Source organism: Drosophila navojoa, chromosome 4 (genome assembly GCF_054131105.1).
Source record: "Drosophila navojoa isolate 15081-1374.11 chromosome 4, UAZ_NAV_1.0, whole genome shotgun sequence".
NCBI lineage: Eukaryota > Metazoa > Arthropoda > Insecta > Diptera > Drosophilidae > Drosophila > Drosophila navojoa.
Genome location: NC_142892.1, coordinates 25,343,449 through 25,604,795, shown reverse-complemented (window position 1 = coordinate 25,604,795; position 261,347 = coordinate 25,343,449). Strand labels below are relative to the sequence as shown.

Genomic DNA, 261,347 nt, shown 5'->3' with positions numbered 1-261,347 from the left:
CTTCTAAGAATACTGGTCAATGGCTTCGCAATCTTTGAGTAATCCCTTATAAATCGCCTATAGTAACCAGACAATCCTAACAAGGATCGCAGAGCTTTTAGCAAGTTTTAATTCCCCTGCGACTAACTACGAAATCCAGATACTCAACTTCAAAAAATGTTGATATCTCAGCCGATACCCTCATATTTGATGCATAAAGGCTTAATAGTATCAACTTTATATGTTTTAGGTGCTCCTCCATAGTTTTAGAAAAAATGATAACGTCATCAATATAAACAAAACAATATTTCCCAATATGTTCTCGCAGAACATCATCAATCGCTCTTTGAAACACACTGGGAGCATTTTTTAGTCCAAAAGGGAGGCGACAAAACTCATATTTTCCACTGCTAACCGAAAAGGCTGTTTTTTCTCGGTCTCGCTCTGAAAGCTCGATTTGGTGGAACCCTGATTTAAGGTCAAGCGTCGTGAAGAAATTGAAATCGCCCAGATTGGACATAATAAATTCGATGTTTGGAATGGGATATGAGTCCTCAATAGTTTTTGCATTTAACTTTCTAAAGTCAGAAACTGTATAGTTTCACTACCATAGTCATGAGTGATAAGTTTAGTTTTGAAATTCAAAGTCGCATTAACTTTTTCCAATAAATCGAGCCCTATAACGCCATCAAACGATATAAGATTTAGGAGAATAAAAAAATCGGAAGTTACTCCAAATACGTTGATTCTACATTTACGGGTTATAAATGTAGTTCCATGTAGGGATTTTACAGAAAATTTCCTATCAGTCTGCCGGATACCTTTTAGTTCTTTCCCCCCTACATATCTAGATATCCATGGCAGAAGGGAACTGCCACTAAAAAATTAACCTGATCTTCTTCGATATCTGCTACTTCTTGTTCGCCACGATCGTTGTATACCTCATCAAGATCAGACTTTTCTTCACTCAGATGATTAATTCTTAAATGATTAGTTTTTAAACTTTGACGATCAGGTGGATTATTAACCCATTGCTGAAAATTAGAATGTTGCCTGCCCGATTGGCCTCGACTTGGGTACGACGTGTTTTGTCTAAAACGAGACGTAGAAGGGTCCACATCCATTGGTTCGCCCAAAGACTGAGTAACAACCGGCGTGATGTTACCTTTTAGCAATTTCTGGTTGTCATCGGTCTGTGCTACAGCGTTTGAGTCACTAACTGAAGTCGTTTGCCTGTTAGATAAATGTGGATTGCGAATGCCTGTCACCGATTCTGAGTTAGTGATTCTTTGAGTTGGTTGCCTACTCCTCGTAAACGTTTCAGACGAACCTTTTGCAAAATGCGAGGCAAAAGTATAACGTTCATGGTTTGCACCAACTTCTTCTGCTAGTGCAAGTGCGCATGGTAGATCAGAGGGCCTAGATGCAAATACTATATCGCATAGGGGTTTTTTTAATCCAGATATAAATACCCTCAATGCGTCGCCCCTATATTTTTCATTAATTGCGTTAGCAATATCTGCTTCGTAAGTCATAATAGTCTTATTAGTTAACAGCGTAAGTTTTTTCTCTATTTCGTCGTAAAACTCGAGGATTGTCTTTGTTCCCTGTCTCAATGTTGACAATTCCTGTTCAATAAGGTAAGCCGGACGCTTATCCGAGTAAGTAAAATCCAACCTAGCAATTATCGCATCGAAATTGAGCACTGTACTAAAAGATGATAATACACCGTCTGCAGCACCTCTAATTTTATTTCTTATAATTGTTACAGCTTGAAGGTGGCGTGAGCTCCCATGAAACTCTTTAAAAATCTCATACACATTATGCGCTGCGTCGCGCCGAAACACGTATGTACCGGGTTGCCCAGAAAAATGGGGAAGAGTTTTCACAGCATCAAGTGTTTCTTCACATTTTATTGCCGGCACAATTTTAACTTTTTCCCACGTTTTTGCAGCCGGTTTATTGGATATACCACTAACTTGGCTTTTATATTATTTAATTCGGCCTCAAACTCTCTTCGTGAATTTTCAACAGCTTCGCCTACCAACAATTTTACTTAATCTTCATTCATTTTTAATCTAGTCTCATTTAAGGTTAATTTTTCAAAAAGGTTTTCTAATTTAAGCAAAGAGTCGCACATAAAGAGCATTTATTCTTAATTTGAATGGCAGCATAGAAAACAGTTCTCTTTTTATACCCTGAACCCATTGAACAGGTTACAGTTATCGTAAAAAGATCTTGAGTCTCTACTTCAACTCTATTAATTACATTCGCAGTGGAGTCCATTGTCTTTGTATCTATTAAACCCATCATTGGATTTTTATATATTGTAATTTTTGTGGTTTTAAATGATTCTAAATTCGTTTCTACTGATTTGTTGATGTTATTATAGTTTATACATTCGTACATGAGTGTATGTGTTTTTACATATTTCCTACCTATTATTTGCGTATGGCTTCACGGGCCTACTCTAATCGGGCAACTTTGATGTCGCTCAATTTTACAAAGTTATTTTTTCTTGTTATTTGTGTGTGTTATGCATCGCAGTGCATTGTTATTAGTGTATAAAAACTAAAATTATTGTTGCGCGAATTACCAGTCCAGTCCTGTGAGTCTCTGGCTTCCTGGGTTGTCCCGAGTGTGAACGTGGTTTGGTTTGTAAGGGTTTTCTTGTATTTTTAAGTAGTTTTGACTTTGCACTTGAACTGTGAGAAAATACTTGAATAAAACACGACCGCTCTTTCTGTGAGTTCGCTCCCAAGTGAAGTGTGGTTTATTCAATCTTGCTTTATATATGCCTACGCAGAGGCTACAGGCTAATGTACAGAGGTACATTATGTATAAATCTAAGGGCTACGTAATGTGGGACCGCTGATTCGGTTTATTGCCGGATGTCGAGTCAAAGATTCAGAAATTGTTTACATCGATTTCTGTTGCATCAGCTAAATATTGTCAAGTGCTTTAAGTGGAGTGGTCAACAATGTAAGAGTTCGATGACATTGTTGGTCAAGTCAGAATAGTACGAGCGGGCTTTGAAGGGGGCGACGTAGAGCCGTTGGCGATAACTCGCGCACTTGGAACCGCTGTCGGGTCTCTTTTCCGTGGAGCACAGTGGTCTCTCGCAGTCGTTTGGGCAGGTTTTTCTCAGCTTTGGGAGTTCTGCGTATTTTTGGTTCCAATAATATTCTTTATTTATCCCGTTGTCCTCCGTTCGCTGAGTTTTTGGTTCCTTTTTTTGCCGCTTATTTGAAGTCCCCCGATGTGCAGTTTATAATCATAGGTCCTCCAGGACCCATGCCACGGTCGCCATGTAAGAAAGGGAAACGCACGGGATTTGTTTTCGTTGATAGGAGCGACTATCGCTTCCGACGACTTTACTGTTCTGTTCTTTCTGTTCTTTTTATACACATTTAAGTATAACTTAACCTGGGGTGTCGCTGGCTTCAGTGGCAGCGCTGCCTGTTGTATATATGTAATATGTAATACTAACATAGGTAGCTTATATATAAGAAGTGAAAAGTAAGCTATTAGAGTAAAGCGTGTTATGCACATACATATATTCTGCAAGCGGTCACTGCATGGTATTCATGATGCGTCGGCTTGTTTGGGGTTCGATACACTCTTAGTATGTCATATTTCGGTGTACTTGAACTGCACTTGAATATGAATAAGTTTATGCAATAATGAGTAAGTGTCGTTGCCTTCTAGTGTGAACAATTATTGGTATATAGACAGTATATACTTGACATAGTGGTGAGCCCAGTGAGCTCTCGATATGTGCATACCACAAAACAATAGCATTGGGTATGCGGTAGGGTCGGAAAATTCATTGAAAAGCTTTAGGTTTGTTTTGGTGTGTAATTGTGTGTCTTTAATGCTGTCTTAATATAGACAGGCTTTTGTAGTTTGTATTATATTTGATAGTGTAATTACTTTTGCGTTGATAAAGGAGGAGGTTGCTCCAGTAGATCAGAAACTTATGGGAGGGGAGATCCTAGATTTCTATTTATAAAGTATTCTGATTGTTCTTGGAGGCTTTTGCCTGAAAATTTGGCTGGTTATTGTAGTTATGTAATTGAGCTTCAGTTTGCAGGTTGTGCAGAGTGCCTTTCTTTCAGATTCATAAGGGTATATACCCCCGTTGGTGTTCTTGTTATAATCTTCCTTTGGCATTATAGCCCGGTAGTTAAGGTTTCTCTTTTTGTATTCGTTTCCGCCGTTACTTTGTTGGTAGGTTCGTTTGTCCGATTTTCTATAGCCCTTGTCTAGAAGTGCTAGGATTCGAATCTTCGATTCTACGGTTCTGGTTTTGTCTCTTCTGTGCGTTTTGGGTGAAATAAATTTCACGCTCTTTCAAAGCCCATTCTAGAGCTTCTCGAAGGTTTGTGGGTTTCATTGCACTGACTGCTGTACCTTAGGGACCCTTTTCTTTTCTTGGTCTTTATCAGGCTCGGGTCTATTTCTTTTGTGTCGGTTAGTCTAAATAGTGCGAGTCCAATCTCGCAAACCTTGTCATAAAGTTTTTGGATTGGGAGTGGATTTTGTAATAGGTTATGTAATCCGAACATAAGGGTGGGTTCATCTCTTTTGTCTGCGCAATGCAGTAAGAGTGCCTTTTTAATCTCATCCTAGTTGAGATTAGCCCCTTCTTCAATGATTGCTTCATTGGCCTTTCCTTCGATTTTATTTGTAATTGCCTTAAGGAGTATCTGACCATAAGGTGTTTAGTCGGTACCTCAATTTAGTAAGCAAACACAAGCACACACACACACACGCACATATACAGGCGATTGCGCTTGGGTTGCGCTGCAATGTTGGCAATATATATATACATATATATAATTTATTTTCTAGACGTACGATCGTAATGAAACTTTCAGCACGTAGTCATAATGTTTAAATTTATGTGTATACCGAAGCACAAGTCTTTAGTATTTGATATACTACTTTTACAAAGATGAGGGTGAGGGGGTGGACGTAGGGGCGGGGGTAAATTTTAACAAAAACCGAAATTGTGTAAAATTCATCTTAATATACATTTTAAATTTGGAGACTCTATCTTGAAAGATGTAGGAGATATAATTTTTAAACTGATCTTCGATAAGGTTTTTTATCGATAAAAAAGTATCGGAATGAGTTATCGTTTTTTAGTGATAAACTCGATATGCGCGTGATATATACGGACATTTTAAAAAAAAGTTGAAGTCTCTAGCTCTTATATCTTCTGAAATCGACGCGTTCATACATACAGACAGACGGACAGACGGACAGCGCCAAATCGACATAGTTTGTCGCCCTAATCAAGAATATATATACTTTGTGGGGTCTGCCACGACACCTTCTGCCTGGCTACAATGTGAAGACTTCTATAAACAACAAATTGCAACAACTAATTTCGACAAGCTGGCTTAGGGTAGAGATATAAGCTCATTATTCTGTACAGTTTAGTTCAGTTCAGATTTTGTAAATAAATCAAGAAACTTAAAAATTGAACAACCTTGTTTTTGTTTGAACAATTGTTGAAGGATGCACCATTCTTGGAGGATACACACCATCCTTTATTTTCCCCATCACCAGCAGCAACTGGTAACTGGCGCAGCCGATCCAACCAACCACGATGAAAAGTATAATACTAGTATTAACCATATAATTTACACACACAAATTTATTGAAGAAGTCTATATTGCGGATTTTACATATAATCGAGAAAATAAAAATCAAAAATTAGTATTAAGTAATCATATCTGTACATTATACATATAATCACACACAATTTTATCTCCTAAAATTCATGTCGACTATCGGCAAAGTAAAGAAATTGACAAATAAAATCGAAGGAAAGGCCAATGGAGCAATCATTGAAGAAGGGGCTAATCTCAACTAGGATGAGATTAAAGAGGCACTCTTACTGCATTGCGCAGACAAAAGAGATGAACCCACCCTTATGTTCGGATTACATAGCCTATTACAAAATCCACTCCCAATTCAAAAACATTATGACAAGGTTTGCGAGATTAGACTCGCACTATTTAGACTAACCGACACAAAAGAAATAGACCCGAGCCTGATAAAGACCAAGAAAAGACCCTTCACAGACGTTTGTCTGAACTCATTCCTATCAGGTATCAAGGGTCCCTAAGGTACAGCAGTCAGTGCAATGAAACACACAAATCTTCGAGAAGCTCTAGAATGGGCTTTGAAATGATGGGCGTGAAATTTATTTTACTCAAAACGCACAGAAGAGACAAAACCAGAACCGTAGAATCGAAGATTCGAATCCTAGCACTTCTAGACAAGGGCTATAGAAAATCGGACAAACGAACCTACCAACAAAGTAACGGCGGAAACGAATATAAAAAGAGAAACCTTAACTACCGGGCTATAATGCCAAAGGAAGATTATAACAAGAACACCAACGGGGGTATATACCCTTATGAATCTGAAAGAAAGGCACTCTGCACAACCTGTAGTATGTCCACTTTATCAAATGTTCACTGTACTCAGTAAAATATATATATACATATACAAAGAATGTCACAAATACATTGTTACAATTAAACTGCAATATTCATAAATAACTCGCCTTAACAGAGCGCGAGTACTAACTCCGCTGAGTCGGCATACTTTACATGCGCGACTGTTTCGTAAACAAGTGGACACAGTACCCCCTCTCCGTCTGCGACTCACGCCAGACTCTTAAGCTAACACATAAACACTTATACAAGTTAAGTTCTCTCTTTATTAAAACGGTAAAAAAAGATATTTTATTGCTGAAACGCAGTCCGTTTTATTCAAGAACAAATTTTATTTGTGTTGCAAGAATTCCCATTGGGTTTTTTGCAATGCAGAAAATTTTTGTTTTTAACTTGAAGAATATATTTGTTGTTAACTCTTCCCCCTTTGATTTGAGCTTGTCCTCAAGCGATCATTAAAAGAAGGGAATGTCGTATGTTTTCTATGGTTCGTCTTGGTGCTGATATTGCATGTGTCGTAAGTTTTAGGTGTTCTAGTCGTTGGCTATTGTTGATGTGTAATGCCTGCAAAGCTTTTAGTGATAGAATTTGGAGTCGTCTCGATTCTTCTGGTGTCATCTGGATTATCGAGGAGCCGACTCTCAGTGTGCTGCTCTCTAAGTTGTTGAAAGTCCGGTTGCCAATGAAATGGACTCGTTGGTAAGGCGAATGACGTAGGTGCCATTTAACCATGTACTTGTTGTCGTCGATGTCACCATTCCATCGAAGTTGTTGAGGATCAGCAGTGTGAATTTATCATCTATCCGTATATTGTTTGTAAGGGTATTGGTAACTGTGGTCAACTTATTTATTCTTTGTTCTAACTGTGAGTTTATTATTACTTGTTTGTTATTGTTATCTATGACTTTATTAATATGTTCTTCTATCTGCACGAAGTCATCATGATCTGGGTTGCCTGCTATGTATTTCCAAGCTCTGCCTAGCATATTAATGGCCCTTGTTGTTCTCTTGTTAATGTCGTATTCTATAGTGCGTAAAGTCAAGTGAGTTTGGTTAATTTCGTGTTGCAAGGTGTAGTATAAACTGCTAAATTTTAAATCTTTTTCCGTATGAAAATCTATTTGCTCTAAAGCTTCTTTAATTTTGCCTAAGTTAATAATGTGAATGAATCTTGTTGTCATTGTTTGTATTTTGCCTAGTCCGTCGTAGATCGTTACGGTTTGTGCTTCCGTATGATTCGTTATGTCCATATTCGGTTCGATAGGTTGTACCATCATCGCCATTATTACGAGTAGTCTATAAATGTCAAACGTTTTTTTACCCTGAACCCATTGAAAATGGGAAATCAGGGTATAATGGTTTTGTTAAAATGTATGTAACAGGCAGAAGGAGGCGTGGCAGACCCCACAAAGTATATATAGGATATAGGAGGATGGACGAGTGTCCAAAAGCCAGTCTTCAAAAAAACTAATTAATCTCAATCAAGAAGCCATTGATTCCTTTGACAAAATCAAAAACGCTCTAATATCCAATGAAGTCATTTTACAATACCCAGACTTCAATAAGGAATTTCAATTAACAACAGACGCATCCAATTATGCAATTGGAGCAGTCTTATCTCAGAATAAACGACCCATATGCTTCCTTTCAAGAACATTATCAAAATCTGAAGAAAATTACGCCACTAATGAAAAAGAAATGTTGGCGATTATTTGGCCACTAAAAGCCCTCAAAAATTACCTTTACGGTAAAGCAAAAGTAAAAATATACACAGACCATCAACCACTTACACATTCGCTTAGCAGTTGGAATGGCAACGCTCGAATCAAAAGATGGAAAACGTACCTAGAAGAGTTTGACTATGAACTCCTTTATAAACCAGGCAGGGATAACACAGTAGCAGACGCATTGTCAAGAATAAACCAAATCAATTCAGTAACATCCACTCAGCATAGCGCAGAAAGTTCAAGCCATAACTTAATACCTAGTATGGAGGTCCCGATAAACGTATTCAAGAAACAAATATTCTTAAACAAAGCAAACACAGACGACTATAAATTTCAAATTCCTTTCCCAACTTCCCATAGACACCTAATAACTAGACAAGAGCTCACAGAAAATAACCTAGTTCAGATATTCAAAAAATATTTAAGCCCTTCTGTAATTAACGGAATAGAACAAATATACCCCAAACACTTTAGGAATTATAAAATCAGATTCACCCAGGACTTGACTAACGAAACAGAATAGGATGAACATATACTAAAAATACACAATAGAGCTCACCGCAACGCAATAGAAAATAAAAAACAATTATCAGAAACCCATTACTTCCCTAAAATGAAACAGAAAATAGCGGCATTAGTCAAACAATGTCAAGTTTGTAAAGAAGAAAAATACGACAGACAACCGAACAACCCTAAACTAAATGAAACACCCATACCTCAATATCTTGGACATATAATTCACGACATTTTATTATACCCTGAACCCATTGAAAATGGGAAATCAGGGTATAATGGTTTTGTTAAAAGTATGTAACAGGCAGAAGGAGGCGTGGCAGACCCCACAAAGTATATATATTCTTGATCAGGGCGACGAGCTGAGTTGATTTAGCCCTGTCCGTCTGTCTCTCCGTCCGTCCGTCCGTCCGTCCGTATGTATGAACGCGTCGATTTCAGAAGATATTAAAGAGCTAGAGACTTCAACTTTTTTTTAAAATGTCCGTATATATCACGCGCATATCGAGTTTATCACTAAAAAACGATAACTCATTCCGATACTTTTTTATCGATAAAAAACCTTATCGAAGATCAGTTTAAAAATTATATCTCCTACATCTTTCAAGATAGAGTCTCCAAATTTAAAATGTATATTAAGATGAATTTTATACAATTTCGGTTTTTGTTAAAGTTTACCCCCCACGCCTAAATCCGCCCTCTGACCCTCATCTTTGTAAAAGTCGTATAACAAATACTAGAGACTTGTCCTTCGGTATACACATACATTTAAATATTATAATTATGTTCTGAAAGTTTCATTACGATCGTACGTCTAGAAATTAAATTATTCAACAAATAAGTTTTCATTTATTGCCAACACTGCAGCGCAACCCAAGCGCAATCGCCTATATATGCGTGTGTGTGCGTGTGTTTGTTTGTATGTGTATGTGTGTGCGTGTGTGTTGTTTGTATGCGTGTGTGTGTGTGTGTGTGTGTGTGTGTGCGTGTGTGTGCTAATTATTATTGAAATATCAGTTCCTTGTAGGGTTCAGGGGATCTCGTAGTCGAGCAGTCTCGACTAGAGCTTTCTTACTTGTTATACCCTGAACCCATTGAAAATGGGAAATCAGGGTATAATGGTTTTCTTGAAATGTATGTAACAAGCAGAAGGAGGCGTGGCAGACCCCACAAAGTATATATATTCTTGATCAGGGCGACGAGCTGAGTCGATTTGGCCCTGTCCGTCTGTCTGTCTGTCCGTCCGTCCGTCTGTCCGTATGTATGAACGCCTCGATCTCAGAAGATATAAGAGCTAGAGACTTCAACTTTTTTTTTAAATGTCCATATATATCGCGCGAATTATATTTGTTGAAAGAACGAATTTTTATTCGCTAGATATCTTTAGATATCTTTATTTATTTATTTAAATTTAGATTTAAATTTTGATTAAGTTTGTTGAATTAAATGACAACAGATATCTTTAGATATCGTGGGTTTCTTTATTAGCTTTTAGAACTGGAACTTCTGTCCGGTTACAATTGAATCTTAAGACTGAAAATATAATTTGCTTTGGCATATGCAAATGCCCATTTCGTTTGTTTCATAAATTGCTGATCGAACATTTGCAACGTAAGCGACGGCGACGTTTCCGTTGTTTATGCTTTTGAAATTTGATCTCGGTTCAAGTACCTCTGCATGATTATGCTGATCTCGTCGTTATCAGCATTTCCATGCATAAGCTTATTTGTTTGTCCAGCTTTGGCTTTTTGTACAATTATGTTATTTGTTTGTGCGACTTTAATTGGTTGCATAACTCCTCCCCCCTTTGATGAGGGATTCTCCTGGATTCCTCTTTTACATTTATTATAGGAATATATTCCTATGAAGAGGAGTACAAGAGTAATTGATACTATGCCAAAACTGTTGGAAACTATTGTTTGTATTTTTATTCTTTTAATTGTTTTTGTGTTTTCTATTTCTTTTAATACGATTTCTTTAAACGTCAGCTTTTCGGTGAAGTTAAATGAGTTTTCCTCCTCTTCTTCATTGGCAAATGATTGTATATAAATTTCTTGGCTATTTTTGTAGTATGTTTCATCTATGAGGACTGTGCAATTTGTGAATTCTATGAGGAAGTTTCCTCTTAATATTTCGCTCTTGGTGGTATTGTTGCAATTGTATTGAATTTCATTATCTTGTGCATTACTTATTAACAATGTACCTTCGTTTATTAATTTTGTCTTAAATTCTACATCTTCTATCATTTTACAATTTCTTTTAATTATACAGTTAGAGCTAAGCTTGAGTTCATTTATTGTTTTCTGTTCCTCGTATGTATAAGTTTTGTTCTCTATTTTTATTACTCTTTCGGGACTCATGTCGATTCTTTTGTTCTTCTGATTAGTTAGTGGGGTTATTAAGAATACTGTGGTAGTTATTATGTTAGTTGGTATTTTGATTGCTATGATTATATTAGTGTCATAGGTCATGACTCCCATGCGAATTAATTTAATTTTGTAAAAATCTATATTATAGAGTATAAACTCTTCGTTCGTTAGTATTGAGGGGTGAAAGAGGTTATATTTAGCTGACGCTATTGTGTCCAAGATGGTGTCTACTTTATCATGCAAAAATTTCAACTTCAACAGCTGGTCATGATACATTATGTCTGTTCTGAGCATGGTATTATATGTCTCAATGTTGTTAAGAGTTTTGGTTATTTTTTCCCTGTCATCCAATATTACTTCTTTAAGTGTGTTAATAGAATTTTGTAAGTCGTTATTTATTTTTACTTGTTTGTTAATATTGTTAAATATGTTATTTTGGTTTTCTTGGTTATTAAGGAGATGATTCATAATGATTTCCCTATCGTCATCATCCATGAGACCGGTGAGCCACTTCTGAGTTTTTCCTATTGCGTTGATAAGGCCGCGTTTTTGTCTTGCTAGCGAATTTGGGGTTATGGATCTTATTTTGATTTTTATAGTTTCTATCTCTGTATCTAGCCTATGCTTATCTTTCTTAACCAGAATTTTCGTATTATTCTGGATTATGTTGGTTAATTCTAATATTTCTTTTGGACTTATTATATGTAGGACCATTTTGAACTCGCTAACCAGCTCCACCGTACTTTCCCCCAGCGATATGAATCCGGTTTCAACCTGGATCGAGGTTATGTTGATCATTGCCGTCGACAGTGTTGGCAACAGGCACATGATGAGGAGTGTCAACGTTATCTGAAAATTTTGTAGGTCTTTTAATGTTTGTTGTATGGATGTTTTGTAATTTTGTTTTCCTAAATTTGGGTTTCTCCTTGTGTCTTAGGTTTTTGTAATTTTTTATAAATCCTTCTGTTCTGGTTTCTATGTAAGTTTCCCTGTTATTGTTTAGCTTTGCTATTTTTCCAGCTTTTTGTGCTGTCATTCTGTCATATAATTCTTTGTGATCGACTTTATGGTTTTGTACTTCGAACGGTGTAGATTTTGTGGTGGTGTGGTGTGTATTGTTGTAAAAGTATACAGCTCTGGCCATTTGTTCAATTATAGGTCTTTTCTCTTCTATATTTAGTGTACGAATTTTCTCTGTCAATGTATTATTAAGTCTTTCGACATCGCTATTGCCAGTATGACTATTTGGCTTTGTTGAGTGGTATTCTATGCCTTCTTTTTCCAGGAATTCTCTGACGTTCAAGCTATTGAATTCGTTGTCGAAGACAAATTTCTGGACTTTCCCTTTTATGGACAAGAACTGTTGAATGTGTTCTACTATTGTGATACTATTTCTATCGGTCAGTGGCAAGCAAGTGGCGTGTTTTGAGAATTTGTCAATGAATATTGTGAAAGATTGTTTTGAATTCACATATGTGTCCACATGTATTATCTCGTTGCAGGTTTTTGGTGTTTCTGTTAGGTGGAAGTTGTTTTTAATGGGTTTCCTATCATATTTCCCACCACTGCAAACGTCGCAATTATTTATTATTCTGTGGATATGTGTTTTAAGATTGGGATGGTAAATTTTAAGTTTAAGTTTCTGATAGGTAGCAACTATCCCGCAATGGCCACTCTCGTTTTTATGATACAGAGCTATTTGGGTGTGCAACTCATCTTCAGACTCTATGTCTGTAACGAACCTGGTACATTTTACGAACCTTACTTTTGGATTGGAAGTGTATTCCTTTGTTAATATTTTTTGAAATTGGTAAAATTCATGGTCGCTTAGGTGTGAAAAAACTCCTATCTTTCCTGCTGTTATTTCTCGTCTGAGGAGGTTTACTGCTTGGTTGTTTTCCAAGTCTTTTTTGCTAATATAAATTCTCTTTCTGCCAAACACTTGTACTATGGTGTTGGGTTTCTTTTCTGTGAAAATTATTTGTGTTTTGAATCTGTTGACTGCCGTTTCTAGTATGGACATGTTAAAACCCTGATCCTCTTCGTTAGAGTGAACTGTTTCAGTCAGGGATTTGTTGTCTTCTTCGTCTGTTGATTCGGCCTCCATTAGGTTAATATCGTCTTCTTTAATCCTACTCAAAAAATCAGCAATATTATTATTTTTTCCTTTTATGTATTCTATATGGAAATTGTACTCCCCTAGATTAATGAGCCATCTCTGCAATCTTGGGCTTATATCTTTGCCCGTATATTTAGCCATCAGCCATTTTAAGGGTTGGTGATCGCTCTCGAGGTCGAATTCTCTACCATAAACATACGGTCGAAAGTACTTTACGGCCCACACTATGGCTAGAAGCTCTTTCTCTATAGTCGAGTAGTTGCATTCATGTTGATTTAATGTTCGGGATGCATATGCGATTGGGTGGCTCTCTTGAGATAGCACTGCTCCCACCGCGAAATTACTGGCGTCTGTAGTGACAGTGAATTTTTTGGAAAAATTTGGGTATCGTAGGACTGGACTGTTTGTAACTAGTGTCTTCAACTTTTCGAATGCAGCTATATAGCTTGGGTCGTCAGTGTTGATCGTCTCGTTTTTCTTCAGATACCTTGACATGGGGAATGCTATTTTTGCATAATCCCTAACGAACTTTCTGTAAAATCCTGTCATTCCCAGGAATGATTTAATTTGTTTTGCCGTTTTGGGTAATTTTAAATTTTGTATAATATTTACTTTGTCTGGGTTCGGTCTAATACCGTGAGTGGTCAGGATGTGGCCAAGAAATTGTGTTTCTTTCTTAAGAAAGTCACACTTATCTACTTGAATTTTCAAATTTGCCTCCTTCAAGGTTCTAAATATTTTCCTTAGGGTGGTCATATGTTCCTGAAGGGAGGTGCTAAAAATTAATATGTCGTCCATGTAGACGACACAGTTGTCATTAATATGATCTTTCAAGACTTCATTCATGAGCCTCTGGAATGTCGATGGAGCATTTTTTAGTCCGAACGGCATTCTGACAAACTCATAGTGACCTGACGGTGTTGAAAATGCCGTTTTTGGTCTGTCTTCCTCTCTTACGAGAATTTGGTGAAAACCCTTCGCCAGATCGAGGGTTGTGAAATATTGGGATCTACCTAATTTATCCAATAGAGAGTTTAGATTAGGGATTGGAAATCTGTCATTGACCGTGAATTCGTTTAATTTACGGTAATCTATGACGATTCTGAACTTTTTTGACCCTGAATTATCGAGTTTTTTCTCGACGATCCATAAGGGACTGTTGTAGGGTGAGTTACTCTTTTTTATTATGTTCTGCTCAAGCATTTCCTTTATCTGTCTATTTATTTCTTTTTCATGTATTTGGGGATATCTATATATTTTAGAATATAAAGGCCTATCCACTGTGGTAATTATTTCATGGAAAATCTGGTTTGTTGCTGACAAAACGTCCCCCTCTTGAAAAAATAAGTCGTCAAATTCCGCGAATAGGGTTTCGACGGCTCGACGTTCCTCGTCATTTAAATGAGCGAGGTTGAAGCGATCTCGTATATCTTCTCTGTTCACGGGTTGCAGAGCACAAGCATTGTACATTGCTTCTGGGTATTCGTAATCCAAAAAATAAAATTTTCTATCGAGTAATTGTACATATTGCTCTGTGTTGTTGATTTGAGCATTGAAGGCTTTTAAGAAATTTTGGCCTATTATTGCTGAGAAATTTTTGTTTGAGAAATCTATAAGTTTCCACTGTAGTGTCCCCGAGTAGGGTATCTCTTTTGGAAATGGTGTTGTTACGGTGTATTTCACGACATTAATGCCGTTAAGAGTTTTATAAGAGCATGGTTTGGTGAGTTCTGTTTTGGGGTATTGGAATTCGAGAATTCTTGATTTTAAGATGCTTGTCGTCGCACCAGTGTCGACTAAGCATTTAATTTTTTCTTTTCCTATTGTCCACACTATTATGGGTAAGGTTGCTCTAGGCAAGGAATCAAAAAATTTACCTGTTCTTCCTCTTCTTCTTCTGCCTGATTTTCTTCTAAAGTCCCAATCTCCATGGGTGTGGGATCATTCTTTTGAGTGTCAACGCTCATATGAGACATTCTTGTCTGTCTTGAGTTGTTACTCTTGTTGTTATACGATAGTTAGGTTTAAAATTTGGGTTTTGGGTGGGTTGTGACCTGTTATACGACTGTTGGTTGACTTGGTCACTCTGAGGTGGGCCGGCGTTATTATTGGTGTTTGGTCGGCCACCCTGATTCTGTTTGGTATTGTTATTATTACTAGTAAACTGATTATTCTGGGTTGCGTTGTTATGAGTGGTGCTAGTGTTAGTGTTAGCCTGTTTGTTATAGGTATTGTTCGAATTTTTTCTATACTTCTGTAAAATAGCTCTGGGATCGTCCAGTGCTTTAATATTTGAATATTTCGTTTGTAAAGCATGCATAGATATGCCCTGATCGACATGAATCCTGAATGGAGTGTCTATTTTATTCATTAGCATGTTTAACAAATCTCTATCTACTTTATCATTTTCATACATGGCTGGTTTGGATTCATCGAACATATATATTTTATTTATTTCGCACTTTGCTTTCTCAAACTCCTGGAACAAATCTCTTAAACTACTCACTTTGATGAATCTACATCTATCGAATACGTCCCCGTAGGTCATCCTGGGTCGCATTTGCTCCATCAGTTTGGTCTTCATTTGGTCCCAGCTAGGCTCCATCCCCAATTGTCTGATGAAATTTGCTGCTGTTCCCGACACCTTTTCATTAGCGACGATGCTAGTGCCAAACCGGATCAGTAATGCGTCTCCCTGGCATAATGTCATGAGGAACTCCACAGATTTTATAAAAGCCAACACATCATGTTGGTCGTCGAGCTGCCTTAGCTGGCGAAACTGCTGGATGATATCTTTGTTTGACAGCCACTGGATTGGTTGTTGTTGTTGTTGTTGTTGCTGCTGCTGTTGTAGTTGTTGTTGTTGTTGTTGCTGCTGCTGTTGTAGTTGTTGTTGTTGTTGTTGATTTTGTTGCCTTAATAGGTTCAACTCTCCTTCTTGTTGAAGCAATATTGTTTTTAAATTATCCATCTCTGCTTCCATTGTAGTTTAAATTAAAAAATTTCTCGCGGATTAACTTTGGTTAATTCTGAACGTATTTGTCCGATTTCGGCTGCGCCAATTATATTTGTTGAAAGAACGAATTTTTATTCGCTAGATATCTTTAGATATCTTTATTTATTTATTTAAATTTAGATTTAAATTTTGATTAAGTTTGTTGAATTAAATGACAACAGATATCTTTAGATATCGTGGGTTTCTTTATTAGCTTTTAGAACTGGAACTTCTGTCCGGTTACAATTGAATCTTAAGACTGAAAATATAATTTGCTTTGGCATATGCAAATGCCCATTTCGTTTGTTTCATAAATTGCTGATCGAACATTTGCAACGTAAGCGACGGCGACGTTTCCGTTGTTTATGCTTTTGAAATTTGATCTGGGTTCAAGTACCTCTGCATGATTATGCTGATCTCGTCGTTATCAGCATTTCCATGCATAAGCTTATTTGTTTGTCCAGCTTTGGCTTTTTGTACAATTATGTTATTTGTTTGTGCGACTTTAATTGGTTGCATAACTCGCGCATATCGAGTTTATCTCTAAAAAACGATAACTCATTCCGATATTTTTTTATCGATAAAAAACCTTATCGAAGATCACTTAAAAAATTATATCTCCTACATCATTATAGCTAGAGTTTCCAAATTTTAAATATATATTAAGACATATTTTATACAATTTCGGTTTTTGTTAAAATTTACCCCCCGCCTCTATATCCACCCCCTCACCCTCATCTTTGTAGAAGTCGTATATCAAATACTAGAGACTTGAGCTTCGGTATACACATACGTTTATACATCATGATTACGTTCTGAAAGCTTAATTACGATCGTACGTCTAGAAATTAAATTATTCCAGAAATAAGTTCTCATAATATCGCCAACACTGCAGCGCAACCCAAGCGCAATCGCCTGTATATGCGTGTGTGTGTGTGTATGTGTGTGTGTGTGCGTGTGTTTGTTTGTATGCGTGTGTGTGTGCTCAGTTGCTCGAAGGGTTCAGAGGATCTCGTAGTCGAGCAGTCTCGACTAGAGCTTTCTTACTTGTTTTAGACTGGCTTTTGGACACTCGTCCATCCTCCCCTCTTAAAAGAAAGCTAAGTGGTTTTGCCAACTTAGCGAAATCTCTTATGAATCTTCTATAGTACCTAGAGAGTCCGAGGAAAGATCTCAAATCTTTGAGTGTTTTTGGATAGGGATACTTGGCTATGGTTGCTATTTTGTCTGGGTTAGTCTCGACGCCTTTCTCTGAGATCACAAAGCCGAGAAATTCTACTTTGTCTTTAAAGAACTCGAATTTGTCTAACTGACATTTCATGTTAGCTTCTTGAAGAGTTCGAGAGTTGTGTCAAGATTTTCTGCATGGGTTTCATTATCTTTGCTAAATATGATAATGTCATCTATGTATATGAACCATATCTTGCCGATATGATCACGGAGAATGTCGTCTAACGCCCTTTGAAAAGGGCGAAAGGGAGTCGTGTAAACTCGTATTTTCAGTTGTTTACGGAGAAAGCGGTCTTTTCAATATCTGCTTCTTTTAATGGAATTTGGTGGAAACCACTTTTTAAGTCAAGTACTCAAGCAAATTTTATTATTCCCAAGTTGTGCTAGTAATTCGTTTATTTCTGGAATAGGGTACTTGTCTGCTATTGTTTCTTTATTAAGCTTTCTGTAATCAATAACCATTCTATACTTTTTTTCTTGGGAAGCATCCATTTTTTTGGGAACAATCCACACGGGTGAATTGTAGGGTGATCGGGATGGGCGAATAATTCCGTCCTCTAAAAGTTCTCGTATTTGCTTATGGAATTCGTCTTTTAAAGACATTGGGGATTGGTAAAATTTAGAATATATGGGTAAATCTGTCTTGGTTCGAACTTCTGCTTTTACATTGGTTGTGTGGGTTAATCTTTTATTTGGGGTGGCAAATAAATTGGGGTATTTCGTAACTAACTGTTTTAATTTTTGCTTCTGTTCGCTGGTCATGTGATCTGTCCGTGGTACGACAGTGCTAACTGCCTCGATTTTTTTCTGTATAAGAGGTATAAACATGGTATCTTTATTAGTTGGCTTTTGCTGCTGTGGATTACAGCGTCTAGTTCTTTAAGGCTGTCGTTGCCCAGAATTGCGTCAAATGCTTTTAACGTAGGTAATAGGAAAAATTGTACTTGAATATCTTGTCTGTCAAAGAGATTACGGCTTCGAAAGGCTTTTGATTGGGAATCGGGTTAGAAACTAGTTTGGGCTGTATGTAATTTTTGTAATTTGAACCTGTGTCTATTAGTATTTTAAGTATCTCTCCGCTTTTTGTCTTACATTCTATGTAAGGAAGCGAAGAGCAAGTTATTATAAAAAATTAATGTTAGCATGTTCAATGGGTCTCTCTTGTTCGTCGTCATCTTGTTCTATTTGTTGTGCGTACTCTTGTAGTGATTGTTCGTGTTCGGTGTGTTGTTCATAGCTTTCGATGGCTTCTCCGTATTCTTCCTAGGTTATGTAAGCGTTGTGGTTGTCATTGTCGGGATATTCTTCTCCTAATTGAATATTAAAGTTTCTTTGTCTTTTATCTGTTGAATTTACTACTGGTGGGGGCTTTTCCCTAGTTCAAAATTTGGCCTGTTCATGTAATTTATCATCCGTGTTTGGATGCTTTTGTCAACGTCCATTAGTTCGGGGCGTGGCTGTGGTTTGGGTGCTAATGGTCGGAGCGGTACGTTTGTCTGATGCGGTTGGGTTTGGTAAGGTTGTTGTCTATAGTATTGGTGTCCCTGATTCATGATATTTGGCCATGCAGGTTGTGTTGGCATTTGGGCTCTGAAACCAATTGGTACCGTTCTCATCATCTGAGGGGAATTTTGTGCGTAATGAACCATACGCGGTGGTAACATGGGTGGTGTTGCGTTTCGAGTTACGCTTTTGTGACCTGCTTGATGGCTTTTATTGAAGGCTATGTTTGTTCTATAGTTCTGATTTTCTAATTTCAAACATAAATGGAGGGCTGAGGGAAGGTCTGCTGGTTCCTTTTTGCTAAGAATACGTGGCAAGTCTCCTCTCAAACCTCAGATGAAAGTGTCTAATGCTTTTTCCCTGTACATTTTCGTCATGAGTATTTCCGACTCCCTATTGAGCTCCATACATCCTACCTTGTTCAGTATTAAAGTCAGCTGGTTGTAGACAACCTGATAAAACCGTTCTACTGTCTGGTTGTTGCCCTGTATTAACATAGTCATCTCGTATTCTAATGTATTTATATCTCTTTTTATCTGCATAGTGCAGTGTGAGACACTTGGAGATGGTGTTCCATTTTTATTTCTCTTATTTCTCGCGGTATGCAAAATGCCATAGTACATTGGTGATCCAACTTGGCTTGCATATATGGAGAGTATGCGATCCACACTCTTTTTCCATGAGCTAAATTCGATTAGTATTGCCGGAAAATTCCCTAAGACTTTTGACAATGTCTGGTACTCTATTAAGGTCGTTCAAATTTTGATTGTCATTTATGGTCTGATCGTCCACGTCATTGAATTCTCTGGAAGGGTTAACTATTTGTCTCACTAGCGTCGGAAGTTGTTCTGTCAAAATTTGAGCGACAGTGGCTGCAATCAGCTGTTCTGCGTTATTCGCCATGCCTCTGTTCTGTAAGTGTTCGTTCTGACGGTCTATATGTCGTTGTTGCTGTTTATTGATAATATGTGCACCTTCTTGGGGTTGTTCGACTAACACTGGGGCCTAATCAAATTATTCTCGTTAGCCATACGTTATTCACTGCCTCTTATTATTTATCTATTTTATTATTTTATCTATTGTTTTATGTTTACAGGTGTATTTCTGATTGAATTTATTGATGTTAGTATCGTTGGTACAACTTAATTTCTATAAATAAATTTTTATTATAATAACATTTTTTTTTTTATTAAAATTTTTTTTTTATTTTTATTTTATATTAAGACCAGTGGCTGGTTATTCCCTTCTACTTTGGAGGGTCCCTTGGAAATCGCAAAGTTGGGTTATTTTATACTACTTTTGTAGTCGCTTCAAATTTTATCGCTTTACACTTTTTTATTTTTTGCTTTTTTAATATTTAATTTTTTTTCTTTTTTTTTTCAAAATTTTTCTTACATTTTCTTAAACTTTTTTAACTTTTATTTTTCTCAAAAACTTTTCTTATATTTTATTACACTTATTTAATTTTGATTTTTCTTAAATTTTCTTATATTGTATTACACTTGTATGTTTTAGTTTTGTTAGTTTAGTATTCTTATATTTCTAACTTACAATAGTGATGATGTGGCGGTCTTCACTCCTGATCCGGATTTCATCCTTTATGGCTGTTCCTACTGGGGATCCTGCGACCAGTGTCCGTTGAAGTATCCTGTGGGCGGACCGTACAGGATTACTGTCCACCGATGGGTAATCACGTTCCAGACTACCTTTAACGAATTTCACCGAACGTCGAAGTTACGCGACGTGAGTTGCTTTAGTGATTTTCGGTCGCGCTCGTACAGGCGTTTTGCTGTGTTGTAACGCGATCGAATTTTCGTTTTATTTAAACCGACTCTGATTTTAACTTGCAGTATCACGCACGTACTAAACGTTTTGCTGTAATGCGCGCGAAGCCGGTCCCTGCTCGGGCGCCGGTTAAGTTCTCTCTTTATTAAAACGGTAAAAAAAGATATTTTATTGCTGAAACGCAGTCCGTTTTATTCAAGAACAAATTTGCAACTAAATTACTTAAATCAATTCTATCCCTAGCTAAGCTGTGGTTCAGTCGACAACGTTGGCAGCGGCGTCGCTCGTGGTGTTGTTGAACCGTTGTGCAATTCTTCCTAGAATTCCCATTGGGTTTTGTTGCAATGCAGAATATTTTTGTTTTTAACTTGAAGAATATATTTGTTGTTAACTTACATAAGCATATATGTATATGTACGCCGCTCCGCTGCTGGCGTAACCGACAGCAACCGCAGCTATGCGGCTCTAACCATAAGAATATATAATCAATAAAGAACATTGGTCAGAAAACTCAAAAGAGGCACTGACGTGCCATCGTATAAATTCTTTTTTTTATCAAAACTGCGGCAATTCATCATCAACATGGCGACCGTGACCAGTCCTTTTAAGGACTAACCTGATCAACAAAGCAACTTAACGAAACAACAAATGCAAAGGAAACCAACAAACCGACAAACAACAAGCAATCAATTCACAGCCAGCAACAATATGCAAAAACTTTCTGTGCTTCGTTGAAATTCGAGAAATTGGAGCTAAGGCAAAACTAACCACAACGGGAACAACAACGTCCACCGGAAGCGATGCAGCAGCAGGCAATACCACCAGGAAAAACTGTAACTAAATACTGAGTGAGTAGAGGCTCTGAGCAATGCCTAAAACTAGGCGCAGTGGAGTTGAAAGAAGGCTTAACAATAAAAAAGCCGAGCTCCTCAAACTGCCATTTGCCACCAACACAAAAATAAGTTGGGAAACAGGCAATAAACTACAAGCTGAAATCGACAATATCGAGTCGATTCAGCAACAATATAAAAGCTCATCCTCTACAAATGAAGAAAATATTAGGAAAATAAAAGCTATTAATGAAATAAAATTCCAAGCAGTGCCACTAAAGAAAGATATTAAAACAAAACCTGACGATGAATGCCCTGCTGACTGCGTTGGACCATTGGAGACGCCTAACTGCGCCCCAACAGCCTGTGCGAGTACCAGCACCGGCGCCCCAACAGCCTGACCAAGGACCATAGGGCCGGCAGCGCTATATAGAGCGCGCAACATACTTCTATATCTAAAAAATACTTCTAAATCTATAAATTTGTTAAGCTAAGAATTATATTAAGTCTAAACACATGCAATGTCAAAAAATGTTTGTAATACTGAGCGATAATTGCGTTGCTCGTAATAGAGTATGGCCTGAAGCCATACGAAACATTAGCCAGGAGAGCACTGCGTTGATCGCATAGAAAAATTTTAATACACAAAAAAAAATATATATATAAATGAACTAAGTATACCAAAATCAAGAAAAACCAAATTGAGAAAAAAAAAAAAAAAAAAAAACAAGTAATTGACAAACCCAAAACTTGATTATGAATTGAAAAAAAAAAAAAATATATAGGAAATACATTTTAACAATAAATATTATATTATCGTTTCATACTTCTATGAGAAGTAACAGTATCAGTAAATTCGAAGAAATAGAATCTGAGGAATTTGTCGAATTAAGAATAGCACCCAAAATGGGACTCATAGACACAAAGACAGTGGATTCCACTGCAAACGCAATAAACAAAATTGAGACAAATAATATGGATTCCAAAATAACAAATATATTGCTGTTTATAATCGTCATAATTATGAGTGCATATGTAATTTATAAAGCATATTTGCTGCACAACAAATGTATTACAAAGAGGGCCTTAAGCCAAGCTTATGATCTCGACAAGATCTAAATAAATGCACAGATGGTCTAAAGAATACATTAAAAAAAAAAAAAGAAACTTTTATACTTCGCTTGTGAATGACAGTTTTTCTAAAAAAATGCAAACGGATGTTATTTATACTGACTTCAGTAAAGCATTTGACTCAGTACATCATCACATACTAATTCTTAAGCTTGAACGCTTAGGATTTTCGCCTAGACTTGTATCTTGGATTTCATCCTATTTAATTGGTAGAACCCAAAGAGTCCTGCTCAGAACAGCTATGTCTAAAGTTATCTTTGGGTCCATTACTCTTTTCCCTTTTTATACCCTGAACCCATTGAAAATGGGAAATCAGGGTATAATGGTTTTTTTGAAATGTATGTAACAGGCAGAAGGAGGCGTGGCAGACCCCACAAAGTATATATATTCTTGATCAGGGCGACGAACTGAGTCGATTTGGCCCTGTCCGTCTGTCTGTCTGTCCGTCCGTCCGTCCGTCCGTCCGTCCGTCTGTCCGTATGTATGAACGCGTCGATCTCAGAAGATATAAAAGCTAGAGACTTCAACTTTTTTTTAAATGTCCGTATATATCGCGCGCATATCGAGTTTATCACTAAAAAACGATAACTCATTCCGATACTTTTTATCGAACAAAAGCCTTATCGAAAGCTAGTTTTTTAATTATATCTTCTACACCTTTAAAACTAGAGCTTCCAAATTTTAAATGTAGACTTATGTGTATTTTATATAATTTCGGTTTTTGTTAAAATTTGCCCCCACCCATAAATTCAGCCCCTCACCCTCACTTTTGTAAAAGGCGTATTTCAAGTACTAGAGACTTCTTCGGAATGTACATACATCTGAACATTATAATTAAGTTCTGAAAGTTTCATTAAGATCGTAAGTCTAGAAATTAAATCATTCAACAAATAAATTCGTATTGTATTGCCCGCACTTCAGCGCAGCCCAAGCGCAGTCACTGCTTACTGCGCAGTTAACAGAGCGCGTTCTAATACGTGCGTGTGTATGTATGTATGCCTAAGCGAAGTGTAGAGTGAGTAGAATATCAGATTGGAGGGTTCAGGTTATCTCCTAGTCGAGCAGTCTCGACTAGAGTTTTCTTGTTTAATCTCGTTATATAGTGTGAAAATAGTTTGCTATATATTTAATGAATCTTCTGTAGTAATTACAGAATGCAACAAATCTTCTAGCGCTGTCCGCATCATGTGGTACTGGATAATTTTGAATGACGTCGTATTTTTTGTCGTCGTGTGAGATTCCTTTATCTATAAATTTATGTCCTAGGAAAGTGACTTCATGCATAAAGAAAGAACATTTTTCGGAATGTAACTTTAGGTTATGTTTCCTACATTTCTCAAAAACATCAGTTAAGTTTTTGATCATATGTTTTTCGGAACAACCAATGACTATTAAGTCATCCATGTAAAGGAATGCTTGAGAAGATTCAAGTCCAGAGAATGCTATAGTCATTATTCTCTGAAACGAATTTGGCGCTATTTTTAAACCGAATGGTAATCGCGTGAAGCGATATGAACCATTGTCTGTAAAAATAAGTTATATCGCGTGATTTTTCTTCGAGTTCAATTTGATGAAAACCTGACATTAAGTCAAGGCATGAAAAGTATTTTGCTCTACCTAGTTGATCTAAAATATCATCAATTCTAGGGAGTGGAAATTTATCAGACAACAGTTTTTCATTAATTTGACGATAGTCAATTACTAATCACCATTTTTATACTCATTCACGAAGTGAATTAGTATATTGGTTTTGTGCAATGTCCGTGTTGCTGTCCGTCCGTCTGTCCGTATGAACGCAGTTCATTTCGCCGCTATTGAAGCTAGAGACTTGAAATTTGGAACACATACTCGTGTATAGCTCCGATATATAAAGTGTTAAAATTTTCCCGATCCGCCCACTAGGGGCGGGGCAAATCGGAAAATGCATTTTCCGATATACCAGAAATCATGTTAGTTGAAGAGCTAGAAATTCGAAATTTGGTATATAGATCCGCGTTGACCCCCCAAGTCCAAAAAGCTATGGTAGATATATCTACGCCCATTGGGGGCGTGGCAAATAAGATAAAACTGTATCTCATAAAGTTCTAAAGCTAGAACGTTGAAACGTCGCACATGAGCTAATGCTGTAATTCTATAATGACTGATGAAAAAATTTTATGTCCACGCCTACTACTCGTGACAAATCGGACCTGAAGATATAGTGATTTTTCAAATTTGGCTTTATTGCCTAAAATATAGCCAAATTTGAAAAATCACTATAATGCTAGAGACTTGAAATTTGGTATATATACGTGAGTTGACCTCCCAAGTCGAACAAGCTATAGTGGATATATGTCCGCCCAAAGGGGGCGTAGCAAACCGCAAAACTTTATATCTCCTACAGTTTAAGAGCTAGAAGCTTCAAATTTGGATAGTTGAGTTACTGGTAACCTCCTCTATCGATGCCCCAAAAATAATTGTCACACCTCTTTGGGGGCGTGGCATATCGACACACATTTTTTGAGCTTAAGCATTCAAATTTCGCATTTACGTTACCGTTAGCTCTTTCTAAGAACTGGCCAAAAATGAGGTGTCTACGGCCACTAGGGGCGTGGCAATCGGCATTTGTAGTATCAAATTACTACATTTATATGCTTGAGCTATCTACATATGCATGTACATGTATGTACAAATAGGCTTATTAGGCATTGATAACACGGAAGGAAACATTTTTATAAAATTTAAAAATAAAACTTAAATATTTTAAAAATAAAAAAGAAGCTAAAATAACAAACTTTGCAACAGCGCCACCACCTACTAACAATTGTAATTAAAATGAAATCCAAAAATGAGATTCTTGTTATGACGCCAGAGTAGCGGATGATAAATTCAAGAACAAAGCAAAAACAAATCAGTCTCATTTCAACGCTAGAGTATGCATTTATGTGTACATACATACACACATACAAATGAGCGCGTGCATAAGAAAGGCTGGAATGCTTGATGCTACATACATATGCGTGAGACTTATGTGCATACAAATTAAATATGCGAAAGCGATTTTTTGATTAAAAAAACATTTATTCACTTTAGGAGTTGGATTAGAACTAAACTTAAGAATAATTATACAAGTAATATTTATATGAAAGCTGCCGCTGCTGCTATTGGCGTCGATGCTGCCGTGGTCACTGCTGTTGCTGCTGTTAGGTGTCTTGTGACACGATGGCTCTCACGGTGGTGCTGATCGGTGCGCTGGCTCGTCGCTCGTAGCGAAAATGCACATGTTGACCAGAATGTGTTTTGGCCAAGTGCATTGATCTTATTATTATTACTGACGATAGGCTCCCACGGTTGCGGTTGCGTTGCCGTTGTATTTTGCTGACAAAGCGCACGTGTCAAAAGTGCATGCACTGGAGCCGTGATATAATTGGGCCGGTGCAATGCCCTTTTGTAGGGTCTGTCGTTAACTCTTCCCCCCTTAGATGCGGAAGTCCTCGGTCGCAATATAGAAAACTTGAGCATTTTCTCTCTTTTCTGCTTCGGATGTTGTGACTTGGCCTGGGGTGGCTGGGGTCTTCCGTTTCAGCAAGTATCCAACTACTGCCATAATTATCAGAAGAGTTCCAGAGAGTGTTATATTGATTGCTGCTCTTGTATCGTTGCTGCTCTTTAGGCTTTCTAATTTTCTTGTGTTGTTTAGATTTATTTCCTTGAGCATTTGCAATGAGAGGACTTCATCGATCTTGTTTGTTTCCGCCATGATTTGAAATAACGGTGGTGTGGCTTCTGCGAAGGACATTACTTTTGATTCGTATACGTCATCTTCGATGCGTATCGTGGAGTTTTCGAATTGTACCAGGAAGGTACCATGGAGTTCTACTTCCTCTTCGTCGATCTTGATTGGTCCATTGAAATCGTTGAGCAATATTGTTCCGACAAACAGCTGTTCGTGATTGGGTACGTGTTGTTTGTTGATAGCACGGCGGTTTGGAGGTTGGCTTTTTAATAGTGGCAAAGTACAAGTATCATTTCTTAAGTCGACTAACTTATTTTTATTACAAATTGTTTTTTCATTATGCGACTCACATGAGTCTCCTATAGCATGATTGCGTTTTCGCATTTTACAATATTTTCGAATTTTATTGCATTGATATAGTTTTTTCTTTTAATTGGCTTATTAACATGGTTGTACAAACTTCATTTGAGATTAAAGGTATGTTGATTATATAGAGTATATTTTTTCCATTGCCTGCGATTTTTATTTGGCTAAATTCTAACAATTCTTCTGCATTTAAAAACATGATTTTTTCTCTTTCTGCTCTATTATATTGACTTCAGATTCTGACAATATTATTGAGTTTATTGTATTTGTTTTTGCCCAGTCTATGGCATGAATTAAATTAGTTAAATCGTCTTTAAAGATTTGGAGCTTGTATTTAGAAAACGTGATTTTTTTTTTCTTGAATATTAGAATGATCTTTTACAATTTTCATTATGTTATTTGAGGTTTGTGTGATTTCATTGATTTTATCTTGCAATACTCGATTGAAGACTACTTGTCTATTATTATTTTCTAATTGTTCATTTATTTTTGAAATTAAAACCTCATGGTCACTGTGGTCCGGTGTACCGGCCAGCCATTTCCATGCTGATCCCAATGCATAAATTGCTCTTGCCACTCTTATGGAGGGTTTGAGTCTACGCAAGTCATTTCTGACGCTATTTAATTCATAATTTAGCAGTGGGTACATCTGGTGTGAGGTACTTATATTGTTAAGGGTTTCTTCAAAAATTCCGAAGGTTTTTTCATATTCTGAAATGTCAAATATGTGAATAATTTTGAAAGTTCCGTTCTGTATTGCCGAAGTTCCTGTCTTTATCGGAATTAGTTGAGAGTGTGAGTAGTCGATGATTGTGGTTATACCCAGACATAGCGGTGCGAATATCCTGTAAGTTATGTTCGAATGTTATTTTTGTGGATAATTTTTCCTGAAACTGTTCTGATGGTTGAATTTCTGTTTTCTGCTACAATTTCTTTTTTGTATTTGGGTGTGAGTTTTGAACCTAGGCGCTTGTTTACTTTTACATAGACTATCTCCCCTTGTTCGTAAGTTTTGGTTTCCTGTCTCTCTTTATTGTGGTAATTTAAGTCATATTTTTGTTTATCTAGTAGTGTGTTGGATATTATTTTCCTATTCTCTTCTGTTTTTTCTGGGTTATCCCGAACTGTTGTGCCGAAAAATATCTCTATTGGTTTTCTTTTAGTAACTGAATGGTAGGAGGCGTTATATTCCTGTACTGCTTTAATGAGTGTATCTATGAAACTCATATCTTTATTGTCTTATCTTAGGCAAGTCATTATCTCTGACAGGGTGGAGTGAAATCTCTCTATTTGTCCGTTACTTGTTGAGTTATAGGGAGGGGTAGTATAAACTTCGATACCTAGTTGGTCCTGCAGCAAGAACTTTATAGAGGGTGACTTTAAAGCTCGCTCGTTGTCGATTACTACGGTTCTGGGCATGCCGAATGCAATTAGGATTTCTCTTAATGGGATTTTTATATCCTCTGCAGATCTTGAATTTAGAATCTTAATTTGAACGTATTTTGAAAATTTATCGATGCTAGTTAAAATAGTCTTTTTTCTGTTATATAAATATCTATATGAATGATTTCGCCAGGAAATTTGGGAATTGGTGTTGCTTGAATTGCGGGATGTGGAGGGTGTCTATCATATTTTGACTCTCTGCATGTTAAGCATGATTTTGTAATTTCCTTAACTTTTTTGTGTAGTTGTGGGAAGAAAAATTTTTCTAGAATTTGGGATTTATTTTCCGATGCATTTCTGTGTGCTCGTCTATGCTCTTGTGTTATAATTTTATACTGTTCATCGACGCTCGTAATGTCTTCTACCTTTCTTTGAGTGTATCGTATTATACCCTGAACCCATTGAAAATGGAAAATCAGGGTATAATGGTTTTGTTGAAATGTATGTAACAGGCAGAAGGAGGCCTGGCAGACCTCACAAAGTATATATATTCTTGATCAGCACGACGAGCTGAGTCGATTTGGCCCTGTCCGTCTGTCTGTCTGTCCGTCCGTCCGTCCGTCCGCCCGTCCGTCTGTCCGTATGTATGAACGCGTCGATCTCAGAAGATATAAGAGCTAGAGACCTCAAATTTTTTTAAAATGTCCGTATATATCGCGCGCATATCGAGTTTATCACTAAAAAACGATAACTCATTCCGATACTTTTTTATCGATAAAAAACCTTATCGAAGATCACTTAAAAAATTATATCTCCTACATCTTTTAAGCTAGAGTCTCCAAATTTAAAATGTTTATAAATATGTATTTTATACAATTTCGGTTTTTGGTAAAATTTACCCCCCACCCCTAAATTCACCCCCTCACCCTCATCTTTGTAGAAGTCGTATATCAAATACTAGAGACTTGAGCTTCGGTATACACATACATTTATACATCTTGATTACGTTCTGAAAGTTTCATTACGATCGTACGTCTAGAAATTAAATTATTCCACAAATAAGTTCTCATAATACTGCCAAGACTGCAGCGCAACCCAAGCTCAATCGCCTGTATATGCGTGTGTGTGTGCGTGTGTATGTGCGAATTATTATTGAAATATCAGTTGCTCGAAGGGTTCAGGGGATCTCGTAGTCGAGCAGTCTCGACTAGAGCTTTCTTACTTGTTTTATAATTGGAAAAGTGAAGTGGGTAGAATTCCTGTATTTTGCCCATTATATGTTCTGGAGTAAATAAGCCGTTAATGAGTCTTGGGTCAAGTCGTCTCTTAAAAATGTCAATTAATTCGTCTTCAGTAAAGTGGGGTTGTGTTACTGTATGCATATGGTATGTAGGGAAGGGAATTTCGAATTTATAATCGTACTTTTCGCCGATGACTAGGAATAGCTGATTCTTGAAAACATTAATAGGTGTTTCTATTGTGGGGATGAGGTTGTGTGATGAACTTTCATCACTCATAACTGTGGTTTCTGTACTATTGACTTCGTTTATTGGGTTCCTTGATAAAGCGTCTGCTACTACGTTAGTGGTTCCTGGCTTATACTTTAACTCGTAATTGAACTCTTCTAAGTAACTCTTCCAACGTTTTAGTTTTCCGTTGTAATTTTTATTACTTAGAGCAAAGGTTATTGGCTGGTGGTCTGTGAATATAATAACTTTGGCAGTTCCATACAAATAAATTCAAGATTTGGCAATGCCCAAACTATGGCTAGCATTTCCTTTTCATTTGTTGCATAGTTCTCCTCTGTTTTTGACAATGTTCTTGATATGAAAGTTATGGGTCTGCCTTCTTGTTCAAGGACTGCACCGATTGCGTAATTCGAAGCATCGGTTGTTAAGAGGAATTTTTTGGAGAAGTCTGGATATTTTAAAATTACGTCATTCGAACAAAGAGTTTGCTTTATTTTATTGAATGTTTCTATTGCCTTGTTATCTAGCTTTATCTGTACTTTATCTGATGCTTTTGCTGATATACGACCATCTTCACCTCTGAGGTGAGCGGTAAGGGGTTTAGCTAGTTTTGCATAATCTTTTATGAATCTGCGGTAGTAGCCGGAGAGGCCTAAGAACGATCGTAGTTCTTTAAGAGTTTTGGGTATGGGGAATCTGGAAATCGCTTCAACCTTTTCTGGATTTGTCTTAACGCCACTGTCTGAAATGGTGAATCCTAGGAAATTTACTTCCTTTTTGAAGAATTCACACTTGTCCATTTGGATTTTCATATTAGCGTTAAGTAAAGTCGTGAAGACTTGTTTTAGGTGATGAGCATGTTCGTTTTCAGTTTTGCTGAATACAATGATGTCATCAATGTAGACATAGCAGATTTTTCCAACATGATCTCTTAGAATATCATCTAAGGCTCTTTGGAATATTGAAGGGGAATTCTTGAGACCAAAAGGTAGTCTTGTAAATTCGTACTTCCCTCCGTTAACAGAAAATTCTGTCTTTTCTATGTCTGTCTCCTTCAAAGGAATTTGGTGGAAACCACTTTTGAGGTCGAGGACCGTGAAGAATTTATTATCCCCTAAGTGGGCTATGATGTCCCCTATTTCTGGCATAGTGTATCGATCGGAGATTGTGACCAGATTTAGCTTGCAATAATCAATTACAAGTCGGTATTTCTTTTTTCCTGAGGCATCAGTTTTCTTTGGTACGATCCATACTGGAGCGTTATACGGTGATCTAGAGGGTCTAATGACTCCGTCGTCAAGCATTTCTGATATCTGCTTTTCGACTTCTTGCTTTAGAGCAATAGGAAATGGGTAATGCCAGCTATAAACCGGAGTGTCGGTATTGGTTCGGATCTCCCCTACTACTTAAGTCGTGTAGGTTAATTTTTGCTCTGGGTCTGCAAATAACGGTTTAGCTTCTTGAATTAGTCGATCTATTATCTTTTTCTGGCTATCGGACATATGATTTGTTCGGACCCTTATATTGTTAACTGCTTGTGCAGGTAATTGCTTGATTCGGAATTTATTACTGCCATTTACTATTAGGATATCATTCCTGACATCGATAACGACATTGAGTTGTTTCATTGTATCATTGCCTAGAATGCCATGAAATGTTTTTAGAGTGGGCAATACAAAAAAACTGATTGGAGTGTTGAGGTTAAAAAGATTGAGCAATACATGATGAGTTATGGCTATTTTCCCGCCTATAGAATTAGCGAAAAAAGCTTCTTTGTTCTTTTTTGCGTTGGTTACTAGGGAAGATTGTATGTAATTCTGATTGGAACCTGTATCAATGAGGAAGTTCAGTACCTGTCCGTCCTTCGTTTTGCATTGGAAGTAGAGTAACGAGGAACGATTTAAGCTAAAAAATTGACATCAGACATATCAGCAATTTCTGTGGTTGCTTCGTTCTCGTATAGTGTTTCGACGATACCTTGCTCCTCTGCAGCAGTATAGTAGGCCTGTTCACTCATACACTGTTCGTATGCCTCGGCATAAGCTTCGGTGGGTATGCGTTTGCATATGCATTTGCGTAAGCGCATTCTGCGCTTGGGTTTCCCCAGTATTGATGTGAAATTGTCGCTGTTGTTTGAATGGGTTTTCTGCCCTAGAAGATAAGGGTCTCTTCCCAGTGAATTGGTTATTATTTGGCCTATTCATATAATTCACATTCCTGGTTTTGATAGACGAGTCGACTTCCATTGGTTTTGGAGCCGGTTGTGGTTTTGGAGTTATTGGTCTTGGTGGTGCGTTAAAGAACTGTAGTGGTTGTTGGTGTATGGGTCTAGGCATGAAACCTGAATTCTGGGGGTTAAACTTAGGCTTTGGTGGATAATACAGATCCGGATTAAAGTTGGTTCGATTTAAGACGTGTGGGCTATTGTATCGAAATGAAGATTGAGTAATTCTATTTTGATGATTGTTCCTCGGAGGAAGCGAAGGGGCTCTTATAGGGTTAACGGAATTCCTAATCGACTGGTTCTCAATCAGTCGGCACAAGTGAAGGGCATGTTTAAGGTCGGTTGGCTCTTTGATGGCTAATAACCTTGGTAAGTCTCCGTTGAGACCTCTGATAAACGTATCTAATGCTTTGTCCCTATAAATCTTGGTAATAGCTCTTACTGTTTCTGCAGATGAATCATGGCTGTTTATCTGATTCAATATTAGAGACAGATGATAATAAACGGCTTGGTAAAATTCGTCTATTGATCGCTCATTTTGCCTAAAAGTATAGAGTTGGTACTCCAGTGTCTTAAGATCTCTGCGATCTGCGAAATGGTCAGTGAGACATTGGGATATGGCTTTCCAATTTAGTGGGGTATTATATGCTTCTAACACAGCATCGGCTTCGCCAACTACTTTACTTCTTACTACCATTAAGATACCATAATGCTTTGGTGTTCCCTGTACAGTAGAGTAGGCCTCAAATATCCTGTCTACACTTTTGCGCCATGAAGTAAATTCTGCTCTATTCCCAGAAAAGTCTTTTAAAACTCTTACAACGTCTGGTAACTTGTCTAATTCGTTGATTCGTCCCATATATTCTGGGAGAATCGTCTGATCTTGCTCGACTGAGACGGTCGTAGCTGGGTTAAGTAACTCGTCACCTTTCTCCTAAGGTATCTCTCTATCGTACTCTCAATTGGTTCGGTCAAGTAAGTTGGTTTTATGGCACCTGTACTGGTGGATGGGAGTGAATTTTCTGGTGGTGGAATGTTTATTTTAGAGAATGCGGTCGTTAGTTCGTCAATGATTCAAAGAGTTTTTATCGAATCGGAAAATGATGGTGGTTTGTTTTCAGAATATGTTCTTGGAATCTTAATTTATGTTAGTAAATTCCTACGCTATCAACGCAGTGATCTTCCTGGCTATTATTGTATGGCTTTACGGGCCATACGTTATACCGGGCAACTAGATGTCGCTCAGTAGTACAATTTTTAGAGTTTTCTTAAATACTAAGTGTTAAAGTTCAATATTTCTTTTGTTTTTCTTAATTTCTAGGTGAATTGTTTAATATTTTTGTTGCTTATTTCTTTTTTTTTCAAATCTTATTCACTATGCTTACAATATAATCTTCAGCATCGTTGACTTCTGCGATGATGGTCCGGATTGCTCTCTTTCGTCAGATTCCAGTATTAGTGGTGTGTCCGTTACTAAAGATCCTGCGACGCACACTGATTACGCTGTACCCTACGGGCGGACACTTATAGGGTGGCAACAATGTTTTTGACCCACGACCGTACCTCGTTTACGTATTTAGAGTCACTCTTTCACGAACACGGTGTAGCTGCGGATTAGGCACTATTACGGATCGTTCGAATGCTCCCGTTAGCTACGGATTAGGTACTAACGTTTCGATAGTTGCGGATTAGGCACTAAGGATTTTTCGTCGCGTTCACTAGCAGCTATATTTCGTTATAGGTGCTCTCGCGAACAATAGTTGATACTATGTTTTTCGACGCGTAAACTTTCTAGGATAACAATCGCGGGTCCCTGCTCGGGCGCCAATTAAATATGCGAAAGCGGTTTTTTGATTAAAAAAACATTTATTCACTTTCGGAGTTGGATTAGAACTAAGCTTAAGAATAATTATACAAGTAATATTTATATGAAAGCTGCCGCTGCAGCTATTGGCGTCGCTGCTGCCGTGGTCACTGCTGTTGCTGCTGTTAGGTGTCTTGTGACACGATGGCTCTCACGGTGGTGCTGATCGGTGCGCTGACTCGGCGCTCGTGGCGGAAATGCTCACGTTGACCAGAATGTGTTTTGGCCAAGTGCATTGATCTTATTATTATTGCTGACGATAGGCTCCCACGGTTGCGGTTGCGTTGCCGTTGTATTTTGCTGACAAAGCGCACGTGTCAAAAGTGCATGCACTGGAGCCGTGATATAATTGGGCCGGTGCAATGCCCTTTTGTAGGGTCTGTCGTTAACTCTTCCCCCCTTAGATGCGGAAGTCCTCGGTCGCAATATAGAAAACTTGAGCATTTTCTCTCTTTTCTGCTTCGGATGTTGTGACTTGGCCTGGGGTGGCTGGGGTCTTCCGTTTCAGCAAGTATCCAACTACTGCCATAATTATCAGAAGAGTTCCAGAGAGTGTTATATTGATTGCTTCTCTTGTATCGTTGCTGCTCTTTAGGGTTTCTAATTTTCTTGTGTTGTTTAGATTTATTTCCTTGAGCATTTGCAATGAGAGGACTTCATCGATCTTGTTTGTTTCCGCCATGATTTGAAATAGCGGTGGTGTGGCTTCTGCGAAGGACATTACTTTTGATTCGTATACGTCATCTTCGATGCGTATCGTGGAGTTTTCGAATTGTACCAGGAAGGTACCATGGAGTTCTACTTCCTCTTCGTCGATCTTGATTGGTCCATTGAAATCGTTGAGCAATATTGTTCCGACAAACAGCTGTTCGTGATTGGGTACGTGTTGTTTGTTGATAGCACGGCGGTTTGGAGGTTGGCTTTTTAATAGTGGCAAAGTACAAGTATCATTTCTTAAGTCGACTAACTTATTTTTATTACAAATTGTTTTTTCATTATGCGACTCACATGAGTCTCCTATAGCATGATTGCGTTTTCGCATTTTACAATATTTTCGAATTTTATTGCATTGATATAGTTTTTTCTTTTAATTGGCTTATTAACATGGTTGTACAAACTTCATTTGAGATTAAAGGTATGTTGATTATATAAAGTATATTTTTTCCATTGCCTGCGATTTTTATTTGGCTAAATTCTAACAATTCTTCTGCATTTAAAAACATGATTTTTTCTCTTTCTAGTATCTGCTCTTTATATTGACTTCAGATTCTGACAATATTATTGAGTTTATTGTATTTGTTTTTGCCCAGTCTATGGCATGAATTAAATTAGTTAAATCGTCTTTAAAGATTTGGAGCTTGTATTTAGAAAACGTGATTTTTTTTTCTTGAATATTAGAATGATCTTTTACAATTTTCATTATGTTATTTGAGGTTTGTGTGATTTCATTGATTTTATCTTGCAATACTCGATTGAAGACTACTTGTCTATTATTATTTTCTAATTGTTCATTTATTTTTGAAATTAAAACCTCATGGTCACTGTGGTCCGGTGTACCGGCCAGCCATTTCCATGCTGTTCCCAATGCATAAATTGCTCTTGCCACTCTTATGGAGGGTTTGAGTCTACGCAAGTCATTTCTGACGCTATTTAATTCATAATTTAGCAGTGGGTACATCTGGTGTGAGGTACTTATATTGTTAAGGGTTTCTTCAAAAATTCCGAAGGTTTTTTCATATTCTGAAATGTCAAATATGTGAATAATTTTGAAAGTTCCGTTCTGTATTGCCGAAGTTCCTGTCTTTATCGGAATTAGTTGAGAGTGTGAGTAGTCGATGATTGTGGTTATACCCAGACATAGCGGTGCGAATATCCTGTAAGTTATGTTCGAATGTTATTTTTGTGGATAATTTTTCCTGAAACTGTTCTGATGGTTGAATTTCTGTTTTCTGCTACAATTTCTTTTTTGTATTTGGGTGTGAGTTTTGAACCTAGGCGCTTGTTTACTTTTACATAGACTATCTCCCCTTGTTCGTAAGTTTTGGTTTCCTGTCTCTCTTTATTGTGGTAATTTAAGTCATATTTTTGTTTATCTAGTAGTGTGTTGGATATTATTTTCCTATTCTCTTCTGTTTTTTCTGGGTTATCCCGAACTGTTGTGCCGAAAAATATCTCTATTGGTTTTCTTTTAGTAACTGAATGGTAGGAGGCGTTATATTCCTGTACTGCTTTAAAGAGTGTATCTGTGAAACTCATATCTTTATTGTCTTATCTTAGGCAAGTCATTATCTCTGACAGGGTGGAGTGAAATCTCTCTATTTGTCCGTTACTTGTTGAGTTTTAGGGAGGGGTAGTATAAACTTCGATACCTAGTTGGTCCTGCAGCAAGAACTTTATAGAGGCTGACTTTAAAGCTCGCTCGTTGTCGATTACTACGGTTCTGGGCATGCCGAATGCAATTAGGATTTCTCTTAATGGGATTTTTATATCCTCTGCAGATCTTGAATTTAGAATCTTAATTTGAACGTATTTTGAAAATTTATCGATGCTAGTTAAAATAGTCTTTTTTCTGTTATATAAATATCTATATGAATGATTTCGCCTGGAAATTTGGGAATTGGTGTTGCTTGAATTGCTGGATGTGGAGGGTGTCTATCATATTTTGACTCTCTGCATGTTAAGCATGATTTTGTAATTTCCTTAACTTTTTTGTGTAGTTGTGGGAAGAAAAATTTTTCTAGAATTTGGGCTTTATTTTCCGATGCATTTCTGTGTGCTCGTCTATGCTCTTGTGTTATAATTTTATACTGTTCATCGACGCTCGTAATGTCTTCTACCTTTCTTTGAGTGTATCGTATTTTATAATTGGAAAAGTGAAGTGGGTAGAATTCCTGTATTTTGCCCATTATATGTTCTGGAGTAAATAAGCCGTTAATGAGTCTTGGGTCAAGTCGTTTCTTAAAAATGTCAATTAATTCGTCTTCAGTAAAGTGGGGTTGTGTTACTGTATGCCTATGGTATGTAGGGAAGGGAATTTCGAATTTATAATCGTACTTTTCGCCGATTACTAGGAATAGCTGATTCTTGAAAACATTAATAGGTGTTTCTATTGTGGGGATGAGGTTGTGTGATGAACTTTCATCACTCATAACTGTGGTTTCTGTACTATTGACTTCGTTTATTGGGTTCCTTGATAAAGCGTCTGCTACTACGTTAGTGGTTCCTGGCTTATACTTTAACTCGTAATTGAACTCTTCTAAGTAACTCTTCCAACGTTTTAGTTTTCCGTTGTAATTTTTATTACTTAGAGCAAAGGTTATTGGCTGGTGGTCTGTGAATATAATAACTTTGGCAGTTCCATACAAATAAATTCAAGATTTGGCAATGCCCAAACTATGGCTAGCATTTCCTTTTCATTTGTTGCATAGTTCTCCTCTGTTTTTGACAATGTTCTTGATATGAAAGTTATGGGTCTGCCTTCTTGTTCAAGGACTGCACCGATTGCGTAATTCGAAGCATCGGTTGTTAAGAGGAATTTTTTGGAGAAGTCTGGATATTTTAAAATTACGTCATTCGAACAAAGAGTTTGCTTTATTTTATTGAATGTTTCTATTGCCTTGTTATCTAGCTTTATCTGTACTTTATCTGATGCTTTTGCTGATATACGACCATCTTCACCTCTGAGGTGAGTGGTAAGGGGTTTAGCTAGTTTTGCATAATCTTTTATGAATCTGCGGTAGTAGCCGGAGAGGCCTAAGAACGATCGTAGTTCTTTAAGAGTTTTGGGTATGGGGAATCTGGAAATCGCTTCAACCTTTTCTGGATTTGTCTTAACGCCACTGTCTGAAATGGTGAATCCTAGGAAATTTACTTCCTTTTTGAAGAATTCACACTTGTCCATTTGGATTTTCATATTAGCGTTAAGTAAAGTCGTGAAGACTTGTTTTAGGTGATGAGCATGTTCGTTTTCAGTTTTGCTGAAAACAATGATGTCATCAATGTAGACATAGCAGATTTTTCCAACATGACCTCTTAGAATATCATCTAAGGCTCTTTGGAATATTGAAGGGGAATTCTTGAGACCAAAAGGTAGTCTTGTAAATTCGTACTTCCCTCCGTTAACAGAAAATTCTGTCTTTTCTATGTCTGTCTCCTTCAAAGGAATTTGGTGGAAACCACTTTTGAGGTCGAGGACCGTGAAGAATTTATTATCCCCTAAGTGGGCTATGATGTCCCCTATTTCTGGCATAGTGTATCGATCGGAGATTGTGACCAGATTTAGCTTGCAATAATCAATTACAAGTCGGTATTTCTTTTTTCCTGAGGCATCAGTTTTCTTTGGTACGATCCATACTGGAGCGTTATACGGTGATCTAGAGGGTCTAATGACTCCGTCGTCAAGCATTTCTGATATCTGCTTTTCGACTTCTTGCTTTATATTGATTCTTGATTCGGAATTTATTACTGCCATTTACTATTAGGATATCATTCCTGACATCGATAACGACATTGAGTTGTTTCATTGTATCATTGCCTAGAATGCCATGAAATGTTTTTAGAGTGGGCAATATAAAAAAACTGATTGGAGTGTTGAGGTTAAAGAGATTGAGCAATACATGATGAGTTATGGCTATTTTCCCGCCTATAGAATTAGCGAAAAAAGCTTCTTTGTTCTTTTTTGTGTTGGTTACTAGGGAAGATTGTATGTAATTCTGATTGGAACCTGTATCAATGAGGAAGTTCAGTACCTGTCCGTCCTTCGTTTTGCATTGGAAGTAGAGTAACGAGGAACGATTTAAGCTAAAAAATTGACATCAGACATATCAGCAATTTCTGTGGTTGCTTCGTTCTCGTATGGTGTTTCGACGATACTTTGCTCCTCTGCAGCAGTATAGTAGGCCTGTTCACTCATACACTGTTCGTATGCCTCGGCATAAGCTTCGGTGGCGTATGCGTTTGTATATGCATTTGCGTAAGCGCATTCTGCGCTTGGCTTTCCCCAGTATTGATGTGAAATTGTCGCTGTTGTTTGAATGGGTTTTCTGCCCTAGAAGATAAGGGTCTCTTCCCAGTGAATTGGTTATTATTTGGCCTATTCATATAATTCACATTCCTGGTTTTGATAGACGAGTCGACTTCCATTGGTTTTGGAGCCGGTTGTGGTTTTGGAGTTATTGGTCTTGGTGGTGCGTTAAAGAACTGTAGTGGTTGTTGGTGTATGGGTCTAGGCATGAAACCTGAATTCTGGGGGTTAAACTTAGGCTTTGGTGGATAATACAGATCCGGATTAAAGTTGGTTCGATTTAAGACGTGTGGGCTATTGTATCGAAATGAAGATTGAGTAATTCTATTTTGATGATTGTTCCTCGGAGGAAGCGAAGGGGCTCTTATGGGGTTAACGGAATTCCTAATCGACTGGTTCTCAATCAGTCGGCACAAGTGAAGGGCATGTTTAAGGTCGGTTGGCTCTTTGATGGCTAATAACCTTGGTAAGTCTCCGTTGAGACCTCTGATAAACGTATCTAATGCTTTGTCCCTATAAATCTTGGTAATAGCTCTTACTGTTTCTGCAGATGAATCATGGTTATTTATCTGATTCAATATTAGAGACAGATGATAATAAACGGTTTGGTAAAATTCGTCTATTGATCGCCCATTTTGCCTAAGAGTATAGAGTTTGTACTCCAGTGTCTTAAGATCTCTGCGATCTGCGAAATGGTCAGTGAGACATTGGGATATGGCTTTCCAATTTCGTGGGGTATTATATGCTTCTAACACAGCATCGGCTTCGCCAACTACTTTACTTCTTACTACCATTAAGATACCATAATGCTTTGGTGTTCCCTGTACAGTAGAGTAGGCCTCAAATATCCTGTCTACACTTTTGCGCCATGAAGTAAATTCTGCTCTATTCCCAGAAAAGTCTTTTAAAACTCTTGCAACGTCTGGTAACTTGTCTAATTCGTTGATTCGTCCCATATATTCTGGGAGAATCGTCTGATCTTGCACGACTGAGACGGTCGTAGCTGGGCTAAGTAACTTGTCACCTTTCTCAGACAATATCTTCCTAAGGTATCTCTCTATCGTACTCTCAATTGGTTCGGTCAAGTAAGTTGGTTTTATGGCACCTGTACTGGTGGATGGGAGTGAATTTTCTGGTGGTGGAATGTTTATTTTAGAGAATGCGGTCGTTAGTTCGTCAATGGTCACGGACAGATTCAAAGAGTTTTTATCGAATCGGAAAATGATGGTGGTTTGTTTTCAGAATATGTTCTTGGAATCTTAATTTATGTTAGTAAATTCCTACGCTATCAACGCAGTGATCTTCCTGGCTATTATTGTATGGCTTTACGGGCCATACGTTATACCGGGCAACTAGATGTCGCTCCGTAGTACAATTTTTAGAGTTTTCTTAAATACTAAGTGTTAAAGTTCAATATTTCTTTTGTTTTTCTTAATTTCTAGGTGAATTGTTTAATATTTTTGTTGCTTATTTCTTTTTTTTTCAAATCTTATTCACTATGCTTACAATATAATCTTCAGCATCGTTGACTTCTGCGATGATGGTCCGGATTGCTCTCTTTCGTCAGATTCCAGTAATAGTGGTGTGTCCGTTACTAAAGATCCTGCGACGCACACTGATTACGCTGTACCCTACGGGCGGACACTTATAGGGTGGCAACAATGTTTTTGACCCACGACCGTACCTCGTTTACGTATTTAGAGTCACTCTTTCACGAACACGGTGTAGCTGCGGATTAGGCACTATTACGGATCGTTCGAATGCTCCCGTTAGCTACGGATTAGGTACTAACGTTTCGATAGTTGCGGATTAGGCACTAAGGATTTTTCGTCGCGTTCACTAGCAGCTATATTTCGTTATAGGTGCTCTCGCGAACAATAGTTGATACTATGTTTTTCGACGCGTAAACTTTCTAGGATAACAATCGCGGGTCCCTGCTCGGGCGCCAATTAAATATGCGAAAGCGGTTTTTTGATTAAAAAAACATTTATTCACTTTCGGAGTTGGATTAGAACTAAGCTTAAGAATAATTATACAAGTAATATTTATATGAAAGCTGCCGCTGCAGCTATTGGCGTCGCTGCTGCCGTGGTCACTGCTGTTGCTGCTGTTAGGTGTCTTGTGACACGATGGCTCTCACGGTGGTGCTGATCGGTGCGCTGACTCGGCGCTCGTGGCGGAAATGCACACGTTGACCAGAATGTGTTTTGGCCAAGTGCATTGATCTTATTATTATTGCTGACGATAGGCTCCCACGGTTGCGGTTGCGTTGCTGTTGTATTCTACTGACAAAGCGCACGTGTCAAAAGTGCATGCACTGGAGCCGTGATATAATTGGGCCGGTGCAATGCCCTTTTGTAGGGTCTGTCGTTAACTTACATATACATGCATATATGCGTACATGCATATATGAGGGCTATTTAAAAAGAAACAAATTTAAACTTATAAAATTTTTCAATTAGAAGGGGCTTTGAACCTCCGCCGCTGCAACATAACATAACATGCGACGCCTATAGCACCCACGCTATCGCTTTGCTTGACAATCTGGTAGCTAAAATACAATAAGCTAATAACAGAGCGTCATCTGACAAAACTACAATAACAGCTAGAAAATCCAGAAATCAATCGCAATTCTTAGAATGCTAAAAAGCACGCTTTTGTAATGTAAGCAAACGCTTAAAAATCTGCAATAGGTGTGACCGAAAGCTATCAACGAAAATTACCATACATTTGTACTCAAAAAGTGCACAATCAATATAATGATTATCGATTACTCGATAAAAATTACCAAAAGCTGCAATATAATCAAAAATCATAATTGTTTTGTACTAAATTTTTTTAAAGCCAAATTAAATTTGAAATAAAAATAAATGCCCCTTTGTAAACATAGCATCATGTATACGGACTGTGAATGAGTATTCCGCAGTCGGTAGCGCCCGACTGCAACGTTCTTACTTGTTTTTTTTTTTGTTACGTGGTCACATTTTCACTCACGATTTAAATGTGGTTCTTATGCGGATACGGTGGTTTCCACTCAATAATTTTTGTAATGTTTGTGGCAGTTGATTATAATTTAACTGACGCACTTTTTCACTGTCTTTTCTTGATTCCGCACTATTGGGTGATGGTACTAGTATTTGACTAGTATTTTCAAGAAAAATGACTTTATATAGTTTATGTTTCCCACGAATATCCTACCGGCTGCGCCAATTACTTGTAATGCAGATTTACAACTAAACTCTATTTCTAAGCTTACTGTGCAATGCGTCGGCGTTGGCAGCTATAAAGCTCCAGCATCGGATGACATTGCCGTTACAAAGCTCTAGGTGGCCTGATCATGCAGTTACCTTTCTTGTAAAAGCTCTAAGTGGCTTTGAGAGTCGCAAGATTAAGTTACAGAGTGGCTTAAGTGAGATTATAAGAGAAATTATGTATGCATTCGAAATACTCTAATTTGTTGGAGTATGATGAATACATAACTATATATATATATTTTTATGAAGCCTATTTTCCCTACTCGATCATCGCACTGATCTTCCTACCTATTTGTTGTACGGCCTCACGGGCCATACGCTAGAGGGCAATGCAATTATAGCTTCCGCTTTACAATATCTCCACACCTGAAACACTCGCCTTATATTTCACAGTCGCTGACGCAGTTGGCTGCAATATGACCGTAATCGAGACACTTGAAACAGCGTTTAGGCTGATCCACGGCTCGGATACGGCATCCTATTCTGATTTTGGACAGCTCGAGCAGAGTTTTAGCTTTCTTAATTGGAAGAGCAACCGTAGCTCTTTGCTGTTGACCAAAAGCTGGTCGCAGTGATTTGATAGCTTCAATGGGGAGTGAGCTATCCTTCAACTCCACCCTCATTGCCTCCAAGATCTCCTCTTTGCTCGCTAGCTCATCTAAATCACGAATCTCAATTTGAGCCGATTCGGTAAGTATCTTAACTACCGCTCGGTCGCCCAAGGCCTTGCCTACAGCTTTATGAAGGGCCTCAGCACTATGCTCCGGCTTTCTGCTCAGTTGCAACAAAAGGTCCCCCTTAGCTGTCTTCCTAATGCCTTGAACGTCGCCGCTCAGATGCTTTAGATTTGGGTCGGTCTTGACTACACGAAGCATGTCCGCATAGCTGCAACCACCCACGCCTGAAATCGCGATTGCGTCACTTCTGGGTCGTTTTTGGATGGGCTTGCGTCCTTTAACGACTGTCCAGCTGTTCGGGTTCGTCTGTCGACCTGCCTGGTTTGAATTTTCAGCTGTAGCCCGTAGAGCCATTGGTTCTTTTGGGTTCGCTGCGCCTTTATTGAGGGTGTTTTCCTCTGATCGGTGGCAGCTTCCCTCGACCGCTTGGGCGTATTGCTACCTGAGATCGCGCTAGTGCTCGCTTTCTCCACTACTTTCTGGAGCGGCATGGTCTGCACCTCGCAGTTTTTAACCGGTCGGTTGCAGAGCTTTTCGGCCGTCTTATGGAGATTGACCAGCCTAGCCAGCTCCTCTCTTATTAGGGCATTAATATGCCGCTGACCCCCAAATAAGGCAGTCAAGCCCTCTAAAGTAACTTCTATGTGGGCTAACGCTTCTTTTAGTGAGTTGGGTGCCTGGCACTCAGCCACTGGGGACTGATTAAAGGTCGACGGCTGTGGCAGAGCCGCTCGTCCTCCATCCTGGCATCCATTTTTTGCTCCGACTACAACGACGTGAAGCCTGTAGTGGGCAATGGCTGCTAATATAATTTGAGGTTACAGACCGCAGTATCTTAAACTCAACTTAAATACAGAGAGAGCCCGAAAGTATGCACTACTTTTAGAAACTGCATCTTCACTCCAGATGTTAGGTTGCTGTCTTTGCGAAGACTTAGCAACTCACCAAAGTTAGTGAGCAGCAAGTGTCCGCTGCAATTTCCTAACAGCTGTTAGAGTGAATGCACCTGATTTGTATTAATTGCGCAAGTGCGTCGCCTAGTGACAAAACTTTTCGCGCTTGGAAAAAGAAAAGGAAAGAGAAAAGCCCTGACACTAAAACAATGACGCTATTACTTACTTGTTACACCTAGAACCCATTGAAAATGGGAAATCAGAGTATAATGTTTTGTTGAAATGTATGTAACAGGCAGAAGGGGGCGTGGCAGACCCCACAAAGTATATATATTCTTGATCAGGGTGACAAGCTGAGTCGATTTGGCCCTGTCCGTCCGTATGTATGAACGCGTCGATCAGAGAAGATTTATAAGCTAGAGACTTGAAATTTTGTTTCCTAGGTCTGCAAACTACAAAGTAGTCTGCAAAAAAATAATAACTTCACGACATGTATTCTCTTGTGGTCAGAATCAACTCAACCCTTTATTCGAAATGTACTCAATATAAAGGTTACATAAAGTGCTTAGTCTACATAAATGTGTCTTACAATATATGTTGTGTCGGCATTACATGAATTTGGGGCATTGCATTTTTGGTTGCGACACCGAATACTTAGTGTGCAAAATGAAGAGATTAATAAACCTAGTTTACTTTAACATTTATAGAGTTCAATAATTCTTGTACCTGCTGACTTAATGAATTTAGTTGAATGCTTGAGTTTGCATACTGTTCTGGAAATGGAGTGGGTTTGTACGTAACTTCTCCCCCCTTTGGACAAGAATTATCCTGAATTCTATTATTATTGAGTTGGACTTTGTTTTTTTTTGTGTTTTAGCGTAACCAAGGTTATTAATAAAAATATTAGTAAAATTATAGCTGCATTGGATACATAGATTATGTTTTTATGTGTCTTTAAGTTTTTTATGCTCATCCAGTTTATTTTGTTAGTTTATAATATACTTTCGAAGGTTATTTGTTTTGTAACACTTTGTATTTGTCTTTTTTCGTATGATATTTTTTCGTTATTTGTCTCATAAGTATTAGTGAAATAATTATTATCAATGCCTATGTACAATTCGAAAAGTGTATTAAAGTATTATTTGTAATGTGTATTGTCTTATTATTACAGTTTTGATACAATTTTTCAGTATTTGTGTTTTTAACAATTATAGTTTCTTCGTCTATTTCTAATATTTCTATTTCTTCTTTTTTTTATTAGTTTACAATTATTTTTGAATATGCAGTGCTTACTTTTTTCATTTCTTTTAGATTTTTGTTCATTTCGTACATTCAAGTAATATTTTCGTACTTAAATACTACCTCAGTTTTCTGATCTATTTCGAACATTTCTATATTGGGAATGGGAATTATTTGCCTGATCTTAACTGAAATGAAATTCGTAGGAATTTCAATTGTGAATATTAAATAGTTATCTCTACATACTGCTGCTGCTAATTTGAGATGGTTGAGCTTGCTGAAGTCTATGTTATATTTTTGAATTTCATTACTTGTCAAAATGCTAGGGTGTATTATGTTATACCTGGCGGATGCAATATTATCTTGCAAATTCTCTATTTTATTTTTTATGAGTTGAATTTTGACTTGTTGGTCATAGTACCAACTTTCTTGATTTGTATCTTGATTTATTGTATTTACTTGGTTTTCTATTACTTTCCTATCTTCTCATTTTTATACCCTGAACCCATTGAAAATGGGAAATCAGGGTATAATGGTTTTGTTAAAAGTATGTAACAGGCAGAAGGAGGCGTGGCAGACCCCACAAAGTATATATATTCTTGATCAGGGCGACGAGCTGTCCGTCTGTCTGTCCGTCCGTCCGTCCGTCCGTCCGTATGTATGAACGCGTCGATTTGAGAAGATATAAGAGCTAGAGACTTCAACTTTTTTTAAAAATGTCCGTATATATCACGCGCATATCGAGTTTATCACTAAAAAACGATAACTCATTCCGATACTTTTTTATCGATAAAAAACCTTATCGAAGAACAAATAAGTTTTCATTTATTGCCAACACTGCAGCGTAACCCAAGCGCAATCGCCTATATATGCGTGTGTGTGTGCGTGTGTGTTGTTTGTATGCGTGTGTGTGTGTGTGTGTGTGTGTGTGCGTGTGTGTGCTAATTATTATTGAAATATCAGTTCCTTGTAGGGTTCAGGGGATCTCGTAGTCGAGCAGTCTCGACTAGAGCTTTCTTACTTGTTATACCCTGAACCCATTGAAAATGGGAAATCAGGGTATAATGGTTTTCTTGAAATGTATGTAACAGGCAGAAGGAGGCGTGGCAGACCCCACAAAGTATATATATTCTTGATCAGGGCGACGAGCTGAGTCGATTTGGCCCTGTCCGTCTGTCTGTCCGTCCGTCCGTCCGTATGTATGAACGCGTCGATCTCAGAAGATATAAGAGCTAGAGACTTCAACTTTTTTTTAAAATGTCCGTATATATCACGCGCATATCAAGTTTATCACTACAAAACGATAACTCATTCCGATACTTTTTTATCGATAAAAGACCTTATCGAAGATCATTTAAAAAATTATATCTCCTACATCATTCAAGCTAGAGTCTCCAAATTTAACATGTATATAAAGATGTATTTTATACAATTTCGGTTTTTGTTGAAATTTACCCCCCACCCCTAAATCCACCCCCTCACCCTCATCTTTATAAAAGTCGTATATCAAATACTAGAGACTTGTCCTTCGATATACACATACATTTTAACGTTCTGAAAGTTTCATTACGATCGTACGTCTAGAAATTAAATTATTCAACAAATAAGTTCTCATATTGCCAACACTGCAGCGCAACCAAAGCGCAAACGCCTGTATATGCGTGTGTGTGTAAGTATGCGTGTGTTTATTTGTATGTGTATGTGTGTGCGTGTATTTGTTTGTATGCGTGTGTATGTGCATGTGTTTGTTTGTATTCGTGTGTTTGTGCTAATTAATTTTGAAATATCAGTTGCTTGTATGGTTCAGGGGATCTCGTAGTCAAGCAGTCTCGACTAGAGCTTTCTTACTTGTTTTCTTAGCGTTTTCTATATTTTCTTTGATTTTCTTCGGGTCTACCTTACTGTTTTGGGCTTCGCTAGGGGTGCATTTAATTGTTGAGTGGTATCTGTCATTATAGTTTCTAATAGCTTGCTGCATTATTTGATTTATTGTCCTAATTGATCTTTCTGTTTTAAAAGCTGCCCTCAATTTTTCAGTTAGTGAGTTATGTAGTCTTTCTATGTCTGAATTTCCTGTGTGACTGTTGGTTAACCACCATTTGCACTAATTCTAATAGTTTTGGATAGTAAATTCTGTTTTTAATTGATTGTAAGTCTCCTGAATACCTGAATGCATGCTTTCTCTTACGTGGTAGAGCGATATTTGTTTAACTGCTTCTGTCTCGTATTCAATGTCCTGAGCCCTAAGTGTGCAGCTTATGAATTCTATTTGCTCGTCGTTTGAAAACATTTATATTAATTTTTCTTGTACTATGTTGTAGTCATGGTACGGTAGTACTGAGCAAATGCCAATTTTTCCTTTGCCTATATATTTCTTGAAAATTTCACCCATTGTTGGGAAGTGATGTTTAGCTATGAAAATGAGTCTTTTGCCATGTATTATTTTCGTTTCCTCTGTTTTACAATTTGTAACTATTATTTGTGTTTTGTATTTATTGACTATTTCTTCCTTTATAAAAAAATGATTGTGTACATTTTCCTCCGCCGAATGTACTGTTGCTAATGACGTGTTATCTTCTTCATCTTCTATGTTTTCTATTATGTTTATATCTGATATATTGTCGTTGTTTTCGCTTTGTATGTTATCTTTTCCTTTATCTGTATAGTCGTTGTCTTGGAGTCTACTCAAAAAGTCTGATACTTTGTTTTCTTTTCCTTTTAGATAATCAATCTCAAATTGGTACTCTCCTAGTTTTAATAACCATCTTTGATGTCTAGGCGAAATGTCTTTTCCCTTATGCTTTGAATGTAAAAATTTTATAGGTTGATGGTCGGTCAGTATCTTAAATTTTCTTCCATATAAGTAGGGTCTAAAGTAATAAACGCTCCATAGAATTGCTAAAAGCTCTTTATCGGTTGTCGAATATTTCTTTTCATGGTTATTAAGGGTTCTGGATGCAAAACAAACTGGATGACCCTCTTGGCATAATTCGATGAGTCAGTTGTTAGTGTAAAAGTTTTATCAAAGTTGGGGAATCTAAGTATGGGATGTGAACTGATCAGGTGTTACAGTTTTTCAAATGCTTCTACATAAGTGGGGTCTTTTTTATTAATTTTCGCAATTTTCTGTAATAGCCCGTTATACGTAGAAAACTTTTTATCTGCTTTTCTGTTCTAGGTAATGCTAATTTTTCTATAATAGCTATTTTCCTTCCTTTGTCAGAATTTATCTATCTGGATTTTAAATTTTTCTCTTCTAATATTTGGAAAATATCGGTAACTGCTTGAATGTGTTCTTGCAAAGATGTGAAAAATATTAGTATATCGTCTAGATATACAACGCATTTTTTGTTTATGTGATCCCTTAAAATTTCGTTCATAAGTCTTTGAAAGGAGGCCGGGGCATTTTTTAACCCGAATGGCATTCTTATAAACTCATACAAGCCATGTGGCGTTACAAATGCTGTTTTCTTCCTATCTTCTTCCTTAACCAAAATTTGATGATAACCTTTGGCTAAGTAGATTTTTGTTATAAATTACCCCCACCCCTAAATTCACCCCCTCATCCTCACTTTTGTAAAAGGCATATTTCAATTACTAGAGACTTGTACTTTGGAATGTACATACATTTAAACATTATGATTACGTTCTTCATTAAGATCGTGCGCCTAGAATTTAAATTATTCTACGAATAAATTCTCATAATTTTGTTAATACTGCAGCGCAACCCAAGCGCAATCGCCTGTATATGTTCGTGGGTTTGTGTGTGTGCTTGTGATTGTTTGTCTGCGTGTGTGTGTGTGCTTTAAATAATATGGACCGTTAGTGACGCTACAGCAAGATAGCGGGTGGAGAGTAGACGGACGAAATTGAAGCGGTCATAAAGACGACGAGAAATGAAGCACGGAAGCTGAACGCAGGGCAAATCCTTCTATCACCTGGAGCAAGCGTAGCAAATGCTCTCGAATCTGTCGAGGGTGATAAGGACTTGTTCGATCGACTGGCTAGGATCCGTCTGAAAGTGGACTGCCGGATCACCGAACGCTTCTGACTGGAACTGCATTATCAACGTACTTGTATAGCCTTGTTAAAAATAACAATCAACAATATTGGATCAACGACAGGCTCTTCGAGGCATCGAGAAAATCCCTGCAAATGCTCAACACAATGATCGAAAGAGTCAACGCCATAAACAAGGCATAAGGTGATCTTACTAGAAAACCAGAGCCTGCCAGTTTGCAAAGGCTGGGCTAGTAAACAGCAATCTGCTAGACGAGACAGAAATACGGGCGCTCCTTAAAGAGATGGACTCGTTGCCGTACCAGAGTGCCGTAGAAGCTACTGAGTTTGCGAATTTTGAATTATGACAAAGAGCACCACGCTACTCTATATTGTAATATTGGTGAACTCAATGAAAAGTCGACCATCGAGTTGTAAGTCTCTTTATTGAATGATTTCTTAATTCTAAGACAATTGTCACGTACAACTAAAATCGGTTGGCTGTGCTGCCAGAGCAGCAGTCCGCTTATGTATATATGTTTATATGTGTAAAAGTGTTTATGTGTATTAATGTATAAATGCATAAATGTATATGCATATAAAAGTGTATATGTATGTATATAATGCTTACATAAAAATATGTTTATATGTATGCCGCCGCAGCGGGTGAGCGAGGATGTATCATATTACTTATTGCGACGGAGTCTTGCGCTGTAAGATCTGCCTAGTCAGCAATGTACTTAAAGTTCTTTGCACTCGAATGTTATGTGCATAAATATTGTAACAAAGTGATACAATATATTAATAATAATTTTAAAGTGTTTCACATAAACCCACATTTAAAATTTGGAAGCTCTAGCTCTAAAGGTGTAGAAGATATAATTAAAAAACTAGCTTTCGATAAGGATTTTAATCGCTAATAAAATATCGGGAGTTGTTATCGACTTTTAGTGATAAACTCGATATGCGCGTGATACACACGGGCCTAGGAAAAAAAATTTCAAGTCTCTAGCTCTTATATCTTCTGAGATCGATACGGACGGACGGACGGACAGACAGACGGACAGGGCTAAATTGACTCAGCTCGTCGCCCTGATCAAGAATATATATACTTTGTGGGGTCTGCCACGCCTCCTTCTGCCTGTTACATACTTTTAACAAAACCATTATACCCTGATTTCCCATTTTCAATGGGTTCAGGGTATAAAAAGCGGATCTCTTTGATTTGGTCAAGCGCTTCGCATCTGAAATGAGTGTCGCGTAAAGAGTAATACGATTTTCGCTTACACAAAGACTTTCAGCAAGACAGTTTGACTAAAAAACTCAACAGAAATGATCTTCGTGTGCCTGCAAATACATACATATATAACGCAACAATTGCGTGTGATTACCCACACATACGCAAAAGACAATGCTTGACTTGAGCGAAACGAAAACTGAAATAACTGTCTCGCTCAGAGCGCGAGCGAGCTAAACCATACACGACAAAAACAATTTCTGTCTGAGTCTTTTTTACTGTCTGTTTTACGTCTGTGGAGTCGGAGAGAGCTTTCAGCAAGGCGGGACAAATTGTGTCTGATAGGCGGACACGGTTTAAAAAAGAAAATGTGAACGTTTTGCTGTTTTTGAACAAAAATCTATCACTACAATAAAAACAGAACTCAATAGTTTTTAGGTTCTAGCTTTTAAGTCAATTCAGCTTTTATCTTAAAATGTAATTTCACAAAATTGAAGTGTTCATATAAGTTCAAATTTTTAAGGCCAAGAATCACTGTTTTTTATTGCGACTATCGACCTCTATCGATGGTTTGGATATTACTATCGTCCTCAATCGATGGGGCCCACCATCGATAGTTTGGCACCTCTCGTATCGACTACATAATGCAATTATATCCAACAAAGGACGTCCGCCAGCATAGCTTAATGTATGGAACTATCGAGATGCTACTATCTGGAGCAGCACAACGAGTGTCTCAACTCACACAAGCCGCAGGTTGGACTAGTCTTCGATCCGCCTTGATTAGTGAATTCAAAACTCACACACCTTGCGAGGAACTTCTACGACGTTTGTACAACACCAATTTCAACGGAAGCCTTCGTAAGTTTATTGAAGAATTCGAACATAAGACTTTCATAATTGTAAATAAGTTAACGTTAAAAGGCGATCACACCAATGCTACACTCTATATAAATGCAATGAATAATACTGTAAGAGAAGTTATTACTAGAAAGTTACCAGATAGACTCTATATAGCGAAGTTTGATATTTTTCACAGTGTCTAATTTAAAACAAGAAGCCCAAAGAGAAAGCTTACATGAAAATAGTTTCGCAGAAAAACCTAAGTACACAAGTAAGTTCAAAGTCAACCGATTCCCTAACTTTTTCTAAACAAAATCGAACTAAAAACGAAATCAAACCCAAACGAATTACAAACAAAATAACTATCAATCCACTTCAGCAGGACAGAATAACCCTACTAACCAACAGCTATATACTGAGTTCCGTAACAAATTAAATCACGAAACGCAACAAATTCCTCTAAACTATCAACAGACCACTCAAAGTCCCTTCCCTAACCAACCAACTAAACGAATTAGAGAAAGCAACAGCGGACAGACTAAAATGGACTGGTCAGAAAATTTTCATCAATCTGCCTCGGATCAAACCAGACCAATAACACCAACCGAACAAATCCCTACATCAGACTCATCTTAAATAACACACCCCTTAAATGCATAATACACACAGGTTCTTCCATAAACCTTATTAATAAAAACTTTTTCAACTTCTCAGAAACTAAAGAACATCTAAAAGTTCAAACCATTTAAGGTATAATAGAACTCGATAAAAGCGTCTCATTCGCAAGCAACAAACTCTTCCCCACTATACAAAAATTTTATTGTCACAATTTCTCAAACAGTTACGATATACTATTAGGTAGAAATTACCTCTCGGCATCCAAACCTATCATTAATAATGCAGAAGATAATATAACCATAGGGAACTACACGTTCAAATTCCAATATAATAAAGAAATTTCCAATGAAACCCCTTACCCTCCAACAGAATTCGAGTGCGACTTATTTTCGTACGAAATAATGAATAAATCAAATACAGACTGGATCATTTAAATCCAGAAGAAACAAATAAATTAGAAACAATACTTCACGACTATAGTGAAATCCAGTACAGAAAAGGTGAAAATTTGACCTTTACTAGTACACTCAAACATAAAATAACAATCAAACATGAGGACCCCATCTATAAATACCCTTATAGACAACCTCAAATTCTTGACCAAGAAGTCAACAAGCAAATTAATGAAATGTTAGAGCAGGAAATCATTAGAAAATCTAATTCACCCTATTGTTCACCCATATGGATCCTACCTAAGAAAGAGGACGCTTCCAAAGAAAAAATATCGTTAAGTCATTGACTATCGTGGACTTAATAAAGTCACAATAGATGATAAATACCTAATACCCATCATGGATGTAATCCAAAATTGATATAACCAACCAAGATTTCATCTCAGCCTTAGAGAAAATGAAAGTACTCATAACAAATGACCCAATACTAGTCTATCCAGATTTCAACAAAACACAGACGCAATTAATGTGGCTATAAGAGCAGTCCTCTCACAGGACCACAAAGCAATTTGTTTCGCAAGCAGAACTTTAAACGATCACGACCTCAATTATTCAGCAATAGAAAATATTTCAGACCATATCTCTTCAGTCGAAAATTCTATGTTCTTAGCGATCATTCTTTAGTATGGCTACACAATATTAAAGAACCAAACATGAAATTACAAAGATGGAAGATTAAATTAAACGAATACGACGATACTATTAAATATCTTCCAGGAAAAGAAAACCACGTAGCAGATGGTCTCTCTAGAATCAAACTAGAAGAAAATCTTTTAGGAGAAGAAATTAGCAGCTCCCGAGCAACCATTCATAGTGCTCAGGAAGACAACCAAAACTTAATACCTACTTCAGAAATACCTTAAAACTTATATAACAGACAAATTGAATTCATAAAAAATAACGAAGACAAAATCCATAAAACAAAAATAAAAATAACATACATAGAAATGACAGATACACTTGCCAAAGACATAATCAAAGAATATCTTTGGTTAAAGAATAATGCCTTATACTTTCATCACCTCAATATTCCAAAAAGCTTACGCTGAAATCATAAATCCCGATAGTAAAACGAAAACATTAAGAACTTTATCAACATTACAAGATATCCTCACTTTTGCAGAATATAAAGAAACAATTCTTTCAAATCATAAAAAATTACTCCACCCCGGTATTACAAAAACGAGCACCAACTGGTTCAGAGAAAAATTACTTTCCAGACCACCAAAATCTAATACAAAATATCATTAACGATTGCGAAATTTGTAATCTATCTAAAACTGAAAACAGAAACACAAAACTGACTTTCGAAATCACTCCAGAAGTATACAATCCCAGAGGCAAATACGTCATGGTCTTTTTAATTTTTATCTTGCATTGACATATATTCGAAATACGGAAAGCTAGTAGAAGTCAACAGTCGTGATTGGCTCGAAACTAAAAGAGCAATCATACAAATTTTCAATGACATAGAAATCAAAGCAAACAAAGATTCAGCATTTATATTGTATTCATCATATATATATACACAGTAAATCTGAAGTCTCTATGTCTATTAGTACTCCGATGAGGCTCAAAAAACAAAATCAATTTTTCGATTACTCTCGATAAAAAGTTATCGGATGAGTTATCGAAAAAATAAAGCAAACTCGTACTGCGTATGGTATACACGAGTATGCACAAAAAATTTCAGCTCTCTAGCTCTTATATCTTCTGAGATCTCGGCGTTCATACGGACGGACGGACGGACAGATGGACAGGGCTATATCGACTCAGCTCGTCGTGCTGATCAAGAATATATATACTTTATGGGGTCTGCGATGATTCCTTCTGCCTGTTACATACTTTTACACAAAAACATTATACCCTGATTTCCCATTTTCAATGGGTTCAGGGTATAAAAACAGGTCAAATAACGCAAACTGACGAAAAATACTACATAGAAACTAATAGAGGAAGACACACCACACATTATAAATCAAAATTCAAAAGAGAAAAATAAGACTAACAGAAGTAAATACGACACCTAATTTCAAAAATCACCATGTTACTACTATCACTTTGATCGATGGCATCCCCTACTCTTAATCAAAGTATCGAAATCAACCCAATTAGAGACCTTATTGTTTCTGAATTCAATGATGGTTCGTTATCGCAGTAGATAATTTTAGTGTTAGGGTAGAAATTCATAAGCTGTAAGATGGCGGACTCAATATCTATTATCGTTCTGGAAGCTATGGGCTGAACAATGGCAAATTTAGAAAATTTATCAATACAGGTTAGAAAATACGTTTTATCTGTAGAAAAAACGTCAATATGAAGAATTTCTCCTACTTGATTGGGGACTGGCGTTTTGCCAATGTACTGTTTTTGTGGGTGTCGATCATATTTTCCTTTGTTGCAAGTCTTACAATTTGCAACTACTTCGTTTGCTAGACTGGTCATTTTTGGGAAAAAATAGTCTTGGAGAATTTGTTTTGCGCTGCTCTATGTGCTCTGCCATGTTCTGCGGCTATGATTTCTTTTTGCTCATTCCTATCATGAACATCGATGACCAATTTGAGTGCCAAAATTTGGTTTAAGGGAAAGTCTCAACTAGCTTGTTTTGTATAAATGCTAGTATCGGCAGGTCGCATTTGATTGCATTCACTACTTCTTTTTTAACCGCATCATACACTTTTTCTATTAAGTTTTCTCTATTCGAAAAGTGTATGTTATGTCTTGTTTTTTGTCCGAACATAATAATAATTTTTTCAGAAGCTATAATGTTTTCTTCAATAATTATTTGGTCCCTGAAACAATTAATCGGTTTTTCAGTAGACTCGATAGTGTATGTCAATGACAACTCACTATGCATAGTGGCTAAGTCCGATGGAGCATCTTCTTCGAGAGCGTAAAGGTTTTGTCTTGATAGAGCATCGCCGACAAAATTTTCTTTACCGGGCTTGTAGAAAATTTGAGCGTTGTGCTCATCAATAAAGGATTTCCATCTCTTAATTTTTGCATTAGTGCTTTTGTCTGAGACTGCGAATGTTAGTGGCTGGTGATCGGTATTAATACTTAAATTTTTTACACCGTACAAATAGTTTCTTAGGGATTTTAGGTCCCACACTATCGCAAGTAGCTCACGTTCATTTGTGGCGAAATTTAATTCGTTGTCTCTTAAAGTCCTGGAAATCATGGTTATCGGCTTTTTGTTTTGTAACAAAACAGCGCCTAAGCCAGAGTACGAAGCATCTGTCGTCAAATCGAATGGCTTTTGGTATACAGGGTATAGGAGCATTACATCTTCGGAGCTTAAGATATTCTTTAATTTCTCGAAGGTGGCTATCGGCTTTTTATCAAGGTTAACAGGAATTTTTTTCGATTGTCTTGCACTTGTTTTACCATTATCACCCTTTAGCATGTCTGTCAATGGTTTCGCTATAGATGCAAAATTTTTTATAAAGCATCTGTAAAAGCTCGCTAGACCAAGGAATGATCTAACTTGGAACAGGTTGGTAGACTGGTGAAATTTGCTAAGTGCTTCAAGTTTGTTGGGATTAGTTGTTATACCGCCACGGGAGACCACAAATCCAAGATACTCGACCTTTTCTTTAAAAAAGTGAGATTTTTCTCGTGACACCCTTATGTTAGCGTTATACAATTTATCTAGTACCCAGGCGATGTGGTGAACATGATTTTGCATATTTTCAGAGAATATGATCACGTCATCCACGTAGACGTAGAATGACTTCCCAATCTGTTCTCTAAGTACGTCATCAATTGCTCGTTAGGCATTCTTCAAACCAAAGGGAAGTCTGCAGAATTCATAGTTCCCATTTCCTACAGAAAATGCAGTTTTTCTCTATCTTTTTCTGCAAGAAGTATTTGATGAAATCCTGATTTCAGATCGAGTGTCGTGATATATTTGGCTTTACCAAGGTTTGAGAGAACAACAGTTTTTGAATTAAGTTTCCTAAAGTCAATTACAAGGCGTTTTTTCCTATTTCCTTGTTCGTCTAGGCCCTTTTTATCTACTACCCACACCGGATTATTATACGGTGAATTAGATGGTCTGATAATATTGTTAATCAGCATGTCATTAGTTTTGTTATTGACAAACTCTGATACTCCTAATGGGTATGGGTAAAGTCTAGAGTACACTGCTTTTTCATCTACTGTTCGAATTGTAGCGATAATATTTGTTTTGTAAGTATTCGAGTCAGAGGTTTATTAGAGACTGACGCTTATAACAGAGTAATGTTCATTAACATATGGTACTTATCGATATATCGCATTGTAACAGAAAGATTTTCTTTAACACCCTTCCTCAATGCGATTATGATTTCAAATTCATTTTACATAATCGACTTCAAATTAACTTAACATTAACATAATTCATTTCAAACTTAACGCTTCAGTAAATTTAACATGCTTGTTCTTACAAAGATTCTTGGTCATGATATCTGCAATCATATCTTTTGTACAAGCATACTTTAAGTTAATTTGACCCTCGTCAACTACTTGACGAACAAAATGATATCTTATATCAATATGCTTAGTCCAGGAATCCCGCATCCAATGGAGTTGCTACTGGCCTACAATTGTCCATACCATGAGTCTGCAATAATTCCTTGATGTATTGCGAATGGCCTATGGTGATAGGCCCAAGCTCATCTTCACGCACCACCTCCATGCTCAGTTCAGGCACGCCTTTGTCGACACATTCAAACGCATTCGAAATCGCCGACTTGATGCTAACCAGGTACTCTTTGGATTGACATGCTATAAGTAAATCATCAACATATACCAGGATTAAAGACAACTTATCCTTTCCTATATGCTGGTAAAGACAGGGCTCGTTTTCGCAGGCCACGAAACCCAAACCAATCAGAACATCATTTAGCTTTGTGTTCCATTCCCTTCCTGATTGCTTCAATCCATATATAGCCTTCTTCAGCATCAACACCTTAGCTGGTTGAGCCCGATCAATGTACCCTTCTGGTTGCTTCATGTACACTGTATCGCTCAGGTCACTGTTGAGGTATGCCGTGCATACATCCATTTGGTGTATATGCAGTTTAAATTTCACTGCCAGTGCAAAGATGAATCGCACGCTCTCCAGTCTGCATACCGGAGAAAAAGTTTCTGCATAGTTTATGCCATACTGCTGGGAGCAACCTTTTGCCACCAATCGTGCCTTAAATCGTTCTACTTGTCCATCTTTGTCACGCTTTAGGCTGTATACCCATTTACATCCAACAGCTCGCTGTCCTTTCGGCAAATCTGTCAATTGCCATGTCTGGTTGGCCATTAGTGCGTCATACTCCCGCTTCATCGCATCACACCAATCTGATGCATGAGCACTCTTCAACGCCTCCTCATAGGATAATGGCACCTTCACGTTGCTGGCAACCAGAGCCCCAAGTACGTTGTGCTGCTTTCGAGGTCGGCCTGGCTTGCCGGTTCGAATCAGCCTTGGTCTCCCAGGACCAATGCGAGGAGCATTAACAGTTGCGTCCACGCTTACTTTCTCTTTGCGATCTCCATCGCTGCTGCGCCCATGGCTGCTGTCCCGATCGCTGCTGCGTTCATCAGGGTCGTGACTTTCATCATTTTGCTCGCAATCAAGTTTTTCCCCTGGCTCAAGGATTAGCACATCTGACTCACGTGATGATCCTTGGTCGTGCTCCAATCCTTTCCTGAATTTGTGCTCTAAAAACACAACATCTCGGGATAACGCAACGCTTCTCTTGACAGGGTTGTACAGACGATAAGCTTTGGCGGTTTCAGAGTAACCTACCAGTATATGCTGCTCGCCTTTTGCTGAAAACTTGTTTTTATGGCTTTTATTTAATACAATGGCTTCCATACCAAATACTCTTAGATGAGAAACGCTCGGTTTTTTCCCATACCAATCCTCATATGGAGTTTTGCCAATCAAAGCTGCGGTTTCAGCCCTTTTGCGTAGATACGCAGCCGTCATTATCGCCTCGCCCCATAAAGATTCACCAACTCCAGCATGCACCATCATACTTCGCGCCATCTCCACCAGTGTTCTGTTGGCGCGTTCCGCCACACCATTTTGTTGTGGAGTGTGGGGAACAGTTAGTTGTCTCTTTATACCATGGCTCGATAAGAATTTTTCAAATGTACTGCTCAGGTACTCACGCCCGTTGTCGCTTCTTATAGCCTTTATGCGTTTTCCAGTCTGATTTTCAGCTAATCTTTTAAAGTCCTTAAATTTCTCAAACACATCACTTTTATTTTTTAGCATGTACACCGACATATAACGCGATTTATCGTCAATAAATGTTACAAAATAACGTGGGGAACAGTTAGTTGTCTCTTTATACCATGGCTCGATAAGAATTTTTCAAATGTACCGCTCAGGTACTCACGCCCGTTGTCGCTTCTTATAGCCTTTATGCGTTTTCCAGTCTGATTTTCAGCTAATCTTTTAAAGTCCTTAAATTTCTCAAACACATCACTTTTATTTTTTAGCATGTACACCGACATATAACGCGATTTATCGTCAATAAATGTTGCAAAATAACGCGCTCCACCTTGTGATGTCGTACGCATAGGACCACAAATGTCTGTATGAACTAAAGCTAGTAATTCTGTCGAGCGATTTTCTGACACTTTGGGAAACTTCTTCACGCAAATTTTGCTTTTTGCACACGTTTCGCACACAAAGTCATTTGTATTACACACACTAGCTGTAAGTCCATTAACCATGCCCTTTTTATTCATTTTGTTTAGGCTATCAAAGTTTAAATGACCGAACCGATCATGCCATTTCACCAATTGATTCATATTTGCATTCACATTAGCTGAAACTACATTTTTCATACTACTTTCAAATAAAAACAAATCGTTATGTTTTTCTGCAACTAGCCAAGTGTCATTGTTACCGTCTTTAACAAACACTTTGTTTTTCTCAAAAATTACTTTTAACCCTTTTTCAGTTGCTTTTGACACAGATATAAAATTGCATTGCAATTCTTTCACATATAAAACGTCGGCCAATTCGATCGTTTTCTTTTTCCACTTAATCAACACATTCCCGCAACCTTCAGTTTCTATGTAATTATCGCCTGCTAGTTTTATCTTCTCTTTGTGCTCACGCATATTAATAAACATTGATTTGTCCGCGCACAAATGAGCCGTAGCACCACTGTCCACACACCAGACATTTTTTGTCAATTGGATTTTTCCAAGAAAAGAGAACATCGAAAAAACCGTTTTACTGTTCTTTTCGGTCGTTTTTTCGCTTTCGTTGTATTTATCAACCTTTCTCTCTCTTAATCTGCGCTTCGCCGCGAAATGCCCGTTTTGCCCGCACAGCCAACACTTCACGTCTTTCGGGTCTTTCTTTGTCTTGTTCCTTTTACCGTTTGTTGGACGCGACGAAAAAATTGTATTCTCGCCCTTTGCACCTACTTCGCCTATGTTGCGCCTCTCTCCTTCTTCCAACAATTTGATTTTTAGAGCGCTAAATGAAGGCAATGTGTCCCGTGTTTCGATAGCGACCACGAAATTGTCCAACTCTTCATGTAAACTTGCTAGTAATATTATTACAAGCATTTCATCAGCCACCTTCACTTGTATTTCATATAATTTTTCTACGACATTAGAAAAATTATCCAAATGTTCACGTACACTGTCTGTAGCTGACATTTTCATATATAACAATTGCTTGAACAACTGTACTTTACGCGCGGGTCCCGAAGGCATGTGGATCTCGGACAATTTTATCCAAGCTTCTCTCGCGGTTCCACAATGCTTGATACAGTTTATCTGCGATGCTTTTACAGACAACGAAATGCTAGCTAGAGCCTTCTCATCTTTGCTATCAAACAACGCTTTCTGTTCCACTGTATCGTTCTCATTTTTCAATAACCGGCCACATGTCACCGACCACAAGTCAGAATGAATTAACAAACTTTTCATCTGCACTGACCACGCACTATAGTTTTCACTATCTAGTTTCTCAATTGCAAACATTGAACTCATTTTGCACAAATTAGTTTAACACACGCTTTAACTAATTAATCGAGTCTCATATGTGTTTTTTTTCCAATCACCAGCACAGCTTTCACTTTTCGCTGCCTGGGCCCATAACCTATTCGAGTCAGAGGTTTATTAGAGACTGACGCTTATAACAGAGTAATGTTCATTAACATATGGTACTTATCGATATATCGCATTGTAACAGAAAGATTTTCTTTAACAGTAAGGAAGAGATTCTTTAGGGTCAGCGAAAACATTTTTTTTTTTTTGCGGAACTTTTATATTTTCTACTTCAGTAAAGTTAACATTTGGGCTTTTTTTATATTGAATTATTTCAGATCCATTTTTTGTTATACCCTGAACCCATTGAAAATGGGAAATCAGGGTATAATGGTTTTGTTAAAAGTATGTAACAGGCAGAAGGAGGCGTGGCAGACCCCACAAAGTATATATATTCTTGATCGGGGCGACAAGCTGAGTCGATTTGGCCCTGTCCGTCTGTCTGTCCGTCCGTCCGTCCGTATGTATGAACGCATACACACACACTCACATATACAGGCGATTGCGCTTGGGTTGCGCTGCAGTGTTGGCAATATAATGAAAACTCATAATGTTAAAATGTATGTGTATACCGAAGCTCAAGTCTCTAGTATTTGATATACGACTTTTACAAAGATGAGGGTGAGGGGGTGGATTTAGGTGTGGGGGGTAAATTTTAACAAAAACCGAAATTGTATAAATTTCATCTTAATATACATTTTAAATTTGGAGACTCTAGCTTGAAAGATGTAGGAGATATAATTATTTAAGTGATCTTCGATAAGGTTTTTTATCGATAAAAAAGTATCGGAATGAGTTATCGTTTTTTAGTGATAAACTCGATATGCGCGTGATATTTACAGACATTTTAAAAAAAAGTTGAAGTCTCTAGCTCTTATATCTTCTGAAATCGACGCGTTCATACATACGGACGGACGGACGGACGGACGGACGGACAGACAGACGGACAGGGCCAAATCGACTCAGCTTGTCGCCCTGATCAAGAATATATATACTTTGTGGGGTCTGCCACGCCTCCTTCTGCCTGTTACATACTTTTAACAAAACCATTATACCCTGATTTCCCATTTTCAATGGGTTCAGGGTATAAAAAGTGTGGTTGTTGTATCAAAAGGTACATAAGACATTTCTCTTGAACGGCGTTAAAGCCATGAAGTGATTTAACTAAAAACTTTTCTTTAACTTTGGTTACATTTTTAACTTCAGGGATTGGTTTTATATATATATTTATATATATATATTTATATAAGGAAATCTGATACCTCCGCTACTGCTTGGTACTCTTGTTCCGATTGACCTTCAGAATTTTCATCATGTGAGAGATGATTAATTTTCTGTTGTTTGGGACCGGTAGTTCTAGCTGTTCCACTACTTGCTCTTTTTGGCACTTGATTTTGGTAGGTACCGCTTTGGTTCGGGTATTGAGTTGTTTGCCTAAACCGAAATAAAGCGTCAACGTCCATAGGTTGTGGTGGTTCTTGTTTTATATTATTGGAATTTTTGTTTGTAAAATGGAGTTTTTACCTGGTTTGGGGTACTTTCTACAGTGGTCTGCCTTGTTCCTGACGCTGAGCTCTTTCTTCATTATTCCTAGCAAAACTACTAGCGAATCGGAAGCGTTCATGATTAGATTCAACTTCCTGTGCGAGTGCCAGTGCTGATTGGAAATCTTTTGGCCTTGCTGAAAATAGAATGTCACTGAGAGATTTCTTTGTGCCTGAAATGAAGACTCTCAATGCATCTTCTCTGTATTTTTCGTTTAGAGAAGCAGCCAAGGTGGAATCGTAAGTCATAATTGTTTTGTTTATGAGTAATGTTAATTTCTTTTCAATTTCCTCATAATATTGGGTTATTGTCAGGGTTCCCTGACGTAGAACGGACAACTCTTGCTCGATTATATAAATGGGGCGTTTATCGGCGTATGTAAGTTAGTTTAAAATTCAGTGGAGTGTCAAATGAAGACAGTACCATATCAGCAGAGCCTTTGATTTTATTCCTAATTATAGCCAGTGCCTGATAATGCTTTGATCTTCCTCTCAAAAGAGGGAGTGAAAGTGTATGGTCGTATTCGTTTTCTGCTCCGCAAATTTGCCAGATTTTTTAATTAGTCATTTTTATTAAATTGTTTACACAACTGCGATCGGTTTTTTTAAATACTCCTATATCGCTATAGCTATATCGACTCAGCTCGTCGTGCTGATCAAGAATATATATACTTTATGGGGTCTGCGATGATTCCTTCTACCTGTTACATACTTTTACAAAAAAAACATTATACCCAGATTTCCCATTTTCAATGGGTTCAGGGTATAAAAATCGTAACAGATCGACTCCTATTTCTGTAAATCTACCTTCGGTGCAATCGTTATCTAACACTGTACCAAAAGACTCAATTCTTTCCAATCTTCTTCATCAATCTTCAATCTTTATCAAAATGTACGCGGCTTGAATTCTAAATTGAAAAGTCTATTCTTACACAGTTTTAGTGTACAATATGATATTATTGCATTTACTGAAACGTGGCTAAGTAATAATATTCATAATCGTGAAATCCTCTCAAGTAATTTCACTACTTATAGACTCGATCGTTTAATGCGCAGAGGGGGTGGTGTGCTAATTGCGGTTAAGTCCAGTATCCTCTCTGATGTGTTTACCTTTTCGTCCCTTCATGATGCGGAGATTTTAGGGGTTAAATTAACTCTCCCATCGCGCTCACTGTTTATCACATGTTCTTATATCCCTCCCTCTTCTGATTTACAAGTTTAAAGTTTAAAGAAGTTTATGAGCATGTGAATGATAGAGACTTGCTTCTTGTGTTGGGGGACTTTAACATTCCCAACACTTCTTGGTCAGCAACTTGTAATACAAATTACTGTATTCCGACAATTGATCACTATCTCTTTGATGAATTGTTTAACCTGTCTCTGTTTCAGATTAACCTTATTTCTAATCATCGAAATCGCACACTTGATCTTGTGTTTACTAATCACGATTTGTTCTTTAATGTCGTGAGATCGACTCCTTTCTGTATACCTGAGGATATACAACACCCCACTTTAGAAGTATTATTAGCTGTTGATAATCTTCTCAATTATAGTCCTTTGCCCTCTAATCCAAGTCGTTGTTATCGTAAATGCGATCTTGTTTTGCTTAATGAATTAATTAATTCAACAGACTGGTAGACCAGTATGAGTCGAATGATATTAATTTGGCAGCATCGTTTTTTTACTCTACCTTAAACTCTATTCTGGATGTTTTTGTCCCTCTCGGCCGTATTTCGCCAGTTTCAAATAAGCACCCTTGGTTTACCAAGACTCTTTTTAACTTGAGAAACATTAAAACTAAATGTTTTAAAAATTATAAAAAGTCTGGTTCAAGTGTTGACTGGTCCAAATATTCCATTGCCAATTCAAACTTCAATATTTTAAATTCTAGCTGTTATGAGAATTATCTTATACGTTGCAAACGTCAGTTTGCTCGAGATCGCAAACAATTTTATTCATTTGTTAACTTGAAGCGTAAATCTTCTGGTTTGCCGTCCTCATTTGTCCTTGGTGGTGAAAAAACTTGCAATGACCAGGATTCCTCTGATCTATTTGCTGATTTTTTCCAATCAACTTTCTTCTCTTCTGCTAATCTCTACAGCAACTCATATCCATATCCTCTCTCTGAATATGGGTCTATAAATACTCCTAAAGTTACTGCAGCCTCTATGGCTGCGGCCATTAGGACGTTGAAATCATCTTTCTCTCCCGGTGCCGATAATATTCCTAGTTGTGTGATTAAAGAGTGCAGTGTTTCTCTTCAGTCACAATTACTAAAATTGTTTAACTTGTCCTTGGAAAGAATCTTTCATCATTCCCTTATATAAACAAGTAAGAGGACTCTAGTCGAGACTGCTCGACTAGGAGATACCCTGAACTCTCCAAGCTGATATTCTTATCATTCTGCACTACTTTTATGCACGCACACATACATACACATGCATCCACCCTCACGCGCCTGTGCTCTGCTAACTGCGCAGTAAGCAGCGACTGCGCTTGGGCTGCGCTGCAGTGTGGGCGATAGTATGAGAATTTATTTGATAAATAACTTTTTTTGTAGACATGCAATCTTAATGAAATTTTCAGAGCGTCAGCATATGGTCAAAATGTGTGTACATTCTAAAGCACAAGTCTCTAGTACTTGAAATACGTTTTTTATTGGGTGCGAAAGGGGCGTGGTATCCAAAATCTGTTGATTACAAAATGTTTGTATTCATTTTATGTATATACACAGTAAATCTGAAGTCTCCACGTCTAATAGTACTCCGATGAGGCTCAAAAAACAAAATCAATTTTTCGATTATTCTCGATAAAAAAGTTATCGGATGAGTTATCGAAAAAATAAAGCAAACTCGTACTGCGTATGGTATACACGAGTATGCACATTTCACATTTCAGCTCTCTAGCTCTTATATCTTCTGAGATCTCGGCGTTCATACGGACGGACGGACGGACGGCCGGACGGCCGGACGGACAGACGGACAGGGCTATATCGACTCAGCTCGTCGTGCTGATCAAGAATATATATACTTTATGGGGTCTGCGATGATTCCTTCTGCCTGTTACATACTTTTACACAAAACCATTATACCCTGATTTCCCATTTTCAATGGGAAAAAATCCAAACATGAGATTTTTGCTATGACGCATTAAAGAAAAGAAGAGCCAGAGTAGCGGATGATAAATTTAAGAACAAAGCAAAAACAAATCAGTCTCATTTCAACGCTAGAGTATGCATTTATGTGTACATACATACCCACATACAAATGATCGCGTGCATAAGAAAGGCTGGAATGCTTGATGCTACATACATATGCGTGCAGACTAATGTACATATGTACATATACATGCATATATGCGTACATACATATATGAGGGCTATTTAAGAAGAAACAAATTTAAACTTATAAAATTGTTCAATTAGAAAAAAGAATAAAATAAACATCTATTTTATAAAAATACGAAATGTGTATGAAAAAACACACAATATTGAAGGGGTTTTGAACCTCCGCCGCTGCAACATAACATAACATGCGACGCCTCTAGCATCCACGCTATCGCTTTGCTTGACAATCTAGTAGCTAAAATACAATAAGCTAATAATAGAGCGACATCTGACAAAACTACAATAACAGCTAGAGAATCCAGAAATCAATCGCAATTCTTAGAATGCTAAAAAGCGCGCTTTTGTAATGTAAGCAAACGCTAAAGAATCTGCAATAGGTGTGACCGAAAGTTATCAACGAAAATTACCACACATTTGTACTCAAAAAGTGCACGATCAATATAATAATTATCGATTACTCGATAAAAATTACCAAAAGCTACAATATAATCAAAAAACATAATTGTTATGTACTAAATTTTTTTAAAGCCAAATTAAATTTGAAATAAGAATAAATGCCCCTTTGTAAACATAGCATCATGTATACGGACTGTGAATGAGTATTCCGCAGTCGGTAGCGCCCGACTGCAACGTACTTACTTGTTATAAATGACCCTCCTAATTGTATCTCGTATTCTACTATATTTATGTATGCTGATGATGTAAAACTTTGCCTTCCATACTCCAGTGCAAATGGACATCATCACCTTCAAGATGACCTAAATGCATTTCAACTTTGGTGTGTGGCAAACCAGCTGGACTTAAATTGCTCAAAGTGTATGACAATGACCTTCAGGCGTACCGTTTCTCTAATTGTTGATTATAAAATAACAATATTTCCTTACGACGCATTCACACAATCAAAGATCTTGGTGTTTCTTTCGATTGTAAACTAAATTTTAATCTTCATATTTCTACCATCATTAATGAAGCCAAAAGTGTGCTTGGCTTTATTAAACGTTGGTCCAAGGAATTTAAAGATCCTTTTATCACCAAGCGCTTATTTACGTCGCTTGTGCGTCCCATCTTAGAGTATTGCTCTGTTGTTTGGTCTCCGCAGCATAAACTGCATCAGGATCGCATCGAATCGGTCCAAAAACAGTTTCTTCTCTTTGCCCTAAGTGATCTTCGATGGGACAGTAATTTACGATTACCGTCTTACGATCGTACGTCTAGAAATTAAATTATTCAACAAATAAGTTCTCATTATATTGCCAACACTGCAGCGCAACCCAAGCGCAATCGCCTGTATATGTATGTGCGTGTGTGTGTGTGTTCTTGTGTTAGTTTGTATGCGTGTGTATGTGTGTGCGAGTGAGTGTGTGTGTGTGCGAGTGAGTGTGTGTGTGTGCGAGTTAGTGTGTGTGTGCGTGATGAATCAGTTCTTCTAGTAAACAATTTAAGCAAAAGTATTATAAATTTCTGATTTAAAATTTTTTATAATTAACAATTAAAACAGCTCTAGTCGAGACTGCTCGACTACAAAATCCCCTGAACCCTTCGAGCAAATGATATTTCAATAATAATGCACGAGCTACCCGCTAGTCACTATCACTAACCAGAGAACACATAGACCGGACACGTAGTGTAAAGTGTTTTGCACACTTTTTTTTGACATTACGACCCACACAACAGGGTCAGGCAACGAAAATATTCGAAAGCACAATCATTCTGCTTCATACAGGAGCAAGCAAATAAAAAAACCTATAAGAAGTATTGGCAAGTGCACTTGTCACTTTACTTAATCAGCTACTTAAATATAAGCGCGCCTCTGCAATTCGTACCCAAAATCGTTCAGACAATTCTACATAGACAAGTCTACATATATATGTACATATAAGTGTGAGGCACTTCTCAAGATCAACCAAATGCAAATGCTGGGACCTAAAATTGCTACAAGCAGCAAGAGCTACGCACACAGGCATACAAATGCTCATAATACATGTAGCAAGGGAGAGTGTGTGCGTGCACATTTGTCGCGAAAGCATTTTCATCATGAGCACCAACGCTTTCATACCCTTTCCACAACTAATATCGAAAATACATATACAGATTTTGTACGAGCTTGACAAACGGTTTAAAGAGTTAGGTATACTCTTCACACAGAAGGGAAGGCATGGGTTCTTGCTGCGAAGAAATTTCAATTTTCGTGAGCTGGCAGCTCAGAGCTGCTACTTGTGCTCACATGCATGCACACATATACACATTTGAGAGAGCAAAGAGCACCTAGAGAGAGAGAGAGCAAAGGAAACATTGAGTACAGAGGGATCTTTTGTTCAACCATCGACCATCTCGGTCGAGCGCATGAAGCAGAATGATTGTGCTTTCGAATATTTTCGTTGCCTGAACCTAAAAGTGAGGAGCCGAGCAAATACGAAGTTGTGTGGGTCGTAATGTCAAAAAATAAGTGTGCAAAACACTTTACACTACGTGTCCGGTCTATGTGTTCTCTGGTTAGTGTCACTATACAGACACATATATGTACATGAGTGACTCGCCGGTCACAGCGCCACACATACATGTACACACTTGCTTTTGCACACGTATGAGTCGCGAGGGACAACTTATACATATACTAGAGGTGCCAAGCTATCGATGGCACTATCGTCACTATCGATGGTCGGGCACTATCGAGCGACTGAACTATCGATGGTTCAATGTCTCGTCAGTGGACGATAGTATCGTCAAAGGCGCGGAATAAATAATTTTATAATTTTTAATTATAATTTTTCTTAATTTTATATCATAGCTTTCAAATGATAGTTGATCGTTTTATCGAATATGCTCTGCTTCATAACATAACATAAAAAGCGGCTCTCTTTGTTTTGGTCAAGCGCTTCCCATTGACTCATTGGTGTCACGATCTCAAATGAGTGTCGCGTAAAGAGTAATACGATTTTCGCTTACACAAAGACTTTCAGCAAAAGACAGTTTGACTAAAAAACATACATACATATATAACGCAACAATTGCGTGTGATTACCCATGCATACGCAAAAGACAATGCTTGACTTGAGCGAAACAAGAACTGAAATAACTGTCTCGCTCGCGACAAAAACAATCTGAGTCTTTTTTATTGTCTGTTTTACGTCTGTGGAGTCGGAGAGAGCTTTCAGTAAGGCGGGACAAATTGTGTCTGATAGGCGGACACGGCTTAAAGAAGAAAATGTGAACGTTTTGCTGGTTTCGAACAAAAATCTATCAGTTCAATAAAAAAAACAGTTTTTAGTTTTTAGCTTTTAAGTCAATTCAGCTTTTATCTCAAAATGAAATTTCACAAAATTTCAGTGTTCGAATTTTTAAGGCAAGAATCACTGTTTTTTGTTGCGACTATCGACCACTATCGATGGTACTATCGACCTCTATCGATGGTTTGGAAATTATTATCGTCCTCAATCGATGGGGCCCACCTTTGATAGTTTGGCACCTCTAATGAGTGGATGATCGGATGATTGTTTCTGAGCGGACGCTTGGGCGATTTGTTAATAATTTTCTTAGATATTGTCTTAAATTTAATGATTCCAAATAGTATTAGACTTATAATAGTAATTATAAAAGTTGTAGTGGTTATAATATTAGGTGTCTTATTATATTTAGTATTTTCTAAAACTATTTGCTTTGTTTGTAGTTATGATGGTTCTGTTTTTGATATTATTTGTTACATATGTAGATAGTTTGTGTGTAGTCTGAAAGTGTGTTTACAATTGAGATGTTATTTATTTGAAGGCTACAGTCATATATTTTAATTATGTTATTACCCTGCATATTAATATTATTTTTATTACAGTTTTGAATGATTTTTGTTTTTGGGTAGTTCCAAGTTACAATAATGTTTGGTTCTATATAATTGATTTGCTATGTTTTAAATGTTTTGGTATATTTGCATTCTGCTGATCTTTGAGTTATTATACTACTTATACATTCGTTTGTTTCTTGATTCTTTGTGGTTCTTATATACATATGCTTTATTATTTAAGACTAGCTGGCCCGGCAAACGTTGCATTCCCCTATCTATTATTTCAAGGTAAAAAATTGTTGAAAGCTATGTTCTTCAGGTTGTGGTAAATAACATTCTTTGTTTTTTGGTCAGGTGCAAGAACAAATAATGCGGATGGTTTGCCAACACGTGAGCATGCCACGTACAATGAGAAAAACACGCGTTTTCTAGATTGAGGCCGCAAATAGTCAAAGATTGGCCCTGTGATTTGTTGATCGTCATGGCGAAGGCAAGACGAATTGGGAATTGAATTCGTTTAAACTCAAAGGGCATATCTGTTGGGATCATCGGAATCTTGGGAATAAGAACTTCATCTTTAAATTTTCCTTTGAGTATCGACGCGTGAATCACATTGCTCATCAGTTATCACCAAACGCGTTTCATTGCACAGTTTTGGTTGGTTTAAATTTCTAAGCATGATAACTACCGAGCCAACCTTCAGTTGTAAATTGTGCGGTGGTAAACCAGGCACATCCAAGGAGTTCAAAAATTCAGTTGGATAATTAGTGGCTTCTTCTTCGTTTGTTACACAGTCGATAGATTTGAATGAATACAGAGTACCAAGGATTTTATTTTGAATTATAAGATTAAGGTCATCCACATCTTTATTTTTAGCCGCCAAAATTGCTCGCTCACTTAACCATTTAGTATTTTTGTATAAAGCAATGATATTCGGATATACTTTGTTGATAAGCTCATCTTTTAATGAGACGAAATTGCAACATTGTTGAGCAAATGAAATCAAGCCACTCGATTCGTCAACAGGAGTACGGCCATTACCGATATATTCAGCAATTGCTTCAAGAAATCATCAGCAGATAGATCGTTCAACAATTCAACTCTCATATTTACAGACAGTTAAAGTTTGGTTACATATCGCCACAGCTTTGATGCTTTGAGGCAAGCGTTTATTTCGTCGGCATCAGTAGATCTTGGAATTAGAGGTAGTGTTTGTCGGATCTCGCCAGATAATAAAATCATTGAACCACGAAAACATCTCGAGACATTGCGCAGATCTTTTAATGTTCGGAAGCAAGGCGATGCAGTTCCTGGTCATCCAGATATGCGTTCTGCTGATGCTCTTGGTCGTATTTACACAGTGCATCCAAAGAATGATACATGTTCGAGGGCCAACATCATTTGAATCACTACGAACTGTTAATGGTATAGTGTGCCCCACATTTCGTGCAGCGTGTCAATAGTTGAATTTGCTTGAAAACGATACTCATTGGGAGACAACAATCGCTGAAGCTATTATTTTTGCATCTCCAAGTCAGATACGCACATTATTTGCAATCATTTCAACATGCTTGCCCTCGCACAAAACCACAAAACAATCGAAATATATAAATATGAATAATTTACACAAACTAATGTCTGAGACAAACAAATTTTTTTTTTTATAAAATTAGCTTTTTTATGAATAGTTAGGTTCGCCTGAGGCTGTGCCGTAGACTGACTGACTACATTTGTTTATTTACTTCTATACTATTGTATAATATGAGAGTAGGACCGAAAACTGTCACTGTGATCAAGCCTACTGAGTATCAATAGAAATTTGAATCTTTAGGGAAAAAAACGCGTTTTTCAAGTATTCGTGAAATTTTTTCAGTATTTTTAAGATCTGCTATCCTACTCGTAGCGGAGACAAATCCAACAAATCAAAAACCATGAACATTGGTCCAGCAGATCACGAGTTATAAGTGCTGGAAAACTTTTCACAACTCTCTTTTATATATTTAAGATGTAGTAAGTCTCTATAGTATTTTTTATAGTTTCTTATCTGCTTCTTGAGAGGTGGTTAAATTATTGAGCAGTTCTATGTTTTTATTTACTGCGTCTATTAAGTAGCTTAAGTCATTGTTTTGTGTTAAATTGTTAATTTTTTGCTCTAATTCTTCTTTGTCGGTTTGGTCTAAAGTGCCAAAAAGATATTTGCTTACTGTTCCTATTGCGTTTATTAAACCTCTTTTATTTCTTTTAATAATTCGTATGCCATTCATTTGGCGATTTAATTTGTCTATTAAGTATTTTATATGCGTAATGTCTTTAAACGATTCCGTCTCTTTAAGTAGGTTGTTATACGAATTTTGTATTTTTGTTAAATTCACTGTTAAGTAATGGTATTCGTAGTCAGATGGCAAGTCCATTGTTCCTGTTTTAAAAACTAAGTAGCCGTTTGGTGCTTCTATTGGGTTGATTTCGATGCTTTGATTGAGGGCGGGAGATGCCATTGATAAAAGTGATAGTAGTAATATGGTGATTTCTGAAATTAGGTGTCGTATTTACTTTCGTTAGTCTTCTTTTTTCTTTTGAATTTCGATTTGTAATGTGTGGTTTGTCGTCCTCTATTAGTTTCTAAGTAATGTTTTTCGTCAGTTTGTGTTATTTGTCCTGTTTTCTTGAATGGTGTCGTTGTTTTAGTTTTAACTAGAGGGGCGTGTCTGGAATCTGTGTCTATTTCGAAGTCGATTCGGTTTTTGTTGAGATTTTGGATTTTATTATGTCCGAAATACCGTTTTTGCTAGTAGTGATATCGATTTTTACTTTTTCGGATTGTAACCAAGCTTGGAGAGCTGCGCATAAAAATGTTGAATCTTTGTCTGCTTTGATTTCGATGGGTTTTCCCATGTCATTGAAAATTTTTATGATTGCTCTTTTAGTTTTGAGCCAATCACGACTGTTTACTTCTACTAAGTTTCCGTATTTTGAATATATGTCAATGCAAGATAAAAATTGTTTGTTGTCGATTAAGTAAAAGTCCATGACGTATTTGTCTCGGGGATTGTATACTTCTGGAGTGATTTCAAAAGTTAGTTTTGTGTTTCTGTTTTCGGTTTTAGATAGATTGCAAATTTCGCATTCGTTAATGATATTTTATATTAGATTTTGGTGGTCTGGAAAGTAATATTTTTCTCTGAACCAGATGGTGCCCCTTTTTGTAATACCGGGGTGGAGTAATTTTTTATGATTTGAAAGAATTGTTTCTTTAAATTCTGCAAAAGTGAGGATATCTTGTAATTTTGTTGAAGTTTTTAATGTTTTCGTTTTACTATCGGGATTTATAAGGTATTCTTTAATTATGAATGTTATTTTTTTATTTTTGTTTTATGGAAATAATGTATTTTGTCGATTTTGTCTTCGTTACCTTTTATGAATTCAATTTGTCTATTATATAAGTTTAAAGGTCTTTCTGAAATAGGTATTAAATTTTGATTGTCTTCCTGAGCACTATGAATGGTTGCTCGGGAACTGCAAATTTCTTCTCCTAAAAGATTTTCTTCTAGTTTGATTCTAGAGAGGGCATCTGCTACGTGGTTTTCTTTTCCTGGTATATATTTAATAGTATAGTCGTAATCATTTAATTTAATCTTCCATCTTTGTAATTTCAAGTTTGGCTCTTTAATATTGTGTAGCCATACTAGTGGCTTATGATCGCTGAGGATTTGGAATTTTCGACCGAAGAGATATTGTCTGAAATATTTGGTAGCCCATACGATGGCTAATAGTTCTCTTTCTATTGCTGAATAATTAAGTTTGTGAGAGGACTGCTCCTATATAAAATATATATATATATATATATATATATATATATATATATATATATATATATATATATAAAATTTGGAATAAACTTGCGGTAACATCCGCAAAGACCTAGAAAAGATTTAATTTCTTTAGGTGTTTTGGGAATTGGAAAATTTATTATAGCTGCTACTTTATCGGGATTAGGTTTGATTCCTTCTTTTGTTATTATGTGTCCTAGGAATTGTGTTTCTTTTTTAGAAATTCGCATTTGTCTAATTGGAGTTTTAAATTGGCTTTGCGTAATCTGTCAAATACCTTTTTTATGGGAGTTAAGTGTTCATCTAGTGAACTTGAGAATATGATTATGTCATCGAGGTAAACTAGACAGTCTTTGAAGATTAAGTCTTCTAAAAGGTTATTCATACACCTTTGGAAGGTTGCAGGGGTGTTTTTTAACTCGAAAGCCATGCGAGTGAATTCATAATGCCCTTGCTTTGTTGAGAATGCGGTTTTTGCGATTGATTGAGGGTCCATTTGAATTTGATGGAAGCCCTTAGCTATATCGATAGTGGTAAAATATTGGCATTTGCCAAGTTTATCTAGGATGGATCCATGATGGGTATTGGGTATTTATCATCTATTGTGACTTCATAAAGTCCACAATAGTCAATGACTAAACGATATTTTTATACCCTGAACCCATTGAAAATGGGAAATCAGGGTATAATGGTTTTGTTAAAAGTATGTAACAGGCAGAAGGAGGCGTGGCAGACCCCACAAAGTATATATATTCTTGATCAGGGCGACAAGCTGAGTCGATTTGGCCCTGTCCGTCTGTCTGTCCGTCCGTCCGTCCGTATGTATGAACGCGTCGATTTCAGAATATATAAGAGCTAGAGACTTCAACTTTTTTTTAAAATGTCCGTATATATCACGCGCATATCAAGTTTATCACTAAAAAACGATCTCATTCCGATATTTTTTTATCGATAAAAAACCTTATCGAAGATCACTTAAAAAATTATATATCCTACATCTTTCAAGCTAGAGTCTCCAAATTTAAAATGTATATTAAGATGAATTTTAGACAATTTCGGTTTTTGTTAAAATTTACCCCCCACCACTAAATCCACCCCCTCACCCTCATCTTTGTAAAAGTCGTATATCAAATACTAAAGACTTGTCCTTCGGTATACACATACATTTAAACATTATAATTATGTTCTAAAAGTTTCATTACGATCGTACGTCTAGAAATTAAATTATTCATCAAATAAGTTATAATTATATTGCCACACTGCAGCGCAACCCAAGCGCAATCGCCTGTATATGCGTGTGTATGTTTGTATGTGTGTGTGTTTATTTGTATGTGAATGTGTGCGCGTGTATTTGTTTGTATGTATTTGTGTGTGCTAACTATTATTATACCCTGAACCCATTGAAAATGGGAAATCAGGGTATAATGGTTTTGTTAAAATGTATGTAACAGGCAGAAGGAGGCGTGGCAGACCCCACAAAGTATATATATTCTTGATCAGGGCGACGAGCTGAGTCGATTTAGCCCTGTCCGTCTGTCTGTCCGTCCGTCCGTCCGTCCGTCCGTCCGTCCGTCCGTCCGTCCGTCCGTCTGTCCGTATGTTTGAACGCGTCGATTTCAGAAGATACAAGAGCTAGAGACTTCAACTTTTTTTTAAAATGTCCGTATATATCACGCGGATATCGAGTTTATCACTAAAAAACGATAACTCATTCCGATACTTTTTTATCGATAAAAAACCTTATCGAAGATCAGTTTAAAAATTATATCTCCTACATCTTTCAAGCTACAGACTCCAAATTTAAAATGTATATTAAGACGCATGTCATACAATTTCGGTTTTTGTTAAAATTTACCCCCCACCCCCAAATCCACCCCCTCACCCTAATCTTTGTAAAAGTCGTATATCAAATACTAGAGACTTGTGCTTCGGTATACACATACATTTAAACAATATGAATACGTTCTGAAAGTTTCATTACGATCGTACGTCTAGAAATTAAATTATTCAACAAATAAGTTCTCCTAATATTGCCAACACTGCAGCGCAACCCAAGCGCAATCGCCTGTATATGTGAGTGTGTGTGTGTGCGTGTATTTGTTTGCATGAGTGCGTGTGTGGGTGCTAATTATTATTGAAATATCAGTTGCTTGTAGGGTTCAGGGGATCTCGTAGTCGAGCAGTCTCGACTAGAGCTTTCTTACTTGTTGAAATATCAGTTGCTTGTAGGGTTCAGGGGATCTCGTAGTCGAGCAGTCTCGACTAGAGCTTTCTTACTTGTTTTTCTTTGGAAGCGTCCTCTTTTTTAGATACGATCCATATGGGTGAGTAATAGGGTGAATTAGATTTTCTAATGATTCCCTGTTCTAACATTTCATTAATTTGCTTGTTGACTTCTTGGTCAAGAATTTATTGTTTATAGATGGGGTCCTCATGTTTAGTTATTATTTTATGTTTGATTGTACTAGTAAAGGTCAAATTTTCACCTTTTCTGTACTGGATGTCACTATAGTCGTGAAGTATTTTTTTTAAATTTATTTGTTTCTTCTGGATTTAGATGATCCAGTCTGTATTCGTTTTTTCTTCAATATTATTATTTATCTCGTACGCAAATAAGTCGTACTCGAATTATGTTGGAGGGTAAGGAGTTCCATTGGAAATTTCTTTATCATATTTGAATTTGAAAGTGTAGTTTCCTATGGTTATGTTATCTTCTGCATAATTAATGATGGCTTTGGATGCCGAAATAATAGTATATCGTAACAGTCTGAGAAATTGTGACAATAGAATTTTTGTATAGTGGGGCAGAGTTTGCTGCTTGCGAATGAGACGCTTTTATTGAGATCTATTATACCGTTAATGGTTTGGACTTTTAGATGTTCTTTAGTTTCTGGGAAATTGAAAAAGTTTTTATTAATAAGGTTTATGAAAGAACCTGTGTCTATTATGCATTTAAGGGGTGTGTTATTTAAGATGAGTCTGATGTAGGGGTTTGTTCGATTGGTGTTATCAGTCTGGTTTGTTCCGAGGCAGATTGATGAAAATTTTCTATCCAATCCATTTTAGTCTGTCCGCTGTTGCTTTCTCTAGTTCGTTTAGTTGGTTGGTTAGGGAAAGGACTTTGAGTTTGAGTGGCTTGTTGATAGTTTAGAGGATTTTGTTGCGTTTCGTAATTTAATTTGTTACGGAACTCAGTATACAGTTGTTGGTTAGTAGGATTATTCTGTCCTGCTGAAGTGGATTGATAGTTATTTTGCTTGTAATTCGTTTGGTTTTGGGTTGGTTTATAATTTGTTTGAGTTTGGTTTTGTTTAGAATAATTTTGGGAATCAGTTAACTTCGAAGAATACTTGGGTTTGTCTGCGAAACTATTTTCATATAAGCCTTCTCTTTGGGCTGCTTGTTTTAAATTAGACACTGTTGAAATATCAAACTTCGCTAAAGTCATATAGAGCCTATCTGGTAACTTTCTAGTAATAACTTCTCTTACAGTATTATTCATTGCATTTATATAAAGTGTAGCGTTGGCGGGATCTTATGTTCTAATTCTTCAATAAACTTACGAAGGCTTCCGTTGAAATTGGTGTTGTACAAACGTCGTAGAAGTTCCTCGCAAGGTGTGTGAGTTTTGAATTCACTAATCAAGGAGGATCGAAGACTAGTCCAACCTGCGGCTTGTGTGAGTTGGGACACTCGTTGCGCTGCTCCAGTTAGTAGCATCTCGATGGTTCCACACATTAAGCTATGCTGGCGGACGTCCTTTGTTGGATATAGATGCATTATGTAGTCGATGCGTCTGATGAAAGCACTTAATCCATTGGTGTCACCGTCGAATGTAGGCACCTGCCTTAAAAGAGTTAGGGCCTGATTGAGGTAGGTCTCCGACAATTCCAGAGTCATGGTGGAGCCGTTTAGTAGGTTCTTAAGCACTTGTTTGATTGAGAGTTTTTTAAATAGTTAGCTCACTATTAGGTTACACACAGTTGGCACGAAATTGTGAGTGGGTTTCTGTTCTTTTTATTATTTCTCTTAATTGGATCAATCATTTGAACAGTCTTTTGTTTAATTCTCTTAATGGGATTTTTATATCTTCTGCGGAGAGAATTTATCAATGCTAGTTAAAAGGGTCTTATTTTCTGTTATATAAATATCTATGTGAATGATTTGTAGTTTCTTTAACTTTTTTTAGTAATTGTGGGAAGAAAGATTTTTCTAGAATTTTGGGCTTTATTTTCTGATGCATTTCTGCGTACTCGTCTATGTTCTTGAGTAATGATTTTATTCTGTTCATTGATGTTTAAATGTCTTCTACCTTTCTTTGAGTGTATCGTATTTTATAATTGGAAAAGTGAAGTGGGTAGAATTTCTATATTTTGCCCATTATATGTTCTGGAGTAAATAAGCCGTTAATAAGTCTTGGGTCAAGTCATTTCTTAAAAATGTCAATTAATTCGTCTTCAGTAAAGTGGGGTTGTGTTACTGTATGCCTATGGTATGTAGGGAAGGGAATTTCGAATTTATAATCGTACTTTTCGCCGATTACTAGGAATAGCTGATTCTTGAAAACATTAATAGGTGTTTCTATTGTGGGGATGAGGTTGTGTGACGAACTTTCATCACTCATAACTGTGGTTTCTGTACTATTGACTTGATTAGCGTCTGCTACTACGGTAGTGGTTCCTGGCTTATACTTTAACTCGTAATTGAACTCTTCTAAGTAACACTTCCAACATTTTAATTTTCCGTTGTGATTTTTATTACTTAGAGCAAAGGGTATTGGTTGGTGGGCTGTGAATATAATAACTTTGGCAGTTCCTTACAAGTAAATTCGAAGGTTTTGCAATGCCCAAACTATGGCTAGCATTTCCTTTTCATTTGTTGCATAGTTCTCCTCTGTTTTTGACAATGTTCGTGATATAAAAGAAATGGGTCTGTCTTCTTGTTCAAGGACTGCACCGATTGCGTAATTTGAAGCATCGGTCGTTAAGTGGAATTCTTTAAAGAAGTTTGGGTATTTTAAAATTACGTCATTAGAACGAAGAGTTTGCTTTATTTTATTGAATGTTTCTACTGCCTTGTTATCTAGCTTTATGTGTACTTTATCTGATGCTTTTGCTGATATATGACCATCTTCACCTCTGAGGTGAGAGGTAAGGGGTTTAGCTAGTTTTGGATAATCTTTTATGAACCTGCGGTAGTAGTCAGAGAGGCATAAGAACGATCGTAATTCTTTAAGAGTTTTGGGTATGGTGAATCTGGAAATCGCTTCAACCTTTTCTGGATTTGTCTTAACGCCACTGTCTGAAATGGTGAATCCTAGGAAATTTACTTCCTTTTTGAAAAATTCACACTTGTCCATTTGGATTTTCATATTAGCGTTAAGTAAAGTCGTGAAGACTTGTTTTAGGTGATGAGCATGTTCGTTTTCAGTTTTGCTGAAAACAATGATGTCATCAATGTAGGCATAGCAGATTTTTCCAACATGATCTCTTAGAATATCATCTAAGGCTCTTTGGAATATTGAAGGGGAATTCTTGAGACCAAAAGGTAGTCTTGTAAATTCGTACTTACCTCCGTTAACAGAAAATGTTGTCTTTTCTATGTCTGTCTCCTTCAAAGGAATTTGGTGGAAACCACTTTTGAGGTCGAGGACCGTGAAGAATTTATTATCCCCTAAGTGGGCTATGATGTCCCCTATTTTTGGCATGGGGTATCGATCGGAGAATGTGACCAAATTTAGCTTGCGATAATCAATTACAATCGGTATTTCTTTTTCCCTAAGGCATCAGTTTTCCTTGGTACGATCCATACTGGAGCATTATACGGTGATCTAGACAGTCTAATGACTCCGTCGTCAAGCATTTCTGATATCTGCTTTTCGACTTCTTGCTTTAGAGCAATAGGAAATGGGTAATGCCTGCTGTAAACCGGAGTGTCGGTATTGGTTCGGATCTCCCCTACTACTTTAGTCGTGTAGGTTAATTTTTGCTCTGGGTCTGCAAATAACGGTTTAGCTTCCTGAATTAGTCGATCTATTATCTTTTTCTGGCTAGCGGACATATGATTTGTTCGGACCTTTTACTGTTAACTGCTTGTGCATGTAATTGCTTGATACGGAATTTATTCCTGCCATTTACTATTAGGATATCATTCCTGACATCAATTACAACATTGAGTTGATTCATTGTATCGTTGCCTAGAATACCATGAAAAGTTTTAAGAGTGGGCAATACGAAAAATCTGATTGGAGTGTTGAGGTTAAAAAGATTCAGAAATATATGATGGGTTATGGCTATTTTTCCGCCTATAGAATTAGCGAAAAAAGCTTCGTTGGTCATTAGGGAAGACTGTATGTAATTCTGGTTGGAACCAGTATCAATGAGGAAGTTCAGTACCTGTCCGTCCCTCGTTTTGCATTGGAAGTAAGGTAACGAGGAACGATTTAAGCTAAAAAATCGACATCAGACATATCAGCAATTTCTACTTGAATCTGGTTGTCTGCGGTTGCTTCGTTCTCGTACGGTGTTACGACAATACCTTGTTCCTCTGCAGCAGCATAGTAGGCCTGTTCACTCATACACTGCTCGTATGAAGTAACAACAAAGATATTCTTCAAGCTAAAAACAAAAATATTCTGCATTGCAAAAAACCCAATGGAAATTCTTGCAACACAAATAAAATTTGTTCTTGAATAAAACGGACTGCGTTTCAGCAATAAAATATCTTTTTTTCAGTGCTTGACTTAAAAAGTGGTTTCCACCAAATTCCATTAAAAGAAGCAGATATTGAAAAGACCGCTTTCTCCGTAAACAACGGAAAATACGAGTTTACACGACTCCCTTTCGCCCTTTTCAAAGGGCGTTAGACGACATTCTCCGTGATCATATCGGCAAGATATGCTTCATATACATAGATGACATTATCATATTTAGCAAAGATAATGAAACACATGTAGAAAATCTTGACACAATTTTTCGAACTCTTCAAGAAGCTAACATGAAATGTCAGTTAGACAAATGCGAGTTCTTTAAAGACAAAGTAGAATTTCTCGGCTTTGTCATCTCAGATAAAGGCGTCGAGACTAACCCAGACAAAATAGCAACCATAGCCAAGTATCCCTATCCAAAAACACTCAAAGATTTGAGATCTTTCCTCGGACTCTCTAGGTACTATAGAAGATTCATAAGAGATTTCGCTAAGTTGGCAAAACCACTTAGCTTTCTTTTAAGAGGGGAGGATGGACGAGTGTCCAAAAGCCAGTCTTCAAAAAACTAATTAATCTCAATCAAGAAGCCATTGATTCCTTTGATAAAATCAAAAACGCTCTAATATCCAATGAAGTCATTTTACAATACCCAGACTTCAATAAGGAATTTCAATTAACAACAGACGCATCCAATTATGCAATTGGAGCAGTCTTATCTCAGAATAAGCGACCCATATGCTTCCTTTCAAGAACTTTATCAAAATCTGAAGAAAATTACGGCACTAATGAAAAAGAAATGTTGGCGATTATTTGGGCACTAAAAGCCCTCAAAAATTACCTTTACGGTAAAGCAAAAGTAAAAATATACACAGACCATCAACCACTTACACATTCGCTTAGCAGTTGGAATGGCAACGCTCGAATCAAACGATGGAAAACGTACCTAGAAGAGTTTGACTATGAACTCCTTTATAAACCAGGCAGGGATAACACAGTAGCAGACGCATTGTCAAGAATACCCATAAACCAAATCAATTCAGTAACATCCACTCAGCATAGCGCAGAAAGTTCAAGCCATAACTTAATACCTAGTATGGAGGTCCCGATAAACGTATTCAAGAAACAAATATTCTTAAACAAAGCAAACACAGACGACTACAAATTCCAAATTCCTTTCCCAACTTTCCATAGACACCTAATAACTAGACAAGAGCTCACAGAAAATAACCTAGTTCAGATATTCAAAAAATATTTAAGCCCTTCTGTAATTAACGGAATAATAACGTCAGAAGAAATCATGAACCAAATTCAACAAATATACCCCAAACACTTTAGGAATTATAAAATCAGATTCACCCAGGACTTGACTAACGAAACAGAATAGGATGAACATATACTAAAAATACACAATAGAGCTCACCGCAACGCAATAGAAAATAAAAAACAATTTTCAAAAACCCATTACTTCCCTAAAATGAAACAGAAAATAGCGGCATTAGTCAAACAATGTCAAGTATGTAAAGAAGAAAAATACGACAGACAACCAAACAACCTTAAACTAAATGAAACACCCATACCTCAATATCCTGGACATATAATTCATGTAGACATATACACGACAGGCAAAAACTTAGTCTTGACAGCAATAGATAAATTTTCGAAACTAGCCCAAGGACGCATCATTAAATCTAGAGCAATAGAGGACATAAAAAAACCACTTCACGGCATTTTATTTTATTATGGAGTTCCGAAATTCGTGGTCATAGATAACGAAAAATCTCTCGATTCAGCATCCATAACATTCATGATGCGAGATCAATTAGGGATTGAAATTTATAACACTCCACCTTATAAAAGCACAGTCAACGGCCAGTCGAACGATTTCACTCTATACACTTTCAGACATTAGGAGATGTAACAAAAGAAAATAAGAATATAAAACTTTTCAAGAATGAATTGACAAATCAATATACGACTATAACTACACCATTCATTCAACGACTAACAGACGACCACTAGATTTGTTTTTTGGCAGAAACCTAACGACGAACCCAGAACAATGTGAAAGATCTAGACAAGACAACATTGACAGACTTAGACAGAAACAAACAATGGACTTACAGAACCACAATAAAAGACGCAAGGAAATACGTACCTACACACCAGGACAAGAAATATACGTCAAGATCAACAATAGGCTAGAAACTAAATTGTCTCCCAGATATAAAAAAGAAACAGTAAAAGAGGACAGAAACACAACAGTACTAACCTCAACAAATAGAGTCATACATAAAAGTAATATAAAAAACGTTTGACATTTATAGACTACTCGTAATAATGGCGATGATGATACAACCTATCGAACCGAATATGGACATAACGAATCATACGGAAGCACAAACCGTAACGATCTACGACGGACTAGGCAAAATACAAACAACGACAACAAGAATCATTCACATTATTAACTTAGGCAAAATTAAAGAAGCTTTAGAGCAAATAGAATTTCATACGGAAAAAGATTTAAAATTTAGCAGTTTATACCACACCTTGCAACACGAAATAAACCAAACTCACTTGACTTTACGCACTATAGAATACGACATTAACAAGAGAACCACAAGGGCCATTAATATGCTAGGCAGAGCTTGGAAATACATAGCAGGCAACCCAGATCATGATGACTTTGTGCAGATAGAAGAACATATTAATAAAGTCATTGATAACAATAACAAACAAGTAATAATAAACTCACAGTTAGAACAAAGAATAAATAAGTTGACCACAGTTACCAATACCCTTACAAACAATATAAGGAAAGATGATAGATTCACACATGATATAGCAGAAAGTTTACAGAACAAAGCTAGATTGATCAAAGAGGAGGTTATCAATATAAAATATGCCATATAATGGGCAAAAGTTAACGTAATAAACGCATTTTTACTAAAAAAGGCAGAAATAGATGAAATAGAGAGAATCTTCAAAGCAGGTAGAATGCCTTCATTGTCTGTAGAAGAAATGCTAGAATATTCAGACGTGGCCATATTTCACAATACTACTACTTTGTTTTATGTAATAAAAACACCTAACGTAGAAGAAACTGATCATGAAAACCTAATTGTGAAACCAGTCGTAAGAAATAACGTTATCATAAATATAGAGTATAAAGAAATATTGCCTCGAAAAAATGTAATGTTTGGAATTATAAAAAATTGTAAAAAATATAATAACATTAAGATTTGTTCAAAAAATAACATTGTCAACATTAGCAATAGTACATGTTTGCCTAGGCTCCTCAATGGAGAAAAGTCGCTGTGTGAGTTCAGTAACGCCGAGCATGTGGAACCCATCGAAGAAGTGGCCAACGGTCTGCTGATCCTCAACAACTTCGATGGAATGGTGACATCGACGACAACAAGTTAAATGGCACCTACGTCATTCGCTTTACCAACGAGTCCATTTCAATTGGCAATCGGACTTTCAACAACTCCTCAATAATCCAGATGACACCAGAAGAATCGAGACGACTCCAAATTCTATCACTGAAGGCTTTGCAGGCATTACACATCAACAATAGCCATAGACTAGAGAACCTAAAACTTACGACGAAGAAGGTAACAGAGGCACCAAGACGAACTATAGAAAATATACAGTTTTAATGATCGGTTGAGGACAAGCTCAAATCAAAGGGGAAAGATTTAACAACGAAAAATTCTTCAAGTTAGCAACAAAAATATCCAATGGGAGTTGTTGCAACACAAATAAAACGTAACAAGCTGATCAGACCAATAAGCCTAAACTGCTGACACAATGACTAGCGGACTTCCTGCACACGCCAACCAGAGCTACAGCAATTCTAAGAAGAATTGCACAACGATTCAACAACACCACGAACGACGCCGCTGCCAACGCCATCGACTGAACCACAGAAATATATGATGGGTTATGGCTATTTTTCCGCCTATAGAATTAGCGAAAAAAGCTTCTTTGTTCTTTTTTTCGTTGGTTACTAGGGAAGACTGTATGTAATTCTGGGTGGAACCAGTATCAATGAGGAAGTTCAGTACCTGTCCGTCCCTCGTTTTGCATTGGAAGTAGAGTAACGAGGAACGATTTAAGCTAAAAAATTGACATCAGACATATCAGCAATTTCTACTTGAATCTGGTTGTCTGCGGTTGCTTCGTTCTCGTACGGTGTTTCGACAATACCTTGCTCCTCTGCAGCAGCATAGTAGGCCTGTTCACTCATACACTGCTCGTATGCCTCGGCATAAGCTTCGGCGGCGTATGCGTTTGCATATGCATTTGCGTAAGCATTAGCTTCATCATCTACGTTCTGCACTTGGGTTTTCCCAGTATTGATGTGAAATTGTCGCTGTTGTTTGAATGGGTTTTCTGCCCTAGAACTATTCATATAATTCACATTCCTGGTTCTGGTAGACGAGTCGACTTCCATTAGTTGTGAAGCTGGTTGTGGTTTCGGAGCTATTAGTCTTGGTGGTGCGTTAAAGAACTGTAGTGGTTGTTGGTGTATGGGTCTTGGTATGAAACCTGAATTCTGGGGGCTAAACTTAGGCTTTGGTGGATAATACAGATCCGGATTGAAGTTGGTTCGAGTTAGGACATGTGGGTTATTATATCGATATGAAGATTGAGTAATTCTATTTTGATGATTGTTCTTCGGAGGAAGCGAAGGGGCTCTTATGGGGCTAACGGAATTTCTAATCGACTGGTTCTCAATCAGTCGGCACAAGTGAAGAGCATGTTTAAGGTCGGTTGGCTCTTTGATGGCTAATAACCTTGGTAAGTCTCCGTTGAGACCTCTGATAAACGTATCTAATGCTTTGTCCCTATAAATCTTGGTAATAGCTCTTACTGTTTCTGCAGATGAATCATGGTTGTTTATCTGATTCAATATTAGAGACAGATGATAATAAACGGCTTGGTAAAATTCGTCGATTGATCGCCCATTTTGCCTAAGAGTATAGAGTTGGTATTCCAGTGTCTTAAGATCTCTGCGATCTGCGAAATGATCAGTGCGACATTGGGATATAGCTTTCCAATTTAATGGGGTATTATATGCTTCTAATACAGCATCGGCTTCACAAACTACTTTACTTCTTACTACCATTAAGATACCATAATGCTTTGATGTTCCCTGTACAGTAGAGAAGGCCTCAAATATCCTGTCTACACTTTTGCGCCATGAAGTGAATTCTGCTCTATTCCCAGAAACTCTTACAACGTCTGGTAACTTGTCTAACTCGTTGATTCGTCCCATATGTTCTGGGAGAATCGTCTGTTCTTGCTCGACTGAAACGGTTGTACCTAGGTTAAGTAACTCGTTACCTTTCTCAGACAATGTCTTCCTAAGGTATCTCCCTATCGTACTCTCAATTGGTTCGGTCAATTAAGTTGGTTTTATGGCATGTGTACTGGTGTACAGATTTTGGATACCACGCCTCCTTCGCCCCCAATTCGTAAAAAACGTATTTCAAGTACTAGAGACTTGTGCTTTAGAATGTACACACATTTTGACCATATGATTACGCTCTGAAAATTTCATCAAGATTGCATGTCTACAAAAAAGTTATTTATCAAATAAATTCTCATACTATTGCCCACACTGCAGCGCAGCCCAAGCGCAGTCGCTGCTTACTGCGCAGTTAGCAGAGCACAGGCGCCTGAGGGTGGATGCATGTGTATGTATGTGTGCGTGCATAAAAGAAGTGCAGAATGATAAGAATATCAGCTTGGAGGGTTCAGGGTATCTCCTAGTCGAGCAGTCTCGACTAGAGTCTTCTTACTTGTTATTGTATACATTTTCGTTTTCAAAATAATATTTATCATGTGAGTTCTCTGTTAAGATGTTCTCTTCGGGATCTGGATACGGAAGTATCTCAAAGATTGGGGTTTTGATAATTTCTCTTGGGATATGTGATATTATTGAAATTTCATTTGTATCTGTTTTAAGCCAAGTAGAAGTTTTAGTGTTCAATAATTTTTCCGAATCTACATGTTTTAAATAATTGTGTTTGAGTAATTTTGGATTGAATATACCTAATCTGGTGAGTTGCATTCCCATTTCTATATCTTCGATATATTCTGTGAAATGTTCGAGATTAAAAATTAATAGTTCTAATTTGATAGATTTTTCTTTTTCGGAGACGATTGAATTTACTGCTTCTAATCCTTTATTAATAGCGTCTATTATGTAATTAAGTTCATTTGCTTGAATGCTGTTTTCTGCTTAGTTTTTTATTTTATCTTCTAATTCTTCTTTGTCATCGTTATCTAGGGTTCCGAAAAGGTATTTGTAAACTGTTCCCATTGCATTTACTAGACCTCGCTTACTACGTCTTACGATTTGAATTCCATTTATTTCTCTACTTAGTTTTTCTGCTAAATATTGGATATGAACGACATCATTGAATTCTTGAGCCTGTTTTAATAGATTGTTATATGTTATGTCGATTTCCGTTAAATTTACTCTAAGATAATGGTACTCGAAGTTAGTGGGTAAGTCCATTGTGCCTGTTTTGAATATTAGGTAACCATTGGGTGCTTTTACAGGGTTCATCTCGATGCTTTGGCTGAATGTTGAGTTGATATTAGACATTATAATGATGAGTATGAGAGTCGTCTTTATTAGTTGATCTGTAATTAGTTATCGTATTTACTTTTGTTAATTTTCTTTTTCTTTTTATATTTGGATTTATGGTGAGTGACTTTACGTCCTCTTTTTATTTCTTCATAGTGTTTTTCATCAAGTTGTTTTATTATACCTGTCTTTTTAAAGGGATTTGTTGTTTTTGATTTAACTAACGGTGCTTGTCTATATTTAGTGTTTATTTCGTACTCGTGTCTGTTTTTATTAAAATCTGTTATCTGGCTGATTTTATTTAACTGGGTATTATATTCGGGTGTTCCTGCATATATGAAAATGTCTGCCGGCGTTCTATTCGTTGTTTTATGTTTAGTTTTATGGTTGTATGTATAAAGTATTTTTTCGAATTTATTTAATTTATCTTCAATATTATTTTCGTTGTTAATGATTCTAAGTTTCTCATTTACTGTTCTATGAAATCTTTCCACGTCTGCAATTCCATTTTTACTTGTTGTTATATCAATTTTAACATTCTCTTCTTTTAACCAGTTCTGTAATGCTGCGCATATGAATGCTGAATCTTTATCTGCTTTGATTTCTATTGGCTTGCCCAGATCGTTAAATATTCTCATTATAGCTCGCTTTGCTTCCAACCAATCTCTAGATTTTACTTCAATTAATGTTGCAAATTTTGAATATATGTCAATGCATGAAAGGAATTGTAAATTGTCGATCATATAAAAGTCCATTATGTATTTTTCTCTAATGTTATATATTTCTGGAGTGATTTCAAATGTTAATTTAGTATTTCTATTTTCGGTTTTGGCTAAGTTACAAGTTACACATTCATTTATTATGTTTTGTATTAAGTGTTGATAGTCGGGGAAATAGAATTTTTCTCTGAACCAATTAATTGTTTTCTCTATTCCTGGGTGTAGAAGTTCTTTATGTTTTTTTTAATTATTTTTTTAAATTCTGCGTAAGTTAATAAGTTTGATAATATGATATTACTTTTCATAGTTTTAGTGATATTATTGGGATGTATTAATTCAAAGTATGCTTGTTGGAAAATGGGGAAATCTTGTTCGTTATGAAAGTAAATTACGTTATTTCTGCTACAAAGATATTGTTTCATTATATCTTTGGCATATGCGTTTGACATTTCTTTGTAAGTGATTTTAATGTTTGTTTTGTGAAAATATTTTGTTATATCTACTTTCTCTTCTATTCCTTTTATAAATTCTAATTGTCTATTATAATAGTTTAATGGTCTTTCTGTTATATGTAGATATGTAGTTCTCATTATCTTCATGTGCACTGTGTATTGTTGCTTCGGTATTACTATTTGTTTCTCCTAAAAAGTTCTCATTTAATTTTACTCTTGAAAGTGCATCGGCTATGTGATTTTCTTTGCCAGGTAAATATTTTATTTTATAATCAAATTCGTTTAATTTTATTTTCCATCTTTGGAGTTTCATGTTAGGTTCTTTTATATTATTTAACCATACTAAAGGTTTATGATCGCTTAGGATTTCAAATCTTCTACCGAAAAGGTATGATCGGAAATATTTTGTTGCCCAGACGATAGCTAGTAATTCTTTTTCAATTGTGGAGTAATTAACTTCGTGTTCTTTAAGTGTTCTACTTGCGTAGCAAATTGGCTTATGTTCTTGTGATAGAACTGCTCCTATGGCTATGTTACTTGCGTCTGTTGTGAGGGAGAACTGTTTATCAAAATTCGGGTAGATCAGTATAGGATCTGATGTGATTAAGAGCATAAGTTTTTCGAAAGCTGAGATGTAATTTTGATCGTTAATATTAATTGTTGCACCCTTTTTAAGGTTGAGTGTCATTGGTTTGACAATTTCGGCAAAGTTTGGTATGAACTTTCTGTAAAATCCACACAAACTCAAGAATGATTTTATTTCCTTTTGCGATTTTGGAATTGGAAACTGAATTATGGCTTTTACTTTATTAGGGTTAGGTTTAATACCTTTTCTTGTTATTATATGTCCGAGAAACTCTGTTTCTTTTTTCATGAACCTGCACTTGTCGAGCTGCAGCTTTAGATTTGCTTCTCTTAACTTAGTGAATACTTTTTTGAGTGACATCATATGCTCATCCAATGAAGTGGAATAAACTATGATGTCATCAAGGTATACTAGGCAATCTTTGTATATCAAATCTTCAAGGTGCTGGTGCGTTTTTCAAACCGAATGGCATACGTGTGTATTCGTAATGACCATGTTTTGTTGAAAAAGCTGTTTTTGGTATTGATTCGGGATCCATCTGGATTTGATGAAATCCTTTTGCTAAATCAATTGTTGTGAAATACTGACATTTTCCTAATTTGTCAAGTTTTTCATCCATGAGTGGGATGTGAAATTTATCGTCGATGGTGATCTCATTTAGATCCCTGTAGTCAATGACTAAACGATATTTTTGTTTATTGGAAGCGTCCGGTTTCTTCGGCACGATCCAGATTGGAGAACAATAAGGTGATTTCGATTTTCGAATAATACCTTGTTCTATCATTTCTTGGATTTGTTTATTGAGGGTATTATAAGGTTTTTTATAAATAACGCCTTCATGTTTTGTATGGATCGAGTGTTTTATCGTACTAGTAAAGGTCAAATTTTCACCTTCACGGTACTGGATATCACTGAACTCAAATAACACCTTTTTTAATTTTTCGGTTTCTTCTGGGTTGAAGTGATCTAATCGATATTCATTTTTTTCGCTTATTTCATTATTAATTGCAAAATTGAAAATCAAAAAAATCAAATCATTAGTTATTATTGGGTCAAATTGTTTTTGTTCGATTCCTTTTTCGTGATCTGTTTCATCTTCGTATTTAAAATAAAAGGTATAACTTCCTAAAGTTATGCAATCTTCGATATAATTAATTTGGGCTTTACAAGCTTGTAAATATTTTCTTCCGATTAGCATATCGTAATTGTTTGAAAAGTTGTGAATGTAAAATCTTTGGTGATTTGGACAAAGCTTGCTAGGTGCAAATAAAACAGTTTCTTTTAATTCAATACTACCATTGATAGTATGGACTTGTAAATTCTCTGAGTGAGTTTTGAAATTAAAGAAATTTTGTGATAGAATGTTTATTGATGACCCAGTGTCAAAAATACAGCTTGATTAGTTTGGGAAGTATTTGGTGATGAACCTATAGATTGGGGAAAATATTTTCCACTTTTTCCACTTTGTTGGCTTTGATTTGATTTCTTTATTTCTGTATTATTTTCGTATAGACCCTCTCTTTGAGCTACTTGCTTAAGATTTGTGACAATTGTTATGTCGAATCTATCTAGTGTCATGAAAAGCCTATCTGGTAACTTTCTAGTTATTACTTCTTTGATGGTATTTTTATTGCGTTTGTGTATAAAAGTGTACTGGCTACATTATTTTCTAGACTTTGTTTGTTATTATGTATGACTTATTCTCTAATTCTTCGATGAACTTACGAAGATTTCCGTTGTAGTTGGTGTTGTATAATCGCCTCAGCAACTCCTCGCACGGTGTCTGCGTCTTTAGTTCGTTGATTAAAGCTGTCTTCAGGTCCGGCCAGTTGTTTGATTCTGAAAGCTGGGAAATCCTTTGCGCATCTCCTGATAATTGCATTTCGATAGCACTGAAAAGGATGTTATGTTGTCGGGCATCTCTGGTTGGGTATAAGTTGAGTATGTAGTCGACCCTCCTGATGAACGAACTCAAATTTTTAGTTGATCCATCGTAGGATGGCAGCTGTCGTAACGATGACAGTGCTTGTTTTAAATGGGTTTCAGACAATTCCAAAGTCATGGTTAGTCTGGCTGGGCTGATGATAGGTGCAATTTTGGCGGTTTAAAGGTTAATTACGAATGTCTTTTTACACGCACTTTACACTGCTTGCAGATTTTTTTCAATGCTTACGGCTTACAGGGATCGATTTAATGATGTGTAAGGCCCAGACGTAAGGATTGGTATGTAACGATTTGCGTTCGCTACCCAAGATTTCCAATAGTCCAAAGGATCTATTATGTAACGGAATTCTTGTATGACCACGGTCACGTAGATACTTGTAGGCGGATCAGAATTGAATTAAATGGTCACAAATTCACTAGTTCTCTGTTCTTTCGGAACAAGGATAGAATAATTAGAGTTCACTTTTTCACTGATCCTACCGGCTGCGCCAATAATGAGTTTGACAACTATTTTTTTACAAAAAATAATATAACTTTATTTTTATTCTAACAGTTGGAGTTTATCTTATTAAAAGTATTACAGCAATGTTAGAGCCGTGGCTTATAACTCGATTAGAACTAAAATTACAATTGTTTGTTGGCTTATTATATGTGGGGCGTTGGAGAGCTTTTGAGCTTTTAGTGGTGAGCTTTTGATCGGACGATATGTATAAGTGAATCTGATTGGTTATATACTGAATAGGCGATCTCACGCTTTTCGGCAGCTAAGGATAAAATTGCTGATCAGGCGTTCTCACGCTTGGGGCTAGTGGCTGTTGGTTACACGTGCAGTGCTTATGCAGGTGTTATGCTACTTGCGGATATAGGGTGAATGAGCCCGTTTATGTGAAATATGAGTTTAGGAGAAAGGGGGCAAGTGTTTGTTGCTAAGTGAAGCGCTTGTCGCTTATTTATTACGTTATGTGAGGAGGCCGATATATTACTATATATATAAGTTAACACCAGCTAGTGCGTAGCACTGCTTCTTATCCCCTGCCCCTGCCCTCAACGTCTCAAATCTCAGACCACTCAGACCACACGCTTTCATTACCCACTTGACTTCGCCCCACGCCTCGATCACCCACTTGACAACATATTATGCTAACAGCTAACCAACTGCGCCACTTCGACCCAGCTATTGCAACACAGTTGCAGTTACGCTGACACTTAAAATACCAAGTCGATACCGGAAACCAATGCGCAGTTTCAGCGGCATCTATTGGAAACCACTTACGCCCGCGCCACTGTTGCCAAGAGGTCAGCGACGGCCAGCTAAGAACCGCTGATGCGACATCCGCTCTAACGCTGACGCCGTTGTTGCTAAGCTATGCGGATGTGACTACAGCCGAAATAGGGCGCTGACGTTGCGGCCGCCGCTGCTCCGCTGCTGCTGCTCTGCCACTGCGACGAGCTCGCGACGGCCCAGAGAAGAACTGAGGAGTTAACCATTGGACAACTGGAAGATCAGTTCCAGACGACTCGCGAAATCAATCAGATCGAACTAACAAACAACTAATAACTCTTTGAATATTAAAACTTATAACGTTCATTTAAAGTCCTTTGAGTGTTTATTCTTTCTATCATGTTCATCCCAACCAGCATCATTTAGTAAGTATTTACCAAGATGTGGATGTCGCCCGTATAATACGGCGATGACACATCCAACGAACTGCGACTGTCGATCCTTAGGACGACAAGAGCAAAACAGAAACAAGGCAAAAACAAGAACAAGCAATGAAATGTGATAGTGTCATTCGTTTTTTTCTCCCCTCTTTTTCGCTGTCTTCTTTCTTCGCTGACACCAGCGCAATTAAATAATAATAATAAAAAAAAGAAAAACGAATAGAGCTACATAAAAACAGGTGTAATATGACGCAATAATGTGAGAATTTTTTTCCCACTAGCATAAAGTAAAATAAACGCTAAAATTAAGTAAGAGAATTTGTGAGTGCCGTCCCCATAAAAAATGAAAGAGGCTGCGATAAATGTGTGCACATTCTCTACACTAGGAGATGTGTGGGTTCGATTCCCTTCGCGGCCTAATATGAAGAAATAAAAAAATCGAAAAGCCGACGGCAAATATTTAGTGGACAGTGCACTTGTAATGTGTGATGTCGGGGCTCCCCGCTAAAAAATAACGGTGGGCATTGCACTTTCAATGCCGGGGTTCGACTCCCCGCCACTCGACCATCGAGCTAACAAAAACAACATATTTGCGATCGGTAGTGGTCTCAGTTTTAGGTTAAGAGATAACCACTGTGGCAGCTTCGAACTGCAAGTGGCATTTGTAGCTTTAAGAGATAACCACTGTGGCAGCTTTGAACTGCAAGTGGCATTTGTAGCCTTAAGAGATAACCACTGTGGCAGCTTCAAACTGCAAGTGGCACCTTGATGAAAACCAAATAAAAAAACATAACAAAACCAATAGTGCTGTGAGTGCAACCGTGTTTCGTGTGAATAAAGGTGTGTGGTGATGTGCTGTGGGCCGTTGGAAAGGCCTTGCAATAATAATAATAATAATAAAATAAAAAAAAAACAGGCATTGCGTTTGGCTGCCCAACGGTTCGTGGAGTCGTCCTTACCCCAGTAGGCTCTAACAGGCTAAAAAGGATAATAAGGGCCTCCCGTTGAGCACAAACTCGCCCCACTTTGCAACTCACACTTGTTTGCAGTCTTCATATGACACAAATAAATGCAAGAAAAATCGAAAAATATCGAAAATAGCAATAAATAAAATAAAAAAAAACAAAGAAATAAACAGATAAAAAAAGAAAAAAACAAAAACACAAATAAACAGATAAAAAAAAAATACAAACACGATAACACAAATAAACAGATAAAAAACAAGTAAGAACGTTGCAGTCGGGCGCTACCGACTGCGGAATACTCATTCACAGTCCGTATACATGATGCTATGTTTACAAAGAGGCATTTATTCTTATTTCAAATTTAATTTGGCTTTAAAGAAATTGTAGCTTTTGGTAATTTTTATCGAGTAATCGATAATTATTATATTGATCGTGCACTTTTTGAGTAATTTTCGTTAATAGCTTTCGGTCACACCTATTGCAGATTCTTTAGCGTTTGCTTACATTACAAAAGCGCGCTCTTTAGCACTCTAAGAATTGCGATGATTTCTGGATTTTCTAGCTGTTGTTGTAGTTTTGTCAGATGACGCTCTGTTTTTACCTTATTGTATTTTAGCTACCACTTTGTAAAGCAAATCGATAGCGTGGGCGCTGAAGGCGTCGCAAGTTATGTTGCAGTGGCGGAGGTTCAAGTCCCCATCAAGATTAAGTTGTTATTTTTCATACATAATTCGTTTTTTATAAAATGGATATTTTATTCTTTTTTCTAATTGAACAATTTTATAAGTTTAAATTTGTTTCTTCTTAAAAAGCCCTCATATATGTATGTACGCATATATGCATGTATATGTATGTACATAAGTCTGCACGCATATGTAGCATCAAGCATTCCAGCCTTTCTTATGCACGCGCTCATTTGTATGTGTGTATGTATGTACACATAAATGCATACTCTAGCGTTGAAATGAGACTGATTTATTTTTGCTTTGTTCTTGAATTTACCATCCGCTACTCTCATAACAAGAATCTTATTTTTGGATTTCATTTTAATTACTATTGTTGACGGTAGGCGGTAGCGCTGTCGGCAAAGGCGCCGGCTAAATTTGTTTTTGTTATTTTGACAAACATGCCTTGGGTGCGAGTTCAAATCCCGCGGAAAACTCTTTTTGTAAATTGCAAATTTTGTTATTTTAGCTTCTTTTATATTTTTTAAATATTTAAATTTTATTTTTAAATTTTATAAAAATGTTTCCTTCCGTGTTATCAATGCCTATTAGGCCTATTTGTATATACATGTACATACATAGATAGCTCAAGCATATAAATGTCGCAATTCGATACTACAAATGCCGATTGCCACGCCCCTAGGGGCCGTAGACACCTCATTTTTGGCCAGTTCTTAGAAAGAGCTAACGGTAACGTAAATGCGAAATTTGAATGCTTACGCTCAAAAAATGTGAAAATTACAGGGTATTTTTCGATATGCCACGCCCCCAAAGAGGCGTGACAATTATTTTTGGGGCATCGATAGAGGATGTTACCAGTAACTCAACTATCCAAATTTGAAGCTTCTAGCTCTTAAACTGTAGGAGATATAAAGTTTTGCGGTTTGCCACGCCCCCTTTGGGCGGACATATATCCACTATAGCTTGTTGGACTTGGGAGGTCAACTCGCGTATATATACCAAATTTCAAGTCTCTAGCATCAATAGTGCCTAAAATATAGCCAAATTTGAAAAATCACTATATCTTCAGGTCCGATTTGCCACGCCCCTATCAGGCGTAGACATAAAATTTTTTCACCAATCATTATAGAATTATAGCATTAGCTCACGTGCGAAATTTCAACGTTGTAGCTTTAGAACTAGAGGAGATACAGTTTTATCTGATTTGCCACGCCCCCAATGGGCGTAGATATATCCACCATAGCTTTTTGGACTTGGGGGGTCAACGCGGATCTACATACCAAATTTCAATTTTCTAGCTCTTCAACTAACATGATTTCTGGTATATCGGAAAATGCATTTTCCGATTTGCCACGCCCCTAGTGGGCGGATCGGGAAAATTTTAACACTTTATAAATCGGAGTTATACACGAGTATGTGTTCAAAATTTCAAGTCTCTAGCTTCAATAGCGGCGAAATGAACTGCGTTCATACGGACAGACGGACGGACGGACAGACGGACAGACGGACGGACAGCCAGACGGACATTGCACAAAACCAATATACTAATTCACTTCGTGAATGAGTATAAAAAACACAAACACAAAAACAAAAATATAAAGAAATAAACAGATAAAAAAACACAAATTTTGTTTTCACTTGCTACTCAAATGCAACTTTATCTTGATATTTTACTAATTCTACTTTGTATCTTCGCAGATCAGAGCATCAACAAAAACAGCACATTCACAACCATACACACACATTTAAGAATAATAAGATCACGTTGACACCGGGTAAGTGACACATTGTCCCCACTTAGCTATACAAAAAATATAAAAAAAATCAAAAGAAAAATAATAAAAATTTACCATTATCATATCATTATATTACTGTCGCTTATATTATTGTACCTCTTGTTGTTCTGATCGTCACCCAAATAAGGAAAGATTATAATGTCCGTGTCCAAGAAAGAATTGTCCGAAATTAGGGAGTCTCTAGGTAGATTCGAGGCAACCGTATCGTTACTGACAAATCAGAATGCCGCGCAGAGGGAGGAATTGAAAGAGGCTTTGGCCAAAATCAACACCTTGGAAGGCGATCTTGCCAGGGAACGTGAATCCCGCAACCCCACGGTTGAGGAGGAGCGACCCTTGGTTCGTCCTCGCAATGTTTTTGACTTGGCAGAATGCAATAAGATTCCGGAATGCGTGAAGGACTTGCAACCTTTCGAAGGGGGTATGTCGGAATTCGAGTCTTGGGCCAATAGGATCGATAGTATCCTCGCGGACTATGAGTTAATCAGGAACAATATGCTATAATAACGTACATTAGGCAGAAGGTAAGAGGCCCTGCCGATAAGGCTCTCACTTCTTATGGGGTACCAGAAGATGACTGGCCAGAAGCGAAGCGTGTGTTAGCCTTGCATTACGCAGCAAACGCGATTTAAATACACTGGAGTTTCAACTGAGTAAGATGTTCCAGGGCACAATGAGCGTGGAGGTTTTCTTCAACAAGGTGAACAGTCACTTCTCTCTGATAATGGGCAAACTAAGAAATGGCCCGTACTCGGCCGAAGTTTCATCCGCTTTGACGGATATCTACTAAGGGAAAGCCTTAGATGCCTTCATAGGTGGGTTGAATGGTGACCTGCCTAGATTCCTGATGGTCCACAAACCGAAAGATCTGCCTGAGGGCTATTCATTGTGCAACGAGTTGCAAAATGTGTGCATGAGGGCTGGCCCTACATTTGTATCGAGGAATGTTTTCCCGAGGAATCCGAGACCAGTGGGTCCGGCACCGAATCATTCGACATTTCGTCATCCCCGACCCTTTTTGAATTCGGGCAATGCTGGTTACGTAGCGCAACAACAGGGCTACCCGAACAATGGTACCCCTACCCGACCACCATTCACTCCGAGATACGGAGTACAGCCAGCGAGACCTCCACTGAAACTGGAATCTAACCAGTCGGGGCACTCTCAGAGGTCGAACGTGCCCGCGTCAGGTAGCTTCAAAAGAGCCCCCAGCGGTAACGCCAATCCGTTTAAGAAGTCTCAACGACTTTACTTGTTGGAAGCTCCTACTGATGTCCCGTGTTCATCCAATGATGAAGACACAGAAGCAGCTAATCGTGCGACAACTTACGAGGTGTCTGATCAAGTAGTTGAAGCTGGTCTGTCCGGACACTCACCACAAGAAAGTGAGTCGGAACAGACTGGTGAGCAGTTGACACGATTAAAAGAGGGACAGGTAAATTTTATGACGAATGCCTCTCTAGCGTACCATATATAGAGTATGGTACGTATGATGGGGCTAAGCTACAGTTTCTGATAGACACTGGAGCCAACAAGAACTTTATTTGCCCCAGAGTAGCCACCGGGTGAACCGATCTTGCAAGACCATTTCTGGTACATTCCGCAGGTGATAGTATCCCCATTAGACAACAGCTAACAGAGTTACAGTAAAGACGCGAACGGGAAGATTTTTCCATAAGTCCCACGTGAAAAGGTGAGGACGCCTATATTACCATATTCTTCTCTTTTTTTTTTTTTGCCAAGCGGAGGACGTTGTGTCCTTATCACCATCCACATGTTTGCATTTCTTTTAATAAAACAAAATTGTTTTTTTTTTCAATTTCATTTAGACCTAAGAAAAATTTGTTAACATTAAATGAAAAAATTGTATTACTAACCCACTAATTAGCATTAGCACATTAGCACTCCATTACTATCATTACTATTCTTAATATCGACGCGAGCCATTCACATCTTTAAATACGACGGCCCATTGGTAACTTTAAAGCAAGGCAGCGGGTGGAGAATCGATGGATATTTCAACTTGATCCACATGGTGGACCTGGAAGAAATCAAAACGGCCATTGAAACAACGAGGAATGAAGCGCGGGAACTGAACGCGGGGTAGATTCCTGTCCTGGCGTTCCATCATCTAGAGCGTTGCGCCTCGATGGTCTCGAATATAAATATATATATATATAGGGTTCGTTGGATGTGTCATCGCCGTATTATACGGGCGACATCCACATCTTGGTAAATATATATATATATATATATATATATATATATATATAAGCATTTTTATTTTGTATTGCTACTTTAGTCTTATTCTGAAGACAACCCAAAGAAGTTTATTAAAATAAATTAAGCTCATTGAATATCCAACTTGGAGATATTGTTATTATTTAACTCTGATTAACCGATTCCGGAGGATCTAGCTACATCCCTGTCATCAAACCAGCACTCTAAGCTGGTAACTGGCGCAGCCGATCTACAAGAGCCCACCACGATGGAAAGCATCATATTAGTTGTTACAATGTAAGTTATATATATGTAATTGAAAAGAAAAGAAAATAAACAAGTAAGAAGACTCTAGTCGAGACTGCTCGACTAGGAGATACCCTGAACCCTCCAAGCTGATATTCTTATCATTCTGCACTTATTTTATGCACGCACACATACATACACATGCATCCACCCTCACGCGCCCGCGCTTTGCTAACTACGCAGTAAGCAGCGACTGCGCTTGGGCTGCGCTGCAGTGTGGGCAATAGTATGAGAATTTATTTGATAAATAACTTTTTTGTAGACATGCAATCTTGATGAAATTTTCAGAGCGTAATCATATGGTCAAAATGTGTGTACATTCTAAAGCACAAGTCTCTAGTACTTGAAATACGTTTTTTGCAAATTGGGGGCGAAGGGGGCGTGGTATCCAAAATCTGTTGATTACAAAATGTTTGTATTCATTTTATGTATATACACAGTAAATCTGAAGTCTCCACGTCTAATAGTACTCCAATGAGGCTCAAAAAACAAAATCAATTTTTCGATTATTCTCGATAAAAAAGTTATCGGATGAGTTATCGAAAAAAGAAAGCAAACTCGTACTGCGTATGGTATACACGAGTATGCACAAAAAATTTCAGCTCTCTAGCTCTTATATCTTCTGAGATCTCGGCGTTCATACGGACAGACGGACGGACGGACGGACGGACGGACGGACGGACGGACAGACGGACAGGGCTATATCGACTCAGCTCATCGTGCTGATCAAGAATATATATACTTTGTGGGGTCTGCGATGATTCCTTCTGCCTGTTACATACTTTTACACAAAAACATTATACCCTGATTTCCCATTTTCAATGGGTTCAGGGTATAAAAATACGTAAAGAAATAAAATGTTTAAAACGAAGAAAATAAAAAAAAGAGGAAGAAAAGAGAAGTAATATGAGTGAATAATGCAAAAGCTCTATATACATATATGTATGTATATATACATACATAAAATACCTACATAAAAGCAACACATATATGTACATATACATAAATAAGACGCGGCTCGATACAACGAACATAAAGAACGTGTTGTGATGCTCGAACAAAGTTGTGCACTTCAAACTTGTCGGTCGAACCAATTTTGGATGACATACGACTCGTCGCACAGACATGTTCAAGCCGCACATAACTATAAATACAAAAGCAAAAACAAATCCAGAGCTTTCGGTTCACGTTGGCTGTTGTGTGACGCCGTACTCTCAGGTACTGCTGGCAATTTAGCTATTTTCCCACTAGATCTAGTTGGTTGCAACAGGGAAATGCGGGCTAAATTGTGAACTAGCGGCTAGTGGCTATTTTTCAAGAAAAACTTGCCTTACTTTATGTCTTTGAAACATTTGGTAACTAGTGAATTTTTATACTCAATGATGCCACATTTTCATACGAATAGTATTTTTTCGTTTAAATGGCAAAACACATCGATAAGTCACATGAGCATTCAATCTTATCGATGCTGTGAAGTCTACCGAAGCGTCTTTTATGCCATCGCTAAGAGGGAATTTCCCAATTTTTAAATCGCGAGCGACAAGTTGTTAATAATGCCAAACATTTATAAGCAAAAACCGCGTATGATATGGATGCAAGATCCTGCATTTAAAGATTGGTTGACTTTAGATGCAGCTGATGAGGGCAAATGTTATTGCAAATACTGCAAATCCATCATTAATGCTAAGCTTTCAGACTTGCACGCACATGCCAAGACTGCTAAACACAAGTCAACTTCAGCGGCTTTCGCACAGCATAAAAACTACCATTTGTTTCTTCAATCTCATCTAAAACTTGCGATCGAGAAGCGGGACTGTGTTTGTATATTACAACAATCAAACCTGTGGACCATTTAGGATTGCTGTGCAAAGAAAAGTTTCAGGATGCCAATCTTTTAAAGCTCCATAGGACAAAATGCACAAGCATAATCAAAAACGTTTTAGCTCCTCACTTCATAGAACTACTGAGGGAAGACATCGGTGATGATGACGATGTCATCTAAATACGCAAAACCGTGCGGCTCCATGTCCGGTCCTATTACTGTGTCCAACGCTCTATGCGGACTTCGCGAAGGCTCGATAGCTCCAGCTCGAATCAACTCGTCTACCTGTTCGTCGATCACTTTCCGCATAGCCGGATTCTTGGGATAATATCTTTGCTTAAGAGGCTTATCATCCCGCATTCTTATGCTATGCTCGGCGATATTTGATTATTCTCGATAAAAAAGTTATCGGATGAGTTATCGAAAAAAGAAAGCAAACTCGTACTGCGTATGGTATACACGAGTATGCACAAAAAATTTCAGCTCTCTAGCTCTTATATCTTCTGAGATCTCGGCGTTCATTTGTTTCTTCAATCTCATCTAAAACTTGCGATCGAGAAGCGGGACTGTGTTTGTATATTACAACAATCAAACCTGTGGACCATTTAGGATTGCTGTGCAAAGAAAAGTTTCAGGATGCCAATCTTTTAAAGCTCCATAGGACAAAATGCACAAGCATAATCAAAAACGTTTTAGCTCCTCACTTCATAGAACTACTGAGGGAAGACATCGGTGATGATGACGATGTCATCTAAATACGCAAAACCGTGCGGCTCCATGTCCGGTCCTATTACTGTGTCCAACGCTCTATGCGGACTTCGCGAAGGCTCGATAGCTCCAGCTCGAATCAACTCGTCTACCTGTTCGTCGATCACTTTCCGCATAGCCGGATTCTTGGGATAATATCTTTGCTTAAGAGGCTTATCATCCCGCATTCTTATGCTATGCTCGGCGATATTTGACACTCCGTCCAGTCCTTCGAAAAGCGCCAGCTCTGCTACCAGGAACTCCTTCAGCTCGTCCTCCAGGTCCTCCGGTCACCCTGTGTCATCGGGGGAAGACCCTGTATTCTCCTCATCCTCTTCTTGGCCTATTGGACTCCGCAGTGACTGGCTACTCCGAATTTCGCCGACGTCCTCCGCTTCCAATCCCACCATCCTCGCTAGCTGAGGACACTTCCCAAATTCTTCCTTCGGCGTCTTGTGACCTCTCTTGATCGACTGGGCAGGTGGCCCGCCACTCTTCGACGTGCCCTGCTCATCGACCGGCAGTTCTCTGCCCGTTGTCGCCGCGCCCACCTTCTGCTTCGGGGACCAACACGGTGCCTCGGGGCCTCTCTTCTGTTCCTGTTCGCGACTCCTTGATCGAGCAAGCGGTTGTTGCCTTCCAGACCGGTCGCTCTCTTTCGATATATTTGGCCCGCTTCTCAGGGACGCCTCTTCGTTCGGCTCCTCCTTCATCCTCATGGTAAGCACTACGTTGCCACAATACAACGTGGTGTCTATAGCGCACAAGAAGTCCATTCCCAGGATAAGGTGGTCCAGCATCGCCGGTATGACGAGCAGGGTCAGCAGCCTTTCCGCAGCCTTTCCTGCGAGACTCACCTCCACATATATCCTCTTTGTTATCTCCAGCGTGGATCCATCGGCCAATCTAATCCGTGACTACACCTCCTGGACCTCGCGTCTAATCGCCTGCCGGCGCACACAGTCTTCGCTTATGCAACCGCGTGGTCCCGGTGTCGATTGTGGCCATCATCGCTCGACCCCCAATCACCACAGCCGCGATGATCCTCCCCTCCTCCACTGAAAGGGGATTCTTCGCCTCATCTTTACTGTCTAGGCGGTGCCGCCCCGCTCAAGCGGGGGGCACCCCATTCCGTTTCCCGCGGCGTCGCGCTCGCAGCGTTCCCGCGTGCTGTTCCCTTTCCTTCCGCAGCGGCCGCAGGACGCCGTCTGTCCGCTTTGGCATTCGCGTCCGAAGTGGTTTACTTGCCTGCACCGATAACACGCCCTCCTGCGCCACATCCAGTAGACAGCCTCTTGGGATGTCGCCGCGGGCGCCATCGCTGCTCCTGCCGTCTGACCTCTAACTTGGGATCCCGGCGTCTGTGTGCGGAAAGGGTTGTTCGGTCGATTTTCGATTGGCCTCGACCATGTAGCCTTCGTTCCGTCCGCAGCCTGTTTGCCCTGTTGCCTCCTCTATTCGTGGACATTTTCATACTCGGCTGCCATCTGCGTGAGTTGCGACAGTGTGACAAAGTCTTGACGCCTCACGTACAGCCGATAGTCCGCGGCAGCGTTCTTATAGGCTCGATACAGCTCCTGCGCCGTGCTATATCGTGCCTGCCGCATCAACAACCTAAGTTCGATGAGGTAGTCCTTGAAATTTTCTCCTTCTCTTTGATGGCGTGACCTTATTTAATCCTCCAGTCGCTCGAAATACTGCGGGGGGAGGAAGAAATCCAAGAATTCCCTCATGAAATCGGCCCACGAAGAATCCTTTAACCCGCTGGTCAAGAACCACTTCGCCGCCTTATCCGCGAATACTTCGCTCATCGCCCGCGGCATCTGATCCAGCCCGATGCCATAAGTGATCGCTCTTTCTTCCAAGATCTCCACGAAGCCTAACGGGTCCCTTCGGCCATCGTACCGCATGTCCCATTTACGGACTTGCTCGGCGACCCCCCAGGCCGGGGACCTCTCTGACGGGATCGCGGGTGCGCGGACTTGTTGACCAGTTTTCGAAGTCGTCGATAGCGCCTCATCCTCTCCAGTATTGATGAACTCCTTACGCTCTTCACGACGCCGCACCGCCGCGCTATTCACCATGGGCACCCTCAGTTTCAGGGACTCTGTCTGAACGAGACCCTGCTCCAGAACTTTTCGTAAATCCGGCTCAGATTTCTGGTTAGCTCGGCTGCCCATGCTTGGCGCATTGCCTCCCAGAGTGAACTCGGACCCCTTCGCGAAATGCTTCTCGATCTCGGCCAATCTCGCTTTAGCCTCCGCCGAATAGTTGTTGCTTTGTATGAATGTAGAGAGTCTTTTCCTCAGATCTTCTACTCGGCCCTCACCATTCAGGCCGAACACTCGTGCTATCGTGATTAACTCTTCCTTGCACCGCTGGTAGATCCACCCGACGCTCAATCCCGGGTTATGATATTCGGCGTCTTTATTTTATATATTTTTATTTTTTTTTTTTACGACTTTGCTTGCGTTTATTATTACCTTTTTCTATTTCATCTCATTTCCTCTTAACCTACCCTTTGGTCCCTTATTCTAGTCCACCTTTATTCTTTTTATTTCCTCTTATTCTATTTACTTTTGTCTTATTTTTTTCTTTTTTTTCCGCCCTTTAAATTTTGTTTTATTTTATCATTATTATTATCATTATTATTTATTCATTTATTTATTTATTTATTTATTTATTTTACTTTATTATACCCTGAACCCATTGAAAATGGGAAATCAGGGTATAATGTTTTTGTGAAAAAGTATGTAACAGGCAGAAGAAATCATCGCAGACCCCATAAAGTATATATATTCTTGATCAGCACAACGAGCTGAGTTGATTTAGCCCTGTCCGTCCGTCCGTCTGTCCGTATGAACGCCGAGATCTCAGAAGATATAAGAGCTAGAGAGCAAATTTTGTGCACATACTCGTGTATACCATACGCAGTACGAGTTTGCTTTATTTTTTCGATAACTCATCCGATAGCTTTTTTATCGAGAACAATCGAAAAATTGATTTTGTTTTTTTAGCCTCATTGGAATACTATTAGACGTAGAGACTTCAGATTTACTGTGTATAAACATATGATGAATACAAACATTTTGTAATCAACAGATTTTGGATACCACGCCCCCTTCGCCCTTCGCCTTCGCCAAGTAAATTCTCATACTATTGCCCACAATGCAGCGCAGCCCAAGCGCAGTTGCTGCTTACTACGCAGTTAGCAGATCGCAGGCGCGTGAGGGTGGATGCAGATTTTTATTTTTATTTTTATTTTTTTTTTTTATTCGTTTATTTGCAAGTTTATTATACCTCAAGTTGCAGGAGTTAGTTAGCTCGGATAGCGCGCGATGCTTGCGGGACGGCCGTAAAGCATTGCTTCGCAAGTACTATGCGCTACCTTAGCCTGGTGCAGCTCGTCTTTTTATTCGCTCGACTCTGCGCAGCTCCATCATCACTGTGGCCGCGAAGGTGCTTGTTAGTTCCCAAGCTTCCTCCGATTCCAGCATGGTTTTGACTATGTTGTCCGCTCTGATGGAGCGGCCCAGTGCCTCTTCTAGACGACGCCTCTCCTCCAGGAACCGTCCACATACGAAAAGGATGTGGTCGGTGTCTTCCACATGCCCTCGTCCGCACCAGGGGCACTCGTCAGTTTCCTCGTGACCAAAGCGCTTCAAATAGCTCCGAAAGCATCCATGGCCCGAGAGAATCTGCGTAAGATAGAAGTTAACCACGCCGTGTGTCGCACAGGTGAGTGCGAATTCCGCTCCACGGCTTCGGCGACCAGGTACCTCAGTGGCACCATGCCGGCTATGACAAGCGCGGTATCATCGGAGATAGTTCTGAAAGCACAGCTGACTCTGATTGCGCTCAGTCTGTGGATCGCGCAAATGCCCCGGCCCCGGCTCGGCGTTGCCATCGCTCTTGACCATATTGGCGAAGCATAGACAGACCTAATGACGCTCATTAGAAGAAGACGTCGTTGCTGTTTTGGTCCCCGCGTGCTAAGCATAATTCTTGAGAGAGCTCTACAAGAAACAGCTGCCTTTTTATGCACATATTCTAAGTGCTCGCGGAAAGTTAATCTTGTGTCTAACATGACGCCAAGATACTTAATCGCCCTCTTTGATACGATGCTGACGCTGCTTATCCTTATATTGGCAGTCTCCACTTTCATGCGACTGCTTACTAGGACAACTTCCGTCTTGTGCGCCGCAAGCTCGAGCCCAGCTCCTGTCAACCAGCTTCGTATGCGATTGATACTTTCGCTGCACATATCCTCTGTATCTTTAAGCTCCTTGCCTATGGCGACAACAGCCACATCATCAGCACAGCCAATGGTGTGCGCACCTGTTGGTACTTCCAAGGGCAATACGCCGTCGTACATGATATTCCATAGGAGAGGCCCCAGCACTGAGCCTTGGGGTACTCCAGCTGACACTGTATGAGTTTGGGGACCCTCACTCGTGTTGTACACCAGTGTTCTTCCCCTGAAGTAGCTCTTTATTATCTCTTTTAGATATTTAGGGATTTTCTATTGTAACAGCGCATTCAGTATCATATCCCAACTAGCTGTATTGAAGGCGTTCTTAACATCCAGGGTCGCGATGATGCAGTATTGTTTCGTCCCGTGCCTCCATCTGGTGCCTTGGATGGCGGAAGTTGCCAGGCCAACAACTTTTCTAGAGCATCTGTTGTTGAGCGGGCCTTCCGGAATCCAAATTGATTTGGTGATAGGCCTCCGGCGCTAGCAATAGCAGTCTCCAGTCTAGAGCAGATCAATTTCTCAAACACCTTTCCTATGGTGTCTAAGAGGCAGATCGGTCTGTATGAAGATGGCTCGTCTGGTGGTTTGCCATCCTTGGGCTGCAATACCAGGTTCTGGATCTTCCATTTTGTAGGGAACGTCTCTTGAAGTAAGCATTCGTTGAATAATTCGGCGAACGTACTACGGTGCAAGGCGAGGGTTAGCTTTAGCGCACAATTTGGGATCCCGTCCAGCCCAGGAGCTGTGTTGGTTCTAAAACCTCTGAGAGCTACTAAGATTTCTTCGTCTGTAACTAAAACAATTTGAGTGCTCGTTGAGCCCTGATTTGCAGACTCGGACTCCGGGGCATGAATGGAGCTTAATCGTTCTGGAAAGAACGTTTCCACAATCGATTTAAGCTCCAGACGATCCGTCGGCTGTTTACCTGCGTATAGTCTTTTAACTACTGTCTTATATACCCTGCCACAAGGGTCATATTCGGCTGAGTCGAACAACTCTAGAAAGCACTCTCTTTTGCTTGCCCGAATGGCCTTCTTCAACTGTCTTCTAGCTGCCTGGTAAGCTAATTGTTTTTCGAAAAACGTAGACCTACCCCGAGCCCGTTGATCGTCTAGATGTATTTGCGTCAAATGTCACCTGTTTGTGCATTCCACCAATACGTAGGCTCTTGTTGTCGCGTGAACTGCTTGCGGCGTAACATGCTGCTATCGCAGGCACTCTGTATTTGGGCCAACATATGGCATGCTCTGGTCTCAGCATTACCAATTGTGCCCAGAGACTGAATGGTCTCTGAAAAAGCCGCGGGATCAAAAGTATCCAGCCGATACGATTCCCTCCACAAGGTTGACGCCCTGGCAGGTGGCTCACCTATTGTGAAAAGAAGTGCCGTATGATCGCTGCCCGTATAGCTATCGCAGTGGGTCCATGTTGCTTCCCGAACGAGAGATGAAGGTGAACTCGTGGCCAGTGTTGAGCAGTGCAACACCTAGGGTCGCGAAAATCTCCAGTAAGATACGGCCTCTGACATTTGTTGTGTGGCTACCCCATTCTAACGCCCATGAGCTAAAATCTCCTGCTATAATGGCCTTCCGACCCCTAGCATCCTCGGCAAGCTCGTCAATCGCCGTTGTGAAATCACTGAGCTGCATGCTGGGGGCCAGGTAGCAGCTGTAGAGCCATAGGCTACCATATTGGCCACGTACGAACCCATTAAATGACTTAGCATTCGAAAGAACATTCGTTGTGTTGCCACATACCCACAACACCGCTTTGCCATTAGCATCTGTTGCCCATGTCCTCGGGCAGCTGGCTCTACAGTGGTGAGGCTCACTTAGAAATGCTACGTCTTTACATTTTTCCCTTATTGTCTGCTCTAGAAGATCTTGGGCAGCAATACAACATTTCATTTTACGAGCAGCCTCGCGATAGGATGCGCACTTGAAGCTGCCTGCTGAGTGGTCCCTCTGCTTTTCACCTTTCCGGATGCAGAGGCTACATTTTGTGGCTTAGTACATGCTTTTGCCCTGTGACCCATCTCTCCACACCTGAAACAGGCGACTTTTAAGTCCCAGTCGTTTAGGCTGATCCACGGCGCGGATACGGCATACAACCCATCCAATTCTGATTTTGGACAACTCGAGCAGAGTTTTGGTCGGTCTTGACTACACGAAGCATGTCCGCATAGCTGCAACCACCAACGCCTGTAACCGCGATTGCGTCACTTCTGGGTCGTTTTTGGATGGGCTTGCGTCCTTTAACGACTGTCCAGCTGTTCGGGTTCGTCTGTCGACCTGCCTGATTTGAATTTTCAGCTGTAGCCCGTAGAGCCACTGGTTCCTTTGGGCTCGCTGCGCCTTTATTAGGCCTCGGCTTTTTTGAGGGTGTTTTCCTCTGATCGGTGGCAGCTTCTCTCGACCGCTTGGGCGTATTGCTACCTGAGATCGCGCTAGTGCTCGCTTTCTCCACTACTTTCTGGAGCGGCATGGTCTGCACCTCGCAGTTTTTAACCGGTCGGTTGCAGAGCTTTTCGGCCGTCTTATGGAGATTGACCAGCCCAGCCAGCTCCTCTCTCATTAGGGCATTAATAAAGGCAGTCAAGCCCTCTAACGTAACTCCTATTTGGGCTAACGCTTCTTTTAGTGAGTTGGGTGCCTGGCACTCAGCCACTGGGGACTGATTAAAGGTCGACGGCTGTGGCAGTGCCCTCTGTTGTTGCTGCGGTGATCGCTGCAACGAGGAACGGCGCGCGAAAGCTTGCCGCTCGTCCTCCATCCTGGCATCCATTTTTTGCTCCGACTACAACGACATGAAGCCTGTAGTGGGCAATGGCTACTAATATAATTTGTGTTTACAGACCGCAGTATCTTAAACTCAACTTAAATACAGAGAGAGCCCGAAAGTATGCACTACTTTTAGAAACTGCGTCTTCACTCCAGATGTTAGGTTGCTGTCTTTGCTAAGACTTAGCAACTCACCAAAGTTAGTGAGCAGCTAATTGTCCGCAGCAATTTCCAGCACTACTAACAGCTGCTAGAGTAAATGCACCTGATTTTTATTAATTGCGCAAGTGCGACGCCTAGTGACAAAACTTTTCGCGCTTGGAAAAAGAAAAGGAAAGAAAAAAGCCCTGACGCCAAAACAATGACGCTACTGCCCCCCTCTCTTGCACCACTGGATTCTATCACCGGGGTATTCCACGAACCGCCGCGCTAGGTCGCTAGGTACGTTGCGCCCACAGCATACACGTTTTCTTCAGATATTTCCACTTTCGCAGGGAAAAACTCGGAACAAGCTATAGTCAACGATGGATCAAGATAACATCGACCGCACTCCACGAAAACGCAACTCGAACTTCCAGGGTGGATGCATATATATGTATGTGTGCGTGCATAAAAGAGGTGCAGAATGATAAGAAGATCAGCTTGGAGGGTTCAGGGTATCTCCTAGTCGAGCAGTCTCGACTAGAGTCTTCTTACTTGTTTTATTTTATTTTATTTTATTTTAATTTTATTTTTTTTTTTATTTTATTTTATTTTATTTTTTTGGATTACCCTAGGTAGGGTATCACGAAATACTGCAACGGGCAAATAAACTAGAGTAGTCGAGCTGCACAGTGGGCCTCAGGCCGCCAAAACGGACAAGTCTCAACGAAACGCATTTTCACGCCAACATGTCAGATATGCCCTATGTAGGGTATCATGAAACCTTGTAACGGATAAGCGGCCAAAAATTGACCCTCACTCTCCTTCTCTCACTCGCCTATCCGCTCATGCACGTATGTACATAACTATGTTTTCCCCTTGGTTCCGCTGCACTCGTCCCACCATACGCCCAGGTTTTGTGGCCCTCGCGCCGTTAAGCCGCTCTCTGGCCGAACGATTATTCCAACGCACACCAGTCTGCGTAAATATATGTCCACTTTTGTTTGTGCATATGCATGCACCTACGCCCGCATACTCATATACACCAATGTTCATGTGTTTATATTCACTTCTTCTCGCATATTATTTATGCACATATATGTATATGCACACCCTAGATCGCATATATATGAACACCTACGATCGAATATATCCATCCGCTCACCTCTTCGCACATATGTGCACACCCACCCTAATGACCGAGTATATATATTTGCGCTATTACTTACATTCCTTTATATACTTCTGCTCGCCTATATGCGTGCCCTTGTCCCCGCGCACATGCGTATTCTCATACTTGCATGCAACTATGCGCTCGCTCTCATATATATACACTTTTTCTCATTTATATATGTACACGCATTTATTCTCGCGCCTAAAGTCGCACAATTAGCCCATATATATATCCATATATATATACACTTATGTTATATGTTAAAATTTTGCAATTTTCGACCTCTAACTGTCGGTCATTAGACACACAGCGCACCGCCCTGTGTCCCTGCCCGGGCGCCACTTGTAAAGTAGTAAATTTTCAGCTGGGATAGACTCAGTCTACCCAGGGTATACTCACGAGAAAATTTATTTGAAATGTGAGGCACCAGGAGGGTGGGATGATTATGTGTTATGGTCGGTATTAGGGAAAGAGGTGGGAAACTAAAATGGGGAACCGCCACTCACGTGTAACTCTTACGATTCTCTGCCAATCTTATCGACTAATCTTACGAGGCGGTGATCGGCGAGCCGCCTCACACATTTTAACAAAACCATTATACCCTGATTTCCCTTTTTCAATGGGTTCAGGGTATAATAAGAAAGAACTAAAACTACATTGCGACCACGATGAGATTCTAACCGAAACCTTCATCACGTATAATAACGCTATACATTCTGAAACTAAATATACGCCTTATGACAAGGTAGAACTCAATCTATTCAACAAAATCACAACTTTCGACAACCAACACGACTATTTACAAGAACTAAACGCCTTTCAAACAGATCTTTAAAATTGGCTTTTCGGTATTGTTGGAACTTTGTGATAGCACGGCACCAATCGCTACATTACTTGCGACAGTAATGAGGGTGAATGGTTTGTTGAAGTATGGATATTGTAGTATTGAGTAGTATTGCAAAGGAGTGCTTTGCATATTTCGAAAGCATTGATAAATTCGTTATTGAGTTTTACTGAGGATTTTCCTTTTAATTGTGGGGTTAATGGTTTCGTAATATTGGCAAAATCTTTAATAAACTTGCGGTAATAGCCCATCAAACCTAAAAAAGATTTTATTTGGGATTGGGAAAGCTTTTATCGCTTCAATCTCTTTGGGATTTGGTTTAATCCCTTTTTCTGTTATTATGTGACCTAAGTATTCTATTTCTTTTCTTGGGAAATCGGACTTATTAGGCTGCAGTTTTAAGTTTGCGTCGTTTAATCTGGTAAAAACTGTATGTAAGTGCAGCATGTGTTCTTGGAGTGAGGATAAAAATATGATTATATCATCTAGATATATTAGGCAACACTTTCCATTTAAATCGGTTAGGATATTATCCATTACTCGTTGGAAAGTGGGGGGAGCATTAGTTAGGCCGAAGGGCATTCTAAGAAATTCGTAATGTCCGTCCGTTGTGGAGAAAGCTGTCTTGTCCATGTCTTTCGGATGCATCTCGATTTGATGGTATCGGCTGGCTAGATCTAAGGCTGTTAAGTATTTCGCCTTGCCTATTCGATCTAGGATGTCGTTAATATTGGGCATAGGGTATTTATCTTTGATAGTTTTCTCGTTTAGCTTTCGATAATCGATAACCAATCTCCATTTTTCGACTTATCTTTCTTTTTAGCTACGAGAAATGTCGGGGCGCTCCCATGTGAATAACTATGTCTGATTATATTTTGGTCAAGAAGCTGTTGAATTTGGGCATTTAACTCTTTCTTTTCTTTCGGACTATAACGGAATGGCTTTGAATGCATTGGAATCTGATCAGTTGTCCTGATTTTGTGCTTAACTACGCTTGTAAAGGTTAGGGATTTACCCTCTTCTTCTTGAAGTTCTTCGTTATTTAGATGGTCTGCTTGGATGTTGGGTTAGGAGTAGTGATGGCACGATTAATGGGGTGATCATTGTAGAAGCATTTGACTGCCTTTGTGCCTTTATATGTGCGTATGTGTATGTTTATGTATGTATGCATGGGACATGAACGTTGGCGTGTGCCTACCTCAACTTAAAATTGTGCGTACGATTTTTGGTTTACACAGAAGGGAAGGCATGGGTTCTTGCTACGAAGAAATTTCAATTTTCGTTAGTTGCTGCTTGTGCTCACATGCATACACACATATACACATTTGAGAGAGCATAGAGCATCGAGAGAGAGAGAGAGAGCAAGGGAAACATTGAGCATAGAAGGATCTTTTGTTCAGCATTTGACCATCTCTGTCGAGCGCGTGAAGCGAAATGATTGTGCTTCCATATATTTTCGTTGCTCGAGCCTAAAAGTAATTCGCTGAGCGAATTCAAAGCAGTCTGGGGCGCTAAAGTCACAGAAAAAGCGTGCAAAAAGCTTTCCACTAGTTGTCTAGTCTATGTGTTCTCTGGTTAGTGTTTGGCTTCAGTTATGAACCGCATACGACAAGAAATGGCGGAGTTTTCAGATATAAATGAAAGTTTAGGAAGCAGTCGGCTCATCTACTAGCGAAGCTGAGTTCGATTTATGGACCCACCACAAGGCGCTGGCCCACAAAACCAGTAAGAAAGACGGTAACCATTTTCAAATTCAGGACGAGCTCAGTTTATTTTTAAATGCTCCTCTTTTTGAATTGAAACGTGATGTCGTCAACGCCTGGGAAGAGATGCGTACTGTATACCCTAAGCTATATGTTATAGGTTGTCGGTATTGTTTTTTAATAAGCACTAACCGAAAAAAGGAACAGGCTACATACAGAGCATCTCTCACAACTACTATTTCTTAACTCAGCATTTAAGCATTTATATTCTTTACTGTTGTTGTTATTTGTGCTTCTAAAAGGAGTTCATAAAAAATAAATTAGGCGCATTCAAAAAATCATTTGATTTATCGATTTTTTCATTTTTCCGCGATTAATTGCAATTAATCTTTAAAGCACCTAAAACAAATCATATGATTAAATAATCGAACAATGATTTTTTTTTGCCATCACTAGTTAGAAGTCACTATTTTTGGTCTCAACTACTGTATGTACTTCGAGGAAGTTTAATTGTTCGTACTTGGATGTTTTCAGATGAGATTCCAGACAGATCTTTTGCTCTTGATTAGAAAAGTTATTTATTTCCATTAATCTGATATTATTCTTTGCAGAATAAAGCCCGTCTGATATGAATAGGTCTTCTGAAGTAGAAACTGCCCTCTTTCAAATCTACATGTATTGGTATTATCATTTTGGATTCTTGCTCTATAGTATAGAGGGTTGGGTGAATTTTGTTTTCTAATTAGATATTTATGTTTGCTATATTCGTAATTAGTAATTTTTGTGGAATATTGACAACCGCTTCAAGTTGTTGAAGAATGTCAATTCCAATGAGACCATCGAAATAGTCGTGAAAAGCAAACAATAGCAGTGAGTATGGAGTATGGTCGGAAAATTCATTGAAGAGAGGTAGGTTTGTCTTGGTGTGTAATGTGTCTGTTTTTAATGCTGTCTTAATATACACAGGCTTTTGTAGTTGTATTGTCTTTGTGTGTTTAATTAAATTTGGGTTGATAAAGGAGGAGGTTGCTCCCGTATCGATAAGAAACTTTAAAGGTTGGTTGGGTATAAATGGTAGTTCGACACATGGAAATGGTGATCCTAAGTTTCTGTTTATTAAGTATCCTGATTACTCTTGGAAGCTTTTGCCTGAAAATTTGGCTGTTCACTACAATTGTGTAATTGAGATTCTGTTTGCACGTTGTGCGAAAGGCCTTTTCTTTCTGGTTCGCAATGCAGTAAGAGTGCCTCCTTGATTTCGTCCCAGTTGAGGCTAGCTCCTTCTATAAGTGCTTCGTTGGCCTTTCCCTCAATTTTATTCCTAATGGCTCTAAGGAGGATTTGACCATAAGGTTTTTGATCGGTACCTCTAATGAGTAGAAGGATTTCTTCAACGTTGGTTATAAATTCGCTAAGTGTTTTGGCGTTTCTATCATAAGAAGGCAGAAAACGGATAGCATCTGGAATCTTTAAAGTATTCATTATATCGGCTTGACTAGCCATCATTTGGTTAGGTGGGGGAGAGCTAGAGTTAGAAGTCATAGGTGTAATGTTTTATGTCCTAGCAACTGTCCAAGTTTCTCTAATGTCCGTCAGACTAGTACTAATCTTTGCCCTGCTTCTAGTATTTGGAATTAGTTTTTTAACTTTGTCGACATGAATTTTAGGAGATTAAATTGTGTGTATAGTGTACAAATGTGATTTCTTATACTAATATTTGAAATATTTTCTTATTTATATGTTATATAAGTAGCAAACACTTATTTTGACGATTTATTTCGATAGCTTAAGAGTATGGTGTGTATGTGGTGCCTCGGTGGATCGTTTCCTCAATGTGTGCAAATTATCTGTAGGATTGAGAATGCAATTAGTGTATGTGAACGAATACACTTGACTATGATGGTGTATAGTTTCGTATTGATCTTTATTATTCTGAGCCTGGGTTTATATACCCAGACTCATGCATTATTTCAACCCTTAAATCTAATGTATCTATTGCTAAGCTATTACATATTCTTATCTTATTGCTGAGTGTGTAAGACTCCGCGTTGGTCTATTAGCTATTCTTATCCTATCGCAGAGTTTGTAAGGCTCAGCGCGCGTCTCCTTCGTAATCTGACTCTGTCAGTACATGTGACCTTTATCTTTGCGCAGCGCACTACCTGCTAGTCGTTGAGTGCGTCGGAGGCAGGTATACGATCTTCGTATATTCATATGTTCATGCCTGAACATTCTGCGGGGGGCTAAGTGTGTGACTTCCGGAATCGCTGTCTGTGGAAATATACAGGACAACTACAAATTTGATAATTGTTAATATTCTTGACGAAATGATCACCAATCCAATCTTTATGTTCGTGCCTGAACATTCTACGGGGCCCAGAAAGTGTGACATCCAGATAAACCGAGTGTGCCACGAGTACCTTGGATTTTTGCTAAGGTGGCGGCTCCCATGCCAAGTGAAGTCGAGCCTCTTTGAAGAACTTCCGCGGCTTATACGTGTCATTATTTGTTGCATTAGTATAGCTGATTGCATCTGTTGAGGAAGTTGTCGATCGTTTTATTGTTGCCCAAGCCAAATGGTAGATGTCCTTCGTTTGATCCTGATGCTTTAGAACAGCCATTGATTCGCTTGTTGTGGTTATGGTTGTTTCCTTTAAAGTGTTGCTGCTACTTGCGGCCAACTGTGGAAATATCATCTATTGGTCCAATTCCAATTGGATATCTGTTGATGTATCTTCAGCGATACTCAACGTCGATGCCGAAGTTGTGGCAGAAATTCCATTCTCGTCCTCATCTTCTATGCCCTCCGAATCCAATATCGGAGTTGGTGGAGTCCAAATCTTCTTTATTGGTCTCTTGTCTTCACCCAGCTTTGTTTTTGTTGCTACTACCTGAACTTTATTTTCTTGTTCTGTAGATTCAGTTATATTTCTTCCTATGTGTGGGCTTGCCGGCGGATTGAAATCCCACTTTTTGAACACAATTGCATCCAAAGCAGTGTGGGCTTGCCGGCGGGTTGAAATCCCACTTTTTGAACACAATTGCATCCAAAGCTGCCTGAGATGGTAGCATCTCATCAGCTGTGACCTCGTCACTGTTATCGGAGGTGCTCACGCAATTTCGGATACTGCCTTCATCATCATTCTTCAGCAGTTCCTTGTCCACTGGAAAATAACGTCTGTAGCGTCTGCATAAACAGTCCCACGCTAACTAGTAGTTACCCACTCCCATTGCGAAATTGCTTATCATTTGTACATCTTCTCCTTTGAAATACATTTGCAAGTATAGCAGTTTCGTTTTGTCGCTGATATCCTTTCTGTTGTGGATTATTTTGGTGAACTGCTCGAAGAACGTCGGCCACGCCTTAGGATTTCCATTAAAGTAAGGAAGTGTTGGTCTCTGTCGCTTCGGAGTGTCTTCTTTTATGTTTTGCAGTGCACTTATTTTTCTTTCCAGCCTTTTAGACACTGTGTACACTTTGACTTCCAGTGCGTTCATGCCATCGGTTTCATGGACACGCTTATCATGTTTAACCTCCAAATCGGTAAGCGTTGACTGGACTTTATTCCAGAAGAACTCTAGCGTTACTTTGCTGTCTAGAGCATTCTCCTGGTTGCTGAGCTCAATGTTGGCCTGCACTTCTTCAATGTGCAGCCATACTCTTTGAACTCGTTTGTCCAAAAGGTTAAACAACTTCACCAATGGGCTTGACCAACCGAATAAAAACATCTCATGCTTTGATGTTTCCGGTCTCGTTTCTCAGCTATAAAGCTGGTCTGTGTTTATGGCGTGATCGGTAACTTTGGTCCTGATTTCTGCCATTATGCCATCAAATATTTCTCTTTAAATATTGATTGTTGACGACACAGTTGTTTGTTTATTGTAGATCCATTGGCTTTTCCCGTTGGAAGTTTATTTGTTTCGATCACTAGGTTGATGTTGCTGTGCCTCGACTCACAGCTTGGGTTGGTAAGCCAATGCACAAATCTACAATTATTTAGAACATCACTTTGTACTAAACACAAACACTTTTCCTTGTGGACTGCATCGAAGTATTAAAATACTTCATCCGGCTCGAAGGACCATTAACTAATACACTTGACTATGATGGTGTTTAGTTTCGTATTGATCTTTATTATTCTGAGCCTGGGTTTATATACCCAGACTCATGTATAATTTCAACCCTTAAATCTAATGTATCTATTGCTGAATGTGTAAGGCTCAGGATTGGGCTATTACATATTCTTATCTTATCGCTGAGTGTGTAAGACTCCGCGTTGGTCTATTAGCTATTCTTATCCTATCGCAGAGTTTGTAAGGCTCAGCGCTCGTCTCCTTCGTAATCTGACTCTGGGGTTGTAAGGGTGGGTCTTCATGTGTCTATTTATACAGTCAGTACATGTGACCCTTATCTTTGCACAGCGCACTACCTGCTAGTCGTTGAGTGCGTCGGAGGCAGGTATACGATCTTCGTATATTCATATGTTCATGCCTGAACAGTATGTATACATATATAGCACTCACCCACACTTAAACACAACACCAAAGCCACGATCGCCCTGGCAACTACTCAAAAACAAATCGCCCAAGCGTCCACTTAGAAACAAATCGCCCAAGCGTCCGCTTAGAAACAATCATCCGATCATCCACTCATATAAACAAGTCGCACTCCAACGCATCGAACCCTTTCTCGTGGGAACTGCATATTCAGCATATTTGGCAGCGATCAGGCCACTCACTTCACCAAACTCACGCCACCATCGATATACATTTCTAGCTATATAAGATAAAAAAATTTTCAATCAGCAGTTCAGTTTCAATTCAGCTCTAAGACCACTCTTACATCGCGTATGAATAATTGTACTCCGTTATAAGTTTTATTTAAGAAATAAATTTTTTTTTATTTAAACTATAACGTCGGTCTTATTATTGGCGCAGCCAATAGGATTGGTTTGGTGAATAATTAAGATCATCATTACTAATCCGCTTAAGTACTACGTGACCTCTCGCGTGTGCAACCAGACTTCTAGTTACAGAACCGCTGGACTATTTAGAAGTTCTGCGTAGTGGAAATTAACGTCTACATAACATTTGTGTCCGGGACTAACATATCTCTCTATCCCAAAAGGTCATAAGTGTTATACTAAAATAAAAATTAACAACTTGTTCAACTATAAACGATTAATCCAACTAAGTGAAATAATCGAGTGAACGAACAATTCATTCACAATTAAATGCCAACTGTGTGCAAGTTAAAAGTGAATTAAACCAAAAACTGTTCAAATGATTGATCCAATTAAGAGAAATAATCAAAAGAACATAAACCCACTTACAATTTCGTGCCAACTGTGTGTAACCTAATAGTGAGCTAACTATTTAAAAAACTCTCAATCATTTACATTCGACGGTGACACCAATGGATTAAGTGCTTTCATCAGACGCATCGACTACATAATGCATCTATATCCAACAAAGGACGTCCGCCAGCATAGCTTAATGTATGGAACCATCGAGATGCTACTAACTGAAGCAGCACAACGAGTGTCCCAACTCACACAAGCCGCAGGTTGGACTAGTCTTCGATCTTTAAAACAAGTAGCCCAAATAGAAGGCTTATATGAAAATAGTTTCGCAGACAAACCCAAGTATTCTTCGAAGTCAACTGATTCCCAAAATTATTCTAAGCAAAACCAAACTCAAACAAATTATAAACCAACCCAAAACCAAACGAAATACAAGCAAAATAACTATCAATCCACTTCAGCAGGACAGAATAATCCTACTAACCAACAACTTTATACTGAGTTCCGTAACAAATTAAATTACGAAGCGCAACAAAATCCTCTAAACTATCAACAGACCACTCAAACTCAAAGTCCTTTCCCTAACCAACCAACTAAACGAGCTAGAGAAAGCAACAGCGGACATACTAAACTGGATTGGTCAGAAAATTTTCATCAATCTGCCTCGGATCAAACCAGACCGATAACACCAATCGAACAAACTCCTACATCAGACTCATCTTAAATAATACACCCCTTAAATGCATAATAGACACAGGTTCTTTCATAAACCTTATTAATAAAAACTTTTTCAATATCCCAGAAACTAAAGAACATCTAAAAGTCCAAACCATTAAAGGTATAATAGATCTCAATTAAAGCGTCTCATTCGCAAGCAGCAAACTCTGCCCCACTATACAAAAATTTTATTGTCACAATTTCTTAGACTGTTACGATATACTATTATTTCGGCATCCAAAGCCATCATTAATTATGCAGAAGATAACATAACCATAGGAAACTACACTTTCAAATTCAAATATGATAAAGAAATTTCCAATGGAACCACTTACCCTCCAACAGAATTCGAGTACGACTTATTTGCGTACGAAGTAAATAATAATATTGAAGAAAAAACGAATACAGACTGGATCATCTAAATCCAGAAGAAACAAATAAATTTAGAAAAAATAATTCACGACTATAGTGACATCCAGTACAGAAAAGGTGAAAATTTGACCTTTGCTAGTACAATCAAACATAAAATAATAACTAAACATGAGGACCCCATCTATAAATACCTTTATAAACACCCTCAAATTCTTGACCAAGAAGTCAACAAGCAAATTAACGATATGTTAGAACAGGGAATCATTAGAAAATCGAATTCACCCTATTACTCACCCATATGGATCGTATCTAAAAAAGAGGACGCTTCCAAAGAAAAAAAATATCGTTTAGTCATTGACTATCGTGGACTTTATCTAAAAAAGAGGACGCTTCCAAAGAAAAAAAATATCGTTTAGTCATTGACTATCGTGGACTTTATGAAGTCACAATAGATGATAAATACCCAATACCCATCACGGATGAAATCCTAGATAAACTTGGCAAATGCCAATATTTTACCACTATCGATATAACTAAGGGCTTCCATCAAATTCAATTGGACCCTCAATCAATCGCAAAAACTGCATTCTCAACAAAGCAAGGGCATTATGAATTCACTCGCATGGCTTTCGGGTTAAAAAACACCCCTGCAACCTTCCAAAGGTGTATGAATAACCTTTTAGAAGACTTAATCTTCACGAACTTAATTATTCAGCAATAGAAAAATAACTATTAGCCATCGTATGGGCTACCAAATATTTCAGACCATATCTCTTCGGTCGAAAATTCCAAATCCTCACAATATTAAAGAACCAAACATGAAATTACAAAGATGGAAGATTAAATTAAATGAATACGACTATACTATTAAATATCTACCAGGAAAAGAAAACCACGTAGCAGATGCCCTCTCTAGAATCAAAATAGAAGAAAATCTTTTAGGAGAAGAAATTAGCATTTCCCGAGCAACCATTCATAAACAATCAAAATTTAATACTTATTTCAGAAAGACCTTTTAACCTTTATAATAGACAAATTGAATTCATAAAAGGTAACGAAGACAAAATCGACAAAATACATTATTTCCATAAAACAAAAATAAAAAAATAACATTCATAATTAAAGAATACCTTTGCTTAAAGAATAATGCCTCTCACCTCTCAGATTTCCCAATATTCCAAAAAGCTTATGCTGAAATTATAAATGCCGATAGTAAAACGAAAACTTTAAAAACTTCAACAAAATTACAAGATATCCTCACTTTTGCAGAATTTAAAGAAACAATTCTTTCAAATCATAAAAAATTACTCCACCCCGGTATTACAAAAACGGGCACCAACTGGTTCAGAGAAAAATATTACTTTCCAGACCACCAAAATCTAATACAATATATCATTAACGAATGCGAAATTTGCAATCTATCTAAAGCCGAAAACAGAAACCCAAAACTAACTTTTGAAATCACTCCAGAAGTATACAATTCCAGAGACAAATACGTCTGGACTTTTACTTAATCGACAACAAGAATTCTTATCTTGCATTGACATATATTCGAAATACGGAAACTTAGTAGAAGTAAACAGTCGTGATTGGCTCGAAACTAAAAGAGCAATAATAAAAATTTTCAATGACATGGAAATCAAAGCAAACAAAGATTCAACATTTATATGCGCAGCTCTCCAAGCTTGGTTACAATCTGAAAAAGTAAGAATCAATATCACTACTAGCAAAACCGGTACTTCCGACATAGAAAGATTTCACCGAACAATTAACGAAAAACTTAGAATTATTAATACAGAGTCCGACATAGAAAACAAACAGACGAAATTCGAAACCATTCTATACATTTATAACCATTAGACAAAACACTTGACAACGAACAGAACCCCAGCAGACATATTTATATACTCAGGTATACCTGAATATGACACACAAGCAAACAAGATAAATCAAATCCAAAATCTCAACAAAAACCGAATCGACTTCGGAATAGACACAGACTACAAACACGCTCCTCTAGTTAAAACTAAAACATCGACACCATTCAAGAAACTAATAGAGGACGACAAACCACACATTAGAAATCGAAATTCAAAAGAAAAAAGAAGACTAACGAAAGTAAATACGACACCTAATTTCAGTTCACTTTTATCGATGGCATCTCCCGCCCTCAATCAAAGCATCGAAATACAACATCAGCATTACAAAAATCAAAATTCACTACAAAAATCCATTTCATGTCAATGTCTACTTATTGGCTACAAACATGTAAGGTGGGCAAGAAAATTCCACCTTACAACCCCCCTTAATTCGACAGGGAAATTACCACGCCCCCCGATGAATTAACGGTCACCGTATAGGCCTGTTCCCCCGCCGCGTCCCGGAAGCGGGTCCTCCTGTGCCGCCGTCCTCGCGTCACCACCTCCCGCCTCAGCAGCTGGTTCACCTCCGCACCCAGCTCGGTACCGGCAGGGTGTACTCTCCAGCCGATAGGGATCAGCGGCAACATCCTCCTCGACTCCGCGTCCTCTTCGTCGAGCGCCTCCTCGAGGTTTACCTCCCACCCGTCCAGCAACTCGGCCATGTCTGCCAACAGGCGCCTCTCCTCGCTCGAACGAGTCTACGTCGACTCATCTCGGCGTTCGCTGCGCGCTTGGCTGCTCCTGGACGTACTCCTCTCCCGGCGCTGCCGATGCGTGGACGAACCTTCGGCACCATCTGTCGCTTTCCCTTGACTGGCGGGGGTGCGGGAATCCGATTTGCGTTCGGACACCGGTCGTCCTCGTCGTCGTCGCCGGCGACGCCTACGCTCGGCTGCTTGAGCGTAACCCGTCGGGCGCTCTACGCTGGATTGAGACGCACGCTATAGACGTCGGTTTTCGACCGTGCCCGGCGTATATCGCAGCGTAATCCTGACGGATTCCGGCTGTCGGTCCTTCTCGACGTCGACGCTAGTTCGGCGTCGGGGAATGGGGTTTGTGGTGCCATTCTCCTCATGAACCGAACCGTTCCACCGCGCCTCCCCGACACGTCCAAGTGTTCCTCTCCCAATCCATCCCGCGCCGCGGTCTCCGGGGCGGGGTTGTCGACGGAGGGACTACGCTCCCTGCCGCCGTCCCGCCCCCGTGACGGGGATGACGTCGATCTCTCCAGCCGGGGTTTCTTCCTCCTCGCTCGCCGTCCATGGTGTCGGAGTCGCCCATCCCGACGAGGATCTGTCGTCCGCACATCTCTGTGTATACGATTCCGGGCTGCCCGGTGGGCGGGGAGGAGACGACGGCTCCTCCACGAGTGGTGGCGTTTCCGACCGAAACGGCCCTCTAACTACCGCCGAACCCAACGTTTGTCTCCAGTCACGCCGTCTTAAGTTGTAGTGCCTGCCTTGATCTTTTGATGCTCGCTGCAAGTTACTGTCGAAAATCTCTCTCATTTTAACCTCTTTGGCCTCGGGCTGGGTCTCTCTAGTCGACGAACCGGGAGTGCCTTCATCGTACAAAGCGGCGGGTAGGCGTAGTTCCCGCTCTAACATCAGCAAATTGCCGTTGTCGCAAACGAATGTCCTGGGCACTCCAAATCTGCTGAGTATACGTTCCCAGAACGCCAGTTGCAGCAGAGCGGTAAGGGCTCTCCTCCAGGGCACGTCTCTTAGCCCACTAGTTAGGCACCACTTAGCCGCCTTGTCTACCAACACCTCGCTCAGCGCCCTCGGCATCCTGTCCAGTTCGATCCCATAAGTTATGGCTCGCTCCTCCAGGATTTCGATGATACCGAGGGGATCCGACCGACCGTCGTATTTTATTCCCCACTTTCTCACTTGCTGGGCGATATTCCATGGTGGGTGCCTCTCCGGCGGCAACGAGAGCGCTGGAGCCTGACGCTCAATCCCCATTTCGCCACCACTGCCGGATTCCCTCGACCTCTCGTCCCTCCGGCTCCCAGCCACGCTGCTCGCCGTCGGCACGCTGAGCCTCAGCGGCGCCGTCGAAATGGACCCACTCTCCTGGATCTTCTGCAAATCGAGCTCTGATTTCTGGTACGCGCGGCCGCCCATACTCGACGCCGCGCCTCCCGAAGAGAAACGTGCCTCCCATTCGGCCAGTCGCCCTTTGATTTCTACCGAATAATTACCGCCCTGGATGAATGACGAGAATCTTCGAGTCTCTGTTGAAGTGAATTGTATGTCGGATTTTTTCGCCAAATAGGATGACTGTACGATCAGAGGCTACTTTATTTTCTTCTATTATAATTTGATTTCGGAAACAGTTAATTGGTTTGTCTGTTGTGTCTATGGTGTATGTGAGTGATATTTCGCTGTGCATTGTGGCTCTATCTGACTGTACATCTTCCTCTAAAGCATGAATATTATGCCGTGATAGTGCGTCCGCGACGAAATTTTCTTTCCCTGGCTTGTAATAGATGTTTGCGTTATATTCATCTATAAAAGCTTTCCAACGCCTGATTTTTGCGTTTGGATTTCGGTCAGATACTGCAAACGTCAGAGGCTGATGGTCCGTAAAGATATTTTAATTTTTTACCCCATACAGATAATTTCGGAGGTTTTTCAAGGCCCAGACTATTGCAAGTAGTTATCTCTCGTTTGTTGCAAAGGTTAGTTCTCTATCCTTTAATGTCCTTGATATCATGGTGATTGGCTTTCCACCTTGTGACAGAACTGCCCCAAGACCAAAGGATGAAGCGTCCGTTGTTAAATCAAACGCTTTCTTGTAGTCAGGGTAAAGCAACATTACATGCAAAACCCTCCTTCAGCTTCTCGAATGCCGCGTGTTGACTCTCGTCACTTATAGGTTTTGCTATAGACGCGTAATTATGAATCGCTACAACTTTTTTTGGACATGTTTTTATACCATTACTTGAGACTACGAAACCTAGGTATTCTACACTTTCTTTGAAAAAGTGCGACTTTTCCGGCGAATTTCTCATGTTGGCTTCGTATAGTTTATCTAAGACCCAGGCGATATGCTTGACATGGTTTTCCATGTTTTCAGAAAATTATTACGTTATCTACATAAACATAAGATTTTCCAATTTGCTCTCTGAGCACATCGTCAATGGCTCTCTGGAAAATACTGGGTGCATTTTTCAAGCCAAAAGGGAGCCTGCAAAACTCATACTTTCCGCTTACTACAGAAAAGGCTGTTTTTTCTCTGTCTTTTTCAGCAAGTAAAATCTGGTGGAATCCGGACTTCAAATCTAGTGTTGTAAAATACTTTGCTGTGCCTAAGTTGGATAAAATAGAGGCTATATTGGGAATGGGGTATTTGTCGTCTATTGTCTTTTTATACTCATTCACGAAGTGAATTAGTATATTGGATTTGTGCAATGTCCGTCTTGCTGTCCGTCCGTCTGTCCGTCCGTCCGTCTGTCCGTATGAACGCAGTTCATTTCGCCGCTATTGAAGCTAGAGACTTGAAATTTGGAACACATACTCGTGTATAACTCCGATTTATAAAGTGTTAAAATTTTCCCGATCCGCCCACTAGGGGCGTGGCAAATCGGAAAATGCATTTTCCGATATACCAGAAATCATGTCAGTTGAAGAGCTAGAAAGTTGAAATTTGGTATGTAGATCCGCGTTGACACCCCAAGTTCAAAAAGCTATGGTGGATATATCTACGCCCATTGGGGGCGTGGCAAATCAGATAAAACTGTATCTCCTAAAGTTCTAAAACCAGAACGTTGAAATTTCGCACGTGAGCTAATGCTATAATTCTATAATGACTGATGAAAAAAAATTTTATTTCTACGCCTACTAGGGGCGTGGCAAATCGGACCTGAAGATATAGTGATTTTTCAAATTTGGCTATATTTTGGGCACTATTGATGCTAGAGTTTTGAAATTTGGTATATATACGCGAGTTGACCTCCCAAGTCCAACAAGCTATAGTGGATATATGTCCGCCCAAAGGGGCCGTGACAAACCGCAAAACTTTATATCTCCTACAGTTTAAGAGCTAGAAGCTTCAAATTTGGATAGTTGAGTTACTGGTAACCTCCTCTATCGATGCCTCAAAATTAATTGTCACGCCTCTATGGGGGCGTGGCATATCGAAAAATACCCTGTTTTTTTAACATTTTTTGAGCGTAAGCATTCAAATTTCGCACAAATTTCGCATATTTCACGTTACCGTTAGCTCTTTCTAAGAACTGGCCAAAAATGAGGTGGCAATCGGCATTTGTAGTATCAAATTGCGACATGTATATCCTTGAGCTATCTATGTATGTACATGTATATACAAATAGGCTTAATAGGCATTGATAACACGGAAGGAAACATTTTTATAAAATATAAAAATAAAATTTAAATATTTAAAAAATATAAAAGAAGCTAAAATAACAAAATTTGCAATTTACAAAAAAGAGTTTTCCGCGGGATTTGAACTCGCACCCAAGTCATGTTTGTCAAAAGAACAAAAATAAATTGAACCGGAGCCTTTGCTTACAGCGCCACCACCTACTGTCAACAATTGTAATTAAAATTAAATCCAAAAATAAAATTCTTGTTATGAGAGTAGCGGATGGTAAATTCAAGAACAAAGCAAAAACAAATCAGTCTCATTTCAACGCTAGAGTATGCATTTATGTGTACATACATACACACCTACAAATGAGCGCGTGCATAAGAAACGCTGGTATGCTTGATGCTACATATGCGTGGAGACTTATGTACATACATATACATGCATAAATGCGTACATACATACGCATAAAATTTGTCATGAAGAAAAAAGAATAAAATAAGTATCTATTTTATAAAAAACGAAATATGTATGAAAAAAAAAAAAAACACAACATTGAAGGGGCTTTGAACCTCCGCCGCAGTAACATAACTTGCGACGCCTCTATCACCCACGCTATCGTTTTGCTTGATAATCTGGTAGCTAAAATACAACAAGCTAATAACAGAGTGTCATCTGACAAAATTACAATAACAGCTAGAAAATCCAAAAATCAATCGCAATTCTTAGAATGCTAAAAAGCGCGCTTTTGTAATGTAAGCAAACGCTTAAGAATCTGCAATAGGTGTGACCGAAAGCTATTAACGAAAATTACCATACATTTGTACTCAAAAGGTGCACGATCAATATAATAATTATCGATTACTCGATAAAAATTACCAAAAGCTACAATATAATCAAAAAGCATAATTGTTTTGTATTACCACTAACCAGAGAGCACATAGACCGGACACGTAGTGTAAAGTGTTTTGCACACTTATTTTCGAGGGTAATCTCCCAGTCAACTTCGTATTTGCTCGGCTCATCACTTTTAGGGGTCGGACTACAAAAATATGCGAGAGCACAATCATTTCGCTTTATGCGCTCGACCGAGATGGTCGATGGTTGAACAAAGGATCTCTCTACGCTCAATGTTTCCCTTGCTCTCTCTCTCTCTCGATGCTCTTTGCTCTCTCAAATGTGTATATGTGTGTAGGCATGTGAGCACAAGCAGCTCCGAGTTACTCGCCAGTCAATATACTACACACATGCACTTGTCGCTTTAGCTAGTCAATAAAGCTACAAAAGCCCAAAATCGTTCACATCATTCTAAGTTGAGGCAGGCACACGCCAGTGTTAATCTCCCAAGCACACATGCCCATACACACACGCACATATGAAATCACATAGGCATAGAAATGCTTCTATAAGTGATCTCCCATAATTGTAAGCATCGCAGCCCATGCGTACACACAATCAAATGTATATATGTACATACATATGTACGTATGTATGTATGTGAGCACTTCACAAGATCGACCAAATGCAAATGCTGGGATTTAAAATTGCTACTGGCAGCAAGAGCTTCGCACACAGGCACACAAATGCTCATAGTACATGTAGCAAGGGAGAGTGTGCGCGTGCGCGCTCGTCGCGAAAGCATTTTCACTATGAGCACCAACGCTTTCATACCCTTTCCACAAATAAAATCGAAAACACATATACAAATTTTGTACGAGCTTGGCAAACGGTTTGATAAGTTCGGTATACTCTTCACACAGAAGGGAAGGCATGGGTTCTTGCTGCGAAGAAATTTCAATTTTCGTGAGCTGGCAGCTCAGAGCTGCTGCTTGTGCTCACATGCATACACACATATACACATTTGAGAGAGCAGAGAGCATCGAGAGAGAGAGAGAGAGAGCAAGGGAAACAATGAGCGCAGAAGGATCTTTTGTTCAACCATCGACCATCTCGGTCGAGCGCATAAAGCGAAATGATTGAGCTCTCGCATATTTTTGTAGTCCGACCCCTAAAAGTGATGAGCCGAGCAAATACGAAGTTGACTGGGAGATTACCCTCGAAAATAAGTGTGCAAAACACTTTACACTACGTGTGCGGTCTATGTGCTCTCTGGTTAGTGGTATTACATTTTTTTAAAGCCAAATTAAATTTGAAATAAGAATAAATGCCCCTTTGTAAACATGTATACGGACTGTGAATGAGTATTGTAAGGTTACATTTGTTTTCCAGCCGGGGTCAGAGTCTCAGTCTGCCCAGGGTCATAACTCACAAGAAATTTGTAAGTAGATACGGGACTTTACGTGGTTAGAGAAATAGGAGAGGGAGGGGGAGTTATTCCGTATCAAACGGCCACGCAGCCTGAACTCGCCGACCACGCCTACACGTTCGCACGTGGGAAGGCTGCAGCGATCGAGTGGCGCGATCAAGCGCACTCAAGATCGCTGGGATCGTGGTTGCAAAGGCGTATTGCGGGGTATTAGTAGGGCTACTATGATTGGTAGACCGCGGATCGAGGAACGCCCAGCGTTGTCGCCGGCGTTCGCTCCAGACCACGCGGTTTTTGCATGCCAGAGTTTTAACCGTCTGGCGAACGGGGTTGGACCTCGTTATAACTACCTGTTAGTATTGTTATAATTGCTAGTGAATTATTGTTAGCATACTAACTACAAATAAGTGCGCAACTGTTACTATATACTTTTCTTATTTTTATTTCCAATATTACCTTATACCTTCTACCCTGCACCTATCAGTTCTCTTTGATTTCCTTTTCCTTTATCTTTTTATTTTTCGACCGCTCAAACCGAGAGCTGAAAACTCACTGAAGTCTGTGTGCAGCTTTCAAGCTTCTCCTCCCGCTCTCTAGATTTCACCACGCGACCAGCAATGCAATCCACAGTCGCGAGCTTTCAAGCCGCACGGTTGCATCGCTGATCGCGTGCCCGCCCACTAATTTGAATTTTGCTTACTGTCTAGAGTTAATAGCTATGGCACCTATATCTACTTAATTATCTTACAAACTAACGCTTAGCCTGCTTACTATCTAACTTATTATCTACCAAAAATATACCACAACTATAAGATATTAACTTAACGGCTACAAAAATCAACCCAACCCAACTTAATTATAACAATTTAACAACTACAACTATAACAAATTTAACAACTATAAAAATCAACCAAATACAATTCAATTCAATTCATCAACTTAGTCGCTACAAATATAATATAAACTTAACGACTATAACTCATTTCAATTCAATTCATTAACTTACTTGCTACAAAACTCAACGACTATGATTTACTTCTATTCAATTCATTAACCTACTTGCTACAAAACTCAACGACTATGATTTACTTCGATTCAATTCATTAACCTACTTGCTACAAATCTCATATGAACTTAACAACTATAACTCAACATGTAAGGTGGGCAAAAAGGCCGCCTTACACCCCCCCTTACTTCGACAAAGCGACCGTCACGTTCCCCCGCCACGACCCGGAAGCGGGTCCTCCTGTGCTGCCGCCTTCGCGTCTCCACCTCCCGCCTCAGGAGCTGGATCACCTCCGCGCTCAGCTCGGTGTCAGCAGGGCGTATCCTCCAGTTGACGGGGATCAGCGGTAACATCCTCTTCGCCTCCACTTCCTCTGCGCCCAGCGCGTCCTCGATGCTCACCTCCCATCCGTCCAACAGCTCGGCCATATCTGCCAATAGGCGCCTCTCCTCGCTCGAGCGAGCCTCCATCGACTCATCTCCACGCTCGTCGCGTTCTTGGCCGCTCCCAAACCGTCTCCACTTTCTGCTCTGCCGATGTGCGGACGGACCCTCGGCGCCATCCGTTGGTTTCCCTTGAACGGCGGGGGTCCGGTTGGCGCGCGGGCACTGGTCGTCCCCTTCGTCGTCGCCGACGACGCTTACGCCTGGACGCCTGGCAGTGATCTGTCGCAGTCCAGCGCCGAACGCGACAAGCGCCGGTTTTCCACCGTGCCCGGCGTATATCGCATTGAGATCCTGACGGATTCCGGCTGCTGGTCCCTCTCAACGTCGGCGCCAGTCCGGCGTTGGGGAGTATGGTCTGCGGTAGCATTCTCCTCAGGGTTCGCGTCTTCCACCTGGAACTCCTCATCGGAACTCCTCGACGCGCTCAACTGCTCTACTTCTGCTCCATCCCGCGCCGTGGTCTCCGGGGTGGGATCACCGACAGAGGGGTAGCACTCCCTGCCGCCGTCCCACCCCCGTAACGGGGATCCATCGTCTAGCCCTCGGGGAATGGGGCTTGCAATGCCGCCTTCCTCGGGGCTCGCATCCTCGGCCTGGAACTCTTCGCCGGAACTTCTTGACACATCACTGTGCCCTTCCTCCACTCCATCCCGCGCCGCGGTCTCCGGGGCGAGGTCATCGACGGAGAGACCATGTTCCCTGCCGCCTTCCCACCCCCGTGACGGAGATCTGTCGTCCATGTCTGCCATCGGAACTTCTTCGTCCTCGCTTGCCGTCCACGGCGTCGGAGTCGCCCACCTCGACGGGGCTCCGTCTTCCGCACATCTCTGTGCGTCCGACTTCGGGCTGCCCGGTGGGCGGGGCGGAGATGGCGGCTCCTCCACGAGTGGTGGCGTGGTGCCCCCCCTAGGCACCTGGATGTACACCGTTGTGTACCTGGCCTGCACAAGTTGTATAAGGCCGTCCATCCTGGTTGCCACGTTCACCGTCGAGCGGAGGACCGTGTGTACACGCCGGGGTGGCGCGCGCTCCTCTCGGCAACGGTAGTACTCCCGACCGAGTCTCGGGTCCCTCTGCCGACTCCGCGCCTCTTCTCTGGAGAACGGCTCCGTACTGTCGCTGCTCGCGTCCTCGACTCGGACCGAGCCTTCGTCGTCACTGCTAATTTCAATAACATCCTCCATACTGCTACTTTCCTGCAAGTTCAGATTCTTTAGTCTTCTGTATTTTTGTTCGTGTTAATGACCGAAATGGCCCTCTAACTACTGCGTTAGTGTTAGCATTAGTAAGGGGCTCTACGGGGTAGTTAGTGGTTGGCGAGATGTGTAGATCTGTCAAGGCCTTTGGTTGTCTTCGCCGCGGACAGCGGGGTTTGCTCCTCGTTCCCCGCTTCCCCGGTCTCGGTTTCCGGGATCGTGTCGCTTTCTTCATCTTCTTGATGGAATGGCTTCAACTGCGCAATGTTGGCCACCCTCCTCTTGCGTTCGCCCTCCTTCGTCAGGCGCACCACGTTGGGGGACAGGAATTTAACGACCTTGTAGGGGCCGTCGAATTTGAGCGCCAGTTTCGCCGCGAATCCTTCCGCCGCGTTCGAACCCAACGCTGGTCTCCAGTCACGCCGTCTCAAGTTGTAGTGCCTGCCTTGATCCTTTGATGCTCGCTGCAAGTTACTACGCACTATATCAAAAATTTCCATCATTTTAACTCCCTTGGCCGCGGGCTGGGTCTCTCTAGTCGCCGAACCGGGAGTGACTTCATCGTACAAAGCGGCGGGTAGGCGTGGTTCCCGCCCTAGCATCAGAAACGATGGAGTGAAGCCCGTGGAGTCGGCCACGCTCGAATTGACCGCCAGCGTTATCTCCGGCAACAGCTCGTCCCACGAGGTCTGGTGGCCTTCGATATATTGGGCTATCATAGTCTTCACCGTGCGATTCGTTCTCTCCGTCGGGTTCTCCTGTGGTGAATAAGGCGCTGTGTATTGGAGTGTCACCCCCAGGGATTCCATGAACGCCTTGAAACTTCTACTTGCAAATTGTACACCGTTGTCGCAAACGAAGGTCCTGGGTACTCCAAACCTGCCGAGTATACGTTCCCGGAACGCCAGTTATAGTAGGGCGGTAGTAGCTCTCCTCAACGGTACCAGCTCCACCCATTTAGCGAAAGCGTCGTGGAACACCAACAACATTGTGTTCCCACGCTTGGAACGAGGCAAAGGTCCCACGAAGTCTGCGCACAAGACCGCCATTGGCTCCGCCACCTGCCTGGTGAGCATATGCCCGGCCGGCTTTTGTTGCACGCATTTGAATCTTTGGCACGTTTCGCAACACCTCACGTACTTGGCGGCGTCTCGAAACATGCCCGGCCAATAATACCTTTGTGCAAGTCGTGCTGCCGTTTTCCTCACACCTTGATGTCCGGCCGTGGGAGCGTCGTGACACTCTTTCATCACTCTGCCCCTCAAACTGCTAGGGACGCAGAGCTTCCACGGGATGAAATCCTCCTCGTCTATCCGATGGCCTAAATTCCGATATAACTGCCCGCTCTCCTCCACATAATCCTGGAACTTCTCGGGCTCCTTCGCGATCCTTTCACGCATCCTTTTGATCCACCCGCAAGGGCGATTTTCTTCCACGGCCTGCTCGCAACTGTCTATGGGCTGTCGGGACAATGCGTCTGCCACTACGTTTAAGCTTCCTCGACGATAACGTATGTCGAACTGGTATTGCTGCAACTCTAGCGCCCACCGAGCGATCCTGCCCGTGGGACTTTCTATGGAGTTGAGCCACTTCAGCGCTAGGTGATCCGTAACCACGTCGAATCTGTAGCCTTCCAGGTAGCATCGCATCTTTCGGATCGCCCAGACGATCGCGAGGCACTCCTTCTCTGTGGCCGAGTAGTTTAGCTCCGCCTTCAGTAACTTCCGACTGGCATATGCTATCACTCGCTCCTGCCCCTCGACTTCTTGCGTCAGCACTGCGCCGAGGCCGTAGTCGCTGGCGTCGGTCTGCAGCACGAATTTGGCCGAGAAGTCGGGACAGGCCAGAATAGGCGCGGTTGTCAAACTCTCCTTGAGTTTCTGCAACGCCTCCTCCTGCTCCTCGCTCCAGATCCACTTCTGGCCCTTCTTCAGCAGCTTCGTCATCGGTTGTACCAGTGACGCGAAGTTTGGTACAAAGCGTCGATACCACGATGCCATTCCTAGGCACTGCCGCAGCTCCTTGAGATTCGAAGGTGATGGGAGGCTCTGGATCGCCTCGACCTTCGCGGGATCAGTACAAATCCCCTCTCCGCTTATCACGTGGCCAAGGTACGCCAACTTCTCCCGAAAGAAGCTACATTTCTTTCTGTTGAGCCTGAGATTGGCCTTTCGCAACCGCCGGAAAACTTCCTTCAGGTTGGCCACGTGTTGCTCCTTCGTCGCTCCGATGACCACTATGTCGTCTAGATACGCAAACGCGTGAGGGTCCATGTCGGGCCCGATGACCGTATCCAATGCCCTCTGTAATGTCGCCCCCGCCGAATGCAAACCGAATGGCATCACTCGCCATTGGAACAATCCTCTGCCTGGCACGGTGAACGCCGTGTACTCCCTGCTATCCGCCGCCATCGGGATCTGCCAGTAACCCCTTTTTAGATCCAGCGTGGATATGAATCGTGCGTGTCGTAACTTCTCCAAAATGTGAAGAATCCGCGGAACAGGGTACGCATCCGGGACTGAGTGAGCGTTGAGCTGTCGATAATCTACGCACATGCGCCAATCCCCAGTCTCTTTCTTGACCAAGACTATGGGTGCGCTGTGTGGGCTCTTCGACGGTTCAATCGCTCCAGCTTGAAGCAGCTCGTCCACCTGTTCGTCGATCACCTTTTGCATAGCCGGATTTTTAGGGTAGTACCTTTGCTTCAAAGGCTTGTCGTCCTTCATCCGGATGCTATGCTCAGCGATGTGCGTCACGCCTCTGAGGTCCTCGAACAATGCCAACTCTGCCTCGAGGAATTCTTGCAATCCTTTCTCTAACTCGTCCGGCCACTCCTTGCTATTGGGCGCGGATCGTTCATGTCCTCCGTATTCGCTCTCTGCTGCTTCTCTTGTCAGTGGGCCGCCCTCGGGCTCACCTTCCTTCTCCAACTCGACTGATTTAAACTCCGGCGACCGCTCCTCGGGTTCGCTCCTCAAATCCTCGCTCTGCTTCACAGCTCTCACGGGAGGCCCAGCTCCCCTTTTGTCCTCCATCATCTCGCTTCTTTCCTTTTTATCTCTCCTTGTCGCTGGGAGACTTCCTCTAAGCCTCTCCTCCGGCGTTCCCTTTTCCATTCTTTTCCTCTTATCTCCGTCCTCGTCGGGCGGTGTGCCTTGGCTCGACGCTTGCTGGACGCCGATCGTCGACACTACCGACTACCGACTTTAGGCCCTCTTTTGGCGTTGCGGCCTCGTGCAACGCCTCCGAGCCCAACTCCTTCACTCCCTCAACGAGAGGGCGTTGCTTTCCAAAACTGCTGTTGCCTTTCTCCACTCGTTGTTCACTTGACGGCGATGCTCCTTCTCCCACGTCGTCCCCTATCCTCATCTCAAGCTCCGCGTTGCCGCAACGCACCGTAGTGCCGATGGCGCATAGGAAGTCCATGCCGAGGATGACATGGTCCAGCATGGTCGGCATTATTAGTAAATTTACTTCCGCCGTTTTCCCTGCCAGGCTCACATCTGTCCTCACCATCTCCGTCACGTCCAGCGCTGATCCATCGGCCAGCCTGATCCGCGACTCAACCTGACAACGCTCGCCTCCTATCGTCCGTCGGCGCGCGCAGCCCTCACTGACAAAACTACGCGTGGCCCCGGTGTCAATCGTGGCGGTCATCCTTTGACCCCCGACCATCACCGACGCGACGATCTTCCACTCTTTCACTCGGAGTGGGCTCCTCTCCTCATCTTCCATGTTCAATTGGCGCCACTCCGCTCTCTTGGAGGGCGCCCCTGGCCGTTTCCCGAGCTGTCTCGTTCGCAGCACTCCCTCGTAGTCCGGCCTCGCTGACCACAGTGTCGACAAAACGCCACCTGTGCGTTACGACACTCCCGCGCGAAATGTCCGGGTTGTGCACATCGATAACAAACTCGGCTTGGCCTAGGTCCAGCGTCCTGGGCCATCATCCGGCTAGTTGCCTCCGTCGAAGGTCTCGTCGCAGGCGTCTCCCTCTGCCCCTCGGCTTGTCCTCTATATCGGGGATCAGCTGTCTTTGCGCGAAAGGGATTGTTCTGCCGCACCTCCACTGGCTTGGGCCAGATGGTCTCCACCGTAGCCTTCCTTCCTTGCTCTCTATGTTGACTCCTCACGTTCTCGAACTCCGCGGCCATCTGGGTCAGCTGTGTTAGAGATGAGAAATCGTGCCTCCGTACGTATAGTCTGTATTCCGGGGATGCGTTCTCGTTCCCTATTCAATTCTTGGGCCGGGCTATATCCAGCCTGACGCATCAATAGACGTAGCTCAATCAAGTAGTCCTTGAAGGGTTCGCCTTCCCGCTGCCGGCGCGCCCGGATCTGGTCCTCCAGACGCTCGAGGTATTGGGGAGGTAAGAAGAAATCCAAGAACTCTTTCTTGAATTCCAACCAGGGCACATCTCTTAGCCCACTGGTCAGGAACCACTTGGCCGCCTTGTCTACCAACACCTCGCTCAGCGCCCTCGGCATCCTGTCCAGCTCGATTCCATAAGTTATGGCTCGTTCCTCCAAGATTTCGATGAAGCCGAGGGAATCCGACCGACCGTCGTACTTCATTCCCCACTTCCTGACTTGCTCGGCGATATTCCAAGGCGGATGCCTCTCTGGTGGCGGTGAGAGCGCTGGAGTCCGACGCTCAACACTCATCTCGCCTCCATTGCCGGACGCCTTCGACTTTTCGTCTCTCCGGGTCCCAGCCATGCCGCTCGCCGTCGGTACGCTAAGCCTCAGCGGCGCCGTCGAAATAGAACCACTCTCCTGGATCTTTCGCAGATCGGGCTCTGACTTCTGGTATGCGCGGCTGCCCATGCTTGACATCGCGCCTCCCGAAGAGAATCGTGCCTCCCATTCGGTCAGTCACCCTCTGACTTCCTCCGAATAGCTACCGCCCTGTATGTAGGACGACAACCTCTTTCTTAAATCCTCCACGCGGCCCTCGTCGTCAAGGCCGAGATCTCGTGCAACCGCTATCAATTCTTCTTTGCAGCGCTGGTAAACCCATCCGACGTTCAGTCCCGAGCTCTGGGATGCCGCTCCTTCCATCCTTGATGCCTGGATGCTCTGTGTCTTTGATTACTTATACTAACGATATCCAGTCGTTCAGCTCTTCTTTTCTCTCTTTTCTTTTTTTTTTTCCTTTTTTTTTTTTTATTTATTATTTTTTTTCCCCTTTTTTTTCTCCTTATTCTCTTCTTTCTTTTTTTTCTTATTTTTTCTCCTTTTTTTTCTCTCTCTTCTTCTCCCTTTGTTCTTTTTTTTCTTATTTATTTATTTTTTTCTCTCTTTTTTTTTCTTATTTATTTATATATTTTTTTTTTTTTACTTTTTCTTTATTATTATATATATATTTTTTCCCAAATTTTTATTATCTTATACAATTCTGTCTTATATTACACTTATTCTAGTTTTGGTTTACTTTTCTTTATTGGTCTTAATCTATTTTATTCTCTTTTATCTTATTCTTCTTAATGTACTTTCTTTTATTTCTTTACTTTTATTTTCCTCAATTTACTTTACTTCTCTTTCTTTGCCCTTCTTGGTTTACTTCATTTTCATTTCGCTTTCTTTATCCTTCTTAGTCTATTTTGTTTCATTTCTTTTCTTTGTTCTTTCTTAACCAAGTTTAGATTATTTTACTTTGTTTCATTTCTTTTCTTATCTTCCAATTTTACTTCTTAATTGATCATATTCCCCTTCCTTTTCTCACTTTCCGTTCGCTCATCCAACTCAACTTTATGCCTTTATCCTAGTTCGTTCACTTCCACTTGCTTTGCTTTCACTACCGTTTTACTCGACTTACTCCTCTCCTCTTTACTCTAGTTACTTTACTTGACTTCCCCGTCTCTGCTTGTTCCGCCTGCTTTTATCTCCCTTTACTCTTATCTTTATTACTCCGCTTTTATTCCGATTCACTCCGCTTCAGTTCTTCTTGCCGCATTTTCTCTTCACTTTATCTCATATCGCCTCACTTCATCTTCACTTGACTTGGCATCGTTTTATCTTCCTTGCTTTTCTTCGCTTCGCTCTATCCTACTTAACCTTGCTATTTTCCGCTTCGCTCCGTTCCAGTGCGTTTTATTTTATTTTATTTTATTTTATTTTATTTTATTTTTTTTTAATTTTTTTATTCTCACTGGTCTCGGCCAATTGTCCACTTCACGATCAAAATCGCCTCGTGTCATATGCGCATCAGCCAAAATCGCCCGGTGTCATGCGCGCATAATTACACACATACACACCCCCGCATGCGCAAGCATACCGAAAAATCGCTCAGTGTCATATGTGCACAATCATACACATACGCTTGGCCGATCGCTCTCTCTCTCTCAATTCGTTCTCTCACCTACATATGCACATATGTATGTATGTACCCCTGTCCATGCGCGCATGGTACTCTTCACTTTTCACTCTCTTAACTGAGCGCTTCGCGTGTATATATATATATACGCACGCATGCACCCACGCACAAACATATATACACTCCGCCGCTCACCCTCTCTTAACTAATTGTCACACATGCATATACATACATACATACATATATATATATATATATATATATATATAGTCGTTAACTTATATATATATATATATATATATATATATATATATAAGTTAACGACAGACCCTACAATACAAGGGCATTGCACCGGCCCAATTATATCACAGCTCCAGTGCATGCACTTTTGACACGTGCGCTTTGTCAGCAGAATACAACAGCAACGCAACCGCAACCGTGGGAGCCTATCGTCAGCAATATTAATAAGATCAATGCACTTGGCCAAAACACATTCTGGCCAACGTGAGCATTTCCGCCACGAGCGCCGAGTCAGCGCACTGATCAGCACCACCGTGAGAGCCATCGTGTCACAAGACACCTAGCAGCAACAACAGCAGTGACCACGGCAGCAGCGACGCCAATAGCAGCAGCGGCAGCTTTAATATAAATAGTACTTGTATAATTATTCTTAAGTCAGTTCTAATCAAACTCCGAAAGTAAATAAACGTTTTTTTTTTATATAAAAACCGCTTTCGCTTATTTAATTGGCGCCCGAGCAGGGACCCGCGATTGTTATCCTCGAAAGTTTACGCGTCGAAAAACATAGTATCAACTATTGTTCGCGAGAGCACCTATAACGAAATATAGCTGCTAGTGAACGCGACGAAAAAATCCTTAGTGCCTAATCCGCAACTATCGAAACGTTAGTACCTAATCCGTAGCTAACGGGAGCATTCGAACGATCCGTAATAGTGCCTAATCCGCAGCTACACCGTGTTCGTGAAAGAGTGACTCTAAATACGTAAACGAGGTACGGTCGTGGGTCAAAAACATTGTTGCCACCCTATAAGTGTCCGCCCGTAGGGTACAGCGTAATCAGTGTGCGTCGCAGGATCTTTAGTAACGGAGACACCACTAATACTGGAATCTGACGAAAGAGAGTAATCCGGACCATCATCGCGGGAGTCAACGATGCTGATGATTATATTGTAAGCATAGTGAATAAGTTTTGAAAAAAAAAAAAAAAACAAATAAGCAACAAAAAATTAAAAAGAAAAACAAGAGAAATATTGAACCTTAACACTTAGCATTTAAGAAAACTCTGAAAATTGTACTACTGAGCGACATCTAGTTGCCCGGTATAGCGTATGTCCCATAAAGCCATACAATAATAGCCAGGAAGATCACTGCGTTGATCGCGTAGGAATTTACTAACATAAACTAAGATTCCAAGAACATATTCTGAAAACAAACCACCACCATTTTCCGATTCGATAAAAACTCTTTGAATCTGTCCGTGACCATTGACGAACTAACGACCGCATTCTCTAAAATAAACATGCCACCACCAGAAAATTCACTCCCATCCACCAGTACAGGTGCCATAAAACCAACTTACTTGACCGAACCAATTGAGAGTACGATAGAGAGATACCTTAGGAAGATATTGTCTGAGAAAGGTGACGAGTTACTTAACCCAGCTACGACCGTCTCAGTCGAGCAAGATCAGACGATTCTCCCAGAATATATGGGACGAATCAACGAATTAGACAAGTTACCAGACGTTGTAAGAGTTTTAAAAGACTTTTCTGGGAATAGAGCAGAATTCACTTCATGGCTCAAAAGTGTAGACAGGATATTTGAGGCCTACTCTACCGTACAGGGAACACCAAAGCATTATGGTATCTTAATGGTAGTAAGAAGTAAAGTAGTTGGCGAAGCCGATGCAGTGTTAGAAGCATATAATACCCCACTAAATTGGAAAGCCATATCCCAATGTCTCACTGACCATTTCGCAGATCTTAAGACACTGGAGTACCAACTCTACACTCTTAGGCAAAATGGGCGATCAATAGACGAATTTTACCAAGCCGTTTATTATCATCTGTCTCTAATATTGAATCAGATAAATAACCATGATTCATCTGCAGAAACAGTAAGAGCTATTACCAAGATTTATAGGGACAAAGCATTAGATACCTTCATCAGAGGTCTCAACGGAGACTTACCAAGGTTATTAGCCATCAAAGAGCCAACCGACCTTAAACATGCCCTTCACTTGTGCCGACTGATTGAGAACCAGTCGATTAGGAATTCCGTTAACCCTATAAGAGCCCCTTCGCTTCCTCCGAGGTACAATCATCAAAATAGAATTACTCAATCTTCATTTCGACACAATAGCCCACACGTCTTAAATCGAACCAACGTTAATCCGAATCTGTATTACCCACCAAAGCCTAAGTTTAACCCCCAGAATTCAGGTTTCATACCTAGACCCATACACCAACAACCACTACAGTTCTTTAACGCACCACCAAGACCAATAGCCCCAAAACCACAACCGGCTCCACAGGAAGTCGACTCGTCTATCAGAACCAGGAATGTGAATTACATGAATAGGCCAAATAATAACCAATTCACTGGGAAGAGACCCTTATCTTCTAGGGCAGAAAACCCATTCAAACAACAACGACAATTTCATATCAATACTGGGGAAACCCAAGCGCAAATGCATATGCAAATGCATACGCCACCGAAGCTTATGCCGAGGCATACGAACAGTGTATGAGTGAACAGGCCTACTATGCTGCTGCAGAGGAGCAAGGTATCGTCGAAACACCATACGAGAATGAAGCAACCACAGAAATTGCTGATATGTCTGATGTCAATTTTTTAGCTTAAATCGTTCCTCGTTACCCTACTTCCAATGCAAAACGAGGGACGGACAGGTACTGAACTTCCTCATTGATACAGGTTCCAATCAGAATTACATACAATCTTCCCTAGTAACCAACGCAAAAAAGAACAAAGAAACTTTTTTCGCTAATTCCATAGGCGGGAAAATAGCCATAACTCATCATGTATTGCTCAATCTTTTTAACCTCAACACTCCAATCAGATTTTTCGTATTACCCACTCTAAAAACATTTCATGGCATTCTAGGCAATGATACAATGAAACAACTCAATGTTGTTATCGACGTCAGGAATGATATCCTAATAGTAAATGGCAGTAATAAATTCCGAATCAAGCAATTACATGCACAAGCAGTTAACAATATAAAGGTCCGAACAAATCATATGTCCGATAGCCAGAAAAACATAATAGATCGACTAATTCAAGAAGCTAAACCGTTATTTGCAGACCCAGAGCAAAAATTAACCTACACGACTAAAGTAGTAGGAGAGATCCGAACCAATACCGACACTCCGGTTTACAGCAGGCATTACCCATATCCTATTGCTCTAAAGCAAGAAGTCGAAAAGCAGATATCAGAAATGCTTGACGACGGAGTCATTAGACCCTCTAGATCACCGTATAACGCTCCAGTATGGATCGTACCAAAGAAAACCGATGCCTCAGGAAAAAAGAAATACCGACTTGTAATTGATTATCGCAAGCTAAATCTGGTCACAATCTCCGATCGATATCCCATGCCAGAAATAGGGGACATCATAGCCCACTTAGGGGATAATAAATTCTTCACGGTCCTCGACCTCAAAAGTGGTTTCCACCAAATTCCTTTGAAGGAGACAGACATAGAAAAGACAGCATTTTCTGTTAACGGAGGGAAGTACGAATTTACAAGACTACCTTTTGGTCTCAAGGATTCCCCTTCAATATTCCAAAGAGCCTTAGATGATATTCTAAGGGATCATGTTGGAAAAATCTGCTATGTCTACATTGATGACATCATTGTTTTCAGCAAAACTGAAAACGAACATGCCCATCACCTAAAACAAGTCTTCACGACTTTACTTAACGCTAATATGAAAATCCAAATGGACAAGTGTGAATTTTTCAAAAAAGAAGTAAATTTCCTAGGATTCACCATTTCAGACAGTGGCGTTAAGACAAATCCAGAAAAGGTTGAAGCGATTTCCAGATTCCCCATACCCAAAACACTTAAAGAACTACGATCGTTCTTAGGCCTCTCCGGCTACTACCGCAGATTCATAAAAGATTATGCAAAACTAGCTAAACCCCTTACAACTCACCACAGAGGTGAAGATGGTCGTATATCAGCAAAAGCATCAGATAAAGTACAGATAAAGCTAGACAACAAGGCAATAGAAGCATTCAACAAAATAAAGCAAACTCTTTGTTCTAATGACGTAATTTTAAAATACCCAGACTTCTCCAAAGAATTCCACTTAACAACCGATGCTTCGAATTACGCAATCGGTGCAGTCCTTGAACAAGAAGGCAGACCCATTACTTTCATATCAAGAACATTGTCAAAAACAGAGGAGAACTATGCAACAAATGAAAAGGAAATGCTAGCCATAGTTTGGGCATTGCAAAACCTTCGAATTTATTTGTATGGAACTGCCAAAGTTATTATATTCACAGACCACCAACCAATAACCTTTGCTCTAAGTAATAAAAATCACAACGGAAAACTGAAACGTTGGAAGAGTTACTTAGAAGAGTTCAATTACGAGTTGAAGTATAAACCAGGAACCACTAACGTAGTAGCAGACGCTTTATCAAGGAACCCAATAAACGAAGTCAATAGTACAGAAACCACAGTTATGAGTGATGAAAGTTCATCACACAACCTCATCCCCACAATAGAAACACCTATTAATGTTTTCAAGAATCAGCTATTCATAGTAATCGGCGAAAAGTACGATTATAAGTTCGAAATTCCCTTCCCTACATACCATAGGCATACAGTAACACAACCCCACTTTACTGAAGACGAATTAATTGACATTTTTAAGAAACGACTTGACCCAAGACTTATTAACGGCTTATTTACTCCAGAACATATAATGGGCAAAATACAGGAATTCTACCCACTTCACTTTTCCAATTATAAAATACGATACACTCAAAGAAAGGTAGAAGACATTACGAGCGTCGATGAACAGTACAAAATTATAACACAAGAGCATAGACGAGCACACAGAAATGCATCGGAAAATAAAGCATAAATTCTAGAAAAATTTTTCTTCCCACAACTACATAAAAAGGTTAAAGAAATTACAAAATCATGCTTAACATGCAGAGAATCAAAATATGATAGACACCCTCCACATCCCGCAATTCAAGCAACACCAATTCCCAAATTTCCAGGCGAAATCATTCATATAGATATTTACATAACAGAAAATAAGACTATTTTAACTAGCATCGATAAATTTTCAAAATACGTTCAAGTTAAGATTTTAAATTCAAGATCTGCAGAGGATATAAAAATCCCATTAAGAGAAATCCTAATTGCATTCGGCATGCCCAGAACCGTAGTAATCGACAACGAGCGAGCTTTAAATTCAGCCTCTATAAAGTTTTTGCTGCAAGACCAACTAGGTATCGAAGTTTATACTACCCCTCCCTATAACTCAACAAGTAACGGACAAATAGAGAGATTTCACTCCACCCTGTCAGAGATAATGACCTGCCTAAGACAAGACAATAAAGATATGAGTTTCACAGATACACTCTTCAAAGCAGTACAGGAATATAACGCCTCCTACCATTCAGTTACTAAAAGAAAACCAATAGAGATATTTTTCGGCACAACAGTTCAGGATAACCCAGAAAAAACAGAAGAGAATAGGAAAATAATATCCAACACACTACTAGATAAACAAAAATATGACTTAAATTACCACAATAAAGAGAGACAGGAAACCAAAACTTACGAACAAGGGGAGATAGTCTATGTAAAAGTAAACAATCGCCTAGGTTCAAAACTCACACCCAAATACAAAAAGGAAATTGTAGCAGAAAACAGAAATTCAACCATTACACACAACTTACAGGATATTCGCACCGCTATGTCTGGGTATAACCACAATCCTCGACTACTCACACTCTCAACTAATTCCGATAAAGACAGGAACTTCAGCAATGCAGAACGGAACATTCAAAATTATTCACATATTTGACATTTCAGAATACGAAAAAACCTTCGGAACTTTCGAAGAAACCCTTAACAATATAAGTACCTCACACCAGATGTACCCACTGCTAAATTATGAATTAAATAGCGTCAGAAATGACTTGCGTAGACTCAAACCCTCCATAAGAGTGGCAAGAGCAATTAATGCATTGGGAACAGCATGGAAATGACTGGCCGGTACACCGGACCACAGTGACCATGAGGTTTTAATTTCAAAAATAAATGAACAATTAGAAAATAATAATAGACAAGTAGTCATCAATCGAGTATTGCAAGATAGAATCAACGAAATCACACAAACCTCAAATAACATAATGAAAATTGTAAAAGATCATTCTAATATTCAAGAAGAAAGAATCACGTTTTTTAAATATAAGCTCTAAATCTTTAAAGACGATTTAACTAATTTAATTCATGCCATAGACTGGGCAAAAACCAATACAATAAACTCAATAATATTGTCAGAATCTGAAGTCAATATAATAGAACAGATACTAGAAAGAGAAAAAATCATGTTTTTAAATGCAGAAGAATTGTTAGAATTTAGCCAAATAAAAATTGCAAGTAATGGAAAAAATATACTCTATATAATCAACATACCTTTAATCTCAAATGAAGTTTGTACAACCATGTTAATTAAGCCAATTAAAAGAAAACACTATATCAATGAAATAAAATTCGAAAATATTGTAAAATGCGAAAACGCAATCTATGCTATAAGAGACTCATGTGAATCGCACAATGAAAAAACAATTTGTAATAAAAATAAGTTAGTCGATTTAAGAAATGATACTTGTACTTTGCCACTATTGAAAAGCCAACCTCCAAACTGCCGTGCTATCAACAATCAACACATACCCAATCACGAACAGTTGTTTGTCGGAACAATATTGCTCAACGATTTCAATGGACCAATCAAGATCGACGAAGAGGAAGTAGAGCTCCATGGTACCTTCCTGGTACAATTCGAAAACTCAACGATACGCATCGAAGATGACGTATACGAATCAAAAGTAATGTCCTTCGCAGAAGCCACCCCACCGCTATTTCAAATCATGGCGGAAACAAACAAGATCGATGAAGTCCTCTCATTGCAAATGCTCAAGGAAATAAATCTAAACAATACAAGAAAATTAGAAACCCTAGAGAGCAGCAACGATACAAGAGCAGCAATCAATATAACACTCTCTGGAACTCTACTGATAATTATGGCAGTAGTTGGATACTTGCTGAAACGGAAGACCCCAGCCACCACAGGCCAAGTCACAACATCCGAAGCAGAAAAGAGAGAAAATGCTCAAGTTTTCTATATTGCGACCGAGGACGTCCGCATCTAAGGGGGGAAGAGTTAACGACAGACCCTACAAAAGGGCATTGCACCGGCCCAATTATATTACAGCTCCAGTGCATGCACTTTTGACACGTGCGCTTTGTCAGCAGAATACAACAGCAACGCAACCGCAACCGTGGGAGCCTATCGTCAGCAATATTAATAAGATCAATGCACTTGGCCAAAACACATTCTGGCCAACGTGAGCATTTCCGCCACGAGCGCCGAGTCAGCGCACTGATCAGCACCACCGTGAGAGCCATCGTGTCACAAGACACCTAGCAGCAACAACAGCAGTGACCACGGCAGCAGCGACGCCAATAGCAGCAGCGACGCCAATAGCAGCAGCGGCAGCTTTAATATAAATAGTACTTGTATAATTATTCTTAAGTCAGTTCTAATCAAACTCCGAAAGTAAATAAACGTTTTTTTTTTATATAAAAACCGCTTTCGCTTATTTAATTTATATATATATATATATATAAATATATATATACATACATACATATACATACGTATGCGCCCTCGTCTATGCGCACACACATATATACACTTCACTATTTCACTTTTCGTTCTCTCCCCGCTAATCCTTACATTCACTCACGTATATATATGCACACTTGCACCCTTGACTACGCGCGTTTTCTTGACTGTTTCTTTTTCACAACTACACTTTTTATGGCGGGTATATTCGCTTGCCGTCGGCACTAAATGCTTTCACTTCTCCTCTTACTTTATTTATAACCACTTTTCTGTTCACTTATTAACTCTTTGATGCAATTGCAGCGGCACCAATGATCTTCTTGATTTTTACTTTCGTTCACTATGACCGCCCTTTTTTTTCTTTTTGCCCTCTGTTACTTACTTTCGATGTGTGCATACACACTCTGCTCTTACCACTTCTCGTTGCTTCATTTCGGCGACGCTCGCTACGCTGTCCCCCCGCGTGCACATGCTTATGCACATGCGTTTCCGGTTTTACGCTTCTGCGTAATATTTTCGCGCGCACTGTACTTTTCGGCGCCGCAACGGTTTTCTAGTCCCGTTTTTCGCTCGACGCTTCCCGAAATTTCTGACCCCCCGACCCCGCGGCCGTCGTAGGGTGTCTTCACTTTTAATTCTCGCACTTTTTCATGTATGTTCTTGCCTTTTGCTGCTTTTATGCGCACACTGTCTATATTCAAATTAACCGCCAAATAACTACACAATCACCTCTATTACCCGTCACCTCTATTTGGGTATGCCGGCGGGTTTTTATGCCGCCCGTATACCACACTCTCTCTAGCCCCGCGTCCCTGCTCGGGCGCCACTTGTAAGGTTACATTTGTTTTCCAGCCGGGGTCAGAGTCTCAGTCTGCCCAGGGCCATAACTCACAAGAAATTTGTAAGTAGATACGGGACTTTACGTGGTTAGAGAAATAGGAGAGGGAGGGGGAGTTATTCCGTATCAAACGGCCACGCAGCCTGAACTCGCCGACCACGTTCGCACGTGGGAAGGCTGCAGCGATCGAGTGGCGCGATCAAGCGCACTCAAGATCGCTGGGGTCGTGGTTGCAAAGACGTATTGCGGGGTATTAGTAGGGCTACTATGATTGGTAGACCGCGGATCGAGGAACGCCCAGCGTTGTCGCCGGCGTTCACTCCAGACCACGCGATTTTTGCATGCCAGAGTTTTAACCGTATGGCGAACGGGGTTGGACCTCGTTATAACTACCTGTTAGTATTGTTATAATTGCTAGTGAATTATTGTTAGCATACTAACTACAAATAAGTGCGCAACTGTTACTATATACTTTTCTTATTTTTATTTCCAATATTACCTTATACCTTCTACCCTGCACCTATCAGTTCTCTTTGATTTCCTTTTCCTTTATCTTTTTATTTTTCGACCGCTCAAACCGAGAGCTGAAAACTCACTGAAGTCTGTGTGCAGCTTTCAAGCTTCTCCTCCCGCTCTCTAGATTTCACCACGCAACCAGCAATGCAATCCACAGTCGCGAGCTTTCAAGCCGCACGGTTGCATCGCTGATCGCGTGCCCGCCCACTAATTTGAATTTTGCTTACTGTCTAGAGTTAATAGCTATGGCACCTATATCTACTTAATTATCTTACAAACTAACGCTTAGCCTGCTTACTATCTAACTTATTATCTACCAAAAATATACCACAACTATAAGATATTAACTTAACGGCTACAAAAATTAACCCAACCCAACTTAATTATAACAATTTAACAACTACAACTATAACAAATTTAACAACTATAAAAATCAACCAAATACAATTCAATTCAATTCATCAACTTAGTCGCTTCAAATATAATATAAACTAAACGACTATAACTCATTTCAATTCAATTCATTAACTTACTTGCTACAAAACTCAACGACTATGATTTACTTCGATTCAATTCATTAACCTACTTGCTACAAAACTCAACGACTATGATTTACTTCGATTCAATTCATTAACCTACTTGCTACAAATCTCATATGAACTTAACAACTATAACTCAACATGTAAGGTGGGCAAAAAGGCCGCCTTACAGTATTCCGCAATCGGTAGCGCCCGACTGCAACGTTCTTACTTATTTTGTTTAGTTTCCTGAAGTCTATGACTAAACGTTTCTTTTTTCTTCCCTGTTCATCGGTGACTGAGACGGTATTATTATATTGTTTTTCAAGAGATCTTGAGTTTCTGTGTTTACGAATTCTGAAACGCCCATTGGATATGGATATAATTTTGAATATATGGGATTTTCGTCTTCTGTTCTAATGGTTGCAATGACATTGGTATTATACGGGAGCGCTTCATTTGGTTCCGCAAACTCCTGTTCGGGCTTTGAAAATTGGAAATCAGGGAATAATGGTTTTGTGAAAAGTCTGTAATGGGCAGAAGGAATCATCGCAGACCCCATAAAGCATATATATTCTTGATCAGCACGACGAGCTGAGTCGATATAGCCCTGTCCGTCTGTCCGTCCGTCTGTCCGTCCGTCTGTCCGTATGAACCTCGAGATCTCAGAAGATATAAGAGCTAGAGAGCTGAAATTTTGTGTGCATACTCGTGTACACCATACGCAGTACGCGTTTGCTTATTTTTTCGATAACTCATCCGATAACTTTTTTATCGAGAATAATCGAAAAATTGATTTTGTTTTTTAAGCCTCGTCGGAGTACTATTAGACGTGGAGACTTCAGATTTACTGTGTATATACATATGATGAATACAAACATTTTGTAATCATATTTGGATACCACGCCTCCTTCGCCCCCAATTTCTAAAAAAAACCTATTTCAAGTACTAGAGACTTGTGCTTTGGAATGTACACACATTTTGACCATATAATTACGCCCTGAATTTCAAAAGAAGTTATTCACCAAGTAAATTCTCATACTATTGCCCACACTGCAGCACAGCCCAAGCGCAGTCGCTGCTTACTGCGCAGTTAGCAGAGCGCGGGCGCGTGAGGGTGGATGCATGTGTATGTATGTGTGCGTGCATAAAAGAAGTGCAGAATGATAAGAATATCAGCTTGGAGGGTTCAGGGTATCTCCTAGACGAGCAGTCTCGACTAGAGTCTTCTTACTTGTTTATTTATTTTATTATTATTATTTATTTATTTATTTTTTTTTTTTTTTTTTGTATATATTGTTTGGACTACGTGAGCTTAAAATAGTAGACACTAGTCGATGTTGTGGCCGGACTCGATAAATCGCACTGAAGTAACGGCCAGCCGCAACATATACCATTCCACTCGACTCAAACGTATGTTGTTGTTTAATAGATATATATCCGATCAAACGCGTCCGAACTCCGATTGTATTGCAATTTATTGGTTTGGTTCGTATACATCTGTTAGTATATGTGAGGTATTTGCATTCCTGTGCAACGTATGTCGTACACTGGTCCAACACTGGTTCGACCAACAAGTTTGGAACGCACAAGTCTGCGCAAACCTCACACGCGCAACCTCAAACGCTAAATTAGCCTTTGAAAAAAGGCTAGAAATAGCTAGAAATATTTCTTCGTAGCTAAAAAAAACCGTTAGAATATATATATATTTTTTTTTGTTTATTAGAGTGTCCAAATTTTAAATATATATTAAGACGTATTTTATACAATTTCGGTTTTTGTTAAAATTTACCCACCGCCCCTATATCCACCACCTCACCCTCATCTTTGTAGAAGTCGTATATCAAATACTAGAGACTTGAGCACGGTATACACATACATTTAAACATCATGATTACGTTCTGAAAGTTTCATTATGATCGTACGTCTAGAAATTAAATTATTCCACAAATAAGTAATATCGCCAACACTGCAGCGCAACCCAAGCGCAATCGCCTGTATATGCGTGTGTGTGTGTGTGTGTGTGTGTGTGTGTGTGTGTGTGTGTGTGTGTGTGTGTGTGTGTGTGTGTGTGTGTGTGTGTGTGTGTGTGCGTGTGTATGTGCGAATTAATATTGAAATATTAGTTGCTCGAAGGGTTCAGGGGATCTCGTAGTCGAGCAGTCTCGACTAGAGCTTTCTTACTTGTTAAGAATAATATTGTTTTTCAGAATGATTAGAATTATTACTTACCAAGAGTCTTATACACACTTATATCACTAACCAGAGAGCACATAGACCGGACACGTAGTGTAAAGTGTTTTGCACACTTATTTTCGAGGGTAATCTCCCAGTCAACTTCGTATTTGCTCGGCTCATCACTTTTAGGGGCCGGACTACAAAAATATGCGAGAGCACAATCATTTCGCTTTATGCGCTCGACCGAGATGGTCGATGGTTGAACAAAAGATCCCTCTGCGCTCAATGTTTCCCTTGCTCTCTCTCTCTCTCGATGCTCTTTGCTCTCTCAAATGTGTATATGTGTGTATGCATGTGAGCACAAGCAGCAGCTCTGAGCTGCCAGCTCACGAAAATTGAAATTTCTTCGCAGCAAGAACCCATGCCTTCCCTTCTGTGTGAAGAGTATACCGAACTTATCAAACTGTTTGCCAAGCTCGTACAAAATATGTATATGTGTTTTCGATTTTATTTGTGGAAAGGGTATGAAAGCGTTGGTGCTCATAGTGAAAATGCTTTCGCGACGAGCGTGCACGCACACACTCTCCCTTGCTACATGTACTATGAGCATTTGTGTGCCTGTGTGCGAAGCTCTTGCTGCCAGTAGCAATTTTAAATCCCAGCATTTGCATTTGGTCGATCTTGTGAAGTGCTCACATACATACATACGTACATATGTATGTACATATATACATTTGATTGTGTGTACGCATGGGCTGGGATGCTTACAATTATGGGAGATCACTTGTAGAAGCATTTCTATGCCTATGTGATTTCATATGTGCGTGTGTGTATGGGCATGTGTGCTTGGGAGATGAACATTGGCGTGTGCCTGCCTCAACTTAGAATGATGTGAACGATTTTGGGCTTTTGTAGCTTTATTGACTAGCTAAAGCGACAAGTGCATGTGTGTAGTATATTGACTGGCGAGTAACTCGCGCTTATATTTAAGCACCTGATTTCATTTCAATGAATGCTTGATATGCACTTGTCAATACAGCGTATAAGTTTTTTTACTTGCATGCATGTATATATAATAACAGGTGCAAGGGATTGCATTCCATTAGCTTAATGAACTTAATCAGGTATTACATATTTTTTAAAAATCGATATATTTATATCGATACTCTCATCAATCAATAAACAATACTTCGCATCACCGATGTCTTCCCTCAGTAGTTCTATGAAGTGAGGAGCTAAAACGTTTTTGATTATGCTTGTGCACTTTGTCCTATGGAGCTTTAAAAGATTGGCATCCTGAAACTTTTCTTTGAACAGCAATCCTAAATGGTCCACAGGTTTATTGTTGCAATATACAAACACAGTCCCGCTTCTTGATCGCAAGTTTTCGAGATTGAGATTGAAGAATCAAATGGTAGTTTGTTAGGCTGTGCGAAAGCCGCTGAATTTGACTTGTGTTTAGCAGTCTTAGCATGTGCGTTCAACTTGCACGGTGCAAGTCTGAAAGCTTAGCATTAATGATGGTTTTGCAGTATTTGCAATAACATTTGCCCTCATCAGCTGCATCTAAAGTCAACCAATCTTTAAATGCAGGATCTTGCATCCATGTCATACGCGGTTTTTGCTTATAAATGTTTGGCATTATTAACGACTTTTCGCTCGCGATTTAAAAATTGGGAAATTCCCTTTTAGTGATGGCATAAAAGACGCTTCGGTAGACTTCACAGCATCGATAAGATTGAATGCTCATTTGACTTATCGATGTGTTTTGCCATTTAAACGAAAAAATACTATTCGTATGAAAATGTGGCATCATTGAGCATAAAAATTCACTAGTTACCAAATGTTTCAAAGACATAAAATAAGGCAAGTTTTTCTTGAAAAATAGCCACTAGCCGCTAGTTCACAATTTAGCCCGCATTTCCCTGTTGCAGCCAACTAGATCTAGTGGGAAAATAGCTAAATTGGCAGCACTGCCTGAGAGTACGACGTCACACAACAGCCAACGTGAACCGAAAGCTCTGGATTTGTTTTTGCTTTTGTATATATTGTCACTGACCAGAGAACACATAGACTAGACATGTAGAACAAATTTTTCTACACCTCGACACTGTTAAGTTGAGGTACCACTATTCTTCGTATTTGCTCGGCTCGGTCGCTGGAGGTTCAAGCAGTGAAAATGCTGCACGTCAAAAACAGTGCGCTATGAGCGCTCAACCGAAATGGTCCCGATTCCGTATGAAGCACAGATTTGTGCCATTTGTAAGTAGCTGATTAACTAAAGTGACAAGTGCATATGCCAATTCTTTTTAGAATTTTCTTTTATTGGCTTGCACCTGTATATGTATGTAAATATAGGAACAGGTACAAGGGATCGAAAATTGCATCCCATTTCGTATACTGAGCTTAATAAGGTACTAAACTTTTTTTTTAATTCCTTCTGATAGCCAACCCACGATCATTAAAATTAAATCCAGGTGCTTAAATATGAGCGCGAGTTACCCGCCAGTAACTATACTACACACATACACATACAGTATGAGTTATTCGCCGGTCACAGTGCCACAAAGAATTGGCATATGTACTTGTCACTTTAGTTAATCAGCTACTTACATAAATACATACATACATATGTATGTATGTATAAGCGCGCCTCTTCATTTCGAACCCAAAATCATTCAGACAATTCTTAGTTGAGGTAGGCAGCCAAAGTTCACGTCCCATGCATACACACATGAACGCCAATGTTCAAGTCCCATGCATACACACATGCACATACATACATGCACATACACACATGCACATACACACACGCACATACACACACGCACATGTAATGGCAAATAGGCAAACAAATGCTTCCACAAGTGCTATTCCATAATTGTGACCATCGCATCGCATGCGTACACACAATCAAATGTACATATATACATATGTATGTATGTATGTGAGCATTTCACAAGATCAACCAAATGCAAATGCGGGGACTTAAAATTGCTACAGGCAGCAAGAGCTTCGCACACAAGCATACCAATTCTCATAGTACATGTAGCAAGGGAGAGTGTGTGTGTGCATGCTCATCGCGGAAATATTTTCATTATGAGCATCAACGCTTTCATACCCTTTTTAGAAATTATCATGAAAAAGCTAGCATTTTGTATGAACGTGGCAAACGCTTTACAAATTTCGGTATACCCTTCACACAAACGGAAAGAGCTGGGATCGTCGCGAACAAAAATTGAAATTTTTGTTCGCGGCTGAGAGTGATGATTTCAGCGACCATAGAGAGCGAGAGAGAGGGACTGAGAGAGAGAGAGTAGGACAAATGGCACAGAGCTGTGCTTCATACGGAATCGGGACCATTTCGGTTGAGCGCTCATAGCGCACTGTTTTTGACGTGCAGCATTTTCACTGCTTGAACCTCCAGCGACCGAGCCGAGCAAATACGAAGAATAGTGGTACCTCAACTTAACAGTGTCGAGGTGTAGAAAAATTTGTTCTACATGTCTAGTCTATGTGTTCTCTGGTCAGTGATATTGTTATGTGCGGCTTGAACATGTCTGTGCGACGAGTCGTATGTCATCCAAAATTGGTTCGACCGACAAGTTTGGAGTGCACAACTTTGTTCGAGCATCACAACACGTTCTTTATGTTCGTTGTATCGAACCGCGTCTTATTTATGTATATGTACATATACATATGTGTTGCTTTTATGTAGGTATTTTATGTGTGTATATATACATACATATGTATATGTATATAGAGCTTTTGCATTATTCACTCATATTACTTCTCTTTTCTTCCTCTTTTTTTTATTTTCTTCGTTTTAAACATTTTATTTCTTTAAGTATTTTTTATTTTCTTTTCTTTTCAATTACATATACATATATAACTTGCATGGTAACAACTAATATGATGCCTTTCCTCGTGGTGGGTTCTTGTAGATCGGCTGCGCCAGTTACCAGTTTCAGAGTGCTGGTTTGATGACAGGGATGTAGCTAGATCCTCCGGAATCGTTTAATCAGAGTTAAATAATAACAATATCTCCAAGTTGGATGTTCAATGAGTATAATTTATTTTAATAAACTTCTTTCGGTTGTCTTCAGAATAAGACTAAAGTAGCAGTACAAAATAAAAATGCTTATATGTACATACATAAGACTTCCCAAGCCAGCTTTTTCGTCGGCAGAATGCCGACGCATCGAATTTTGTGTGTTGCAATTCGACTATTGCTATGTGAAGTCTTTACATTGTAGACACAATGTAAAGTTGTTGACTTCTAACCAAAGCGGAACTGCTAGGCGACATCGTCCACATGATAGCCAAGTGCCGACTCAGTTTAAAGGCTTGGTGGCTTCGGGGGTGACATCTCGAGGGGAGCAGAGATGGTAATTCGTGCAGCAGTACAGCGCCGCAGCACCTTACGGGCAGACGTTCGATTGCGGAGAATGAGATTCCAGGAGATTCCAGAATGTTCATTTATGCATTTGTGATTATCTTCTAATGCATTTGTGATTATCTTATTGCTGAACAGCGTCAAGACTCGGACATAGCCGAAATTGAGAAAAATAAATTAAAAGATTTTTCTCTTGCTGAAAACATTGTGAAAACCTTTGAGCTAAGGGCAGAAGTTCTTCACCGGAAAATACAAAGAAATGGCAGAACACGTTGTTTACCAGTGGTGCCACGTGCATTTAGATGGTCCGTTATAAATCAAGTACACGAGTCAATAATGCATTTAGGTGGGGAGAAGACACTAGATTTTTTTGGTTTGGCAATATGGCAAAATATGTTCGAAAATTCGTTTATAACCGTATCACTTGTAAAATGTCCAAATCATCATCAGGCAAAATACAAGGTGAATTACATCCAATACCAAAAATCAATATTCCTTGGCACACTATCCATATCGATATAACTGGAAAATTAAGTGGCAAAACTGATCATGTTATCGGAATAACATGTTATCGTTCAAGTAGACGCGTTTACCAAGTATGTCTATCTTAGTCATAGCCTTAAATTAGATAGTGCAAGTTGGATAAATGCTGTCCAATCCGCTGTTCACTTGTTTGGAGTACCAAACCGAATAATAGCTGACCAGGGAATGTGTTTCACGGGTGCAAAGCTTAGTCAATTTTGTGCAGATAAGAAAATGATTAGTACCGGTGCTAGCCGAGCTAATGGCCAAGTGGAACGAACCATGAGCACGTTAAAAAATATGTTGACTGCGGTTGAAACTGGACTCAATCTTGGCAGAATGTGTTAGGAGAGGTGCAGTTGGCCATCAATTGTACAACTAACTGTGTGACGAAGTGTGGAAATGGGAAAGGTCCATTTGGATTACTCCCACCTAGTGACATTGAGCATGAGGTTGATCTGCCAAACGTAAGAGCACAGGCTGAAAAGAATGTTTTATCTACCGCAGTTTATAACAAGGAACGATTTGATAAAAAGAAGGCGAAAGTAATTAGACACAAAGTTGGTGATTTTGTGCTACTAAAAAGTGAAAAAAGGCATCAAACTAAATTGAGTCCAAAGTTTAAGGGGCCTTTTGAAATAATCAGAGTCCTAGAGGGTGACAGGTACATTTGAAGGTCTCTAACTAGAAAACGAAATAACAAATATGCTCATGAAGGAGCATTGCCAGAGGGCAAGTGCCCGAAGAATTGAATGTGTGAGATGATTATAATAATATTGTTGAGATTGATAATACAGCTGAAAACGGTAAGGACAGTGAAAATAAAAATGTTGAGAATGAAGAAGTCACTAAAGAAAGTGAAGAAGAGTGAAATCACTAAAGAGAGTGAAGAGTACGGCTGGCCAAAGAAAATGGCAGAGTACTTGGTTATATAATAATGCAAGCACAAGTGCAAAACATACTGAAGTTAGTTTTGATCATGGCGTGTGGGGCATTTGATTATATAATGTTGAATGGAATGGAGTAAATAATGTTTAAAGAAGAATGCTGACATAACTACTTATAAAATATAAGTATAATAATAAATAAAAATTATAATTATGTTAAAGTATTGTAGTAATAAAACCTGATGTTTTGTATGAATTGAATTGAAATGTATTGTTAGAAAAAAAAAAGAAATTTAAAGGAACAAGAAAAGAAAGACCTTAATGTTATTATTTCATACACGAGGATGTGTTAAAGTCAGGATGGTCGTGTCCAAGCAAGTAGTCATAATATGTTGGTGCGCACTGTAATTGAGCTTACTACCTACTCGCATATTTTCCCTTTTCTGTATGCCTTCGTACTTGTGCGTGTGATTGTAGTGTCGGTGTGTAATGAGGTTGTACGAGCGTAGTTGTAGTTTTCGGCTATTTTCCAAGAATTGATTTCATCATATTTTATCAGCCAATATTCGCATGTTGTCGCTTAAGAAGTACCGTTTTAGCGGGGCGACAGCGTTGTGTCACTGAGAGTTATCCGTCTAAGAGAGACGATGTGCTATCCGTCAGATGTGACGATGTGTTATTCGTCAGGTGTGACCATGAGTTATCCGTCAGGCGTGACGACGATTATCCTGAACTGTTGTGTCGAAAATATATCTATTGGTTTTCTTTTAGTAACTGAATGGTAAGAGGCGTTATATTCTTGTACTGCTTTTTCCTGAAACTGTTCTGATGGTTGAATTCCTGTTTTTTGCTACCGTTTCTATTTTGTATCTGGGTGTGAGTTTTGGTTTTGTCTCGTTTGGTTTTCTGTCTCTCTCTATTGTGGTAACTTAAATCGGATTTTGTTTTATCTAATAATTTGTTGGATATTATTTTCCTATTTATTTCCTTTTTTTCTATGTTATCCTGAACTGTTGTGCCGAAAAATATCTTTATTGGTTTTCTTTTAGTAACTGAATGGTAAAAGGCATTATATTCTTGTACTGCTTTAAAGAGTGTATCTGTAAAACTCATATCTTTATGGTCTTTTTTTAAGTAAGTCATTATTTCCGACAGAGTGGAGTGAAATCTCTCTATTTGTTCGTTACTTGTTGAGCTATAAGAAGGAGTTGTATAAGCTTCGATACCTAGTTGGTCTTGCACCAAGAACTTTATTAAGGCTGAATTTAGAGCTCGTTCGTTGTCGATAACTTCAGTTTTGGGCATGCCGAATGCAATTAGGATTTCTTTTAATGGGATTGTTATATCTTCCGCGGCTCTTGAATATAAAACCTTGACTTGAACGTATTTTGAGTATTTATCAATGCTAGTTAAAAGGGTCTTATTTTCTGTTATATAAATGTCTATGTGAATGATTTCGCCTGAATATTTGGGAATTGGTGTTGCTTGCATCCCAAGATTTGAGCGGTGTCTATTATATTTTGACTCTCTAAATGTTGAACATGACTTTTTAGTTTCTTTAACTTTTTTTAGTAATTGTGGGAAGAAAAATTTTTCTAGAATTTTTGGGCTTTATTTTCTGATGCATTTCTATGTACCCGTCTATGTTCTTGTGTAATGATTTTATTCTGTTCATTGATGTTTGTAATGTCTTCTACCCTTTTTTGGGTATATCGTATTTTATAATTAGAAAAGAGAAGTGGTTAGAATTCTTGTATTTTACCCATGATATGCCCTGGAGTAAATAAACCGTTAATAAGCCTCGGTCAAGTCGTTTCTGGGTTCTGGTTGGGCTTCCTGATAATGCATCTGCTACTACGTTAGTGGTTCCTGGCTTATATTTTTTCGTTTTTAGAATTATTATGCAGCCCAATCAGCTGTGAATTTGCATATCGATTACCAATTGATTACGTTTCGTTGGTTGACAAATTGCTCGTTGCTATGGCTTTAGAGCTTCTACTTAAGCTACACAGTTTACTGGTACATACAAAACTTTTGTCGCGCAACAACAACCTAAAATTTTGTCATGCACCCGTTCTTTTTCTTCTCTCACTGCTCGATTACAGCACATCCAGAAAGTTCAAAGTTCACAGCCCCTGAAACTGAGAAGTGACCTAAACTAATGTAACTTCTAGCAATAAAGGCATTTAGCCACTTCAATAGTTAAGGTACCCTCATAATGCGCTATAGAGCTTAAGACAAAAGCTGCAATAAAACTAAAAAAAAAAAAAAATAAAAAAAAATAACTTTATTGAGTTTTCGATAGTCTATGGCCATTCGATATTTCCTTTCACCGGATGCATCTAGTTTCTTAGGAACTATCCATACTCGTGAGTTATAAGGTGACCGTGAAGGTCGAATAATGCCATTATCTAGCAGCTCTTGGATTTGTCTATTCACTTCATCTTTTAAGGATATTGCAAGCCGCAAAAGTTTATATTTCCTAAAGTATAAGAGCTAGAATCGAATCGAGAGAAACGGAACTTTCTATAGTATTAGAGCTAAACTTAACTACTAAACTGCTGATGGGGTGTGAATAATTACTTTTTGTTTGAGCCAGTATCGATAAGAATTTTGAATGTTTCGAAATTGGGCAGCGAGGAGTCGTTCATTCTAAAAAATTAAAATCTGTATGGGGGTATTGTGTGGTTTCTGGTTTGTTCTTTGCGTTTGCTTGCTTCATATACTCTGTCAAGCTCGTGTCGTATTCCTCCTGGTTATTAGCTTCATTTCTTGCTCGTACCTTTCATAGTCCGTCATAGTGGCTTATGCCTCAGCATAGCTTTGTTCGTTTTGTTCCTGGCATTCTGCTCCCTCAGTGTTAAAGAGCCTTTGTCTTTTCCCATCTTGGTTTGCGGGGAATGGTGGCCTTTTGCCGTTCTTAAAGTGAGGTCTGTTCATATAGTTGATCAACTTCGTTTGCATACTACGATCTACGTCCATTGGTTCTGCTGGCTTAGCAGCAGTAGGACGAGGGCTATTGGTTCTGTCTGTCGATATTGGTTGGGTTGGTTTGGTTGTGACCAGTATTGTGGTTGATAGCCAAATTGGTTTAGTGGTCTTTGGAATTGACTGGGCTGTAACTGGTTATAACTTTAGGATGGTCCAGGTTGTGGTACTGGTCTTCGTGAAGAAATCGGAGGTGATTCTGATATGGAAGATATGTCGGAAGTCTATAACTTGTTTTGCTTTATGGAGTCGGGATGAACCTGCGAGGTGCCGGAATTGGATTCTGGTCTATGTTTCTGAATTTCACGTTTTGCTGTCTATTATTTGAATATATTGTTATATAAGTTTTGTTTTCTAACTTTAAGCACATAAGCACTTAAGCACAAGGCTTGTGGCAAGTCAGTTGGTTCCTTGATGCCGAAGGCGTGGTAAATTGCCACGTAGTCCTCTTACAAACGTATCCAATGCTCTATCCCTATAGGATTTTGTCATAACCACCTCGGTTTGTCTGTTTAAATTTATACAGCTAACCTTATTAAGGATCAAAGATAGGACTTGTAAATATTATGGTAAAATTTCTCAACTGTCTGCTGTCCATTTTGCGTCATAGTAGTTAGTTGGTATTCAAATGTACTTAGGTCGCAGAGTAAGGCATCGAGCGATTGCCTCCCAGCTCAGGGGGAAGTCCAATACTTGGTCTGCGTGGTGCGTTATATTGCTACGGATCGTTTGTAGAATACCGAAGTATTTTGGTGATCATTTGATACTAGAGTAAGCCTCCAGTATCCTGTCTAAACCATTTTTCCAGGAGCTAAACTCAACTGGATATCCTGAAAATTCCCTCACACCTTTTACTATGTCCGGGACGCAATCTAAGTTAGGAAATGTATAGGCGGCTGCCTCAGCAAAATCGCTAGCATTGATATTTACACTCATGTTGTCTAATATTGTCGTCAATCTGTCATTAATAATTTGGTCGATATGGTTTTCGATAGAATTTGTTTCCCCATTTCTATTATTTTTGTACATAGCCTGTCTACTTGTTGCTCTCTGCTGCTGGCTTTGGTTATGTTCGTCGTTATTGGTGTTAATTGTCGCAAAAGTTGGTCGTTCATCTATGTCCATGTACTGCTGGTCGTATTAGGTTAGTTGGATTGGCTATAAATAGTTAGTATTTTGTTAGTATAAGCGGATGTGTTTCTGAATGAAAGGTAATATTTAAGAAATGTTTGGGATTTTTTAATTGAAATTTTTAATTAAGACTAAACACAAGTCCGCTACGCCTGTTTGAGTTCTTGCATCACACTTATGTTTTACTGTTTGTTGTATTTTCCTTATCTTGTCGTTTCGAATTACACTGCGTAGCTGCAAGCTCGCTACACTGAGTTGATATTTTAGTTGATATTTTTGCTTATAATTAATTTTTTTTTTATTATTATTACTTCTCTTAACTTATATTTATAAAAATTTTGTTTTTAATTCGTTGTGTTTTGTCTTTCTTTAACTTTTCTTATTTTACTTCGATTTCATTTTTTCTTAAACACTTTTTTCTTTTCCTTACAGTACTATGGTTGTCGCGAACTCCGGTGATGCCGAATTCCTCCCTTTTGGATGTTTCTCCTACTCGCGGTTCAGCTATCCACACTGTTTTGGGACGTACTCTGCGAACGGATCGTACAGAGTTTGAGCACACGTTGCACGACTTTGCTGCGATAACATTTTTTTTTTTTTTTTTTTTTTTTTTGAGTAGCGATTGTAAACGTGTAAGATTTTCTGTGTTTTATCGCGCCAATTTTTCGCGGATTATTGCAAGTTTGAATTGAGCACTTAAGAGTGTTTTTTCTTATTGTGTCAATTATTTGTGGCCGATACGCGTAACTTAGTTGACGTTTTGCACTGTTGTTCACGCTATCAGTCCCTACTCGGGCGCCAGTTAAAATTAAATAAGCGAATATATATTTTGACATGTGGATCTGTTAATTTCAAATCTCGGACTGAATACTTCTTAAGCCAATACTATCCTGGCTAGCTAGAATTTGAGTTGGCAGCTCACATCCGGCGACGGCTAGATTCCTAGGAATCAGCAGACTGCTGATACCCTTCATACCCTTCTCGCAAATAATAACGAAAACGCAAATATTTTGTGCGAGTGTGGAAAACGGTTTGAAGAGTTCGGTATACTCTTGACACAGAAGGGAAGACATGGGTTCTTGCTGCGAAGAAATTTCAATTTTCGTTAGCTGCTGCTTGTGCTCACATGCATACATACATATACATAACTGAGAGAGCAAAGAGCATCAAGAGAGAGAGAGAGATAGAGAGAGAGAGCGCGCAAGGGAAACATTGAGCATAGAGGGATTTTTTGTTCAACATATGACCATCTCGATCGAGCGCATGTATCGAAATGATTGTGCTTTCGTATACATTTATAGCCCGAACCTGAAAGTGAAGTGCCGACGAATACGAAGTTGTTTGAGACCTACTATTCAGATTTTTCTGTGTTGAAGAAGTTTGTACTACATGTCTAGTGTATGTTTTTCTTGATCAGTGGTTAGACATATGAAGAAGAGTCCAGATGAGACTGAGAGTTGTCCGTCTAAGAGAGTCGAAATTAAATTAAGAAAAAATAAATAAACAAGTAAGAAGGCTCTAGTCGAGACTGCTCGAGTAGGAGATACCCTGAACCCTTCGAGCAAATGATATTTCAATAATAATTAGCACACACACACACACACAATATTATGAGATTTTTTTGTTGAATAATTTAATTTCTAGACGTACAATCTTAATGAAACTTTAAGAACGTTGTCATAATGTTTATATGTACATATGTATGTATATTCCGAAGCACAAGTCTCTAGTAATTGAAGTACGCCTTTTAAGAATGGGGTTAATTTTAACAAAAACCGAAACGTTATAAAATGCATCTTAATATACATTTTAAATTGTGAGACTCTAGCTTTAAAGGTGTGGGATATATAATTTTATAATTTTTATTAAATATTTCAATACGATGCAGATATAGCATATTATTTTTATTCCAATTTTGTATTACAAATATGTTTGCTATGTTGACTTCACATTGATGACTAATTGCCGACATTAACCGCGAATTTGAACTCGGGAGCGTACTAATTGTTATGGTGTGCTGGTTTTAGTTTGGCTTATTATATCTAAAATTTACGAATTACCTTATATATAATAAAATGATTGGGAAAATTAAATCAGTTTACTGTAAACACTTTGTGTAAGTAAATTAACTAATATGTGTACGCAAGAGTATATAAATATGTATGTGTGCATACCATGTGTACTACAGCTGTTGTAAGCAATGATATGTATGTACACACATTCATATGTACATATTAACTTAATAGTTTTGCAGCTTGCACGTCTTTTCTTGTTTTCTCAAATAAAAGACAATAAAAAATTTCGTATGAACATGTGTCAGAAAAATTATTCATGAGCCAGTGTCTTGAATATTCATACATATGTATGTATTTATTTAATACATATGTATGTATGTAACATACAATGTCAGCTTATTTCGTGCAGCGTTATAGTACACTTTTCAAGCCCCGCTAAACCAGTACAGATATCCAAAAAATTTGAATGGCGTCTTTTTTATCAGTCATTTATAATCTATTAACACACTTCATTATTTTTCTGTTCTAACAAATAACATTTAAAACTAAAGAAAACTAAAATAACTGGCCTTTTCCTGTCGCATCTTATATCGTGAACTGCTTATTTCAAAGACTTTATTGTCCAAAAATTTTTCAATTTGGATTTATTTACCTCCTTTTTATACCCTGAACCCATTGAAAATGGGGAAATAAGGGTATAATGGTTTTGTTGAAATGTATGTAACAGGCAGAAGGAGGCGTGGCAGATTCCACAAAGTATATACATACATATGTATGTATATTCTTGGTCAGGGCGACGAGCTGAGTTGATTTAGCCCTGTCCGTCCGTCTGTCCGTATGTTTGAACGCGTCGATTTCAGAAGATATAATAGCTAGAGACTTCAAATTTTTTTTTAAGTGTCCGTATATACAGCGCGCATATCGCGCTTATCACTAAAAATTGATAACTCATCCCGTTATTATGTTATCGATAAAAACCTTATCAAAAATCAGTTATAAAATTATATCTCCTACATCTTTAAATTTAAAATGTATATTAAGATGCATTTTATACAATTTCGATTCCCGTTAAAATTTACCCCCACCACTATATCCACCCTCCTCACCTTCATGTTTGTAAAAGCGCGTATTTCAAATACTAGAGACTTATTTTTGGAATGTGCATGCATATATACATTATATTTACGTTCTGAAAGTTTCATTAAGATTGAGGTAATTTTTATTGGATGTTGACCATTTCTGAAGTGGTCAGGGGTCATACCACTGGGATTGACGAAATTTGGACAGTTCCAGATCATACATATTATTGTTCATGAAAACTAAGTATCCAGCTTCCAAACCCGACATGCAGGCCCAACCATGCAACTGCCACTGCCATAGCACATAGTTGGTTGTAACCCTCTAATGCTGTTTTCTAAACTATTGGAGAAAAATAAGAACAATTTTTTTAAAAAAGTAAATAAAGGCTTCTAAACTCAAAAATGAAATCAGAGAAAATCTAGAATTTTTCGTTTAGCTGCCAGGTGCAAAAAAGGAAATAAGTGTCTCAAGGCGCTCTTGGGCATCTGAGCGTAAAAAAAAGTATGGAATAGAAATGTTAAATTTATTTATTCGTTTGGTATATTTTGAAACAATTTTTTGTTGAAATTGAAGCCCAAACTGTGATGGTCGCGCCCGTGGAGTCTGAATTATGTTTTTTGTTTGGGAAAAAGGTTACCGGTCTGTTCGCAAAGATGGTGACTGTATCTGGCCCTGTTCAGATAGGGTGCTGACTGGACGACCTGCCCGGTTTTTATTTTTAAACGCCACCAATCCTTCAGCAATTGACTCGCGAAAATCAGGAAGTTGCATCTATTTGTCACTGATCTCGTTTTGTTTTTGGATTCGCCTATAAAGAATATAAGTATTTGTTGCGGCCATATTAATACAATGGTAAAAAATTCTAATAGCAGCATCTCTGGTTTTAGCTTTGATGTGATAACGGCCCATAAGTCCATCCATGATATCGACGCCACCCATATGTGTGTTATACTCCCGAATAATTTGCGGGCAATTAATTTCTATATGTTGCTTTGTGCTCCTGTCATAACGGCCAGTCTTCAGTGGACCTCATTTAAACTTTCCGCAGCAAATGGTTTAACACTTACGTAAATTGAAAATAAGTGAACGGCCCTGCTGTCCTTCCAAAGTACATTACTGACTTCGATTCCGTATGACGTGCCTACGAACTCAGTCGAGAAACCTCTGGGCTTTTCGTTTATAATTTTATCGTCAGTTAGCTTGCAATTGGGAATTCGATTTGCACGCACTGTATCACGGCTATAAATACCCTTTGCTCGATAATATACCATTAGAGGCAAAGTGGTATACAAAAAACTCTTGTACTGTTTTGGTCAAACGTACTGCTATGTTGGCCGAAGCACCAAGATCTGGGGGACCAGGTAATACAATATTATCGCCTGCTCCGCTATATATTTCGAATCGGTATGCATAGCCATATGAATCACACAAAACGAACAGCTTAATACCCCATTTATGTGGTTTCTTGGGCATATATTGTAAGTGATGTTTCATCTTTGTGCAACACATTTGTTCATCACACAAAGGCGTGGTTGTTTTGGCACTGAGTCAATTCTTTGATTAAGATAATCGACAAATCTTCTAGTGCGAAACAATGGATCAAAACCTGGTTGACCCTTTTTGACCCGATGTCTATTATTGCGCAATGACAGTTGCTGTTTAATTGCTTTGAATTTTATGCGGTTTATACTGGATTCAATAGGTCCAAAGGCATTTTTACCCAGGAGCTTCGCATACTCGGGTAGCGATATATTGACATACTAGCTGGCCCGGCAAACGTTGCATTGCCCTATCCATTATTTCTAGGTAAAAAATTGTTGAAAGCTATGTTGTTCAGGTTGGGATACACTCTGATTTATTTATAAATCGGATTTTCATTCAAGCACCTTGTAAACGAAATTCTTTGTTTTTTGGTCAGGTGCAAGAACAAATGGTTTGCATGTCACGTACAATTGACCATGAGAAAAACACGCATTTTCTAGATTGAGGCCACAAATAGTCAAAGATTGGCCCTGTGATTTGTTGATCACCGAACGCGTTCCATTGCACAGTTTTGGTTGGTTTAAATTTCTAAGCATGATAACTACCTAGCCAACCTTCAGTTGTAAATTGTGCGGTAGTAAACTAGGCACATTCAAGGAGTTCAAAAATTCAGTTGGATAATTAGTGGCTTCTTCTTCGTTTGTTACACAGTCGATAGATTTGAATGAATACAGACTACTAACGATTTTATTTTGAATTATAAAATTAAGGTCATCCACATCTTTATTTTTAGCCGCCAAAATTGCTCGCTCACTTAACCATTTAGTATTTTTGTGGAAAGCAATGATATACTTTGTTGATAAGCTCATCTTTTAATGAGACGAAATTGCAACATTGTGGAGCAAATGAAATCAAGCCACTCGATTCGTCAACAGGAGTACGGCCATTACCGATATATTCAGCAATTGCTTCAAGAAATCATCAGCAGATAGATCGTTCAACAATGCAACTCTCATATTTACTGACAGTTGAAGTTTGTTTACATATCGCCACATCTTTGATGCTTTGAGGCAAGCGTGTTTATTTCGTCGGCAGCAGTAGATCTTGAAACTACTGGTAGTGCTTGTCGGAAATCGCCAGATAATAAAATCCTTGAACCATTTCTTATTGCCGTTTCACGGGTTGCCTCTCTTTAAGAAGCATGAATTATGGCCCTTCTCTGCTGGGTACTATCAAGCCTACTGAGTATCAATAGAAATTTGAATCTTTAGGGAAAAAACCGCGTTTTTCAAGTATTCGTGAAATTTATTCAGTATTTTTAAGATCTACTATCCTACTCGTAGCGGTGACAAATCCAACAAATCAAAAACCATGAAAATTGGTCCAGCAGATCTCGAGTTATAAGTGCTGGAAAACTTTTCACAACTCTCTTTTATATATATAGATATATCAAAATTCCGATGTAATGATGAACATCTTCAATTTTCATTTGGAATCTTGTTATATTCTCCGCTAGAGCTGTACGTGCGGTTTCTTCGACTATCATGCCCATGATTTTGGAATCAGCAAAATAACAAAATATCTCTACAGGAGTTTAGAGCTTCATTATTTCATCGGGCAATGAAGAGTCGTCTTCAAAAGCAATGTTGTTCACATGCAACTGCATAGATTTCTGACGCCACATAATTTTGCTCGGCTCCTTTGCTATTGATTCAATACCTATAAGATATTAGTTGACTAATCAAATAACATATAATAACAATGTTGCCATCTTACCAGTACCAGTAAAGCCAGCAGAAGATGGCAAAGCCACACCTACCTTCAATAGTTGGTAGTGGCGATCGTGGTCTTTTTAGGCACTTCCTAACAGACTCAGGCTGTTGGTCATTATTTTGCACATTTTCATCATTGCAAGCAAATGACATTGTGCTAAGAATCTCTACAGCAGCCATAAGAGTTTCTACCACATTTAGATGATCTTCGTCGTCGTCACTTGACTCAATGTCCGACATTTCTCCATCGGAAGGGACTGCCTCAAACAATTCTAGTGACTGTTCATCAGTTAAATCGGATAACTTGAATCGAACCCGGTTTGCCATCTTTATAATATGCCACTTTCTAGTAAGAGAATACATAGAATAAATAAATGTGCACAAAAAAGTTGCTTGGAGCCCCAAAAGTGTCTCAAGACACTTATATCTGTTTTTAAATTACATTATACATTTTTTACATATTTACATTTTTGTAAACGAATTTTAACTGTAAGTTACCTTTCAACAAAAAAATATTGAGCTGGATTGCTTTTATAAATTTTTTTATATAAATTTCTGCAAAACACTACATGCAGCAGATCAAATTACACGCGCGAAAAAACACATGCTTTGTGTTTATTAAGAAAAAATAGTACCGTTAAAAGCTTTTTTTCTAAATATTGTGGTGTGATTTATTAACGATAAAAAAATATTTGAATGGCCAAAAAGCTCCAAGTTTTTTTCTAAATTAAATAATAAAATAAGTGTCTGAAGACACTTTTGAATATTAGAGGGTTAAGTGCTGATCTAAGAGCTCGGTATTTGCTTAGAGGCAATCATATTGGATCCCATGCGACGCAGATATATATTAGAGGGCTGCATGAGTGCCAGAAAACACGTATTCGAGTTAACAATGCTCGTATTGAATTGAGTGGAACCGAGGCCAACTCAGAAATGGATAAGTGAGTGAGTGCGCTCATATATGACTCAGAGGCACAATATTCTATTAAACGAGAAAGGGTCGAATAAATATGAGGCCGAGTATATGAGTTGCTTCACTGAGTTAATGAGTGGCGTCGCTGCTAGCAGAGAAAAAAAATTAGCGAAAAAACGAAGGGCAATGTAATCATGTGTGTGCAGGCCAGACGGCCGACCAACGGCAAATTTACCGTTACAATTTCGTAGCGAATACATATTCTTTATGCGTACCAACGCTTTCATACCCTTCACACAAATTACGAGCAAACGAAATCCCATGTAATTTTGTTATGCCATAAACTCGTTAGGAGTATTATTATTTGCTTAATTAGAAATATTTTATAAAGCAATTATAATTAATATAGAAGTTAATAAAATTATGTATAGATCGATATATAAGAGAATGATATGAAAACACTAACATTTTACATGAGCATGGCAAACCCTTTCAAGAGTTACATATACTCTCTAAAAGGAAAGGGCATAGAAAGAGACAAAACATGAAAAAATAGGCGCGCAGTTAAGCTTCATATTGAAACGAATGCTTTTCATTTGAGGGTTCCAAGCGCACTGATTTAGTTTGAGATTTTTTCACTGATCGAGCCTCAAGCGACAGAGCCGAGCAAATACGAAGTATTGACACGAACATATGTGTGCACTCAAAGACTCGAGTCACTCGACGCCAATATGCTTCGGATAAATGTTGTATTCCTCTTTAGGTCTTATTTATTCTTATTCATTATACTGAAGGCAGCGGTTATGAGTCATAGAGTCCATGCGAACTCCATCTCACTCAACCATATTCTGCCTCGGACTCACTCACTCAGTCTTATCTCGAATGGACTCTATTTTGCTAGGTTATGAGTGCGGCCATGCAGCCCTCTAATATATATTAAATTTTCACTCATGTGCATATGTGTTGGATCGGATGCAATATGTTTGGCGCCCACCAAGTACTGAGCTTCCCACCCCTATATCCACCCCCTCACCAACACTTCTGTAAAAGGCATCTATTAAATACAAGAGACTTGTGCTTTGGATTATACACGGTTTTTTATGTTATAAGAACGACCTGAAAGTTTCATGAGCATAGCTCATCAACAAGAAGAGTTACTAGGCAATTAAATTTCCATAGTAATTTCACACTGCAGCCAATTCGTGTTTATGCTTGCATCCCTATGTTTTTCTGTGTATGAGTGTGTGTGTTTCTTGTTTAAGCAGAAAGACTCGATAAATTATTGTGAAATATCAGTTCCTCGAGTGGTTCAGGGGATTTTGTAGTCGAGCAGTCCCGACTAGAGCTTTCTTACTTGTTATACCCTGAACCCATTGGGTATAATGGAGGCGTGGCAGACCCCACAAAGGCGACGAGCTGAGTCGATTTGGCCCTATCCGTCTGTTCATCTGTCCGTATGTTTGAACGCGTCGATTTCAGAAGATGGAAGAGCTAAAGACTTCAACGTTTTTTCCTAGGTCACACGCATATCGAGTTTATCACTAAAAATTGATAACTAATCAACTAATCGAAAATCAGTTATAAAATAATATTTCCTACATCTTTAAAGCTAGAGTGTCAAAATTTAAAACATATATTAAGATTCATGTCATACAATTTTGATTTTTGTTAAAATTTACACCCCACCCCCATAGCCAGCCCCTTACCCAGATATCTGTATTTGATAGTACGTCTAGAAATTAAATTATTCAACAAATAAGTTCTCATAATATTGCTAGCACTGCTGCACAGCCCAAGCGCAGTCGCCTGTATATGTGAGTGTGTGTATGTGTTTGTTTGTTTGTGTGAGTGTGTTCGGGGATCAGGGGAGTTCGTAGTCGAGCAGTCTCGACTAGAGCTTTTTTACTTGATTTACTTATTTTTGTTTTTTATAAAATTATTTTGTTTTCCATCGACGGGTAAAGACTGAACCATCGAAAGTATCGATGGTTTTTTCTATCGCTTAAAAATCCATCAATCGGTATATAATCGTAGCATTAGTTGGCGTGCAATGTTCAGCTTCAGCGGAATACTCTTTCACACCCCATCAGTAAGTTTTTTTCGATTTGCCAGCTCAACTTTGGCTGCTTACGCTCAAAAAATGAATAAATTACAGGGTATTTGTTGACGTGCCACGCCTCTAAAGGGGCGTAACAATATTATTTGAAGAATCGATAGAGGAGGTTACTAGTAACTTAACTATCCAAATTTTATGCTTCTATACCAAATTTGAGGTCTCTAGCATCAATAGTGTCCAAACTATAGCAGAATTTGAAAAATCATTATATCTTCAGGTCCGATTTGTCACGCCCTCAAACATAAAATAACATTAGCTCATGTGCATACTGTTTTATCCGATTTGCCATGCCCCTAATGGGAGGAGATAAATCCGCCATAGGTAGTGATCTTGGGTGGCCGACGCGGATCTACATACCAAATTTCAGCTTTCTAGCTCATCAGCTAATATGATTTCTGGTATATCGGAAAATGTATTTTCCGATTTGTCACGCTCCTAGTGGGCGGATCAGGAAAATTTTAACACGAAGATACAGACGAGTATATGTTCCAAATTTCAATGTTCAAATTTCTCTAGCTTCAATAGCGCGGAAATAAACTGCGTTCATACGGACAAGCGGACGGACAGCAAGACGTACATTGCACAAATACTCGTTTCACTTTCGTGGATGAGTATAATAACGAGGAACACGAACTTTTAAAGCGAAAACATTTTGCTACGTTTTGACTGTCCGAAATATTTCTGGAAATGGTGTTCGTGCGTACCATCGAATCCATAGCCGAACCTGTTTGCACAATACGCGTATGATACAAAATTTCTATTTTTGTGGGAACACAGTCTGAGAAGAAAAATTCGTACGAACACTGCTATCCACATTCTAATATTTGACGAACACAGCATGTTCGTGAAACACATTCCACAGCCGTACGTGTGCATAAAATAATTGTATTGGATTGCATATCAGTTATTTGCAAGATTCAGGGGATCTCCTAGTCGATGAGTCTTAAACAAGAGCACTCTGACTTATTATTCTCTTTCTTTCGATTAAAAAATTTTCAAGTTACAAGCAAACTAAACTTAAGTTAAGTTACATCATTTGATATAATAGTGGTTTTGATGTAAACTATTGAAACTATTTCATAATACGAATGATCAGAAGCCTTTAGATAATCTCACAAAGGCTTGTAAACTTATACTATTCATTTGTCACTCATCTCAATTCATATTGATGTTAAAAATATATATTTAGCAGAAATTGTCAAATATTTTGAATTTCAGGTCTTATTCTGAAATTACGTTCTATCCGAAGGAATATTTTAATGTGCTAACAGGACCTAATGGAACAGGAAAGTCAACTATTGTATCGGCTATTGTACTCGGCTTGGGAGGTGATCCACAGTTGTTGGATCGATCTTCCAGTATCGCTGATTACATCCAAAGCGGTAAAACCGCTGCAACAATTATTATAACAATTTTTGGAAGATACAAAGAGTCTACAGAAGTATTCAAGCGTATAATAAATCAGAATGGAGAATCTGAATTTTTTGTTAACGCGAAGGAAATGCCAAAGGCAAAGTTTTTATCTTTTATTTCTGCCTATAACATTCAAGTCAGCAATTTATGTCAGTTTTTACCGCAGGATCGTGTACAGGTAACTAAGTAACTTTTTTTTTCAGCGTTTGTATCTTTTTTATACCCTGACTGTAGAATACTCAATCACAGTCGCAGCGTTGCACCATCCGCCATTTATAATTGAAATCGGACTGTAAACCAGAGTATATATTCAAAAATTCAAGTTAGAGACTTGATTTGCTGAAACACATTAGAAATGGGGAATCATTAACTAACTATTTCTATTTATATCCTGTACATCTTTAAAGCTAAGGTCTCCAAATTTTGCTGATAGAGGCATGTATATTTTATATAATTCAGAGCCCTTTTTCTATACGTTTCTTTATGCATAGAAAAATGAAATCAAATGCGTTGATTTCAGTTTAATTTATTAATCACGATTGAGCTACACACCATTAGCCCTTGCTTTTGCCAGATTACAGCCTAGCAGTGAACTGATATCGTTGATGGTAAAGATGATACAAGTAGCGATAGAATAGCGCTGGTTTGAATCTAGCCGATGTTTCGTATCTATTATTTTTATACTCTGAACCCATTGAAAATCAGAAATCTGGGTATAATGCTTTTGTTAAAATGTATGTAACAGGCAGAAGGAGTCGTGACATATATTATTAAACAGGGGGTCGAGCTAGGTCCGTCTGTCTGTCTGTCCGTCCGTCTGTCTAAAAGCGTCGATCTCAGACGATATAAAAGCTAGAGACTTCAAATTTTTTAATCGCGTGCACATCGAGTTTATTACTAACAAGTAAGAAAGCTCTAGTCGAGACTGCTCGACTACGAGATCCCCTGAACCCTACAGGCAACTGATATTTCAATAATAATTGGCACACACACACACACGCATACAAACAAACACACGCACATACACACACACGCATATATACAGGCGATTGCGCTTGGGCTGTGCTGCAGTGTTAGCAATATTATGAGAAATTATTTGTTGAATAATTTAATTTCTAGACGTATGATCGTAATGAAACTTTCAGAACGTAATCATAATGTTAAAATGTATGTGTATACCGAAGCACAAGTCTCTAGTATTTGATATACGACTTTTACAAAGATAAGGGTGAGGGGGGTGGATATAGGGGTGGGGGTAAATTTTAACAAAAACCGAAATGGTATAAAATACATCTTAATATACATTTTAAATTTGGAGACTCTAGCTTGAAAGATGTAAGAGATATAATTTTTTAAGTGATCTTCGATAAGGTTTTTTATCGATAAAAAAGTATCGGAATGAGTTATCGTTTTTTAGTGATAAACTCGATATGCGCGTGATATATACGGACATTTTTAAAAAAAAGTTGAAGTCTCTAGCTCTTATATCTTCTGAAATCGACGCGTTCAAACATACGGACGGACAGACAGACAGACGGACAGGGCTAAATCAACTCAGGTCGTCGCCCTGATCAATAATATATATACTTTGTGGGGTCTGCCACGCCTCCTTTTGCCTGTTACATACATTTCAACAAAACCATTATACCCTGTTTTCCCATTTTCAATGGGTTCAGGGTATAAAAATAAATACTTAAATTTCGAGTATTCTGTTGCATCGCTAAAATTTTTTAAATTTTTAATTATTCAATAGAATATGTAGATTATATGCTGAAAGTTTCATTAAATTCGGTTTAGTCAATCGACGTTAAATAATAATAATATGCTTGGCCAATTATCAAACGCACGTGCTGCAGCAACAGCAGCTTTCCTATACGTGTGCACACATGCATTCAGACATCTTCTAGCACATTCTTAGAATCACATCAGAGTTAGTTTCGTTTGGTTCTGCTAGATGGCGTTGCATCAGTGAATCTATTTCAGTTTCGACATTGCTAGTTCGAACAGAAGGGTGGCGTCATGGTAGAAGGCGCGGCGCTCAATCGCGAGGTCTCGGGTTCAAACCCAGAGCGTGTCGTAATTCTTTTTTTTTATACCCTTAACCCATTGAAAATGGGAAATCCGGGTATAATGGTTTTGTTGAAATGTATGTAACAGGCAGAAGGAGGCGTGGCAGACCCCACAAAGTATATACATATATTATTGATCAGGGCGACGAGCTGAGTCGATTTGGCCCTGTCCGTCTGTCTGTCCGTCCGTCTGTCCGTATGTATGAACGCGCCGATCTCAGAATCGCGCGCATATCGAGTTTATCACTAAAAAACGATAACTCATTCCGATACTTTCTTATCGATAAAAAACCTTATCGAAGATCACTTAAAAAATTATATCTCTTACATCTTTCAAGCTAGAGTCTCCAAATTTAAAATGTATATTAAGATATATTTTATACCATTTCGGTTTTTGTTAAAATTTACCCCCCACCCATAAATCCACCCCCTCACCCTCATCTTTGTAAAAGTCGTATATCAAATACTAGAGACTTGTGCTTCGGTATACACATACATTTTAACATTATGCGTGTGTTTGTTTGTATGTGTGTGTGTGTGCGTGTGTGTTTGCTAATTATTATTGAAATATAAGTTGCTTGTAGGGTTAAGGGGATCTCGTAGTCGAGCAGTCTCGACTAGAGCTTTCTTTCTTGTTATTTATCATATTCATTTACATATTCTTGATCAGGGCGACGAGCAGAGTCGATTTGGCCCTGTCCGTCTGACTTGGAATTTTCTTCCTAGGTCCGTGTATATCAGGCGCATATCGAGTTTATCACTAAAAATCGATAACTATTCCCGATATTTTATCGATTAAAAACCTTATTGAAAGCTAGTTATTTAATTATATCTTCTAAACTTTTAGAGCTGAAGCTTCCACATTTTAAATTTAGACTTTTGTGTATTTTCCACCCTCACTTTTATAAAAGGTGTATTTCAAGTAGTAGAGACTTGTGCTTTTGTGCTGTTTGAACATTGTGATCAAGCTCTGAAAGTTTAATTATGATCGTACGTATATAAATTAAATTATTCAAACAAATAATTTCGTATTATATTGCCCACACTGCAGCACAGCCCAAGCGCCGTAGGTCAGCATTTTTGGCGCAGCGCGTGTTACAGGCAGAGCTCGCAAATGAGAGTTACTCGTTTTTTCGTGAATGTTTTGCTTCGGAACATAACCGAAAAGATTGTGCAGACACGATTTCGCTTTGAGCAGCTTTCTTTGTTTTGTTTAGAATCGGTTTCGGTCAGACGCATTGCAATGACTCATTTGTGTGACGCTCTCAAATGATTATCGCGTAAATACGATTTTCGCTCACCCAAAGACTCTCAGCAAAAGACAGTTTGACTGAAAAACTCAACAGAAATGATCTTTGCCTTCCTGTACATGCAAAAGAACGCAAGCATAGCGTGTAATTACCCATACACACGCAAAATACGGTTTGCTTCATTTAACTCAAGCAAAACAGAAATAACTGTGTCGCTAAGAGCGCGAGCGAGCTAAGTCAGACGCGACAAAATCAGTTTCTGTCTGAGTCTTATTTATTGTGAGTAAAAGACACTTATTTGCAGGCAACGAAAACGTGTCAACTCTCATTTGTGAGCTCTGGTTACAAGGCATTGAATTGCTTTTGACTTTGCTTACGTTAACTTACATGCGACCCTTATCGTTTCCCATCGCACTACCTGCTAATCTACGAGTACGTCGGAAGCATGTACGATCTTTGTATATTCGTATGTTCATGCCTGAGCTCTGTCTAAAAAGAAGTAATAAAGCTCTAGTCGCGATTGCTCGACTTTGAGATCCCCTGAACCTCTCGAGGAACTGATAATTTCTCGGATATTTCCGCTTACACAAAACACACATACGCAGACGCACATACGCATGCACGAATAAACACGTGTGAGCTGCAGTGTGGGTCTACTATGAGAATTTAATTTACTATTTCAATATACAAATTTTCGATTGAAGGATAGTAGTTATAGATTTTTTAGAGAAAATCTCGATATGCGCGTGATATGCACGGACCTGGGAAACAACATTTCAAGTCTCTAGCTCTTATATCTCTTGAGATCGACGCGTTCATACATACGGACGTCGCCCTGATCAAGAATATTCCATCACTGCAGACTATGCTTGTTTATGCGGGCGTGCCTATGTGTATCTGTGTGCATGAGTGCATGTGCTGTTTATTTATTATAGTTATTAAAATATTAGCAATTCAATTTGGTTTTATTTATTTATTAGGAAGCTTTTATTTTAATGTCTGAAATGAAAAATATCAATAATTGTGAGATGATTATTTGTAGTCCTTTAATATCTATGTTGCTATTCATCTTGTTATTTCTTTCTTATAGTCATGTCCTTTTTTCCATTTTTATACCATATTATTATATAAATTTATTTAGCAGTGTACATCTGCCTATACACATATGTTGGCACGCTCTCAGAAATTGCAAAAACTAGAAACCTATCCACTGTACTACTGCAGCATTCTTACCTACTATATATTTGCTATTAGATTTAATATAATAAATCAGTGTGATAATGAAACTTGCTAAAACTACTGAATGCCTAAAATTTGTTTATATATTTGACTTAAATGAGTCCAAAATAATGTTATATATGCATAATTGTAGGATTTTTCAAAAATGAATCCACAAGATCTTTTAGTCAACACCATGTCCTCTGTGTGCGATAATCAGTTGATAAAGGGTTTCACTGATCTTAAAGAAATGCGATTAAAACAGCTGACCGCTCGAACAGATCGAGAGAAGCAAAATGATAAACTTCAACAAGAGGAAAAACGATTGGAGCAGTAAGAGTTTATTATACCATATCGCCGCATTATCGCGAAATGATCACATTTTGATTTTTTAGCCAAATTGAAATTTTAATGCAGAACCGGTCTCACATACTTGCAGCAAATAAGAACTCTAGTTTCGGAAAAAATGATTTTAATTTAAGCTAACATGCAATAACAAAATTTAAAAAATGCTTCTCCTGTAAAATTGCATTAATCGACATACGATCATTTTGCGGGAATGGGACGATATTTGCACGAAGAGTTTTCAAAGTATTAACAAATCGTATAATACAGGTTACAGGTTTCAGTAGATCAATACCAAGAACGTCAGGAAATATTACAGAAGTTAAACATTTATAAAGCGAAAAAGCTATGGACTGAATTGAAAAACTCTGAGGAAAAAATGAACAATTATAAAAGTCAATTGGATAAAGCGAAGGAAGATTATCAAGATTCAAAGAATGCATTTAATGAAGAAAAAAGCGCACAGGAAGAAATAGCAAAAATAAATGCAAACTTACGGGATAAAACTACTATGCAAGTTAGTTCATGATTGGAGTATTTTTTTTTTTTTTTGTAACATTTTAAGATATAACACTTATATTTCGTTCCAGAATAGGCAAATAAATGAAACCATGATTTCCCTGAATAAGCTAAGTTCTCAGATAGAGGCCATAAAAAAAAGTATTACTGAAAGCAAATGCGAAGTAGAGGTAAGAACATTTAATTGTGAAAATGGCTATGTACTTTCATGTTTTTAATGTTTAAAATTTCGTAGAGAAGTATCCAACAATCAATCAAGAGCACAAACGATGTGGAAAAACTAAAGTACTTACTGGAAACTAAACAACATGAGTTGGAGATATTTAATGTCACAAAGTCTCAGGTTTTAAATGAATTAGAGACGAAAAAAAACATAATAATAAAAACTCGTGACACGACAATGAGCCATTATAATAAGCGCAGGGAACTTGAAACAAAATTAAATGATGAAAAAATTCCTGAAATTGCAGCACTCTGCCACAAGATTGATCGGTTAGAGAACATAAAATCGCAAAAGATTGAAGTAAGATAAATAAATAAAAAAGTGACATAAATTGTAATTTTTTTTCTATACATTTTTAGGAGCAGCGTGTTCGAAACCCAAACTTGGTCAAAGCTATGAATTGGCTAGCACAAAATAAGCATAAATATTCGCGTAATATATATGATCCAATGATATTTGAAGTAAGATTGATTTTGGAAGACCACAATTTCGGAGTTAATTAATAATTTGAGTGATACAAAATATAATTTTTCAGTTGACAATAAAAAGCGAAGAAGGAGCCATGTACTTAGAAAACGTTGTTAGGCAGCGGGATTTATTCGCCTTTGCATGTGAAGACAAAAACGATATGTCTGATGTTATTAATGAGTTATGTGTAAAGCAAAAGTTATCTGTAAATGTTATGTACTGCGCACCAGCGGAGAAGTGTTTGTTTAAGCCTACTGTGCCAATAACAGAAGTGACGTACGTATTATTAATATTTTTGCATTTGATTTGCATTATAAACTTAAGTCATCGAAAGTGGGTTACAAGTGGGTAATATAGTTTTGCCCGATTTTCCACGCCCCTACTGAGCGTAGACACCTCATTCTTGGATAGTTCTTAGAAAGAGCTAACGGTAAGCTAACTGCTAACGTTCCAAATATGTGAACATTACAGGATAGTTTTCGATATGACATACCCCTAACGAGGCGTAAAAATTTTTTTTGGGTCATCGATAGGGGAGGTTACTAGCAACTTAACTATCAAAATTTGAAATAAACTAATACGGACAGACGGACAGCACGACGAATATTGCATAAAACTCATTTCACTTTCGTGAATGAGTATAAATATTTGAAACATTAAATTTTTTTGCCGGGAGAGTGAAAATCGTTTTAATTGTATTGTATTTTATAAAAAGATATAATGATGGCTAAAGTTTGCGTTAACCGGCCCTTTAATAATTTTAAAATAATATTTTCTATTACAGACAGCTGGGATTCAAAGCGTACCTTGTTGATCTTGTTTCTGGGCCAATACCTTTGATAAATAAGTTATGTGGAACTTATCAAATTCATAATATTCTTATAGGAAACGATGAAGTTAGTAAATTTACAGCATGTGTTCCGAAATCTATTCGTGTATATTTTGGAGGTAAATAATTGATGTTATAATAATTTACTTATATATTTGTGTTGCATTGCCCTATCCATTATTTCTAGGTAAAAAATTGTTGAAAGATAGGTTGTTCAGGCTGGGATGCACTCTGATTAATTTATTAATCGGATTTTCATTCAAGCACCTTGTGGTAAACAACATTCTTTGTTTTTTGGTCAGGTGCAAGAACAAATAATGCGGATGGTTTTGCCAACACGTGAGCATGCAACGTACAATTGACCATGAGAAAAACACGCATTTTCTAGATTGAGGCCACAAATAGTCAAAGATTGGCCCTGTGATTTGTTGATCGTCATGGCGAAGGCAAGACGAATCGGGAATTGAATTCGTTTAAACTCAAAGGGCATATCTGTTGGGATCATCGGAATCCTAGGAATAAGAACTTCCTCATCTTTAAATTTTCCTTTGAGTATCGATGCGTGAATCACATTGCTCATTAGTTTTCTTATCATCAAACGCGTTCCATTGCACAGTTTCGGTTGGTTCAAATTTCTAAGCATGATAACTACCGAGCCAACCTTCAGTTGTAAATTGTGCGGTGGTAAACCAGGCACATCCAAGGAGTTCAAAAATTCAGTTGTATAATTAGTGGCTTCTTCTTCGTTTGTTACACAGTCGTTAGATTTGAATGAATACAAAGTACCAACGATTTTATTTTGAATTATAAAATTAAGGTCATCCACATCTTTATTTTTAGCCGCCAAAATTGCTCGCTCACTTAACCATTTAGTATTTTTGTGGAAAGCAATGATATTCGGATATACTTTGTTGATAAGCTCATCTTTTAATGAGACGAAATTGCAACATTGTTGAGCAAATGAAATCAAGCCACTCGATTCGTCAACAGGAGTACGGCCATTACCGATATATTCAGCAATTGCTTCAAGAAATCATCAGCAGATAGATCGTTCAACAATGCAACTCTCATATTTACTGACAGTTGCAGTTTGGTTACATATCGCCACAGATTTGATGCTTTGAGGCAAGCGTGTTTATTTCGTCGGCAGCAGTAGATCTTGGAACTACTGGTAGTGTTTGTCGGAAATCGTCAGACAATAAAATTCTTGAACCATTTCTTATTGCCGTTTCACGGGTTGCCTCTCTTTTAGAAGCACGAATTATGGTCCTTCTTTGCTGGGTACTAACGCGGCGCCTTTCTCGGGCGATTTCTCGTTCTTCGTCAGAAAATTGACTCGCGATATTCCGTTGCCTAATTGCATCATGGGTCCGCCGGGAAAGATTATATCCTCTAGGACGCGGCATTTTTATTAAAAACAAGTAAGAACGTTGCAGTCGGGCGCTACCGACTGCGGAATACTCATTCACAGTCCCTTTTGTAAATTTAATTTAATTTGGCTTTAAAAAAATTTAGTACAAAACAATTATGCTTTTTGATTATATTGTAGCTTTTGGTAATTTTTATCGAGTAATCGATAATTATTATATTGATCGTGCACTTTTTGAGTACAAATGTATGGTAATTTTCGTTAATAGCTTTCGGTCACACCTATTGCAGATTCTTAAGCGTTTGCATTCTAAGAATTGCGATTGATTTATGGATTTTCTAGCTGTTATTGTAGTTTTGTCAGATGACGCTCTGTTATTAGCTTATTGTATTTTAGCTACCAGATTGTCAAGCAAAACGATAGCGTGGGTGATAGAGGCGTCGCATATATATGTCGCATATATATATATGTATCATATATGTATGTACGCATTTATGCATGCATATGTATGTACATACATAAGTCTGCACGCATATGTAGCATCAAGCATTCCAGCGTTTCTTATGCATGCGCACATTTGTATGTGTGTATGTATGTACACATAAATGCATACTCTAGCGTTGAAATGAGACTGATTTGTTTTTGCTTTGTTCTTGAATTTGCTGCTACTCTCATAACAAGAATCTTATTTTTGGATTTCATTTTAATTACAATCATTGACAGTAGGTGGTGGCGCTGTCAGCAAAGGCGCTGGTTCAATTTGTTTTTGTTCTTTTGACAAACATGACTTGGGTGCGAGCTCAAATCCCACGGAAAACTCTTTTTTGTAAATTGCAAATTTTGTTATTTTTTAGCTTCTTTTATATTTTTTAAATATTTAAATTTTATTTTCAAATTTTATAAAAATGTTTCCTTCCGTGTTATCAATGCCTATTAGGCCTATTTGTATATACATGTACATACATAGATAGCTCAAGCATATAAATGTCGCAATTCGATACTACAAATGCCGATTGCCACGCCCCTAGGGGCCGTAGACACCTCATTTTTGGCCAGTTCTTAGAAAGAGCTAACGGTAACGTAAATGCGAAATTTGAATGCTTACGCTCAAAAAATGTGAAAATTACAGGGTATTTTTCGATATTCCACGCCCCCAAAGAGGCGTGACAATTATTTTTGAGGCATCGATAGAGGAGGTTACCAGTAACTCAACTATCCAAATTTGAAGCTTCTAGCTCTTAAACTGTAGGAGATATAAAGTTTTGCGGTTTGTCACGCCCCCTTTGGGCGGATATATATCCACTATAGCTTGTTGGACTTGGGAGGTCAACTCGCGTATATATACCAAATTTCAAAACTCTAGCATCAATAGTGCCTAAAATATAGCCAAATTTGAAAAATCACTATATCTTCAGGTCCGATTTGCCACGCCCCTATTAGGCGTAGACATAAGTGGCGTAGACATTTTTCATCAGTCATTATAGAATTATAGCATTAGCTCACGTGCAAAATTTCAACGTTCTAGCTTTAGAACTTTAGGAGATATAGTTTTATCTGATTTGCCACGCCCCCAATGGGCGTAGATATATCCACCATAGCTTTTTGGACTTGGGGGGTCAACGTGGATCTACATACCAAATGTCAACTTTCTAGCTCTTCAACTAACATGATTTCTGGTATATCGGAAAATGCATTTTGCGATTTGCCACGCCCCTAGTGGGCGGATCGGTAAAATTTTAACACTATAAATCGGAGTTATACACGAGTATGTGTTCCAAATCTCAAGTCTCTAGCTTCAATAGCGGCGAAATGAACTGCGTTCATACGGACAGACGGACAGACGGACAGACGGACAGACGGACGGACGGACAGACGGACGGACAGCAAGACGGACATTGCACAAAACCAATATACTAATTCACTTCGTGAATGAGTATAATAATACCAAATATGCCCTCGCACAAAACCACATAAAAATATCGAGAAATATAAATATAAATAATTTACACAAATTTATGTTTGAGACAAAATACCTGAACTTTCGAGATATTTAGCTTCTGTATGCACGCGTATTATTTTTATCAAATATGCTTTTTTATGAATAGTCAGATTCGCCTGAGGCTGTGCCGTAGACTGACTGACTACATTTGCTTATTTACTTCTATACTATTGTATAATATGAGAGCAGGACCGAAAACTGTCACTGTTTTCAAGCCTACTGAGTATCAATAGAAATTTGAATCTTTAGGGAAAAAACCGCGTTTTTCAAGTATTCGTGAATTTTTTTCAGTATTTTTAAGATCTACTATCCTACTCGTAGCGGAGACAAATCCAACAAATCAAAAACCATGAAAATTGGTCCAGCAGCTTTCGAGTTATAAGTGTAGGAACACTTTTCACAACTCTCTTTTATATATATAGATACTATATAATTCCATTAAATGGAGTTATGGAGCGAACATGTTTTAATTAAAGTCAATCAAGTGTGTGTATCTGTAAGTCAACTTCCACACATTATTTTTACAATCGGCTTCCGGCACAGAACGACTGCAAGATACATCTTACAGAGTTACAACCGCTATAAACGCAACGCAACAGAAATATACTGATATGAAATTCCTGTCAACAGAAGACATTTCCAAAAAAAACTTTTTAAGTATTAGAGTATTAAGCAATAATACACATGAAAACCAAAAAATATACCTACAAGTAAAGTTTTTTCAATAAATAACAAGTAAAAAATTTTCAGTTGGGCGTTACCGAGTACAGAATACTTATTAGCAGCCCAAACGCTGTCAGCCCGACTAAATAGCAGAGGCTATACCTTTCTATATCGGAAAATCTTTGAAGCTAATTTGATTATGGTTACATTTTACGTCTCCAAGCTAGCAGCAGATCAGCATGATTTTCATCTTTATTGAAATTTTTTCATACATATTTCTCTTTTTATACCCTGAGCCCCTTTGAAAATGGGAAATCAGGGTATTATGGTTTTGTTAAAAGTATGTAACAGGCAGAAGGAGGCGTGGCAGACCCCACAAAGTATATATATTCTTGATCAGGGCGACGAGCTGAGTCGATTTAGCCCTGCCCGTCTGTCTGTCCGTCCGTCCGTCCGTCCGTCCGTCCGTATGTATGAACGCGTCGATCTTAGAAGATATAAGAGCTAGAGACTTGAAATTTTTTTTAAGTGTCCGTGTATATCACGCGCATATCAAGTTTGTCACCAAAAATCGATAACTACTCCCGATATTTTATTATCGATTAAAAAACTTATCGAAAGCTAGTTAATTTATTAGAGCGCCTACACCTTTAAAGCTAGAGCTTCAAAATTTGATATGTAGATTCATGTGTATTTTATATAATTTCGGTTTTTGTTAAAATTTACCCCCACCACTAAAATCGACCCCTCACCCTCACCTTTGTAAAAGGCGTATTTCAAGTAGTAGAGACTTGTGCTTTGGAATGTACATTCATTTGAACATTATGAGTATGTTCTGAAAGTTTTTTCAAGTCGCTGCTTACTGCGCAGTTAGCAGAGCGCGTTCTAATACGTGCGTGTGTATGTATGTGTGCCTAAAAAAGGTGCAGAGTGATTGGAATATCAGACTGGAGGGTTCAGGGTATCTCCTAGTCGATCAGTCTCGACTAGAGTCTTCTTACTTGTTAAAAAATGAAAATTTCATTGGGAAGGTGCGAGCTCAAAAGAATGGCAATTAAAATTTTAATACTTATGCATGTAGCTAGAGTTTGTTTTAATGTGGAAAGTCAAAAGTCCTGAAAGTCAATATACTTAAATTTACCAAAGCAACATTTTGTATTTTTAATTAGGCAATAAAAAGTACTCTGTGATGTCTTCCCGATACCGTGCTGACCTTATGCTTACTGAAAGTACAATAAAGAGAAAAAATCAACTTATAAGTCTTGATTTAAAGCAAATGAATTCTCTTAAGGAAAGGTAAGACTTTCTTTATTTGTTTTAGTATTTAATCCAAAATATTTTTATACCCTGAATCCATTGAAAATAAAAAATCAGGGTATAATGGTTTTATTAAAGTATGAATGACGGAAGTAGGCGTAACAGACAAAATAATATATATATATATATATATATATATATATATATATATATATATATATATATATATATATATTTATACCTTGAACCCATTGAAAGTGGGAAATCAGTGTGCGTGTGTTTGTGTGAATTATTATTGAAATATCAGTTGCTCGACTGGTTCAGGGGATCTCGTAGTCGAGCAGTCTCGACTAGAGCTTTCTTACTTGTTTAACTTACCTATTAACTCTTAACAACTGAGCTCTATTAAATGAAACAAAATAAACAAAAGTGTTTATCTTTTGAATTACATATTTGGCAGCATGAAAACCTTATTAACTTATTTTAATAAAAGAACAGATGATTAGACTAAATAATATGTAAAACAGGTAAGAAAGCTTTAATCAAAACGGCTCGACTTCGAAATCCCCTGATCCCTTCGAAGAACTGATATTTCACAATAATTCGTAGAGTCTTTCTGCCTTCACAAGAACTACACGCAATCACACGCAGAACAAGAAGGGTCTAGTCGAGACTGCTCGACTAGAAGATACCTTGAACCCTTCAATCTGATATCCTAATCATTCTGCACTTCTTCTAGGCACTCATACATATACATGCATCCAGACATACAAAAATAAGACAAACTGGTACTGCCTATGATATACACGATGATATGATTGATATAAACTTATTTGTGCATGTATATGTTGCTAACATAATAAGATGTTTTTAATAAGTGGAATTATTGGAATATCAGCTTTTTACAAAATTCCGCGTATATCTTAGTAGAAAAGTTTCGACTTTTGCCTTCCACTTGTTTATGTAAGCAGAGAAGAATCTTTGAATAACTAAAATATTATTTATTCGTCAAGCCAAACGATACAGTAAAGCACAATTATTTAATAATATAATTAATAAATAATAAAATAATAATTTAATTAATACATATAATTATATCATTTTATATTTATTATAATTTTATAAATATAAAACTCTTTCAGACATGCGAAGGCTATATTAGAAAAGGATAGAATCAGAAACACTTTAAGAGACATTGATAATGAATTCGATCGCCTGCAAATTGCTCTCCGCCAAGAAGGAGATGAAAAAAAGAAAATTGAACAGAAATTATCTCATTTTAATAATTTGACTGATGAAATAAAAAAGCTCAAATCAAAAGTAAACACTATCAATAAATCATTTTCTTGTAAGTATGTACAAAATTGGTTCTTTACCGAATGTAGTTAATTCGTTTCTCTCTATTATTTTTCTTTTTAGCTTTGGACCAAATCAAACAAAAATTTGAAAACACTGTGTTATCGGATTTCAGAAAAATGTTTGAGGTCGAGCAACACTTACTGAAGTCGTTAAAGCTTGTAGATAAATTAATTGAAGGAAAGAAAGTTAATCAAATAATGGAAAGGGCCCATACACAACAAAATGCATCTAAAATTAATAAACTAAAAGAGAGGGAAGAGCAGTTCTCAAAAGCCTCTGTAAGTTTTATTTACTAAACAAAATAAATAAATAAACATATACATTTATCAATTTTTATTTCAGGCTTTAATCAACAGATTGACAGGATTAGTACAAATTACATCACAACAAATTGACTCTAAAGCTGTGGAATTGCGGTGCCTCTGCAATGGATATCTACCATCAAATAATGATTTTCCATTTAAAAATTATTTTTATCAGATAAGAAATCTTAGCTTAGAGCAGATTTTTGAAGCAATTCTTGACTTTCAAGCTAGATTGGATTGTATGAAAAATTTAAATTCAGAGGTGACATTTGTAAATTTCTGTTTAACATTAAAATAAATTTATAAATGTTATTACAGGCAATTGCGGATTATCAACGCCGCCAAGCCGAGGTTGAGGAATTAAGGAAAACCATTGAAGCCAAATCAACCCAAGAAAAAAATTTAGATGCTGTAATGAGTACTTTATTCAACCAATGGGAACCACAACTCATAAAATTGATTGAGACAATAAACAACAAGTTCAGTGAGTTTATGGACTCTTTGTCGTATGTTGGAGAAGTGGTGTTATCGAGAAAGGATAAGGTATCACACATATTATATCAAAAACTGGCATACATAAATATTATTACTTAAAGTAGTTCATTTATTTTTTTATTTTTTTTTTTTTTTTTACACTGACAACATAATATTTCAATGCATTTAAACTATATACATTTTCAGAGTGATTTTGATTCTTATGGAATTCAAATAATGGTCAAGTATAGAAAGGACGCAAAATTACAAACTCTGGACAAATATATACAATCTGGTGGAGAACGTGCAGTGGCCATCGCCATATATTCATTGTCATTGCAGCATATTACACAAGTACCATTCAGGTACGTACGAAAGAACTCCAATCGACCAGAAGCCTCGTTAAAAAATATGTTACTGTTTTACCTATCATGTTATCACTTATCGTTTTATAGTGGAAATAGTAATGATAAGCTCTAGGCAACTGGTGGCGTTTCTTCCTTTTGGACTTCGTTAGAAGTCCAGTAACAATATGAAATCGCCCTTTGAGGGGGACCTACTTGGCTATTATTCTTAACATGTGGCGGGTTTTTCAAATGATTAATTTGTTTCGTCTAAATGAAAGGGACCGTTCTCATAGGTCTCAGTTATTGAGCTCAAATGCTTGGTGGCTACAAGACATTTTTTTACACAGCCTGTAGAGAGCAGGTTGATATTTAGTGAATTTAAAATATTGTTGCGCCGAATGCTTTTGTTTTCTGACTATTTGCTGTCTTGGTGTCCTTTGTGATATGGCAATCTAAAGATTTACGCCATTGGGCAGAAGCTGAGGAGTAAAAGTGTTCTTGAATTTTGTATTTTTCTCCACGCTATAAAGGTCATTAGATTCATTGATTGCTAAGATTTATTAACTCTCCTTTAGGCCCTTAAAGCATCGAAAGATTCTATTTGATAGTTAATATGCCAAAGATATTTATTATTGATTTTTTATCCAATTTAATAGAATCATATTTCTATATGAACTTTCATAGCATGCTAATCGAATTCAAATGTATACTCTATTCAAATTTGGACACGTAGTATAAAGCGTTTTGCACACTTATTTTCGAGCATTGGTTTCCAGACCGCTCGTATTTGCTCGGCTTCTCACTTTTAGGCTTGTGCTACGAAAATATGGGAACACAAAATCACTTCTCTTCATGCGCTCGACCGAAATAGTCGACTGTTAAATACAAGATCCCTCTATGCTAAATGTTTCCCTTGCTCTCTCTCTCGATGCTCTCCGCTCTCTCAAATGTGTCTGGTTAATGCTTTCATTGAGTATGGTATATATGTAAATATGTATTTACAATTGTAAATCTAGCTTACCGTACGTCAGCATTCGTATATACAGAAGGCCCGTTATATACATAGGTTCGCAGCGTATTTCAACCAGCGCCTAAAATGAATGTTGGGTACCTATGTATGTATGTACATATGTATGTTGATGTGCGCGTGTATATGTGCATATTATTTTTTGTGAAAACAGAAACAACAAAAGTTAATTAAATATCAGTTGCTCGAAGGGTTCAGAGGATTTTGGAGTTGAGATCTCATAATAGCCTTTTAGATGGTGGTTGAAATAAGTTGCATATTTTTACTAAACAATAATTTTATGATTGCAACAGTTTGAAATCGCTAAATTCATAAAATGCCTACATATTAAAATTAAAAATTTGAGTGTCGATAAAATACAGCTTTTTACATAGCATCTGTAAATAATCATATGTATATAATATTTATATTTTCTAGATGCGTTGATGAGATTAATCAAGGTATGGACGCTAAAAACGAGCGTCATATTTTTAACTTACTTTCAAAGGAGGCTACCAAGGATGGGTCCGCACAATATCTTTTCGTTACCCCGAAGGTAAGAATTAGGTATTGTAAAATGTTATATTTTTATCTAATCCCTTTTTTTTTAGTTACTACTTGATTTGAACTACAATGAACGAATTTGCGTGTCAGTTGTTCATAATTCTGGATCTATTAAATCTGATGTTATATTTCCATTAAGCTAGTTTCTTTAGTTATACATTTGTTCCGTAAGATTTATTTTTATTTTTGCTCATCTATCGACTTATTTATTCTATGTACTTGTTACAACCATTTTTCTATTATTGCCGATAATTAGGTCACTGGGAATATTTTGGAAGACTACGTCACAATATAAAAAACTTTTACTTTAATAAAAGAATAAAAACATTTTTTCAACTCCACAATTTTATTTTAACATACTATTTGATAGATGCTTAAATTACAATAAAAGAGATTTTATTTATTTTAAAATTAAATTAATATCCACTTGACTTAAACTGAGGTTTTTACTCCCATTATATTGAGACTTAGTAGGCCAGTAGGAGACTCATGATAGTATTTATCAATAACTGCTGACCTAAAAAATCCCAACTATAATGAGGGCACACGCCTTCAACCCTTTATGACTGGGGAATTGGTCAGCGTTTATTTTTGCTTGAATATTATCGATCGAGAGACTAACTGCAAACAATTTTGAACGAACATCTTTTATATGATTGAAAATCAATGTGTTTAATCAAGCGATTACTGTTGATATTTTGTATATTGATATGAAAATGATAACGTATACACAGATGTGCGTAGCAGAATTCAAAATTCAGAGCAAGGTCAGCTATAAATAGTAATTTGATATTATAAGTAAGAAAACTCTATTCGCGAGTGCTCGACTACCCTGCTACCCTGAACGAAAAAACCCTCATTTAATATGGTAAATGTATATTTCGGTTAATTTAAAAATATAAAAACTCATTTAATTAAATATAATATTAATTTTTCTTAAATAAATAAAAGTAAACATGAATTTCGCGCTCTGGAGTGGAACCCGACACAACGCCACGTCACTTTTTGAAATTTCGATGAAAACTGAAATAGATTCCCTGCTGCAGCGCCATCTAGCAAAACTAAACTAACCTAACTGCAATTGTAATTCTAATTCTAAGAATGTGCTTGAATAAGTTCGACTGTATGTGTGCACACTTATAGGTGTAACTGGTGTAGCTGCTGCACGTGCGTTTGTTAATTGGCCAAAAATGTTGTTATTTTAATAATAACGGAATTTAATGAAACATGTGATCTACATATTCTGTCGAGTATTTGGCAAATTAAAAAAAAAACAAGTAAGAAGACTCTAGTCGAGACTGCTCGACTAGGAGATACCCTGAACCCTCCAAGCTGATATTCTCATCATTCTGCACTACTTTTGTGCACGCACACATACATAAACATGCATCCACCCTCACGCGCCCGCGCTCTGCTAACTGCGCAGTAAGCAGCGACTGCGCTTGGGCTGCGCTGCAGTGTGGGCAATAGTATGAGAATTTACTTGGTGAATAACTTCTTTTGTAAACATACGATCTTAATGAAACTTTCAGGGCGTAATTATATGGTCAAATGGTGTGTACATTCCAAAGCACAAGTCTCTAGTACTTGAAATACGTATCAAAAATCTGTTGATTACAAAATGTTTGTATTCATCATATATATATATACACAGTAAATCTGAAGTCTCTACATCTAATAGTACTCCGATGAGGCTCAAAAAATAAAATCAATTTTTCGATTATTCTCGATAAAAAAGTTATCGGATGAGTTATCGAAAAAATAAAGCAAACTCGTACTGCGTATGGTATACACGAGTATGCACACAAAATTTCAGCTCTCTAGCTTTTATATCTTCTGAGATCTCGGCGTTCATACGGACGGATGGACGGACGGACGGACAGGGCTATATCGACTCAGCTCATCGTGCTGATCAAGAATATATATACTTTGTGGGGTCTGCGATGATTGCTTCTGCCTGTTACATACTTTTACACAAAAACATTATACCCTGATTTCCCATTTTCAATGGGTTCAGGGTATAAAAATCATTCACAGTTAGATATACTGGCATCTAACTTGAGCCGCTAAGCAGTACCTTGTGCTCAAACAGGTAAGAACGTTGCAGTCAGCAATTTAGTAGCCAAGTTTAGCTGAGTTTTTCTCGATTTGCCACGCCCCTACTGGGCGTAGACACTTAATTTTTGGCTCATGGAACAAGCTATCCGTAACCTAGCTGCAAAAATTGGATTCTTACGCTCAAAAAATTAAAAACCTACAGGGTATTTTGTGATATGCCACGCCCCTAAAAAGGCGCAACAATATTATTCGGGGAATCGATAGGGGAAGTTACTACTAACTTAACTACCCATATTTGAAGCTTCTAGTTTGCCACGCCTTCATTGGGCTGAGATAAATCCATCATAGCTTGTTGGACTTGGGAGGTCAACCTGCATATATATACCAAATTTCAGGTCTCTAGCATCAATAGTGCCTAAAATATAGCAGAATTTGAAAAAATCACTATGTCTTCAGGTCTGATTTGCCGTAGACATATAATTTCAACGTTCTAGCTTAACTCTAGGAGATACAGTTTTTTAATGGGCGTAGATATATCCGCCATAGCACGTGATCTTGGGTGGTCGATGAGGATCTACATTCCAAATTTCAGCTCTAGCTCGGGAAATGCATTTTCCGATTTGATATTTTAACATTTTATAAATCGGAGATATACACGAGTATGTTCCAAATTTCAAATCTCTATTTTCAGCAGCGCCGAAATAGATTGCGTTCATACGGACAGACGGACGTACAACAAGACGGACATTGCACAAAACAAATACACTCGTCTCTTTTTCGTGAATGAGTATAAAAATAAGTAGTTATTGAATTATATTGTATGCTATAGTAGTACAGCATTTGTATGAAGTACGAGCTTCAAAGGTAAATTAATATAGCAATGCCATCTATAATATCATGTCACGCACTGTTGATTTTGTACACTTGAAGTATTTTAACATTGTATTGAGGAAGACATCAATATTGCCAAAAAGTCATCAACTATTTTGTTTTCACTGATTTTATTTTTCTCTAAAGCTAAAGCAGTATTATAAATCAAATTAAATTCTTTAGGCTTGTGCCAGAGTTAAGCTTTATTGTGACGCTTTCGTTGTATGAACTTATAATCAGAGCCCTAATATAATTGGCTCTTTATCGAAATGGTCAAATTAAAGCTACACATAAGAGCTCAGCGGAACTGACACAGCATAAACTACGCTACTGCAGCCATCAAGCCGACTCGTCATGAACGTTAACACTGCTCTTGCGACACATGCAAGGGATCAGATTACCGCCGCCGACTGTTACGATCAGAGCACTTACCCTTTGCCTTGTCAGTACTATCTGCGCAACTGTTGGCTACAAATATCTCACAATGTAGTTCTTAATAACCAAAGACGAGCAGCACTCGATAACTTTTTTACGATGATATATGAATACAAACATTTTCTAACAGATTTTGGATACCACGCCCGCTTCACTCCCAATTTGGAAGACCCGATTTAAGTACTAGAGACTTGTGCTTTGGATGTACACACATTTGAACAATTTTAATACGTACTGACCGTTTCATAATAAGGATTGTCCGTCTAAAGAAGAAAGTATTCAACAAATCGATTCGCAGAATATTGCCCTGACTGCAGTGCAGCCCAAGCACAGTCGCTGCTTTCTGCGCAGTTAGCAGTGCGCGAATTAAGTAAACTGCAATGTAGTTTGCCAAAAAAATAATAACTTCACGGACACGACATGTATTCTTTTGTGGTCAGAATCAACTCAACCCTTTATTCGAAATGTATTCAATATAAAGGTTTCATAAAGTGCTTAGTCTACTTAAATGTGTCTTACAATATATGTTGTGTCGGCATTACATGAATTTGGGGCATTGCATTTTTGGTAGCGACGCCGGATACTTAGTGTGCAAAATAAAGAGATTAATAAACATAGTTTACTTTAACATTTATAGAGTTCAATAACTCTTGTATCTGCTGACTTAATTAATTTAGCTGAATGCGTAACTTTCAGAATAGAGAGGTTGATAAACTCTGTCGCCACATAATTTATTTAACATTTATAGAGTTCAATAACTCTTGTACCTGCTGACTTATTGAATTTAGTTGAATGATTGAGTTTGCATTCTGTTCTGGAAGTGGAGTGGGTTTGTACGTAACTCGCGTGCTTATACGTACGTGTAGATGCATGTGTATGCACGTGAGCATAAGAGAAGTGCCGAATGATTAAAATATCAGCTTGGAGGGTTAAGGTATCTCCTAGTCGAGCAGTCTTGACCAGAGCCTTCATAATTGTTTATATCTGGCACTGTTTATTAATTCAAAATCTTTAGCTATTGTAAATCGTTTCCTAATATGGAACAGGCAGAAGGAATCATCGTAGATACCATTAAATATATATATTTTAGATCAGGTCGACGAGCTGAGTTTATATAGCCCTGTCCGTCTGTACATCCGTATGAACGATAAGATCTCAGAAAATATGTAGGCAGAACAAGTTTATGTAAAAAGAATCGCAAAGTCAGGTGCTTTCTCTTGTTTTAAATAAATATTCATTGCCATAAAGCTCGATTTTGTTTTCTTCCGCTGGCATGTTCACAGTCCAGGATACTTCAGATTTACTGTGTATTTGCATTTGATGAATACGAAGATTTTGTAATTCACAGATTTGAAATACCACACCCCTTTCGCCCTCAATTTGTAACAAACGTTTTTCAATAATAAATTGGGAGTGTGTCCATAAATGAAATGCAGATGATAAAAGTATCAGTTTGGATGATTTAGGGTATCTCATAGTCGAGCAGTCTCCACTAAAGCCCTCTTACTCGTTTTACTAAGATAGTTTTTAAATCGACAGACCATTTAAATTTATGTCATTGAACGAAATTTCCTGTTTAATGTAAAACTGGATTTATTCTGTACGTTAAGTAGTTCATAAACGTTGAAAAAAAAAAAAAAATAAAAATAAAAAATAGATAAATAAATAAAAACGAAAAAAAAATTCAACGATTTTATAAAAAAAAAAGATCATGCTGTCAATTTTGCCAATTTCAGTACCGCAAGCCCAAGGAGTGGAGGCGGAAATTCCAATATGGGAAAAAATAGATTGGACTCCTGAAATTGAGCAGCAAATTTACAAGGATTGGGGAAAATATTATTCTCGACGACGGAGAGAGAACATTGCTATGCACTATTATGATAAAGCTCTACAACTTTCTAATGATGATTATATGACTCTTTACCATCGTAGTCAAAGTAAAAGAAAAACTGCTAAAACTATGGGTGCTCTTGAGGACAGCCTTGAAGCTAAAAGTAAGTGCATATAGTTAGATTAAATTAATTTCAAATTAGCCACCCGTTGAAAAAAAACGTCTATTTTTCGCGAGGTAGTATATTTCTTTACAAAAATGTAATTTTATCATATCAACATACACATGTAAGAAAGCTGTAGTCGAGACTGCTCGACTAGGAGATACTCTGAACCCTGAACATCTTTTATACACACATAAACAAACACATGCATTCAAACGCACTCATAAGCACGCGCTCTGCTGCAGTGTGGGCAATATTATGAGGACTTAATTAATTTCTCTTGTTGTGAGACAATCTCTATTAAACTGATAATAATGTGATCATAATGTTCAGGTGTATATGTATGTTCCGAACCCCAAGTGTTTAGACCTTTAAAATTTTTTTTACAAATTGACGGCGAAAGGGGCGTATCAAAAATCAATATATTATATATATACATAGTAATCTGAGGTCTTTAGGTCTAAAATTATTCGAATCAGGCTGAACAAAATCAATTTATCAATTATTCTGGATAAAAATGATATCAGATGAGTTATCGAAAAAATATAAACGCTCGTACTGCGTATGCTCACCAACCATGTTCTATGGTTAATGGATGGTATACACAAGTATACCTGAAAAATTTCAGCTCTCTAGATTTATATTTTCTGAGATCTCGACGTTTATACGGACGGACAGACTATATAGAAGCAGCTCGTCGCCCTGATCAAGAATATATATACTATATAGAATCTACGATGATTCCTGCTGCCTGTTACATACTTTTAATAAAACCATTATCACTAACCAGAGAACACATAGACCGGACACGTAGTGCAAAGCGTTTTGCACACTTATTTTCAAGCATTGGTTCCCAGACCGTTCGTATTTGCTCGGCTTCTCACTTTTTAAGCTTGTGCTACTAAAATATGGGAACACGAAATCATTTCTCTTCATGCGCTCGACCGAGATGGTCGATTGTTAAACGAAAGATCCCTCTATGCTAAATGTTTCCCTTGCTCTCTCTCTCTCTCGATGCTCTCTGCTCTCTCAAATGTGTATATGTGTGTATGCATGTGAGCACAAGCAGCAGCTCTGAGCTGCCAGCTCACGAAAATTGAAATTTCTTCGCAGCAAGAACCCATGCCTTCCCTTCTGTGTGAAGAGTATACCGAACTTATCAAACCGTTTGCCAAGCTCGTACAAAATTTGTATATGTGTTTTCGATTTTATTTGTGGAAAGGGTATGAAAGCGTTGGTGCTCATAGTGAAAATGCTTTCGCGACGAGCCTGCACGCACACACTCTCCCTTGCTACATGTACTATGAGTATTTGTGTGCCTGTGTGCGAAGCTCTTGCTGCCAGTAGCAATTTTAAATCCCAGCATTTGCATTTGGTCGATCTTGTGAAGTGCTCACATACATACATACGTACATATGTATGTACATATATACATTTGATTGTGTGTACGCATGGGCTGCGATGCTTACAATTATGGGAGATCACTTATAGAAGCATTTCTATGCCTATGTGATTTCATATGTGCGTGTGTGTATGGGCATGTGTGCTTGGGAGATGAACATTGGCGTGTGCCTGCCTCAACTTAGGATGGTGTGAACGATTTAGGGCTCAAATTGAAGGGGCGCGCTTTTATTTAAGTACCTGGTTATACCCTGAACCCATTGAAAATGGGAAATCAGGGTATAATGGTTTTGTTGAAATGTATGTAACAGGCAGAAGGAGGCGTGGCAGACCCCACAAAGTATATATATTCTTGATCAGGGCGACGAGCTGAGTCGATTTGGCCCTGTCCGTCTGTCCGTATGTATGAACGCGTCGATCTCAGAAGATATAAGAGCTAGAGACTTCAACTTTTTTTAAAATGTCCGTATATATCGCGCGCATATCGAGTTTATCACTAAAAAACGATAACTCATTCCGATATTTTTTTTTATCGATAAAAAACCTTATCGAAGATCACTTAAAAAATTATATCTCCTACATCTTTCAAGCTAGAGTCTCCAAATTTAAAATGTATATAAAGATGTATTTTATACAATTTCGGTTTTTGTTAAAATTTACCCCCCCACCCCTAAATCCACCCCCTCACCCTCATCTTTGTAGAAGTCGTATATCAAATACTAGAGACTTGAGCTTCGGTATACACATACGTTTATACATCATGATTACGTTCTGAAAGTTTCATTACGATCGTACGTCTAGAAATTAAATTATTATAGAAATAAGTTCTCATAATATCGCCAACACTGCAGCGCAACCCAAGCGGAATCGCCTGTATATGCGTGTGTGTGTGTGTGTGCGTGTGTTTGTTTGTATGCGTGTGTGTGTGCTCAGTTGCTCGAAGGGTTCAGGGGATCTCGTAGTCGAGCAGTCTCGACTAGAGCTTTCTTACTTGTTATACCCTGAACCCATTGAAAATGGGAAATCAGGATATAATGGTTCTGTTAAAATGTATGTAACAGGCAGAAGGAGGCGTGGCAGACCCCACAAAGTATATATGTTCTTGATCAGCACGACGAGCTGAGTCGATTTGGCCCTGTCCGTCTGTCTGTCCGTCCGTCCGTCCGTCCGTCCGTCCGTCCGTCCGTCTGTCCGTATGTATGAACGCGTCGATCTCAGAAGATATAAGAGCTAGAGACTTCAACTTTTTTTTAAAATGTCCGTATATATCGCGCGCATATCGAGTTTATCACTAAAAAACGATAACTCATTCCGACACTTTTTTATCGATAAAAAACCTTATCGAAGATCACTTAAAAAATCTCCTACATCTTTGAAGCTAGAGTCTCCAAATTTAAAATGTATATAAAGATATATTTTATACAATTTCGGTTTTTGTTAAAATTTACCCCCCACACCTAAATCCACCCCCTCACCCTCATCTTTGTAAAAGTCGTATATCAAATACTAGAGACTTGTGATTCGGTATATACATACATTTATACATCATGATTACGTTCTGAAAGTTTCATTACGATCGTCCGTCTAGAAATTAAATTATTCCACAAATAAATTCTCATAATATCGCCAACACTACAGCGCAACCTAAGCGCAATCGCCTGTATATGCGTGTGTCTGTGTGCGTGTGTTTGTTTGTATGCGTGTGTGTGTGTGTGTGTGTGTGTGTGTATGTGCGAATTATTATTGAAATATCAGTTGCTCGAAGGGTTCAGGGGATCTCGTAGTCGAGCAGTCTCTAGTTCTTACTTGTTTTTTTTTTTTTTCAATTTTCGTGGGCTTGCCTATCTGAATGAATTTTTAAAAAATATGTGCAGTACCTGATCAAACCAAGTGGGCAAAATAGGATGTGTTTTTTTTAACCCTTGCACTTGTGCATACATATGCAGGTCAATTTGACCCTTTTTTAAAACGATGAATATGTCAAAATTACCCTTTTTATAAATATTGCATCCGTTAGATGTCATAACCGCTAATAATCAATAAATAAAAAAATGTGTATATGTTTTGTGTTTTAAATTTATTTATTCAAGTGTATTATTGTCGAAGAATTTTTAATTTGCGTTTACTTAAATTACTAGTTTTACTAATTATGCTATCTGTAAGCCATTTACAATTTTTTCTTATTAAAATTAATACAAACTGATTGACCAAGAATTTTCGATGGTCAAAGCAAGGGTGGGTTGGGGAAAACCATTCATTATGTGAGATTGACTTAGCTGTTGCGTGCATGCAGTGCAAAACAATTTTTTCTTTAAGTTTTGCTATGAAGGGTTTTTTGTCAAAAATTTTCTTGAATATATCAAAGTGAAGTTTTACTAGCTCATAAAAATAGTCAGAAGGGGCTTTCAACTTAAGATATTGGTTAATATAATGGAAGTTTTTATTGAGTATCAAATACTCTGATGAACATTGCATTTAATCTGCTGGTTTTAAAAGATTCGCACAAGTTTGGCAATCAGTTTTTTGTAGTAATTTGTAAAGAAGATATCCAGCAAAATATCGTAATGCATTTTCATTAAAAACATTTTGAATATTTGCAATGGTTGCATCTAAGGACAATTCTACCTCAACCTCTGGATCTAAGGGTTCTTGTTCTACAGATGAATTCGTGGCACACTGCTCATGAAATATTGATAAGTTGGGTCCGCTATCCTTTATTATATTAGCTAACATAAGATCTTCATCTGGAATACAATTTCCAGAAATAGAAGCAGATGTCAGAATTTTCATAGAAAGCATTTTAGAAAGAATGGTATTAAATTCAAAAACGGTTGGGTTTGTGTTAGTTGCTCCCCGACTTCTAATTAAATAAAATAAATTTTCTAAAGGGTCTTGATTCAATTTGGATGTGGCAACAAAGAAAATATCACTGCTTTCATTCCAAATATTTTCCGCTAAAGCAATTATAGATGAGATTGTAATAATCATCCCATCAATACAATATACTTTTTGTGGATACTTTAGGTCATGAAAATAATCTCTCATTTCCTGAAGAAATTCATGGACATTATTGTTTTTTCTTAGGGCGCATCTATAAGGATTACTATGAAATATTACATGACTGTTTAAACAGTCGAAAAGTTTATTAATTTTATCAATAAACATTGCTGTTGCAAGAGCACTATCTTTACAATCAGCAAACCCGCCTGAATCTACAACTGTTCGTATAGCAGCAGCTACACTGTGGCTAAAAACTTGTGTGGCAAATTTGACTTTCATTTTCTCAAAACAATTTGGACTGATATGTTTTGGAGTCAATTTCGGACATAAGCGCGTTAAATTTTTAGTTTCAATTTCATATAATTTTCTTATTATATTCCATGAAACTGTGCCCTGAGGTGTGGATATATTATGCCTCAAAAGAATATTTCTTAGCGATTTCACAAGATGTGGTGCATCGAATATCGCAAATATTTCTTTATCATTGACAGAAAAACTAGGACTGTTGATGCCTATTCCCCATCTACCAAAAACTGCCCTATTATTGGGACCCTGATCGCAAACTACGGCTTTGACCTTAAGCCCCAATGTTTGCGACAGTCCAATGTTTGCCTCAACTTTAGACTTAAGATCGGAGTATTTAATTCCATTAGCGGAAACTGTGTAACTCAAGACATACTTCCAATTTTCAAAGAGACCCCTTATAAGGAAAACACAGACCTGTTGACCTAAAAACCTACTTCTCTTCTCGCCATCATTTTCAAACCCTTGAATCTCGTCAAGAGATGAATTATACTGCAGAACTTTCTTAATTTTGACCTCATCAAAAACTAATACTGCGTATTTTCCCTTATCACTCATTTTTTCAATGATGCCCTGCAGATTTGTTAACAACTTTGGATTAAATCCAGGTGTTATGTTCTTAAACAGTGCCCATCGATTTAATGATTTCTTAGATGGGAGTCTTAAATGAAGAACGTCCCTAAGATAATCATAAGCTCTGGCAGAGTAAAAATTAATATTTTGAGAGAGAACCCTTTCAGCGCTATTATATAAATTATTATTTTTCAAAAGCATTTTACAAAACACTTTCGACTGTTCGGAAACATGGGTTGACTTATTGATTGTCGTGAAGACATTAGCAGGTTTCTGAATATTCCTAATTCTAAGAGAAAACTGTCTGTATCTAGAAGCCCGCTAAAAAGTAATAAACCTTTTTTTCAACCTAATATACTTTTCCTGTACTTTTTTCAGATCTACTCCAATTTCAAAACTTTTTTTTCTATAAAATACCTCATTTTGCTCCCTCTTTATACAATTTAAGCAAAATGAACTCCTATTAGTGGCTAAATCGTGCCACAATTCACTTCTTAAATTGTTGTCGAAGCTCAAGAAATTCTCTACATTTTCTTCCTCATCACTTTCTTTAGGTATATTTTTATTCTGCTGTTCCACTTCCTCACTGTCTACTAAATTATCTTGATCATTGAAAGCTGCACTATGTGCAAAAAAGTTCGGGTCACCCAAATGCAAGGTTGGGACTGCGTTGGCTTTTAATTTACGCTTACCAATATATTTCCGTTTGAAATGCCTGTTGCATATTTTTGCTCTTTTCCGGTTGAAATTATTGGGCAAATTGCACGCTTTTTTATTTATTTATTGAAATTAATTTCATTCGATGGAAATGTAAATAATTTGACTGGAAAATTAACAGAACTTTTCCTATAGCTCGCACCACACGTTTGTATTATACACTTTGCACTTCCTCTTCGTAAATCCCTGACGCCTACATTTCTTACAGCAGCACTGGAATTAATTGTAGCACTTGTTTCAGCCATAGTCTTAAGAAAAACTTTTATAAATTTTGGCTCGTTTCGCAACAATATGATAACACTAAAGACCACACGTTCTGATCCTTTCGGAAGTTGAGTGTCAACTAATGTGACAAGTGCACTTCCCACTACTTTTTATTAGGTATTTTGAAACTATGACATCTAACGGATGCCTCTTTTAAAAAAGGGTCAATTTGGGCTGTATACGGATGCAATTTTTATAAAAAGGGTCATTTTGACCTGTTGATATATTCATCTTTAAAAAAAAGGTACAATTGACCTGCATATGTATGCACAAGTGCAAGGGTTAAAAAAAACACATCCTATTTTGCCCACTCGGTTTGATCAGGTACTACATATGTATATTTATTAAACATTTATTCTGATAGGCGAACCCACGATCATAGAAATAAAATCAGGTACTTAAATATAAGCGCGCCTCTTCAATTTGAACCCAAATGCGTTCACACAATTCTAAGTTGAGGTAGGCACACGTCAATGCCCATGTCCCATGCATACACACAGGCACATACACACACGCACATGTAAAAGCACATAGGCATACAAATGCTTCTACAAGTGACATCCCATAATTGTTCGATTCAGATCCCATTCATACACACACAATCAAATGTATATACATACATATGTATGTGAGCACTTCACAAGATCGACCAAATGCAAATGCTGCCATTATACCACTAACCAGAGAACACATAGACCGGACACGTAGTGTAAAGTGTTTTGCACACTTATTTTCGAGGGTAATCTCCCAGTCAACTTCGTATTTGCTCGGCTCATCACTTTTAGGGGTCGGACTACAAAAATATGCGAGAGCTCAATCATTTCGCTTTATGCGCTCGACCGAGATGGTCGATGGTTGAACAAAAGATCCTTCTGCGCTCATTGTTTCCCTTGCTCTCTCTCTCTCTCTCGATGCTCTCTGCTCTCTCAAATGTGTATATGTGTGTATGCATGTGAGCACAATCAGCAGCTCTGAGCTGCCAGCTCACGAAAATTGAAATTTCTTCGCAGCAAGAACCCATGCCTTCCCTTCTGTGTGAAGAGTATACCGAACTTATCAAACCGTTTGCCAAGCTCGTACAAAATTTGTATATGTGTTTTCGATTTTATTTGTGGAAAGGGTATGAAAGCGTTGGTGCTCATAGTGAAAATGCTTTCGCGACGAGCCTGCACGCACACACTCTCCCTTGCTACATGTACTTTGAGTATTTGTGTGCCTGTGTGCGAAGCTCTTGCTGCCAGTAGCAATTTTAAATCCCAGCATTTGCATTTGGTCGATCTTGTGAAGTGCTCACATACATACATACGTACATATGTATGTACATATATACATTTGATTGTGTGTACGCATGGGCTGCGATGCTTACAATTATGGGAGATCACTTATAGAAGCATTTCTATGCCTATGTGATTTCATATGTGCGTGTGTGTATGGGCATGTGTGCTTGGGAGATGAACATTGGCGTGTGCCTGCCTCAACTTAGAATGATGTGAACGATTTTGGGCTTTTGTAGCTTTATTGACTAGCTAAAGCGACAAGTGCATGTGTGTAGTATATTGACTGGCGAGTAACTCGCGCTTATATTTAAGCACCTGATTTCATTTCAATGAATGCATTTTTTAAAAATATGTAATACCTGATTAAGTTCACTAAGCTAATGGAAAGCAATCCCTTGCACCTGTTATTATATATACATGCATGCAAGTAAAAAAACTTATACGCTGTATTGACAAGTGCATATGCTTGGCAAACGGTTTGATAAGTTCGGTATACTCTTCACACAGAAGGGAAGGCATGGGTTCTTGCTGCGAAGAAATTTCAATTTTCGTGAGCTGGCAGCTCAGAGCTGCTGCTTGTGCTCACATGCATACACACATATACACATTTGAGAGAGCAAAGAGCACCGAGAGAGAGAGAGAGCAAAGGAAACATTGAGTACAGAGGGATCTTTTGTTCAACCATCGACCATCTCGGTCGAGTGCATAAAGCGAAATGATTGTGCTCTCGCATATTTTTGTAGTCCGACCCCTAAAAGTGATGAGCCGAGCAAATACGAAGTTGACTGGGAGATTACCCTCGAAAATAAGTGTGCAAAACACTTTACACTACGTGTCCGGTCTATGTGCTCTCTGGTTAGTGATAGCTATTTAATTATATCTAGAGCTTCCCAATTTTAAATGTAGACTTATGTGTATTCTATATAATTTGGATTTTGGTGTAATTTACGCCTCACCCTTAAATCCACCTCCTCACCATCACCTTTGTAAAAGGACTAGAGACTTGTGCTTTGGAATGTACGTACATTTGAACGTTATGATTAAATTCTGAAAGTTTCATAAAGATCCTACGTCTAGAAATTAAATTATTTAACCAATAAATTCCTATAATATTGCCCACATTGCAGCTCAGCTCAAGCGCAGTCGCTGCTTACTGCGCAGATAGCAGAGAGTGTTCTAATACGTTCGTGTGTATGTAAGTGTGCCTAAAAGAAGTGCACAGAGATTAGAATATCAGATTGGGAGGGTTCAGGGTATCTCCTAGTCGAGCAGTCTCGACTAGAGTTTTCTTCCTTGTTTTTTTTTTTTGTTTTTATACCCTGAACCCATTGAAAATGGGAAATCAGGGTATAATGGTTTTGTTAAAAGTATGTAACAGGCAGAAGGAGGCGTGGCAGACCCCACAAAGTATATATATTCTTGATCAGGACGACAAGCTGAGTCGATTTGGCCCTGTCCGTCTGTCTGTCCGTCCGTCCGTCCGTCCGTCCCTCCGTCCGTCCGTCCGTATGTATGAACGCGTCGATTTCAGAAGATATAAGAGCTAGAGACTTCAACTTTTTTTAAAAATGTCCGTATATATCACGCGCAGATCGAGGTTATCACTAAAAAACGATAACTCATTCCGATATTTTTTTATCGATAAAAAACCTTATCGAAGATCACTTAAATAATTATATCTCCTACATCTTTCAAGCTAGAGTCTCCAAATTTAAAATGTATATAAAGATGTATTTTATACAATTTCGGTTTTTGTTAAAATTTACCCCCCACACCTAAATCCACCCCCTCACCCTCATCTTTGTAAAAGTCGTATATCAAATACTAGAGACTTGAGCTTCGGTATACACATACATTTTAACATTATGATTACGTTCTGAAAGTTTCATTACGATCGTACGTCTAGAAATTAAATTATTAAATAAGTTTTCATTATATTGCCAACACTGCAGCGCAACCCAAGCGCAATCGCCTGTATATGTGAGTGTGTGTATGCGTGTGTTTGTTTGTATGCGTGTGTGTGTGCGTGTATTTGTATGTATGCGTGTGTGTGTGTGTGTGTGCGTGTGTGTTTGCTAATTATTTTTGAAATATCAGTTGCTTGTAGGGTTCAGGGGATCTCGTAGTCGAGCAGTCTCGACTAGAGCTTTCTTACTTGTTTGTTTTGTATTGATTAAAATATATTTGAAAATCCACTTATAAATTATGTCTCAAAAAAGTTATTCAACAATTAAGCCCATACTGTAGGTCATTCATGCTTATGCCGTATGTGTATGTCCCATCTTTTCTTAAGTCCTATCTTCTCTTTAGGTAGTCTAGCAGCCTTCACTAGGCTTAATATATTTAATTTTGAATTTCGTGTAGCTATCGACTTAATCCGAATCTGGTATTTGATCATTTTAAGGAATTTTAAGATTAAAGTCTGTAGTGAATGCTCCAATAAATCTGGAAGTTTGCGATGCATTATATGAGCTTAACCAATTTGAGAAAGCTAAAGCTGAACTTCATAATAACAAGCGAGTATTCACTGGTAACAAGACCAAAGCATTTGAGGACAGGTTGATTGTGGTATGTACCAAACAGGGTTTTTGTTATTTGATACTGAGTTTAATTTTTTCAATAGGTTGATGAAAATATAAAAGATGCCTGCGGGGATGGCCTAAGCCCATTTATATTAGAGAACGAACGCATGATGTCCCACGTGAAAGACTTGCTTAACGAAAAATTGAAGGTTGACAATCGCCCTTTGTGGAAAGTCTTAAAGGAACAAAATAAATGCGATATATTAAGCGTTCCTGAATCCAAAGTTAATGCAAAAAAAAAAAAAAACTTTTATATATATATATATATATATTCGATATACAATAATCTATTGTAAATGTTTTGTATTCTTAGGAGGAATTATTGAGCCCATTAGAAATGGCAAGACGAAAACGTGCCTTTGATATTTGCTACCAGGTATATATTGACAAATCATGGATAGACATTCTTTTTTTAAAGAACTTAAGAAAGTAAGTTTTTACTTCCATTGGAATTTACAAAAAAAATGATAATGTACAATAGCAATAAGAACATGTTCATTATCGCGCATAAAAACGTACTGAACATGAATATGGAATATCATATATATACAAAAACCGAAACTCTATAAAATGCGTTTTAATATATATTTAAAATTTGAATACTCTAGCTTTAAGGTGCTTGTAGAAGATATAATTTTATTACTGATTTTCGATAAGGGTTTTCTTATCGGTAACAAATATCGATGAGATATCGATTTTTAGTGATAGTGATGTACGGACATTTAAAAAATTTGAGGTCTCTAGCTCTGACGGACAGACGGACAGGGCCAAATCTACTCAGCTCGTCCCCCTGATCAAGGATATATATTATTTGTGGGGTCTGCCACGCCTCCTTCTGCCTGTTTACATTTTAACAAAACCATTATACCCTGATTTTCCATTTTCAATGGGTTCAGGGTATAAAAAGCATCCCAGAACCCATTATACATATATAGCCATAAAGATACATATATATAGCCATGTCCGTCTGCCCACCCGTCTGTATGTATTTTTTGTGAATGAATTGGAATATCTGCTCCTTGCAGGGTGTTTAGCTCATGTGGTTTCTGCTTCATTTGTTGTAGAGATACGAAAATAGGGGTAACGCTTTCCCATTTTATAATACATTGATACATAATACATATTTTCAAATTGGGCGTAATTTAATCAAGATTCCTTTTACATGCGTAACATTCTCAGCAACCCAAGTTTGCTTTTGGATCAGTGCAAAATATCCAAAGATTTTCTGAGTACAATGGTGGCTAAACAATACGAGGTCGTTAAGAAGTTTTTGGTATGTTTTAAAGTTAATGATTTGAATGCCTAATAATGGAAAAACTATATTCAACGAATCAAGAAAATTATACAAGCTCGATCACCAATGTATTACGTGCGGTACAAAAAGTATTCCAACAAAGATCGGTTACTCAAGTTCAGAGAGGCGCTTCTCAATCGAATACAGTATCAAACAAGAAGAAACATGATTTCTGTTTTACAAACTATTAGACGTCTTCGGTTCCAAAAAAATTTGACGGTAAGTTACTTGAAGGTTACGCAAAAATAACAAAAAAACTCTAGTCCTGAACCCTCCAATCTGATATTCTAATCATTCTGTATTCCGTAAAGGTAATTCATGAGGGACTTTAGAGCCCAAACGATAGCTAACATTTCTTTTTCATTTGTTGCGTAATTTTCTTCTGCTTTACACAATGTTCTAGATATGAAAGAAATAGGGTGTCAGTCTCGGCAGAGAACTGCACCGATTGCGTGATTCGATGCATCGGTAGTCAGGTGAAATTCTTTTTTGAAGTCGAGATATTTGAGAATAACATCGTCTGATATTAATGAACTTTTCAATTTATTAAATGCTTCTAGGGCAACTGAATCTAAATTTGTTGTCTCCTAGCTGTGCTAATACCTCGTTTATTTCGATTGTTACGGAATTTAACTTCCTATAGTCAATGACTAATCTATATTTCTTTACGCCAGATGCGTCAAACTTTTTTGGTACTATTATTGCAGGAGAGTTATATGGAGAACGAGAGGGGCGAATTATGTCGCCGTCTAGCAGTTTTTGTATTTGTGCTTCTACTTCTCGCTGTAAAGACATGGGATAAGGGTAATATTTCGTATAAATTGGAGCGTTTGAGGTGGTTTTTAATTCTGCTTGGACACAGGTGGTAAATGATAATCTGTCATTGGGTTTTGAAAATACGCTCGAGAATTTCTTTGTTAAGTTTGTAATGCTAGTGAATTGTTCTTTAGACATGTGTTCTTTAGACACTGCTTGTGTTCGTTTTTCTTTGATAGGAATATTGTATTTGTTCTTTAAAGGCATAATGTTGTCGTTAGAAAAGATTACTGCATTTAGCTGCTTAAGACTATCCTTACCTAAAATGGCATCGAATGATTTTAGAGTCGGCAATTGAAAGAATTTTATTCTTACGTCTTTAATGTCAAATAAATTTGCTTCTATGTGCTGTGTTATTTTTATGTTACCTCCTACAGAGATTGCATCGAATGGTTTTATATATTCTTTTGGGTTTCTTACTAAATTTGGTTTGGTATAATTATTGTTCGAGCCAGTGTTAATTAAAATTTTCAGGGTCTTTCCTCCTCCAAGCTTTCATTCAAAGTATGGAAGTGAGGACTTTATTCTACAAAATGTATGTCTGAATGTCCAACTTGATAATCTTCACCCGAGTATTCGTACTCGTGTGGTGAGTTGTCGTCTAGATTTTCTACGTCTGCATAGTGTGCGTTACCGTATTGTTCCGATTCTGCCTGTCTTTGTTCTTCTATGTGAGTTTGATTTTCGTTTTCTTCGGCTCTTTCTATACTATAATTTCGTGGTTTTTTTAGTTCTGGTCCTGTGTTGTATGGAGGACGTTTTCCTATATCGAAATGTGGGCGATTAATATAATTAACCTGCTTCGTTTGCATGGACTTGTCTACGTCCATGGGTTTGGGACGAGGGTAAGGTTTTGGTCCAGACGGACGAAGGGGTGCTACAGGACAACTGTAGTTTGGCTGTTGAAAGAATCGTTGTCCGGACGGACGAGGGTGTAAGGAAGGTGTAACTTTGCTGTTGCTTGAACTTCTGTCCATAAGGTGTTATTTTATTTTTTTTAAAACTGTTGAAAACCTATAAGATTGAATTGGTTGACGTGGATGTTATTTTGTGCTATTGGAGGAGCTCGGAATGATTGCATACGGTCTTTTTGGTTGGCTTGGAAGGCGACATACTTTTGATTTTCTAACTTGAGGCATAAATGAAGGGCTTGTGGCAAGTCGGTGGGTTCTTTAATTCCTAGAAGTCTAGGAAGATCACCTTGGAGACCTCTTACGAAGGTGTCAAGTGCCTTATCGCGATATACTTTAGTCAGTAATCGCTCAGATTCTCTGGTCACATTCATACATCCCACTTTGTTAAGGATAAGTGACAAATGTTTATAAACGACTGAATGGAATTCTTCAACAGATTGATTACCTTGAGTCAGTCCAGTCATCTGATATTCTAGGGTTGTTAAATCCCTCATCCCTTATCAGCGTAATGTAGAGTCAGGCACTTAGTAATGTCACTCCAGTCGAGTGGTACGTTGTAAGATTCTAATGCTGTATCTGCTAGTCCGGTTATTTTGTTTCTTATTGTATGAAGGATGCCGAAATATCTAGGGCTGCCTTCCTGTCCTGTATAAATTTCCATTATTCTGTCAACACTCTTCTTCCAGGAGCTAAACTCAGCTGGATTTCCATTGAATTCTCTTAAACCTTTGACTATGTCTGGAACCTTGTCTAATTTGGATATTCTATTACTATATTCAGGTCTGATTGATACGTCAGGGGCGTCGAAAGGGCTTGGTCTGATTGATTCAACTGTATTGTTCATTGCTAGAGTCTCGCTGACAATTTTCGAAATTAATTGTGTTAGTTGGTCTATATTCATTTGGGTGTTATTGGGGGTGCTGATCTGGAGGATGACGCATCATCGGACAACAATGATGGTCTTATTAAGTTACTTGGGTTTGTCATGATTAACTGTAATTATAATTTTCTTTTTTTTTCTCTCTCTCTTGTTATTCGATCTATTCTTTGAAACAAAATATTTACTTTTTAATTCAGTTTTTGATTACTTAATTGATCTATTCTTTGAAACAAAATGTTTACTTGTGTTTTTTTTTTACAATTTCTTATTTTAACTTACAATATAATAGCAGCTATGGTCATGCTCTGCAGAAGGTCGAAAGTCTACTTTTTGGGTGTCTTGATGTCCCACTCAGGTTTCGAGCCTTGACGGTTGCTGCTTGGCACGTAATAATTGAGTTATTGTTGTGCTTTATTTATTTTTTGTTGTTTGGCGCTTAATAATTGTTTTAATTTTGTGCTTTATATTTTACACGTAATAATTGTTTTATTTTTGTGCTTTTTATTTTATTGTCGTGCTTAATTTTGTTAATAATTTCACAGCCACAAATGAATTTATGGGAGTTTCACTCTGAGAATTATTTGAACCAGCCACGGTATCAACGTATGAACACTTTGGGCTATATTGTACGCGCTGGTCCCTGCTCGGGCGCTAGTTAAAAAAAACGTTTTGTTTCGTTTACTTTGACCATAATTCTTAAGAATTGTTTTGCTGCTTGGAGCGGATGCAATGCAGACCTTAGGTCAGCATTTTTGGCGCAGCGCGTGTTGCAGGGTGTTGAACTGCTTTTGACTTTGCTTACGTTAACTTATATATTCTTGATCAGGGCGACGAGCTGAGTCGATTTAGCCCTGTCTGTCTGCCCGTCCGTCCCTCCGTCCGTGTGTCCTTATGTTTGAACACGTACATTTCAGAAGATATAAGAGCTAGAGACTTGATTTTTTTAAATGACCGTATATACGCGCGGATGTCTTTATCTTTAAAAATCGATAACTATTCCCGATATTTAATTATCGATTAAAAACATTATCAATTAAGGCAGATGCCACTGTAGCTAATTGTGAATGATTTTTAATTTTTTCAAATTTGTCAATTATTTAATAGAATATGTAGATCATATTCTGAAAGTTTCATTAAATTCGGTTTATTCAATCGACATTAAAAAATAATAAAATGTTTGGCTAATTAACAAACGCACGTGCTGCAGTTACAGCAGTTTTTCTATACGTGTGCATACATACATTCAAACATCTAGCATATTCTTAGAATCACATCAGCAGTTAGTTTCGTTTATTTCTGCTATATGGCGTTGCGTCAGTGAATCTATTTCAGTTTTGCCATTGGAAATTTGAACAGTAGGGTGGTGTCGTGGTTAAAGGTCTTTGTTTCAAAATTTGTATATATTTAATTAAATCACTCATTTGAGATCGTGACACCAATGAGTCAATGCCAAAACAAAGAGAGCCGGTTTTTATGTTATGTTATGAAGCAGAGCATATTCGAAAAAACGATCAACTATCATTTGCAAGCTATGATATAAAATTAAGAAAAATTATAATTATATATCCCGCGCCTTTGACGATACTATCGTCCACTATCGAGACATTGAACAATCGATAGTTCAGTCGCTCGATAGTGCCCGACCATTGATAGTGACGATAGTGCCATCGATAGTTTGGCACCTCTAGTCTCGACTAGAGCTTTCTTACTTGTTTATTGATAAAAAAAAACCTTATCGAAGATCACTTAAAAAATTATATCTCCCCCATCTTTAAAGCTAGAGTTTCAAATTTATATAAAGATGCATATTTTACAATTTTGGTTTTTGGTAAAATTTACCTCCAACCCTCTATCCACCCCCTCACCGTCAGATTTGTAAAAGGCGTACTTCAAATACTAGAGAATTGTGCTTCGGAATATATACACATTTAAGCAATACAATTACGTCTCATTAAGATCGTAGGTCTACAAATTAAATTATTCAACAAATAAATTCTCAAAATATTACCAGCACTGCAGTGCAACCCAAGCGCAATCGTCTGTATATGTACGTGTGTGTGCGTGTATTTTTTTTTTTAATTCGTTTATTAACAACTTTATTTACAAAAAATTTGAGTTTGTTTAGGTGGCTAAGGATAGGGCAATAGAGATCGCGCAAATGCCCCGGCTGTAGAAGGAGACGCCGTTGCTGTTTTGGTCCCCGCGTGTTAAGCATAATTCTTGAGAGAGATCTACAAGAATCAGCTGCCTTTTTATGCACATTCTCTAAGTGGTCGCGGAAAGTTAATCTTGTGTCTATCATGACACCAAGATACTTAACGCCCTCCTTGACGCAATGGTCACGCTGTCGATCTTTATATTGGCAGTTTTCTTTTGCGACTGCTGACTAGGACGGCTTCGGTTTTGTGGCCCGTTAGCTCGAGCCCAACTCCTGTCAACCAGCTTCGTATGCGATTGATACTTGCACTGCACATATCCTCAGTATCTTTAAGCTCCTTGCCTATGGCGACGACAGCTACATAGGAGATGCCCCAGCACTGAGCCTTGGGGTACTCCAGCTGACACTGTATGAGTTTGGGGACCCTCTCTCGTGTTGTATACCAGTGTTCTTCCTCTGAAGTAGCTTTTTATTATCTCTTTTTAAGATATTTAGGGATATTATATTGTGATAGCGCATCCAGTATCATATCCCAACTAGCTGTGTTGAAGGCATTCTTTACATCCAGGGTCGCAACAATGCAGTATTGCTTCGTTCCGTGCCTTCATCTGGTGCCTTGGATGGCGGAAGTTGCCAGGCCAACCACTTTTTCTAGCGCATCAGTTGTTGACCGGGCCTTCCGGAAACAAAATTGATTAGGTGACAGGCCTCGGGCGCTAGCAGTAGAAGTCTCCAGTCTAGAGCAAACCAGTTTCTCAAACACCTTTCCGATAATGTCTAAGAGGCAAATTGGTCTATACGACGATGGCTCTTCCGGTGGTTTGCCAGCCTTGGGTAGCAATACCAGGTTCTGCGATTTCCATTTTGCAGGGAACGCCTCCTGAATTAAATATTCATTGTATAATTCGGCAAACGTGCAAGGGTGCAAGGCGAGGGCTAGCTTTAGCGCACGATTTGGGATCTCGTCCGGCACTGAAGCTGTGTTAGTTCTAAGACCTCTGAGAGCTACTAATATTTCTTCGTCTGTAATTAAAAGAATTTGCTCGTTGAGCTCTGGTCAGCAGCCTCGGACATAGGGGCATGAATGGAGCTTATCCGTTCTGGAAAGAGCGTTTCCACAATCGATTTAAGCTCCAGACGATCCGTCGGCTGCACCTGTTTACCTGCGTATAGTATTTTAACTACTGTCTTATATGCCCTGCTCCAAGGGTCATATTCGGCTGAGTCGAACAACTCTAGGAAACACTCTCTTTTGCTTGCCCGAATGGCCTTCTTCAACTGTCTTCTAGCTGCCTGGTAAGCTAATTGTTTTTCGAAAAACGTAGACCTACCCCGAGCCCGTTGATAGCTTCTTCTCGCCTGGATGCATTTGCGTCGAATGTCACCTATTTGTGCATTCCACCAATACGTATGCTCTTGTTGTCGCGTTAACTGCTTGCGGCGTAACATGCTGCTATTGCAGGCACTCTGTATTTGGGCCACCATTTGGCATGCTCTGGCCTCAGCATTACCAATTGTGCCCAGAGACTGAATGGCCTCTGAAAAGACCGCGGGATCAAAAGTATCCAGCCGATACGATTCCCTCCACAAGGTTGACGCCAGAAGTGCCGTATGATCGCTGCGAGGGATGAAGTGACAAAAGTAATGTCAATTATCCAGTCCGACTGAGGGTGAACTCATGGCCAGTGTTGAGCCGTGCAACATCTAGTGTCGCGAAGATCTCCAGTAGGATACGGCCTCTGACATTTGTTGTGTGGCTACCCCATTCTAACGCCCATGAGTTAAAATCTCCTGCTCTAATGTTCTATGACATAACATTTCATTTTACGTGCAGCTTCACGATAGGATGGGCACCTGAAGCTGCCTGCTGAGTGATCCGTATGATTTTCACCTTTCCGGACGCAGAGGCTATATTTCGGTGGCTTGGTGCATGCTTTTTCACAGAGACCCATCTCTCCACACCTGAAACAGGCGACCTTTAAGTCACAGTCGCTGCCGCAGTTGGCTGCCATATGACCGTAATCGAGGCTCTTGAAAAAGCGTTTAGGCTAATCACGGCTCGGATGAGGCATACTACCCATCCTATTCGGAAAGCTCGAGCAGAGTTTTAGCTTTTTCTTTGGGTAATGAGCTAAACTTCAATTCAACCTTGATTGCCCCCGAGATCTCCTCTTTGCTCGCTAACTCATCTAGATCACGAATCTCAATTTGAGCCGATTCGGTAAGTGTTTTAACTACCGTTCGGTCGCCATGGTCTTGCTACAGCTTCGTGCAGAGCCTCAGCGCTATGCTCCGGCTTCAATTGCAATTAAGTAATTGCAACAAAAGGTCCCCCTTAGCTGTCTTCCTAATGCCTTGAACGTCGGCGCTCAGATGCTTTAAATTTGGGTCGGTCTTGACTACACGAAGCATGTCCGCATAGCTACAACCACCTATGCCTGAAATTGCAATTGCGTCAGTTCTGGGACGTTTTTGCATAGGCTTGCGTCCTTTAAGAACTGTCCAGCTGCTCGGGTTTGTCTGTCGACCTGACTGGTTTGGATTTTCGGCTGTAGCCCGCAGAGCCATTGGCTCTTTTGGTTTCGCGGCACTTTTATTAGGCCTCGATTTCTTTGAGGGAGTTTTCCTCTGCTCGGAGGCAACTTCCCTTGACCGCTTGGGCGTATTGATACCTGCAATTGCTCTAGCGCTAGCTTTCTCCACTACTCTCTTGACCGGCGTGGTCTGTACCTCACAGTTTCTGACCGGTCGATTATAGAACGCTTCAGCCGTATTGTGGAGACTAACCAGCCTAGCCAGCTCCTCTCTCATATATGCCGCTGACCCCCAAACGAAGAACGGCGCGCGAAAGCTTGCAGCTCGTCCTCCACCATGTAGTGGGTAATGACTACTAATAAAATTTGAGTTTAGAGACCGCAGTAACTTAAACTCAGCTTAACTACAGTGAGAGCCCGAAAGTAGGCACTACTTCTAATAACTGCTACTTTACTCCAGCAGCTAGATTGCTGTCTTTGCTAAGACTTAGCAGCTCACCAAAGTTAGTGAGCAGCTGATTGTCCGCTGCAATTTCCAGCACTACTAACAGCTGTTAGAGTGAGTGCACCCGATATTTATTATTTGCACAAGTGCGACGCCTAAAGATGCAAATTTTTCGCGCTTAAAAAGAAAAGGAAAGAGGAAAGTCCTGACGCTAAAACAATGCCGCTATTGTCCCCCCTCTGTTTGTTTAAATGCGTGTGTGTCCGAATTATTATTGAAATATCAGTTGCTTGTAGGGTTCAGGGGATCTCGTAGTCGTGCAGTCTCAACTAGAGCTTTCTTACTTGTTCTTCTTCAATATTATAATGCTTCATTTCCAAAATGACAGAACATTTTTGTCAAGCGAGGATAAAGGATTGTTCTCAGTTGACTGAGCCATCTAACGAAAAATAAATCTAGTCTATTTCTGTGTCTCAGCCAGTTTCGACGGTGACAATTTCTAAGTTTAATTAGGGATATTATATTCTGTGTGAAATGTATTTCATTTCTAGGGATGCTATGTTCTTTTGCCACTGCCGGCAGGTCGACCGGCAGACCGCTGAGTCGACGCTTGCCATCGACGATCAGGCCACTTAGGCGCGGTAGTGTCAGGTGCGCGATTCTTTCACACGATATCCGGCCCAATTGCTTTATCAGCAGCTCCAGCCGTGCGCGTGTTAGCTACGATCAAACCACCTAGGCGTGGTGATGTCAAGTTCTGCTTGCGATTCTTTCGCAACGGCATCCGGTGCAATTGCTCCATCAGCAACTCCTCCGTGCGCGTGTTAACTCTTCCCCGGGTAGGCTGCAACCCGTCCTCGGGGCTCTCTTTGTTTTGCGGCGGTATAGTTTCCATACGCTTAAGAGAAGGAGAAGAGCAATGAGGATTAGGCAGCCAAACGAGCTTGATGATATGTCTGATTTGAGATCTCCGATGTGTCGCTGAATGGCGAGATGTAATCGTCAAAAGTGGCCAGGAAAGTTCCCGTAGCTTTTTGGCTGCTTTCAGTATTGTCCACCACATTTACTGTTGCAATGTTGATGATAATGATGCCATCCCTAACCGTTGTTATGGGCTCTGAATGCCCGGGGCGTATGGCGCATTGTGCGACGGTTCCTGACACCAGTTGCTGGGCACACGATGCTTTCCGTAGTCTTTTACAGAAGGTGGTGCTCACAGTAGTATCGCAGTTGCCCACAGCGAAGGTCATTGGTCCGCAATCGGCAACCATGTTACCCTCTTCTAGATATATGATTACATTATTGTGTTAAACGGGAAAAATGTCTATTTTCTTAAAATTTCACTTATTTTGGGGATTTCTTATAAGGAAATATAAAAGTTCAGAATTTTGAAATATTTTAATGCTAGATACCTCTAAAAGGTCCATTACACTATTATTTGTAAGATGCTCATTTAACAACTCTTTAATGTTAATGCTGTCCAAGATAAGTGGGCTAATCAAATTTATTTTGGCTTTAGAATTGCAATAAGTGTCTGCGAAGCTTCATTAGGTCGTACTTGAAATTTATTGTTGATTTCGATTTGCCTATTTTCTGAATCTATTAACTGACCCTGTTTGAACTTTATTTGCTCCCAGTCGTCAAAATCTGGGGTTCCTGCAGTTACCTTAAGGGCACTACCTACCTATCAAGTTTATACTTCGAGATGGTGAGCATTTAAAGTTGCATTTAATGTGGCTATATATTAAATATCAGTCTTCCTGTTTCATGTGTTCTTTGGGTAGGTTGTCTATTAGTTGTTGAACTTCTGAGGAAAAATTTTGTTTTTTTTTTCCTACTTCAGACAGTCCTTATGACCACCTTCCACCTTCCACCTTCCCTTTAATTAGAACCGTCGTACCCAGGTCCGCCTCCACTGTTGCTTTAGTGAATAGGGGTAAAAGTTTATTACCCAATCTTTTGTTTGTTTTTAACCATACCCTCTCACCTACTTGATGATTTTTCTGGTCCCTGTTCTTGTTCTGGTGTTCCAACGATTTTTCTTGTGCTGCCGTGATTTTCTCTTATTTTCACAGCAGCTTCAATAGGGATTGAATGGATAATTTCTATCGGCTTCTTTGTCGTAACCGAGAAAATCGACCTATTGTATTTTATCGTCGCGAGGAGGATATTGTCGACAGAGTCCTCAATATGTTTGTTATGCCCCTAAAGTACCGTGGAAACGCTCTACCTTACAATCGCAATATCACAGTTATTTGACAACATTGATCTAATGGTCTCTGAATTTAGTGACCTTTCGTTGTCACAGTAAATCGTCTTTGTTTTCGGAAAGACGTTCAGGAGTTGTAGCAGTGGAGCCTTTATGTCGACGATCGCACTTGAATGAATGGGTTGGACGATTGGAAATTTAGAAAATTCGTCAATGCAAGTCAAAAAGTATTTCTGGTCAGTGGAATAATCGTCAACGTGTAGAATTTCTCCGGCATATGCCGGTATCGGGGTCTTCCCTATCTCTTGTTTAATTGGGTGACGATTGTGTTTGTTCATCGCGCATACCCGACAGTTTGCCGCTATTTCTGTTGTAAGGCGACCAATTTTTGGGAGAAAATAGTCTCGAAGTATTTGTTGCGCATTCTCTTCCGCCGTGCGGTTCTGTTGTGTCTGATATGTCTATGACCATACTTTTGGAGTGTCGAAATGTAGTATAGAGGAATTCTTTGACCAATTTGTGTTAAATAAAGGCCAAATGGGAAGCTCGCAAAATATTGCGTTGGTCACTTCTGCGTTCACAACTTCTCGCAGAGTTGGGAACAGTGAGTTCCGATCAGAAAACTGTATGACATGACTGGCTTTTGTTTTGAACAGGATGTATGTCCTATGCTGTGGAATGGGGCTTTCCTCCAGTATTATCTGGTATCGGATAATCTTTTCTGTCGTCTCAATTGTGTAAGTAAGAGGCTCCTCGCTTTGGACTGCAGCAATGTCAGAATCTGTCGAGTCTTCTAAGGCGTTTATACTTTGACGAGACAGGGCGTCTGCCACAAAATTCTCTGTGCCAGGCTTGTAAATGATGTTAGCGTTATGCCCATCAATGAAAGGCTTCCAACATTTTATCTTAGCGTTCGAATTCTTTTCCGATACGGCAAAGGTTAAAGGTTGGTGATCTGTATAGAATTTCAAATTTTGTACTCCATACAGGTAGTTTCTGAGATTCTTTAGTGCCCACACAATGGCAAGAAGCTGTCGCTCATTTGTGGCGAAATTAATTTCATTATCTCGCAATGTGCGCGAGATCATGGTAATCGGACGGCCGCCTTGGGATAGCGCCGCTCCGAGCCCGTGACCTGACGCGTCTGTTGTAAGATCAAATGGTTTTTTGAAGTCGGGATATGACATCACATCCTCTGTCGCTAAGCATTTCGTTTAGCCAGTTAAAGGCATTCAATTGCTCTATGATGAGTTCGAGTGTAACTTTTCTCGAATGGCTGGCGCTTATTTTCCCGTTTTCATTTTTCAAGATCTCCGTTAGGGGTCTTGCGATGCTGGCGAAATGCGCAATAAAGCACCCATAGAAACTTGCTAGCCTGAGAAATGATCGAAGGCTAAACAATGTTTTAGGTGGTTGAAAATCTCTTATGGCTTGTACTTTAGCGGCCAACGTTTGGATTCCACCTCTGCATACAGTGAATCCTAAATATACTACGCTTTTTTAAACGCATGCCTGCGTCCCTAAGACTTTTTAAGACCCATTCAATATGTTTCACGTGGTATTCTTTGTTTGGGGAGAAAATTATTACGTGAGGACGTCGTCTATTGCCCTCTGAAAAATGCTAGGGACATTCTTTAACCCGAAGGAAAGCCTGCAGAATTCGTATTCCCATTGTTTACAGAAAATGCAGTTTTTCTCTCCCGCTATCTATCTATCTGATAAAATCCCAATGCATTGACAAATTCAGGTTCAGGTCATTTATTCAGGTAATATTTAATAATATTGTTGTTAAAGTCTATTTGGGCGTTGACTTTTTTTAACAAGTCGATGCCGATTATACCATCGAAGTCTCTTAATGAGTCTAGCACAAAGAAATATGATTTTGCCCGTGGATCGATTTGACCTGAAATGGAGTATCGACTGGCCTCCAATAAGCTAGTTCGAGAACGGGGTTTTATGTAATTCATAATGCTCCTGTGTCTATCAGAAGCTTTATTTCCCGCCCTGCAACCTTGCGTCCTACAAACGGTAGCAGGGACTTTTAAAAAAAAAATTGGCTTCAAAAATGCCTGTTTCATTGCTTGAATCGGTGTCTTATGTCAGAGCTAAAGCAGTTGGAAGATCTGGGGGTTGTGCTGGGAAGACGGCCCATCTTAATGACTTTCTTAGTCCCGCGACAAAAGTGTGGAGAGCATCGCTCCTGAATTTTGCACTTAAAACAGTCGCTGCGGCTGGATTATGAGTCATTAAAGCTTTATTTGTTAGGAGTGTGAGTTTTTTCTCCACTTCGTCATAATATTTCAACAGGGAAAGGTCACCCTGCCTTAGTTTGCTTAATTGCTCTTGGATCATGTGCACTGGCGTTTTGTCAACGAATTTGAAATCTAATCTGGCAATTATTGCTCTGAAATTAAGTATTGTATTGAATGAAGCCAGTACTGCTTCCGCTGAACCCGTATGTATTATAGCAACTGCCTGGTAATGTGTAGAGCCGCCAACATAAGGCTCGAATACCCTGTAACGTAGCCCTCCTGCCTCCCGTCAAATTCCGGAATGGACTTTACAATGTCCAGGGGCTCATCGCACTTGATGCTTGGTACTATTTGTATTGCTGTGTGAGTCTCAATTTGCGGGACAGTTCCCTTAAGTTCATTTAACTGTCCTGTTAGAGCGTCTAGTTTTTGTTAAAAATTTTGTGTTTGCTGTTCGAGGGCTTTTGGCATCTGCTCTGCCAATTCTGTTACTTATTTGTCGGTCATTTTATTGGTTTTTCTATATTCTATATAGGAAGTACTGAGCTCTTCGTCGCTGCTGCAATCTGGACTATTTATGTTTTGCATTCCAAATCGAAATCACTTCGAAAATAATCTGAATGACGACGGAATTAAAAAATTTTAGCGATGCAACAGAATACTCGAAATTTAAGTATTTATTTTTATACCCTGAACCCATTGAAAATGGGAAATCAGGGTATAATGGTTTTGTTGAAATGTATGTAACAGGCAGAAGGAGGCGTGGCAGACCCCACAAAGTATATATATTCTTGATCAGGGCGACGAGCTGAGTCGATTTAGCCCTGTCCGTCTGTCTATCCGTCCGTCCGTCCGTCCGTCTGTCCGTATGTATGAACGTGTCGATCTCAGAAGATATAAGAGCTAGAGACTTCAACTTTTTTTTAAAATGTCCGTATATATCACGCGCATATCGAGTTTATCACTAAAAAACGATAACTCATTCCGATACTTTTTTATCGATAAAAAACCTTATCGAAGATCACTTAAAATATTATATCTCCTACACCTTTCAAGCTAGAGTCTCCAAATTTAAAATGTATATAAAGATGTATTTTATACACTTAAATTATTCAACAAATAAGTATTGCCAACACTGCAGCGCAACCCAAGCGCAATCGCCTGTATATGTGAGTGTGTGTGTATGCGTATGTTTGTTTGTATGTGTATGTGCGTGCGTGTGTTTGTTTGCATGCGTGTGTGTGTACGTGTATTTGTTTGTATGAGTGCGTGTGTGTGTGCTAATTATTATTGAAATATCAGTTGCTTGTAGGGTTCAGGGGATCTCGTAGTCGAGCAGTCTCGACTAGAGCTTTCTTACTTGTTTTTTATGTAAAGAGAAAAATACTTCATACACTTATCTTGAACAGACTTGTTAAAATTTTATAATAATTTTATTCATTATTTTGTTTGTTCGAATTGTAACAAAATAATGAGTATCTCACTTATATATTTTATGCTCATTCACAAAAGTGAAATAAGTATATTGGTTTTGTGTAATGTCCGTCTTGCTGTCCATCCGTCTGTCCGTATAAAGACTTAAAATTTGGAACATACACTCGTGTATATCTCCGATTTATAATCGGAAAATTCATTTTCCGATATGCCAGAAATCATGTTAGTTGAAGAGCTAGAAAGAGGAAATTTGATATGTAGATCCGCGTCGACCACCCAAGATCACCAGCTATGGCGGATATATCTCCGCCCATTGGGGGCGTGGCAAATCGAATAATACTGTATCTCCCAAAGTGGTAAAACTAGAATGCTGAAATTTTGCACGTGAGCTTTTCTAAATAATATTGTTACGCCTCTTTAGGGGCGTGGCATATCAAAAAGTACCCTGTAATTTTTTACGGTTAAGGTTAGCTTGTTCCATGAGCTGGTCAAAAATGTGGATTGTACGGCTACTAGGGACTGGAATTTCAAAATCAATGCAAAGACAAATCAATCGCACTTGAGATTCTTTAAGAAGAAACAAATTTAAACTTATAATAAAAATGTTTGACTAACAGAAAGGGAAATGTGGACTGTCATTCATTCAATAAATATCTATTTTATAAAAAACGAAATATGTATAAAAAAGCACAACATCTGAAGGCGGCTTCGAACCTCCGCTACTCTAACACAACTTACGCTGACTTTAACACCAACGCTGCATTGCTTCATCATCTAACAGCTAAAATACACTAACTTAATAAAAGGGCGTCATCTGAAAAAACTACAATGACGACTGAAAAATCCGCAAATCAATCGTAATCCCTAGAATATACCAGAAGGTGCGCTTTTATCTGTACGCATAAAATAAACGATTTAAAAATTAAAAAAATATAAGTATTTAAATATAATATTATTTTTAAGTCTACATTATTTATTATATTTATATTTAATTTATATCATATTATAATTAAGTCTACATTAGTTATTATATTTATTTATTTTTTAATTTTATTTATTTTATATTATATTATATATTATTATTAGCATGTAAAAGTAAATTAGTTTAAACTTTGGTAATTTTACGTGGAAATGGAAATGGAAATGACTCAAAAAAACACATTTCAAGTCGACTCGAAGGTTCTATAAATTAATTTAGATCCCCATTGATATTTCGATGGCCTTCTCGTGGTGTTCCCTTGATACCAATTACAAATTTATAATCGGAAGCTGATTCGAGCGGCGATTTTAACGACTGAAGATATATTTATACTTAAAAATTTAATAAATGCCACTATAGGAATATATTATCACGCATACAGACTAAGAATGAGTATTCTGCAGTTGGTAACGCCCGACTGCAACGTTCTTACTTGTTATTGCCTGGCTTTGTGAAATAGCTCTATTTTGGTGGCCGATGTATTTATTTTGGTTCCCTCGCTGCACTTTCTCGGACGCTTGTTTTTGTTGCTTGATGTTTCGGATGAGGACTGATGTATTCAGCGTGGTATAGTCGTGGTCGTCGACCACAGATCACAAATATATTTTTTGTTCTAGCAAATTTCTTTGTTTTGTTTTGTTTTTTGTTTTTATTTATTACTTATTGTTGTCTTTTTTTTTGCACTATGATTCTTCGCACATATCACGATAAGCAATTATATTTTTTGTTTTCGCAACACTTGTGAGTTCATTTGCCCTTGGGCGCCAATGAAAGCCGAAGTTATTTCTGTTGATTATTTTATATTTTCGACTCGTTTGAATCGCTACTAACTAACTAAAGCTTAAAGTAACATAAATAGATTTATATAGCTGTCACTGCCTGCAGACCGCTGAGTGGACGCTTCCCAACGAGGATCAGGCCACTTAGGCGCAGTAGTGTCAGGTTCGCGATTCTTTCACACGGTATCCGGTGCAATTGCTCCATCAGCAACTCCGGCCGTGCGCGTGTTAACTTATATATATGTATATGTCGGAACAGTATTATTGTCGGTCATCGTTTGGCGCAGCGAGTTTTGACGCAACTAACTTGTGTCTCTCAATTATTCTTTGTGCCTACTCTCGAACCTCACTCGGCGACAGCGACACAACGCTGTCGCCCCGCTAAAACGGTACTTCCGAACAGGGCTATGGCGACTCAGCCCGTATGCATACACTTTGTGGAGTCCGCCACGCCTCCTTCTGCTTGGGTCCGCCACGCCTCCTTACCCTGGTTTCCCATTTCCAATGGGTTCGGGGTTTCAAAAAAATCCAAATTTAAAAATTTTTGTACAATTAAGTCATTGAAAGTGAAGTGCACGAAATAAGCTGTGACATGGAAAAGGCCAGTTAATTTAGTTCTAAATGTTATTTGTTAGAACAGAAAAAAATAAAATAAATTGCGTTAGTACATAATGAATTTTTTTTTGGATATCCTTACTGGTTTAGCGAGGATATGGCTCTAAAATTGTTCTATACCACTGCACGAAATAAGCTGTGAGTCTCTGTATATACTTTGTAGCTGCTACAATAATATATAAAACATATTTTGTTTCAGAGACTTTCAAATTATATCGAGGAGGTAATGGGAGATTATACAGTACTGAAAACCAATCGAATTATGCCATGGAAGATTGAGTTTATCAATGATGTTTACAATACTTTGGGTTTAGCTTTATCCGAACAATATGTTGTACCTAAAAACTTTCGAATCGGTGACAAAAACCCAGTTCTGCAATTATTGCATTATAATCCGCATAAGGTTAAAGAAATAAACACATTTGTTTTCGGAGATCGATCCACACATCAAGATCAAGAGTCAGTGGACCCCACAATTATAAAATCCAAGTAAGTTTTTTTATTTTGCTAAGCAATAAAATGTAGTTTTGTTTTTCAGACGACTGATATCTCGCTTGGAGAAACGCATGGTATTTTCTAAATATTCGATTGAAAAAGCGTACTTACTTCATAAAATCGCATGCATTCATCTTCAGTCAAATCACTATGACGAGTGTTGTTTTGTTGCTCGCAAAGCGTTGCAGGGTTTGTACAATGTTTTGTTTCAACGATTCATCTTATAACGTTATTTATATTTAGAAGCAGAGCTATGCAACAGTAATATATGGAGTTTCTTAAGCATTATTATCACTGTGAAGTCGAATGCATCTTTAAATAAAACTGAAGGTATAAGTGAATCTTTGAAAAAAGCACTTTTAATTGCTGAGAAGCTTCAATCACCACAAATAATCGAATTTGTCGAAACGTGCATTTCTGGAAATGATCGTTTTTCTTGTGTAAGAGGCATCGATAGTCGTCGAGAAAGCAAAGCACATACTCGGAAGTCTCTCAATTGATCTCTTGTACTCCATCAAAATTTGCAGTATTCCAAATTATTCGTTTTTAAAATAAAAAATCTTTGATATTCATATAATATCAAAAATGTATAGCCGTTCCGGAACATAAGCATTTTTGTTGTAATTGATAGATTTATTTTTAATTATTTGCAGTAAGTATGGCTTTTTAGACTAACAAAGAACAAAAAATTTGTGAAACAAAAAAATTTGTACCAAACAGGTAAGAAAGCTCTAGTCGACACACACTCACACACACAGTAGTGGAGAAAGCTAGCGCTAGAGCGATTACAGGTAGCAATACGCCCAAGCGGTCAAGGGAAGTTGCCTCCGAGCAGAGGAAAACTCCCTCAAAGAAATCGAGGCCTAATAAAAGTCCCGCGAAACCAAAAGAGCCAATGGCTCTGCGGGCTACAGCCGAAAATCCAAACCAGTCAGGTCGACAGACAAACCCGAGCAGCTGGACAGTTCTTAAAGGACGCAAGCCTATGCAAAAACGTCCCAGAACTGACGCAATTGCAATTTCAGGCATAGGTGGTTGTAGCTATGCGGACATGCTTCGTGTAGTCAAGACCGACCCAAATTTAAAGCATCTGAGCGCCGACGTTCAAGGCATTAGGAAGACAGCTAAGGGGGACCTTTTGTTGCAATTACTTAATTGCAATTGAAGCCGGAGCATAGCGCTGAGGCTCTGCACGAAGCTGTAGCAAGACCATGGCGACCGAACGGTAGTTAAAACACTTACCGAATCGGCTCAAATTGAGATTCGTGATCTAGATGAGTTAGCGAGCAAAGAGGAGATCTCGGAGGCAATCAAGGTTGAATTGAAGTTTAGCTCATTACCCAAAGAAAAAGCTAAAACTCTGCTCGAGCTTTCCGAATAGGATGGGTAGTATGCCTCATCCGAGCCGTGATTAGCCTAAACGCTTTTTCAAGAGCCTCGATTACGGTCATATGGCAGCCAACTGCGGCAGCGACTGTGACTTAAAGGTCGCCTGTTTCAGGTGTGGAGAGATGGGTCTCTGTGAAAAAGCATGCACCAAGCCACCGAAATATAGCCTCTGCGTCCGGAAAGGTAGCTTCAGGTGCCCATCCTATCGTGAAGCTGCACGTAAAATGAAATGTTATGCCATAGAGCATTAGAGCAGGAGATTTTAACTCATGGGCGTTAGAATGGGGTAGCCACACAACAAATGTCAGAGGCCGTATCCTACTAGAGATATTCGCGACATCTAGCACTGGTCATCACTGGCCACTGGTCACCTTCAGTCGGGCTGGATACGGATGTTATTGACATCACTTTTGTCACTTCATCCCTCATTCGGGAAGCAACATGGACCCATTGCGATAGCTATACGGGCAGCGATCATACGGCACTTCTGTTCACAATAGGTGAGGCACCTGCCAGGGCGTTAACCTTGTGGAGAGAACCGTATCGGCTGGCTATTCAGTCTCTGGGCACAATTGGTAATGCTGAGGCCAGAGCATGCCAAATGGTGGCCCAAATACAGAGTGCCTGCAATAGCAGCATGTTACGCCGCAAGCAGTTCACGCGACAACAAGAGCCTACGTATTGGTGGAATGCACAAATAGGTGACATTCGACGCAAATGCATCCAGGCGAGAAGAAGCTATCAACGGGCTCGGGGTAGGTCTACGTTTTTCGAAAAACAATTAGCTTACCAGGCAGCTAGAAGACAGTTGAAGAAGGCCATTCGGGCAAGCAAAAGAGAGTGCTTTCTAGAGTTGTTCGACTCAGCCGAATATGACCCTTGGGGCAGGGCATATAAGACAGTAGTTAAAATACTATACGCAGGTAAACAGGTGCAGCCGACGGATCGTCTGGAGCTTAAATCGATTGTGGAAACGCTCTTTCCAGAACGGATAAGCTCCATTCATGCCCCTATGTCCGAGGCTGCTGACCAGAGCTCAACGAGCAAATTCTTTTAATTACAGACGAAGAAATATTAGTAGCTCTCAGAGGTCTTAGAACTAACACAGTTTCAGTGCCGGACGAGATCCCAAATCGTGCGCTAAAGCTAGCCCTCGCTTTGCACCCTTGCACGTTTGCCGAATTATACAATGAATGTTTAATTCAGGAGGCGTTCCCTGCAAAATGGAAATCGCAGAACCTGGTATTTCTACCCAAGGCTGGCAAACCACCGGAAGAGCCATCGTCGTATAGACCAATTTGCCTCTTAGACATTATCGGAAAGGTGTTTGAGAAACTGGTTTGCTCTAGACTGGAGACTTCTACTGCTAGCGCCCGAGGCCTGTCACCTAATCAATTTTGTTTCCGGAAGGCCCGGTCAACAACTGATGCGCTAGAAAAAGTTGTTGGCCTGGCAACTTCCGCCATCCAAGGCACCAGATGAAGGCACGGAACGAAGCAATACTGCATTGTTGCGACCCTGGATGTAAAGAATGCCTTCAACACAGCTAGTTGGGATATGATACTGGATGCGCTATCACAATATAATATCCCTAAATATCTTAAAAAGAGATAATAAAAAGCTACTTCAGAGGAAGAACACTGGTATACAACACGAGAGAGGGTCCCCAAACTCATACAGTGTCAGCTGGAGTACCCCAAGGCTCAGTGCTGGGGCCTCTCCTATGTAGCTGTCGTCGCCATAGGCAAGGAGCTTAAAGATACTGAGGATATGTGCAGTGCAAGTATCAATCGCATACGAAGCTGGTTGACAGGAGTTGGGCTCGAGCTAACGGCACACAAAACCGAAGCCGTCCTAGTCAGCAGTCGCAAAAGAATGAAAACTGCCAATATAAAGATCGGCAGCGTGACCATTGCGTCAAGGAGGGCGTTAAGTATCTTGGTGTCATGATAGACACAAGATTAACTTTCCGCGACCACTTAGAGAATGTGCATAAAAAGGCAGCTGATTCTTGTAGATCTCTCTCAAGAATTATGCTTAACACGCGGGGCCCAAAACAGCAACGGCGTCTCCTTCTAATGAGCGTCATAAGGTCCGTCATCCTCTACGCTGCGCCAATATGGGCAAGGGCGATTGCAACGCCGAGCTACGCTTTGGCCACGATGAAACCGACGAATGCTCTTGGTGCGGATGAGGTCTGATGGAAGACGCCAACCACGTCTCATTTGAATGTGGACGCTTCCTAGAGGAGAGGCGTAGTCTGGAAGAAGCATTGGGCCGCTCCATTAGAGTGGACAACATGGTCAACGTGATGTTGGAATCGGAGGCAGCTTGGAAAGCACCTTCGCGACCACAATCATGATGGAGCTTCGCAGAATCGAGCGAAGACGAGATATCCCAAGCTAAGGGAGTGCAAAGTGCTTGCGAAGCAATGCTTTACGGCCGTCCCGCAAGCATCGTGCGCTATCCTTGGCCACCTAAACACACTCAAATTTTTTTTTTTTTTTGTAAATAAAGTTGTTAATAAACAAATATATATAAAAGTTAAGTTCTCTCTTTATTAAAACGGTAAAAAAAAACATATTTTATTGCTGAAACGCAGTCCGTTTTATTCAAGAACAAATTTGCAACTAAATTACTTAAAGCCGACGTCGCACAGTGGAGCCTTTGCCGAAATAGCGTGGCAAAAATCAAAAAAGGTACTTTAAGCGATTTTGAAAAAGTTGATGTCATATGAAAATAAATCGATCTACTGGTTTGTAGCCGAAAGATTTTTGAAAATCGGTCAATTTTAAGGGTAGTTATAGCCCTTCAAAATTTGGGAAAGTGGCAAAGTTGTGAAAAGCAGCGAGTTTTTGTGAAAAATATCCCACTTGTCAATAGAATTGTAGGAAAAATCTTTCACCAATTTTTGCAGTGTTGGTTGCGATTTAAAGAATGGATTATTACTAATAGAATAAACAAAAAATTAAGTTAATACGACTTTTCATTGCAGAGCTGGTTTAAATTTACTAAACCTCTAAATTTGACCATTTTTTTTACCTAAAGTAGTCTATATCTTTTGAGTTCCGCCGAGTTCAAAGTTCAATTTATACACACGTGTTTCTGAATATGTCCTCTTTAATATAAAAAAAACTGTTGCTGCCACCATGCCCCACCCCGGGTTTCTATAGCAAAAAACTAACCCAAAGTCGGCATAAAAAGGTCAAATCTGCATGCAGCTGCATGCCGTAGGTAGAAATGCCGACGGCAAAACTACTTTACAGAAAATTCAAAAAAAAAAAAAATTTTTTTTTAAATTTATTTTTTTCTATTTTTTAATTTGTTTTGTTATATTTATTGAATATAATTTAAATAAAATCAATATCAACAAAAAAAATTTGTAGTTTTTCATACAAAAACATACATTTTAGGACAAAAATCACATTTTTCAGGTTTGAGGTAAAACTGTGAAGCACCCTGTTAACGCATCACCCTGTATTTTGGTTTATTTATAGCTTGAAGAATTCTCTGTCGAATGCTTTTTAAATATTTGAAATATCTTGCTTGGTTTAAAAGTTATGATTTTTGTAACGCAAAATGAGCAAAGGCTCCACTGTGCGTCGTTGGCAGCGGCGTGGCAGCGTTGTGCAATTCTTAGAATTGCTGGAGCTCTGGTTGGCGTGTGCAGGAAGTCCGCTACATGGTGTCAGCAGTTTTGGCTTATTGGTCTGATCAGCTTGTTACGTTTTATTTGTGTTGCAACAATTCCCATTTTGTTTTGTTGCAATGCAGAATATTTTGTTTTTAACTTGAAGAATATATTTGTTGTTAACTCTTCCCCCTTTGATTTGAGCTTGTCCTCAAGCGATCATTAAAAGAAGGGAATGTCGTTGAACTGTATGTTTTCTATGGTTCGTCTTGGTGCCTCTGTTACTTTCTTTATCTGGCTATTGTCCAATTGTAACGTAATTTTTTTCGCCCTCTTTGTGTAGAGGAAGGCAATGACAATGATTATCACGACTATGCAGACCAATATTATGGACGATATTGCATGTGTCGTAAGTTTTAGGTGTTCTAGTCGTTGGCTATTGTTGATGTGTAATGCCTGCAAAGCCTTTAGTGATAGAATTTGGATTCGTCTCGATTCTTCTGGTGTCATCTGGATTATCGAGGAGCAGACTCTCAGTGTGCTGCTCTCTAGATTGTTGAAAGTCCGGTTGTCAATTGAAATGGACTCGTTGGTAAAGCGAATGACATAGGTGCCATTTAACCATGTACTTGTTGTCGTCGATGTCACCATTCCATCGAAGTTGTTGAGGATCAGCACCCCGTTGGCCACTTCTTCGATGGGTTCCACATGCTCGGCGTTACTGAACTCACACAGCGACTTTTCTCCATTGAGGAGCCTAGGCAAACATGTACTATTGCTAATGTTGACAATGTTATTTTTTGAACAAATCTTAATGTTATTATATTTTTTACAATTTTTTATAATTCCAAACATTACATTTTTTCGAGGCAATATTCCTTTATACTCTATATTTATGATAACGTTATTTCTTACGACTGGTTTCACAATTAGGTTTTCATGATCAGTTTCTTCTACGTTAGGTGTTTTTATTACATAAAACAAAGTAGTAGTATATATGGCCACGTCTGAATATTCTAACATTTCTTCTACAGACAATGAAGGCATTCTACCAGCTTTGAAGATTCTCTTTATTTAATCTATTTCTGCCTTTTTTAGTAAAAATGCGTTTATTACGTTAACTTTTGCCCATTATATGGCATATTTTATATTGATAACCTCCTCTTTGATCAATCTAACTTGGTTCTGTAAACTTTCTGCTATATCATGTGTGAATCTATCTTTCCTTATATTGTTTGTAAGGATATTGGTAACTGTGGTCAACTTATTTATTCTTTGTTCTAACTGTGAGTTTATTATTACTTGTTTGTTATTGTTATCAATGACTTTATTAATATGTTCTTCTATCTGCACGAAGTCATCATGATCTGGGTTGCCTGCTATGTATTTCCAAGCTCTGCCTAGCATATTAATAGCCCTTGTGGTTCTCTTGTTAATGTCGTATTCTATAGTGCGTAAAGTCAAGTGAGTTTGGTTAATTTCGTGTTGCAAGGTGTGGTATAAACTGCTAAATTTTAAATCTTTTTCCGTATGAAATTCTATTTGTTCTAAAGCTTCTTTAATTTTGCCTAAGTTAATAATGTGAATGATTCTTGTTGTCGTTGTTTGTATTTTGCCTAGTCCGTCGTAGATCGTTACGGTTTGTGCTTCCGTATGATTCGTTATGTCCATATTCGGTTCGATAGGTTGTACCATCATCGCCATTATTACGAGTAGTCTATAAATGTCAAACGTTTTTATACCCTGAACCCATTGAAAATGGGAAATCAGGGCATAATGGTTTTGTTATATCTCCTACATCTTTCAAGCTTACGTACGATCGTAATGAAACTTTCAGAATGTAATCATAATGTTTAAATGTATGTGTATACCGAAGCACAAGTCTCTAGTATTTGATATACGACTTTTACAAAGATGAGGGTGAGGGGGTGGATTTAGGGGGAGGGGGTAAATTTTAACAAAAACCGAAATTGTATAAAATACGTCTTAATATATATTTAAAATTTGGATACTCTAGCTATAATAATGTAGGAGATATAATTTTTTATCTGACTTTCAATAAGGTTTTATATCGATAAAAAAATATCGGAATGAGTTATCGTTTTTTAGTGATAAACTCGATATGCGCGCGATATATACGGACATTTAAAAAAAAAGTTGAAGTCTCTAGCTCTTATATCTTCTGAGATCGACGCGTTCATACATACGGACAGACGGACGGACGGACGGGCGGACGGACGGACAGACAGACAGACGGACAGGGCTATATCGACTCAACTCGTCGTGCTGATCAAGAATATATATACTTTATGGGGTCTGCGATGATTCCTTCTGCCTGTTATTTACATTTCAACAAAACCATTATACCCTGATTTCCCATTTTCAATGGGTTCAGGGTATAAAAAAAAATTTAATTTAAAAAAAAATTTATTGTAATAAAAATTTATTTATAGAAATTAATTTGTACTAACGATACTAACATCAATAAATTCAATCAGAAATACCCCTGTAAACATAAAACAATAGATAAAAGCCACAATAAGAGGCAGTTAATAACGTATGGCTAACGAGAATATTTGATTAGGCCCCCAGTGTTAGTCGAACAACCCCAAGTAGGTGCACATATTATTAATAGACAGCAACAACGACATATAGACCGCCAGAACGAACACTTACAGAAAAGAGGCATAGCGAATAACGCAGAACAGCTGATTGCAGCCACTGTCGCTCAAATCTTGACAGCACAACTTCCGACGCTAGTGAGACAAATAGTTAACCCTTCTAGAGAATTCAATGACGTGGACGATCAGACCATAAATGACAATCAAAATTTAAACGACCTTAACAGAGTACCAGACATTGTCAAAAGTCTTAGGGAATTTTCCGGCAATAAAATCGAATTTACCTCATGGAAAAAGAGTGTGGATCGCATACTCTCCATATATGCAAGCCAAGTTGGATCACCAATGTACTATGGCATTTTGCATTTTTTCAGGGCGTAATTATGTGTGTACATTCCAAAGCACAAGTCTCTAATACTTGAAATACGTTTTTTACAAATTGGGGGCAAAGGGGGCGTGGTATCCAAAATCTGTTGATTACAAAATGTTTGTATTCATCATATGTATATACACAGTAAATCTGAAGTCTCTACGTCTAATAGTACTCCGATGAGGCTCAAAAAACAAAATCAATTTTTCGATTATTCTCGATAAAAAAGTTATCGGGTGAGTTATCGAAAAAATTAAGCAAACTCGTACTGCGTATGGTATATACGAGTATGCACACAATTTCAGCTCTCTAGCTCTTATATCTTCTGAGATCTCGGCGTTCATACGGACAGACGGACAGGGCTATATCGACTCAGTTCGTCGTGCTGATCAAGAATATATATACTTTATGGGGTCTGCGATGATTCCTTCTGCCTGTTACATACTTTTACACAAAAACATTATACCCTGATTTCCCATTTTCAATGGGTTCAGGGTATACAAATATTCACAGACCATCAACCACTTACACATTCGCCTAGCAGTTGGAATGGCAACGCTCGAATCAAACGATGGAAAACGTACCTAGAAGAGTTTGACTATAAACTCTTTTATAAACCAGGCAGGGATAACACAGTAGCAGACGCATTGTCAAGAATACCCATAAACCAAATAAATTCAGTAACATCCACTCAGCATAGCGCAGAAAGTTCAAGCCATAACTTAATACCTAGTATGGAGGTCCCGAAAAACGTATTCAAGAAACAAATATTCTTAAACAAAGCAAACACAGACGACTACAAATTCCAAATTCCTTTCCCAACTTTCCATAGACACCTAATAACTAGACAAGAGCTCACAGAAAATAACCCAGTTCAGATATTAAAAAAATATTTAAACCCTTCTGTAATTAACGGAATAATAACGTCAGCAGAAATCATGAACCAAATTCAACAAATATACCCCAAACACTCTAGGAATTATAAAATCAGATTCACCCAGACACAAGTGAAGGACTTGACTAACGAAACAGAACAGGACGAACATATACTAAAAATACACAAAAGAGCTCACCGCAAAATCAGGGTATAATGGTTTTGTTGAAATGTATGTAACAGGCAGAAGGAGGCGTGGCAGACCCCACAAAGTGTATATATTCTTGATCAGGGCGACGAGCTGAGTCGATTCAGCCCTGTCCGTCTGTCTGTCCGTCCGTCCGTCCGTATGCTTGAACGCGTCGATTTCAGAAGATATAAGAGCTAGAGACTTAAACTTTTTTTTTAAATGTCCGTATATATCACGCGCATATCGAGTTTATCACTAAAAAACGATAACTCATTCCGATACTTTTTTATCGATAAAAAACCTTATCGAAGATCACTTAAATAATTATATCTCCTACATCTTGCAAGCTAGAGTCTCCAAATTTAAAATGTATATTAAGTTGAACTTTATACAATTTCGGTTTTTGTTAAAATTTATCCCCCACCCATATATCCACCCCCTCATTACGATCGTACGTCTAGAAATTAAATTATTCAACAAATAAGTTCTCCTAATATTGCCAACACTGCAGCGCAACCCAAGCGCAATCGCCTGTATATGTGAGTGTGTGTGTGTGCGTGTATTTGTTTGCATGAGTGCGTGTGTGGGTGCTAATTATTATTGAAATATCAGTTGCTTGTAGGGTTCAGGGGATCTCGTAGTCGAGCAGTCTCGACTAGAGCTTTCTTACTTGTTTTTGTTTCTGTTCGCTGGTCATGTGATCTGTCCGTGGTATGACAGTGCTAACTGCCTCGATTTTTTTCTGTCTAAGAGGTATAAACATGGTATCTTTAATTATTAGTTGGTTTTTGCTGCTGTAGATTACAGCGTCTAGTTCTTTAAGGCTGTCGTTGCCCAGAATTGCGTCAAATGCTTTTAACGTAGGTAATAGGAAAAATTTTACTTGAATATCTTGTCTGTCAAAGAGATTACGGCTTCGAAAGGCTTTTGATTGGGAATCGGGTTAGAAACTAGTTTGGGCTGTATGTAATTTCTGTAATTTGAACCTGTGTCTATTAGTATTTTAAGTATCTCTCCGCTTTTTGTCTTACATTCTATGTAAGGAAGCGAAGAGCAAGTTATTCTAAAAAATTAATGTTAGCATGTTCAATGGGGCTCTCTTGTTCGTCGTCATCTTGTTCTATTTGTTGTGCGTACTCTTGTAGTGATTGTTCGTGTTCGGTCTGTTGCTCGTAGCTTTCGATGGCCTGTCCGTATTCTTCCATGGTTATGTAAGTGTTGTGGTTGTCATTGTCGGGATATTCCCCTCCTGATTGAATATTAAAGTTTCTTTGTCTTTTATCTGTTGTATTTACTATTGGTGGGGGTCTTTTCCATAGTTCAAAATTTGGCCTGTTCATGTAATTTATCCTCCGTGTTTGTATGCTTTTGTCAACGTCCATTGGTTCGGGGCGTGGCTGTGGTTTGGGTGCTAATGGTCGGGGCGGTACGTTTGTCTGATGAGGTTTGGTTTGGTAAGGTTGTTGTCTATAGTATTGGTGTCCCTTATTCATGGTATTTGGCCATGCAGGTTGTGTTGGCATTTGGGCTCTGAAACCAATTGGTACCGTTCTCATCATCTGAGGGGAATTTTGTGCGTAATGAACCATACGCGGTGGTAACATGGGTGGTGTTGCGTTTCGAGCTACGTTTTTGTGACCTGTTTGATGGCTTTTATTGAAGGCTGTTTGTTCTATAGTTCTGATTTTCTAATTTAAAACATAAATGGAGGGCTGAGGGAAGGTCTGCTGGTTCCTTTATGCTAAGAATACGTGGCAAGTCTCCTCTCAAACCTCTGATGAAAGTGTCTAATGCTTTTTCCCTGTACATTTTCGTCATGAGTATTTCCGACTCTCTATTGAGTTCCATACATCCTACCTTGTTCAGTACTAAATTCAGCTGGTTGTAGACAACCTGATAAAACTGTTCTACTGTCTGGTTGTTGCCCTGTATTAACATAGTCATCTCGTACTCTAATGTATTTATATCTCTTTTATCTGCATAATGCAGTGTGAGACACTTGGAGATGGAGTTCCAATTAAGGGGTACATTGTACGATTCGAGGGCCACGTCGGCTTGGCCGATGATCTTATTTCTCACGGTATGCAAAATGCCATAGTACATTGGTGATCCAACTTGGCTTGCATATATGGAGAGTATGCGATCCACACTCTTTTTCCATGAGGTAAATTCGATTTTATTGCCGGAAAATTCCCTAAGACTTTTGACAATGTCTGGTACTCTGTTAAGGTCGTTTAAATTTTGATTGTCATTTATGGTCTGATCGTCCACGTCATTGAATTCTCTAGAAGGGTTAACTATTTGTCTCACTAGCGTCGGAAGTTGTGCTGTCAAGATTTGAGCGACAGTGGCTGCAATCAGCTGTTCTGCGTTATTCGCTATGCCTCTTTTCTGTAAGTGTTCGTTCTGGCGGTCTATATGTCGTTGTTGCTGTCTATTGATAATATGTGCACCTACTTGGGGTTGTTCGACTAACACTGGGGGCCTAATCAAATATTTTCGTTAGCCATACGTTATTAACTGCCTCTTATTGTGGCTTTTATCTATTGTTTTATGTTTACAGGGGAATTTCTGATTGAATTTATTGATGTTAGTATCGTTAGTACAAATTAATTTATATAAATAAATTTTTATTACAATAAATTTTTTTTTATTTTTATTTTATATTAAGACCAGTGGCTGGTTTTTCCCTTCTACTTTGGAGGGTCCCTTTGTAGTGGCGCTGGAATAGAAAAAAAGAAGCACCCTAAAAGTAGGCAATCCGCTGAGCTTGGAGTGGCTTAGAAAAGTTGATCACGCGATCACGGATGTGGCAATCCCAAATCTGGATTAATAACAGGAGAAATTGTCACTCTCACCTAGGCCATAAAAAACTGTTCCCAAGCGATGACTTGCCGCCTCATGGGATCGGCCATATTTCCTTTTGGCTTTGCAATCTCAACCACCGACCACAAAGGTTGACTAAAAATTTCACTGTGCAAGGTTGAGAATTATGAAAATTGAAATTAAAAGTAAAATTTTTTTTTGTGAAAGTGCCAAATTAATAAGTGGTAAGCCAAATCCTTTAAGGCCATAAAACAAAAGAAAAAAAAAGAAAAGCAACAATTATTTATGTCCAATTTATGCACAAACCTCTTTGCAGGTTTGGCACCCAGCCTAAAATTTAATTTCTTTTTGCCAGCGTGCAATTGGGTTCGCAGCCGCGCAACGTATGTTTAGTTCATCGCGCTGCCTGGATATCTACAACTGCACGCAGCTACATACATATGCACATTGTCTAGCTGAAAATACATAATATCTTCGCATCTGCCACGCCTCTACACTGTCACTGCTACACACACGCACCACAATTTTATTTAAAAAGGGCACAGCTATCTTGCCAGCTTTTGCTAGTATTAACTAGTCACTGGGCTTATATTTTTTTGCACCGTTTGGAGTGAATAAATAATAATTATGCAATAAAATAATCTAGGTTAATCATAGTCGATAAGCTATAGACATTATGTATTCTTAATCCTAACTATACACCTATTCCCAATGAAAATTTCTTATTAGCTAAACTCTCTCTATCGTAACTTCTTTCGTTGTCACTATCCGCTTTCGTTTTCTTTTTTTATGCATTATATATTTTTTTGGTAGTTAGATTCATTTTCAAAATTTAGCACATATTGCAGCCTCACCGAAATGGAAGCGCTTTCATCGCGGGATATTGCTGTAAGTGACGACTCATTTCATATTTAACATTACACAATTATTTTTATTATTTTCTGTCAGCGGTCATAACAGCTGCATTAGAAAAAAACATAATGCATAAGCAATAATCTTCTTTCCCACGCATCATATTGAATTTGATCAGCTGATCTAATGCTGAGAGAAAAAGTTCTCTAAAAGCTCTCCTATCGCTTTTTATCTGCTCTTCTGCCTTCTGCCCAAAGCAATAATGTATAATTATTTTGTTTATAGTAAATCTAATGAAGTGTAACTAAGTTTCTTTATTTTGGGGCCATGCGGCGCGTTTTGATAGGTGTTTAGCTCTCCAAGCTGGGGATGGGGTCGCTGACAATATAGGCAGGTAGCCAGCGACCAAGGTAGGGAGGGCACGGGCGGTCGCCTTAATATCGAAGGCCGACTTTCGCTGAGCAAGCACATAATTGCTTGCGCAGCGAGACCCAGCTTGGACATGTATGTTTGTGTGTGTCTAATTCTTTCCAATCTCTCTCTCTCTCTCTCTCTTTCTATTCTAAACAAGTGGCCGGTGATAGTCGTTTGCCCACGAATTTTTATTTATAAATGTATATATTGGCAGCGCTAGGAGTTGCAGTTCCCCTCTTCATACCCTCTTCCCCGTCCCGATGACTCAATGGCCGGATCCAGCGCGTGCACTGCACCAACCCTCCTATTCTACCATCTGCGCTTGATAACGTAACTCGTTACAGAATTAATTTAAAATCATATATTTATTTGGTGCCCAACGTGGGGCCAGACAGTCCGGCAGCCCCGACAACAATCGATTCATTATCAGCTGACTTATTTTATCTCTTCGATTTGTCTCGGATCACTTGCAAAAGCAATTATGTATTCCAGTTTATTAAATGGGACGTGCGTACCTAATATTACATATTCTTGTAGCTGGATGTGGATTTCAATGGACACGATCTATTATCCTCCGCGCAATGAAATTGTGGTATCGCCGCCTCAAGGACTATAATTTTAGTCATGAATATGGTTTATGTCATTTTTGCTTCTGTTTCGTTTTGTACTCTTTACTAAAATTTTCTACTTTCTTAGCACCTTTGTACCCGTCTAAATTTATCTATTGGATGTGTTCGCATGGTACCCCAAAATCGTATGTAATTGAAATATTCTTTTGAATTGGGTTTACTTATTATTCTATTTTTTTTGCAGTTACTGTTTTGCGGATTTAATTTTGTTTGCTTTCTTCAGTTTTTATGCTTTTATAGGGAATTATCAATTAGTCGATTTATTGTGTTCCTTTTTTTTTTATTTTTTTTATTTTTTTAGTTAGTTTAACTGAATTATTTAATTCTTTATTATTCCTTCTAGTTAATAGTCAGTTAAGTTTTTTTGACTTACTTGCCATTTCCTTGCAATATAGTTGCCAATTATATCGATTCGAAAATGCCTTTAACGCGTAGTAGCGAAAATTTATCCCGGGCTGATGAGCCTATCATAAACTGTTTTATTTGTACAGAATCTATTATTAATGAAAGCCAGCTATTTAAAACAAGTTGTGGCCATACCTTTTATCAATCGTGTTTTAACACCAAGATAGCTAATAAGACAGTCTGTCCAGTGTGTAAACAGTCGCTGCGATTACCGAGTGTTGCCGTCAGTACAGAATCTTTAATGGATAAGCCATCAGGGTCGAATGTAGCAACTAAAACTAGATCCCAGGCAAGAAAGACAGCCACCTCCAATATGTCTGAAGGCGATATTTCGTCACCAGCCTTGGTTTCTTCAGTGGCGCCCCCTCTTACTCCAGACTTGGCTAAAATAATAGCTGACGCCATTTTGCCGCTTCACTTCGGCAAACAGAGTTGATAGCTCAGATTTCTTTGAGGCAAAGTGAGACGTTGTCGCAGGTGATAGAGAGGGGCTTCCAGAAACTGCTTTTATCATCCGCAGAGCCGCATACAAGTCGCAGTCCTATACTGCCAGTGCAAGATAATACCAGCAATCTCGGCCAACAAGAGTTTCAACCAGCCTCAACTGTATCTGGCACCCATTCAAACAATAGATTCACGTCATTAGGAACGGACTTGCGACCAGATCGCATCAGCCAAATTATTTCGAATTGGAAGGTTCGTTTCAATGGCAAAACGGCCTTGTCAGTAGAAGATTTCATATATCGAACTGAAGCTCTAACGCATCAGACGCTAGAAGGCAATTTTGAGCTGTTGTCTAAATACGTTAGCAACCTCTTTGATGGTAGTGCGAGTGATTGGTTCTGTCGCTATCACAAAAGTGATAATGATGATAGAACCGACCTTCATATCCGAGCTGCTATCGATAGGCGGCCATCGTAGCACTTGCGGACAAACTTTCGAGTCCCTTGCGTGAGTTAACTCTACTCCAAATTCTCCGTAATAATTTGCTCCCTGAAATTCAGCATGAACTTCTTTATGAGAGAATTGAAAGAGTTGCTCAGTTGCGACATTTGGTACGCACACGCGAAATTTTCTTGCAAACGATTGGCAAACCATTAGTTTCTCGGCCGCATCCTATACCTATGCCACGTCGCTCAGTTAATGGAATGGCAATAGAGCACGAGTCTTCGGATGAGGACGTAGATAATCCAGAAGTATCAGCAGTAAATTTACTGTGCTGGAACTGTAATGCAACAGGGCACAGGTACCAAGATTGTACTGCGGAACGTCGAGTATTTTGTTATGGTTGTGGCAAACCCGACACGTATAAGCCTTCGTGCATGAAATGCAACAAGCATTCAAAAAACTCGTCAGCCCGTACACCGTCGACCAGTGCACGCAAACAAATGAAGTCGACATCAACCAACACATATGTAGATATTCAACCCAATTACGACCTCACAACTTTACGATGCCCATTCCGAAACAATACAAACACAAATAAACTCCAAATCTCGCTCTCAACTACGTCGCATCTCAGCAAAAAAACGTCATAAGATAGAGCAGAAGCAGCTAATGTTAGCTGTGATAGCAAACGCTCAAGATATTAGGCCATATGCAAATGTTAGTTTATTAGGAAAGAGTATTACTGGCCTAATGGACACAGGCGCTTCCATAAGCTGTATTGGTGGTGAATTTTGTAATCATGTTCTTAATTCAAATATTTTATTTAAGCCTCTGAATTCTGCTGTACGTACTGCAGATGGCAAGGCGCAGAATATAATAGGCAAAATCACTACAGAAATCAAATTTAAAAATGAAGCTAGAATGTTGACATTTTATATAGTACCCTCCTTATCTCAAGATTTATATTTAGGGATCGATTTTTGGACCCAATTTAATCTTCTTCCACTGGAGGTGGTGCCCACAGTTAATAATTTGTCTTCTTTAGAGGATCGCAACCTAAAGCCACTTACAGTCACGCAGCATCAATTGCTGCTGCAACACGTTAACATGTTCCCTTCTTTTGCTAAACTGGGCTTGGGACGAACAACTCTTCTTTCGCATGAGATTAATGTCGCCGGAGCCGCTCCAATTAGGCAACGTCATTATCCAGTTTCACCTGCAGTAGAAAAGTTAATGTATGAAGAGCTGGACAGAATGCTTATATTAGGCGTGATAGAGGAGTCACAAAGCGCTTGGTCTTCTCCAGTTGTGTTAGTTCGCAAACCGGGAAGGGTTCGTTTGTGTTTAGATAGCAGGCGTGTTAATGCGGTTACCATTAAGGATGCATATCCTATGCCGTTCATTGATGGTATTCTTAGTAGGTTACCAAAAGCTGAATTCATAACCAGCTTAGACTTAAAAGATGCTTTTTGGCAAATTCCACTAGAGCCGAAGTCACGCGATAAAACCGCATTTAGCGTACCTGGTAGCCGTTGTATCAATACACTGTTATGCCTTTTGGGCTTTGTAATGCTCCACACACAGTGTCCAAGTTAATGGATAAAATAATACCCACTAATCTGCGTCGCGAAGTTTTTATCTATTTAGATTGATTGTTGATAGTATCGGATACTTTCGAACGGCATCTAAATGTCCTAAAATAATTGGCAAATCACATAAAAACAGCAGGTTTGACCATCAATATCGAGAAAAGTAATTTCTGTCTCAAAGAGGTAAAATATTTAGGTCATGTGATTGGCAATGGCACAGTTAGCACAGACCCTGATAAAATTGTATCTATTACAGAATTCCCAGTCCCGAGGTCAGTCAACCAAGTTAGGCGGTTTTTAGGTATGACGGGATGGTATAATAAATTTATTCAGAACTATGCCACCATTGCATCCCCCATAACAGACACGCTGAAACATAAACAAAAATTTGTATGGGGTGAATCAGCTCAAAAAGCGTTCGAAGAACTCAAGGAGAAGCTTAGTACGGCTCCAGTTTTGCATAGTCCAAATTTTGACAGACCATTCTCTATACACTGCGATGCCAGCCATACAGGCGTTGGTGCTGTGTTAGTCCAGGTAACAGACAATAATGAAGAGGTACCGGTGGCTTTTATGTCTCGAAAACTTAACCGTTGTCAAAGGAATTATTCCGTAACGGAAAAAGAATGTCTGGCAGCTATTTTAGCGATACAAAAATTTATAGCTTACGTTGAAGGACAAAAATTTTATGTAGTCACAGATCATGCTTCTCTAAAATGGCTCATGTCTCAAATGACTTGAGTTCTCGGTTAGCATGGTGGGCTTTAAAACTTCAGGGCCATGATTTTAAAATAGTCCATAGAAAAGGCAGTCAAAACATTGTACCAGATGCTTTATCGCGAGTGTACACAGAAGATGTGTCTGCAATTTCAGCCGATTGTCTAGTGGATCTCGACTCAGATCATTTTAAGACATCTGACTATCAAGAACTTAAAGCCAAAATATTAGCCAACCAATCTAGATCACCAGATGTGAAGGTAGTTAACGATTATATATATCGGAGAGCCGATCACGCGTTGGGTGAGAAAGTAGCCGATGATTTGTGTTGGAAACTTTGGGTTCCCCAATCGCTGGTTCCAGAAGTCCTTAAGAAGGCCCACGAGCCTCCACTAGCTTCTCATCGAGGCATAAACAAGATGCTAGATAAGCTACGCCGATATCTTTATTGGCCAAAGATGGCAGTGGATGTAAAAAAATTCGTTAATAATTGCGAAAGTTGCAAATTATACACTACGTCCACCCTTAGGAAAATCAGGCTCAACGCAACGAGTGTTCCAAAAGCTTTATGTTGACTTTCTAGGTCCATATCCGCGAAGCCGCTCCGGGCACGTAGGAGTATTTGTTGTTTTAGACCATCTGTCGAAATTTCCTTTTTTGAAACCGTAAAAAATTTGACTGCCGACGCCATCACAGACTATTTAGAGCAGGATTTGTTTCATTGCTTCGGAGTTCCCGAAACTATAGTCTCTGACAATGGTGTACAGTTCAAGTCTCAGGTGTTCAACGTATTATTACAAAAGTATGGAATTAGTCATACATATGCGGCCGTTTACTCTCCACAAGCAAATGCTTCGGAGCGAGTCAACCGATCGGTGGTAGCAGCAATAAAATCTTATATTGCGCCTGACCAAAAAGATTGGGACGCGCATCTTAGCTCTATCTGTTGCGCTCTGCGTTCAGACGTACATTCGGCTATCGGCACAAGCCCTTATCGAATCGCCTTTGGCCAAAATATGGTGACCAATGCATCCACGTATAAACTGTTACGTAACTTGAACTTCTTAGAAGATCGCGCTATTCAATTTAATCGCGACGATTCATTTGATCTTATACGCGACAGGGCAAAAGATTGCATGCAACAACAACGTACTCGAAACGAGAACACATATAATATGCGTTGTCGCGATGTTTCATTTGTGGTAGGTCAGGAAGTTTACAGGCGTAATTTTCAACAAAGTAACTTTGTACGGGGCTTCAATGCGAAACTAGCTCCGAATTTCGTAAATGCAAGAATTAAGAAAAAACTTGGCAATAGTTATTATGAAATTGAAGATTTGCAGGGTCGCTTGATTGGTAAATACCATGCAAAAGACCTAAAACAATAATCGCAGAGTCCAGCGCGAATCACCCTATAGTGTGATTTTGGTGGGGGGGTCTTGTAGTGGCGCTGGAATAGAAAAAAAGAAGCAGCCTAAAAGTAGGCAATCCGCTGAGCTTGGAGTGGCTTAGAAAAGTTGATCACGCGATCACGGATGTGGCAATCCCAAATCTGGATTAATAACAGGAGAAATTGTCACTCTCACCTAGGCCATAAAAAACTGTTCCCAAGCGATGACTTGCCGCCTCATGGGATCGGCCATATTTCCTTTTGGCTTTGCAATCTCAACCACCGACCACAAAGGTTGACTAAAAATTTCACCGTGCAAAGTTGTGAGAATTATGAAAATTGAAATTAAAAGTAAAATTTTTTTTGTGAAAGTGCCAAATTAATAAGTGGTAAGCCAAATCCTTTAAGGCCATAAAACAAAAGAAAAAAAAAGAAAAGCAACAATTATTTATGTCCAATTTATGCACAAACCTCTTTGCAGGTTTGGCACCCAGCCTAAAATTTAATTTCTTTTTGACAGCGTGCAATTGGGTTCGCAGCCGCGCAACGTATGTTTAGTTCATCGCGCTGCCTGGATATCTACAACTGCACGCAGCTACATACATATGCACATTGTCTAGCTGAAAATACATAATATCTTCGCATCTGCCACGCGTCTACACTGTCACTGCTACACACACGTACCACAATTTTATTTAAAAAGGGCACAGCTATCTTGCCAGCTTTTGCCAGTATTAACTAGTCACTGGACTTATATTTTTTTGCACCGTTTGGAGTGAATAAATAATAATTATACAATAAAATAATCTAGGTTAATCATAGTCGATAAGCTATAGACATTATGTATTCTTAATCCTAACTATACACCTATTCCCAATGAAAATTTCTTATTAGCTAAACTCTCTCTATCGTAACTTCTTTCGTTGTCACTATCCGCTTTCGTTTTCTTTTTTTATGCATTATATATTTTGTTGGTAGTTAGATTCATTTTCAAAATTTAGCACATATTGCAGCCTCACCGAAATGGAAGCGCTTTCATCGCGGGATATTGCTGCAAGTGACGACTCATTTCATATTTAACATTACACAATTATTTTTATTATTTTCTGTCAGCGGTCATAACAGCTGCATTAGAAAAAAACATAATGCATAAGCAATAATCTTCTTTCCCACGCATCATATTGAATTTGATCAGCTGATCTAATGCTGAGAGAAAAAGCTCTCTAAAAGCTCTCCTATCGCTTTTTATTTGCTCTTCTGCCTTCTGCCCAAAGCAATAATGTATAATTATTTTGTTTATAGTAAATCTAATGAAGTGTAACTAAGTTTCTTTATTTTGAGGCCATGCGGCGCGTTTTGATAGGTGTTTAGCTCTCCAAGCTGGGGATGGGGTCGCTGACAATATAGGCAGGTAGCCAGCGACCAAGGTAGGGAGGGCACGGGCGGTCGCCTTAATATCGAAGGCCGACTTTCGCTGAGCAAGCACATAATTGCTTGCGCAGCGAGACCCAGCTTGGACATGTATGTTTGTGTGTGTCTAATTCTTTCCAATCTCTCTCTCTCTCTCTCTCTTTCTATTCTAAACAAGTGGCCGGTGATAGTCGTTTGCACACGAATTTTTATTTATAGATATATATTGGCAGCGCTAGGAGTTGCAGTTCCCCTCTTCATACCCTCTTCCCCGTCCCGATGACTCAATGGCCGGATCCAGCGCGTGCACTGCACCAACCCTCCTATTCTACCATCTGCGCTTGATAACGTAACTCGTTACACCTTGGGAATCGCAAAGTTGGGTTATTTTATACTACTTTTGTCAAATTTTATCGCTTTACGCTTTTTTTATTTTTTGTTTTCTTAATATTTTATTTTTTCTCGTTATTTTTCTCAAAATTTTTCTTAAATTTTCTTCAATTTGTTTAACTTTTATTTTTCTCAAAAACTTTTCTTATATTTTATTACACTTATTTAATTTTGATTTTTCTTAAATTTTATTATATTGTATTACACTTGTATGTTTTAGTTTTGTTAGTTTGGTATCCTTATATTTCTAACTTACAATAGGGCTGATGTGGCGGTCTTCACTCCTGATCCGGAACCAGTGTCCGTTGAAGTATCCTGTGGGCGGGCCGTACAAGATTACCGTCCACCGATGGGTAATCACGTTCCAGACTACCTTTAACGAATTTCACCGAACGTCGAAGTTACGCGACGTGAGTTGCTTTATTGATTTTCGGTCGCGCGCGTACAGGCGTTTTGCTGTGTTGTAACGCGATCGAATTTTCGTCTTATTTAAACCGACTCTGCTTTTAACTTGCAGTATCACGCACGTACTAAACGTTTTGCTGTATTGCGCGCGAAGCCGGTCCCTGCTCGGGCGCCAGTTAAGTTCTCTCTTTATTAAAACGGTAAAAAAAGATATTTTATTGCTGAAACGGAATCCGTTTTATTCAAGAACAAATTTGCAGCTAAATTACTTAAATCAATTCTATCCCTAGCTAAGCTGTGGTTCAGTCGACGACGTTGGCAGCGGCGTCGCTCGTGGTGTTGTTGAACCGTTGTGCAATTCTTCTTAGAATTGCTGGAGCTCTGGTTGGCGTGTTCAGGAAGTCCGCTACATGGTGTCAGCAGTTTTGGCTTATTGGTCTGATCAGCTTGTTACGTTTTATTTGTGTTGCAACAATTCCCATTGGGTTTTGTTGCAATGCAGAATATTTTGTTTTTAACTTGAAGAATATATTTGTTGTTAACTTATATAAAAAAAAAAAAAAAAATACACGCACACACACACGCATACAAACAAACACACGCACACACACACACGCAGATATACAGGCGATTGCGCTTGGGCTGCGCTGCAATGTTGGTAATATTTTGAGAATTTATTCGTTGAATAATTTTATTTCTAGACGTACGATCTTTATGAAACGTAATCATATTGCTTAAATGTTGTGTGTATATTCCGAAGCACAATTCTCTACAGTGATGCCAATTTAAAAAAAAAAAAAAAAACAAGTAAGAAGACTCTAGTCGAGACTGCTCGACTAGGAGATACCCTGAACGCTCGAAGCTGATATTCTTATCATTCTGCACTTCTTTTATGCACGCACACATACATTTACATGCATCCACCCTCACGCGCCCGCGCTCTGCTAACTGCGCAGTAAGCAGTGACTGCGCTTGGGCTGCGCTGCAGTGTGGACAATAGTATGAGAATTTACTTGGTGAATAACTTCTTTTATAAACATACGATACTTAATGAAACTTTCAGGGCGTAATTATATGGTCAAAATGTGTGTACATTCTAAAGCACAGGTCTCTAGTACTTGAAATACGTTTTTTACAAATTGGGGGCGAATTACAAAATGATTACAAAATGTTTGTATTCATCATATATATATACGCAGTAAATCTGAAGTCTCTACGTCTAATAGTACTCCGATGAGGCTCAAAAAACAAAATAAATTTTTCGATTATTCTCGATAAAAAAGTTATCGGATGAGTTATCGAAAAAATAAAGCAAACTCGTACTGCGTATGGTATACACGAGTATGCACACAAAATTTCAGCTCTCTAGCTTTTATATCTTCTGAGATCTCGGCGTTCATACGGACAGACGGACGGACGGATGGACGGACGGACGGACAGACGGACAGGGCTATATCGACTCAGCTCATCGTGCTGATCAAGAATATATATACTTTGTGGGGTCTGCGATGATTCTTTCTGCCTGTTACATACTTTTACACAAAAACATTATACCCTGATTTCCCATTTTCAATGGGTTCAGGGTATAAAAAGGCAAATATGTCCGCAAAATACGAAAAAAAGGATGAAAATTAAAAACAGAAAAAAAAGGACAAAAAAATTTTTTTTTTAATGTTTTTTTTTTTTTATTCCAAACATTTCTAGGCATTGTCAAGTATGCGATCTGGGTCCTCTTCACTAGCCTTGTATGTGGCCATCGAACAAAGCTAAGGCAGCTTCTTGACGACTAGATTCGGGACATTCTGCCGGCTTAAAACAAATTTTGTATTTTTGCGCAAAGCACGAAGCATTTTGCATATGTTTTTTTTGTAGCCATATGTGCGCGAATTTGGTCGATTTTGCAATTAATACTGCATTTTCAGATTCTGCAGTACGCTTTATAGTCGTCTTCATCGAGGGCTATCCACGACTTAAAATCTGGCTGATGTAGCCAGCAATCTCGAAATTTTTGCCTATACGTTTCTTTGGGCATTTTATTACACTTTACGCATGGAGCACAAATTAAAAAGCAATTAAAAACGATATAGATAGTACATACAAGACATCTAAGCAATTCAATTTATCACTGTTATACTCATTTTGGCACTGTTCTTAAACAAATATCGGTACACAATTTAGTATATTTTATGCTAATGTTCTGTTATAATGTTAATTAATAGAAATCTGTTGCATCCACAACCGATCAACTGGAACAACAACCAACCAACCTGAGCTGCTGCGTGGGAGAAAAATAGAACGCAAAATGGAGAGCGTGATCTCGTTTACAAATTCTCTTAAATGCTAATATATGCGTTGAACTGCCGCTCTTAATTACAACAAAGCGATGGTTGCTGAGCCCAAAATCCTCCGCCCGTTGAAGACCTAGGCTTCGACAGAATCCTTAAGGAGCAGCAAGCACAGTTTATTAGTAGTTCTTCTAGTTCGCCAGCTTCAGTTTTTGGTACGGCCACCCTTGCAACGTCATCTGCTCCACGGATAAGTTTGGTTATTCTGGCTAGTCGCCACTTAAGTGGCGGTAGATTCTCATTCTTCACAAGAACTATGTTGCCAATAGCCAAGCCAGATTTGGAGGCTCTCCATTTCGCTCGCTGCTGCAACAAGTTGAGGTATTCGTCCCGCCAACGAGTCCAGAACACCTGCTGGAGGTAACTTACGCGCTGCCAAGCATCCAAACGATTAAAATTGAGTCCTGTCAGTTTGGGCTCGCTAAAGGAAGAAGGAGGACCACCGGTCAGGAAATGCGGGTCAATATGTCTATGTCTGCTGGGTGCTCCGAAATCAAAACTAAAGGGCGTGAATTAATGACAGCAGCGATCATGACATCAGCGACAGAGGATCTAACACATCGGTAGAAATTATGCTTCACTGTCTTCACTGCAGCCTTCTGGTGGGTGTCTGACAGAAAGAGACGACTCAACTCCTGTAGCTGATTGCGTGCACCAAGGAAGTTTGTGGCGTTGTCACACCAGATTTGACTTGGCTTTCCTCTGGTGTATATAAAGCGTTGAAGTGTGGCAAAAATGACGCGGTCGTTAAATCCTTGACTAACTCTAACCAGATAGCCTTCGTAGCAAAATAAATAAACACACAAACGTAGCATTTCACAGGCGCCTTGTTCGTGCCTCAGGCTTATCAAAAGAACGGTCCGCAAAAGTCGGCTCCAGTCACTACAAAGACACGATAGCCGTTGACCCGATCCTTGGGTAGATCTGCCATTATGTGCTCAACGAGTCGAGGCCTTGCGCGAAAGCAGATTACGTATCCCTGAATTACACCAGCTACAGTTTTTCTACCTCCAATTGGACAGTATTGGTAACGAACCAAGGCTAGCACTACTCGGGGACCAGCATGTAAGTTTCACAGATGGAAATGCATTATGATGGCTCTAGTTACTGGATGACCTTTGGGCAAAATAATTGGATGGCGACTATCGAAGTTTAAAGTTGAGTTTATGAGACGACCGTCGACACGTAGCAACCCAACTTCATCGAGGAACGGATGACGAAACCTTTCCTTTAGTTTGAAGCGCCTTTATGTCGTCCGAGAAATTGTCTCGTTGAATCATTCTCAACAGCGTTACTCCTGGGCCACGACTCTTTTTTAATAAACTTTGATACGTATGCAAACGTACGATGCAAGCGGCTGGAAGAGTTTACATACTTGCAGTCCATAGAGATATCATGGACTGGGTCCTTTACAAGAAGCACAGTTCTTCGACGTTCAATTGAAGTTCTTTCTGGCCACTGAGAGGAAACCAGGACCGTTGAACCAAAGTGATGATGCCGTATGCCTCGATGCTGGCATCGCAGAATCCATGGAACTCAACCTTCGGTCCTGGTATTGATGATAGCCTGGGGAATGCACTACTAAGAGCGCTGCCAAAGTTATTGCAAACGTCTAGCCATGCAGTATGACATGCAGACGGAAGACTCTCGTCCCAATCCAATTTATGCCTCCAGAGTTGTTGCAAGCTTAGCCTTCGTTATTACTGGGCCGACCAGGCCAAGAGGGTCGTAAAACCGAGCAATAGACGAGAAAACAGAACGCCTGGAGGGCTTAGAGGCTGAATTCAGAGCCAGATATGAGAACAGAAGTTGATCAGATGCCGGATCCCATGCAAGGCCAAGTGTCTTTATAATGTCGCTGCCATCATTGAACCTAATGAGCGATTCCTTGTCGCGGTCTGATACGCGGTCGAGTACCATGGGATGGCTTGAACTCCACTTTCTCAACTTAAACTTCCCACAAGCCAAGATTACAGCTGTCTCTTGCATAACAAGCCTTACTTCTTCGACTGAATTTTCCCCAGAAATCAAATCGTCAACACAGAAATCGCGAAGCAGTGCGTCGGACCCGACTGGGATTGCGTCCCGTTCATCTGCAGCATGCTGATGCATGGCGCGCACAGAAAAGAATGACGCTGGTTTTGTTCCATATGTGACCGTATCAAGCCTGAAAACTTTGAAATCATCATCTGGCGAATTTTTCAAATATCGCCGGCGAGTGCAACTGGATAGGATCGGAAGCGCAGTAATAAGTCAACCATTTGACATTTGATATCATCACAGGATTGAAAAGTCGGTTGTGGTTGCGAGCCTCGCCACCTGATAAAATTTAACCAAGATGAGTCTTCTGTATATAATAAGCAGATCTACTCGTTTTGGCCTATGGAAAGCTGGATCTGCCAAGACAATATTCTGCGGTATGCTCCAATTGCTCGTATTTACATTAGAGCTGGGCTGCCAGTTATATTTGTAGCTACCATAGCCGTTATGCTAGTTGTATACTCAAATGCGTGAGCTTGAAGAGTGAGGCAAATGCTGCTTCCATCCGTGGGAACATTGGAGTCGCCTACACCGCATACAGATGCAACCGATTTTGTTTCCTTAAGTTGTAGGAGGTTCGCAAATCTGGCTGTAATGAGATGTAGTTGAGAACCTGAATCTAAAAGTCACGAAGAGGGACAAGTTCGCCAAACCGATTCCTTGCCAGAACCACTGCGGTAGCCAGGCGCACAACATCGCTGTACCGATCCTTGGATAAGAGAGTAGTGGCTGGCGCTGAGGGATGGATGATCTGCACTCTTGATGTTGAGGATTGTTGACGGGGTGGAATTGCTGTGTGCGATGTGCTGGAGTGGATGAAGAAACGTATGATGATGACTCCACAGACCCGACAACTGCCCGAGCCACATTGTCACGCTTGATGACCCCTATTGAGACAATTTATACATAAGCCAGCCTTTCGGACCTCATTCAGGCGAAGACTAGGAGACAAATTTGCGAATCTCGAGCATTTGTAGATTTTGTGCTCAAGATCATTACAAAAACTGCAACTGTGTGAATTATGGTCCGTTACGGGAAATGCTGATCTGCTGGGAGAAGCCTTGCTGCTAGAATTCATCGGCTTATTTGACGAATAGTTTGTTAGAGCAAATTCCATCGATTCCAAAGCGCGGCAACGAAGCTCAAGAAACGAAGAGACTTCTTAATATGTGGGTATCTGAAGAGCCATCTCTGAGTTATCCAATTTCTCTTCCCATTTAGCTTAGGAGGCCACATCAAGCTTCTGTAGCAATATCTGAGCAACCATGGCACTGGCTATCTGCTCTGTAGTGCCCAGACTACTGAGCGCACGCATATGGACATTGAAGCTGTCCGATAGATCACGCAGCTTGGTTATGAATCCATTTTCCACCTTTTTTAGACTTAACATCTTTACGATGTGGGCCTGGAAGAAGAAACGTCGGTTATCATATCTCTGCTTTAATTATTTTATGGCAATCGTATGATTATCATTAGAAAATTCCAAAGAGCGAATCGTATCCAACGCTGCGCCATCAAGGCAGGACCGGAGGTGGTGAAGTCTTTCCATATTGCTGATTACTGACCGGCTGTCAATGATTGTAGACAACGTAGGTATATTTAATGGCGGCAACGCAGGTGCGGACTGCATTTTGGGAGCGGATGCGTGAGGAGGGTCACTTGGTCGACTAAACGTGGAACTATGGTGCACTTGAGCAGTACGACATTAAACTTCAGACATAATTGTTGACTGCATGACCATTATTAAATCATCAAAGTCAGTGCGTAAATCACTGGACATCTCAGGAAAATCAAGCTCCGCTAGACCATTATTAAATCATCAAAGTCAGTGCGTAAATCACTGGACATCTCAGGAAAATCAAGCTCCTCTAGACTTTCATGCACAAGAGTAGCACGAAAGAGTTCAAAATTTCTGGTGTGTGCAAAATTATAAGAGTAATGCGACAAATTTATGCTCTAGCGCAGACACAACACTTGGAATAAGTTTTATTTGTTGAACACAGCACTTACAATTGTAATAGAATTATATTATGGTACTCAATTAATATTTGAATTGTTGCACACCGGTACGAAAATTATGGACGCGATTGTATTGCAGCCGAGGTGAAGAGTGCAATGGCAACTAAGAAACGGCTGCATGTAATTAGAATATACGTATGCAAAGTTAATCACGTATACATTGAAGCCAGTTAACACCACACTTCGGAAATTAGCTGACATTAACACTCTTTATTAGATTTATATGTAACAACTATTTTGTGTATAATTGTGTATTTATTAATTAGATTGAGTATTTGTGATTGAAATTAATAGAGTATTGCGAACTTTAACACACTTTAAAACACTGCGATTACTTGATTTCTAATCACCAGCGTACGTCTTTCTTCTTTAAATGCCTTCTTGACAGCTTGTCTTTACACGTCTTGTTTCATCAACGCCTTCACAAAAACTGTCTTGGTCCTTTAATGAAGTTGCCACCCTGATGCTATTGTGTAACTAGGATGCCACACCGCTCGACAACGCTTCTCATGCCACTTTACACTCGGTCATCCTGATCATCATCTGCCCCAGATGATTCCTCTGAATCTGTTCCTTCGTTTTAGTCCGAATAACGCCAAAGCTTCATGTTGTCTTCACTAGTGGTCGTCTAATTCGGGACTGAAAAATCCGCAGACTTCTTTACTTCATACCTACCATTACTTTTTACTTTGGTAGCTTCGTATGGTCCAAGATATTTGTTTGCCAGCTTCCTGCCCGTTACAAGTTGTGTGACTCTAATGGCTACTAGGTCTCCCAACTGATAGCCGTGTACTCTTTCATTTTTTGTCAAAGTTGCGCTTCTATTTGGTTTGTGCTTCTAGTATTTGCTGTCTTGCTTCTGCTCTTATACGCTTGCGATCATTCTGTAGTGATACTTCTATTTCCACTTCTAAGATTTTTTTCAATTCGGGGTCTGTCTCGTTTCTCATTTTTACTCCAAACATGTTTTTAAATGGTGTAAACTTTGTTGACGAATGTATATTGGAATTTATACACCGCTGCACCTGTGATGTATACTTATATTATTTTATATTTATTTTATATTTATTTATATTATTATATATTTGGAAAATCCATCTACGACTGCAAATATGTTTTTATAGATTTTTTTAGTAGGATACAGCGATGCCAGATGATCAACGTGTAATGTGGCTAATGGAGCTTCTCCTTTGTCGAAACAATGTTTTCCGAGTTTCTGGTTGTGTGGTGTGCACTGTATGCAGTTAGAGGTAAACTGCCCGAATTTTCTATCCGCGTGTGGAATATAATAGTCTTGTTGTATAGCGTGCTTTGTCGTCTATGCATTAACCATTGCACAGTGGTTTTTTAAAGTTTTTTTTGGCGTAAACTCTAAATTTAAAGCTATTACATTGAAATTTGGATAGTATGAATATTTTACGCTCCTTAGATGACCTACCAAGTTTTATATGATTTGGAGCAATATTTCATATAGCTGCCATATAACCGATCTGGCCGATATTGGTGAATGTTGCATAAAATACTTTTTTTTTTTTATTTTTTATTTTAAAAAAGAAAAAAATAATTATAAAGAAATGAAATTTATGTAAATATATTTAAAAGAATAGATCAATTTAACAAATTTTTAATTAGGTTTACTTTATTCTGGCTCAAAATATTCATCTTCTGAAGCAATGACCTCAAGTTCACCCTCATCTTCCTCGTCTGACGAATCCACTTCATTATTTTCCGAAGGTATTTCTATAAGTGGTTCTTGTAGTAGGGATATCACTTCTGCTGGTATTACTTTTAACTTGATTCGCTGCGATCCTTTTTTAAAAAAGGTGCTAGACAGCAATGGATCCGAACTATCCATTGATCTATTAAAAACATCAGTGATGTTGTCTAGTCGACTGCATTTTCTTGCGTGGCCTCTTCTATCGCTTTTGTATAGTTTATTTCTTGATTCAGATGCATGTTCCCCAAGGCAGCCTACAGGAACTAAACATGTATCTATTATTTGGTGCCCATGTACTAAGATTTTGTGAACTGTGGGCGACATGGGATACCAAGGATATTTATCGTGATATGCCACAAAAACTTTCGCACAGAAGGCTTTAAACTTTTCCGAGTTTATGCTGTATTCGCAGTTAATTGTCGTTAAAATAGTATGAAAACTTTGCAGAATGTCAAAATCAAAATGTAGAATTGATGACAGTAAAGCTGGATTTGAAAACGCCCTTCTCGCTGTGTTGCCATCATTTGAGTTGCCACTGCCATTTGGAAGAGGCTTGTCTACATTTAGGCCCATTTCTTTCATCATTTTTGATTGCAACAGTCTTTTTCGTGCTTCCAGGTCAAACTTATCGCAATCCTTTACATGCCACTTCTTAAGCTCAATTCTGTATGAGACTTTTAAAACAAACTCGAAAAAGCGGATCCAAGCGTGTAAAGGACTGATTCCATATTGAAGAGCGTGTGCCTTAGCCATAAAAACCTTTGAGTTCATATCTTTAATGTTCAGCAATTGTTTTGGCTTCGCTCCACAGATTGGGCAAGATTGACACGAGTTGGTTCCTGACAATATGTTTAAGACTTTCCCGTCTATTAGCGTCATATGCCCAGTATATTCGACGTATATATTTTTTTCTTTATATTTATATAAATATATTTCCAAGTTGCGAATCTGAACATCCAAATTTTCCTTTTCTGCTAATATGAGGGCGGAAGTTTCCTTAATAAATTCGATTTTTAAAGGTCGGCAAAATCTAACAGATTGCGGGGCTTTGTTGAACCAAATAATTTGTTGTGTCTCATTTATCAATTTTAATGGAACAATTGTAGTAACAAACAGTGAACTCTCAATTGATGGTCTATCATGGAAACGCTGTTTGTACACACTCTGGCCGGTGGAACCATCATATCCATAGCTAAAGAATAGTTTACAATGTACTATATTGGGAAGTGTTTCTAGGACCTCGTGTTGCATTTCAAGAATGCGGGAAGATGTATGATTCAATAGATTTTGTAATGATACATGTGCTTTATTTTCCAAATATTCAATTCCTTGTGGCCTAAGTTTTAATTTAGAATTAAGAACGGCCGGATATGCCGGGTATATATCACAACCGTAAATCTTTGAATTTCTTTGGATATTTATGTACTGGCTTTTTGTGAATCCGTTTTCCAATATAAAAGCAAGAGCACTGTCGGGTGACATTTGTTTTGGTTCATCCGTAAAAAGTTTTTTTTTTATATCATCAATACTCTCACAATTCCCAGCTGCTTTTAAAACAATAGCCAAATTCTTTTCATTTGATTTTTTAGCTGAAACTGTGGCTGCATGTATGAGTAAGGGAGATGAATTGTTATTCTCTTTAGAAATTTCGGCGGCTAATTTTCTTTTTAGACGTGGACCAGCGCTTTCGTAATCACATTTTGCGCGACCCATTTTATTTGTTAAGGCATATTGACCAGTGATGTCAATGAATAAGCTTTTGCCAAGCCATTCCCAGTGTTTTATCTTAAATCTTTCAAGAGTTGAATTACACTTCGGCAGGTGCTTACGAATGTAATTTACAAAGCCTTTAACTTTTTGATTTATTAAGCTTATGTTCTCCTCATCTAAGTGTTTTTGTGCAATATTTGCCAATATATGTTGTTGTACTGCGTCGACTGAGCGATTGTTGTTGCTCCAAATGTCAACCAGATTAGCACGACTAAACTCATATTGTACTAGAAAAATTAAATTTGATCGAAAACGTGTGGATTCGGACAAAAAAGATTAGTTTCATATTAATCTGTACAAATTTGTTAATAACTCTGCATATAAAACCTTTTGCAACGCTTTGCCATACAAAAGTACTGATCCACGAAACACAACTACGCTTGTTAAGTTCATTCTGAAAATACACATTTACAAAACACGGTACAACTAAACAGAAACACATAAAAACGATACAATTATAAATAAACTATTGTTTTCAATACCTGGACAACCGTTTTCCATATTAAATCTTTTCACTTTTGTGTAAACTTTCGCCAAAACAAACAATTAAAGTTGCCAAACTTTTGCCGCCAATTTCCTACAAAACATATGGTATATAAACAGCTGACTTTAACAGCGCTCTATCAGAAAACTATTGCGTCAAATGTTAAAGTTAAATATTTTTTTGTCTAACTAGAATGTTTAAAAAATAAAAATTAACAAAATTCTGAAATACCTAAAAAAAAAAAATTGACTTTATGCCAAAAAAAACTTAAAAAAAACCACAGTGCATTGGACGACTTCTCTTGGCATATCTTTTTTACAGCTGTCAGCTTAAATGCTGCACAGTCCGTCCCTAAGACAAATTATATTCCCATCAGATAATCACGTAACCTCTTTGTAGCGAGGTAAACCGCTTTTAACTCTAAGAAATAGCTGTGTAATTTTTCTTCCTGCTGTTTTTGCTGTAAACTGGAATATTTTTACCAGTTTTAAAAATATTTATCAAAATCTCTCTTAATTTTTCGATCGCTTGTATTTGTGAACCTGCTATAATAAATTCCGCATCTTTCTTTAACAACTGCGTCAACGGTCTCACTATTGTAGCATAATCACGTATGAACTTTCTATAATAGCCGGTCAGTCCCAAAAAAGCCTGCATCCAATTGAAATTTTTGAACCGCCTTAACCTTTTCTTTGCCGGGCCATACAACTCCATTCTCTACTTCATATTCGAGAAAATTATTTTCTTAAGAAACTGAAATTTGGACCATTTGATCTGTAATTCAAACTGACGTGATTGCTCCAAAACGATCTTCACGTTTTCCAAGCATTTCTCCGCTATTGAGCCTACACCACAATATCGTCTACATAAATCTCCATAATTCCAAAATTTATAAACCTTTAAAATATGAAATTTATGAATCTAACAAAGATTGCTGGAGAATTACAATATCCAAAAGGCGCTTCGATAAATTCAAAAAGACCTTGTTTCGTGATAAATGCTGTATACTTTCTACTTTCTTAGTCCACATCAACATGAAAAAATCTGTTTTTAGATCCATGACCGTAAAATATTTTGCGCTTTTGGAAATCTATCTTTTAACACAAGCGTGTTCAGCTTGCGATAATCTATGCAGAATCTGTGCGATCCATCCTTCTTTTTAGCTAATACGACTCTGCTAGAGGTAGATTAACGAACGGTTCCTTGTTGCATCCATTCATCGACTTGATCCTGTACAAATTTTTGTTCGCTTGCTGACAATCGATTGGGACTCTCTTTAAATACGGTATTAGGACCATTTGGTAGAATAAACAGCTTTATTGGACACCTCATCTACAGGTTTGTAATTCTTTATAAGTTCCGCAACTTCTGCCGCATATCTCGGTTCGACATCTATTTCCTTGGAGCTGATCACATTTAGAATATTGTAGTCATCAGCGCTTCTCTCTATTTCTCTATTTTCTGTAAAAGTGTACCCATTAGTGTTGAACATGACTGAGAATTTCTGCAGAAAATCATGGCCAATTAGAACATCAACTTGCAACTTGGAATTAGGGACAACTAAGCATCTAACTTTCCTGTCCTTAATTTGCATCTCTTTCATTCGGTTACGTACGTAACGACTACGTTTATTGTTTGCATCTTTCCCGAAAATTCTTTCGATACATGTCCGAATCCATCACACTTGAAGCATTTAATACCTGCCTGGCAATCGGCTTTTTTATGATCCGTTGATCCACAATTGAAACAATGCATTTGTTGACCTCTATAGTTTGTTTCGGCTTGATCACTGGTCGGCACACCATAGCGGCATTTATTACGGCTCTTATTGGCCACTGCATCTCTTAAGTCATAGCACTTCTTCAATTGCTTGAACGACGTTGAACTGTATAATGGATATTTCAAATCATCTCGCACTTCTAGTCCATCCAGTATGTAGCTTATAATTGATTCATTTTCGATTTTTCCTAGTGCAGCGATTTTACGCATATTCTAAAATAGTATAGAAGTAAATAAACAAATGTAGTGAGCCAGTCTACGGGACAGCCTCAGGCAAACCTGACTATTCATAAAAAAGCAAATTTTATAAAAAAAAAAAAAAATTTGTTTGTCTCAGACATTAGTTTGAGTAAATTATTCATATTTATATATCTCGATTGTTTTGTGGTTTTGTGCGAGTGCATATTCAGTATTACTATTAATAAAAATGCCGCGTCCTGGAAGATATAATCTTTCCCGGCGGACCCATAATGCAATTAGGCAACGGAACAACGCCAGTCAATGATCTGACGAAGAACGAGAAATTGCCCGAGAAAGGCGCCACGTTAGTTCCCAGCAAGGAAGGGCCGTAATTCGTGCTTCTCAAAGAGAGGTAGCCTGTGAAACGGCAATAAGAAACGGTTCAAGGATTTTATTATCTGGCGATTTCCGACAAACACTACCAGTAGTTCCAAGATCTACTGCTGCCGACGAAACACGCTTGCCTCAAAGCATCAAATCTGTGGCGATATGTAACCAAACTGCAACTGTCAGTAAATATGAGAGTTGCATTGTTGAACGATCTATCTGCTGATGATTTCTTGAAGCAATTGCTGAATATATCGGTAATGGCCGTACTCCTGTTGACGAATCGAGTGGCTTGATTTCATTTGCTCAACAATGTTGCAATTTCGTCTCATTAAAAGATGAGCTTATCAACAAAGTATATCCGAATATCATTGCTTTCCACAAAAATACTAAATGGTTGAGTGAGCGAGCAATTTTGGCGGCTAAAAATAAAGATGTGGATGACCTTAGTCTTATAATTTAAAATAAAATCGTTGGTACTTTGTGTTCATTCAAATCTATCGACTGTGTAACAAACGAAGAAGAACTCCTTGGATGTGCCTGGTTTACCACCGCACAATTTACAACTGAAGGTTGGCTCGGTAGTTATCATGCTTAGAAATTTAAACCAACCAAAACTGTGCAATGAAACGCGTTTGGTGATAACTGATGAGCAATGTGATTCACGCGTCGATACTGAAAGGAAAATTTAAAGATGAGGAAGTTCTTATTCCCAGGATTCCGATTATCCCAACAGATATGTCCTTTGAGTTTAAACGAATTCAATTCCCGATTCGTCTTACCTTCGCCATGACTATCAACAAATCACAGGGCCAATGAACGAATACACTTGACTATGATGGTGTTTAGTTTCGTATTGATCTTTATTATTCTGAGCCTGGGTTTATATACCCAGACTCATGCATAATTTCAACCCTTAAATCTAATGTATCTATTGCTGAGTGTGTAAGGCTCAGCTATTACATATTTTTATCTTATCGCTGAGTGTGTAAGACTCCGCGTTGGTCTATTAGCTATTCTTATCCTATCGCTGAGTTTGTAAGGCTCAGCACTTGTCTCTTATGTTATCTTGTCGCTAAGGGTCAGAGTCGTATTTTATTTCTAGTTTGACAGTTCACACTTTCACATGTGGTATCTATTTTATGTATGCCGTCTGTCGAGTACATAGATTGTATGTTCCCATACTTATCATATTTCTATGTTCATGCATGAGAAGGTGATAGCTAACAATTGCTGTCTCTGGTTTCTTTTCTTAACTAGGTACAAGACAAATAGAGATATTATAATTATTACTAGTCCCAGAGAAATATGTCCATTCATTGTGTGAAGGAGAAGATCCTCAATGTGTACTTTATGACGGTGCAACTCCTTAATACTGTGTTGTACCCGTTGTAGCTCCACTGAGTTATTTACGACAATGTGTTGAAGTGGTGTTGGATCCCATGTGGTGTTCTGGTCGATTATTTTAAGGAAGAGTGGAGCGTATCTCGCAGTATTTGAAGATACTAGGTCCTGTGGAGTTATAATGTTAATTTTACCTATCCTGGCTGAGCATCCAGCGAGTAGCTCGATTATGCCTTGGTTTGGCAACAGGACCATGTCCTCGTAGTTTCCGCATATGATGTGGGCTGACTTTTTCTCAAACACTTTAAAAAGCCAGCGGTTTTTTCCATTGAGTTTTTTGACGAACGTGTCCTCCTCGTATTCCATCATCTTGCACGGCTGCTAGTTGCTCGGTTTTATTGGAGATATTTCACAACTTTCGTCATCTGCATCTTCCCATGCCCAACTTCCTTCACACAGGTATGTGATCTCGTCTTCATGCCGGCAAGGGCTTACTTCCATTTCAGTCATTGAGTGGTATGCGTTTATCTCAGTATTGAAAATAAGGAATTTCGTTTTTGTCTTCGGAATAACTTTTCTTCCTTTCATTTCCTCCAGAACTCTGCTCTGATTCGTTGCATGTGCCTCCATCTATCCAAGGATCCGATTTTCCGATGCTCGTCAAAGTGTTCTGGAGCTCCGATTAGTGGTCGTCCAACAATGAAATGACCTGGTGTCAATATGTCGTCTCCCTCTGTGTCATTATTTAAGGTAACTAGAGGTCGTGAGTTTAGTACTGCTTCAATTTGACATAGCTGTGTCGAAAACTCCTCAAACGTGAAGCTGTTATCGCCGATGACTCGCTTAAGGTGGTGTTTTACGGATTTTATTCCAGCTTCCCATATTCCTCCCATGTGGGGGCTTGCCGGCGGGATAAAGTGCCATTTTATGCCTTCTCGATCCAGCACTGGTGAGATACTGCTATTTTCTTTTATAGCTGCAACCAGCTCCTTGTCCAATATTCTAGCGGCACTTACAAAATTAGTGCCGTTGTCTGAATACATATTTTCACTTTTGCCTCGTCTTGCAAAAAACCGATGTAGAGCTTCTAAAAACTTATCTGATGATAAGTCACTGACAGCTTCCAGATGTAGGGCTTTTGTGGCCATGCATACAAATAAACATATGTACCCTTTGTATGACTTTTGGCCTCTTCCTTTGGAACATCTAATTTGGAAAGGCCCAGCGTAATCAATGCCCGTGTTTTGGAATGGGTAATCGCCAGTTACTCGATACACTGGTAAGTTTCCCATTAACTGACTGGCCATTTCCTGTTTGTACCTGATGCAGGTAACGCATTTGCGTAGATATTTCTTCAATGTGTTGCGTAAGCCGACAATGCAGAACTCCCTTTGAATGAGGTTTCTCATAAGCTTCAGTCCGCCATGTAGGGTTTCCTTATGTGCTTGGTTTATAATTAGCCAAGAAAGATGTGATTTTCCAACTACAATTGGGTGCTTCACATTATATGGCACCAATGCACTTTGGAGGCGGCCTCCCACACGTAAGACCCCGTCACCATCCAGAAATGGGTTGAGCGCTTGTAATTTACTCTTAGCTTCCAGTGGTTTCCTCGCTTTGAGTAAATTTATCTCTTGCCCAAAATCAAGCTGTTGTTGCAATTTTATGATGACTGCTTTGGCTTGCCTTAGTTCTTCGACTGTTAGGTGTGTCGGCTGATGCTTCTTTCCTCTTGATTTTGCAATAAATCGTAATATGTAAGCCATCACACTTATTAGTTTATTTATTGATGAGTACTTTGTCAATAGTGGGCTCAGGTAATTTTCTTTTGTTGTTATAGTTGCTACTATAACAGTTTCTGGCACTTCAAGCTGTGGCCACTGATGTGGTTGTTTTGTCAACCACTCAGGCCCTTTCCACCATATGTCTCATGCTGCTAAGTGTTCTGGGGCAATTCCTCTTGAGGCAACATCTGCTGGGTTGTCTGCTGATTTGACGTATTTCCATTCGACGTTCGGCAGTCTTTTGTTTATCTCGTCTACTCTAGTTTTGACAAACTTATCTTTGCTACGCTTGTTCTTTATCCAAGCAAGCGCAATTTGTGAATCACTCCATGCTAGCGTTTTGATGTGATTTAATACTAATGCTTGAACTTTATCTAATAGTTTGCATAGTATGTGGGCTGCACATAGTTCCAATTTGGGGATTGTCTTCTTATTTTTTATTGGGTTTACTTTGCTTTTTGCTGCTAGCAAAGTGATTTTGTCTCCAGCCTTTGTATACACCACCGCTGCGTACGCTTTTTCTGATGCGTCACAAAATCCATGTAGCTCCGTTGGATCAGTGTTCGATTTTCCCGAGCAGCGTGGTATATTGATTTTGGCTAGCTCTGGTAATGCGCTTGCGTATTCTTGCCAGTAATTGACGAGACTAGGCTCCAGTTCTTCGTCCCAAATTAGCGGTAGTTTCCATAGCTCTTGTATGAAGCATTTTCCTTGCAGTGTGACTGGTGTAAGCCATCCCAGTGGATCGAAGATTCTTGCCAATTGAGACAAAATTAGACGTTTTGTAATGCGCTCTAATTTTGGGCAATCGACCACAAAGGTAAACCCATACCTTTTGGGGTCCCATTGTAACCCAAGGGTTTTGACAGACTCGTCTTTGTTTATGATTATTTTTTCGGTTGAGTCACCATCTTCAATTCCAGCAATGATTCTGTCATCATTTGATACCCATTTTCTTAGATGCATGCCTGCCTTTTCCATGATATCCAAGATTGCTGTTTGAGTGTTGATGCAGTCCTTTATCGAGCCTCCAGTAATAAGGTCATCCATGTAGAAATCTTCTTTGATTGTTCTCATTAGCTGATCGTTTCCTTGGCAGTGTTGGTTTGCTAATTCTTGAATACAGCGAACAGCTAAGAATGGTGCGGCTGCAGTCCCGTATGTCACTGTAGTTAGCTTGTACTCCTTTATTGCCATTTTTTGGTCGTCTCTCCATAGGATGTACTGATATTCCTGATCAGCTTTGGCGACCTTAATCTGGCGGTACATCTTTTCGATGTCGGCTGTCATCACATACTTCCATTGTCGCCATTTTATTAAGATATCGAAGATATCCTTTTGTATTTTGGGCCCGACTAGCATCACATCATTTAGACTTAATCCATTAGAAGTCTTTGCTGAAGCGTCGAACACTACTCTCAACTTAGTAGTCAGGCTGTTTGGTCTGATTACTGCTTGATGTGGCAGATAGTATTTGCCTTGGTCGATAGTGTCTACCGGTTCCATATGACCAAGCTTTAGGTACTGATCCATGAAGTCTTTATATTCCTTAAGTATTTGCGGATGCTTCTTGAATTTTTTCTCCATTTGTATTAATCGTGCCATAGCCTGTTTGCGCGAGTTTCCTAACTCGAATTCTTTTTTAAATGGTATGGACACCACTAGCCGGCCTTCTTCATCCCTTTTGGTTGTTTCCTGGAATATTTTCTCGCACTCATTTTCTTCCGAGTCGCTTGAGTTACTTTCCAGCTCCCAGAAGCGTTCGAGGTCATCCAGGCATATCGTTGTTGTTGCGCTGATCACCTTGTTGTTTGATGATCTAGCTATATTGCCGGAAACGATCCATCCAAGTTCCGTTTTTTGTCCCAGTGTTTCGTTGACTTTTTTAACATTTCCCAACATTATTAAGGGAAGCAAATCAACGCCGATGATTACATCGATTCTGCTGGGCTCGTTGAAATGTGGGTCTGCTAGTTCACAGCCCATCCAGTCTTTATTGACATCCATGTCAATTTTCTTGCTCGGTAGAGCTCTTTGCAGTTTTGGCATCACAAGTGCCTGCGTGGTGGTAACGAATTTGCTCGACATCCTTGGCTTGATTGTCAAACAAACGCTGTTTTTTAGAATTTCAACATTTTGTGAAATTCCTTGAACTTCCACGTTCCTTTTGATTCTGCGCAGTTTTAGCTGTTGTGTAGCTTCCTCCGATATTAACGTTCTTTGCGAACCTCCATCGATGAGAGCTCCTAGCGGCTCGTATTTTCCGGACTTATTTTTGATCCGAATAAGTGCAGTTGCCAGCAACGTATCTTGTCCGTTGCTTTCTTTGAGACAATTGCTGCTGAAGATCTCGTTTTTATTCGCTTCCTCGTGAAGCAAATTGTTGTGTGATTTGGTGCAATACTTGCATGTCAAATCTCTTCTGCAATCTTTTATGCAATGGGCGCCAAGGCATTTAAAGCATAAAGCATTTTTAATTGCGAACTCCTTGCGTTTTTTAACTGGCTCTGCTTTAAATCTTGAGCACCTTGTGATGTCGTGGCTATCCAGTTTGCAAAAACGGCATCTTTTGTAGCTCGTTTTCTTCGCTTCCGTAAGCGTCTGGACGGCCCTTTTCTGTACTGCGTCTATTGAATTATATAATTGATCAATAAACTCTAGTACATCTTTCAAGGATTGAATTTCTCTGGCCCTCTTTACATGTTGCTCGTAAAGTTGTAGGACTTCTGTCGAGAATCTTCGTAGCAAAATCTGAGCGAATAGTACATCAGCATCGTTACCAATTTGGGATACATCCTTGGCGATGTGAATACACTCATTTGCTTTATCCAAGAATTGGCGGATCCTGCTTTCATCATCGTTTTCCAGCAGTTCCATGTCCACTAACTGGTTAACGGCGTTTGCGAATATCTTACGCTTATTTTCATAGCGCTTACATATAAGTTCCCACGCCGAATTGTAGCTAGCAGACGATCCATTTAACAAATGGCTCACTACCATTTGGGCATCTCCTTTGAGGCATGATTTTAGGTAGTTCAGTTTCTTTGTGTCACTGATATCCTTCCTTTTGTGAATCATGTCGGAGAACAAATTGAAGAAGTTTGGCCAGTCTTTTGGATCTCCATTAAATTGAGGAAGATCCGATTTTGGTAGCTCTGGAACGTCTTCTTTCATACTGTGAAAGACACTTAACTTTCTGTTAAGTTTCTTTGTCAATGTGTGGACTTTAACTTCCAAAGCGTCTATGCCGTCGATTTCATGGGTGGGCTTATCATATTTCACCTCTAAATCTATAAGCGTTGACTGGACTTTGTTCCATAGGAACTCTAGGGTTTCTTTGCAGTCTAGAGTTTCCTCCTGGTTCATGAGCTCTAGATCGGCATACACCTCTTCAATGTGCTGCTTTAATGCTAGAGCTCTTTTATCCACAAGTTCTACCATTTTATCCATTGGGCTCGCCTTTCTGCGTGAAAGCATTGCTTCCTGTTGAGTATGTTTTTCCATTGATATTTCGGCTTGCATTTGCCAATTCATACTAGTGGATGGTTCGTCGGCATCTATGTCGGGGTCGGTGGCTTCGACCTTCATCAGCTCCTCTTTGTAGGTTCTGATTTTTTCCATTAATCCATCGTATATTTTCTGGGTAAAATACGCATGATGGCTTGGGATACCGAGTTTAATTAGGGTCGAGTGATTGGCAGCGAATTCTTCTACCAACTTATCCACGACTGCTAGCGAATCCTTTTCAGCTATGGCTTTTAAAATGATGTCATACAAGTCTGACTGCTTCTTTAGCATTTCAATAGCCTTTCCTGACATCATCTTTTTGCGGTTGTTGTAGTATTTGTATATTTGTGATTGATTTTCTTTTTGGCTTAACCCGTTGGAGGTATTTTTGTTTTGATCGCCTTGTTGATCTTGCTGTGCCTCTACTCACAGCGTGTTTTGGTAAGCCAAAAGGAAATCACTTCTTATTTAAAAAATAATTTTCCACTTTAATATACACTTGTTACAACTTTTGATATTTGGTAGTCTTATGGTACGGCTCGAAGGACCATGAACGAATACACTTGACTATGATGGTGTTTAGTTTCGTATTGATCTTTATTATTCTGAGCCTGGGTTTATATACCCAGACTCATGCATAATTTCAACCCTTAAATCTAATGTATCTATTGCTGAGTGTGTAAGGCTCAGCTATTGCATATTTTTATCTTATCGCTGAGTGTGTAAGACTCCGCGTTGGTCTATTAGCTATTCTTATCCTATCGCTGAGTTTGTAAGGCTCAGCACTTGTCTCTTATGTTATCTTGTCGCTAAGGGTCAGAGTCGTATTTTATTTCTAGTTTGACAGTTCACACTTTCACATGTGGTATCTATTTTATGTATGCCGTCTGTCGAGTACATAGATTGTATGTTCCCATACTTATCATATTTCTATGTTCATGCATGTTCATGAACAGCCAATCTTTGACTATTTGTGGCTAGAAAATGCATGTTTTTCTCATGGTCAATTGCACGTGGCATGCTCACGTGTTGGCAAACCATTATTTGTTCTTGCACCAAACCAAAAAACAAAGAATGTCGTTTACAAGGTGCTTGAATGAAAATCCGATTAATAAATAAATCAGAGTGTATCCCAAACTGTGTATGTATGCATGTGAGCACAAGCAGCTGCTCACGAAAATTTAAATTTCTTCGCAGCTAGAACTTAAGTCTTCCCTTCTGTGTGAAGAGTATACCAAACTTTTCAAACCGTTTGCCAAGCTCGTACATAATATTTGCGTTTTCGTTATTATTTGCAAGAAGGGTATGATAGCGTTGGTGCTCATGATGAAAATGTTTTCGCGTAGCTCCTGCTGCCTATTGCAATTTTAGGTGGAACGTGAACATTGGCTACCTACCTTAACTTAGAATTGTGGGAACGATTTTGGGTTCGAATTGAAGAAGCGCGCATATATTTAAGTAGCTGCTTAACTAAAGTGACAAGTGCACATGCGAATACTTTTTGGCATTATGGCCGACGAGTAACTCATACACATGTATTTGTGTAGTATAGTGACTGGCGTCTGTATTTAAGCATCTGATTTAATTTCAATGATCGTGGGTTGCCTATCAGAGGGAATTTAAAAAGAAAGTGTAGTACCTGATTAAGCTCAGTATATAAAATGGTCGATCCCTGGCACCTGTTCATATATATATATACATATATACATGCATATACAGGAGCATGCAAAAAAAAAAAAAAGGAAAAAGTATTGGCAAGTCACTTGTCACTTTAGTTAATCAGCTACTTAAATATGTGGTGCTATCGATGTGGACAAGCAGGCCACTTCGCACGCGAATGCCAAAAGGGACGAGGTCACACCCTGTTCAGTGACGAGGGAGATCGATTCGTCAACGACAGAGGAGAGGATGAAAAAAGTTTTCGAAGTGGTCCGCAGCAATCTGCAAAAGACGTCAAGGGACCAGGGCAGGTATTATAGCTTGCGTCGACGCGAACGGAAGCCTGCGCTGGTTTCAATGGTCCTGCTGCGGCAGCACCAGTTGTCCATCGCGGCGGAGAGCTTTGCGGCGAAATTAGCGCCCAAATTTGACGGTACCTACAAGGTCATCCACTTCCTTTCCCCTAACGTAGTTAGAGGGTGGCTAATCTCGCCCAGCTTAAACCTTTTCACTCAGAGGACGGAGAGATCGGCGGGATACCAACGAAGGACGATATAGAGGAGGGGAGAGGACCCGTTCGGCCTGGACTTGCCGCAGGCGCGTCGCTCAAAGGATAGACGAAATTTGGCAGCAACACAAAGCCCTTGGTGAAAGCCCTTCGCTAAGGCGAAGGTTGTAAAATATTGTTATCTACCCAATTTATCTAGCAAAGAATTAAGATTAGAAATTGGAAATCTGTCATCGACCGTAAATTCATTCAATTTACGGTAATCGATGACAATTCTGAACTTTTTGGACCCTGAATTATCGAGTTTTTTTCTCAACTATCCATAATCTGTTATAGGGTGAGTTACTCTCTTATATTATATTCTGCTTAAGCATTTATTTTATCTATTTCTGCAAACTGCAAATGCTGGGCTTTAAAATTGCTACAGGCAGCAAGAGCTTCACACACAGGCATACAAATACTCGTAATACATGTAGCTCGGTAGAGTGTGTGCGTGCACATTCGTCGCGAAAGCATTTTCACTATGAGCACCAACGCTTTCATACCCTTTCCACAAATAATATCGAAAACACATATACATATTTGTACAAGCTTGGCAAACGGTTTGATAAGTTCGGTATACTCTTCACACAGAAGGGAAGAAATTTCAATTTTCGTGAGCTGTTGCTTGTGCTCACATGCATACACACATATACACATTTGAGAGAGTAAAGAGCATCGAGAGAGAGAGAAAGAGCAAGGGAAACATTGAGCATAGAGGGATCTTTTGTTCAACCATCGACCATCACAGTCGAGCGCATGAAGCGAAATGATTGTGCTCTCATATATTTTTGTAGTCCGACCACTAAAAGTGATGAGCCGAGCAAATACGAAGTTGACTGGGAGATTACTCTCGAAAATAAGTGTGCAAAACACTTTACACTACGTATCCGGTCTATGTGTTGTTTATGCGCGCTGTATTTACGGACATTTTAAAAAAAGTTGAAGTCTCTAGCTCTTATATCTTCTGAAATCGACGCGTTCAAGCATACGGACGGACGGACGGACAGACAGACGGACAGGGCTGAATCGACTCAGCTCGTCGCCCTGATCAAGAATATATACACTTTGTGGGGTCTGCCACGCCTCCTACTGCCTGTTACATACATTTCAACAAAACCATTATACCCTGATTTCCCATTTTCAATGGGTTCAGGGTATAATAAAATGTCGTGAATTATATGTCCAAGATATTGAGGTATGGGTGTTTCATTTAGTTTAGGGTTGTTCGGTTGTCTGTCGTATTTTTCTTCTTTACAAACTTGACATTGTTTGACTAATGCCGCTATTTTCTGTTTCATTTTAGGGAAGTAATGGGTTTCTGATAATTGTTTTTTATTTTCTATTGCGTTGCGGTGAGCTCTATTGTGTATTTTTTATATGTATTTTAGTATATGTTCGTCCTGTTCTGTTTCGTTAGTCAAGTCCTTCACTTGTGTCTGGGTGAATCTGATTTTATAATTCCTCCAGTGTTTGGGGTATATTTGTTGAATTTGGTTCATGATTTCTGCTGACGTTATTATTCCGTTAATTACAGAAGGGTTTAAATATTTTTTTAATATCTGAACTAGGTTATTTTCTGTGAGCTCTTGTCTAGTTATTAGGTGTCTATGGAAAGTTGGGAAAGGAATTTGGAATTTGTAGTCGTCTGTGTTTGCTTTGTTTAAGAATATTTGTTTCTTGAATACGTTTATCGGGACCTCCATACTAGGTATTAAGTTATGGCTTGAACTTTCTGCGCTATGCTGAGTGGATGTTACTGAATTGATTTGGTTTATGGGTATTCTTGACAATGCGTCTGCTACTGTGTTATCCCTGCCTGGTTTATAAAGGAGTTCATAGTCAAACTCTTCTAGGTACGTTTTCCATCGTTTGATTCGAGCGTTGCCATTCCAACTGCTAGGCGAATGTGTAAGTGGTTGATCGTCTGTGAATATTTTTATACCCTGAACCCATTGAAAATGGGAAATCAGGGTATAATGGTTTTGTTAAAAGTATGTAACAGGCAGAAGGAGGCGTGGCAGACCTCACAAAGTATATATATTCTTGATCAGGGCGACAAGCTGAGTCGATTTGGCTCTGTCCGTCTGTCTGTCCGTCCGTCCGTCCGTATGT

The 261,347-nt window shown here is 38.9% G+C and overlaps 2 protein-coding genes, 7 long non-coding RNA genes and 2 pseudogenes across 15 annotated transcripts; 3 read left to right on the top strand and 8 right to left on the bottom strand.

Moving 5' to 3' along the window:
• Positions 1 to 20,085: 20,085 nt before the first annotated feature.
• LOC149091553 (uncharacterized) lies at positions 20,086 to 213,284 on the bottom strand. The gene is made up of 2 exons (XR_016196867.1): positions 213,041 to 213,284; positions 20,086 to 20,253 (listed from the first exon to the last, which is right to left on the bottom strand). It is a non-coding gene; the product is annotated as an uncharacterized LOC149091553 (long non-coding RNA).
• Positions 25,722 to 27,284, bottom strand: LOC149091559 (uncharacterized; annotated as a pseudogene).
• Positions 44,016 to 45,243, bottom strand: LOC149091558 (uncharacterized). The gene is made up of 2 exons (XR_016196845.1): positions 45,105 to 45,243; positions 44,016 to 44,357 (listed from the first exon to the last, which is right to left on the bottom strand). It is a non-coding gene; the product is annotated as an uncharacterized LOC149091558 (long non-coding RNA).
• Positions 85,321 to 190,876, bottom strand: LOC149091554 (uncharacterized). Its single transcript, XR_016196870.1, has 2 exons — positions 190,401 to 190,876; positions 85,321 to 85,868 (listed from the first exon to the last, which is right to left on the bottom strand). It is a non-coding gene; the product is annotated as an uncharacterized LOC149091554 (long non-coding RNA).
• On the bottom strand, positions 133,849 to 134,522 carry LOC149091557 (uncharacterized). Its single transcript, XR_016196819.1, has 3 exons — positions 134,388 to 134,522; positions 134,185 to 134,283; positions 133,849 to 134,154 (listed from the first exon to the last, which is right to left on the bottom strand). It is a non-coding gene; the product is annotated as an uncharacterized LOC149091557 (long non-coding RNA).
• Positions 140,422 to 141,912, top strand: LOC149091556 (uncharacterized; annotated as a pseudogene).
• On the bottom strand, positions 142,936 to 143,561 carry LOC149091555 (uncharacterized). The gene is made up of 2 exons (XR_016196745.1): positions 143,369 to 143,561; positions 142,936 to 143,167 (listed from the first exon to the last, which is right to left on the bottom strand). It is a non-coding gene; the product is annotated as an uncharacterized LOC149091555 (long non-coding RNA).
• On the top strand, positions 158,306 to 183,579 carry SMC5 (structural maintenance of chromosomes 5). Of its 3 annotated transcripts, none has more exons than XM_089260453.1 (17): positions 158,306 to 158,463; positions 166,944 to 167,316; positions 171,830 to 172,008; positions 172,291 to 172,537; positions 172,611 to 172,709; positions 172,775 to 173,062; positions 173,122 to 173,223; positions 173,298 to 173,506; positions 174,015 to 174,178; positions 179,260 to 179,386; positions 180,490 to 180,695; positions 180,767 to 180,984; positions 181,049 to 181,273; positions 181,330 to 181,554; positions 181,693 to 181,850; positions 183,277 to 183,394; positions 183,450 to 183,579. In XM_089260453.1, the coding sequence occupies exons 1-17, from the start codon at positions 158,423 to 158,425 to the stop codon at positions 183,543 to 183,545; spliced, it is 3,075 nt and encodes a 1,024-aa protein (XP_089116579.1). In that variant the 5' UTR covers positions 158,306 to 158,422; the 3' UTR covers positions 183,546 to 183,579. The 3 variants fall into 3 exon arrangements, with proteins under 3 accessions (XP_089116579.1, XP_089116578.1, XP_089116580.1); XM_089260452.1 differs by having other exon boundaries at positions 173,298 to 173,510; positions 174,019 to 174,178; XM_089260454.1 differs by lacking the exons at positions 179,260 to 179,386; positions 180,767 to 180,984; positions 181,049 to 181,273; ... (2 more) ...; positions 183,277 to 183,394; positions 183,450 to 183,579 and having other exon boundaries at positions 173,298 to 173,510; positions 174,019 to 174,178.
• On the top strand, positions 188,406 to 217,225 carry LOC108657969 (uncharacterized). 5 transcript variants are annotated; one of them, XM_089260491.1, is made up of 9 exons: positions 188,412 to 188,759; positions 198,699 to 198,862; positions 198,918 to 199,100; positions 199,190 to 199,305; positions 200,056 to 200,149; positions 200,213 to 200,389; positions 216,385 to 216,674; positions 216,724 to 216,869; positions 216,930 to 217,225. In XM_089260491.1, exons 1-9 carry the CDS (start codon positions 188,477 to 188,479, stop codon positions 217,178 to 217,180), a joined length of 1,704 nt encoding a protein of 567 aa, XP_089116617.1. In that variant the 5' UTR covers positions 188,412 to 188,476; the 3' UTR covers positions 217,181 to 217,225. The 5 variants fall into 5 exon arrangements, with proteins under 5 accessions (XP_089116619.1, XP_089116618.1, XP_089116617.1 ...); XM_089260490.1 differs by having other exon boundaries at positions 188,413 to 188,759; positions 216,927 to 217,225; XM_089260489.1 differs by having other exon boundaries at positions 188,420 to 188,759; positions 216,924 to 217,225.
• Positions 217,226 to 228,382: 11,157 nt separating this feature from the next.
• LOC149091552 (uncharacterized) lies at positions 228,383 to 237,553 on the bottom strand. The gene is made up of 2 exons (XR_016196864.1): positions 237,239 to 237,553; positions 228,383 to 228,464 (listed from the first exon to the last, which is right to left on the bottom strand). It is a non-coding gene; the product is annotated as an uncharacterized LOC149091552 (long non-coding RNA).
• An 8,779-nt stretch (positions 237,554 to 246,332) lies between these two features.
• LOC149091551 (uncharacterized) lies at positions 246,333 to 248,330 on the bottom strand. Its single transcript, XR_016196709.1, has 2 exons — positions 248,044 to 248,330; positions 246,333 to 247,955 (listed from the first exon to the last, which is right to left on the bottom strand). It is a non-coding gene; the product is annotated as an uncharacterized LOC149091551 (long non-coding RNA).
• Positions 248,331 to 261,347: the final 13,017 nt, after the last annotated feature.

Coding starts and splice junctions, on each gene's coding strand:
- SMC5 (XM_089260453.1), top strand. CDS start 158,423: ATGATTGGGAAAATTAAATCAGTTTACTGTAAACACTTTGT. Junction 173,063..173,121: donor TAAAATCGCAAAAGATTGAA/GTAAGATAAATA, acceptor ATACATTTTTAG/GAGCAGCGTGTTCGAAACCC. Junction 180,696..180,766: donor TATCAATAAATCATTTTCTT/GTAAGTATGTAC, acceptor TTTTCTTTTTAG/CTTTGGACCAAATCAAACAA.
- LOC108657969 (XM_089260489.1), top strand. CDS start 188,477: ATGCTGTCAATTTTGCCAATTTCAGTACCGCAAGCCCAAGGAGTGGAG. Junction 200,150..200,212: donor AGGTCGTTAAGAAGTTTTTG/GTATGTTTTAAA, acceptor CAACGAATCAAG/AAAATTATACAAGCTCGATC. Junction 200,390..216,384: donor GGTTCCAAAAAAATTTGACG/GTAAGTTACTTG, acceptor ATTTTGTTTCAG/AGACTTTCAAATTATATCGA.